The sequence below is a fragment of the Pseudophryne corroboree genome, chromosome 11 (assembly GCF_028390025.1).
Source record: "Pseudophryne corroboree isolate aPseCor3 chromosome 11, aPseCor3.hap2, whole genome shotgun sequence".
In the NCBI taxonomy this organism is placed as follows: Eukaryota; Metazoa; Chordata; class Amphibia; order Anura; family Myobatrachidae; genus Pseudophryne; species Pseudophryne corroboree.
In genome coordinates this window covers 92,596,699-92,885,056 of record NC_086454.1, presented here as the reverse complement: position 1 = coordinate 92,885,056, position 288,358 = coordinate 92,596,699, and the positions used below count along the sequence as shown (strand labels likewise).

General features: G+C 48.2%; 2 protein-coding genes and 1 non-coding gene across 13 annotated transcripts in view; all 3 read right to left on the bottom strand.

The window, feature by feature from the left end:
• The window catches only part of CKAP5 (cytoskeleton associated protein 5), a 334,214-nt gene extending 218,575 nt beyond the window's left edge, over positions 1-115,639 (bottom strand). For 4 of the 11 annotated variants that reach the window (XM_063944541.1, XM_063944547.1, XM_063944548.1 and 1 more), the window contains exons 1-14: positions 115,508-115,639; positions 84,886-84,982; positions 65,569-65,762; positions 64,540-64,746; positions 64,277-64,448; positions 63,997-64,123; positions 63,798-63,901; positions 63,557-63,670; positions 63,368-63,472; positions 31,479-31,568; positions 31,242-31,406; positions 503-631; positions 207-392; positions 25-129 (exon numbers count right to left, since the gene is read on the bottom strand). In XM_063944541.1, the coding sequence (XP_063800611.1) occupies positions 25-129; positions 207-392; positions 503-631; positions 31,242-31,406; positions 31,479-31,568; positions 63,368-63,472; positions 63,557-63,670; positions 63,798-63,901; positions 63,997-64,123; positions 64,277-64,448; positions 64,540-64,746; positions 65,569-65,762; positions 84,886-84,942 (1,755 nt within the window). In that variant the 5' untranslated portion in view covers positions 84,943-84,982; positions 115,508-115,639. Of the gene's footprint in view, positions 1-24; positions 130-206; positions 393-502; positions 632-31,241; positions 31,407-31,478; positions 31,569-63,367; positions 63,473-63,556; positions 63,671-63,797; positions 63,902-63,996; positions 64,124-64,276; positions 64,449-64,539; positions 64,747-65,568; positions 65,763-84,885; positions 84,983-87,708; positions 87,858-115,502 lie in introns of those variants that run through there. The other 7 variants (XM_063944549.1, XM_063944551.1, XM_063944545.1 and 4 more) reach the window with 6 other exon arrangements.
• On the bottom strand, positions 58,837-58,955 carry LOC134971155 (5S ribosomal RNA). The gene has a single exon (XR_010190265.1). It is a non-coding gene; the product is annotated as a 5S ribosomal RNA (ribosomal RNA).
• Positions 115,640-161,775: 46,136 nt separating the features above from the next.
• F2 (coagulation factor II, thrombin) lies at positions 161,776-270,074 on the bottom strand. The gene is made up of 14 exons (XM_063944540.1): positions 269,903-270,074; positions 259,640-259,800; positions 220,534-220,558; positions 206,933-206,986; positions 179,820-179,925; positions 179,299-179,435; positions 176,970-177,272; positions 173,438-173,545; positions 170,447-170,573; positions 169,708-169,875; positions 168,232-168,405; positions 167,920-168,098; positions 167,092-167,162; positions 161,776-162,032 (listed from the first exon to the last, which is right to left on the bottom strand). The coding sequence occupies exons 1-14, from the start codon at positions 269,973-269,975 to the stop codon at positions 161,898-161,900; spliced, it is 1,821 nt and encodes a 606-aa protein (XP_063800610.1). The 5' UTR covers positions 269,976-270,074; the 3' UTR covers positions 161,776-161,897.
• Between the last annotated feature and the right edge of the window lie 18,284 nt (positions 270,075-288,358).

The window sequence follows — 288,358 nt, the reverse complement described above, 5'->3', positions numbered from 1 at the left end:
TTTGGGTTTCCCCAGTACACTTACCGACAGCTCTTGTTCAATAACCTCTTTGGCTTCTGCTGCCTTCTTGCCTTTAGCACCTCCTGCAGCAGATGTTGATGCTTTGGCCTTTTTGACTGGTCCTCCAGCCTGTAATGAAGAAAGAAGGTATTAAGCACCAGCACAACTCTTCAGGGTGTAGACAGTCTTCACTAAAATAAACATACCTTGGCAGCAGGTGGCTTTTTGGCTGCCATGCCAGGCTTGGCTGAATCCTTCTCACTGGCTGCACTCTGAGAGGGTGCAGTCTTCCCTAGACCTGCAGCAGGTGCTTTGGTTTCTCTCTTTTCACCAGATACCCCTCCTGTCTTCTTACCATAAGCTAGTTCAACTTTGTCCGCACATTCTTTGATCTGAGAAGTAAAATAAACTCATTTAAAAGTGTTTGGTGCACACTGCTAAGAAAGACTAGAGAGCCATGCACTGGTTACATAGACACTACAGCTTTGGGCCAGTATCTTACCCTATCGAGCTTCAGCTTGTCCACCTCCCCAAGAAAAGCGTTGACCGCTTTCTCACCAACTACTTTTTGGGCGGTACCCAGTGCCTCAAAGGCTGCATCTCTGACTTCTGGAGCAGAATCATTGATTTGCTGTTGAGTAAAACAGACTACATAAGCAAACGCATAACGTATCCGAGTTATCCTACAAAGACTGAAAACCTATTCTCTGGGATAAACCAATATTTGGGGGTCTATTTACAAATCCTTGGGGAGAGGTGAAGTACCAACCAACCAGCTCCTAACTAATTTTCAAACACAGCCTGTAAAATGGCAGTTGGGTGCTGATTGGTTGGTACTTTATCTCTTTCCAAGTCTTCGTCAACAGACCCTTTTGTCTATCTGGACACTAGAACTTAAACTTACCGGTAAATCTATTTCTCGTAGTCCGTAGTAGATGCTGGGCGCCCGTCCCAAGTGCGGACTTCTGTAATGCTTGTATATAGTTATTGCTTCAATAAGGGTTATGTTATGGTTGCATCAGGGTTTGACCTGATGCTCTGTCGTTTGTCATGCCGTTAACTGGTTGTTTTCACATGTTATACGGTGTGAATGGTGTGGCTGGTATGAATCTTGCCCTGGATTACCAAAATCCTTTCCTTGTACTGTCAGCTCTTCTGGGCACAGTTTCTCTAACTGAGGTCTGGAGGAGGGGCATAGAGGGAGGAGCCAATGCACACCAGAACCTAAATTCTTTCTTAAAGTGCCCATGTCTCCTGCGGAGCCAGTCTATCCCCATGGTCTTTACGGACTACGTGAAATAGATTTACCGGTAAGTAAAATCTTATAGTTGAAGCGCTAATTTTGGTCATCCAATCAATGTTCATTTATTTACTAGGACTTAGTTACTTTACTAATGCATCAGCCACAAATCTTATTTTCTCTAACGTCCTAGTGGATGCTGGGGACTCCGTAAGGACCATGGGGATTATACCAAAGCTCCCAAACGGGCGGGAGAGTGCGGATGACTCTGCAGCACGGAATGAGAGAACTCCAGGTCCTCCTCAGCCAGGGTATCAAACTTGTAGAACTTTGCAAAAGTGTTTGAACCTGACCAAGTAGCCGCTCGGCAAAGTTGTAATGCCGAGACCCCTCGGGCAGCCGCCCAAGAAGAGCCCACCTTCCTAGTGGAATGGGCTTTAACTGATTTTGGCAGCGGCAATCCAGCCGTAGAATGAGCCTGCTGAATCGTATTACAGATCCAGCGAGCAATAGTTTGCTTTGAAGCAGGAGCACCAAGCTTGTTGGATGCATACAGGATAAATAGCGATTGTTTTCCTGACCCTAGCCGTTCTGGCTACAGAAACCTTCATAGCCCTGACCACATCCAGCAACTCGGAATCCTTCAAGTCAGTAGTAGCCACAGGCACCACAATAGGTTGGTTTATATGAAAAGATGACACCACTTTTGGCAGAAATTGCGGACGGGTCCGCAATTCTGCCCTGTCCATATGGAAAACCAGATAGGGGCTTTTACATGACAAAGCCGCTAATTCTGACACACGCCTAGCTGAAGCCAAGGCTAATAGCATGACCACCGTCCACGTGAGAAATATTAACTCCACGGTTTTAAGTGGCTCAAACCAGTGTGACTTCAGGTAACTCAACACCACGTTAAGATCCCAAGGTGCCACTGGAGGCACAAAAGGGGGCTGAATATGCAGCACTCCCTTTACAAACGTCTGAACTTCAGGTAGAGAAGCCAGTTCTTTTTGAAAGAAAATGGATAGGGCTGAAATCTGGACCTTATTGAAACCCAATTTTAGGCCCAAAGTCACTCCCGACTGTAGGAAGTGAAGGAAACGGCCCAGCTGGAATTCCTCTGTAGGGGCATTCCTGGCCTCACACCAAGCAACATATTTTTGCCATATACGGTGATGTTTAGCCATCGCGTCCTTCCTAGCCCTTATCAGCGTAGGAATAACCTCATCCGGAATGCCTTTTTCTGCTAGGATCCGGCGTTCAACCGCCATGCTGTCAAACACAGCCGCGGTAAGTCTTGGAACAGACAGGGCCCCTGTTGCAACAAGTCCCGTCTTAGAGGCAGAGGCCATGGGTCCTCTGAGCATTTCTTGCAGCTCTGGATACCAAGTCCTTCTTGGCCAATCCGGAACAATGAGTATTGTTCTCACTCTTCTTCTTATGATTCTCAGCACCTTGGGTATGAGAGGAAGAGGAGGAAATACATAGACCGACTGGAACACACTAGTGTGTCTACAGCCATCGCCTGAGGGTCTCTTGACTTAGCGCAATACCTCTGTAGCTTTTTGTTGAGGCGGGATGCCATCATGTCTACTTGTGGCAGTTACCACTGACTTGCAATCTGCGTGAAGACTTCTTGATGAAGTCCCCACTCTACCGGGTGGAGGTCGTGTCTGCTGAGGAAGTCTGCTTCCCAGTTGTCCACTCCCAGAATGTACACTGCTGACAGTGCTCTTACGTGATTCTCCGCCCAGCGAAGAATTCTGGTGGCTTCCGCCATCGCCACCCTGCTCCTTGTGCTGCCTTGGCGGTTTACATGAGCCACTGCGGTGATGTTGTCTGACTGAATCAGCACCGATCGGTCGCGAAGCAGGGTCTCCGCATGACGTAGGGCGTTGTATATGGCCCTTAGTTCCAGGATGTTGATGTGAAGGCAAGTCTCCTGACTTGACCACAGACCTTGGAAATTTCTTCCCTGTGTGACTGCTCCCCACCCTCGGAGGCTTGCGTCCGTGGTCACCAGGACCCAGTCCTGAATGCCGAATCTGCGGCCCTAGAGAAGGTGAGCACTCTGCAGCCACCACAGGAGAGACACCCTGGCCCTGTGGGATAGGGTGATCAGCCGATGCATTTGTAGATGTGATCCGGACCACTTGTCGAACAGATCCCATTGAAAGGTCCTTGCATGGAACCTGCCGAAGGGAATGGCCTTGTATGATGCCACCATCTTTCCCAGGACTCATGTGCAGTGATGCACCGACACCTGTTTTGGTTTTAATAGGTCTCTGACCAGTGTCATGAGCTCCTGAGTCCAGAATCATGCCCAGGAAGGGCAGACGAGTCGTAGGAATCAACTACGACTTTGGAATATTTAGAATCCAGCCGTGCTGTTGTAACACTTCCCGAGAGCGTGCCACGCTGATCAGCAACTGCTCTCTGGACCTCGCCTTTATGAGGAGATCGTCCAAGTATGGGATAATTGTGACTCCTTGCCATCGCAGGAGCACCATCATTTCCGCCATTACCTTGGTAAATATCCTCGGTGCCGTGGAGAGACCAAACGGCAACGTCGAATTGGTAATCACAATCCTGTACCACAAATCTGAGGTACTCCTGATGAGGTGGATAAATGAGGACATGAAGGTAAGCATCCTTTTTGTCCCGAGACACCATAAAATCCCACCCTTCCAGGCTTACGATGACCGCTCTGAGCAATTCCATCTTGAACTTGAACCTTTTCAGGTATATGTTCAGGGATTTTAAATTCAATATGGGTCTGACCGAACCGTCCAGTATCGGTACCACAAACATGGTCGAATAGTAACCCCTTCCTTGTTGAAGGAGGGGAACCTTGACCACCACCTGCTGAAGATACAATTTGTGAATTGCAGCTAACACTATTTCCCTCTCTAAGGGGGAAGCTGGCAGGGCCGATTTGAGGTAACGGTGAGGGGGCATCTCTTCGAATTCCAGCTTGTATCCCTGAGACACAATCTCTATAGCCCAGGAATCCACCTGGGAGTGAACCCACATGTGGCTGAAATTTCTGAGACGCGCCCCCACCGGGCCTAGCTTCGCCTGTGGAGCCCCAGCGTCATGCGGTGGATTTAGTGGAAGACGGGGAGGACTTCTGTTCCTGGGAACTAGCTGTATTGTGCAGCTTCTTTCCTCTACCCCTGCCTCTGGCAAGAAAGGACGCACCTCGGACTTTGCCTTTTTGTGATCGAAAGGACTGCATTTGGTAATACGGTGCTTTCTTAGGTTGTGAGGGAACATATGGCAAAAAATTTGACTTTCCAGCAGTAGCTGTGGAGACCAGGTCCGAGAGACCCTCCCCAAACTCCTCCTCACCCTTGTAAGGTAAAACCTCCATGTGCCTTTTTGAGTCGGCATCTCCTGTCCATTGCCGAGTCCACAGGACCCTTCTGGCAGAAATTGACATCGCATTTATTCTAGAACCCAGTAGACTAATGTGTCTGAGCATCTCTTATATATAGGACAGCGTCCTTAATATGCCCCAGGGTCATTAAAATAGTATCCTTGTCTAAGGTATCAAGTTCCTCAGATAGGGTATCCATCCATGCTGCTACAGTACTACAAACCCAGGCCGACGCGATTGCCGGCCTCAGTAAGGTACCTGAATGTGTATAAATGGACTTCAGTGTACCCTCCTGTTTTCTATCCGCAGCATCTTTGAGGGTAGCCGTATCCTGTGACGGCAGGGCTACCTTCTTGGATAAGCGTGTTAAAGCTTTGTCCACCATAGGGGAGGATTCCCAGCGTAACCTGTCCGTTGGCGGGAAAGGATACGCCATAAGAATCCTTTTGGAAATCTGCAGTTTATCTGGAGATACCCAAGCCTTTTCACATAACTCATTTAACTCGTGTGAGGGGAGAAAGGTTACCTCCGGCTTCCTTTCCCCATACATATGTACCCTCTTGTAAGGGACTGGGGTTTCCTCTTGTGATGTGCAACACATCCTTAATTGCTATAATCATAACAGATGGATTTTGCCAATTTTGGCTGTAACTTTGCATCATCGTAATCGACACTGGAGTCAGAACCCATGTCGGTATCTGTGTCAACAGTTTGGGATAGTGGGCGCTTCCGAGACCCTGACGGACTCTGCGACATAGGATCAGGCACGGGTTGGGACCCTGACTGCCCCGAGGCTTCAGCTTTTTCTAACATTTTATGCAAGGAATTAACATTATCATATAAAACCTTCCACATACCCATCCAATCAGGTGTCGGCGCCGTCGGAGACACCACATTAATTTGCTCCCGCTCTGCTTCCACACAGCCTTCCTCATCAGACATGTCGACACAAGCGTACCGACACCACACACACAGGGAATGCCCTCTCTGAAGACAGTTCCCCCACAAGGCCCTTTGGAGAGACCGAGAGAGAGTATGCCAGCACACCCCAGCGCTATAAACCCAGGAATAACACAGTAACTTAATGTTAACCCAGTAGCTGCTGTTTATATTGCTTTTTGCGCCTAATTATGTGCCCCCCCCTCTCTTTTTACCCTCTTCTACCGTGTATCTGCAGGGGAGAGCCTGGGGAGCTTCCTCTCAGCGGAGCTGTGGAGAAAAAAATGGCGCTGGTGAGTGCTGAGGAAGAAGCCCCGCCCCCTCGGCGGCAGGCTTCTGTCCAGCTTAAATATGCAATTTTTTGGCGGGGGCTCATACATATATACAGTGCCCAGCTGTATATATGCTTAACTTTGCCAAAAGAGGTCCCAAATGCTGCCCAGGGCACCCCCCGCACCCTTAGTGACCGGAGTATGTGTAGGTGTGTGGAGCAATGGGGCACAGCTGCAGCGCTGTGCGTTACCTCAGTGAAGAACACAGAATCTTCTGCCGCCTGTGAAGTCTTCTTTGCTTCTCATACTCACCCGGCTTCTGTCTTCCGGCTCTGCGAGGGGGACGGCGGCGCGGCTCCGGGACCGGACGGCGAGGGTGAGATCCTGCGTACCGATCCCTCTGTAGCTAATGGTGTCCAGTAACCTAAGAAGCAGGACCTAGCTTCAGAGAGTAGGGCTGCTTCTCTCCCCTCAGTCCCACGATGCAGGGAGTCTGTTGCCAGCAGAGCTCCCTGAAAATAAAAAAACCTAACAAAATACTCTCAAACTCAGGAGAGCTCACTGAAAAGCACCCAGCTCGTCTGGGCACAGTATCAAACTGAGGTCTGGAGGAGGGGCATAGAGGGAGGAGCCAGTGCACACCAGTACCTAAATTATTTCTTAAAGTGCCCATGTCTCCTGCGGAGCTAGTCTATCCCCATGGTCCTTACGGAGTCCCTTAGCATTCACTAGGACGTTAGAGAAAATGAGATTTTACTCACCGGTAAATCTATTTCTCGTAGTCCGTAGTGGATGCTGGGAACTCCGTAAGGACCATGGGGAATAGACTGGCTCCGCAGGAGACTGGGCACTCTAAGAAAGATTAAGTACTACTGGTGTGCTCTGGCTCCTCCCTCTATGCCCCTCCTCCAGACCTCAGTTAAGAAAACTGTGCCCGGAATAGCCGACATTACAAGGAAAGGATTTTGGAACCCATGTTAAGACTCATACCAGCCACACCAATCACACCGTATAACTTGTGATAAACTTACCCAGTTAACAGTATGAACAAACAGAGCATCAACCAATGGATGCCAACATAACCCTTTATTAAGCAATAACTATATACACGTATTGCAGAAAGTCCGCACTTGGGACGTGCGCCCAGCATCCACTACGGACTACGAGAAATAGATTTACCGGTGAGTAAAAATAAGATTTTACTTACCGATAAATCTATTTCTCGTAGTCCGTAGTGGATGCTGGGACTCCGTCAGGACCATGGGGATTAGCGGCTCCGCAGGAGACAGGGCACAAAAATAAAGCTTTAGGATCAGGTGGTGTGCACTGGCTCCTCCCCCTATGACCCTCCTCCAAGCCTCAGTTAGGATACTGTGCCCGGACGAGCGTACACAATAAGGAAGGATTTTGAATCCCGGGTAAGACTCATACCAGCCACACCAATCACACCGTACAACTTGTGATCTGAACCCAGTTAACAGTATGACAAACGTAGGAGCCTCTGAACAGACGGCTCACAACAATAACAACCCGATTTTTTTGTAACAATAACTATGTACAAGTATTGCAGACAATCCGCACTTGGGATGGGCGCCCAGCATCCACTACGGACTACGAGAAATAGAATTATCGGTAAGTAAATTCTTATTTTCTCTGACGTCCTAGTGGATGCTGGGACTCCGTCAGGACCATGGGGATTATACCAAAGCTCCCAAACGGGCGGGAGAGTGCGGATGACTCTGCAGCACCGAATGAGAGAACTCCAGCTCCTCTTTAGCCAGGGTATCAAATTTGTAGAATTTTACAAACGTGTTCTCCCCCGACCACGTAGCTGCTCGGCAGAGTTGTAATGCCGAGACCCCTCAGGCAGCCGCCCAGGATGAGCCCACCTTCCTTGTGGAATGGGCCTTGACAGATTTAGGCTGTGGCAGGCCTGCCACAGAATGTGCAAGTTGAATTGTGCTACAAATCCAACGAGCAATCGTCTGCTTAGAAGCAGGAGCACCCAGCTTGTTGGGTGCATACAGTATAAACAGCGAGTCAGATTTTCTGACTCCAGCCGTCCTTGAAATATATATTTTCAATGCCCGGACAACGTCCAGCAACTTGGAATCCTCCAAATCGCTAGTAGCCGCAGGCACCACAATAGGCTGGTTCAGGTGAAACGCTGACACCACCTTAGGCAGAAACTGAGGACGCGTCCGCAGTTCTGCCGTGTCCGAATGGAAAATCAGATATGGGCTTTTATACGATAAAGCCGCCAATTCGGATACTCTCCTGGCTGAAGCCAGGGCCAGTAGCATGGTTACTTTCCACGTAAGATATTTCAAATCCACCGATTTGAGTGGCTCAAACCAATGGGATTTGAGAAAATCCAAAACTACATTAAGGTCCCACGGAGCCACTGGGGGTACAACCGGGGGCTGTATATGTAGTACTCCTTTTACAAAAGTCTGGACTTCAGGAACTGAAGCCAATTCTTTCTGGAAGAAAATCGACAGGGCCGAAATTTGAACCTTAATGGACCCCAATTTGAGGCCCATAGACAATCCTGTTTGCAGGAAATGTAGGAATCGACCCAGTTGAAATTCCTCCGTGGGGGCCTTACTGGCCTCACACCACGCAACATATTTTCTCCAAATGCGGTGATAATGTTGTGCAGTCACCTCCTTCCTGGCTTTTACCAGTGTAGGAATGACCTCTTCCGGAATGCCTTTTTCCCCTTAGACTTCGGCGTTCAACCGCCATGCCGTCAAACGCAGACACGGTAAGTCTTGGAATAGACACGGTCCCTGCTGAAGCAGGTCCCGTCTTAGAGGTAGAGGCCACGGATCTTCCGTGAGCATCTCCTGAAGTTCCGGGTACCAAGTTCTTCTTGGCCAATCCGGAGCCACGAGTATCGTTCTTACTCCCCTTTGCCGTATAATTCTCAGTACTTTTGGTATGAGAGGCAGAGGAGGAAACACATACACTGACTGGAACACCCACAGTGTTACCAGAGCATCCACAGCTATTGCCTGAGGGTCTCTTGACCTGGCGCAATACCTGTCCAGTTTTTTGTTGAGGCGAGACGCCATCATATCCACCTTGGGTTTTTCCCAACAGTTCACAATCATGTGGAAGACTTCTGGATGAAGTCCCCACTCTCCCGGGTGTAGATCGTGTCTGCTGAGGAAGTCTGCTTCCCAGTTGTCCACTCCCGGAATGAACACTGCTGACAGTGCTATCACATGATTTTCCGCCCAGCGAAGAATCCTTGCAGCTTCTGCCATTGCTCTCCTGCTTCTTGTGCCGCCCTGTCTGTTTACGTGGGCGACTGCCGTGATGTTGTCCGACTGGATCAACACCGGCTGACCCTGAAGCAGGGGTTTTGCCAGGCTTAGAGCATTGTAAATCGCTCTTAGCTCCAGTATATTTATGTGAAGAGACATCTCCAGGCTTGACCATACTCCCTGGAAGTTTCTTCCCTGTGTGACCGCTCCCCAGCCTCTCAGACTGGCATCCGTGGTCACCAGGACCCAGTCCTGTATGCCGAATCTGCGGCCCTCTAACAGATGAGCACTCTGCAACCACCACAGAAGAGACACCCTTGTCCGTGGCGATAAGGTTATCCGCTGATGCATCTGCAGATGCGATCCGGACCATTTGTCCAGCAGATCCCACTGAAAAGTTCGTGCGTGGAATCTGCCGAATGGAATCGCTTCGTAAGAAGCCACCATCTTTCCCAGGACTCTTGTGCATTGATGCACAGACACTTTTCCTGGTTTTAGGAGGTTCCTGACAAGTTCGGATAACTCCCTGGCTTTCTCCTCCGGAAGAAACACCTTTTTCTGAACCGTGTCCAGAATCATTCCCAGGAACAGCAGACGTGTCGTCGGGTTCAATTGAGATTTTGGAAAATTCAGAATCCACCCGTGCTGTTGCAGCACTACTTGGGTTAGTGCTACTACGTCTTCCAGCTGTTCTCTGGACCTTGCCCTTATCAGGAGATCGTCCAAGTAAGGGATAATTAATACGCCTTTTCTTCGCAGAAGAAACATCATCTCGGCCATTACCTTGGTAAAGACCCTAGGTGCCGTGGACAATCCAAACGGCAGCGTCTGAAACTGATAATGACAGTTTTGCACCACGAACCTGAGGTACCCTTGGTGTGAAGGGCAAATTGGGACATGCAGGTAAGCATCCTTGATGTCCAGGGACACCATAAAGTCCCCTTCTTCCAGATTCGCTATCACTGCTCTGAGTGACTCCATCTTGAACTTGAATTTTTGTATGTACAGGTTCAAAGATTTCAGATTTAGAATAGGTCTTACCGAGCCGTCCGGCTTCGGTACCACAAATAGCGTGGAGTAATACCCCTTTCCCTGTTGTAGGAGGGGTACCTTGACTATCACCTGCTGAGAAACCAGCTTGTGAATGGCTTCCAATACCGTCGCCCTGTCTGAGGGAGACGTTGGCAAAGCAGACTTTAGGAACCGGCGAGGGGGAGACTTCTCGAATTCCAACCTGTAACCCTGAGATACTACCTGCAGGATCCAGGGGTCCACCTGTGAGCAAGCCCACTGCGCGCTGAAATTCTTGAGTCGACCCCCCACCGCTCCTGAGTCCGCTTGTAAAGCCCCAGCGTCATGCTGAGGGCTTTGCAGAACCCGGGGAGGGCTTCTGTTCCTGGGAAGGAGCTGCTTGCTGCCCTCTCTTACCCTTTCCTCTGCCTCGGGGCAGATATGACTGTCCTTTTGCCCGCTTGTTCTTATAGGACCGAAAGGACTGCGGCTGAAAAGACGGTGTCTTTTTCTGTTGGGAGGGAGTCTGAGGTAAAAAGGTGGATTTCCCGGCAGTTGCCGTGGCCACCAGATCCGATAGACCCACGCCAAATAATTCCTCCCCTTTATACGGCAATACTTCCATATGCCGTTTGGAATCCGCATCACCTGACCACTGTCGCGTCCATAAACTTCTTCTGGCAGATATGGACATCGCACTTACTCTCGATGCCAGAGTGCAAATATCCCTCTGAGCATCTCGCATATAAAGAAAAGCATCCTTTAATTGCTCTAAAGTCAATAAAATACTGTCCCTATCCAGGGTATCAATATTTTCAGTCAGGGAATCCGAGCAGACCACCCCAGCACTGCACATCCAGGCTGAGGCGATGGCTGGTCGCAGTATAACACCAGTATGTGTGTGTATATACTTTTTAGGGTAGTTTCCAGCCTCCTATCAGCTGGATCCTTGAGGGCGGCCGTATCAGGAGACGGTAACGCCACTTGTTTTGATAAGCGTGTGAGTGCCTTAACCACCCTAGGGGGTGTTTCCCAGCGCGCCCTAACCTCTGGCGGGAAAGGGTATAATGCCAATAACTTTTTTGAAATTAGCACTTTTCTATCTGGGTTAACCCACGCTTCATCACATACATCATTCAATTCCTCTGATTCAGGAAAAACTACAGGTAGTTTTTTCACACCCCACATAATACCCCTTTTTGTGGTACTTGCAGTATCAGAGATATGTAAAGCCTCCTTCATTGCCGTGATCATATAACGTGTGGCCCTACTGGAAAATACGTTTGTTTCTTCACCGTCGACACTAGATTCAGTGTCCGTGTCTGGGTCTGTGTCGACCGACTGAGGTAAAGGGCGTTTTACAGCCCCTGACGGTGTCTGAGACGCCTGGGCAGGTACTAACTGGTTTGCCGGCCGTCTCATGTCGTCAACTGATTTTTGTAATGTGCTGACATTATCACGTAATTCCATAAACAAAGCCATCCATTCCGGTGTCGACTCCCTGGGGGGCGACATCACCATTACCGGCAATTGCTCTGCCTCCACACCAACATCGTCCTCATACATGTCGACACACACGTACCGACACACAGCAGACACACAGGGAATGCTCTATTGAAGACAGGACCCCACTAGCCCTTTGGGGAGACAGAGGGAGAGTTTGCCAGCACACACCCAAGCGCTATAATATATATGGGAACAACCCTATATAAGTGATGTATCCTTATAGCAGCTCAAATATAGTAATATCGCCAAAAAAAGTGCCCCCCCTCTCTGTTTTACCCTGTTTCTGTAGTGCAGTGCAGGGGAGAGTCCTGGGAGCCTTCCTCACAGCGGAGCTGAGCAGGAAAATGGCGCTGTGTGCTGAGGAGAATAAGCCCCGCCCCCTATTTCGGCGGGCTCTTCTCCCGGAGTTTGTGAGATCTGGCAGGGGTTAAATACATCCATATAGCCTCAAGGGCTATATGTGATGTATTTTTAGCCATAAGAAAGGTATTATACACTGCTGCCCAGGGCGCCCCCCCCAGCGCCCTGCACCCTCAGTGACCGCTGTGTGAAGTGTGCTGACAACAATGGCGCACAGCTGCAGTGCTGTGCGCTACCTCATGAAGACTGAAAAGTCTTCTGCCGCCTGTTTCTGGACCTCTTCAATCTTCGGCATCTGCAAGGGGGGTCGGCGGCGCGGATCCGGGACCGGACTCCATGGCGTTCGGTCCCTCTGGAGCTAATGGTGTCCAGTAGCCTAAGAAGCCAATCCATCCTGCACGCAGGTGAGTTCACTTCTCTCCCCTAAGTCCCTCGATGCAGTGAGCCTGTTGCCAGCAGGACTCACTGAAAATAAAAAACCTAAAAACTTTTTCTAAGCAGCTCTTTAGGAGAGCCACCTAGATTGCACCCTGCTCGGACGGGCACAAAAACCTAACTGAGGCTTGGAGGAGGGTCATAGGGGGAGGAGCCAGTGCACACCACCTGATCCTAAAGCTTTATTTTTGTGCCCTGTCTCCTGCGGAGCCGCTAATCCCCATGGTCCTGACGGAGTCCCAGCATCCACTAGGACGTCAGAGAAATATTATTTTCTCTAACGTCCTAGTGGATGCTGCGGACTCCGTAAGGACCATGGGGATTATACCAAAGCTCCCAAACGGGCGGGAGAGTGCGGATGAGACTGCAGCACCGAATGGGCAAACACAAGGTCCTCCTCAGCCAGGGTATCAAACTTGCAGAACTTTGCAAATGTGTTTGAACCCGACCAAGTAGCAGCTCGGCAAAGCTGTAATGCCGAGACCCCTCGGGCAGCCGCCCAAGAAGAGCCCACCTTCCTTGTGGAATGGGCTTTCACTGATTTTGGATGCGGCAATCCAGCCGCAGAATGAGCCTGCTGAATCGTGTTACAGATCCAGCGAGCAATAGTTTGCTTTGAAGCAGGAGCACCCAGCTTGTTGGATGCATACAGGATAAATAGCGAGTCAGTCTTCCCGACTCCAGCCGTTCTGGTTACATAAATCTTCAAAGCCCTGACTACATCCAGCAACTTGGAATCCAAGTCACGAGTAGCCGCAGGCACCACAATAGGTTGGTTCAAATGAAAAGACGACACCACCTTTGGCAGAAACTGCGGACGAGTCCGCAATCCTGCCCTGTCCATATGGAAATCCAGATAGGGGCTTTTACATGACAAAGCCGCCAATTCTGACACACGCCTAGCCGAAGCTAAGGCCAACAGCATGACCACTTTCCACGTGAGATACTTTAGCTCCATAGTCTTAATTGGCTCAAACCAGTGGGATTTCAGGAAACCCAACACCACGTTAAGATCCCAAGGTGCCACTGGTGGCACAAAAGGGGGCTGAATATGCAGCACTCCCTTAACAAAAGTCTGAACCTCAGGAAGTGAAGCCAGTTCTTTTTGAAAGAAAATGGATAGGGCCGAAATCTGGACCTTTATGGACCCTAATTTTAGGCCCATAGTCACTCCTGACTGTAGGAAGTGCAGGAATCGACCCAGCTGGAATTCCTCTGTAGGGGCCTTCCTGGCCTCACACCAAGCAACATATTTTCGCCATATACGGTGATAATGTTTTGCTGTCACATCCTTCCTAGCCTTTATCAGCGTAGGAATAACTTCATCCGGAATGCCTTTTTCTGCTAGGATCCGGCGTTCAACCGCCATTGAGTCAAACGCAGCCGCGGTAAGTCTTAGACCAGACAGGGCCCTTGTTGCAACAGGTCTTGTCTGAGAGGCAGAGGCCATGGGTCCTCTGTGAGCATTTCTTGCAGTTCCGGGTACCAGGTCCTTCTTGGCCAATCCGGAACAATGAGTATTGTTCTCACTCTTTTTCTTACAATTCTCAGCACCTCTGGTATGAGAGGAAGAAGAGGAATCACAGACCGACTGGAACACCCAGGGTCCCTTGACCTGGCGCAATACCTCTGTAGCTTTTTGTTGAGGCGGGACGCCATCATGTCCACCTGTGGCAGTTCCCATCGATTTGCAATCGGCGTGAAGACTTCTTGATGAAGTCCCCACTCTTCCGGGAGGAGGTCGTGCCTGCTGAGGAAGTCTGCTTCCCAGTTGTCCACTCCCAGAATGAACACTGCTGACAGTGCGCTTACGTGATTCTCCGCCCAGCGAAGAATTCTGGTGGCTTCTACCATCGCCACCCTGCTCCTTGTGCCGCCTTGGCGGTTTACATGAGCCACTGCGGTCTGACTGGATCAGAACCGGTTGGTCGCGAAGCAGGGTCTCCGCATGACTTAGGGCGTTGTATATGGCCCTTAGTTCCAGGATATTGATGTGAAGGCAAGTCTCCTGCCTTGCAAAAAATGAATAATCAACTGCGCTCCTTGCTTAAAGTCTGGCTGCAGAAATTAAACGTGACTCGCACCAATCACTAAGACACAATATAAACAAAAAAACAATTCCTGCGCACTGATCAAGGGAATAAGACACTATTAGATGTCAGTAAATGAAAAAACCCATCTATGTTTAGCGTTCAAAATGGGTATGAAAGAACAGTCTCAATGGATCAATTTCAGAGACGGTTAAAATTCCAAAAAAAAATAAGATTTTACTTACCGATAAATCTATTTCTCGTAGTCCGTAGTGGATGCTGGGACTCCGTAAGGACCATGGGGGATAGCGGCTCCGCAGGAGACAGGGCACAAAATAAAAGCTTAAGGATCAGGTGGTGTGCACTGGCTCCTCCCCCTATGACCCTCCTTTAAGCCTCAGTTAGGATACTGTGCCCGGACGAGCGTACACAATAAGGAAGGATATTGAATCCCGGGTAAGACTCATACCAGCCACACCAATCACACCGTACAACTCGTGATCTGAACCCAGTTAACCGTATGATAAACGCAAAGGAGCCTCTGAAAAGATGGCTCACAACAATAATAACCCGAATTTTTGTAACAATAACTATATACAAGTATTGCAGACAATCCGCACTAGGGATGGGCGCCCAGCATCCACTACGGACTACGAGAAATAGATTTATCGGTAAGTAAAATCTTATTTTCTCTGACGTCCTAGTGGATGCTGGGACTCCGTAAGGACCATGGGGATTATACCAAAGCTCCCAAACGGGCGGGAAAGTGCGGATGACTCTGCAGCACCGAATGAGAGAACTCCAGGTCCTCCTCAGCCAGGGTATCTAATTTGTAGAATTTAGCAAACGTGTTTGCCCCTGACCAAGTAGCTGCTCGGCAAAGTTGTAAAGCCGAGACCCATCGGGCAGCCGCCCAAGATGAGCCCACTTTCCTTGTGGAATGGGCTTTTACTGATTTTGGCTGTGGCAATCCTGCCACAGAATGTGCAAGCTGAATTGTACTACAAATCCAACGAGCAATCGTCTGCTTTGAAGCAGGAGCACCCAGCTTGTTGGGTGCATACAGGATAAACAGCGAGTCAGATTTTCTGACTCCAGCCGTCCTGGAAACATTTTCAAGGCCCTGACAACGTCAAGCAACTTAGAGTCCTCTAAGTCCCTGGTAGCCGCAGGTACCACAATAGGTTGGTTCATGTGAAATGCAGAAACCACCTTAGGTAGAAATTGAGGACGAGTCCTCAATTCCGCCCTGTCAGAATGAAAAATTAAGTAAGGGCTTTTATATGATAAAGCCGCCAATTCTGACACACGCCTGGCTGAAGCCAAGGCTAACAGCATCGACACCTTCCATGTGAGATATTTTAAGTCCACAGTGGAAAGTGGTTCAAACCAATGTGACTTTAGAAAACTCAACACAACATTGAGATCCCAAGGTGCCACTGGAGGCACAAAAGGAGGCTGTATGTGCAGCACCCCTTTTACAAATGTCTGAACTTCAGGTACTGAAGCCAGTTCTTTCTGGAAGAAAATCGACAGGGCCGAAATTTGAACCTTAATGGACCCTAATTTTAGGCCCATAGACAGTCCTGTTTGCAGGAAATGAAGGAAACGACCCAGTTGAAATTCCTCTGTAGGGGCCTTCTTGGCCTCACACCACGCAACATATTTACGCCAAATGCGGTGATAATGTTTTGCGGTTACGTCCTTCCTGGCTTTGACCAGAGTAGGGATGACTTCTTCTGGAATGCCTTTTTCCCTCAGGATCCGGCGTTCAACCGCCATGCCGTCAAACGCAGCCGCGGTAAGTCTTGGAACAGACAAGGCCCCTGCAGTAGCAGGTCCTTTCTTAGAGGTAGAGGCCACGGTTCGTCCGTGAGCATCTCTTGAAGTTCCGGGTACCAAGTCCTTCTTGGCCAATCCGGAACCACGAGTATAGTTCTTACTCCTCTCCTTCTTATGATTCTCAGTACTTTTGGTATGAGAGGCAGAGGAGGGAACACATACACTGACTGGTACACCCACGGCGTTACCAGAGCGTCCACTGCTATTGCCTGAGGGTCCCTTGACCTGGCGCAATATCTGTCCAGTTTTTTGTTTAGACGTGACGCCATCATGTCCACCTTTGGTTTTTCCCAACGGTTTACAATCAGGTGGAAGACTTCTGGGTGAAGTCCCCACTCTCCCGGGTGAAGGTCGTGTCTGCTGAGGAAGTCTGCTTCCCAGTTGTCCACTCCCGGAATGAACACTGCTGACAGTGCTATCACATGATTTTCCGCCCAGCGAAGAATCCTTGCAGCTTCTGCCATTGCCCTCCTGCTTCTCGTGCCGCCCTGTCTGTTTACGTGGGCGACTGACGTGATGTTGTCCGATTGGATCAACACCGCCTGACCCTGAAGCAGAGGTTTTGCTTGACTTAGGGCATTGTAAATGGCCCTTAGTTCCAGAATGTTTATATGAAGAGATGTTTCCATGCTTGACCACAAGCCCTGGAAATTCCTTCCCTGTGTGACTGCTCCCCAGCCTCTCAGGCTGGCATCCGTGGTTACCAGGATCCAATCCTGAATGCCAAATCTGCGGCCCTCTAGTAGATGAGCACTCTGCAGCCACCACAGGAGAGACACCCTTGTCCTTGGCGACAGGGTTATCCGCTGATGCATCTGCAGATGCGATCCGGACCATTTGTCCAGTAGATCCCACTGAAACGTTCTTGCATGGAATCTTCCGAATGGAATCGCTTCGTAGGAAGCCACCATTTTTCCCAGGACCCTCGTGCACTGATGCACTGAGACCTGGCCTGGTTTTAGGAGGTTCCTGACTAGCTCGGATAACTCCCTGGCCTTCTCCTCCGGGAGAAACACCTTCTTCTGGACTGTGTCCAGAATCATTCCTAGGAACAGTAGACGTGTCGTTGGAATCAGCTGCGATTTTGGAATATTTAGAATCCACCCGTGCTGACGTAACACTACCTGAGATAGTGCTACTCCGACTTCTAACTGTTCCCTGGATCTTGCCCTTATCAGGAGATCGTCCAAGTAAGGGATAATTAAAATGCCTTTTCTTCGTAGAAGAATCATCATTTCGGCCATTACCTTGGTAAAGACCCGAGGTGCCGTGGACAATCCAAACGGCAGCGTCTGAAACTGATAATGACAGTTTTGTACTACAAACCTGAGGTACCCTTGGTGAGAAGGGTATATTGGGACGTGGAGATAAGCATCTTTGATGTCCAGAGACACCATATAGTCCCCTTCTTCCAGGTTCGCTATCACTGCTCTGAGTGACTCCATCTTGAATTTGAACCTTTTTATGTAAGTGTTCAAGGATTTCAGATTTAAAATTGGTCTCACCGAGCCGTCCGGCTTCGGTACCACAAACAGCGTGGAATAATACCCCTTTCCCTGTTGCAGGAGGGGTACCTTGATTATCACCTGCTGGGAATACAGCTTGTGAATGGCTTCCAAAACTGCCTCCCTGTCGGAGGGAGACTTTGGTAAAGCAGACTTCAGGAACCGACGAGGGGGAAACGCCTCGAATTCCAGTTTGTACCCCTGCGATACTACCTGTAGAATCCAGGGATCCACTTGCGAGTGAGCCCACTGCGCGTTGAAATTCTTGAGACGGGCCCCCACCATATCTGAGTCTGCTTGTAAAGCCCCAGCGTCATGCTGAAGACTTGGCAGAAGCAGGGGAGGGCTTCTGCTCCTGGGAAGCGGCTGCACGGTGCAGTCTTTTTCCTCTTCCTCTGCCCCGGGGCAGAAAGGAGTGGCCTTTTGCTCGCTTGTACTTATGGGGACGAAAGGACTGAGTTTGAAAAGACGGTGTCTTTTTCTGCTGATGTGAAGTGACCTGGGGTAAAAAAGGTGGATTTCCCAGCCGTTGCCGTGGCCACCAGGTCCGATAGACCAGCCCCAAATAACTCCTCCCCTTTATACGGCAATACTTCCATGTGCCGTTTGGAATCCGCATCCCCTGACCACTGTCGCGTCCATAACGCTCTTCTGGCAGAGATGGACATAGCACTTACTCTTGATGCCAGGGTGCAAATATCCCTCTGTGCATCACGCATATATAGCAATGCATCCTTTAAATGTTCTATAGTTAACAAAATATTGTCCCTATCCAGGGTATCAATATTCTCAGTCAGGGAATCCGACCATGCGACTCCAGCACTGCACATCCAGGCTGAGGCGATTGCTGGTCGCAGTATAACACCAGTATGTGTGTATATACTTTTTAGGATATTTTCCAGCCTTCTATCAGCTGGTTCTTTGAGGGTGGCCGTATCAGGAGACGGTAACGCTACTTGTTTAGATAAACGTGTGAGCGCCTTATCTACCCTAGGGGGTGTTTCCCAACGCGCCCTAACCTCTGGCGGGAAGGGATATAATGCTAATAATTTATTAGAAATTAGCTGTTTTTTATCGGGGGAAACCCACGCTTTATCACACACCTCATTTATTTCCTCTGACTCAGGAAAAACTATTGGTAGTTTTTTCACACCCCACATAATACCCTTCTTTGTGGTACTTGTAGTGTCAGAAAGGTTCAATGCCTCTTTCATTGCCGTGATCATGTAACGTGTGGCCCTACTGGACATTACGTTTGTCTCGTCACCGTCGACACTAGACTCAGTATCTGTGTCAGGGTCTGTGTCGACCCACTGAGGTAACGGGCGTTTTAGCGCCCCTGACGGTGTCTGAGACGCCTGGACAGGCACTAATTGATTTGCCGGCTGTCTCATGTCGTCAACAGTTTTTTGCAAATTGCTGACATTATCACTTAATTGTTTAAATACAATCATCCAGTCAGGTGTCGACTCCCTAGGGGGTGACATCACCAACACAGGCAACTGCTCCGCCTCCACATCATTTTCCTCCTCATACATGTCGACACACGCGTACCGACACAGCACACACACCGGGAATGCTCTGATAGAGGACAGGACCCCACTTAGCCCTTTGTAGAGACAGAGGGAGAGTCTGCCAGCACACACCCAGCGCTATATATTATATATATATATATATATATATATATATATATATATATATATATATATATATATATATATATATATATATATATATATATATATATATATATATATATATATATATATATATATATATATATATATATACAGGGATAACCTTATATAAGTGTTATTCCCTTATAGCTGCTGTTATTATCGTTATTTGCTGCCAAAAATGCCCCCCCTTCTCTTTTTTACCCTGATTCTGAAGCAGGACTGCAGGGGAGAGTCAGGGAGCCGTCCTTCCAGCGGAGCTGTGAGGGAAAATGGCGCTTGTGTGCTGAGGAGATAGGCTCCGCCCCTTCACGACGTCCTTATCTCCCGCTTTTTTGTGTAAAAATGGCAGGGGTTAAAATACATCCATATAGCCCAGGAGCTATATGTGATGTATTCTTTTTGCCACCTAAGGTATATACTGTTATATTGCGTCTCAGGGCGCTCCCCCCCAGCGCCCTGCACCCTCAGTGACCGGAGTGTGAAGTGTGCTGAGAGCAATGGCGCACAGCTGCGGTGCTGTGCGCTACCTTAGTCTGAAGACAGGATGTCTTCTGCCGCCGATTTCACCGGACCTCTTCGTCTTTTATTCTAAGCAGCTCAGGAGAGCCACCTAGATTGCACCCTTCTCGGCCGGGCACAAAAATCTAACTGAGGCTTGGAGGAGGGTCATAGGGGGAGGAGCCAGTGCACACCACCTGATTCTAAAGCTTTTACTTTTGTGCCCTGTCTCCTGCGGAGCCGCTATCCCCCATGGTCCTTACGGAGTCCCAGCATCCACTAGGACGTCAGAGAAATATATGTATATACTACAGTCAGTCCTTTAGCAGTTCTCCTTTAAATGTAGAAGATCAGGCCAATAGTTTGAAGCAATGTCCCAATAAAATTAATTTTAACAGTCAAATGTAGATTCTCTTATCTGGCCTCGTCCTGGGTCCTCCAACCAAACAGTAAACGTGATAAAACTTGAATTCAGTCAACCCAACAGTTTTTCAATTCTTTGTCTCGTTTTGCACCCTGTTACTTGTACAGCAGTGTTTGGAGGAGAGGACCAGCGTCTCTGCAGCTTCTTATCCTCCCGTATCTCTGACAGGCCGCAGTGTTCCACATACACCTCACTCCCTGCCGCTTCCGGCCTCTCAGTGACTGCGCACGTTCCCGCTCTCCTGCAGGAGAAATTAATTTTATTGGGACATTGCTTCAAACTATTGGCCTGATCTTCTACATTTAAAGGAGATCTGCTAAAGGACTGACTGTAGTATATACATATATTTTTTGGGAATTTTAACCGTCTCTGAAATTGATCCAAATTGAGAATGTTCTTTCATACCCATTTTGAATGCTAAACAGATGGGTTTTTTCATTTACTGACATCTAATAGAGTGTCTTATACCCTTGATCAGTGCGCAGGAAATGTTTTTTTGTGTTTATATTAAGTCTCCTGCCTTGACCACAGCCCTTGGAAAATAAGAATTTACTCACCGGTAATTCTATTTCTCGTAGTCCGTAGTGGATGCTGGGACTCCGTAAGGACCATGGGGAACAGCAGCTCCGCAGGAGACTGGGCACAACTATAAAGAAAGCTTTAGGTCTAACTTGTGTGCACTGGCTCCTCCCACTATGACCCTCCTCCAGACTTCAGTTAGGATACTGTGCCCGGAAGAGCCGACACAATAAGGAAGGATTTTGAATCCCGGGTAAGACTCATACCAGCCACACCAATCACACCGTATAACTCGTGATACAATATTCAGTTAACAGTATGATAACAATTGAGCCTCTCAACAGATGGCTCAACAATAACCCTATAGTTAAGCAATAACTATGTACAAGTATTGCAGAAAGTCCGCACTTGGGACAGGCGCCCAGCATCCACTACGGACTACGAGAAATAGATTTACCGGTGAGTAAATTCTTATTTTCTCTGACGTCCTAAGTGGATGCTGGGACTCCGTAAGGACCATGGGGATTATACCAAAGCTCCCAAACGGGCGGGAGAGTGCGGATGACTCTGCAGCACCGAATGGGCAAACTCTAGGTCCTCCTCAGCCAGGGTGTCAAACTTGTAGAATTTAGCAAACGTGTTTGACCCCGACCAAGTAGCTGCTCGGCAAAGTTGAAGAGCCGAGACCCCTCGGGCAGCCGCCCAAGAAGAGCCCACCTTCCTCGTGGAATGGGCTTTCACTGATTTAGGATGCGGCAGTCCAGCCGCAGAATGTGCAAGCTGAATCGTACTACAGATCCAGCGAGCAATAGTCTGCTTTGAAGCAGGTGCACCCTACTTGTTGGGCGCATACAGGATAAATAGCGAGTCAGTCTTTCGGACTCCAGTTGTCCTGGAAACATATTATCAGGGCCCTGACTACGTCCAACAACTTGGAAGCCTCCAAGTCTTTTGTAGCCGCAGGCACCACAATAGGTTGGTTCAGATGAAACGCCGATACCACTTTAGGGAGAAACTGGGGACGAGTCCTCAATTCTGCCCTATCCATATGGAAAATCAGATAAGAGCTTTTACATGACAAAGCTGCCAATTCTGATACACGCCTGGCCGAAGCCAAGGCCAACAACATGACCACTTTCCACGTGAGATATTTCAAATCCACGGTTTTCAGTGGCTCAAACCAATGTGACTTTAGGAAATCCAACACCACGTTGAGATCCCAAGGTGCCACTGGAGGCACAAAAGGGGGCTGAATATGTAGCACTCCCTTAACAAAAGTCTGAACTTCAGGTAGTGAAGCCAGTTCTCTCTGGAAGAAAATCGATAGAGCCGAAATCTGGACCTTAATGGAACCCAATTTAAGGCCCATAGTCACCCCTGACTGTAGGAAGTGCAGGAAACGGCCCAGCTGAAATTCCTCCGTTGGGGCCTTCCTGGCCTCACACCACATTTTCGCCATATGCGGTGATAATGGTTTGCGGTTACTTCTTTCCTAGCTTTAATCAGCGTAGGAATGACTTCCTCCGGAATGCCCTTTTCCTTCAGGATCCGGTGTTCAACCGCCATGCCGTCAAACGCAGCCGCGGTAAGTCTTGGAACAGACAGGGACCCTGCAGCAGCAGGTCTTGTCTGAGCGGTAGAGGCCATGGGTAGTCAGATCATTTCTTGAAGTTCCGGGTACCAAGCTCTTCTTGGCCAATCTGGAACAATGAGTATAGTTCTTACTCCACTTCTCCGTATTATCCTCAGTACCTTTGGTATGAGAGGAAGAGGAGGGAACACATAAACCGACCGGTACACCCACGGTGTCACTAGAGCGTCCACAGCTATCGCCTGAGGGTCTCTTGACCTGGCGCAATACTTTTCTAGCTTTTTGTTTAGGCGGGACACCATCATGTCCACCTGTGGCCTTTCCCAACGGTTTACAATCATTTGGAAGACTTCTGGATGAAGTCCCCACTCTCCCGGGTGGAGGTCGTGCCTGCTGAGGAAGTCTGCTTCCCAGTTGTCCACTCCCGGAATGAAAACTGCTGACAGTGCTAACACGTGATTTTCCGCCCATCGGAGAATCCTTGTGGCTTCTGCCATTGCCGTCCTGCTTCTCGTGCCGCCCTGTCGGTTTACATGGGCGACCGCCGTGATGTTGTCTGACTGGATCAGTACCGGCTGGTTTTGAAGCAGGGGTTTTGCCTGACTTAGGGCATTGTAAATGGCCCTTAGTTCCAGAATATTTATGTGCAGGGAAGTCTCCTGACTTGACCATAGTCCTTGGAAGTTTCTTCCCTGTGTGACTGCTCCCCAGCCTCGAAGGCTGGCATCCGTGGTCACCAGGACCCAGTCCTGTATGCCGAATCTGCGGCCCTCTTGAAGATGAGCACTCTGCAGCCACCACAGCAGAGACACCCTTGTCCTTGGAGACAGGGTTATCAGTCGATACATCCGAAGATGCTATCCGGACCACTTGTTCAACAGGTCCCACTGAAAGGTTCTTGCATGAAACCTGCCGAATGGAATCGCTTCGTAGGAAGCTACAATTTTTCCCAGGATCCGCGTGCAGTGATGCACCGACACCTGTTTTGATTTTAGGAGGCCTCTGACTAGAGATGACAGCTCCTTGGCCTTTTCCTCCTGGAGAAACACTTTTCTGTTCTGTGTCCAGAACCATCACCAGGAACAGTAGACGTATCGTAGGGACCAGCTGCGACTTTGGAATGTTTAGAATCCAGCCGTGCTGATGTAGCACTTCCCGAGATAGTGCTACCCCGACCAACAACTGCTCTCTGGACCTCGCCTTTATCAGGAGATCGTCCAAGTACGGGATAATTAAAACTCCCTTCTTTCAAAGGAGTATCATCATTTCGGCCATTACCTTGGTAAAGACCCTCTGAGCCGTGGATAGACCGAACGGCAACGTCTGGAATTGGCAATGACAATCCTGTACCACAAATCTGAGGTACTCCTGGTGAGGATGGTAAATGGGGACATGCAGGTAAGCATCCTTGATGTCCAGTGATACCATGTAAACACCCTCGTCCAGGCTTGCAATAACCGCCCTGAGCGATTCCATCTTGAACTTTGATTTTTTTATATATGTGTTCAAGGATTTCAAATTTAAAATGGGTCTCACCGAACCGTCCGGTTTCGGTACCACAAACATTGTGGAATAGTAACCCCGTCCTTGTTGAAGTAGAGGTACTTTGACTATCACCTGCTGGGAATACAGCTTGTGAATTGCCTCTAGCACTGCCTCCCTGCCTGAGGGAGTTGTTGGCAAGGCAGATTTGAGGAAACGGCGGGGGGGAGACGTCTCGAATTCCAGCTTGTACCCCTGAGATACTATCTGAAAAATCCAGGGATCCACCCGTGAGAGAGCCCACTGATTGCTGAAATATTTGAGACGGGCCCCCACCGTACCTGGCTCCGCCTGTGGAGCCCCAGCGTCATGCGGTGGACTTGGAGGAAGCGGGGGAGGACTTTTGCTCCTGGGAACGGGCTGTATGCGCCTTTAACCCGCTTGCCTCTATTGGGCCGAAAGGACTGTACCTGATAATACGGTGCTTTCTTTGGTTGTGAGGGAACATGGGGTAAAAATGCTGACTTCCCAGCTGTTGCTGTGGAAACGAGGTCCGAGAGACCATCCCCGAACAACTCCTCACCCTTATAAGGCAGAACTTCCATGTGTCTTTTGGAATCTGCATCTCCTGTCCACTGCCGGGTCTCCTGGCAGAAATGGACATTGCACTAATTTTGGATGCCAGCCGGCAAATATCCCTCTGTGCATCCCTCATGTATAAAAGTGCGTCTTTTATATGCTCTACGGTTAGCAATATAGTGTCCCTGTCTAGGGTATCTTTATTTTCTGACAGGGAATCTGACCATGCAGCAGCAGCACTGCACATCCAGGCTGAAGCAATAGCTGGTCTCAGTATAACACCTGTGTGTGTATATATAGATTTCAGGATAGCCTCCTGCTTTCTATCAGCAGATTCCTTCAGGGCGGCCGTATCCGGTAGTGCCACCTTCTTTGACAAGCGTGTGAGCGCTTTATCCACCCTAGGGGATTTTTCCCAGCGTGACCTATCCTCTGGCGGGAAAGGGTACGCCATTAGTAACCTCTTAGAAATTACCAGCTTTTTATCAGGGGAAGCCCACGCTTCTTCACACACTTCATTTAACTCCTCAGATGGAGGAAAAGCTACTGGTAGTTTTTTCTCTCCAAACATTATACCCTTTTTTGTGGTACCGGGGGTAACATCAGAAATGTGCAACACATTTTTCATTGCCTCAATCATGTAACGTGTGGCCCTACTGGAAGTTACATTAGTCTCATAGTCGTCGACACTGGAGTCAGTATCCGTGTCGACATCTGTGTCTGCCATTTGAGGTAGCGGGCGTTTTAGAGCCCCTGATGGCTTTTAAGACACCTGGGCAGGCACAGGCTGAGAAGCCGGGTGTCCCACATTAGGTATGTCGTCAAACCTTTTATGCAAGGAGTCGACACTGTCGCGTAATTCCTTCCACAGCACCATCCACTCAGGTGTCGACCCCGCAGGGGGTGACATCACATTTACAGGCATTTGCTCCGCCTCCACATAAGCCTCCTCATCAAACATGTCGACACAGCCGTACAGACACACCGCAAACACACAGGCAATGCTCTGACAGAGGACAGGACCCCACAAAGCCCTTTGGGCAGACAGAGTATGCCAGCACACACCAGAGCGCTATATAACACAGGGATCCCACTATAAATGAGTGTTTTCCCTTATAGCTGCTTTTTATATATCTCTATCTCTATATATCTCTATATCTATATCTATCCTGCGCCTAAATTTAGTGCCCCCCCTCTCTTTTTTACCCTTCTGTGGTGTTCAGACTGCAGGGGAGAGCCAGGGAGCTTCCTTCCAGCGGAGCTGTGAGGGAAAAATGGCACCAGTGTGCTGAGGGAGATGGCCCCGCCCCTTTTCCGGCGGACTCCTCCCACTTTTTCTGGAATACTGGCAGGGGTATTTTTACATCTATATAGCCTCTAGGACTATATATGATGTAGATTTGCCAGCCATGGTGTCATATTGCCCTCAGGGTGGCCCCCCCCCCCCCCCCCCCCAGCGCCCTGCACCCATCAGTGACCGGAGTGTGAGGTGTACATGAGGAGCAATGGCGTACAGCTGCAGTGGTGTGCGCTACCTTGGTGAAGACCGAAGTCTTCTGCCACCGATTTTCCGGACCTCTTCATGCTTCTAGCTCTGTAAGGGGGACGGCGGCGCGGCTCCGGGAACGAACACCAAGGTCGGGTCCTGCGGTCGATCCCTCTGGAGCTAATGGTGTCCAGTAGCCTAAGAAGCCCAAACTACCACCTGTTAAGTAGGTTCGCTTCTTCTCCCCTTAGTCCCTCGCTGCAGTGAGTCAGTTGCCAGCAGATCTCACTGTAAAATAAAAAACCTAAATATACTTTCTTTCTAGGAGCTCAGGAGAGCCCCTAGTGTGCATCCAGCTCAGCCGGGCACAAGATTCTAACTGAAGTCTGGAGGAGGGTCATAGTGGGAGGAGCCAGTGCACACCAGTTAGACCTAAAGCTTTCTTTATAGTTGTGCCCAGTCTCCTGCGGAGCCGATATTCCCCATGGTCCTAACGGAGTCCCAGCATCCACTTAGGACGTCAGAGAAACTTCTTCCCTGTGTGACTGCCCCCCACCCTCGGAGGCTTGCATCCGTGGTCACCAGGACCCAGTCCTGAATGCCTAATCTGCGACCTTCGAGAAGGTGAGCACTCTGCAGTCACCACAGGAGAGAGACACCCTGGCTCTGGGGGATAGGGTGATTAACCGATGCATCCGAAGATGTGATCCGGACCACTTGTCCAGTAAGTCCCATTGGAAGGTCCTCGTATGGAACCTGCCGAAGGGAATGGCCTCGAATGATGCCACCCTCCTTGCCAGGACTCGAGTGCAGTGATGCACTGACACCCGTTTTGTTTTTAATAGATTCCTGACCAGTGTCACGAGCTCCTGAGCTCTCTCTATCGGGAGATAAACCCTTTTCTGGTCTGTGTCTAGGATCATGCCTAGGAGAGGCAGATGAGCTGTAAGAACCAACTGCGACTTTGGAATATATAGAATCCAGCCGTGTTGCCGTTTCACTTCCAGAGAAAGTGATACGCTGTTCAGCAACTGCTCTCTTGATCTCGCTTTTATGAGGAGATCGTCCAAGTACGTGATAATAGTGACACCTTGCTTCCGCAGGAGCACCATCATTTCCGCCATTACCTTGGTGAATATTCTCAAGCCCGTGGAGAGACCAAACGGCAACGTCTGAAATTGGTAATGACCATCCCGTACCGCAATTCTGAGGTACGCCTGATGAGGTGGATAAATGGGGACATGAAGGTATGCATCCTTTAAGTCCCGAGTCACCATAAAATCTCCCCCTGTAAGGCTTGCAATAACCGCTCTTAGCGATTCCATCTTGAACTTGAACCCTTTCAGGTATATGTTCAGGGATTTTAAATTCAATATGGGTCCGACCGAACCGTCTGGTTTCGGGACTACAACATGGTCGAATAATAACCCCCTCCTTGTTGAAGGAGGGGAACCTTGACCACCACCTGTTGAAGATACAATTTGTGAATTGCAGTTAACACTGTTTCCCTCTCGTGGAGGGAAGCCGGCAGGGCCATCGGTGAGGGGGCATCTTCTCAAAGTCCAGCTTGTATCCCTGAGACACAATATCTATTGCCCAGGGATCTAACAGGGAGTGAACCCACTTGTGGCTGAACTTACGAAGGCGTGCCCCCACCGGGCCTAGCTCCGCCTGTGGAGCCCCAGCGACCTGCTGTGGATTTTTGTAGAGGCCGGGAGGACTTCTGTTCCTGGGAACTAGTTGTGTTGTGCAGATTATTTCCTCTGCCCCCGCCTTTGGCAAGAAAGGACGCACCTCAGACTTTCTTGTTTCTTTATTCGAAAGGCTGCATTTGATAATGTCGTGCTTTCCTAGGCTGTGAAGGAATATAAGGCAAAATATCAGAATTACCAGCTATAGCTGTGGAGACCAGGTCCGAGAATCCTTCTCCACACAATCCTCAGCCTTCCATATGCCTCTTAAGTCGGCATCATCTGTCCATTGCATATTCTACAGGACACGTCAAGCAGAAATCGACATAGCTTTGACTCTAGGACCCAGAATACTCATGTCTCTTTGGGCATGATAGAGATAGAGATAGAGATATATATTAATTAGTGTTCACTCTAGGCTGTTTTAGCAGGGCGCCGCGCCCTGCCCATTTTTTAGCAGGCAAAACCCGCCCTGCCCTGCTAGAACAGCCGCCCGCTTCCTGCCCTCCTGGCGTGTATAGATGCCATGCGCATGGCATCCATTCACGCATTGGGAGAGGGCTGGGGGAAGCCCAGCACCGACGGAGGTGCTGGGCACGCCCCCAACAGTGACGTCGCCGGCCACAGACGCTCTATAGTAGCGTCTGTGGGCCGCCCCGCCCCTAAAATGACGTAGGCGTGGCCACGCCCCCTAATTTGCGTGGCTGCGCCCCCGTTTCAGCCGCGAGCGCGCACATGTGCCCCCGGAATCCGCCGCCCTGCCCCTTTTCAGTCCTAGAGTGAACACACACACACACATATATATACATACATACTAGGGTCTCAATCTCTGCTGATAAGGTACCTGTCCACGCTGCCACAGCGCTATAAACCCATGCCGACACAATCGCCGGTCTGAGTAGTATACTAGAATGTGCACGCTATCTGCAGGATCCCTGAGAATAGCTAGTGCTACCTTCTGTGCAAACGGGACACCCTAGGGGAAGATTCCCATCACATCCTGGCCCTAGTGGGGAAAGGATACTGCCTGAGAATTTTTTGTGGGAAGCTGCAGTCTCTTGTCTGGAGATTCACGCTCTTTCCTCATGAGGAGGGAAATTTACCTCAGCTTTCTTCCCCTTAACATGTGTACCCTTGTGTCAGGGACAATGAGTCATCAGTGATATGCAAATCATCTTTTATTACAATAATCATATTGAATACCTTTCAGCCATCTTGGCTGTAACTTTGCATTATCGTAGTTGACCCTGGAGTCAAACTCTGTGTCGATATCAGTGTTTATTATTTTGGATAGTGAGCATTGTGAGACTCTGAAGGTCTCTGTGACATAGGGACAGACATGGATAGATTTCCTGTCTGTTCTCTAATCTTTTGTGCAATAAATTCACCTCAGCACTTACACATATCCAAACAGGTGTCGGCGTTGTCGACGGAGACACCCTCACACAGATATTTGCTCTCTCTCCTCCTTAGGGGAGCCTTTTACCTCAGACATGTCGACACACACGTACAGACACACCACACACACAGGGGATGCTCTATTTGAAGACAGTTCCCCCAAAAGGCCCTTTGGAGAAACAGAAAGAGAGTATGCCAGCACACACCCCAGCGCTATCTATGACCCAGGAATCACACAGTAACTTCGTGTTAACCCAGCAGCTGCTGTATATATTGTTTTTACGCCAAATTTATGTGCCCCCCCTCTCTTTTTCACCCTCTCTATCGTGCAGGGGAGAGCCTGGGGAGCTTCCTCTCAGCGGAGCTGTGGAGAAAAAATGGCGCTGGTGAGTGCTGAGGAAGAAGGCCCCGCCCCCTCAGCGGCGGGCTTCTCCCGCGATTTTGTGTAAAATTAATGGCAGGGGCTCATGCATATAACTGTGTCCAACTAAATATATGCTGCTTTTGCCAGGAGGTACTTAATTGTTGCCCAGGGCGCCCGGGCGCCCCCCGTGCCCTACAGTGACCGGAGTGTGTGGGTGTAATGCGGGAGCAATGGCGCACAGCTGCAGTGCTGTGCGCTACCTCATGTGAAGACAGGAGTCTTCTGCCGCCGATTTCGATGTCTTCTTGCTTCTGCCGGCTTCTGTCTTCTGGCTCTGCGAGGGGGACGGCGGCGCGGCTCCGGGAACGGACGACTAAGGTTAAGATCCTGTGTTCAAACCCTCTGGAGCTAATGGTGTCCAGTAGCCTAAGAAGCGCAACCTAGCCGCAGTCAGTAGGTTTGCTTCTCTCCTCCCTCGTAGCAGAGTCTGTTGCCAGCAGAGCTCCCTGAAAATAAAAAAACCTAACAAAATACTTTCTCTCAGCAAACTCAGGAGAGCTCACTGAAAAGCACCCAGCTCGTCTGGGCACAGTATCAAACTGAGGTCTGGAGGAGGGGCATAGAGGGAGGAGCCAGTGCACACCAGAACCTAAATTTTTAAAGTGCCCATGTCTCCTGCGGAGCCCGTCTATCCCCATGGTCCTTACGGAGTCCCCAGCATCCACTAGGACGTTAGAGAAATGGGGATGACTGGATCCGTTCTGTTAATGATGTATCATTAATAGTCACAAAGCTTTAGCGATAAACCAAGGCATGCCGTTCTAATTATAGTAATTGAATTGTACTGTTTAATGGAGTTTCAATAACAAAGTGCATAATAGTATTAAGCTGTGGATAAGAGGACACTACGCTGTGGACTAGTGAGGTTAGCTGCAAAGTTTCTTTATACTGCACTCAATATATTTGTACTGGGAAATTGAACCAAACAGTAGTAATATGGTGCATATTTTACACGGAAACGGCTGCCCAGTACCCACTTTTAGAAGATGGACAAGACCCACTATGATCTGGCTGTATGTGCCACCGCCCTAGCCAATCACCACCTGTAGGCTCTCCAGCCAATCACAGCGTCTCCTCTCGTCTATCAACGCACCACTCTATTTGAATTTGTCAGATCTCCAATGGTGCCTCTGCATCTGCCAGCTACCCTGTGAGACTCCTGGCAGCTGCAGAGCAAGTGGCAGTTAGCAGTATCCCAGGCGACGCCTGTGTGGTGACCTGGCCAGGGGCTCCCAGCAAAAAGGCGGAACATACTGTCGCCAGTACTGCCTACAACCAACTCCTTGTTCTAGTACTTCTACCTTTAACCCCCTCCTTGCCCCAACTGCTGCCTGCCCCTAAACCCCTCCTTGCCTAAGCTGCCATCTACCCTTAGTCCCTCTCTACCCCCAGCACCGCCTGTCCTTAATACCCACTTTGCCCAAACTGCTCCCTGCCTAAACCCCCAGCTCTAAACCAACTGCTTCCTGTCCTTAAACCTCTCTAGCCCAACTGCTAGCTGCCCCCAGCACTGTCCCGGCAGCTACCTGCCATTACCATCTCTTCACCTGTTGGCTATGCAAGATCAATGTAAAGTGATGCGACCCAGAAACAGTTGCGTATGACCCCAATTTTTTAAAGTGAGGGGTCCAACAGAATTAGCTACAAAATACAGAGGAGAAAGATAATATAAAGTTTACCTTGAGGAGCGCTGCACAGAAGGGCTTCAGCAAGCTCTTTGGCAGCGTGGAAGCCGTGCAGTGGCGGAAAATCCTAGCAAGGAAGAGAGATGTTTGTTGCTTTATGGTTGGGTTCTTGTTATCGATGACAGCCAAAACATCTTCACTGATGTTCTGTAATGTGGTCTGTAACAACAGCAGTGTGTGAGTCTTGTGCTTCACAATAAATACCTACAGGCCATGTTACTGGTCACTTACGGTGAGAAAAATGGCATCTATTGCCTCTTGTAAGGCTTGGACCACTTGAGGCTTCTTCTCCTTGAACTTCTCTAATATAGTTGGCACAACCTATGAGCAAAAAATATGGGAAGCCAAGATGTTCATATCACACAACAGGCACTGCAAGATCTGTGCAATAATACATCTGCATCAGGCTTAAGTACTTTCTCTCTCTCCAAGGCTTGATACGTCCCCCTTGGTGCGTTACCGGTCAGCTTGTGCAAAGCCAATATTTCCTGAGTTCATTAGCAGGACATAAACCAACTAGATATTTCCTTAACAGGAAGCTTAAGATATTGATAAGCTTCTGTATGACCCCCCCACCCCCATAAACTGTAGTCTCCTGAGGGTATTATTTTACAGATCTGAAACAAATTCTCATCAATACAGTCATGTACTAAGATCACCTCACCAGGCTGACATATTTGACAGTTTAAACTGTACTTTCCTACCCAATGGCTGATCCAGCCATGTGCACACACCTCCATGGAATTAATGACAGGTCTGCAAACCACATTCCGATGGAGCACTGATGCACTGCTTTAGCTGCTCCAAAATCTTACAGACTGTTACACATCCACTTGGAGGTGGTCAACACTATTAGCGCAGCCTCAGAAATGGAGGATTTTCTATGGCATCTTAATATTCACGGCATACATTAGACCACCTATGCTACAAAATAGGGATTTTTGTTTACTTACCATAAAATCTCTCTCTCAGAGTACATCTGGGGGACGCGGCGCCGTTACTTGTGGGTTAGAGATGTGTGGTAGTGGAGTTTGGCACAGAATCTATCAAAAAGCTGCCTCCTCCCATCTCCTTCCTGCTCAGCCATCACTCAGTTAACGTTTAACCAAGCCAAAGGAGATAGACCAGAACAAAAAAACAAATAAACCAGACAAAACTACGGGAGGGATCGCAGCGTCCCCCAGATGGACTCAGAAAGATTTTACGGTAAGTAAACAAAAATCCCTATTTCTCTGTCATCCATCTGGGGAACGCTGCGCCGTTACTTGTGGGATTTCCCCAAAGCAAGCTGAGAGGAGGGAGACGTTGACGGCATAGCAGTCTGTAAAATACGATGCCCAACAGAGGGTCTCCAAACCAAAAGTATGAAAACTGTAAAAACTTTGTGAAAGTATGGACTGACGACCAGGTCGCCGCCCTGCACAGCTGCTCAATAGATGCACCACCGCGAATAGCCCAAGAGGCTCCAACTGCTCTAGTCGAATGAGCCCTAATTGAGTCAGGAACCGAAACATTCGAAGACACGTAGCCTGTCTGATGGCCAAAGTTACCAAACGGGCCACAGTGTTCTTGGAAGCCGGCCAACCTCGTTTGGGAGCATCAATCAATACCAACAAGGTATCCGTACGACGGAAAGACTCCGTGCGAGACAAATAAATACCTAAGGCCCGAACAACATCCAGGAGACCCAAATGGGAGTTCTCCCCAGGAGAAGACGGAGTAAATGCTGGGAGGACAATGTCCCGATTTAAAATGGAATGCTGAAACAACCTTTGGAAGGAAAGAAAGCTTAGTCAGCAGAACCACCCGGTTCTCATGAAACGCTTACAAGGGTAGCCTGCAAGAAAGCCGCCAACTCAGACACTAGTCTAGCTGAGGCAATAGCCAAAAGAAAAACAAACTTTCTGTGTTAGATAACATAGTTCCACAGATTCCAAAAGCTCAAATGGGAGAATTTTGAAGGGCCGTAAGGACCAAGTTTAAATTCCAGGGAGGAACAAAAGGTGGTTGAATTCAAAGTACTCCCTGAAGGAATGTTTGAACCTCTGGAATGATCGCTAGTTTCTTTTGAAAAAGAACCAACAAGGCTGAAACCTGACCCTTCAGTGAAGAAAGCCTCAGGCCCTTATCGAGACCCTCCTGAAGGAAAGAGAGCAGGCGAGGAAGTTTAAACAAATGCGGAGTCAAGCCCCGCTTTTCGCACCAAGCAATGTAAATACGCCATACCCTATGGTAAATACCAGAAGTCACCGGCTTCCTAGCCCGAATCATCGTCTGTACAACAGAACGAGAAAATAGGATTTTGGTACTTACCAGGTAAATCCTTTTCTTTGAATCCATAGGGGGCACTGGAGTACTCTTGGGATATGGACGGCCTCCACAGGAAGTAGGCACTGAATAAATTAATTTTGAAACTACACCTCCCCTCCATATCCCTGAGTACCTCAGTGTTTTTTACTGAGCCGAACAGGAGCGATAGAAAGGTTGACAGTGTAGAATTACATATAACATAACGAACAACAATAAAGTTGACACAACATTACTGACAACTAAACAGTTGACACCATAACTTGTTAATCTGAACCAGTCGGTGAAAGTGTGTTACCATAAGATCTACTGAACCTACCCCAAACCAGGTAAACTACTCTGGGTGGGCGTCCAGTGCCCCCTATGGATTCAAAGAAAAGAATTTACCTGGTAAGTACCAAAATCCTATTTTCTTTTTCATCCACTAGGGGTCACTGGAGTACTCTTGGGACGTACCAAAGTTTCCCCCGCGGACGGGAGAGCTGTTTGGCACCTGTAACACTAGGCGGCCAAAGCTAGATGCTGATGCCGCAAACGTATCAAACTTGTAGAGGCGCACAAACGTGTGCACCGAAGACCATGTAGCCGCCCGACAAAGCTGTGTCGTAGAAGCTCCACGACTCGCTGACCATGATGTTCCCACAGCACGTGTGGAATGAGCCGTTACTGATCTAGGCGGCTGTAACCTAGCATGAAGGTAAGCCTGACGTATGGTCACTTTAATCCAACTGGATAAGGTCTGCCTATAAGCTGGCCAACCCATCTTGGCAGCATCATAGAGGGCAAACAACGTATCCGTCTTACGAACGGTCGACGTTCGGGATACATAAATGCGTAATGCGCGTACCACATCCAACCTACCAGAGTCTCCTGTTAACACAGGAACTACTATCGGTTGATTGATGTGAAAAGATGACACTACCTTTGGTAGAAAAGCGGAATTCGTCCGGAATTCCGCTCTGTCATCATGAAACACTAAATACGGTGGTTTGCACGACAAAGCACCCAAATCTAAAACATGCCTTGCTGACGCTAAGGCTAAAAGAAAAATTATTTTCCCAAGTGAGAAATGTAATATCCACTTGTTGTAAGAGTTCATAATAAAAAGACTAAGAAATCTAAAAACCAGATTCAAGTCTTATGGCGCAGTAGTTAGAGTGAATTGAGGCTGAACTCTGAGGACACCCTGCATAAAAAGGTGTGAACCGACGGCAATAGGGCCAATCTACTATGAAAATAAATGGACAACGCCGATATCTGCACTTTTAGTGTGGATAAACTCAGACCTCTATCTAACCCCATCTGTAGAAATAACAAAAGACGGGATAACTTAAAAGATGATGTCGGAAACTTCAGAGCTTCACACCAACCTACATAGGCACGCCAAATTCTGTAATAATGAGCTGCCGTAACCGGCTTCCTAGCTCGTAACATGGTTGGAATAACCGATTCTGGAATGCCCTCTCTTCTTAAGAGGGCTGTCTCAACAGCCACCCCGTCAAACGCGGCCGCGCTAAATCGGGTAAAAGGAATGGACCCTGCTGTAACAGGTCCGAACATAGTGGGAGCGGCCAAAGACAGACTGCGAGTAGACCGCGGAGATCAGAGAACCAAGCTCTCCGGAGGCCAAAGAGGCGTCACTAGTATAACTGTGTCGGACTCTCCTTTGATCCGTTTTAGCCACAGAGGGAGCAGCGGAAACGGTGGAAATAGATACACGAGACTGTATGGCCACGCGATTGTGAGAGCATCCACCGCCACTGCCTTTGGATCTCTCGTTCTGGACACGACCTGGGGCATTTGATGATTGTGGCGAGATGCCATCAGGTCCACCTGCGGGCAACTCCATTCTGGACCAGCATGTGAAATACTTCTGGATTTAATGCCCATTCTCCTGGATGAAAATTCAGACGGCTGAGATAATCCGCCTCCCAGTTGTCCACTCCCGGAATGACTACTGCCGACAATATCATTTGGTGATACTCGGCCCAATAGAGGATTCAAGCTACAGATGTGACTACTTACATCCTTGCTTTTTTTTTTTTTTTTTTACAAATTTGGCACAACATGCAAAACACAGCTAAGCTGTTTTTCATGAGAAGCGAGTGGATGAATTTTAAAATTTTTGTTTGCCATAAAAGAATATGTATAAAGTAACATATTAAGGAAGCAAATTGAGAAGAAAAAAAAAACACAAGGCATGACTAAATCTCTGAGTATATAGCATGCAAAACTGTGCCATACATGACGGGATATAGCAAAGATGTATGTGGACACATCTGTACTTCCCGCATTGCCATACGGCTTTTCGTTCCTCCTTGTTTGTTGATGTATGCGACCGCCGTCGCATTGTCTGACTGCACCTGAACAGCCCGAGCCTGCAGCCTGTGCACTGCTTGTCGTAGCGCATTGTAAATTGCCCGGAGTTCCAGGACATTTATAGACAGCAATCTTTCGTGATCCGCCCAGAGACCATGGAGCTGATAATTTTGAACTACAGCTCCCCAACCTCCGAGACTTGCGTCCGCCGTGAGAATTATCCAATTCCAGGCACCGAACCGTTTCCCTGCGGTTAGATTCTGTACCTTGAGCCACCAGAGTAGAGACTCTCTGGCCCTTGGAGACAACCTCACTCTGCGGTAAAATCTGCAGATGCGAGCCCGACCACTGTGCAAACACATCCAATTGAAAAGGACGTGAGTGAAGTCCTCCGAACTGAAGCGCTTCGAAAGCCGCCACCATTGTGTCTAATAGGCGAATGCACAAATGAACCGAGACTGTGCGAGGCTTGAGCACCAATTGTACCAGATGACGAATGACCTGTACTTTCTGTTAGGGTATGTAAATTCTTTGATTTACCGTATCGAGAATCATACCTAGGAATTGAAGTCGTTGAGACGGAATCATTCAGGAATTCGCGTAGACAATGGTAGGAAATCAGATTTTCCCCCCAACTTGATCTGCGATCTATCTCGTTTGGAATCCGACTCCGCCTGTTAGGAACGTAGCCAAAGTGGACGTTATGCACTACTAGCGAAGCAGAAAACACAAGAACCAACTGCCAACGTCCAAAGAAGCTGTAGGCAGCAAGAAGTGTAAGGTGGTCTTTATTTATGGCAAACCTGAATTGGAATGCCCTGCCACTACAGCCTTGTTACCTCAAACCCTTACCAAAGCAGGGCGAAGCAACAGCCCTACTGCTGTGTAGGGTACACTCCGATATGTAATAAAACACCCAATAATTGTAATGGTCTTTCATTGCAAATCATTCAGCCTTCGCTGAGAACCTGACGTACTGGCCTGGTGCTATGAGGGCTGGCGGCAAATCGACCGCAACAATCTAACTGAAACAGGCAGTACATGCCCCCGCATTCCCCCAAAAGAGGACCAGTAAGGGTCTGTCTGTGCAGTTTTTAAGCAGAGCACTAACCACTATACGATCACGACAACTTAAACAAGCCAGGTAGGAGACGAACCTACAATCTTGTTATCTATAGTCAGATGCGTTATACATTGCGCCACTGGCTCAGATTCGTATTTGTCCGCCACACTGTGTGACCGACTTTGCAGCGAAGCTGCTTGTTTGACTATGCATTAGACTTAGTGATCATGTACTCCAACCAGTAAGTACACCACGGAAGTGACGTGTGTATTAACCTGCATTACCGTGCATGTGGTTACCAGCAATAGTGAATCTTCCTGTAGAGTCACGCTGTACAAAAAACAATTAATAAATTAAACTCCTAACAACACCCCGCTCCTCCAGATGCCAAGTGTTGTAGAGCAGCAACCTCCGGGAAAGAACCAGGAAGTAACGTTAAAAGAAAAATGGTGTCCTACCATGTTTTTTATTTTTTTATTTTTTTTTTATTTATTTTTTTAACACCTGTTAAACCAGGATCTGAACCAGTGGCCATGCAAACACAATGTTCACTGTGGCCGGAAAGCCTAACTACTTAGCTACAGAGCCACCTGTAAAAACAATAAGCAAAGCTGCTGCAGATGAGGCCTGAACTCACCATGTTTGATGTGCTCAACAGATACTGTTTAATAAGCACTGTGTGCTGACCAATTAGTCTTGCTTACTGCAAAATAGATTTTTAATGTCAATATATACATATATATATATATATATATATATATATATATATATATATATATATATATATATATATACACATACATATACATATATATATATACATATACATATATACATATATACATATATATATATATATATATGTATATATGTATATGTATATATATATATATGTATATGTATGTGTATATATATATATATATACACACACACACACACACACACACACACACATACAACAATGTATATTCACACATACTCAGACCTTAATATAAATATATATATACACACACACACCTTGACAAAGGGGCGGGTAAGCCCCGAAACGTCGGCTTATTTATTCATGTTTTGAATACAACTTTTTGCACATTTACAAAACCCTGAGTGCCGCTGTCATCTTTATTGGGATATTATATATATATATATATATATACATATACATATACATATATATATATATATATATATATATATATATATATATATATATATATATATATATTCCATATATATATTATATACCTATATACAAATATCCAGATATATTCCATATATGCATACATATATATTATATACCTATATACAAATATCCAGATATATCCTGATACAGAGGTATAATACATTTTTTTAGAAGTCTGAAACTAAATGTGACCTCACACAGGCTTAAAACCTGAGATGACTGCTGCTTAACCACAGCTTAGTTAATGGGCCCTATCTAGTGGCCGGCGCTGGGAGCGCGCTCTTGGGAGCAGCCTCTGGAGAGCTATCCTGACTGTTAAACCTATGGTAGGTTTATATTGATAGTGTAAGGGTGCATACACACGGTGAAATTCGGACTTATCCGATTCTCACCGTGCGACAGGGGGCCGGGTCGGCACTTAGCCAGTATCGCAAGCACATGAGTGTGCTTGCGATGCTGGCTATGTGCGATGTCAATCCTGACTATCTCTTCTATAGGAGATAGCCAGGATTGACTTGCCTGCACAGCCTATTTTTTCTGCCGATGCCGACCGCGCGGGGCCGCGCATCGGCATCGGATCGGGATCGCAAGGTGACTGTCACCTTGCGATCTGCACTCTTTTCTACCGATTCTGACTATATAGTCAGAATCGGAAGAAAATATCTTACCGTGTGTACACACCTTAAGCCCCAACTGAGCCATTTTTTTTTTTTATTTTTTTTTAACTAGCATGTATTAGTATGCAATCTAGTTGGATCACCAGTTTGCCCCAGATGGTAAAACACTATGCAACATTGCTTAGCTTCCAAGCTCAGATGAGTTTGGGCGTATCCAGAGTGGTGTGGCTGTAGATTAAAAATACCTACAGCACCTGTACTCCCAGGTGGCTAATCAGGTCCAACACTGCTTAGCTTCCAAAATCAGATGAGATTGGGCGTATCCAGTGTGGTGTGGCCAAGTGAATTAAGCCAAAGCTGCTGCAGGCTTTGCAGTGCTCCACAGATACTGATTTATAAGCACCATGTGCTGACCAATTGATATAACATATCTTACTTTACAACAGTGAACAAAGCCAGTATTTGGCTGCCACAGCCATGATTCAGATTTGCAGTCTTTAGGATCATTATAATAAGAATTTACTTACCGATAATTCTATTTCTCGTAGTCCGTAGTGGATGCTGGGGACTCAGTCAGGACCATGGGGGTTTAGCGGCTCCGCAGGAGACAGGGCACAATAATAAAAGCTTTAGGATCAGGTGGTGTGCACTGGCTCCTCCCCCTATGACCCTCCTCCAAGCCTCAGTTAGGATACTGTGCCCGGACGAGCGTGCATAATAAGGAAGGATATTGAATCCCGGGTAAGACTCATACCAGCCACACCAATCACACCGTACAACCTGTGATCTGAACCCAGTTAACAGTATGATAACAACGAAGGAGCCTCTGAAAAGATGGCTCACAACAAGAATAACCCGATTTTTGTAACAATAACTATGTACAAGTATTGCAGACAATCCGCACTTGGGAGGGGCGCCCAGCATCCACTACGGACTACGAGAAATAGAATTATCGGTAAGTAAATTCTTATTTTCTCTAACGTCCTAAGTGGATGCTGGGGACTCCGTCAGGACCATGGGGATTATACCAAAGCTCCCAAACGGGCGGGAGAGTGCGGATGACTCTGCAGCACCGAATGAGAGAACTCCAGGTCCTCCTCAGTCAGGGTGTGCCCCTGACCAAGTAGCAGCTCGGCAAAGTTGTAAAGCCGAGACCCCTCGGGCAGCCGCCCAAGATGAGCCCACTTCCTTGTGGAATGGGCTTTTACTGATTTTGGCTGTGGCAAGCCTGCCACAGAATGTGCAAGCTGAATTGTACTACAAATCCAGCGAGCAATCGTCTGCTTAGAAGCAGGAACACCCATCTTGTTGGGTGCATACAGGCTAAACAGCGAGTCAGATTTTCTGACTCCAGTCGTCCTGGAAACATATATTTTCAGGGCCCTGACAACGTCAAGTAACTTGGAGTCCTCCAAGTCCCTAGTAGCCGCAGGTACCACAATAGGTTGGTTCATGTGAAAAACAGAAAAACACCTTAAGGAGAAATTGAGGACGAGTCCTCAATTCTGCCCTGTCAGAATGAAAAATTAAGTAAGGGCTTTTATATGATAAAGCCGCCCATTCTGACACACGCCTGGCTGAAGCCAGGGCTAATAGAATCTTCACCTTCCATGTGAAATATTTTAATTCCACAGTGGTGAGTGGATCAAACCAATGTGACTTTAGGAAACTCAAAACATTGAGATCCCAAGGTGCCACTGGGGGCACAAAAGGAGGCTGTATATGCAGTACCCCTTTTACAAACGTCTGAACTTCAGGCACTGAAGCCAGTTCTTTCTGGAAGAAATTCGACAGGGTCGAAATTTGAACCTTAATGGACCCTAATTTTAGGCCCATAGACGGTCCTGTTTTCAGGAAATGTAGGAAACGACCCAGTTGGAATTCCTCTGTAGGGACCTTCTTGGCCTCACACCACGCAACATATTTTCGCTAAATGCGGTGAACATGTTTTGCGGTTACATCCTTCCTGGCTTCGACCAGGGTAGGGATGACTTCATCTGGAATGCCCTTCCAGGATCCGGCGTTCAACTGCCATGCCGTCAAACGCAGCCGCAGTAAGTCTTGGAACAGACAAGGCCCCTGCTGGAGCAGGTCCTCTCTTAAAGGTAGAGGCCACGGTTCTTCCGTGAGCATCTCTTGAAGTTCCGGGTACCAAGTCCTTCTTGACCCATCCGGAACCACGAGTATCGTTCTTACTCATCTCCTTCTTATGATTCTCAGTACTTTTGGTATGAGATGCATAGGAGGGAACACATACCCTGACTGGTACACCCACAGTGTTACCAGAGCGTCCACCGCTATTGCCTGAGGGTCCCTTGACCTGGCGCAATATCCGTCTAGTTTTTTGTTCAGGCGGGACGCCATCATGTCCACCTTTGGTTTTTCCCAACGGTTTACAATCATGTGGAAGACTTCCCGCTGAAGTCCCCACTCTCCCGGGTGGAGGTTATGCCTGCTGAGGAAGTCTGCTTCCCAGTTTTCCACTCCCGGAATTAACACTGCTGAGAGTGTTATCACATGATTTTTCGCCCAGCGAAGAATCCTTGCAGTTTCTGCCATTTCCCTCCTGCTTCATGTGCCGCCCTGTCTGTTTACGTGGGCGACTGCCGTGATGTTGTCCCACTGGATCAATACCGGCTGACCTTGAAGCAGAGGTCTTGCTAAGCTTAGAGCCTTGTAAATTGCCCTTAGCTCCAGTATATTTATGTGGAGAGAAGTCTCCAGACTTGATCACACTCCCTGGAAAAAAAAATTTTCTTGTGTGACTGCTCCCCAGCCACTCAGGCTGGCATCCGTGGTCACCAGGACCCAGTCCTGAATGTCGAATCTGCGGCCCTTTCATAGATGAGCATTCTGCAGCCACCGCAGAAGAAAACACCCTTGTCCTTGGAGACAGGGTTGTCCGCTGATGCATCTGAAGATGCGATCCGGACCATTTTCCCAGCAGATTCCACTGAAAGGTTCTTGCGTGAAATCTACCGAATGGGATCGCTTTGTAAGAAACCACCATTTTTCACAGGACCCTTGTGCAATGATGCACTGATACTTTTCCTGGTTTTAGGAGGTTCCTGACTAGCTCGGATAACTCCCTGGCCTTCTTCTCCGGGAGAAAACATCCTTTTCTGGACTGTGTCCAGAATCATTCCTAGGAACATTAGACGTGTCGTCGGAAAAAGCTGCGATTTTGGAATATTTAGAATCCACTCGTGCTGTCGTAGAACTACTTGAGATAGTGCTACTCCGACCGCCAACTGTTCTCTGGACCTTGCCCTTATCAGGAAAGCGTCCATATTTTTTTTTAGGAAGAATCATCATTTCGGCCATTACCATGGTAAAAGACCCGGGGTGCCGTGGACAATCCAAACGGCAGCGTCTGAACTGATAGTGACAGTTCTGTACCACAAACCTGAGATACCCTTGGTGAGAAGGGCAAAATTTGGACATGTAGGTAAGCGTCCCTGATATCCAGTGACACCATATCGTCCTGGTTCGCTATCACTGCTCTGAGTGACTCCATCTTGATTTGAACCCTTGTATGTAATTGTTCAAATCTTTTAGATCTCACCGAGCCGTTTGGCTTCAGTACCACAATATAGTGTGGAATAATACCCCTTCCCTTGTTGTAGGAGGGGTACTTTGATTATCACCTGCTGGGAATACAGCCTGTGAATTTTTTCCCAATACTGCCTCCCTGTCGGAGGGAGACGTTGGTAAAGCAGACTTCAGGAACTTGTGAGGGGAAGACGTCTCGAATTTCCAATGTACACCTGGGATACTACGTGTAGGATCCAGGAGTCCACTTGCGAGTGAGCCCACTGCGTGCTGAAACTCTTGAGATGACCCCCCACCGCACCTGAGTCCGCTTGTATGGCCCCAGCGTCATGCTGCGGACTTGGCAGAAGCTGTGGAGTACTTCTGTTCCTGGGAATGGGCTGCCTGCTGCAGTCTTCTTCCCTTTCCTCTAACCCTGGGCAGATATGACTGGCCTTTTGCCCGCCTGCCTTTATGGGTACGAAAGGACTGAGACTGAAAAGACTGTCCTTTTCTGCTGAGATGTGACTTGGGGTAACAAAAGTGGATTTTCCAGCTGTTGCCATGGCCACCAGGACCGATGGACCGCCCCTTTATACGGCAATACTTCCATGTGCCGTCTGGAATCTGCATCACCTGACCACTGTCGTGTCTATAAACATCGTCTGGCAGATATGGACATCACATCTACTCTTGATGCCAGAATGCAAATATCCCTCTGCGCATCTCGCATATATAGAAATGCATCCTTAAAATGCTCTATAGTCAATAAAATATTGTTCCTGTCAAGGGTATCAATATTTTCAGTCAGGAAATCCGACCAAGCCCCCCCCAGCGCTGCACATCCAGGCTGAGGCGATTGCTGGTCGTAGTATAACACCAGTATGTGTGTATATACTTTTTAGGATATTTTTCAGCTTCCTATCAGCTGGCTCCTTGAGGGCGGCCGTATCTGGAGACGGTAACGCCACTTGTTTTTATAAGCGTGTGAGCGCCTTATCCACCCTAAGGTGTGTTTCCCAACTTGTCCTCACTTCTGGCGGGAAAGGGTATACCTCCAATAATTTTCTATCGGAGGAAACCCACGTATCATCACACACTTTAATTTATCTGATTCAGGAAAAACTACAAGTAGATTATTCCCACCCTACATAATACCCTTATTTGTGGTACTTGTAGTATCAGAAATATATAACACCTCCTTCATTGCCCTTAACATGTAACGTGTGGCCCTAAAGGAAAATACGTTTGTTTCTTCACCGTCGACACTGAAGTCAGTGTCCGTGTCTGTGTCTGTGTCGACCAACTGAGGTAAATGGGCGTTTTTACAAGCCCCTGACGGTGTCTGAGACGCCTGGACAGGTACTAATTTATTTGCCGGTCGTCTCATGTCGTCAACCGACCTTGCATCGTGTTGACATTATCACGTAATTCCTAAATAAGCCATCCATTCCGGTGTCGACTCCCTAGAGAGTGACATCACCAATACAGGCAATTTGCTCCGCCTCCTCACCAACATCGTCCTCCTACATGTCGACACACACGTACCGACACACAGCACACACACAGGGAATGCTCTGATAGGAGGACAGGACCCCACTAGCCAGCTTGCCAGCACACACCAAAAACGCTATAATTATACAGGGACAACCCCTTATACAAGTGTTTTCCCTTATAGCATTTTCACATATGTAATCATATCGCCAAATAAGTGCCCCCCCTCTCTGTTTTAACCCTGTTTCTGTAGTGCAGTGCAGGGGAGAGCCTGGGAGCCTTCCTCACAGCAGAGCTGAGCAGGAAAATGGCACCGTGTGCTGAGGAGAATAGGCCCGGCCCCTAAAACGGCGGGCTCTTCTCCCGGAGTTTGTGAGATCTGGCAGGGGTTAAATACATCCATATAGCCTCAAGGGCTATATGTGATGTATTTTAGCCATAAAAAAGGTATAATACATTGCTGCCCAGGGCGCCCCCCCCCCAGCGCCCTGCACCCTCAGTGACCGCTGGTATGAAGTGTGCTGACAACAATGGCGCACAGCTGCAGTGCTGTGCGCTACCTTATGAAGACTGAAAGTCTTCTGCCGCCTGTTTCTGGACCTCTTCAACTTCGGCATCTGCAAGGGGGGTCGGCGGCACGGCTCCGGGACGAACCCCAGGGTGAGACCTGTGTTCCGACTCCCTCTGGAGCTAATGGTGTCCAGTAGCCTAAGAAGCAAATCCATCCTGCACGCAGGTGAGTTTTCTTCTCTCCCCTAAGTCCCTCGTAGCAGTGAGCCTGTTGCCAGCAGGACTCACTGAAAATAAAAAACCTAACTTAAACTTTTATTCTAAGCAGCTCAGGAGAGCCACCTAGATTGCACCCTTCTCGGCCGGGCACAAAAATCTAACTGAGGCTTGGAGGAGGGTCATAGGGGGAGGAGCCAGTGCACACCACCTGATCCTAAAGCTTTTATTATTGTGCCCTGTCTCCTGCGGAGCCGCTAAACCCCCATGGTCCTGACTGAGTCCCCAGCATCCACTTAGGACGTTAGAGAAAAACAGTTTATGAAATAAATAATTAGTAAGTGTATACCCATGTTCTAGACATGGCAGGGAAACGGCTTATTATTAATTGCTGGTGTCTTACTCATGCAGACAGACAATACAAAAAAAAAAAAACTTGCACGACTCAGTAAATAGCACTAAGGCAGGCATGTCCAAACTGCGGCCCTCCAGCTGTTGTGAAACTACATATCCCAGCATGCCCTTACACAGTTTTGCTATCAGAGAATGCTAAAGCTGTGTCAGGGCATGCTGGGATATGTAGTTTCTCAACAGCTGGAGGGCCGCAGTTTGGACATGCCTGCACTAAGGTGTCTCTATAAATATATATCTGGCCAAGTGCAGTGCACGCCAGCAATATGCCTGATCCCAAATTCCCCTTAACACCCCTGCGCCTTCAATGGAGGAGAGATGTAACACAGGAAATTCTGGAAATACAACAGGAAAACAGGAAGCATGGTTAATATGTCCCCATGCTCACAGTATAACAAAGTGCCGACTTATAATTATGTAGGCAGATTTAATAAACATCTTATGTTGCACTCAAACCTGCACATGTAAACTTGTATCCTGTTTTAACAAAGACTTCCTAGCCTATTGTAATACATATGCAGCGCTGCTGTATTCCCTTTATTAATAATGGTTGAATCATGATCTTCTATCCAGTGACCCTGACATTTCTGTGTGCAGGGAACATCACTGTGGCAGCAAAGTTACTCATGGAGCGGCCTATGCATAAAACCATGTGGCTGACGCAGCTCAGAGCGGCGGGGGACCACCCACATACACACACAGTATCCCACACAGTGGGGTGGCAGCGTGAGCTGACCGCCCCGTTCAACATACCTGGACCCTGTGGTGAGGGCTATGACGGGGCTTCTCTGTAAGTTCCGTCCAGCCTTTACTGCAGGTTTTAGTCCTGCACGTGGTAGTGAGGGAGCTCTTTTTAGAGAGGTCCGACACCCACGGCTGCTAAAGCAGCCTTCACTATCCCGGACCCACGCCTATTGGAAGGGGGGAAGGGATGTGGTAAATCGTTGAAAAAATAAAAAAAATAAAAACTTAGAAAAAAATTCCAATGAAATGTGGACCTCTGTGGCAGCAAAGCCACAAGCCTACTAACTGTGTCGAGCACAGAAAAAACACTGAGGTACTCAGGGATATGGAGGGGAGGTGTAGTTTCAAAATTAATTTATTCAGTGCCTACTTCCTGTGGAGGCCGTCCATATCCCAAGAGTACTCCAGTGACCCCTAGTGGATGAAAAAGAAAGACCTTTTGCTTTTAAAATGTTGGATTCGGTGGCCACGGCGGCACAAGAGTAGGAAGCAGATCCTGGGAGCTCCCTGGATTAAACATCCTCCTGTAATATCCTGACCCCCTCTGGTGTGCCTGACTACCCTGCTTTTCTTCCCTACGCTGCGGGGCACCGGCAGGCGGCTTCCCCGCTCTCTCCGGGGTCTGTACGGCCGAGGAAACATACTTCCGGTTCTGCGGCCTATACCTCCTCCGGATCCCCGGCCTCAATTTTGGAGATTCCCGGCCGCGCTGCGCACGGAGCCTCAGAGACGGGCCGCTGCACGCCGCGGTGCGGTGACGACAGCTGGTCATCCTCATATTTGTGGGCTGCAGATCGGGGCCCTGACCTCCGGAGCGCACCCAGCAAATCCTGGAGGGGAGAAGAGGGCACTGTGTGCGGCGGCCATTTCGTGGATAGCTGCATGGATGGCCCCATTGCTCTGGACTGCTGTTCCCAGTCAGAGGGGATACTCTCACTTAAAGGCTGCCTGGTCTGTAACTGGTGAGTGACTTCTTCCTCCTGGGACCATTTTACACTCTGACTTCAGCTGCTGTCTCATTTTACATACTAAATAACTGCATCGCTCCTGCTCTCACCTATATTCTGAGACGCTGCCAGTACCTTCTTTTATATTTGCCTACTACTTTGCCGACCAGCTGCGGATGTGTTTCTGCTTATTACAACCCTAAAATTCATTCACTGCTGATGTCTCCTACGCTTCTGACCAGAGATTATATCGGACTGTCTGTTACTACTTATTGTCCGTCATGGTTCGGGACGGCCAGCGCACGGCTGCGGCGAAGCTGGAGAAATTTGCCAGACAACCTAACCCACCTAACCTACGGGCCTCGCAGGCCGCTTCGCAGGGGGCCTCTCCGTCCCACTCCTACTCCCCATCTGTAACAGCTGCTAAATCCCCTAGCACACCCACAGCTCCATCCCTTCAACAAGTGCTGGAGGCAATAGCTGGATCAGAACAGCGTCTATCAGATAAGATGGAGAAAGTGCAGTGTGATCTCTCACTGCTCCGGCAGGATGTCCAGCAGCGCATACGAGAGAGAGTGGGAGAGGCTGAAACCCGTGTCTCGAATCTGGAGGATATGTGCGGTCCTATGAAACAATCTATTTCCACGGTAACCCAGCAAGTAACATCCCTTCAATCCAAATTACTAGACATGGAGGGTCGGCTGCGTAGAAATAATGTGCGGTTTGTGGGCCTGCCGGAGAAGGAGGAGGGCTCCCAGCCTGAGGTCTTCCTGGAGTCGTGGCTTAAGGAACTGTACGGCACTGAATCCGTCACGGCACAGTTTGCGGTGGAGCGTGCACACCGGATACCATCTCGTCCTCTACCTCCTGGCGCCCCTCCATCGCCAAATTTCTGCATTATAAGGATTTGTGACTCGGTCCTCCGTTTGGGACGCACAAAAGGCACCCTTACCAGGAACGGGGTTACCGTATCTGCTTTTCCTGATTTTGCCGCGGACGTCCAGAAGGATCGAGCCCAGTTTATGCCTATCAAGAGGCGCCTCAGAGACCTGAACCTCTCCTACTCTATGCTATTCCCCTCCTGACTCCGGGTGGTAGCGGACGGGGAAACCAAATTCTTCAATTCCCCTAGAGAGGCGGCCCAATGGCTGGACAGATATGCACCGGGAGCGCGCCAGATGGCCCCGGATTGAGGCCCTGCACTGTCTAATGTTCGGTTGGGATCACCAGAGGCATCAACCCATTGTCCAGGGAGCCCCCCCCTTGGCGTTGGTGGCTCAGGACTTTTCTTACTCTTGATCGCTTGTTTTTGGTTAAGGGTTAAAGGTTTTGTTTGGTATTTAGCCCTTGAGAGATAGGAACGGTAGTTTGGGATTTAAGTATGCCGAAGTTAGGGGTGGTATACGGGGAGGGGGGGGGGGGGGGGGGAGAGTTCAGCGAACAGCTTGTTGCTGTGCCTTACGCAAGTTTTTTCTTTCTATAGTTTGTTATTTTTCTCATGCTTAAATTTGTTTTGGAGTAATTCTTTTTGATGTGGGAAGTATGTCTGATGCATTGGATACTGTCGATTAAGATTCAGAGATTGAGTAGTATAGCACTGTTCTTACCCTTACTAACGATTTCCAGGAATATTCGCTGGGCTGTTTCTTTAGGTTACTACATAGAATATTACCAGATCTATGGCTAAATTGAAATTTCTGACATGGAATGTTCGAGGTTTAAATAAGATAAAGCGTTCCTTAGTTTTAAATACACTTCGGAAATATGGCCCGGATGTTGCATGTCTCTGCGAGACTCACTTGGAAGGGAATAGGTTACGGTCACTTAGATGACCCTGGGTGGGCTGGGCCTATCACGCCTCTCACTCCTCTTCCTCCAGGGGTGTGTCCATCCTGATAAAGAAATCGGTCCAATTTGAGTTGGTGTCGGTCAAGACTGACAAGTACGGTCGTTTTGTGTTCCTTGAATGTAGACTAAATTCCCAACCCTACTACATACTGGCGGTTTATATCCCCCCCCCCCCTTCTCGTACGATGTACTGCAGCAGGCCGCTTCATTCGTAGCCTCCTCCCCGGACACCCCGGTAGTCTGCTTGGGTGACTTTAACAATGTTATGAATTTAGCTTTAGACAGATGGCGCTCTCCGCAGGCTGCTGGGGTCCGCTCTAGTCCTACTAAATTTGCTGATTTTCTGAATAACTTGCAGTGGGTGGATGTGTGGAGAGCTCGGCACCCTACAACTAGACAGTTTTCATGCTTCTCTGGCACGCATGGTTCGTTCTCCAGGATCGATCTGACCCTACTCTCCCCCATTCTTCTCCCTAGGGTGGTTGACGTCCAGTACGAGGCCCGGGGTATATCTGATCACTCCCCTATGGTGTTGACTCTCGCTATGGTGAGCCAGAGGGGTTGATCTTATTGGAAATTGCATCCTTCCTGGCTGCTGCAATTAGGTGACTGCTCTGACCAGGTGACTCAGTGGGAGGGATACTTTACTGACAATGTAGGCTCGGCCCACGGAACAGTGGTTTGGGATTCATTTAAGGCATTCCTAAGGGGTACGTATATTAGATGTATCTCTGCCCTTAAAATGTCCTGCAGGGAGAGAGAGCGAGCCCTTGAGAGTGACGCCAGGGATTTGGAATCTAGGTACTTGGTGGATGGCACCCCTGCGCTGAAGGTACGCTGGCTGGCGGCTCAGTCGGCATGGGTGGCTCATCTGTCTGATAAAAACTCACGCTCGCTTCTATTTCAGGCTACTAATGTTTATATGCAGGGCGATAGGCCAGGCGGCCTGCTGACTCGCTTGGTGCACAGTGACCGCCCAGGTTCTACAATTGCTCAGATGACCGGTAGCGATGGCTCCCTTGTGAACACCACGCCGGACATTGCGCAGCTATTCCGCTCTTACTATGCTGAGGTCTACAGTTCACAACAGGTAGACTCGGCATCAGACCTCTCCGCTTACTTAAGTAATATTCCCCTACCCACACTCCCCCCGGAGGCCTCTGAGAGGTTGGAGGCACCCTTGACTCTGGAAGAGGTAACGGCGGCTACTGGCTTGTCTCCCAGCGGAAAGGCACCGGGTTATGACGGCATCCCCTCAGAGGTATACAAGACCCACATTGATTTCTTTGGTCCTAGGCTTCACGCCCTGTATTCTGATTTTTGTTAATGATCAACTTCCCCCCTCTATGGCGGAGGCGATTATTATAGTGATCCCGAAGCCCGGAAAGGACCCTAGATCCCCAGAATCCTATAGACCGATATCATTGATTCTCACTGACGCCAAGATCCTGGCAAAGATTTTAGCAGTTTGACTCAACACCGTAATTACCTCCATTATCCACTCCGACCAGACCGGCTTTATGCCAGGGATGTCCACTTCTATTAACCTACGTAGATTATATACCATTTTACAAATCCCATGTGACTTCCCCTCTGACTCGGTAGTGGTCTCGCTGGATGCCGCCAAGGCATTTGACAGTATTGAGTGGTCCTATCTATGGGAGGTCATGACAGGCATGGGTTTCTGGACTAATTTTATAAAATGGATTAAACTGCTTTATCAGCACCCGACCGCCAGGATCTCAGTAAATGGCTATATCTCTCCCTCGTTCCGCGGGACCAGGCAGGGATGCCCTCTGTCCCCAACCTTGTTTGCCCTGGCTATCGAAACCTAGGCCTGTCTAATAAGGTCCCACCCAGACATAGTGGGCATTCATACCGGCCCTCGTGAGGATAGGATTGCCCTTTACGCTGACGACATGCTGTTGTTTCTGCAGGATTACACCAGGTCTATGCCTACATTGTTGCAATTGATTGAGGAGTTCGGTGTATATTCAGGCCTTCATATTAACTGGTCTAAGTCCTCCATTATGCCTGTGATTGGCCCCCCCTGCTGTTCCTAAAATCTCCCTGCCGCTATGTTGGACGGCGAAATTTAAATATCTTGGGATACAGGTAACCAATGACCCCTCTGACTTTACACCTTTGAACCTTGATCCGATCATGCAACAGATTGTTCGTAAATCTAAGACTTGGTGTAAGCTTCCATTGACTGTATCTGGCAGGGTCAGCCTCGTAAAAATGATAATACTACCTAAGATTCTATATGTGGTTCTGCAATCCCCTGTATATATTCATCCATCCTTCTTTAGAAAACTGAATAGTGTCCTGTCTTCTTTAATATGGGCTAGCAAACGTCCAAGAATACAGCTGAACACTCTCACCAGGCTGCGCTGCGACGGAGGTATGGCCTTGCCAAACTTTCAGGTGTACGACTATGCCGCTCAGCTGACTCATTAGTGCATGGGTGCAGGATACTGGCGTCACTTCTCTACACTGGGTATTTATCCAATGCTACTTCCCCGACTTGTCTCCCCTGCAGGTGTTGCTGAGTGGGAGCTTGGCCCAGTTCCTTCCTCCTCTTATATACCAAGCCCTGAAGGTGTGGCAGGCACTAAGAATTCTTTTGAAATTTGATGGATTGGACCCGGACACCCCCCTCTGGTATTCTAAATGGCTCCCTGAACTGTGTGCGCTCGAGGGGAGGGAAGTTTGGGCCCCTAAATCAGTGGTTTCCATAAATCACCTCTATACGGATAAAACTCTTAAATCCTTCCAACAACTAAAAGATGAGTTTAATTTGCCTAACACCTATTTTTTTTTTTAGATACCTCCAACTCAGACATGCCTTACAATCCCAATTCGCCAATTCCTCCCCTAAGATTATACCATTTCCCATTAAGACTTTTGTAAGTATGCTGAGTCGAGTTAAGATGATTTCCCATGCTTATGGTTATCTACTCGCCAAACTCCATATAGACCCTTTGACACATCTCCGTGTCAAATGGGAGCAGGATCTGGGCCCCATAGATGGAGAACTGGGCCCTTGCTTTGGAAACTCCGAGCACGGTTACCAAGTCCATCAGGTATCAACAAATACAATACTTCCTTTTGCATAGAATATATATATGACCCTGGCCAGACTCGCCAAATTCGGGACGGGTCGTGTGGGTGACTGCCCTAAGTGTGGGATGACTGCAGGTACTTTTTGGCACCTCATTTGGGACTGTCCAGTGTTGCGGGCTTTCTGGGCGGGGGTTGGATCGATTCTGGGGAACACAGGGGTGGACGAGGCCACGCTTACTCCGCAATTTTGCATCCTGGGAATGGGAGGCTCTGATTTTGTGTCTAGTCCAGAGGGCCTATATGCTCGCAACATATGTGCTATGGCGAAGGTGAGCATCGCGAGGCTATGGATGGCCCCTAAGGGCCCTATACTCCCCGCTCTTAAGGCACTAATAAATGACTGTTTTTAAGGAACGATACATTTATATGAAACATAATGCCTCCGCTAAATTTGAAAGAATTTGGTCTCCATGGCTGGAATCCATATACTCAGTCCCAGACCCTACAACTTAATGGAGATAGGGTTACTAATAGGTCCTGGATTTGCCAAGTTATGATCTTCTAGGGCCATAGGCTTCCCTCTCACCCAATGGGTTGTGAATGAGGGGGTGGCTCTGTGCCCAGCTGGACAGGGTAGGATTTCGAGTGCTAGTATCCCCCAATGCGTCCTCTTCCCCCTATTGTTTTTGTCTCGGTCTTTTTTTTTTTTTTTTGGGGGGGGGGGGGGGGGGGTTCTCTTTGGTTGGTTTCGGTTTGATTTCTTTTTTTTTTTTTTTTTTTTAAAGGGTTTTACGCTGACGGGTTGTACGTAAGAGTTATATTTGGGGGGGGGGGGGGGGAAGTATAATGAGATTTCATGAATACTAGAGTGTACGGAGTATGCAACATAATGGTGTATATAACTTTACACTCCTATGCGCCTCTGAGCGTATGACATAGTTTGATAATAAGCCGTAAGAGAATGCTGATCTCCGATGAGGACATGTCACTTTCTGTGTATTATGTTCCTGTTATGCAATGTCTGTATGCAAACTACTCTCCTTCGAAATAAAAATACTTTATTTAAAAAAAAAAAAAAAAAATGTTGGATTCAAGTACCAAGCCGTCAAAGCCAGCCAACTTAAATCTGGGTGGCGACAAGGCCCTTGAAGAAGATCTGGTCACAGGGGAGAAACGAAAGGGGTCTCCGACGACCATGCTGCGCAGAAGTGTACCACTGTCGGCGCGGCCAATCTGGAGCCACCAGAATTATTGCGAGACCTTCTCGCCGAACGCGTTGAAGTAGACATGGAAGCAGTGGAATTGGCGGAAACACGTAACCCAGTTGAAACTGCCACGGAGCTGTTAGAGCATCGATCAGAAATGCTTGAGGATTCTGAGTCCGCGAGCCGTAGTGAGGAAGTTTCTTGTTGAGGCAAGACGCCATTAGGTCTACGTCGGGCATTCCCCAGCGGCCCACTAGAGAGAGAGAGAGAGAGAAACACTTCCTGGTGAAGTTCCCATTCTCCCGGATGAATCGTGTGACGACTCAAAAAATCTGCTTCCCAGTTCTCGACTCCTGGAATGTGAATTGCGGATATTACGGGAACCCAACATTCCACCCATGTGAGAATCTGAGCGACTTCTCTCATTGCGAACCAGCTGCGAGTTCCTCCCAGTTTGATGTAAGCCACTGCCGTAGCATTGTCGGACTGCACACGAACTGGATGACCCTGTACCATGGTTTGAATCTGAAGGAGTGCAAACCGGATTGCCCTCAATTCCAGATTGTTGATCTGTAATTTTGACTCCCGACTGTTCCGGCGCCCCTGGAAGTGATGAGTCTGGAACACTGCGCCCCAACCGCTGAGGCTTGCGTCCGTGGTGACCATCATCCAAGACCAAACCGTAAACAGCGCTCCTTTTCTCAAATTGTGACTGTGAAGCCACCAGTGAAGCGAATGACGAGTCTTTACAGACAAGCAGATCAACTGCAATTCGAGACGTGGATCCATCCGAGCCCAACAGCTGAGAATCTGAGCCTGAAGAGGTCGGGCATGAAATCTGGCGTATGGGACTGCCTCGAAGGAGGACACCATCTTGCCTAACACCTGCATGCATCTGAGGACCGACACTACCGGTAAGTGTAACAGGGTCCGGATTCTGGACTGCAGATCCTGAATCTTATCCGTAGGAAGAAACATCTTCTGGCTGTTTGTGTCGAATGAAAGTCCCAGAAAAAACATTTTCTGGGAAGGGAGTAAAGACGACTTTGGAAAGTTGATTATCCACCTGAATGACTGCAGAGTCTGTCGTTAGACGCAGGTTCTGAGTGAGAATCTCCGCTGACGGGGCCTTGACCAACAGGTCGTCCATGTATGGAGTGATGTTGACCCCTTGACAACGGAGAACCGCGACGACATGACCTTTGTAAAAACCCGAGCCGCCGTGGAGAGACCAAAGGGAAGAGCCTGAAACTGAAAATGCCACGGACCGACTGCAAATCTCAGAAGAGATTTATGTCCTATCCAAATCGGGACATGTAAGTAGGTGTCTTTTATGTCTATTGAAGCCAAATATTCCCCTGGCTCCATGGCGGCGATAATTGAGCGAATGTATTCCATCTTGAATTTTTGGGTTGAGAGATAGGGGTTGAGGGCTTTTAGATTCAGAATGGGTCGGAACGAACCATCCAGTTTGTCCACGAGAAAAAGACCAGAGTAAAAACCCCGACCCCTCTGAGAGGGAACCGGAAGGATTACTCCATTTTGTAAGAGGGTTGCTGTTGCCTGAAGAGCTTGACGTCTGGAGGGATCGTGTGGGAGAAGTGTGACGAATAGCCGGAATGGGACTGCCTCTTCGAGATCCAACATATATCCTCTGGATATGACCCCCATTACCCACCGATCTGGTTTTCGACAGGAACTGAACTGAAGTAACCGAGCCCCAACCTTCAACGATCCCTCCGGAAGACCTGAATCAAGCTTGTCGGCAGGCTTACTGGCCGGTCTGAGAGTAGCCAGAGATCCTCTACCTCTGAATGACCCTCTTCGTGGAAATCTGGAGAAAGCACGAAAGGATTGGAAACTATCTCTGCCCTGTGTACGAAAGTACCGAAACCTTGTAGGTTTCGGTTTGTGTGGAGCAGATGGAAGGGGATCTTTCCTCCAGTAGTATCTGAAATAATCTTCTTTAACGTCGACCCAAAAAGAAACTCCCCTTCAAAAGGAACTGCCGTCAAGGTCTGCTTTGAGTCCGAATCAGCATTCCAAACCCTAAGCCAAAGAGACCGTCTTGCTGATACTGTCAAGGCAGAAATCAGGATTTTGGTACTTACCGATAAATCCCTTTCTCCGATTCCACAGGGGCCACTGGAGTGTAGTTACAATGGGGAGATAGTAGGTGGTATTGGTAGCTGGCACTTTAAAAATTCTCACACTGTGGCTAGCTCCTCCCCTACTATCTCCCCTCCAAGCCAGTCTACGTTAAACTGTGCCCGAGGAGAGCTGTAATAAACAAACCGTAAGGTAGAGGAGGTTAACGACGCCCTGTAAACCAGGCGAACACAAACTAAACCTGGAACAGAACCTGACAAAAAACCAGGCTAGCCTGAACCCAACAAGCAGTCATATGGTGATCTGCAATCGTTATTCAAACAAAAATCAGGAGAAACAGCGCTGGGCGGGCGTCCAGTGGCCCCTGTGGAATCGGAGAAAGGGATTTATCGGTAAGTACCAAAATCCTGATTTCTCCTTCATCCACTAGGGGCCACTGGAGTGTAGTTACAATGGGGACGTCCCAGAGCTCCCAAAAAACGGGTGGGAAAGCGCTGAGAGTCCTGTAAAAACTGCTCGGCCAAACAGTGATGCAGAGGCCGTAAAAGTGTCAAACTTGTAGAATTTGACAAAACGAATGTCGGTTTGACCAAGTAGCCGCCCGACAAAATATTCATGGAGACCCCGCGGGCGGCTGCCCACGAAGGTCTTACAATGCGCGTAAAGCGCGCTGAATTGGAAAACGGAGGTTCCCTAGTAACCGCCAAGAAGACTGTCTGATGATCAGATGTATCCAACTGTCCAGCATATGCTGGGGCCCCGGCTATTTAGTACGGGAGCATCGTCCAGAGCAAAGAAGAAAAAAACACTTCATCGAATAGCCTGAGACCTCTGTAGAGAGAGTTGACGAGCCCTGACAACATTCAGAGAGGATTGAAAACCACTAGTGTCAGATTTATATGAAAAATGGACCTCCCCTCTGGAAGAAACGACCGCTGAGGCCGAAGCCGAGCCCGGGGAGTTGCCAATAGAGTACTCCCTGAACAAGAGGCCGAACTTACGGCCGCTAGGCTAATCTCATTTGGAAGAAAAGCGAAAAAGGCAGAGACCTAAAATTCCGGTCAGTGTGGTTTGAAGCGCAGCGGAGCAAAAAACCTCCCAGAGAAACCAAAGATGAATGGTAACTGGAAGAAGGGGGAAAAACCCCCTTTTATCTTCATTATGTTCCATAAAGTTTTCCCAAAGTGGCAAAAGCGAGAAGAGGTAAAAGACTTCTGAAATCGGAGCCCAGTAGGCCTAACCGAACTAGGGAACTCCTCCCTTCTGAGGTCTCGTGAACAGTCACACGGGTAACCGAAACCAGTGTAAAATTGAACAAGGAGAAAAAAAAGGAGCCTGTTGAAGTAGACAGTCCCGTCGAGGTAGGAGCCAAGGCTCCTCTACTGACAACAGGCGAATCTGTATCTTCAAGTCATGCGTGGCCCAACCAGCGCCACCGAGAGGACTAGCACGCATAATCCCCTCCTGTGTTACTGAACATGAAGTAGAAATAGAAAAGGAGGCAGGATAGAATAACCAGAAAACTCCCCGGAGCCCTGAGGGCCTCCACGGCTACTGCCGTCCGAGAGTAATAAAGGGTTAAAGAGTCAGTCAGAACGCCCTGAGGTCGATCCGAAATCTCCGCCCACAGCGGACCAGCTGACAAAACTCCGGGGCATGTTCCCTCACCCAGGAGTCTGACCTGGTGGCTTGATCTGGAAACAAGATTGTTGTCCCCCGTTCCGAGAGGAATGGAGGCGACCACTCATTACGTCGCAACTTGACTGAAGAAATAGAGTCTCTGGTGCCGAGGAATGAAAAAACCTCTGACGGACCGTGTTGAGAAACGTCTATGCGGAGCATAAATTGGATCTGTGTCGAATCAGAAGCTCGTGGATCCTCCGGATATTCAGAAGCCACCTAATGTACAGAGTGGGATAGTAGCAGTAAATTGTCCCATTAGGGAACCAACGTCACCCACTGCCCTTGAAAAAGAGTTATTCTGTTATCTTCCTAAACTCTGTGGGAGCGGAAGAGAGAAGAGTAAAGGACTTACAGTGAAAATGAGAATCCTGTTAAGGGGGAATCTGAGAAAAGCCTGTCCAACGGAAATCAGTAAACAGGCATCTCTGAAGACAAGGGACACGTAAAACTCCCTTTCTTGTTTAAACTAGCAATCACAGACTAAAAGGATTGTAAGGCCAGAATAGGCCTGTCCGAGCCACTTGGCTTCGGAACGTGAAAAGAAAACAAAGGCCTGAGAACTGTCCTAATTCAAATGATATGTGTAAAACAGGGATCAACACCCTTTGCGGTTAGAAACCTATGGAGCGCAGCCTGCAGTATGACTCTCTTGTCATCGTAAATCAGCCGACCCATGCCGAGGGACTCCTGAGACGGTTGTAACCGCCCAAGCCTTCTCCCATCGACCTGCGCCTACCCTGGGACCCTGCAGGTGTAATGGGTGTATAGGATGACATAAAATCAGACTGGACTGAGGATGTTGAACCTCTGCTTCAGCCTTTTTACCCTGAGAACCCCTGGCGACGAAGATATCACCCGTGTGGAGTCAAAAACCTGAAAGGGCACGAAACAATCTAAAGGGAAGACCAGTAAAGGTCTGTCTTGGAGCTGGGGGAGTAGTAGGAGAAATCAAAGTGGACCTACCTCCATTGGTTCAAGAAATCCTGCAGAAAGTTCCTTCCCCAGAACCATCTGCCCCGTAGGATTTCATGTTTACTTGTCACTGTCGCAGCCCCAGAGGTCGTCGGGTTAAGACAGCCCAAGCGAAGATGCAGGGTCCGAGTCTGTAGACATGGAGACCTCCAAGGAACATAAAGCAGAATCGTGATTCTGACCTGTATCAAAGTATCAATTGATCCTGATGCGAAGCATCCTGTAACCTAGAGGACAATTGTTCCCCAACCTACCTGCTCCGGATACGGTAGAACCATGCTGCCGCATATGTCGATGGATCCCTGAGCAAGGTTGCCTCAGGAAAACGGCGGCTTGATGGACCGGCGATACACCGAGGTGTATACCCTAGAGAGGTTCTGATACCATCTCCTGCCATCTGCGGGGAAAAGATAGGAAAACAAACCCTGTTTGATACCTGATATTGTGTATTCGGGTGTCTGTCGGCCGCCTACCGGAGCCTGCCCAGCTCATCCGAAACTGAACCAGTCGCTGTCATTTTCGTCAATGGCGTGGAACCCTGATGGACTTGACGTGTCCTCCTCCTTTACCTGCAGTATCAGATGAACTGCTGTATTATGTACCTGTATATTCTGAGACACTGGTTCAGATCCACAGAAAACAGACATCAGTAATGCATGGAATGTTAGCAAAGTTTCTTTTTGGAAAGGTGTGTTTGGTCCCGCTGTGATTTGATCCTGTGACCTTGGAAACCAAAGTCCAAGGGCTTACCTGATGAGCTATTGTCTGGTTAATAGTGACATTACCTGCATCATTGATCAAACAGGGGTGTGCAGGTGCGTGGAGGGCGAAGCAGATGGCTCCGCCGCATACTTCACACCTAAGAGGGAATTCTTCGACTATCCCAGGAGAGACAAACGAAAGGAGAAAAGGTGGGTTAAATAAACAGAGCCCTACGTAAGGTCTGCACTATAATGTGTAGTGACCGATACGATTAAAATAAACTTTCTGGAGCAGCGAAGACCTGAACCAGCAACGCTGCGCTGTGGGACAGGAGTCTTAGCCCTAGGCTATAGGAGTTCTCCTTAAAGTTTTGTTTGGATTCAAACCCCTGTTCAGATACCCGCTACTAGCGTACTGAGCCGCAGCGCTATTTGTCTGATGCCTTACACGCATTCCACAATTACAAATAGCATTAGTAACTAGTGACAACAAGGAATAATAAAGGGAAGGCAACACCCCGCCCTGTATTTAGTGTACCGCTAATTAAGGTGCACCAGATGTTTCTCTGAGGTTCCGCTGGCTTTTCAAAATGGTGACCAGCCTGTGAGAAAGATGGGGGAAAATGTTATGTGCAAGATGTTGTTATTAGAAAACATTGCGGAAGTAGCCTACAGCACCTGGTATTCCCAGGCGGTCTCCCATCCAAGTACTAACCGGGCCTGACCCTGCTTAGTTTCCGAGATCAGACGAGATCGGGCGTGTTCAGGGTGGTGTGGCCGTAGGCTTTTATCCCCTATATCTGGTATTTTATGGATTTATCTATATACATACCTACACGCACTTAAATATATATATCTATATATATACATGCACAAACATAACTATATATGTATATATACACACACACCGTAGGTAAATAAATACTGCACAGTAGATCCTTTTAATTATTATTGAGCTGAGTCCCAGCTACTGTAATAGAGCAGGTTCCCTGATTTGCAAGTAGGAAAATGCTGGGTAGAGGACTCTACTGCAGGAGGAATGTATCTATATTTCAGCAGCCTGAAGTATCGAAAAGTTACAAATCCCAGAGCTGTTGCCTAGCGACGGGGAGACCTGGGAGCCCGCTGAGTAAAGCGGGTTAACTGTTAATATACCTGGGACTTTATTTGTATTTGTCTCTGAGTATGCAAGATTAGCCCACTGGGCTATAGGAGACACTGCAAATATGAAGCCAGGTCTGTGCAGGGAGGAAATGGCCGCCAGAGTGAAACTCCTCTGGGCTATGCGATAAAATCTATATATGACTATATCACATTCTCCTCAGCACCATGTGCATTAAACTCACATAAATGCCTATTACACTATAACAGTGGCCGGGGAGCGGAGAATGCTGAGCCCGCTGTACAGAGCAGGAGTTAGCTCCGCCCCCCGGCTATGGCGCCTTATTGCAAAACTAAGCGGGAAGCGAGCTGTACCCTCCGCTGGGCCTGCGAGTCACCGCCGGGGAGCGCTGAGCGCTGAGCCCGCTATACAGCGCTAGTAGAGCCCTGTATCTGCTAGCCGCCGCCGGGGAGTGTTGCGCTGAACAGAGCGCGAGTCGCCGCCTGGGAGCAGGGAGCGCTGAGCTCGCTCTACAGAGCGGGACTTAGCTCCGCCCCCTCCGTACAAGGCGCCAAATTTAAACATTGCTTTGCGCTCGAGCGGGATCCCTGTGCCGGCTCTGTGAGTCGCGCTGAGTGGGTGCGGGGGGTGCGGGGAGCTGGGGGAGCAGAGGGTTATCAGAATGACACACACCCGTTTTTCAGTCAGGGTTGTATAAACACATACTCAGCCTCCCCCAATCATCCTGTCTGTTTCTCCATGAGGAGGACAGGTAAGGATACAATAAAGTACATTACAGCCCCAGAGAGCCCTTCTGGAGTGGGTTGTACAACAATAAACAGATTGCTCTAAAAACATACATAGCCACCACAAATAAAGTATACTTCACTCACCACTGTGTTCTTGGTGGATCGGCCCCGACACACGCCGCACGCAGCGGCGTCCAGCCGGAATCTTCTGTGGTGGGGTGGTCCCGACACAAGCCGCACGCAGCGGTGTCCGACCATTTTTGATACTCACCGCTGCCATGCTGCCGGAATCTTCTGCTGGATGGAGTGGCCGCGACACGCGCCGCACGCAGCGGTGTCCGCCAACTCAGGAGAGCTCAGTGTCTCCCTCAGCCGGGGCCCATCCCTAGCCGCACGCAGCTGCGATGGGACCCCGCCGGCAGCTCCCACGGTGCAGACTGGCAGTGGCAGAGCTGCCAGTCTGTGAGTGTGTGTAAGAAAAATAAAATAATAAAGAAAAAAGAAGAAAATTCTTCAGCTAAACCCAAGTGAACCAGCTACCTCGGGCACTTAACTAAGACTGGCTTGGAGGGGAGATAGTAGGGGAGGAGCTAGCCACAGTGTGAGAATTTTTAAAGTGCCAGCTACCAATACCACCTACTATCTCCCCATTGTAACTACACTCCAGTGGCCCCTAGTGGATGAAGGAGAAACACGGGACTGTAGCGCAACAGAATCTAACGAGGCCTCACCCACATAAGAGCCTCCGAAATAAGTTCTGCTAATTGAATGGCTTCCGACGGATCGTCCGACTGCATTCCAGATACGACCTGTGCTAGCCATTCATCCACGGTCTTATGGACCCAGGCACCCGCCAGAACTGGACGGAGAGAGAGACCTGATAAAGAAAACAGATTTTAGTAATGCTTCCATCTTCCTATCGGTAGGGTCTTTTAAAGTCACGGACTGTACCGAAGGAATAACCGTAGCTTTTGCCAAATGTGAAATAGCAGCGTCTACCTTTGGGGCTGTCTCCCAAAATTTTGTATCTTCCTCCGTAAAAGGATATAAAAAAATTTAATTTCTTAGGAGCCTGGAAACGAGAATCCGGTTTAAGACCGGGTTCTTTTAAAATATCCGAAAGTGAGAGTAAGAAGGGACGGCAGTAACCTGTCTCTTCGGTCTTTTGAAAAAGGCAGAGGAAGTCTCCGCCACTGCCGCATCCTGAATATTAAGAGTCTGACGAATGGCTTCTATTAGTAATCTAACACCTGAACTAGTAGATAGCTCCTCATCTTCAAGCCGAAACTTAGTCCCATTCAGGATCTACCTCCCCTTCCTCCAATGGAGATGTCAGAGAATCCAACTCGTCTACCGGAAACGTTATAGCGGGTAACGGCTGTGGTCGCTTAGTAGCAGCGGAACTGCTGGCAGAATTTACAAACTTATTTAAAGAATGAGTTAAATGAGTAAGACACTTGCCCATATTTTGGGCCCACAGAGGCTCCACCTGAGTCTGAGCAGATTCAGCCTCCGACCTAGACTGACGCAAATCTGAAAAAGCATCCACCATGTTCTTGACCCATGGGGGCATAGACTGATCTGTGGAACTTCCCCGCTGAGCCGCCACTGATGCACCAGAGCACGAAGTACAGAGGGTACCTGCGTCAGCACTATCCTTAGCCAGCTTTGAGCCACACTGGACAGGAAAAATAAACTACTGAGTCCGTTTTGCCCTTTGTAGCCTTGTCCGGTTTACTGGCCATTCCTTATTCTAATTATGTTTAATATTTAAAAGTAGTAAACATGTAAATCCCTAGACAAGTGACCTAGCAGTTATTTTTAGTGTCCCCGAGAAGGCTGACTGCTATCCCCCACTAGGGATAGCCCACCATATACTTGCAGTTAGATGTGTGACTGCAATGAAAAACTTCCCCTGGAAGATAGTGCTCCGTGTGTGCTTGAGTAGCACAGCGTCCCCCAGTCTGCAGCCGGAGAAGATGGCGCCCCGGAGCCTTCAGGAAGCTGCAGAACAGCACGCGCGGGCAGAGCAGGGCGGGAAGCCATCCCCGCACGTCTGACGTAACCGCCGCGGCTATTCACTGTGTAAATTGCCGAAACCGGAAGTTCGGGCTCCTGTCGCAGCAGCTTTGTGTTGGTCCCAGGGAGTGTATAACACTCTCCCGGACCTAGTCTCTGCAAGTCCCCACAACCCGATCAGTCACTATCACTGCGGGGGGAGGGAGAAGGTGTCCGATGCGGCGGGCGGCAGGGGGGGGGGGGAAGCATACATAAAAAGGAGAACAGAGGGGACAGCCCAATACTGTTAGTGACAGATTGTGGCTGTCCTGTACCTTATTCCTGCCGCATCCTGAAGTGAATAAAGGCCTCAGCGATCAAAGTGTGGTGGCCTCCAGCAGCAGCTTCGAGTGGGATACTAAACCCACTCCAGTAGTACCTGTCACCTGTAAACAGGGACTAGGTACTCTTGAGAATAAACTCAAAAAAAAAAATCAATCCAAGGAGAAAGAAAAACGGTGGCTGTACTATACAGGAACAAAACTAAAACAGAGTGATGGCTGAGCAGGAAGGAGATGGGATGGGTTAGAGGGGGGAGGAGGCAGCTTTTTGATAGTTTCTGTGCCAAACTCCACTACCACACATCTCTAACCCACAAGTAACGGCGCAGCGTCCCCTAGATGGATGATAGAGAAATAAAAGTTTTGCATCTAAAAAAATTTTAAATATAAATACAGGTTGAGTATCCCATATCCAAATATTCCGAAATACGGAATATTCCGAAATACGGACTTTTTTGAGTGAGATAGTGAAATCTGTGTTTTCTGTGGCTCAATGTACACAAACTTTGTTTAATACACAAAGTTATTAAAAATATTGTATTAAATGACCTTCAGGCTGTGTGTATAAGGTGTATATAAAACAAATGAATTGTGTGACTGTACAAACACTTTGTTTAATGCACAAAGGTATTAAAAATATTGGCTAAAATTACCTTCAGGCTGTGTGTATAAGGTGTATATGTAACATAAATTTATTCTGTGCTTAGACTTAGGTCCCATCACTATGATAGCTCATTATGGTATGCAATTATTCCAACATACGGAAAAATCAGATACCCAAAATACCTCTGGTCCCAAGCATTTTGGTTAAGGGATACTCAACCTGTACTTTTAAAACTCCTAACAGAACTTCCTAGATTGGATGTTTCTCAAGAACACATCAGCTTATGTTTAAGATGCTAAATGACATCCTCACCATCGGACTACAAATTATCTTACTTTCAAAGTCCAAGGTCATGCCCCCAAGAAGGATGCCCGTATGCCAAATGCAGAGAACAAACACTCACCTGTCCAGCATAAGAGCCAAACTTCTTCCTGAGGCCAGCAGCAAGCCCTGCCAGACATTTAGCAGCCAGTGCTACAAGCATTACATTGGTGTCTTTTCCAACAACCTGTGAAGAGAGAAGCCTGCTTACCATTCTTATGCAACAACCGTTCCCAGCCAACACTTTTTTTTTCCTTTTAAAAAGAATCACCTTCTTGAGTGCTCTCACAAGGTCACCAAAGTCACCAGCTTCAATCTTGGGATTTTTGACAAGGATCTCAATGGCTTCCAAAGCCTCCTTTCTCTCCTGCCACTTTTTGGCCTCCTATTAGAAAACATGGTCCAAGTGTCAGAATATAATATAACAAAATATAATATATATTTTTAATCTCACATAAATATTCTGCATCAGTAGCCAGCAGAGAGCTCATCCCGTTCACAGCAGAACTTACAATTTTATCATAGAAATCTTTTGGCAATTTGGAAAGAATCTCAACAGCTTCCAGCAGCTCATAGGCATCCACCTGTGGCACAGCTTCTTCTTCACAGTCTTCTCCTGAGAGAAAGGGAGAGACCGTATGAACAACCTAGTACCAGATCAAGGCACCAGATCCTTTCCTGATACATGCAAGAGCCATTGAAGTAACACACCTCCTGTATCCCCGCTCGCCTGCTGCTGCTCAAACTTGGCCTTGAGATCTTGCTGTGAGCGCAGGAAACGGGTCTGCTTTGGAGCCGACTGGGGAAGTTTCACCCACTCTTCCTCCAACTCTTTGAGCTGCACAGAAAATCAGAACCTGTGTTTTAAAAGGCAAGCATACTGCCTCTTCGGGACGAAGCATAACCTGGTCTGTGACCATTACTGGATACACAGAAATGTCGGAAATGTGTCCATTACCTACAGCCCTTCATAGGTAGAAATTGGTCTCACCTGCACGGGATTAATATTCTGTAACGGGGGCCTCAGGGCATCTCTTATCCAGCGATATATCTCCACTGCCAGGAGCTTGGCTTCATCTCTTATTGCCTTCTCTCGAGACTCAAAAAGCTTTGGCAACACTTTAATGATTGGCTTCAGGGACGTAATTTTTGAACCATACTCGCTGAGGGGAGGAATAAATAAAGATATTGTGTCATGGAGTGAATACATGTAGCCAGCACATCAGGTCTCAAACCATGAATGAGAAGCCTCACCTCAACACTCTCCGCAGCGCCTCCACACAGGCCACAACAATCTTTGGGTTCTTGTTATCTAGACCTTTCAGCAGCTCTTCTTGTACTGCTTCACCTTTCTCTATCTCTATGTACATCAAGCAGATATCAGAGCCAAGTTCCTTTGCCCGGGCTTTGGGCTGATTGAACACCTTGTTCACAACACCCGACACCACCTCTCCTGTGGTCCTAAGAGCAACGATACATGCCATATTACCTATACAATATGGTAACTAAAATAATGACTTCATTGTGGCTCCAAGACAAGCCGGGGTTTAATGAGTGCATGGGTGTACATGTGGAGACTAGACCGGTCAAGTAGTTCTTATCTGCCTTCAAATTCTATGTTTCTATGAGGAGGCAAAAAGATGAAGGTAGTGAGGGAAGAAGTGTATCCTGACCCTAGCTGGTGAGCTTGCAGTTGGCATAATGTATTTTGTTGCAAAGTAATTGGTATAAAATCACAGACTAAGCATAATGATGCATGGCGAGGGTCACTCCTATCAGACCTGCCTTGTGTGCTTTCCTCAACTTTGCATCTAGTTCCCAAATAGTAAGTTACTGAAAATTTGGATTTTGGTATAGTTAAATAGTTTGTGGCACGATAAACGTGGCTCATTGGTACAAAAGGTGGATCAGTGTAAGTGGTCTGTAGCAACGAAACTTTTGTATGCTAGCTGCCAACATGGACTTGGAGGACCAATACACTTTCTACCTGTCAAGCTGCTGAACTGTATAAGGGAGAGTTGGGTTGTATATACAAAAATACAATCTCAGTAGCCAGTATTTACTGTCCCTTCCTCTTGTGGCCTCTGCACCACAGCTAGTTCCTCAAGTCTCTTCTCAAATGCATCAAAGCTGTATTCTTTATAAAGGAGAACGGCTTTGATGTGAGGTATGGTGGGTAGTCGCCAACATGTCTTACTTATGCACAGAGCGAAATACATATTATACACAAGAATTACCGTCCTAAGAGGCTGCCCACACATACAGAACATAACTATCACTTACTTCCCCGCAACATGTGCATTTTCCACGTAAACAAGAGCAGCTTCCAGGCCTTTTAACTGGGCGACGGCATTGGAATCGGTCACAAACTTCTTGATTAATCCTAGATATTTTCCCCATTCTGGGCTCTTCTCATCTACAATCTTCTGGAACAGTTTCACCGCCTCCTCGTAACCACTTAATCTGGCTTTCCAAAGCTGAAAATCAGGAACAGGATCAGGTCACTGCGGGACAATCTAAATTATTAAATCTCTTTTGGAAACGTGAGCCATCACTTTCTGAATCAGACATAATATAACAAAAAAAAAAAAATAAGATTTTACTCACCGGTAAATCTATTTCTCGTAGTCCGTAGTGGATGATGGGAACTCCGAAAGGACCATGGGGAATAGCGGCTCCGCAGGAGACTGGGCACAACTAAAGAAAGCTTTAGGACTACCTGGTGTGCACTGGCTCCTCCCACTATGACCCTCCTCCAAGCCTCAGTTAGGACACTGTGCCCGGACGAGCTGACATAATAAGGAAGGATTTTGAATCCCGGGTAAGACTCTTACCAGCCACACCAATCACACCGTATAACTCGTGATACCATACCCAGTTTAACAGTATGAAAACAACTGAGCCTCTCAACAGATGGCTCAACAATAACCCTTTAGTTAACAATAACTATGTACAAGTATTGCAGACAATCCGCACTTGGGACGGGCGCCCAGCATCCACTACGGACTACGAGAAATAGATTTACCGCTGAGTAAAATCTTATTTTCTCTGACGTCCTAGTGGATGCTGGGAACTCCGAAAGGACCATGGTGATTATACCAAAGCTCCCAAACGGGCTGGAGAGTGTGGATGACTCTGCAGCACCGAATGAGAGAACTCAAGGTCCTCCTCAGCCAGGGTATCAAATTTGTAGAATTTTGCAAACGTGTTTGCCCCTGACCAAGTAGCAGCTCGGCAAAGTTGTAAAGCCGAGACCCCTCGGGCAGCCGCCCAAGATGAGCCCACCTTCCTTGTGGAATGGGCTTTTACTGATTTAGGATGCGGCAGTCCAGCCGCAGAATGCGCCAGCTGAATTGTGCTACAAATCCAGCGAGCAATAGTCTGCTTAGAAGCAGGAGCACCCAGCTTGTTGGGTGCATACAGGATAAATAGCGAGTCAGTTTTCCTGACTCTAGCCGTCCTGGAAACATAAATTTAAGGCCCTGACTACGTCCAGCAACTTGGAATCCTCCAAGTCCCTAGTAGCCGCAGGCACCACAATAGGTTGGTTCAAGTGAAAAGCTGATACCACCTTAGGGAGAAACTGGGGACGAGTGCTCAATTCTGCCCTATCCATATGGAAAATCAGATAAGGGCTTTTACATGACAGAGCCGCCAATTCTGACACACGCCTGGCTGAAGCCAAGGCCAATAACATGACCACTTTCCACGTGAGATATTTTAGATCCACGGTTTTAAGTGGCTCAAACCAATGTGATTTTAAGAAACTCAACACCACGTTGAGATCAAGGTGCCACTGGAGGCACAAAAAGGGGGCTGAATATGCAGCACTCCCTTAACAAACGTCTGAACTTCAGGTAGTGAAGCTAGTTCTTTCTGGAAGAAAAATCGACAGAGCCGAGATCTGGACCTTAATTGAGCCTAATTTCAGGCCCATAGTCACTCCTGCTTGTAGGAAATGCAGAAATCGACCCAGTTGAAATTCCTCTGTTGGGGCCTTTTTGGCCTCACACCAAGCAACATACATCCGCCATATGCGGTGATAATGCTTTGCAGTTACATCTTTCCTGGCTTTAAATCAGCGTAGGAATGACTTCCTCCGGAATGCCCTTTTCTTATTATTCTCAGTATCCTTGGTATGAGAGGCAGAGGAGGGAACACATAAACTGACTGGTACACCCACGGTGTCACTAGAGCGTCCATAGCTATCGCCTGAGGGTCCCTTGACCTGGCGCAATATCTCTCTAGTTTTTTGTTTAGGCGGGACGCCATCATGTCCACCTGTGGCCTTTCCCAACGGTTTACCAACAGTTGGAAGACTTCTGGATGAAGTCCCCACTCTCCCGGGTGTAGGTCGTGTCCGCTGAGGAAGTCTGCTTCCCAGTTGTCCACTCCCGGAATGAACACTGCTGACAGTGCTAAGACGTGATTTTCCGCCCATCGGAGAATCCTTGTGGCTTCTGCCATCGCCATCCTGCTTCTTGTGCCGCCCTGTCGACTGCCGTGATGTTGTCTGATTGGATCAGTACCGGCTGGTTTTGAAGCAGAGGCCTTGCCAAACTTAGGGCATTGTAAATGGCCCTCAGTTCCAGAATATTTATGTGTAGGGACGACTCCTGACTTGACCATAGTCCTTGGAAATTTCTTCCCTGTGTGACCGCCCCCCAGCCTCGAAGGCTGGCATCCGTGGTTACCAGGACCCAAGTCCTGTATGCCGAATCTGCGGCCCTCTTCAAGATGAGCACTCTGCAGCCACCACAGTAGAGATACCCTGGTCCTTGGAGACAGGGTTATCAGCCGATGCATCTGAAGATGCGATCCCGACCACTTGTCTAAGAGGTCCCACTGAAAGGATCTTGCATGGAACCTGCCGAATAGAATTTTGCTTCGTAAGAAGCTACCATTTTTCCCAGGACTCGTGTGCAGTGATGCACCGATACCCGTTTTGGTTTCAGGAGGTCTCGGACTAGAGATGACAGCTCCTTGGCTTTCTCCTGCGGGAGAAACTTTTTTCTGTTCTGTGTCCAGAACCATCCCCAGGAACAGTAGGCGTGTGGTAGGAACCAGCTGTGACTTTGGAATGTATAGAATCCATCCGTGCTGTTGTAGCACTTCCCGAGATAGTGCTACTCCGACCAACAACTGCTCCTTGGACCTCGCCTTTATAAGGAGATCGTCCAAGTACGGGATAATTAAAACTTCCTTTCTCGAAGGAGTATAATCATTTCTGCCATTACCTTGGTAAAGACCCTCGGTGCCGTGGACAGTCCAAACGGCAGTGTTTGGAATTGGTAATGGCAATCCTGTACCACAAATCTGAGGTACTCCTGGTGAGGATGGTAAATGGAGACATGTAGGTAAGCCTCCTTGATGTCCAGGGATACCATGTAATCCCCCTCCTCCAGGCTTGCAATAATCGCCCTGAGCGATTCCATCTTGAACTTGAATTTTTTTATGTATGTGTTCAAGGATTTCAAATATAAAATGGGTCTCACCGAACCGTCCGGTTTCAGTACCACAAACAGTGTGGAATAGTAACCCCGTCCTTGTTGAAGTAGGGGCACCTTGACTATCACCTGCTGGGAATACAGCTTGTGAATTGCCTCTAGCACAGTCTTCCCTGCCTGAGGGAGTTGTCGGCAAGGCAGATTTGAGGAAACGGCGGGGGGGAGACTCCTCGAATTCCAGCTTGTACCCCTGAAATACTACTTGAAGGATCTAGGGATCCACCTGTGAGCGAGCCCACTGATCGCTGAAATTTTTGAGGCGGCCCCCCACCGTACCTGGCTACGCCTGTGGAGCCCCCCCGTCATGCGGTGGACTCAGAGGAAGCGGGGGAAGAATTTTGATTCTGGGAACTGGCTGACTGGTGCAGCTTTTTCCCTCTTCCCTCGTTTTACACACTTGCATTTCTGAAGCCGAAAGGACTGTACCTGATAATACAGTGCTTTCTGAGGCTGTGATGAAACTTGAGGTAAAAAAAAAATTTTTCTTCCCAGCTGTTGCTGTGGATACGAGGTCCCAGAGACCATCCCCAAACAATTCCTCGCCCTTATAAGGCTCTATGTGCCTTTTAAAGTCAGCATCACCTGTCCAGTGTCGGGTCTCTAATACCCTCCTGACCGAATGGACATTGCATTAATTCTGGATGCCAGCCGGCAAAATATTCCTCTGTGCATCCCTCATATACAAGACGACGTCTTATGTTCGCAAAATAGTATCCCTGTTTGACAGGGTTACAGACCACGCTGCAGCAGCACTATCTGCAGGTCTCAGTCTAGTGCTGATAAAAAGCATGTACCTTAAAAGTGGCCGTATCCTAAGACGGCAGTGCCACCTTTTTTGACAAACGTGTGAGCGCCTTATCCACCCTAGGGGATATCTCCCAGCGTAACTTATCCTCTGGCGGGAAAGGGTACGCCATCAGTAACTTTAGAAATTACCAGTTTCTTATCGGGGGAACCCACGCTTTTTCACACTTCATTCACTCATTTGATGGGGGAACAAAACACTGCCTGCTTTTTCTCCCCAAACATTAACCCAAGTACCACTAAAAAAGGGTTTTATGTCAGAAATGTGTAACACATTTTTTATTGCCGGGATCATGTAACGGATGTTCCTAGTGGATTGTGTATAGGTCTCAACCTCGTCGACACTGGAGTCAGACTCCGTGTCGACATCTGTGTCTGCCATCTGAGGAAGCGGGCGTTTTTGAGCCCCTGATGGCCTTTGAGACGCCTGGGCAGGCGCGGGCTGAGAAGCCGGCTGTCCCATAGCCGTTACGTCATCCAGCCTTTTATGTAAGGAGTTGACACTGTCGGTTTATACCTTCCACCTATCCATCCACTCTGGTGTCGGCCCCACAGGGGGCGACATCACATTTATCGGCATCTGCTCTGCCATCACATAAGCCTCATCATCAAACATGTCGACACAGCCGTACCGACACCGCACACACACACACAGGGAATGCTCTGACTGAGGACAGGATCCCACACAGCCCTTTGGGGAGACAGAGAGAGAGTATGCCAGCACACACCAGAGCGCTATATAATTTAGGGATTAACACTATATTGAGTGAATTTTTCCCAATAGCTGCTTGTATATACAATATTGCGCCTAAATTTAGTGCCCCCCCTCTCTTTTTAACCCTTTGAGCCTGAAAACTACAGGGGAGAGCCTGGGGAGCTGTCTTCCAGTTGCACTGTGAAGAGAAAATGGCGCCAGTGTGCTGAGATAGCTCCGCCCCTTTTTCGCGGACTTTTCTCCCGCTTTTTTAAGGATTCTGGCAGGGGTATTTATCACATATATAGCCTCTGGGGCTATATATTGTGATATATATGCCAGCCAAGGTGTTTTTATTGCTGCTCAGGGCGCCCCCCCCCCCCCCCCCAGCGCCCTGCACCCTCAGTGACCGGAGTGTGAAGTGTGCATGAGGAGCAATGGCGCACAGCTGCAGTGCTGTGCGCTACCTTGGTGAAGACTGATGTCTTCTGCCGTCGATTTTCCGGACCTCTTCTTGCTTCTGGCTCTGTAAGGGGGACGGCGGCGCGGCTCCGGGACCGAACACCAAGGCCAGTTCCATGCGGTCGATCCCTCTGGAGCTAATAGTGTCCAGTAGCCTAAGAAGCCCAAGCAGGTAGGTTCGCTTCTTCTCCCCTTAGTCCCTCGCTGCAGTGAGCCTGTTGCCAGCAGGTCTCACTGTAAAATAAAAAACCTAATTATATACTTTCTTTCTAGAAGCTCAGGAGAGCCCCTAGTGTGCATCCAACCTCTGCCAGGCACAAAATCTAACTGAGGCTTGGAGGAGGGTCATAGTGGGAGGAGCCAGTGCACACCAGGTGACCTAAAAGCTTTCTTTAGTTGTGCCCAGTCTCCTGCGGAGCCGCTATTCCCCATGGTCCTTTCGGAGTTCCCAGCATCCACTAGGACGTCAGAGAAAAAAAGTTTTGTAAGTAAATAGAACTGCCTGCTTATCTTGTGTAATATGAAGCTCTGTGCTCACATTCTGCCTTGTACTGACGGCAAGAACTAAAATCTGGGAGGAAGCTACTGAGGATCGAAGACCATAACAAACCATCAATAAAGAACTAATATAGCATATCACAACATTAAAGCTGATCCCATGCTTCCTGTTATATTACAGCAGCAGCTCCTGAAATCCGCCCATCAACTACTTTTGCAGTCTCTCAGCTGGAAGGTATTACCATTTTCAACACTCAAGCTTGTTCCCGAGGAGAGGGTCACTGATAAGAATCAAAGCCTTCCACTCCATTTACAGAGGGGGATCATGGCGAGAAGAGGGGTTCTAAAGACTTAAATCGCTATATACACGGGAGAACCGCTCAGCACACATCTCTCCCGCCGCTCAGCACAGCGCGATGTGTGCTGAGCGATGCGGGGGGAGGACGGGGGGCTGCTCATTTCACCCAGTGGGGAAAATGAGCACCGGCGATAGCGATGCGCGCCCCTATCACTGTGGGGGGTACACACGAGTGATCTGTTCTTAAAATCTAAGCAATCTGGTCAGATTGCTTAGATTTTAAGCATGGATCTCTCCATGAGTACCCCCCTTTACTGCTCACTATAATGTCAGGTGACTGTGGGTTGCCATGATAATCATGTAATTTGTTAGGGGGGGGGGGGGGGGGGGGGGGGGACACACGTTTACAGCTGTCTGAAGAAAACAAAAGTCTGGAGTGATGCAATACAACCACTTGTCTCTCGGATTACGGTTAAATCACAACATTCATTCTAGAACCCACCAATTATGAGACACTGTCAGAACCAGAGTGACTGAATTCACCACTAAGAGGTTGGAAAAACTAGCAGCAATGGCTTGAAATGATGGATAATGGTAAATATTGTCAAAGTAGAAAAATAATAAGAATTTACTTACCGATAATTCTATTTCTCGGAGTCCGTAGTGGATGCTGGGGTTCCTGAAAGGACCATGGGGAATAGCGGCTCCGCAGGAGACAGGGCACAAAAAGTAAAGCTTTAGGATCAGGTGGTGTGCACTGGCTCCTCCCCCTATGACCCTCCTCCAAGCCAGTTAGGTACTGTGCCCGGACGAGCGTACACAATAAGGGAGGAATTTTGAATCCCGGGTAAGACTCATACCAGCCACACCAATCACACCGTACAACTTGTGATCTAAACCCAGTTAACAGTATGATAACAGCGGAGCCTCTGAAAAGATGGCTCACAACAATAATAACCCGATTTTTGTAACTATGTACAAGTATTGCAGATAATCCGCACTTGGGATGGGCGCCCAGCATCCACTACGGACTCCGAGAAATAGAATTATCGGTAAGTAAATTCTTATTTTCTCTATCGTCCTAGTGGATGCTGGGGTTCCTGAAAGGACCATGGGGATTATACCAAAGCTCCCAAACGGGCGGGAGAGTGCGGATGACTCTGCAGCACCGAATGAGAGAACTCCAGGTCCTCTTTTGCCAGGATATCAAATTTGTAGAATTTTACAAACGTGTTCTCCCCTGACCACGTAGCTGCTCGGCAGAGTTGTAATGCCGAGACCTCTCGGGCAGCCGCCCAAGATGAGCCCACCTTCCTTGTGGAATGGGCCTTAACCGATTTAGACTGTGGCAGGCCTGCCTCAGAATGTGCAAGTTGAATTGTGTTACAAATCCAACGAGCAATCGACTGCTTAGAAGCAGGCGCACCCAACTTGTTGGGTGCATACAGTATAAACAGCGAGTCAGATTTTCTGACTCCAGCTGTCCTTGAACATATTTTCAGGCCCTGACAACTTCTAGCAACTTGGAGTCCTCCAAGTCCCTAGTAGGTGCAAGGCACCACAATAAGCTGGTTCAGGTGAAACACTGACACCACCTTAGGGAGAGAACTGGGGACGAGTCCGCAGCTCTGCCCTGTCCGAATGGACAAACAGATATGGGCTTTTTTGAGAAAAAACCACCAATTTGACACTCGCCTGGTCCAGGCCAGGGCCAAGAGCATGGTCACTTTTTATGTGAGATGCTTCAAATCCACATATTTGACTGGTTTTAAACCAATGTGATTTGAGGAATCCCAGAACTACGTTGAGATCCCACAGTGCCACTGGAGGCACAAAAAAGGGGTTTGTATATGCAATACTCCCTTGACAAACTTCTGGACTTCAGGAACTGAAGCCAATTCTTTCTGGAAGAAAATTTACAGGGCCGAATTTGAACCTTAATGGACCCCAATTTGAGGCCCATAGACACTCCTGTTTGCAGGAAATGCAGGAAACGACCGAGTTGAAATTTCTTTGTGGGGCCTTCCTGGCCTCACACCACGCAACATATTTTCGCCACACGTGGTGATAATGTTGTGCGGTCACCTCCTTTCTGGCTTTGACCAGGGTAGGAATGACCTCTTCCGGAATGCCTTTTTTTCCCTTAGGATCCGGCTTTCCATCGCCATGCCGACAAACGCAGCTGCGGTAAGTCTTGGAACAGACATGGTACTTGCTGAAGCAAGTCCCTTCTTAGCGGCAGAGGCCATAAGACCTCTGTAAGCATCTCTTGAAGTTCCGGGTACCAAGTCCTTCTTGGCCAATCCGGAGCCATGAGTATAGTTCTTACTCCTCTACGTCTTATAATTCTCAGCACCTTAGGTATGAGAAGCAGAGGAGGGAACACATACACCGACTGGTACACCCACGGTGTTACCAGAACGTCCACATCTATTGCCTGAGGGTCTCTTGACCTGGCGCAATACCTGTCCCGTTTTTTTTTTTTTTTTTTTTTTTTTCAGACGGGACGCCATCATGTCCACCTTTGGTATTTCCCAACGGTTTACAATCATGTGGAAAAAACTTCTCAATGAAGTTTCCACTCTCCCGGGTGGAGGTCGTGCTGAGGAAGTCTGCTTCCCAGTTTCCATTCCCGGGATGAAAAACTGCTGACAGTGTTATCACATGATTTTCCGCCCAGCGAAAAGTCCTTGCAGTTTCTGCCATTGCCCTCCTGCTTCTTGTGTCGCCCTGTCTGTTTACGTGGGCGACTGCCGTGATGTTTTTTCCCACTGGATCAATACCGGCTGACCTTGAAGCAGAGGTCTTGCTAAGCTTAGTGCATTATAAATTTACCCTTAGCTCCAGTATATTTATGTGGAGAAAAGTCTCCATACTTGATCACACTCCCTGGAAATTTTTCCCTTGTGTGACTGCTCCCCAGCCTCTCAGGCTGGGCTCCGTGGTTACCAGCATCCAATCCTGAATGCCGAATCTGCGGCCCTCTAGAAGATGAGCACTCTATAACCACCACAGGAGAGACACCCTTGTCCTTGGATATTGGGTTATCCGCTGATGCATCTGAAGATGCGATCCGGACCATTTGTCCAGCAGATCCCACTGAAAAGTTCTTACGTGAAATCTGCCGAATGGAATTGCTTCGTAGGAAGCCACCATTTTTACCAGGACCCTTGTGCAATGATGCACTGTTTTTAGGAGGTTCCTGACTTGCTCGGATAACTCCCTGGCTTTCTCTTCCGGGAGAAACACCTTTTTCTGGACTGTGTCCAGAATCATCCCTAGGCACAGCAGACGTGTCGTCGGGATCAGCTGCGATTTTGGAATATTTAGAATCCACCCGTGCTGATTGTAGCAGTATCCGAGATAGTGCTACTCCGACCTCCAACTGTTCCCTGGACTATGCCCCTATCAGGAGATCGTCCAAGTAAGGGATAATTAAGACGCCTTTTCTTCGAAGAAGAATCATCAATTCGGCCATTACCTTGGTAAAGACCCCGGGGTGCCGTGGACAATCCAAACGGCAGCGTCTGAAACTGATAGTGACAGTTCTGCACCACGAACCTGAGGTACCCTTAGTGAGAAGGGCAAATTTGGGACATAGAGGTAAGCATCCCTGATGTCCCGGGACACTATATAGTCCCCTTCTTCCTGGTTCGTTATCACTGCTCTGAGTGACTTCATCTTAATTTGAACCTTTGTAAGTGTTCAAAAAAAATTTTTAGAATAAGTCTCACCTAGCCTTCTGGCTTCAGTACCACAATATAGTGTGGAATAATACCCCTTTTCTGTAGTAGGAGGGGTAATTTAATTATCACCTGCTGGGAATACAGCTTGTGAATTTTTTCCCATACTACCTCCTTGTCGGAGGGAGACTTGGTAAAGCAGACTTCAGGAGCCTGCGAAGGGGAAACGTCTCGACATTCCCATCTGTACCCCCGGGATACTACTTGTAGGATCTAGGGGTCCTGTACGGTCTCAGCGCCATGCTGAGAACTTGTCAGACGCGGTGGAACGCTTCTGTTCCTGGGAATGGGCTGCCTGCTGCAGTCTTCTTCCCTTTCCTCTATCCCTGGGCAGATATGATCTTATAGGGACGAGAGGACTGAGGCTGAAAAGACGGTGTCTTTTTCTGCAGAGATGTGACTTAGGGTAAAAAACGGTGGATTTTCCAGCAGTTGCCGTGACCACCAGGTCCGATGGACCGACCCCAAACAAGTCCTCTTCCTTTATACGGCCATACTGTGCCGTTTGGAATCTGCATCACCTGACCACTGTCGTGTCCATAACATCTTCTGGCAGTTATGGACATCGCGTTTATTCATGATGCCAGAGTGCAAATATCCCTCTGTGCATCTCGCATATATAGAAATGCTCTATAGTCAATAAAATACTGTCCCTGTCAAGGGTATCAATATTTTCAGTCAGGGAATCCGACCAAGCCACCCTAGCTCTGCACATCCAGGCTGAGGCGATCGCTGGCCGCAGTATAACACCAGTATGTGTGTATATACTTTTTATTATATTTTCCAGCCTTGTCAGCTGGTCCTTGAGGACGGCCCTATCTATAGACGGTACCGCCACTTGTTTTGATAAGCGTGTGAGCGCCTTATCCACCTTAAGGGGTGTTTCCCAACGCGCCCTAACTTCTGGCGGGAAAGGGTATACCGCCCATAATTTTCTATCGGGGGGAACCCACGCATCATCACACACTTTATTTAATTTATCTGATTCAGGAAAAACTATGGTAGTTTTTTCACATCCCACATAATACCCTCTTTTGTGGTACTTGTAGTATCAGAAATACGTAACACCTCCTTCATTGCCTTTAACGTGTGGCCCTAATAAGGAATACGTTTGTTTATTCACCGTCGACACTGGATTCAGTGTCCCTGTCTGTGTCTGTGTCGACCGACTAAAGTAAACGGGCGTTTTAAAACCCTTGACGGTGTTTTTGAGACGTCTGGACCGTACTAATTGTTTGTCGGCCGTCTCATGTCGTCAACCGACTTTGCAGCGTGTTGACATTATCACGTAATTTCCTAAATAAGCCATCCATTCCGGTGTCGACTCCCTAGAGAGTGACATCACCATTACAGGCAATTGCTCCGCCTCCTCACCAACATCGTCCTCCTACCTGTCGACACACACGTACCGACACACAGCACACACACAGGGAATGCTCTGATAGAGGACAGGACCCACTAGCCCTTTGGAGAGACAGAGGGAGAGTTTGCCAGCACACACCAAAAACGCTATAATTATATAGGGACAACCTTATATAAGTGTTTTCCCTTATAGCATCTTAATATATATATAAGCATATCGCCAAATTAGTGCCCCCCCTCTCTGTTTTAACCCTGTTTCTGTAGTGCAGTGCAGGGGAGAGCCTGGGAGCCTTCCCTCCAGCCTTTCTGTGAGGGAAAATGGCGCTGTGTGCTGAGGAGATAGGCCCCGCCCCTTTTTCGGCGGCCTCGTCTCCCGCTCTTAACGGATTCTGGCAGGGGTTAAATATCTCCATATAGCCTCCGGAGGCTATATGTGAGGCATTTTTAGCCAAAATAGGTATTCATTTGCCTCCCAGGGCGCCCCCCTCCCAGCGCCCTGCACCCTCAGTGACTGCCGTGTGAAGTGTGCTGAGAGGAAAATGGCGCACAGCTGCAGTGCTGTGCGCTACCTTTAGAAGACTGAGGAGTCTTCTGCCGCCGATTCTGGACCTCTTCTTACTTCAGCATCTGCAAGGGGGCCGGCGGCAAGGCTCCGGTGACCATCCAGGCTGTACCTGTGATCGTCCCTCTGGAGCTGATGTCCAGTAGCCAAGAAGCCAATCCATCCTGCACGCAGGTGAGTTCACTTCTTCTCCCCTAAGTCCCTCGTTGCAGTGATCCTGTTGCCAGCAGGACTCACTGTAAAATAAAAAACCTAAGCTAAACTTTTCTAAGCAGCTCTTTAGGAGAGCCACCTAGATTGCACCCTTCTCGGCCGGGCACAAAAATTTAACTGGCTTGGAGGAGGGTCATAGGGGGAGGAGCCAGTGCACACCACCTGATCCTAAAGCTTTACTTTTTGTGCCCTGTCTCCTGCGGAGCCGCTATTCCCCATGGTCCTTTCAGGAACCCCAGCATCCACTAGGACGATAGAGAAATCATGATTCATATGCCTTGTACTAACCCCTCATGCACACGCGCGCTGCTCGTGCACTTAGTCCCTCGTGCGTACACATCCCCGCAGGTTGCGTAAGGGACGCACCAGCGTCTCGTGCGCATAAGATGTGTATTTACGGAGGAGTTTGTAAGCTTGTAGCGTGCGACTCGATCGTAGCATATTTAACCCATATAGTGTGTTTTATAGCTAATATTCCCCTAGACAATGTCAGCGAGTATGTTTAGTTTAAACGGTTCCTGGATAGAGAGATTCCTCTTTGCATGATAGGAAGGGTCAGATAAAGGTTGAAAGGTGGTGTATAGTATCCAGCTGTAGGATATTTTAAGGGTAACATTTCGGTGTTGGTTAGGAAAGGATCGCTCGCTCCTGCGTATAGTTAATGTTCATAAACTACTTTTGCACATGACTGTATTTGCTGTTAATTACACATCCGGCGGGAATCCCGAGGATACCTCCCACCTGAGCAGTTGGGGAAAGACACATCCCACCGGTTCAAATCCACCTATGACCTTTGCTGTAATGTGGAGACACATTCCTGTGTCCAATGAACAATGAGATTACAAGGTACCATTGTATTGTGAATGTATGTTGTGCTATATAAAGACCACTGTTGCCTGGTCAGTTCAATCTCTCTGAAGGCTTTCTCCCTGAATGCTGAGGACTGGACTCCAGGTCGCGCTTGCGAATCATCCCCACGTATGTATTATTCTCTGTAGCCATTTTGTTCGCCATTTATGTTCTCATTCTGTTCGCTCTTGTTTGCGATTGTTCGCTATTGTTCATGTATTATTCTGTTTAGCTTATATGTTATGTATAACTTGTATTGTGTTTCCCTTTTTCTCTAAACCATCCACGGCGGTGTTAGAGCTGCTGTGGTTTTTAAATCCAAACCAGGTCTTGTGTTTTCACTGTTTACTGCAAAGGGCTTTTCTTAGCGTCTCAATCGCTCAAACAGCATACACATTGTTAAGGTTTTTAAGCGTTACATCATTGTAGTATTTGACTACTAAGGTTTAGAGCAGGCATTCCCAACCACGGTCCTCAAGGCACACCAACAGTGCAGGTTTTAGTGATATCCAGGCTTCAGCACAGATGGTTAAAATAAGAATTTACTTACCGATAATTCTATTTCTCGGAGTCCGTAGTGGATGCTGGGGTTCCTGAAAGGACCATGGGGAATAGCGGCTCCGCAGGAGACAGGGCACAAAAAGTAAAGCTTTAGGATCAGGTGGTGTGCACTGGCTCCTCCCCCTATGACCCTCCTCCAAGCCTCAGTTAGGTACTGTGCCCGGACGAGCGTACACAATAAGGAAGGATTTATGAATCCCGGGTAAGACTCATACCAGCCACACCAATCACACTGTACAACCTGTGATCTGAACCCAGTTAACAGTATGATAACAGCGGAGCCTCTGAAAAGATGGCTCACAACAATAACCCGATTTTTGTAACTATGTACAAGTAATGCAGATAATCCGCACTTGGGATGGGCGCCCAGCATCCACTACGGACTCCGAGAAATAGAATTATCGGTAAGTAAATTATTATTTTCTCTATCGTCCTAGTGGATGCTGGGGTTCCTGAAAGGACCATGGGGATTATACCAAAGCTCCCAAACGGGCGGGAGAGTGCGGATGACTCTGCAGCACCGAATGAGAGAACTCCAGGTCCTCCTTAGCCAGGGTATCCAATTTGTAGGATTTTACAAACGTGTTTGCCCCTGACTAAATAGCCGCTCGGCAAAGTTGTAAAGCCGAGACCCCTCGGGCAGCCGCCCAAGATGAGCCCACCTTCCTTGTGGAATGGGCATTTACATATTTTGGCTGTGGCAGGCCTGCCACAGAATGTGCAAGCTGAATTGTATTACACATCCAACTAGCAAAAGTCTGCTTAAAAGCAAGAGCACCCAGTTTGTTGGGTGCATACAGGATAACAGCAAGTCAGTTTTCCTGACTCCAGCCGTCCTGGAACCTATATTTTCAGGGCCCTGACCACATCTAGCAACTTGGAGTCCTCCAAGTCCCTAGTAGGCGCAAGACACCACAATAAGCTGGTTCAGGTGAAACACTGACACCACCTTAGGGAGAGAACTGGGGACGAGTCCGCAGCTCTGCCCTGTCCGAATGGACAAACAGATATGGGCTTTTTTGAGAAAAAAACCACCAATTTGACACTCGCCTGGTCCAGGCCAGGTCCAAGAGCATGGTCACTTTTCATGTGAGATGCTTCAAATCCACAGATTTGACTGGTTTTAAACCAATGTGTTTTGAGGAATCCCAGAACTAAGTTGAGATCCCACAGTGCCACTGGAGGCACAAAAGGGGGTTGTATATGCAATACTCCCTTGACAAACTTCTGGACTTCAGGAACTGAAGCCAATTCTTTCTGGAAGAAAAATCGACAGGGCCGAAATTTGAACCTTAATGGACCCCAATTTGAGGCCCATAGACACTCCTGTTTGCAAGAAATGCAGGAATCGACCGAGTTGAAATTTCTTCGTGGGGCCTTCCTGGCCTCACACCACGCAACATATTTTCGCCACATGTGGTGATAATGTTGTGCGGTCACCTCCTTTCTGGCTTTGACCAGGGTAGGAATGACCTCTTCCTGAATGCCTTTTCCCTTAGGATCCGGCGTTCCACCGCCATGCCGTCAAACGCAGCTGCGGTAAGTCTTGGAACAGACATGGTACTTGCTGAAACAAGTCCCTTCTTAGCGGCAGAGGCCATAAGTCCTCTGTGAGCATCTCTTAAAGTTCCGGGTACCAAGTCCTTCTTGGCCAATCCGGAGCCATGAGTATAGTTCTTACTCCTCTACGTCTTATAATTCTCAGTACCTTAGGTATGAAAAGCAGAGGATGGAACACATACACCGACTGGTACACCCACGGTGTTACCAGAACGTCCACAGCTATTGCCTGAGGGTCTCTTGACCTGGCGCAATACCTGTCCCGTTTTTTGTTCAGACGGGACGCCATCATGTCCACCTTTGGTAATTCCCAACGGTTTACAATTATGTGGAAAACTTCCCCATGAAGTTCCCACTCTGCCGGGTGGAGGTCGTGCCTACTGAGGAAGTCTGCTTCCCAGTTTCCATTCCCGGAATGAAACACTGCTGACAGTGTTATCACATGATTTTCCGCCCAGCGAAAAGTCCTTGCAGTTTTTGCCACTGCCCTCCTGCTTCTTGTGCCGCCCTGTCTATTTACGTGGGCGACTGCCGTGAAGTTTTATCCCACTGGATCAATACCGGCTGACCTTGAAGCAGAGGTCTTGCTAAGCTTAGAGCATTATAAATTTACCCTTAGCTATATTTATGTGGAGAAAAATCTCCAGACTTGATCACACTCCCTGGAAATTTTTTCCTTGTGTGACTGCTCCCCAGCCTCTCGGGCTGGCCTCCGTGGTCACCAACATCCAAAACTGAATGCCGAATCTGCGGCCCTCTAGAAGATGAGCACTCTGTAACCACCACAGGAGAGACACCCTTGTCCTTGGATATAGGGTTATCCGCTGATGCATCTGAAGATGCGATCCGGACCATTTGTCCAGCAGATCCCACTGAAAAGTTCTTGCGTGAAATCTGCCGAATGGAATTGCTTCGAAGGAAGTCACCATTTTTTTACCATGGCCCTTGTGCAATGATGCACTGATTTTAGGAGGTTCCTGACTAGCTCGGATAACTCCCTGGCTCTCTCTTCCGGGAGAAACACCTTTTTCTGGACTGTGTCCAGAATCATCCCTAAGCACAGGAGACTTGTTGTCGGGATCAGCTGCGATTTTGGAATATTTAGAATCCACTCCTGCTGTTGTAACAGTATCCGAGATAGTGCTACTCCGACCTCCAACTGTTCCCTGGACTTTGCCCTTATCAGGAGATCGTCCAAGTAAGGGATAATTAAGACGCCTTTTCTTCGAAGAAAAACCATCATTTCGGCCATTACCTTGGTAAAGACCCGGGGTGCCGTAGACAATCCAAACGGCAGCGTCTGAAACTGATAGTGACAGTTCTGTACCACGAACCTGAGGTACCCTTAGTGATAAGGGCAAATTTTGGACATGGAGGTAAGCATCCCTGATGTCTCGGGACACCAGATAGTCCCCTTCTTCCCGGTTCGTTATCACTGCTCTGAGTGACTCCATCTTGATTTGAACCTTTGTAAGTGTTCAAATTTTTTTAGATTTAGAATAGGTCTCACCTAGCCTTCTGGCTTCAGTACCACAATATAGTGTGGAATAATACCCCCTTTTCTTGTTGTAGGAGGGGTAATTTAATTATCACCTGCTGGGAATACAGCTCGTGAATTTTTTCCCATACTGCCTCCTTGTCGGAGGGAGACCTTGGTAAAGCAGACTTCAGGAGCCTGCGCAGGGGAAACGTCTCGACATTCCAAACTGTACCCCTGGGATACTACTTGTAGGATCCAGGGGTCCTGTACGGTCTCAGCGTCATGCTGAGAGCTTGTCAGAAGCGGTGGAACGCTTCTGTTCCTGGGAATGGGCTGCCTGCTGCAGTCTTCTTCCCTTTCCTCTATCCCTGGGCAGATATGACTCTTATAGGGACGAAAGGACTGAAGCTGAAAAGACGGTGTCTTTTTCTGCAGAGATGTGACTTAGGGTAAAAACGGTGGATTTTCCAGCAGTTGCCGTGGCCACCAGGTCCGATGGACCGACCCCAAATAACTCCTCTTCCTTTATACGGCAATACACCTTTGTGCCGTTTGGAATCTGCATCACCTGACCACTGTCGTGTCCATAAACATCTTCTGGCAGATATGGACATCGCACTTACTCTTGATGCCAGAGTGCAAATATCCCTCTGTGCATCTCGCATATATAGAAATACATCCTTTAAATGCTCTATAGTCAATAAAATACTGTCCCTGTCAAGGGTATCAATATTTTTAGTCAGGGAATCCGACCAAGCCACCCCAGCTCTGCACATCCAGGCTGAGGCGATCGCTGGTCGCAGTATAACACCAGTATGTGTGTATATACTTTTTATGATATTTTCCAGCCTCCTGTCAGCTGGCTCCTTGAGGACGGCCCTATCTATAGACGGTACCGCCACTTGTTCTGATAAGCGTGTGAGCGCCTTATCCACCCTAAGGGGTGTTTCCCAACGCGCCCTAACTTCTGGCGGGAAAGGGTATACCACCCATATTTTCTATCGGGGGGAACCCACGCATCATCACACACTTCATTTAATTTATCTGATTCAGGAAAAACTACGGTAGTTTTTTCACATCCCACATAATACCCTCTTTTGTGGTACTTGTAGTATCAGAAATATGTAACACCTCCTTCATTGCCCTTAACGTGTGGCCCTAATAAGGAATACGTTTGTTTATTCACCGTCGACACTGGATTCAGTGTCCCTGTCTGTGTCGACCGACTAAAGTAAACGGGCGTTTTAAAAACCCCTGACGGTGTTTTTGAGACGTCTGGACCGGTACTAATTGTTTGTCGGCCGTCTCATGTCGTCAACCGACCTTGGCGCGTGTTGACATTATCACGTAATTCCCTAAATAAGCCATCCATTCCGGTGTCGACTCCCTAGAGAGTGACATCACCATTACAGGCAATTGCTCCGCCTCCTCACCAACATCGTCCTCATACATGTCGACACACACGTACCGACACACAGCACACACACAGGGAATGCTCCGATAGAGGACAGGACCCACTAGCCCTTTGGAGAGACAGAGGGAGAGTTTGCCAGCACACACCAAAAACGCTATAATTATATAGGGACAACCTTATATAAGTGTTTTCCCTTATAGCATCTTTTTTATATATTTCTAACGCCAAATTAGTGCCCCCCCCCCTCTCTGTTTTAACCCTGTTTCTGTAGTGCAGTGCAGGGGAGAGCCTGGGAGCCTTCCCTCCAGCCTTTCTGTGAGGGAAAATGGCGCTGTGTGCTGAGGAGATAGGCCCCCCGCCCCCTTTTCGGCGGCCTCGTCTCCCGCTCTTAACGGATTCTGGCAGGGGTTAAATATCTCCATATAGCCCCCGGAGGCTATATGTGAGGTATTTTTAGCCAAAAAAGGTTTTCATTTGCCTCCCAGGGCGCCCCCCTCCCAGCGCCCTGCACCCTCAGTGACTGCCGTGTGAAGTGTGCTGAGAGGAAAATGGCGCACAGCTGCAGTGCTGTGCGCTACCTTAAGAAGACTGAGGAGTCTTCTGCCGCCGATTCTGGACCTCTTCTCGTTTCAGCATCTGCAAGGGGGCCGGCGGCGAGGCTCCGGTGACCATCCAGGCTGTACCTGTGATCGTCCCTCTGGAGCTAATGTCCAGTAGCCAAGAAGCCAATCCATCCTGCACGCAGGTGAGTTCACTTCTTCTCCCCTAAGTCCCTCGTTGCAGTGATCCTGTTGCCAGCAGGACTCACTGTAAAATAAAAAACCTAAGCTAAACTTTTCTAAGCAGCTCTTTAGGAGAGCCACCTAGATTGCACCCTTCTCGGCCGGGCACAAAAATCTAACTGAGGCTTGGAGGAGGGTCATAGGGGGAGGAGCCAGTGCACACCACCTGATCCTAAAGCTTTACTTTTTGTGCCCTGTCTCCTGCGGAGCCGCTATTCCCCATGGTCCTTTCAGGAACCCCAGCATCCACTAGGACGATAGAGAAATCAAATTAACTGAGCTACTAATTAAGTCACCTGTGTTCAAGCCTGGATATCTCTAAAACCTGCACTGTTAGTGTGCCTTGAGGACCGTGGTTGGGAATGCCTGGTTTAGAGTATAAGCATATTCTGTGTTTTATTAACAAGGTTTACTGCGTATCATTCTGTGAGCGTCTGCGCCGCTCGTGTCTCACTCTCACGGCGCAGCGTCCGCTACGCCAATAGCGTAGCAGTACGGTACTCTGTACGCCTATAGCGTGCTTGGTACGAAGCGTGAATCTGTGAGCGTACGCATCGCTCGTGCGTCGCACCCACGGCCTAGCGTGTTACGCTACGTGCGTACCCCTATGGTACTCAGTACGCAAATAGCGTACTCAGTCTGTAATAGTGTATAGCTTTATGTTTAAAGGTAATATTTGACATTATCAATATGTAGAAGAGATCATTAGGGAACACTGCAATAAGTTTGGTGGGAGTCGACCGAAACCAAGAACATGTTATAACGATTAGCTGCCAGTAACTAATCACATCTCATCAGTGCCAGCATGTACCTTGTGCTCACATTTCTGGTCAATGGGAAGTTTCATCCACTCGCTGTCGTCCGCCATGTTGATTTCCCTTTGCCTTTTTCAATCCTAAAGTGATCTGCTAAAGAAAGTTGTAATTTTTCTTTAAATATATTATATACACAAATTAAAATACACAGCAAAAAATAACGTAATATGCAAAGTCTCAGGTGCATGGAATTCGTGCATTGCTGTTCACTTGAGAATGTCAGTGGGGTCGATTCAATTCGGCAACTTATGAATAGCGCCGGGAATTAGCTCCCGACGCTACTCAATTCAGCTCCAGTTAAGTCGGCGATGTCCCGTTCTCGCCGACTAAACAGGTTGAATTGTCGGGAGAACGGGCATTTTCCGACTTAACTCCCCGGCGCGAGGCTGGTTCCCGACAGAATCAGCCTCGAGGCAGCACTTTTGTCGGGTTTCTTCTCTGATCCCCCGGGGATGAGAGAAGAATTCCCGACAATTGCGGGTAACTAGCAGCTGAATTGAATAGCGTCGGGAGCTAATTCCCAGCGCTATTCATAAGTTGCCGAATTGAAATCGACCCCAGTATGTCTTTCCTGAGTGTTTTACAGTCAGTCAAATGAGACATACTACATGCTCTTAAAAGCCGGCAGCCCTGCACTAACTGCCTTCCAATTACACTCATTTCATTCTATTCTTGGAGTCTAGTTCCGGGCCGGCTTGAGACTCAATAAGAGAAGCAACAAATCCATGAGCCGCTACCGTCACAGGGGATAGAACATATGAAGCTTTTACACAGAGACCCCACTTAATACGGGCATGCAATCCAAAAAAGGTACTGCATAAATTAACACAGAGAGGAGTTGGGGGAAGGGGGGAGGGGGGTGTCAGTGACAGATTTGAACAAAGATTTTAGTGCCAATAACCAGGGAGAGATGGTAATTAGTACTGTTACTGGGGACAGGCACCCATTGGGGTCGATTCTATTCGGCAACTAATGAATAGCGCCGGGAATTAGCTCCCGACGCTATTCAATTCAGCAACTAGTTACGTCGGCGATGGCCCGTTCTCGCCGACAAAACAGGTTGAATTGTCGGGAGAACGGGCATTCTCCGACTTAACTCCCCGGCGCGAGGCTGATTCCCGACAGAATCAGCCTCGCGCCGGCCGCGAGGCAGCACTTTTGTCGGGTTTCTCTTCTCATCCCCCGGGGATGAGAGAAGAATTCCCGACAATTGCAGGTAATTAGTTGCTGAATTGAATAGCGTCGGGAGCTAATTCCCGGCGCTATTCATTAGTTGCCGAATAGAATCGACCCCATTGAGTCCAAATACCTTTAGGAAGGATACTCCATGAAAAAGAATCTGTAGACCTCTTACAACACTAGAGACGCATAAAGACCAAACAAAGCTCTACTCAATCACAAAGTTGCATGCATATAATTACATAGAGTACCCCCTTAAATGCATTGATGCACAAAGTCAAATCCAGCTAGCCTTAAATTATTTCTACAGAAATGGAGACGTCTGTGAGGAGCAACAAAAACGGTCCAAGAAGAGCCAGCAATAGATACGTATTGTAAAACTCTGCAAACCGCGTTACACAGAACCTTGGTCTGAGGGAGGGGGATACACAGGTAGACCCCTTGCTCTACAATTACTCAGGTAGGGTAGAGGGTGTGGCAGCAGGGAGTCTCACTCCACTAGTGCACAGAGGGGAACTGGTCTGTGACTACGTCGTTTTATTAGACACCTAGTGATTCAGCAATCTGCTGACAAAGAAGGACCTAGGGTAGGTGTGGTTACATACAGAATATAGAGTATACTGAACAGACCATCAATTAGCAACACTGGCAAGGTGGATGTGCAATTACACACTAGGTTACCTGCATTCCCCAGGAGACCTGCTAACAGAGCTTTCTCCCTGGAGAGCGGGTCTAATGCAAACTACACACATGAAACAAAGGCTTTCACCCCAATCTATCAGTATGAGGGTCTTACATGAGATATAGGGACCATCAAAATTGGTCATTAGGTAGAAAGTAACCTTGAGGATGTTACAGTGGAAAGTAATATAGCAGGAAGGTGACTAAATTAGGACAAGAGGTAATCAAGTGCTGAGGAATGAGAGAAATTGTGAGCTAAATCACTGCTGCAAAGCTAAACAGGTGGGTGGGGAATCATTTATTCACATTATAACAAAAACAAACTACAGAGACAGAAGAGCAGAAGCACTGAATACTCTGCTTTAATCACATTGTTTTAGCTTCTTTCATTGAGTACTGTGTAAAATCTGCTTAAATAAAAAAATAAAAAATAAAACACCACACAACCACCCCTTATGCACAACTGAACACAAGATTACTTTCAACTAGAAATGTGCCATATAATTTTTTTATTTTTGAAAACAAAAAACCAATACAGGTGAGGTAGTGTCACTATTAGTAGTGACAATTATTGCAGGTTGTGAAAACAGAGGGCGGTCCCTGCTGACACCATACGTACAATACCAATAACACTTGTTTATGAACTCTTACATTTCCAAATATGTACAGACAATGAAATATAATAATCTATCCCCATTGGTGACCCAGAAACTGTACAGCAGCCTTACATACAGGCAGGGCCCCGGTATGAGGAAGGTTAGGGGCACCGGGTGTGACAGGGCGGCAGGGTGTAAGGATGGGCAGCGTTACCCCAGCAGCACTGTGTGACAGTATACACAGATGATCAGACCTGCAGGTGCAGGGGGCAGGGTATACCGCAGCACACACCCACAGGCCGGAGATCTGTGTGCGCGGCCCGGCCAGTGAGGCAGGCGTAGGGACAGGCGCTCCAGTGTTACCTCCGGAGCAGAGCGGGTCGGGCGCCCGGATGCCGCTCTCCTCTCAGGCCGCCGCCGCCGCCTCACACAAAGGGCTCGGTGTCATCTCCCGGAGCTCACACAGCTGCAACCCGAGCGGCGCAGCCAATGTCGTCACACCCTGGGCAGGGGCCCGTCCCTTCCGGCGCCGGGAACCAATCATTACCGTGCCCACCAACCCTGCAGCCAGAGACCGGGCATCTTCCCTTCACTCATGTCTACCTATCCTGCTGCCTCAGACACAGCAATGTCTGTCAGCCTTGCCCATATACACTGCAGCCTCATCTGCCAGCCCACCTACCCTACCACCTCAGCCAGAGCATCATCTGCCAGCCCTGCCGACCTACCCCGCCACCTCATTTGCCAACCCACCCGCCTTATCTGCCAGCACTACCCACATATCCTGCCGCCTCAGCCAGAGCAAAGTCTGCCAGTCCTGCCAACGTACCCTTCCACCTCAGCATCATCTGCCTACCCTGCCGCCTCAACCAGCACTATGTCTGCCAGCCCTGCATCATCTGCTAGCCCTGCTGTCTCAGCCATGGTGATGTCTGCCATCTCTGCCCACCTACCTTGCCACCTCATCTGCCAGCCCAGCCAACCTACCCCGCTAGCTCAGCCAGAGCAGAATCTGCCTTCCCTGCTCACACCCTGCCACCTCAACATCTGCCAGCCACCTACCCTGCAGCCTTGGCCATAGCAAACATCTGCTAGCCCTGCCACCTCAGCATCATCTGCCAACCCTACCCACATACCCAGCCACCTCAGCCAGAGCGATGTCTGCCAGCCCTGCCACCTCCGCATCATCTGCCATCCCTACTGTCTCAGCCATGGTGATGTCTGCCAGCCCTGCCCACCTACCCTGCCAACTCAGCATCATCTGCCAGCCCACCTACCCTGCCAGAGCATCATCTGCCGTCCCTGCCCACCTACACTGCTGTCTGAGCCAGAGTGATGTCTGCCATCTCAGCGTCATCTGCCAGCCCTGCCCACCTACCTTGCCACCTCAGCATCATCTGCCAGCCCACCTACCTTGCCACCTCAGCATCATCTGCCAGCCCTGCCCACCTACCCTGCCACCTCAGCATCTGCCAGCCCACCTACCCTGCCACCTCAGCCAGAGCGATGTCTGCCAGTCCTGCCACCTCTGCATCAGCCAGCCCTGCCCACATACCCTACCACCTCCGCATCATCTGGCAGCACACCTACCCTGCCACCTCAGCCTGCCCTTCCCACCTATGCCACCTCAGTCACACCAGTCTGCCAGCTCTGCCCACCTACCCTGCTGCCTCAGGCAAAGACTGCCAGCCCTGCCCATCTATGCTGCACCTCAGCCATCCCTCCTCACCTATGCCACCTGAGGCACACCAGTCTGCCCACTTATGCTGCCACCTCTGCATCATCTGCCAGCCCACCTACCCAGCACTGCCTACCCTGTCACCTCAGCCAGAGCACCATCAGCTGTGCCCTGCCGTCACACCCACCTACCCTGCTGCCTCAGAGCACTAGTGGCTGTGCCCTGCCTTCAGCCGAGCCTCTGGACCACCTGCCGTGTCCTTCACAGCAGAAGGCCCAATCAGCTCCAGTCCAACAGTTTATAGAACCTACTTGATAATTGCTACCTAGAAACGGATAGAAGTTGCCCACAGCAACCTCCACTAGATATTTTCCCCAGCCCTCCAACTTTCACAATTGCATGCAATAGGACCGAGATGTCTACCATCCACATCATTCCAATAGCACCATGTGACTGTACCAAGTGTGCACAGTTACAGACTTAGTAGATAGAAGGTTTGATACATCATCCCCCAAAGACAACAGATGGAGAAGTTGTCCATGGCAACCAGTTTCTACCTAACACTTTACAGAATGTACTAGACAGAAAAGCTGGAAGACTTTGTTGCAATGGTAACATCTATTTGTCCAATGTTTGACACATCTCCTCAGCACAGTAATAAGCAAACCCTCTACTGTATGATACATTCTCTGATAAATCCCCCTACTCCCACCTACCCCTAGGTAACAGGACAAATTAGGTTTACAGCAACAATCACCAGTTCAAAGCTATCCAGTATCATTACACACCTGTACTCTGAACAGTAGTCACATACACGCTACACAGTAGGATGGGATCATGTGTGTAGCATGGCTAAATCCGTTCTCTATGGACCATAATCGAGCAATTGTTAGAACTAGGGCTTTATATTGCTCCACTCCAGAACGAAATGAGCCATACACACTTGCCGATGAGTTCGGCCGACAGGAATAATATCGTTCAGTAATTAACGAGAAATTGTTAACACTATTCAGTGTGTAGGCACCAACGATGTGCGGCCCTTCATCGTTGGTGCCGGGTCATTTATGCCTGCAAGCCAATATGCACAATATCGTCCATATTAGCATGCAGGGCTATGGGGCCGGGTAATGTCGACCGTATCGGCCGTCGGGCACCTTGGCGGAAAAACGGTCAATGTGTAGGGGCTATAAGTGTTACGTAACAGTCTGAGATATTGTTAAAATGTATTTATTTGGTGCCACAAGGATCTTGTGCTGCTGATGAGATGATGGTACGAGTGAGGAAGGGAAAACGCACATGAGGGAAAAGGGCCCTGCTTATGAGAGCTTACCACCTACATAGATTCAGACAGGTGACAAATGGGAGAGACAGATTATCTTTAGAAAAAAAAAAAAAATAGGATTTTAATACCTACCGGTAATTCCTTTTCTCCTAGTCCGTAGAGGATGCTGGGGACTCCCAGAGGACCATGGGGCATAGACGGGATCCGCAGGAGACATGGGCACACTATAAGACTGAATGGATGTTAACTGGCTCCTCCCTCTATGCCCCTCCTCCAGACCTCAGTTATAGGAACTGTGCCCAGGGAGACAGACATTTCGAGGGAAAAGGATTTTTGTTAACCAAGGGTGAGAAATACACCAGCTCACACCACAACACACCGTACAACATGGCTTTTAAGCAACACCAGTTAACAGCATAAACCAAAAACAGCAACAAGCTGAACCTAACTGATACACAACCTTTGTGTAAAAAAAAAGCAATGACTATCAATACAACTGAAAATAACATTCCGCACTGGGACGGGCGCCCAGCATCCTCTACGGACTAGGAGAAAAGGATTTACAGGTAGGTATTAAAATCCTATTTTCTCTTATGTCCTAGAGGATGCTGGGGACTCCAAAAGGACCATGGGGCCTATACCAAAGCTCCAGACCGGGCGGGAGAGTGCGGACGACTCTGCAGCACCGATTGAGCAAACATGAGGTCCTCATCAGCCAGGGTATCAAACTTGTAGAACTTAGTAAAAGTGTTTGAACCAGATCACGTAGCTGCTCGGCAAAGTTGAAGCGCCGAGACTCCTCGGGCAGCCGAGCCCAAGATGAGCCCACCTTCCTGGTAGAATGGGCTTTTACCGACTTCGGCAACGGCAATCCAGCCGTAGAATGAGCATGCCAAATCGTATTACGGATCCAGCGTGCAATTGTCTGCTTGGAAGCAGGAGCCCCAATTTTGTTAGGAACATATAGGACAAACAGAGCCTCCGATTTCCTAATTGGAGCCGTTCTGGCGACATAAATTTTCAAAGCTCTCAGTACATTGAGAGGTTTTGACAAAGCCACGACATCAGTAGCCACAGGCACCACAATAGGCTGGTTCATGCGAAACGAAGAAACCACCTTCGGCAGAAATTGTTGACGAGTCCTCAATTCCGCTCTATCCACATGGAAAATCAAATAGGGGCTCTTGTGAGACAAAGCCGCCAATTCAGACACCCGTCTTACGGACGCCAAGGCCAAAAGCATGACCACTTCCCAAGTGAGAAATTTTAACTCAACCTTTCGCAAAGGTTCAAACCAGTGAGACATAAGAAATTGTAACACCATGTCAAGATCCCACGGGGCCACAAACAGAGGATTGATGTGCAGCACTCCCTTCACGAAAGTCTGAACCTCTGGAAGGGCGGCCAATTCTTTTTGAAAGAAAATAGATAAAGCCGAAATCTGCACTTTAATGGAACCTAATTTCAGGCCTGCATCCACGCCTGCCTGCAGAAAATGGAGCAAACGCCCCAGCTGAAGTTCTTCCGTAGGAGCCTTCTTGGATTCACACCAAGGCACATTTTCTCCAAATACGGTGGTAATGCTTCGCCGTTACTGCTTTTCTAGCCTGAAGTAGTGTGGGAATGACTTCACTGGGAATACCCTTTCGGGCTAGGATTTGGCGTTCAACCGCCAAACGCAGCCACGGTAAGTCTTGATACACGCACGGTCCTTGCTGTAACAGGTCCTCTCGTAGAGGAAGAGGCCACGGATCTTCTATGAGTAATTCTTGAAGATCCGGCTCTCCTTGGCCAATCTGGAACAATGAGTATCGCCTGAACCCTTGTTCTTCTTATGATCTTTATCACCTTTGGAATGAGTGGAAGTGGAGAAAACACAGACCGACGAAAACACCCATGGTGTCACCAGGGAGTCCACCGCTACTGCTTGAGGGTCCCTCGACCTGGAACAATATCTCTGAAGTTTCTTGTTGAGGCGAGACGCCATCATGTCTATTTGAGGAATTCCCCAACGACTTGTCACTTCTGCAAAGACCTCTTGATGAAGACCCCACTCTCCTGGATGGAGATCATGTCTGCTGAGGAAGTCTGCTTCCCAGTTGTCCACTCCTGGAATGAAGACTGCTGACAGAGCGCTGGCATGTTTCTCCGCCCAGCAAAGAACTTTTGTGGCCATCGCCCCTCTGCTCTTTGTTCCGCCCTGGCGGTTTATGTACGCCACTGCCGTTATGTTGTCTGACTGAATCAAGACGGGCAGACCGCGAAGAAGATGTTCCGCTTGCAGAAGGCCCTTAATTCCAGAATGTTTATGTGCAGCCAAGCTTCCTGACTTGACCATTTTCCCTGGAAGTTTTTCCCCTGTGTGACTGCTCCCCAGCCTCGGAGACTTGCATCCGAGCTCACCAGGATCCAATCCTGAATCCCAAACCTGCGACCCTCTAGGATATGAGAGCTGTGCAGCCACCACAGGAGGGAGATTCTGGTCCTGGAGGACAGGATTATTCTCCGGTGCATGTGCAGGTGAGACCCGGACCACTTGTCCAACAGGTCCCACTGAAGTACCCTGGCATGGAACCTGCCAAACTGAATGGCCTCGTAGGCCGCCACCATCTTCCCCAGCAACCGAGTGCATTGAAGAATCGACACTCTTGCCGGTTTCAGAATCTGTTTTACCATGTTCTGTATTTCCAGAGCCTTTTCCACCGGAAGAAAAACTCTAATTCTGTATCCAGAATCATACACAAGAATGACAGCTGTGTTGTCGGAACCAACTGTGATTTTGGCAAGTTTAGGAGCCAACCATGTTGTTGCAGAATTGTCAGGGAGAGCACAACATTTTTCAGTAATTGCTCCTTAGATCTCGCCTTTATCAGGAGATCGTCCAAGTACGGGATAATTGATTCCCTGCTTGCGCAGGAGAACCATCATTTCCGCCATAACCTTGGTGAAAATCCTTGGAGCCGTGGACAGACCAAACGGCAACGTCTGAAATTGGTAATGACAATCCTGAACAGCAAACCTCAGATAAGCCTGATGTGGAGGATATATGGGGACGTTTAAGTAGGAATCCTTTATGTCAACCAACACCATAAAATCCCCCTCCTCCAGACTGGAGATCACTGCTCGGAGAGAATCCATCTTGAATATGAATTTTTTTTTTAGATAGAAATGGAGGGATTTTAGGTTCAGAATTGGTCCGACTGAGCCATCCGGCTTCGGGACCACGAACAGGCTCGAATAAAAGCCTTCCCCCTGTTGTGACGGGGGTACCGAGACAATGACTTGATTTTGACACAGCTTTAGTATTGCAGCACATACTACCTCCCTTTCTGGAAGAGAAGCTGGCAAGGCAGATTTGGGGGGGGGGGGGGGGGGGGGGGGGGGGGAATCGGTGAGGGGGCACATCTTGAAACTCCAATTTGTACCCTTGGGCTACCATTTCTAATACCCAAGGATCCAGGGCCAAGCGAAACCCAGACCTGACTGAAGAGTTGGGAGACGTGCCCCCACCGGTGCGGACTCCCGCAGAGGAGCCCCAGCATCATGCGGTGGATTTGGTAGAAGCCGGGAAGGACTTCTGCTCTTGGGAACTTGCCACAGCCTGTGACGTTTTTCCCCTTCCTCTTGTAGCAAGGAAGTTAGACCCTCATCCTTTTTTGTATTTATTGGGCCGAAAGGACTGCATCTGATAGTGGTGCGTTTTCTTTTGTTGTGCAGGGACATAAGGTAGAAATGATGACTTACCCGAGGTAGCCGTAGATACCAGGTCAGCGAGGCAGTCACCAAACAAGACACCACCTTTATACGGCAGAGACTCTATAGCCTTCTTAGAGTCAGCATCAGCATTCCATTGATGAATCCACAATGCCCTCCTAGGCGAGACTATCATGGCATTGGCCCTTGATCCCAAAAGGCCAATATCCCTCGCAGCTTCCTTTAGGTAGGCTGCAGCGGGTTCACTACGGCTGGCCGGCGGTCGGGCTCCCGGCGACCAGCATCCCGGCGCCGGGAGCCCGACCGCCGGCTTACCGACAGCGTGGCGAGTGCAAATGAGCCCCTTGCGGGCACGCTACGCGCGCCACACTATTTTATTCTCCCTCCATGGGGGTCGTGGACCCCCACGAGGGAAAATAAGTGTCGGTATGCCGGCTGTCGGGCTCCCGGCGCCAGTATACTGAGCGCCGGGAGCCCGACCGCCGGCATACAGAATACCACCCGGCTGCAGCGTCCCTGATATGACCCAGTGTCAAAAGAACGCTATCCCTGTCCAGGGTATCTATATCAGATGACAAGTTATCTGCCCACTTTTCAATAGCGCTACTCACCCATGCCGATGCAACGGCAGGCCTGAGCAGCGTACCAGCAGTGACAAATGGATTTTAGTGTATTTTCCTGCTTACGATCCGCAGGATCCTTTAGGGCTGCCGTGTCAGGAGACGGAAGCGCCACCTTTTTGGACAGACGTGATAGAGCTTTGTCCACTGTGGGGGTTGATTCCCACATTTCCCTGTCCCCAGAGGGGAACGGATATGCCACCGGAATTCTCTTGGGAACCTGTAACTTCTTGTCAGGATTTTCTCAAGCTTTTTCAAAGAGCGTTCAGGTTCATGAGAGGGAGGAAACGTCACCTCAGGTTTCTTTCCCTTAAACATACAGACCCTAGTATCAGGAACAGCAGGGTCTTCCGTGATATGTAATAAGTCTTATCGCCACAATCATGTACTGAATGCTCTTAGCCAGTTTAGGATTCAATCTGGCCTCACTATAGTCGACACTGGAATCAGAGTCCGTGTCGGTATCTGTATCCGCTATCTGGGTAAATTAAAGCTTTTTTGACCCCAAGGGGGTCCGAACTTGTGATAATGCATCCTCCATGGATTTTCTCCATGTCTGGTTCTGAGACTCAGATTTATCTAATCTCTTATTGAACCAAGCCGCATTTGCATTCAAAATGCGGACACGGTCACTTCCAGTCTTTTCTGTCCCCACTCCAGCTTCCTCCTTGGAAGAGCACTCAGCCATGTCGACACATGCGTATCAACACCCACAACCACACTGGTCCTATAGGGGGGGACAGACCCGCAGCAAAGCCTGTTAGAGAAATAGAGGGAGTTTTGCCAGCTCACAACCCAGCGCCTAATTTGTTACTGAAAACAATTAAAATAATGCCTCAGACCTGTTAGCGCTTTTATACTAATAAAACAGCACCAAATTACTGTCGTCCCCCCCCCGTTTTGCACCCTGTTACTTGTACAGCAGTGTAGGAGGTCAGGACCAGCGTCTCTGCAGCTCTGTGAAGAGAAAATGGCGCAGATTAGAGCTGTGAGGGCTAAGCCACACCCCCTTAACGGCGCGCTTCAGCCCCGCTATTTTTTAAATCTTTATACTGGCTGGGGTCTGGTTTTAATGCCCAGGCACTGTAAGCCTCTTTTGCCAGTCTATTTATTGAGGTTTATGCTGCCCAGGGCACCCCCCCTGCGCCCTGTAGTGCCGCTGTGTGTGTGGGAGCATGGCGCGCAGCACGGCCGCTGCGCGGTACCTCAAACGCCGTCACTGAAGTCTTCTGATCTTCTACTCACCTGTCTTCTGGCTCTGCAAGGGGGGGTGACGGCGCGGCTCCGGGAACGAGCATCTAGGCCAGCGGTGGCCAACCTGTGGCTCGAGCCGCATGTGGCTCTTTCTTTATTCAAATGTGGCTCCCAACACTCTAAATCATGTGACCACAACAGATACAGAAACCGCTGCACTCCAGCCAGACACGCAGCAGCACTACAGGGACTGAAAACTGAAGGTGTCAGATACTAGAGGTGAGACACCCACAAGCAAACAGAGGACACATTAGGGACTGCTGCAATGGCACGAGTTGATGGGTGGGCTGTAGTGATATATGAGGGTGGGCTAGAGTGACCCATGGCAGAGCTGGCTGGAGAGACACAGGAGGGTCCTGGCAGGAGCGACGTGGGAGGGTGCTGGAAGTAGTGACACATGGGAGATATGGCTGGAGTGACATAGGAGGGTGGTAGCAGGAGTGACACATGAGAGTGCTGGCTGGAGTGATATAGGAGGGTGGTAGCAGGAGTCACACATGGGGGAGCTGGCTGGAGTGACACAGCAGGGTCTTGGCAGTAGTGACACATGGCTGGAGTGACACATGGGGAGCTGAAGTTTATTATGTGAATCTGTCTTTTTCAATTATTTTTTGTGAAAATGGCTTTTTTCAATGGATCTGGCTTTAAAAAAAAATGTATTTTATGTCATTCTGGCTTTTTCAATGTATTTTATACCAGGAGTGTGGTCTAGCAGGCACGAGGCCACATTCCATTTTTGCATGCGCGCCATCGGCTCGATGTCGGCTCTTTGACGTACCTAACAAGGTTTTTTGGCTCTTTGTCACTGACTGGTTGGCCACCCCTGATCTAGGCGTACCTAGCGATCAGACCCTCTGGAGCCAATGGTGTCCAGTAGCCTAAGAAGCAGAGCCTTGAAACTCACAGAAGTAGGTCTGCTTCTCTCCCCTCAGTCCCACGACACAGGGAGCCCGTTGCCAGCAGGTCTCCCTGAAAATAATAAATATGAAATTATCTGCACACTGGGATCTAATGTGCGGACGAGCTGCTACACTTTCAGGTGACTAACCTGATGCAAGCTACAGAAATGGTGGAAATAGTGTTGCGCTCAATCCAGTTGCCTTAATTAATTAATTACCTTAATGAACCCTTAATTTAAGTAAAGTATGGGTGTAGTGGATAAAAATGTATGGAGCAAGTAGACGATTTGTGGTCCTTTGTTGGACGAATGCAATGATATGGAGACAAAATGTACTTATATTGTAAACAGGTACTGCTGTACCACTTTATTATGATCAGGCTGGCTAAAGAAATGCCATAGGTAAGGATGAGTACTTGATGGCAACGATGATATAGGCAGTGTAAATAGAGACTGAAATAACCAAAGGTGCGGGACGCCGCAACCTGGACTTATTTCATAACTGAGAGAGACACTGGTAATAATATCATCGTTGCCATCAAGTACTCATCCTTACCAATGGCATTTCTTTAGCCAGCCTGATCATAATAAAGTGGTACAGCAGTACCTGTTTACAATACAAGTACATTTTGTCTCCATATCATTGCATTCGTCCAACAAAGGACCACAAATCGTCTACTTGCTCCATACATTTTTATCCACTACACCCATACTTTACTTAAATTAAGGGTTCATTAAGGTAATCAATCACCATTTCTCCCTGAAAATAAAAAAACCTAACAGTCTTTTTAGAGAAACTCAGGAGAGCTCCTCAGTGTGCATCCAGTCTCACTGGGCACAGAATCTAACTGGAGTCTGGAGGAGGGGCATAGAGGGAGGAGCCAGTTCACACCCAAAGTCTTAAAGTGCCCATGTCTCCTGCGGATCCCCCGTCTATACCCCATGGTTCTTGAAGCATCCCCAGCATCCTCTAGGACGTATGAGAAAACGCAGGCGTGTCAAATAAAAACGCAGGCGTTCCTGGGGAAACTTAGGCGTGGCTGGCCGAACGCAGGGCGTGTTCGTGACGTCAAAAAAGGAACTAAATAGTCTGCAGTGATCCCAAGCTAGGAGTAGGTCTGGAGCTACTCTGAAGCTGCATAAAATAATTTCGTAGCCACTGTGCGATCCTTTCGTTCGCACTTCTCCTAAGCTAAGATACACTCACAGAGGGCGGCGGCTTAGCGTTTGCACGGATGCTAAAAGCAGCTAGCAAGCGAACAACTCGGAATGAGGGCCTGGGTACGTAACTGCAGAGCTAGTCTTGGTCTGCACAAAACTTTTTTTGCATAGCAGGGATGCACAAGCGATCGCAGCGCTGCTATGCTAAAATACACTCCCCCATAGGCGGCGTCTAGTTGATCGCACGAGCAGCAAAAAGTTGCTACGTGCGATCAACTCAGAATCGCCCACATGGTTTTGCTCAACTGCTAACAAATTTGCTGCTGCGATCAACTCTCAATTACCCCCAATATCTGGAGATTGTGGCAGATATTTTTGGTTTGGGGCTAAACACCAGAAAAGCAATTGTTCATGTGTTGGCAAGATTTTCCCAAATTATGGGGTCAATTCAATTCGGCAACTTATGAATAGCGCCGGGAATTAGCTCCCGACGCTATTCAATTCAGCTCCAGTTAAGTCGGCGATGTCCAGTTCTCGCCGACTAAACAGGTTGAATTGTCGGGAGAACGGGCATTCTCCGACTTAACTCCCCGGGCCGAGGCAGATTCCCGACAGAATCAGCCTCGTGCCGGCCGCGAAGCAGCACTTTTGTCGGGTTTCTACTCTCATCCCCGGGGATGAGAGAAGAATTCCCGACAATTGCGGGTAACTAGCAGCTGAATTGAATAGCGTCGGGAGCTAATTCCCGGCGTTATTCAGAAGTTGCCGAATTGACCCCTATGAGCGAAACGCCAACACAATCGTTCGTACACGCTAAACAATAACGTTGGTCGTCCTTCCAATTATTGGCAAGTCGGACCAATAATTGTATAGTGTGTACCTAACTTTAGCCATGGAGAATGAAAGTTCCAGCCAATCTGCTTCCAACTGCCATGTTATAGGCAGTGTTTGGGGGGGGGGGGGGGGGAACCCACACAGGTAGTAATACAGCTTTAAAGGACATCCAGCTTTAAAGGTTACCCAAGACCTGGAGATATGAGGTCATACGCTACTCTGGGGTGATCATATTAAGGGACAATTTTGTATAAGTTAAATTGCGTACATAGCGGCTTATTTCTGCAATGTGAGCACCTGGGAAACGCAGTGTTAATTTGGTTTGGGGGGGGAAAGGGGGTGGAACAAACAAAACCCTCCTATCTGCAAATTCAAAAACCCATCTCCCATCAATAAATCACGTTCCACATCATTTACCCTTCTTGTTTTTAAAGAGTCACCAGATAAAAGTCTTTATTGGCTAAATTATACTATTTAAACCCCCGCAAGTGCATAATTATTCATTGGGAGGTGTGTATCAAAAGTCTTCCACGGTCTCAGTATTTTATGCTTTTCACCCGTTAAAAAAAAATAATAATGAATAACCGATGTGGGAATTGAATTACAAATAAAAATTAGTGCGATTTCCAGCAAAAACAGATCATGGAATCCACCCACTTTAGGGAAGATTCAATAGTTTTTATGCACGTCTACCACTAGGGGGCCAAAAAAAAAAAGGAACAATTCAGTTGTGGTGGTGACATTTCTTCTCGCAGCCTACTGAAGTGCGAGAAGAAACTAGTGCTAAGCCGGGAGTCTGGATGCTCAAAGCAGGACTTTAGATGGGTTTAGACAGCTAAAACCTGTCTGTTTTGGCGCAACATGAATGAGTGCCCAAGCACAATTTAATTGTGACCACTGTTTTGGCATCTCAACAAACCCATTTAGACTGGAACAACGTATGCCCAAAACAATTGAATCAGCCCCTTTAAGTCGGTTAGCTTGCAGGCCTTTCATAGAAATCCTGTGTGCATACTTTTACCATTAAGGGGTGTATTCAATAACCGTCGGAAGCTGCCGTCTTGTCAGAAAGACAGCAGCTTCCGACAGAAATAGGTTGGAAGGGGTTTCGACCTATTCAACAGAGGCTGATTTTTTCCGACAAGTCAGGAATTCCCGACTTGTCGGAAAACACGTTGATCGGCGAAATAGACGCCGATCCACATGCTTCTGTCGGAAATGGGGTCAAACCCGGCAGGTTTTGGCCCCCTTTCCAACAAACTCAATCCGACTTGAAAACAAGTCGGATTGAGGAGACGAGCAATGCTGCGGGTGGCTGAGGAGCAGAGATCGACGGCCAGCAGGGGGACATATCTGCGGCCGTGGAGAAGACATACAGCAGGAAGAGAGGTGCTGGCCTTCCCCCGGCTAGGCACCTCTCTCCCTGCAGCGCCTTCCCCCGCCATGTTCACCCTCAGCCAGCCCTTCCCGCTGATCTGCTACCCCCACCGCCCGCAGGCACCTCTCTCCCTGCAGCACCCCCTCCTTGCCGCTCCACACGTCCCCCGCAGCCAGCCCCTCCCGCTCACGGCCGCCGATCTCTGCTCCCCTGGCAGCTGCTGTCAGTGCAGCCGCTGAAAGCAGCGGCCTGACAGGACCCTGCGTACGGCCAAATCCGACAGTCAGATTTGGCCGTCCATTGAATAGGGGTTGTCTGATCCATTCCGACAACTGCATGTTGGAATGGATCAGACTCTTACTGAATATACCCCTAAGTAGCATAACCTTCGTTTTGACTCACCTCCATGAGATCCAAGCCTACTGCCACAATAAATACCCAAGGCAAAGTGTTTACCACTGTAACCATGACAAATGAAGTATGCCTCAGAACATGCGTTAGGCTGGTTACACACCTGGGCGACAAAGCGGCCAATTACCTAAGCATACACACCAACTGGCAGCTCGATATGTTAGGCCAGACGTCACAATTTGCCTGGCCAGCTGTGATGTCAGTCCTTGCAGCTAGTGTACGGGCGGACGGCGGGTCACCCCTATACACAGCTAGGCATACAAATATACTGCCATCAACTGTGCTACAGGAACGACGCAATATGTCTGAACATGGTCAATCACAGACATATCAGGTGAACACCCCCACCAAGTTCCTACAGATGTACGGTCGAATGACATCTGTTTAGTGCGTACTCAGCTTTAGATTATTAAAGCCCGTTTCAGCATACAATGCATATAAAAACATCTAAATAACTTTTTTTTTTCAATTGAATACAACTTCTAAATAATTTTAATTCAGGATATTTTAATATGCACACTTCACAATTACAACACAGGGGGCAATTCAATTGTCTTTCAGGCGCCGGCCGCTAGGTGGCACCCCAACAGCAGCAATTCAACTGTTCTGTCATCTGGGAGCGCTCACCACGAGCAGACATTCCTGCTTACAGCCTCCTGAAGTAGCGAGCAGAAATGTGCTGAAAGTGTCCTGTTTGGGCGCCCAGACAAGACTTTTTGCGTTGTGGGGACTAACCAATATTCACTGGTAAACCCAGTCTATTTGGGCACCCATCGAGCAATTCACATTTAGCTGCCTCAATCGGCTAAACTCCCTGCTTTGGGCATCCAGTCGGGACAAAGTGGGTGATTCAGAGCCGATCGTAAATGTGCTAAAATTACCACACCTACGATCAGATTCTGACATGCGGGTGGTGATACCCAGCACAGGGCTAGTCTACCCCACATGTCAGGCCCTACCCCATTCCCTGCACACAGGTGCAAAAGCATTGCACGGGGGCAATGCTTTCGCACCCATTGAGTAGCTCCCTGCCTGCGCAGCCTAGCTGGGATGGCAGGTGTGGTTACCTGCCATGTTTTGGGTTGCATCAGCTGCGTGCGATGTCACGCAGCAGACATGGCTCGCCCCAGCAATGTTCAGTATATGCCTGGGCATCCATTGCCACCACCTGTGGGTCTCTTGACCTGGAACAGGACCTCCGAAGCTTCTTGTTGAGACGTGAGGCCATCGTGTCTATTTGAGGTACACCCCAAAGACTTGTCACCTCTGCGAACACTTCGGATGGAGGCCCCACTCTCCTGGATGGAGATCGTGTCTGCTGAGGAAGTCCGCGTCCCAGTTGTCCACTCCCGGAAGGAAGATGGCAGACAGCGCCCATGCGTGATTTTCCGCCCATAGGAGGATTCTTGTTATCTCTGACATAGCAGCTCTGCCCTTTGTTCCTCCCTGTCGGTTGATGTAGGCCAACGTCGTTATATTGTCCGACTGTACCTAGTGTTCACTCTAGGCTGTTTTAGCAGGGCGCCACGCCCTGTCCGTTTTTTAGCAGGCAAAACCCGCCCTGCTAGAACAGCTGTCCGCTTCCTGCCCTCCCGGCGTGTATAGATGCCGTGCGCATGCGTGCGGCATCCATTCACGCATTGGGAGAGGGCCGGGGGAAGCCCAGCACCGACGGAGGTGCTGGGCACGCCCCCAACAGTGAAGTCGCCGGCCACAGACGCTCTCTATAGTAGCGTCTGTGGGTCGCACCGCCCCCTAAAATGACGTAGGCGTGGCCACACACCCCAATTTGCGTGGCCGCGCCCCGTTTCGGCCACTTGCGCGCACATGTGCCCCCGGAGTCCAGCGCCCTGCCCCTTTTCACTCCTAGAGTGAACACTATGTACCTGAATGGCCTGATCTCGCAGAAGATGGGCTGCTTGGATTAGACCATTGTACACGGCTCATAGTTCCAGAATGTTTATTTGAAGCACGGATTCCAGACATGACCACCTTCCTTGGAAGGTTTCCCCTTGGGTGACTGCGCCCCAACCCCCGGAGACTTGCATCCATGGTTAGAAGGATCCAGTTTTGAACCGCGAACCGGCGGCCCTCCAGGTGGTGAGGCATTTGCAGCCACCAGAGGAGTGAAATCCTTGCTTTCGGCGACAGACGTATCCTCTGGTGCATGTGGAGATGAGATCCCGACCACTTGTCCAGGAGATCCAGTTGGAAGGACAGAGCATGAAATTGTCCGTACTGTAAAGCCTCATAGGAGGCAGCCATCTTCCCCAGAAGGCGAATGCACTGATGAACCGATACCCGGGAAGGCTTCAAGACATCCCGGACCATTGATTGCATCACCAACGCTTTCTCCATCGGTAAAAACACCCTCTGCACATCCGTGTCGAGGATCATTCCCAGGAAAGACAATCTCAGTGTCAGTTCCAAATGTGACTTTGGAAGGTTCAGGATCCACCAGTGATCCCTGAGCAGTCGAGTCGTGAGAGCAATGGACTGCAACAACTTCTCCCTGGACACTGCCTTTATTAGCAGATCGTCCAGGTACGGAATAATGTTCACTCCCTGTCTGCAGAGGAGAACCATCATCTCTGCCATCACCTTGGTAAACACTAGGGTGGCCAATCCCAGGATAGAGATCGGCGGAATTTGAGGCCAAAAATGACGGGATTTGAATCCCGGGATTGGAGCCTTCAATCCCGGGATTCACGTGCGCATGCGCACTATTGATTCTTGACCGGGCAGCGCCGCTGAGCACTAGTGATCGGCTCAGCCTCAGACGCTGCCCTGCTGTGTGCGGCGTGACGTCAGCGATGTCGCACTGCACAGCCCCTTTCCAGCTATGGCCGCTCCTTCTCCCACATCCGCCCTCCAATGCGCCTACCAGCCCTCCATAATTTTAAAGTAACAAGGACTCTAAAGCAGGTGGACTGTGAGTGATACTCACGCTACGCTGCTCTGCTGCCTGCCTCTGGACCCCTCTATTCCATAGTGAGTATTATATTATTATATATATATATATATATATATATATATATATATATATATATATATATATATATAAAGAATTAATTAATGCTGCAGCACTCTGAGTCTTTTAAACCTCAAAGGTGTATTGGAAAAATCACATCACCTTTGATGTTTAAACGACTCAGAGTGCTGCAGCATTAATTTATCCCATTGCTTCCATCACTGAGGGCACTTTATCCCCTGAAGCAGAGTGTGAGTGTATGTGTCTATATCTATCTCTATCTATCTCTATCTATATCTCTATATAATATATCTCAATCCCCGGGATTGGAAAAATGGCCCGGGATTGCCCTCCCTAGTAAACACCTTCGGTGCCATGGACAGGCCAAAAGGCAGTGCCTGGAACGGATAGTGACAGTCTAGCAGGGTGAATCAGAGATAAGCCTGATGTGGCGGCCAAATCGGAATGTGGAGGTACACATCCCTGATATCAAGGGATACCAGGAATTCCCCCTCCTCCAGACCTGAGATCACCACTCTCAGAGACTCCATTTTGAATTTGAACACCCTCAGATAAGGGTTTAACGATTTCAAGTTCAAAATCGGCCTGACTGAACCATCCAGTTTTGGTACAACGAAAAGGTAAGAATAGTAACCCTTGTTTTGCATATGAGGTGGAACTGGGACAAAGACCCGAGACTTCAAATTTTTGGATGGCTTCCTCTAGGACAGCCCTGTGCCAGTAAAGCTGGCAAGCCCAACTTGAAGAATCGGTGAGGCAGGAGTTCCTGAAACTCCAGCCTGTACCCCTGGGACACAATATCTTGTACCCAGGGATCCAGGCCGGACAACACCCAGACGTGGCTGGAACGTCTGAGCCTCACCCCCACCAGGCCCGTCCTCCAGGCTGTGTGGTCCATCGTCATGCTGAGGATTTTGAGGTACCAGAAGCAGGCTTCTGGTCCTGGGAACCTGCAGTAGCAGGTTTTTGGGATTTTGCACGACCTTCTCTAAAGAAGGTGTTAGAAGGCTTGGCCTTTTTTGTTTTAGCTGTCCGAAAGGACTGGGATGGAAATGAAGAAAAGGGTTTCTTCGTAGCAGGCATAACTGAGGGAAGAAAAGGTGACCTACCCGCGGTTGCCGTGGAAATCCACGCATCCCCAAATAGAGCCTGACCTGTGTAGGGTAGGTTCTCCACACTTCTACTGGATTCCGCCTCGGACGACCATTGGCGTAGCCAGAGTCCTCTGCGAGCTGATACAGACATGGAAGATATCCCTGCAGACATCGTACCCAGGTCTTTCATGGACTCTACCATGAATCCCACAGAATCCTGTATATTACGTAAAAATAATTAACCGTCATACTATCCATTGTATCCAATTCCTCAAGTTACATGCCCGACCACTTTACTATAGCTTTAGAGATTCATGCAAAGGCAATAGTAGGCCGTAGCACGGCCCCTGAAGCCGTGTACATGGATTTGAGCGTAGTGTCAATCTTCCGATCAGCTAGTTCTTTTAAAGAGGTAGATCCAGGGACAGGCAAAACCACCTTCTTTGACAGTCTGGAAACAGATGCGTCAACTATGGGTGGAGTTTACCATTTTTATTTATTTTTTTATTTTTTTTCCGATCCTCGACCGGGAAGGGAAAAACAACCTTTCTTGGGATCTGGAATTTCTCAGGGGTTTCCCAGGATTTTTCAAATATAGCGTTTAATTCTTTAGATGCAGGGAAGGTTAGCGAGGCTCTCTTATTGTCAGTGAAGTAAGCCTCCTCAACCTGCTCAGGTGTTGTGTCAGCAATATTTAACATCTCTAATGGCCTCAATCATCAACTGCACCCCTTTTGCAAAGGGATGCCACCCCCCGCCGCCCATCACTGCCTGCCGTGTCAGAGTCGGTATCCGTGTCATGTTGTATAATCTGGGCAAGGGCACGTTTCTGATGGGCCCTACTCACTGGCCGAGGTGCCCGACGCGCATCGTTCATCGCTTAAGTCTCCACACTGAAAGATATGAACGAGATCTCGTTCATTTATGAACGAGATCGTTCATCTCTTTCAAAATATCGGCCAGTGTGTAGGGCCCATGAGAGTGTATGCTAGGGGACTTTGGCCAGGTTCTGTTCCTATCCCTTCAAACTGCCATAGATTTTAAAACCAGAGTTTCATTCTCAGTATAAGCTATTCTAGTAGAGATCTGAGCAATCATACCCTTAATAGAGGATAACCACTCAGGCTCATTATCAGGGATCTGAGACAAGACAGTACAATCCTGTGTACATGGAATGTTCTCCTGAGGAGGGATTCTCCTCCGCACATATGACACAAAGTCCCTAGACATGGCTATGTGAGACAGTACAAACACCCACAACACACACCACAGGGAAATGACAGACAGTCTTCCCCCCTCCCCAATAATGCAAAAGAGATTGGAGCCAACCCACACACAGCGCTTTTTTAAATAGAGTAAATTCCACTACCCATCGCTTACGGTGTACCTAAATAGACTACACAGTATGTAGACTCGCCTCCCCTCTACAACCCCCTGGTACCGCACAGGACCGCTGGAGTTGCTTGGAGGGACAGCTCTCCCCGTCAGCATCTCTCACAGGAATCTGCAGGCAGGAAAATGGCGCTGAACGCTGCTGGGTCCGCTCTTTGAAACTTCGCCCCCTAAACATGGTGCTGCTTCCCGCTCCACATACCTTTATACTGGCCTGAGGATTCAGCTGGCAGCGTTACCGGAGGTCCCTGACAGACTTCTGACCAGTTAAGGGTACAGTGCTGGCTCAGGGCGCCCCTCACAGCGCCACACTATATACCGCTGAGCCGCCGGAGTGCAGTCCGTACTGCGCTCCCACCATCTTCACACCGGCTCCCCGCTTGCAAGGGGGACAGGTGACTCACTCACCACTGGAATCTTCTGGCTCTGTAAGGGGCTGGCAGCATGCTGCAGGGGTGAGCGGTCACCTGTGGCGGCCAACGATAATCACCCTCAGGAGCTCGGTGTCCTGTCAGCGGAGATAGTGGCTTGTACACTCCTCCCCTCCACCCCTTAGTCCCCTGAAGCAGGGAGGCTATTGCCCATCACACAAAAAAAAAACCCACACACCCCAAAACCCACCACTAAAGAAGCTCTAAGAGCTCCCTTAGCTGTGACCGGATCCTCCAGGCACACTTTTTTAAACAGAGTCTGGTAGAGGGGAAACAGAGGGAGAAGCCAGTCCACACTACTAAACTCTTAAAGTGCCAATGGCTCCTGGTGGACCCTTCTCTACCCCATGGTACTAATGTGGACTCCATCATCCTCTAGGACATAAGAAGGAAAAAAAAATAATATATATATATTTTTTTATTTTTTTTATTAATAAGTAATAAATAATAAATAAGTGGGCACACTGTCCACTTTGGGTATCAAAGCGGGAGTTTGGACGCTCAAAGCAGAAGTTAAGAATGTTTTAGTTATTGTAGGTCGCTAAACCTGGTCTGTTTGGCAGCAACATCCGCAATGTGCATGGGCGGACAAACATCAATTGAATAGCGACAATTATTTGGGCATCTAAACAGGATTTTTAGATGCCCAAAACAATTTTATCAACCCCTCCAGTGGCCAAATCAAGCGTTTGTTTTTTCTTCTTATGCTGTGATAATTAAATAAACGCCCAATGTATCAATTCAGTTATTGTTCTGATCGGTGCGAGTGCCGCAGATGCACACATACCGGCTAGCAGCCTCCTGAAGTTGCGAGCAAAAATACACAGAGTCTGGCATTTGGGTGCCCAAACAACTTCTTGTTGTGCACATTAGTTTAGAAGTAGTGCTTTCAAGCACAACAAGTATGACCATTAATGGGTGCATAGTTATCCATTATCACAGCACAAAAACTGAATCACCCCCAAATTATGTTGATCCTGCATATTTCTCTATCGTCCTAGTGGATGCTGGGGTTCCTGAAAGGACCATGGGGAATAGCGGCTCCGCAGGAGACAGGGCACAAAAAGTAAAGCTTTTCCAGATCAGGTGGTGTGCACTGGCTCCTCCCCCTATGACCCTCCTCCAGACTCCAGTTAGATTTTTGTGCCCGGCCGAGAAGGGTGCAATCTAGGTGGCTCTCCTAAAGAGCTGCTTAGAAAAAGTTTAGCTTAGGTTTTTTATTTTACAGTGAGTCCTGCTGGCAACAGGATCACTGCAACGAGGGACTGAGGGGAGAAGAAGTGAACTCACCTGCGTGCAGGATGGATTGGCTTCTTGGCTACTGGACATCAGCTCCAGAGGGACGATCACAGGTACAGCCTGGATGGTCACCGGAGCCGCGCCGCCGGCCCCCTTGCAGATGCTGAAGTCAGAAGAGGTCCAGAATCGGCGGCTGAAGACTCCTGCAGTCTTCTAAAGGTAGCGCACAGCACTGCAGCTGTGCGCCATTTTCCTCTCAGCACACTTCACACGCAGTCACTGAGGGTGCAGGGCGCTGGGGGGGGGCGCCCTGGGAGGCAAATGTAACCTATATAAAGGCTAAAAATACCTCACATATAGCCCCCAGAGGCTATATGGAGATATTTAACCCCTGCCTGGATTCACTAAATAGCGGGAGACGAGCCCGCCAAAAAAGGGGCGGGGCCTATCTCCTCAGCACACGGCGCCATTTCCTCTCACAGCTCCGCTGGTCAGGACGGCTCCCAGGTCTCTCCCCTGCACTGCACTACAGAAACAGGGTAAAACAGAGAGGGGGGGCAAATTTATGGCGATATTTTGATATATATAAAGCAGCTATAAGGGAGCACTTATTATAAGGCTATCCCTGTTATATATAGCGCTTTTGGTGTGTGCTGGCAAACTCTCCCTCTGTCTCCCCAAAGGGCTAGTGGGTCCTGTCTTCGTTAGGAGCATTCCCTGTGTGTCTGCTGTGTGTCGGTACGTGTGTGTCGACATGTATGAGGACGATATTGGTGTGGAGGCGGAGCAATTGCCAAATATGAGGATGTCACCCCCTAGGGAGTCGACACCAGAATGGATGCCTTTATTTATGGAACTACGGGATAGTGTCAACACGCTAAAGCAGTCGTTTGACGACATGAGACGGCCGGACAATCAATTAGTGCCTGTCCAGGCGACTCAAACACCGTCAGGGGCTGTGAAACGCCCTTTGCCTCAGTCGGTCGACACAGACCCAGACACAGGCACTGACTCCAGTGGTGACGGTGACGAATCAACCGTATTTTCCAGTAGGGCCACACGTTATATGATTTTGGCAATGAAGGAGGCGTTACATTTAGCTGATACTACAGGTACCACTAAACAGGGTATTATGTGGGGTGTGAAAAAACTACCTATAGTTTTTCCTGAATCAGAAGAATTAAATGACGTGTGTAATGAAGCGTGGGTTGCCCCTGATAAAAAGCTGATAATTTCAAAGAAATTATTGGCATTATACCCTTTCCCGCCAGAGGTTAGGGAGCGCTGGGAAACACCTCCTAGGGTGGACAAGGCGCTAACACGCTTATCTAAACAAGTGGCGTTACCCTCTCCTGAGACGGCCGCACTTAAAGATCCATCAGATAGGAGGATGGAAAATATCCGAAAAAGTATATACACACACATGCAGGTGTTATACTACGACCAGCTATAGCGACTGCCTGGATGTGCAGTGCTGGGGTAGTTTGGTCAGAGTCCCTGATTGAAAATATTGATACCCTGGACAGGGACAATATTTTACTGTCGTTAGAACAAATAAAGGATGCATTTCTTTATATGCGTGATGCACAGAGGGATATCTGCACACTGGCATCACGGGTAAGTGCTATGTCCATTTCGGCCAGAAGAGCTTTATGGACGCGACAGTGGACAGGCGATGCGGATTCAAAACGGCATATGGAAGTTTTGCCGTATAAAGGGGAGGAGTTATTTGGAGTCGGTCTATCAGATTTGGTGGCCACGGCTACAGCCGGGAAATCCACCTTTCTACCTCAAGTCACTCCCCAACAGAAAAAGGCACCAACTTTTCAACCGCAGCCCTTTCGTTCCTTTAAAAATAAGAGAGCAAAGGGCTATTCATATCTGCCACGAGGCAGAGGTCGAGGGAAGAGACAGCAACAGGCAGCTCCTTCCCAGGAACAGAAGCCCTCCCCGGCTTCTACAAAAGCCTCAGCATGACGCTGGGGCTTCTCAAGCGGACTCGGGGACGGTGGGTGGTCGTCTCAAAAATTACAGCGCGCAGTGGGCTCACTCGCAGGTAGATCCCTGGATCCTGCAGATAATATCTCAGGGGTACAGGTTGGAATTAGAGACAGATCCACCTCGCCGTTTCCTGAAGTCTGCTTTACCAACGTCCCCCTCCGAAAGGGAGACGGTTTTGGAAGCCATTCACAAGCTGTACTCTCAGCAGGTGATAGTCAAGGTACCTCTTCTACAACAAGGGAAGGGGTATTATTCCACTCTTTTTGTGGTACCGAAGCCGGATGGCTCGGTAAGGCCTATTCTAAATCTGAAGTCCTTGAACCTGTACATAAAGAAGTTCAAGTTCAAGATGGAGTCACTCAGAGCAGTGATAGCGAACCTGGAAGAGGGGGACTTTATGGTATCCTTGGACATCAAGGATGCGTATCTCCACGTTCCAATTTACCCCTCACACCAGGGGTACCTCAGGTTCGTTGTACAAAACTGTCACTATCAGTTTCAGACGCTGCCGTTCGCATTGTCCACGGCACCTCGGGTCTTTACAAAGGTAATGGCCGAGATGATGATTCTTCTTCGAAGAAAAGGCATATTAATTATCCCATACTTGGACGATCTCCTAATAAGGGCAAGGTCCAGAGAACAGCTAGAGATGGGATTAGCACTGTCTCAAGAAGTGCTAAAACAGCACGGGTGGATTCTGAATATTCCAAAATCCCAGTTAATGCCGACAACTCGTCTGCTGTTCCTAGGGATGATTCTGGACACGGTTCAGAAAAAGGTTTTTCTCCCGGAGGAAAAAGCCAAGGAGTTATCCGAGCTTGTCAGGAACCTCCTAAAACCAGGAAAGGTGTCTGTACATCAATGCACAAGAGTCCTGGGAAAAATGGTGGCTTCTTACGAAGCAATTCCATTCGGCAGATTCCACGCAAGAATTTTCCAAAGGGATCTGTTGGACAAATGGTCAGGGTCGCATCTTCAGATGCACCTGCGGATAACCCTGTCTCCAAGGACAAGGGTGCCTCTTCTGTGGTGGTTGCAGAGTGCTCATCTATTGGAGGGCCGCAGATTCGGCATACAGGATTGGATCCTGGTGACCACGGACGCCAGCCTGAGAGGCTGGGGAGCAGTCACACAAGGAAGAAACTTCCAGGGAGTATGGACGAGCCTGGAAACGTCTCTTCACATAAACATTCTGGAACTAAGAGCAATATACAATGCTCTAAGCCAGGCAGAACCTCTGCTTCAGGGAAAACCGGTGTTGATCCAGTCGGACAACATCACGGCAGTCGCCCATGTGAACAGACAGGGCGGCACAAGAAGCAGGAGTGCAATGGCAGAAGCTGCAAGGATTCTTCGCTGGGCAGAGAATCATGTGATAGCACTGTCAGCAGTGTTCATCCCGGGAGTGGACAACTGGGAAGCAGACTTCCTCAGCAGACACGATCTTCACCCGGGAGAGTGGGGACTTCATCCAGAAGTCTTCCACTTGCTGGTAACCCGTTGGGAAAGACCAATGGTGGACATGATGGCGTCTCGCCTCAACAAAAAACTGGACAGGTATTGCGCCAGGTCAAGAGATCCGCAGGCAATAGCTGTGGACGCGCTGGTAACGCCTTGGGTGTACCAGTCGGTGTATGTATTTCCTCCTCTGCCTCTCATACCAAAAGTATTGAGAATTATACGGCAAAGAGGCGTAAGAACGATACTAGTGGTTCCGGATTGGCCAAGAAGGACTTGGTACCCGGAACTTCAAGAGATGATCACGGAAGATCCGTGGCCTCTACCTCTAAGGAGGGACTTGCTTCAGCAGGGTCCCTGTCTGTTTCAAGACTTACCGCGGCTGCGTTTGACGGCATGGCGGTTGAACGCCGGATCCTAAAGGAAAAAGGCATGCCGGAAGAAGTCATTCCTACTTTGATTAAAGCAAGGAAGGAAGTAACCGTGCAACATTATCACCGAATTTGGCGAAAATATGTTGCGTGGTGCGAAGATCGGAGTGCTCCGACGGAGGAATTTCAACTGGGTCGATTCCTACATTTCCTGCAATCAGGATTGTCTATGGGTCTCAAATTGGGATCTATTAAGGTTCAAATTTCGGCCCTGTCGATTTTCTTTCAAAAAGAATTGGCTTCAGTCCCTGAAGTCCAGACCTTTGTTAAGGGAGTGCTACATATACAGCCTCCTGTGGTGCCTCCAGTGGCACCGTGGGATCTCAATGTGGTTTTGGACTTTCTAAAATCTCATTGGTTTGAACCACTAAAGAAGGTGGATTTGAAATATCTCACATGGAAAGTGACCATGCTTCTAGCCCTGGCTTCGGCCAGGAGAGTGTCAGAACTGGCAGCTTTATCTTACAAAAGCCCATATCTGATTTTCCATTCGGACAGGGCAGAACTGCGGACTCGTCCGCATTTTCTCCCTAAGGTGGTGTCAGCATTTCATCTGAACCAGCCTATTGTAGTGCCTGCGGCTACAAGTGACTTGGAGGACTCCAAGTTACTGGACGTTGTCAGAGCATTAAAAATATATATTGCAAGGACAGCTGGAGTCAGAAAATCTGACTCGTTGTTTATATTGTATGCACCCAACAAGATGGGTGCTCCTGCGTCTAAGCAGACGATTGCTCGTTGGATCTGTAGCACAATCCAACTTGCACATTCTGTGGCAGGCCTGCCACAGCCTAAATCTGTAAAGGCCCACTCCACAAGGAAGGTGGGCTCATCTTGGGCGGCTGCCCGAGGGGTCTCGGCATTACAACTTTGCCGAGCAGCTACGTGGTCAGGGGAGAACACGTTTGTAAAATTTTACAAATTTGATACTCTGGCTAAGGAGGACCTGGAGTTCTCTCATTCGGTGCTGCAGAGTCATCCGCACTCTCCCGCCCGTTTGGGAGCTTTGGTATAATCCCCATGGTCCTTTCAGGAACCCCAGCATCCACTAGGACGATAGAGAAAATAAGATTTTACTTACCGATAAATCTATTTCTCGGAGTCCGTAGTGGATGCTGGGCGCCCATCCCAAGTGCGGATTATCTGCAATAATTGTACATAGTTATTGTTAACTAATTCGGGTTATTGTTGAAGGAAGCCATCTTTCAGAGGCTCCGCTGTTATCATACTGTTAACTGGGTTTAGATCACAAGTTGTACGGTGTGATTGGTGTGGCTGGTATGAGTCTTACCCGGGATTCAAAATCCTCCCTTATTGTGTACGCTCGTCCGGGCACAGTACCTAACTGGAGTCTGGAGGAGGGTCATAGGGGGAGGAGCCAGTGCACACCACCTGATCTGGAAAAGCTTTACTTTTTGTGCCCTGTCTCCTGCGGAGCCGCTATTCCCCATGGTCCTTTCAGGAACCCCAGCATCCACTACGGACTCCGAGAAATAGATTTATCGGTAAGTAAAATCTTATTTTTTGTTTGTAGACCCAAGGGGGTGCGTACTTAAATACGTAGATGATCTCAGGGCTGCTGTAAGTGCAACTTCCGCACACATTAGACTGCATTCATAACGAACAATTAAATCAACCCGTAGTGCAGCATACACCAGCCCATGAGTGCAATCCAGTACAGGTGGGAATGCAGCATCACAGGGATAGATACAAGTAAGTGCGATGGTATGCCTGGATCATATATGGGGCCGGTATGAATGGTCGACAGTCATTAGGTCGACCACTATGAGTCAATATTGGCTTGGTCGACACATGAAAAGGTCGACACTAGGTTTTTATTACTTTTTTTGTGTCTATTTTTCTGTGAAGTGACTGGGAACCCCAATTAGTGCACCGCTTCGCTCGCCATGCTTCAGGCATGGTGCCTTCGCTCCGCTAGCCACAGATTACCGTTCCAATCGTAGTCCACATGGATCATAAAGTATGGAAAAGTTCAACAAAAGAAAAAAAAAAATTTAAAAAACTCATGTCGACCTTTTCATGTGTCGACCATGTGTCCATGTCGTGGTCGACCTAATGACTGTCAACCATAACATGGTCGACCATCATATATGTATATACCGCAGCCCAGATAGATCAATAAACTCCATGGGGCTGCCAACTAAAATGTGCGACTAACGGCAAAAACAGTACAATTTATGTAAAGTAGCATGGGCATTACCCTAAATAAATGGAACCAAAGGCTCTGTATAGACATACCATTGCATGGCAAGAGACTGGCAGCCAAATGGCCACTGTAGCAACAGTCCTCACATTACTACACAGTGGCAAGTTCTCCAGCCCCAGGATCACCCTGGGACTGGGGCTGTAGAGACCACCCAGGTTACACAGCACAAAGATCTGTATCTCCAGGGTTGTTATTATTATTATTATTATTATTATTATTATTATTATTATTATTTATAACCAGTTATAACACATATTCTGCAGCGCTTTACAGAGAATATTTGCTCATTCACATCAGTCCCTGCCCCAGTGGAGCTTACAATCTATATTCCCTACCACATGTACACACCTTCACACTAAGGCTAATTTTTGTTGGAAGCCAATTAACGTACAATTACATCAGGGGGAGGAGCCACAACACAAGGTGGAGGAGCTAGTCAAGCAGGATAATTCCTCTACTATCCACGACACCAGCTATTACCTTTAGTAATCAGGTGGCGAGCGAAGCGAGCCTGCGAGGGTACTTTTTGGGTACCCTGTTCGGCCGTAACTCCTCCCCCTGGTGACATGTCTCCTCCCCTAGTGACATCAGAAGGTCCCGTCTCCCACTCCAATTTATTATTATTTATTGTTACATTTTATTTATAAGGCGCCACATGTGTTTCACAGCGCCGTACAAAGGACAGTACAGGGGACAAAATATTGCATTACAGTAAATAAATAACAGAAATAGAGTACAGACCCAACCATTAACCTACTAGTATATTTTTGGAGTGTGGGAGCAAACCGGAGTACCCGGAGGAAACCCACGCAAGTACGGGGAGAATATACAAACTACGCAGTTAGAGCCATGGTGGGAATCAAACCCATGACCTTAGGGTTGGTTCTATATCGGAGTGGCTGAAGGGACCTTGTGACGTATTGAGGGGAGGAGCTACGTCACCAGGGGGAGGAGCTACGGGCGAACAGGGTACCCGAAAAGTACGCTCGCCACGCTTCGGGCACGGTGGCTCGCTCCGCTTACCACCTAATTACTAAAGGTAATAGTTGGTGGCGTGGATAGTAGAGTAACTATCCCGCTGGCCTAGCTCCTCCCCTTGGCGTCGTAACTCCTCCCCCTTACGAAAAAGGTCCCTTAGCCCACTTGATTCTAGCATCTACCATGACCTTAGTGCTAACCATTCCACCATCCATACTGCCCCAGGGTTACACAGCATACAGACCCCCAGACAAGACGTCACACAGCGCAGACAACCCCAGGGTCACACAGCGCAGAGACCTGCATCTCCAGGGTCCCACAGTACAGAGACCCCCCCCCCGGTTACGGAGCACAGACGGCAGCCGGGTTACACAACAGAGACCCCCAGGGTCACAGCACAGAGATCCACAGCTCCGGGGGCTACACAGCACAGACCCCATGTTGATATCCAGAAACACCCAGCAATACCTGGGAACTACACCACAGATAGAGCAGGCACCCTGCACACCAGACACAAGTACCTGCTGCATTAAGACATAGAAGACAGGACGCCCTTTTCCTCATCTCCCCCATTGTAATGAGGACACACCAGCCGCTATGCTCTAGGCCATCCCAGCCCTCCCACCCACCGCTGTCAGCAGGGCCCAGACCACACAGAGACCCCCATATATAACATCATCGGACCTGACCTGGTCCTGGCCGCTCCGTGTACCACCCGCGGTATTGCGATATCCCCGGCGCTCCGGGATGCCGGGCTCTGCGACCTTTCGGCTACTGCCCGTTTGAACTCGTCAACTGCGTAGTATCCTTAAACCTGATTGGTTATCTGAGCAACGGCGACGGCCACTCGCTGATTGGCCAGTTTGAACGCAGTAGGTGTGGCCAGAGGAAAAGCTGAGAATTCAGCTTCAGCTGCTGTGTCACCCTGTCAGTCAGTCAGTGGTGCAGTGTCAGTCAGTGGACAAGGATTCCAGGGCGGCACTTTCCAGACTTGTAAGTACTTAAAAGTCTGGAGAGTGCTGCCCCTGAATCCTTGTGATAGATATATATATATATATATATATATATATATATATATATATATATATATATATATATATATACACACACACTCTCTAACACAGGTTCTCAAACTCGGTCCTCAGGACCCCACACGGTTCATGTTTTGCAGGTTGCATGTAGATTTTTAAAATGTGACAGTTGGTGATACACAGTGCAGCTGCTGGGTGACCTGCAAAACATGAACCGTGTGGGGTCCTGAGGACCGAGTTTGAGAACCACTGCTCTATATTAAATATATATCTCTTTCTCAAGAGTACCAAAATATCTGCTCATCTGTCACCTCTGGGGTATCCGGCTGATACTATAGGTCAACCTTTAAAAGGTCGACAAGCAATTGGTCGACATGCTTATGTTCAGGCGGTCGACAGGTTCGAGTGGTCGACGTGACAAAGGTCGACACAACGTATGGTCGACATGATATTTTTTGACATTTTTCCCCAATTTTTAGGACTTTTTCATACTTTACCATCCACGTGGGCTACTATTGGGAATAGCAACCTTGCCCGAAGTTCGCTCATCATGCGAGGGGACGCAGTGCACTAATTGGGGGTCCACATGCTGGAAGGGACATTTTGACAGAAGAAGAAAAAAATACTCATGTAGACCTTTTTATATGTCGACCTTTTGACTATGCTGACCTTGTGCATGTCGACCATTCGGTATCGATCGAGACATTGAAGTCCTTCTGACTGTTAACCCTTTGAACAATAACCTACCTCTGGGACCTTTTTCTTACATTTTGGGTACCCTGTTTTGGCCTTGCTCCTCCCCCTGATGACATCAGAGGTCCTTTCCTCTACTTGGTTTTAGCCATAACCGTGCAGGTATGGCAACAGGGGAAAATATAACCTCGCAAGCCACAGCACCCACAGCGTGGCGAGCGTACTAGCGCTCACCACTCTACCGGCATCTTGGTGGCCGGGATGCCGGCGTCGGTACAATGACGGCCAGCTTCCCGAACATCGGTATCTCAAACCGATCCCTATAGGTATTAGGCAGGTAGAATCATATAAGATAGATAATGACATAGGCAGATAGATACATATGAGTTATTTCTCTTACGTCCTAGAGGATGCTGGGGTCCACATTAGTACCATGGGGTATAGACGGGTCCACTAGGAGCCATGGGCACTTTAAGACTTTGATAGTGTGGGCTCCTACCAGAATTAGTTTAGAAAATGTGCCAGGAGGAGCTGGTCACCACTATGGGAGCTCCTAGAGCTTTTCTGGTTTTATTATTTTATTTTAAGATGTTCGGCACATGGAGGCATCTGGCAACAGCCTCCCTGCTTCGTGGGACTTAGGGGGGAGTAGTATCCAACCCTTGAGGTTAATAGCCACTATCTCCGCTGACAGGACACTGAGCTCCTGAGGGTGTCGATCGCAGGCCCCCGAGGCGACCGCTCGCTCTCGCAGCACTGCTGCCACCCCCTAACAGAGCCAGAAGACGTCGGTGGTGAGTAGGAAGCCGGTGCCCCGACAAGCGGGGAGCCGGTGAGAATGGCGGCATCAGGGTGGGAGCGCAGCGCTGAAGCTGCACTCCATGAGAGCTCAGCGTTACTGTAGTGCGACCTTGTGAGGGGCGCCCTGGGCCAGCGACAATACCCTAAAACTGGTCACTAAGGCTAACAGGGACTCTGGGCTACTGCTAGTCACAATGACCTCAGGCCAGTATAATCCTTAGAAGTGCGGGAAGACGCGCCATTACAAGTAGTGATGTGCACCGGAAATTTTTCGGGTTTTGTGTTTTGGTTTTGGATTCGGGTCCGCGGCCATGTTTCTCTGACGTCCTAGTGGATGCTGGGAACTCCGTAAGGATCATGGGGAATAGACGGGCTCCGCAGGAGACTGGGCACACTATAAGAAAGATTTGGTACTACCTGGTGTGCACTGGCTCCTCCCTCTATGCCCCTCCTCCAGACCTCAGTTAGATTTCTGTGCCCGGCCGAGCTGGATGCACACTAGGGGCTCTCCTGAGAAAGTATAGGTTAGTTTTTTTATTTTACAGTGAGACCTGCTGGCAACAGGCTCACTGCAACGAGGGAGAAGAAGCGAACCTACCTGCTTGCAGCTAGCTTGGGCTTCTTAGGCTACTGGACACCATTAGCTCCAGAGGGATCGACCGCAGGACCCGTCCTTGGTGTTCGTTCCCGGAGCCGGAGCCGCGCCGCCGTCCCCCTTACAGAGCCAGAAGCAAGAAGATGGTCCGGAAAATCAGCGGCAGAAGACTTCAGTCTTCAATAAATAGTGGAAAACTGCTCTAATCAAGCTGGTAACAATCCCCAGGTGCTGCGGGAGGGGGTTACTCTAGACAAGAAATACAAAAGATATTTTTCCCACGCACTCTGCTGGCTGTTAGTAAGAAGAACTATATACTATGTAATAATAGGAAATTTAAAGCTCTTCGTTACATATGTTTTGCAAAAGATATGATAAACCTCCAGGCCTGAAGTGGCCTGGAGGCTTATCATATCTTTTGCAAAACATATGTAACGAAGAGCTCTAAATTTCCTATTATTACATAGTATATAGTTCTTCTTACTAACAGCCAGCAGAGTGCGTGGGAAAAATCCCTTTTGTATTTCTTGACTTCAGTCTTCACCAAGGTAGCGCACAGCACTGCAGCTGTGCGCCATTGCTCCTCATACACACTTCACACTCCGGTCACTGAGGGTGCAGGGCGCTGGGGGGGGGGGCGCCCTGAGCAGCAATAAAATCACCTTGGCTGGCAAAATAACCACAATATATAGCCCCAGAGGTTATATATGTGGTTATTACCCCTGCCAGAATACAGAAAAAAGCGGGAGAAAAGTCCGCCGAAAAGGGGCGGAGCCATCTCCCTCAGCACACTGGCGCCATTTCTCCCTCACAGTTCCGCTGGAAGGAAGCTCCCTAACTCTCCCCTGCAGTCTACACTACAGAAAAGGGTAAAAAAGAGAGGGGGGGCACAAATTTGAGGCGCAGTAAATATTATAGCAGCTATAGGGGACATAATTCAGTTAGTCCCTGCATTATATAGCGCTCTGGTGTGTGCTGACATACTCTCTCTCTGTCTCCCCAAAGGGCTTTTGTGGGGTCCTGTCTCCTTTAAGAGCATTCCCTGTGTGTGTGTGTGTGTGTGTGTGTGTGTGTGTGTGTGTGTGTGTGTGTGTGTGTGTGTGTGTGTGTGTGTGTGTGTGTGTGCGGTGTGTCGGTACGGCTGTGTCGACATGTTTGATGAGGAGACTTATGTGGAGGCGGAGCAGATGCCGATAAATGTGATGTCACCCCCTGCGGGGCAGACACCTGAGTGGATGGACTTATGGAAGGAATTACGCGCAAGTGTCGACTCCTTACATAAAAAATTTGACGACATGCCAAATGCGGGACAGCCGGCTTCTCAGCTCGTGCCTGCCCAGGCAATTCAAAGGCCATCAGGGGCTCTAAAAAGCCCACTACCTCAGATGGCAGACACAGATGTCGACACGGATACTGATACCAGTGTCGACGATGATGAGTCAAATTTAATGTCCACTAGGGCCATTCGTTGTATGATTGAGGCAATGAAAGAGGATTTACACATTTATGATATAAACCCAGGTACCTAAAAAAAGGGTATTATGTTTGGGGAGAAAAAACTCCCAGTAGATTTTCCCCCATCTGAAGAATTAAATGAAGTGTGTGAAGAAGCGTGGGCTTTCCCTGATAAAAAATTGGTGATTTCAAAAAAATTACTAATGGCGTTCCCTTTCTCGCCAGAGGATAGGTCACGTTGGGAAACTCCCCCTAGGGTGGATAAAGCGCTTACACGTTTGTCTAAAAAGGTGGCACTACCGTCTCCGGATACGGCCGCCCTAAAGGAACCTGCTGATAGAAAGCAGGAAGCTATCCTAAAGTCTATATATACACACACTGGTGTTATACTGAGACCAGCTATTGCTTCAGCGTGGATGTGCAGTGCTGCTGCTGCTTGGTCAGATTCCCTGTCAGAAAATATTGACACCCTGGACAGGGACACTATATTGCTAACCGTAGAGCATATAAAAGACTCAGTCTTGTACATGAGAGATGCACAGAGGGAGATCTGCCGGCTGGCATCTAGAATAAGTGCATTGTCCATTTCTGCTAGGAGAGGCTTATGGACTCGGCAGTGGACAGGGGATGCAGATTCTAAAAGGCACATGGAAGTTTTGCCTTATAAGGGTGAGGAGTTATTCGGGGATGGTCTCTCAGACCTTGTTTCCACAGCAACAGCTGGGAAGTCAGCATTTTTGCCCCATGTCCCCTCACAGCCTAAGAAAACGCCGTATTATCAGGTACAGTCCTTTCAACCCCAGAAAAACAGGCGGGGAAAAGGCGGGTCCTTTCTGTCTAGAGGCAGAGGAAGGGGAAAAAAGCTGCACCACGCAGCAGGTTCACAGGAACAAAAGTCCTCCCCCGCTTCTTCCAAATCCGCCGCATGACGGTGGGGCTCCACAGGCGGAGCCAGGTACGGTGGGGGGCCGCCTCAAAAATTTCAGCGATCAGTGGGTTCGCTCACGGGTGGATCCCTGGATCCTTCAAGTAGTATCTCAGGGGTACAAGCTGGAATTCGAGGTGCCTCCCCCCCGCCGTTTCCTCAAATCGGCCTTACCGACAACTCCCTCGGGCAGGGAGGCTGTACTAGAGGCAATTCACAAGCTGTATTCCCAGCAGGTGATAGTCAAAGTACCCCTACTTCAACAAGGACGGGGTTACTATTCCACACTGTTTGTGGTACCGAAACCGGACGGTTCGGTGAGACCCATTTTAAATTTGAAATCCTTGAACACATACATAAAAAGATTCAAGTTCAAGATGGAATCGCTCAGGGCGGTTATTGCAAGCCTGGACGAGGGGGATTACATGGTATCCCTGGACATCAAGGATGCTTACCTGCATGTCCCAATTTACCTTCCTCACCAGCAGTACCTCAGATTTGTGGTACAGGATTGCCATTACCAATTCCAGACACTACCGTTTGGACCGTCCACGGCACCGAGGGTGTTTACCAAGGTAATGGCAGAAATGATGATACTCCTTCGAAAAAAGGGAGTTTTAATTATCCCGTACTTGGACGATCTCCTAATAAAGGCGAGGTCCAGGGAGCAGTTACTGGTCGGAGTAGCACTATCTCGGGAAGTGCTACAACAGCATGGCTGGATTCTAAACATTCCAAAGTCACAACTGGTTCCTTCCACACGCTTACTGTTCCTGGGGATGATTCTGGACACAGAACAGAAAAAAGTGTTTCTCCCGCAGGAGAAAGCTAAGGAGCTGTCATCTCTAGTCAGAGACCTCCTAAAACCAAAACGGGTATCGGTGCATCACTGCACACGAGTCCTGGGAAAAATGGTGGCTTCGTACGAAGCAATTCCATTCGGCAGGTTCCATGCAAGGACCTTCCAGTGGGACCTCTTGGACAAGTGGTCGGGATCGCATCTTCAGATGCATCAACTGATAACCCTGTCTCCAAGGACCAGGGTGTCTCTACTGTGGTGGCTGCAGAGTGCTCATCTTCTAGAGGGCCGCAGATTCGGCATACAGGACTGGGTCCTGTTGACCACGGATGCCAGCCTTCGGGGCTGGGGCGCAGTCACACAGGGAAGAAATTTCCAGGGACTTTGGTCAAGTCAGGAGTCGTCCCTACACATAAACATTCTGGAACTGAGGGCCATTTACAATGCCCTAAGTCAGGCAAGGCCCCTGCTTCAAAACCAGCCGGTTCTGATCCAATCAGACAACATCACGGCAGTCGCCCATGTAAACCGACAGGGCGGCACAAGAAGCAGGGTGGCGATGGCAGAAGCCACAAGGATTCTCCGATGGGCGGAAAATCACGTACTAACACTGTCAGCAGTGTTCATTCCGGGAGTGGACAACTGGGAAGCAGACTTCCTCAGCAGACACGACCTACACCCGGGAGAGTGGGGACTTCATCCAGAAGTCTTCCTACTGTTGGTAAACCGTTGGGAAAGGCCACAGGTGGACATGATGGCGTCCCGCCTCAACAAAAAGCTAAAGAGATATTGCGCCAGGTCAAGGGACCCTCAGGCGATAGCTGTGGACGCTCTAGTGACACCGTGGGTGTACCAGTCGGTTTATGTGTTCCCTCCTCTGCCTCTCATACCAAAGGTACTGAGAATAATAAGAAGGCGAGGAGTAAGAACGATACTCGTGGTTCCGGATTGGCCAAGAAGAGCTTGGTACCCGGAACTTCAAGAAATGTTATCAGAGGACCCACGGCCTCTACCGCTCAGACAGGATCTGCTACAGCAGGGGCCCTGTCTGTTCCAAGACTTACCGCGGCTGCGTTTGACGGCATGGCAGTTGAATTCCGGATCCTAAAGGAAAAGGGCATTCCGGAGGAAGTCATTCCTACGCTGATAAAAGCCAGGAAAGAAGTAACCGCAAACCATTATCACCACATTTGGCGAAAATATGTTGCGTGGTGTGAGGCCAGGAAGGCCCCTACAGAGGAATTTCAACTGGGTCGTTTTCTGCACTTCCTACAGTCAGGAGTGACTATGGGCCTAAAATTGGGTTCCATTAAGGTCCAGCTTTCGGCTCTGTCGATTTTCTTCCAGAAAGAACTGGCTTCACTGCCTGAAGTTCAGACTTTTGTAAAGGGAGTGCTTCATATTCAGCCCCCTTTTGTGCCTCCTGTGGCACCTTGGGATCTCAATGTGGTGTTGAGTTTCCTAAAATCACATTGGTTTGAACCACTTAAAACCGTGGATCTGAAATATCTCACGTGGAAAGTGGTCATGTTATTGGCCTTGGCTTCGGCCAGGCGTGTGTCAGAATTGGCGGCTTTGTCATGTAAAAGCCCTTATCTGATTTTCCATATGGATAGGGCAGAATTGAGGACTTGTCCCCAGTTTCTCCCTAAGGTGGTATCAGCTTTTCACTTGAACCAACCTATTGTGGTGCCTGCGGCTACTAGGGACTTGGAGGATTCCAAGTTACTGGACGTAGTCAGGGCCTTGAAAATTTATGTTTCCAGGACGGCTGGAGTCAGGAAAACTGACTCGCTTTTTATCCTGTATGCACCCAACAAAATAGGTGCTCCTGCTTTTAAGCAGACTATTGCTCGCTGGATTTGTAGCACAATTCAGCTGTCGCATTCTGCGGCTGGATTGCCGCATCCTAAATCGGTGAAAGCCCATTCCACGAGGAAGGTGGGCTCATCTTGGGCGGCTGCCCGAGGGGTCTCGGCTTTACAACTTTGCCGAGCTGCAACTTGGTCAGGGGCAAACACGTTTGCTAAATTCTACAAATTTGATACCCTGGCTGAGGAGGACCTTGAGTTCTCTCATTCGGTGCTGCAGAGTCATCCGCACTCTCCCGCCCGTTTGGGAGCTTTGGTATAATCCCCATGGTCCTTACGGAGTTCCCAGCATCCACTAGGACGTCAGAGAAAATAAGATTTTACTCACCGGTAAATCTATTTCTCGTAGTCCGTAGTGGATGCTGGGCGCCCATCCCAAGTGCGGATTGTCTGCAATACTTGTATATAGTTATTGCCTAACTAAAGGGTTATTGTTGAACCATCTGTTGAGAGGCTCAGTTATATTTCATACTGTTAACTGGGTTTAATATCACGAGTTATACGGTGTGATTGGTGTGGCTGGTATGAGTCTTACCCGGGATTCAAAATCCTTCCTTATTGTGTCAGCTCTTCCGGGCACAGTATCCTAACTGAGGTCTGGAGGAGGGGCATAGAGGGAGGAGCCAGTGCACACCAGGTAGTACCAAATCTTTCTTATAGTGTGCCCAGTCTCCTGCGGAGCCCGTCTATTCCCCATGGTCCTTACGGAGTTCCCAGCATCCACTACGGACTACGAGAAATAGATTTACCGGTGAGTAAAATCTTATTTTTGGATTCGTACGCGTTTTGGCAAAACCTCCCTGAAAATTTTTCGTCGGATTCGGGTGTGTTTTGGATTCGGGTGTTTTTTTACAAAAAAAACTCAAAAACAGCTTAAATCATAGAATTTGGGGGTCATTTTGATCCCATAGTATTATTAACCTCAATAACCATAATGTCCACTCATTTTCAGTCTATTCTGAACACCTCACACCTCACAATATTATTTTTAGTCCTAACATTTGCACCGAGGTCGCTGGATGGCTAAGCTAAGCGACACAAGTGGCCGACACAAACACCTGGCCCATATAGGAGTGGCACTGCAGTGTCAGGCAGGATGGCACTTCAAAAAAATTGTCCCCAAATAGCACATGATGCAAAGAAAAAAAGAGGTGCACCAAGGTCGCTGGATGGTTAAGCTAAGCGACACAAGTGGCCGACACAAACACCTGGCCCATCTAGGAGTGGCACTGCAGTGTCAGGCAGGATGGCACTTAAAAAAAATTGTCCCCAAACAGCACATGATGCAAAGAAAAAAAGAGGCGCACCAAGGTCGCTGTGTGACTAAGCTAAGCGACACAAGTGGCCGACACAAACACCTGGCCCATCTAGGAGTGGCACTGCAGTGTCAGGCAGGATGGCACTTCAAAAAAATTGTCCCCAAACAGCACATGATGCAAAGAAAAAAAGAGGCGCACCAAGGTCGCTGTGTGACTAAGCTAAGCGACACAAGTGGCCGACACAAACACCTGGCCCATCTAGGAGTGGCACTGCAGTGTCAGGCAGGATGGCACTTCAAAAAAATTGTCCCCAAACAGCACATGATGCAAAGAAAAAAAGAGGCGCACCAAGGTCGCTGTGTGACTAAGCTAAGCGACACAAGTGGCCGACACAAACACCTGGCCCATCTAGGAGTGGCACTGCAGTGTCAGGCAGGATGGCACTTCCAAAAAATTGTCCCCAAACAGCACATGATGCAAAGAAAAAAAGAGGCGCACCAAGGTCGCTGTGTGACTAAGCTAAGCGACACAAGTGGCCGACACAAACTCCTGGCCCATCTAGGAGTGGCACTGCAGTGTCAGGCAGGATGGCACTTCAAAAAAATTGTCCCCAAACAGCACATGATGCAAAGAAAAAAAGAGGCGCACCAAGGTCGCTGTGTGACTAAGCTAAGCGACACAAGTGGCCGACACAAACACCTGGCCCATCTAGGAGTGGCACTGCAGTGTCAGGCAGGATGGCACTTCAAAAAAATTGTCCCCAAACAGCAAATGATGCAAAGAAAAAAAGAGGCGCACCAAGGTCGCTGTGTGACTAAGCTAAGCGACACAAGTGGCCGACACAAACACCTGGCCCATCTAGGAGTGGCACTGCAGTGTCAGGCAGGATGGCACTTCAAAAAAATTGTCCCCAAACAGCACATGATGCAAAGAAAAAAAGAGGCGCACCAAGGTCGCTGTGTGACTAAGCTAAGCGACACAAGTGGCCGACACAAACACCTGGCCCATCTAGGAGTGGCACTGCAGTGTCAGGCAGGATGGCACTTCAAAAAAATTGTCCCCAAACAGCACATGATGCAAAGAAAAAAAGAGGCGCACCAAGGTCGCTGTGTGACTAAGCTAAGCGACACAAGTGGCCGACACAAACACCTGGCCCATCTAGGAGTGGCACTGCAGTGTCAGGCAGGATGGCACTTCAAAAAAATTGTCCCCAAACAGCACATGATGCAAAGAAAAAAAGAGGCGCACCAAGGTCGCTGTGTGACTAAGCTAAGCGACACAAGTGGCCGACACAAACACCTGGCCCATCTAGGAGTGGCACTGCAGTGTCAGGCAGGATGGCACTTCAAAAAAATTGTCCCCAAACAGCAAATGATGCAAAGAAAAAAAGAGGCGCACCAAGGTCGCTGTGTGACTAAGCTAAGCGACACAAGTGGCCGACACAAACACCTGGCCCATCTAGGAGTGGCACTGCAGTGTCAGGCAGGATGGCACTTCAAAAAAATTGTCCCCAAACAGCACATGATGCAAAGAAAAAAAGAGGCGCACCAAGGTCGCTGTGTGACTAAGCTAAGCGACACAAGTGGCCGACACAAACACCTGGCCCATCTAGGAGTGGCACTGCAGTGTCAGGCAGGATGGCACTTCAAAAAAATTGTCCCCAAACAGCACATGATGCAAAGAAAAAAAGAGGCGCACCAAGGTCGCTGTGTGACTAAGCTAAGCGACACAAGTGGCCGACACAAACACCTGGCCCATCTAGGAGTGGCACTGCAGTGTCAGGCAGGATGGCACTTCAAAAAAATTGTCCCCAAACAGCACATGATGCAAAGAAAAAAAGAGGCGCACCAAGGTCGCTGTGTGACTAAGCTAAGCGACACAAGTGGCCGACACAAACACCTGGCCCATCTAGGAGTGGCACTGCAGTGTCAGGCAGGATGGCACTTCAAAAAAATTGTCCCCAAACAGCACATGATGCAAAGAAAAAAAGAGGCGCACCAAGGTCGCTGTGTGACTAAGCTAAGCGACACAAGTGGCCGACACAAACACCTGGCCCATCTAGGAGTGGCACTGCAGTGTCAGGCAGGATGGCACTTCAAAAAAATTGTCCCCAAACAGCACATGATGCAAAGAAAAAAAGAGGCACACCAAGGTCGCTGTGTGACTAAGCTAAGCGACACAAGTGGCCAACACAAACACCTGGCCCATCTAGGAGTGGCACTGCAGTGTCAGGCAGGATGGCACTTCAAAAAAATTGTCCCCAAACAGCACATGATGCAAAGAAAAAAAGAGACGCACCAAGGTCGCTGTGTGACTAAGCTAAGCGACACAAGTGGACGACACAAACACCTGGCCCATCTAGGAGTGGCACTGCAGTGTCAGGCAGGATGGCACTTCAAAAAAATTGTCCCCAAACAGCACATGATGCAAAGAAAAAAAGAGGCGCACCAAGGTCGCTGTGTGACTAAGCTAAGCGACACAAGTGGCCGACACAAACACCTGGCCCATCTATGAGTGGCACTGCAGTGTCAGGCAGGATGGCACTCCAAAAAAATTGTCCCCAAACAGCACATGATGCAAAGAAAAAAAGAGGTGCACCAAGGTCGCTGGATGGCTAAGATAAGCGACACAAGTGGCCGACACAAACACCTGGCCCATCTAGGAGTGGCACTGCAGAGTCAGGCAGGATGGCACTTCAAAAAAATTGTCCCCAAACAGCACATGATGCAAAGAAAAATGAAAGAAAAAAGAGGTGCAAGATGGAATTGTCCTTGGGCCCTCCCACCCACCCTTATGTTGTATAAACAGGACATGCACACTTTAACGAACCCATCATTTCAGCGACAGGGTCTGCCACACGACTGTGACTGAAATGACTGGTTGGTTTGGGCCCCCACCAAAAAAGAAGCAATCAATCTCTCCTTGCACAAACTGTCTCTACAGAGGCAAGATGTCCACCTCATCATCATCCTCCGATTCCTCACCCCTTTCACTGTGTACATCCCCCTCCTCACATATTATTAATTTCGTCCCCACTGGAATCCACCATCTCAGGTCCCTGTGTACTTTCTGGAGGCAATTGCTGGTGAATGTCTCCACGGAGGAATTGATTATAATTCATTTTGATGAACATCATCTTCTCCACATTTTCTGGAAGTAACCTCGTACGCCGATTGCTGACAAGGTGAGCGGCTGCACTAAACACTCTTTCGGAGTACACACTGGAGGGTGGACAACTTAGGTAAAATACAGCCAGTTTGTGCAAGGGCCTCCAAAAAGCCTCTTTTTCCTGCCAGTATACGTACGGACTGTCTGACGTGCCTACTTGGATGTGGTCACTCATATAATCCTCCACCATTCTTTCAATGGTGACAGAATCATATGCAGTGACAGTAGACGACATGTCAGTAATCGTTGGCAGGTCATTCAGTCCGGACCAGATGTCAGCACTCGCTCCAGACTGCCCTACATCACCGCCAGCGGGTGGGCCCGGAATTCTTAGCCTTTTCCTCGCACCCCCAGTTGTGGGAGAATGTGAAGGAGGAGCTGTTGACGGGTCACGTTCCGCTTGACTTGACAATTTTCTCACCAGCAGGTCTTTGAACCTCTGCAGACTTGTGTCTGCCGGAAAGAGAGATACAACGTAGGTTTTAAATCTAGGATCGAGCACGGTGGCCAAAATGTAGTGCTCTGATTTCAACAGATTGACCACCCGTGAATCCTGGTTAAGCGAATTAAGGGCTCCATCCACAAGTCCCACATGCCTAGCGGAATCGCTCTGTTTTAGCTCCTCCTTGAATGTCTCCAGCTTCTTCTGCAAAAGCCTGATGAGGGGAATGACCTGACTCAGGTTGGCAGTGTCTGAACTGACTTCACGTGTGGCAAGTTCAAAGGGTTGCAGAACCTTGCACAACGTTGAAATCATTCTCCATTGCGCTTGAGTCAGGTGCATTCCCCCTCCTTTTCCTGTATCGTGGGCAGATGTATAGGCTTGAATGGCCTTTTGCTGCTCCTCCATCCTCTGAAGCATATAGAGGGTTGAATTCCACCTAGTTACCACCTCTTGCTTCAGATGATGGCAGGGCAGGTTCAGGACTGTTTGGTGGTGCTCCAGTCTTCGACACACGGTGGCTGAATGCCGAAAGTGGCCCGCAATTCTTCGGGCCACCGACAGCATCTCTTGCACGCCCCTGTCGTTTTTTAAATAATTCTGCACCACCAAATTCAATGTATGTGCAAAACATGGGACGTGCTGGAATTTGCCCAGATGTAATGCACGCACAATATTGCTGGCGTTGTCCGATGTCACAAATCCCCAGGAGAGTCCAATTGGGGTAAGCCATTCTGCGATGATGTTCCTCAGTTTCCGTAAGAGGTTGTCAGCTGTGTGCCTCTTATGGAAAGCGGTGATACAAAGCGTAGCCTGCCTAGGAACGAGTTGGCGTTTGCGAGATGCTGCTACTGGTGCCACCGCTGCTGTTCTTGCTGCAGGAGGCAATACATCTACCCAGTGGGCTGTCACAGTCATATAGTCCTGAGTCTGCCCTGCTCCACTTGTCCACATGTCCGTGGTTAAGTGGACATTGGGTACAACTGCATTTTTTAGGACACTGGTGACTCTTTTTCTGACGTCTGTGTACATTTTCGGTATCGCCTGCCTAGAGAAATGGAACCTAGATGGTATTTGGTACCGGGGACACAGTACCTCAATCAAGTCTCTAGTTGGCTTTGAATTAACGGTGGATACCGGAACCACGTTTCTCACCACCCAGGCTGACAAGACCTGAGTTATCCGCTTTGCAGCAGGATGACTGCTGTGATATTTCATCTTCCTCGCAAAGGACTGTTGGACAGTCAATTGCTTACTGGAATAGTACAAGTGGTCTTCCGACTTCCCCTCTGGGATGACGATCGACTCCCAGCAGCAACAACAGCAGCGCCAGCAGCAGTAGGCGTTACACTCAAGGATGCATCGGAGGAATCCCAGGCAGGAGAGGACTCGTCAGACTTGACAGTGACATGGCCTGCAGGACTATTGGCTTTCCTGTGTAAGGTGGAAATTGACACTGAGGGAGTTGGTGGTGTGGTTTGCAGGAGCTTGGTTACAAGAGGAAGGGATTTAGTAGTCAGTGGACTGCTTCCGCTGTCATCCAAAGTTTTTGAACTTGTCACTGACATGATGAATGCGCTGCAGGTGACGTAATGGGAGGATGTTCCGAGGTGGTTAACATCCTTACCCCTACTTATTACAGCTTGACAAAGGCAACACACGGCTTGACACCTGTTGTCCGCATTTGTGTTGAAATAATTCCACACCGAAGAGGTGATTTTTTTAATATTTTGACCAGGCATGTCAATGGCCATATTCGTCCCACGGACAACAGGTGTCTCCCCGGGTGCCTGAGTTAAACAAACCACCTCACCATCAGAATCCTCCTTGTCAATTTCCTCCCCAGCGCCAGCAACACCCATATCCTCATCCTGGTGTACTTCAACAGTGACATCTTCAATTTGACTATCAGGAACTGGACTGCGGGTGCTCCTTCCAGCACTTGCAGGGGGCGTGCAAATGGTGGAAGGCACAAAGCTCTTCCCGTCCAGTGTTGGGAAGGTCAGGCATCGCAACCGACACAATTGGACTCTCCTTGGGGATTTGTGATTTAGAAGAACGCACAGTTCTTTGCTGTGCTTTTGCCAGCTTAAGTGTTTTCATTTTTCTAGCGAGAGGATGAGTGCTTCCATCCTCATGTGAATCTGAACCACTAGCCATGAACATAGGCCAGGGCCTCAGCCGTTCCTTGCCACTCCGTGTCATAAATGGCATATTGGCAAGTTTACGCTTCTCATCAGACGCTTTCAATTTTGATTTTTGGGTCATTTTACTGAACTTTTGTTTTTTGGATTTTACATGCTCTCTACTATGACATTGGGCATCGGCCTTGGCAGACGACGTTGATGGCATTTCATCGTCTCGGCCATGACTAGTGGCAGCAGCTTCAGCACGAGGTGGAAGTGGATCTTGATCTTTCCCTATTTTAACCTCCACATTTTTGTTCTCCATTTTTTAATGTGTGGAATTATATGCCAGTATCAATAGCAATGGCCTACTACTATATATACTGCGCACAACTGAAATGCACCACAGGTATGGATGGATAGTATACTTGACGACACAGAGGTAGGTAGAGCAGTGGCCTACTGTACCGTACTGCTATATATTATATACTGGTGGTCAGCAAACTGTGCAAAACTTAAATGCACCACAGGTATGGATGGATAGTATACTTGACGACACAGAGGTAGGTACAGCAGTGGCCTACTGTACCGTAATGCTATATATTATATACTGGTGGTCAGCAAACTGTGCAAAACTTAAATGCACCACAGGTATGGATGGATAGTATACTTGACGACACAGAGGTAGGTACAGCAGTAGCCTACTGTACCGTAATGCTATATATTATATACTGGTTGTCAGCAAACTGTGCAAAACTTAAATGCACCACAGGTATGGATGGATAGTATACTTGACGACACAGAGGTAGGTAGAGCAGTGGCCTACTGTACCGTAATGCTATATATTATATACTGGTGGTCAGCAAACTGTGCAAAACTTAAATGCACCACAGGTATGGATGGATAGTATACTTGACGACACAGAGGTAGGTACAGCAGTGGCCTACTGTACCATAATGCTATATATTATATACTGGTGGTCAGCAAACTGTGCAAAACTTAAATGCACCACAGGTATGGATGGATAGTATACTTGACGACACAGAGGTAGGTACAGCAGTGGCCTTCTGTACCGTACTCCTATATATTATATACTGGTGGTCAGCAAAATTATGCACTGTACTCCTACTATATACTACAATGCAGCACAGATATGGAGTGTTTTTCAGGCAGACAACGTATACTGGTGGTCACTGGTCAGCAAAACTCTGCACTGTACTCCTCCTATATAATACACTGGTGGTCCCCAGTCCCCACAATAAAGCAGTGTGAGCACAGATATATGCAGCACACTGAGCACAGATATGGAGTGTTTTTCAGGCAGACAACGTATACTGGTGGTCACTGTCAGCAAAACTCTGCACTGTACTCCTCCTATATAATACAGCTGCTCCCCAGTCCCCACAATTAAGCAGTGTGAGCACAGATATATGCAGCACACTGAGCACAGATAAGGAGCATTTTTTTTCAGGCAGAGAACGGATAAAACTGGTGGTAACTGATCAGCAAAACTCTGCACTGTACTCCTCCTATATTATACAGCTGCTCCCCAGTCCCCACAATAAAGCAGTGTGAGCACAGATATATACAGCACACTGAGCACAGATATGGAGCGTTTTTCAGGCAGACAACGGATAAAACTGGTGGTCACTGGTCAGTAAAACTCTGCACTGTACTCCTCCTATATTATACAGCTGCTCCCCAGTCCCCACAATTAAGCAATAACCAAGCACAAATATTTGCATCAACAATAAACGGAGAGGACGCCAGCCACGTCCTCTCCCTAACATTTCCAATGCACAAGTGAAAATGGCGGCGACGCGCGGCTGCTTATATAGAATCCGAATCTCGCGAGAATCCGACAGCGGGATCATGACGTTCGGGCGCGCTCGGGTTAACAGAGCCATACGGGAGAATCCGAGTATGCCTCGGACCCGTGTAAAATGGGTGAAGTTCGGGGGGGTTCGGTTTCCGAGGAACCGAACCCGATCATTACTAATTACAAGGGGGCGGAGCTTCTCCTCAGAGCGGACCCAGCACTCACCAGCGCCATTTTTCTCCGTGCAGATCACAGATCAGAGACGCTGACCCTCCACATAACTCCAGCTATCCTGTGCGGTACCAGGGGGTTATAGAAGGGGGGGGGGGAGTGTTTGTTCACTAAATTCCTGTGTAGTCTATTAAGGTTATTCAGGCAGCGCCAGGCCGTTATTATGTAGCTGCCTACGGGGGCGCTGTGTGTGCTGGCTCCTTAACTCTGTGTCTCTCTGAAGGAACTTGGGGGAAACTGTGTCTGACGTGTGTGTGTGTGTGTGTGTGTGTGTGTGTGTGTGTGTGTGTGTGTGTGTGTGTGTGTGTGTGTGTGTGTCTTGTGCTGCAGAACATGTATCTTCTCCAGAGGAATCCATTCAATGTACACAGGAATGCAATATAATGTCTCAACCTTCTGCATCCGAACCCCTGTGCGTGGCTTCCATTAAGGGAATGATATCCCAGATTTCATCTAGGATAGCTCATTATGAGACTGAAACACAGGATTTGAAAAAAATCTGTAGAGGTTTTGTCGTATTCTACTCCCACTACCTCATCAAAATCCCCTGGAATATGCCCACAAAAACGTGCTCTTACCCAGGTAATGCAGGTCGACACCGATACCGATATACTGAGGGGGGAGGCATCCCTTGCTAAGGGGGTGCAGCTCAAGATTGAGGCCATTTGGGACGTTTTACACATTTCTGACAAGGTACCTGAACAGGTCGAGGAGGCTTACTTTACTGACTATAAGAAAGCCTCCCTTACCTTCCCTGCATCCAAGGAATTGAACGCATTATTTGAGAAATCCTGGGAAAGCCCAGAGAAAAGATTTCAGATCCCAAAGAGGGTTCTCGTTGCTTTTCCTTTCCCTGCAGAGGATAGGAAAAAGTGGGAAAACCCCCCTATAGTAGATGCTTCTGTATCTAGATTGTCTAAAAAGGTGGTTTCACCTGCTCCTGGGTCTACCGCTTTGAAAGTGTTATGATTCCCGTACTCCAGACCAGAGGAGATCTTATGGCAGAGGTCTGAGTACTGGGAAGATATGCTGGTTGTGGGAGCAGGAGAGCCTAGTAACCCCTGGCGCCCTAACTCCGTTGTCTCGCCCGTGTTATCAGAAATCCCCTGCGAGACTATGGTTGCTTGAGCCCATGGCAGCCGCGTTCGAAGGGCGGATTATGTCTGCCCAACCCCGATGCCCCCGCAGGTCTTAATGGGAGACAAAGGGAAATCCGAGACAGGGTGATAACAAGGGGCCCTCTGACTAAGCAACCAGGCCAGGGGTTACAAGCTAACTAACTTAAACCAAAGGTATGTGCGGACTAGCCGCCAGGGAAAAGGACAACCAAGGATCCACTGATCCGTTACTCCTATCCAGCACCGCTGGATACCAGAGTGGATCTGTGGGAGCGGAATCCTCCGCAAAAGCTCCAGAACACCAATAAACTAAATAATAAACAGTAAGCGGACAAGCCGCAACACACGGCTGCGCCGCAACTCACGAACACCACAGGATGTTAAAGGTGCTCGGTCAGACTCCAGGAAAAGATGACAAACTTCCGAGTACAGGATCACTGAGGACAGGAACAACCGGATTGAGCAGGACTGGAAACTCTCTGTAGCTGACACAGGCAAACAGGAAGCTATCACCTGCGTCTGTAAGAAGTCCTGAGAGTGCCTTTATTCAGGAACCCTCCAATCAGGACCCAGAGAAGGTAATCTCAGGTAATGCCGTGCAGCTTGCATGCTGCACGGCCAGCACACCACAATGTAATTAGAACAGACCCAGCAACGGGGAACGCGGCCGAACGTGGCGTCCCCGTTGCTAAGGTCAGAGCGGCTCCGTGCGCCCGGCGTCTAGCGTTGCCAGGGAGCCGGCGGCTGTACGCGCACGGCGTCCCTGGTTGCTAGGCGCCGGGCCGCACCGACGAGCGGACCCCGGCGCCTAACAGTACCCCCCCCTTGAGGAGGGGTCAAGGAACCCCTAAAACCAGGTTTCTGAGGAAATTCTCGAAAAAATGCCCTTTTGAGCCTCGGGGCATGAAGATCCTCATCCAGGACCCAAGACCTTTCCTCTGGCCCATAACCTCTCCAATGTACCAAAAAATAAAGCCGACCCCGGGACAACTTGGAATCGAGAACCTTCTCCACCAAGAACTCCTGCTGACCCTGTACATTTATTGGTGATCTCCCCTGAGATATTTTACGAGGAAATCTACTAGACGAAACATATGGTTTCAGCAATGAGCAATGGAAGGTATTTCCGATCCGTAAAGTTTTTGGTAAACGTAACCGGAAAGCATCTGGATTGACTTTTTTGATGTGAAATGGTCCAATAAATCTAGGACCCAATCTGGCTGAGGTTTGTCGAAGTTTAATGTTGCGAGTCGACAACCACACCCTGTCTCCTACTTTAAAAGTGCACGGCCGCCGGAGCCTGTCAGAAAATTTATTTTCCTGGAATGCTGCTTTTCTGAGAGCCAGGTGCACTTTTCTCCAAATAAGTTTAAGATGAGAGGTCAGGGCCAGAGAGGAGACAGAGGAATGTTGAAAAAATGAATTAGCTCTGGGGTGAAAACCAAAAACTGCAAAAAATGGAGACACATTGGTGGAGGAATGACAGGCATTATTATAAGCAAACTCCGCCAATGGAAGAAACTCAGACCAGTCATTTTGGAGTTTGGCCGAGTACAAACGCAAATATTGTTTTAGAGATTGGTTAACTCGCTCAGTCTGCCCATTGGATTGGGGATGATAGCCGGACGTTAAAGATAATTTCATCTTTAACGAAGCACAAAAAGACTTCCAAAATTGTGCAATGAATTGTGGACCCCGATCAGAAACAATATCAGTGGGTAAGCCATGGAGTCTGAAAACATGGCGGAGGAACAAGACTGCCAATCCCTGGGCAGATGGCAATCGGGGAAGAGCAATGAAATGGGCCATTTTGCTAAAACGGTCCACTACCACCCATATGACTCGGCATCCGGCTGACAGAGGAAGGTCCACCACAAAATCCATGGAGATATGCGACCATGGCCTAAGAGGAACATTCAAGGGCATAAGTTGACCTATAGGCAAAGAACGGGGAACTTTATGCTGTGCACAGACCTGACACGAAAAAACAAACTCTTTAATGTCTTTGGAAAGACCAGGCCACCATACTGAGCGGGAGACTAATTCCAAAGTCTTAGCGATTCCCGGATGCCCGGCAACTTTGCTATCATGAAACTCCGTCAAAACAGTTGCTCTCAAAAACTCAGGGACAAAAAGGCGACCAGCAGGAGTATTTCCAGGAGCTTGATGTTGAAGCAGCTTTAACTGGGTAAATACATCCTGTGTGAGGCCTGCCCGAATGACTGAAGACGGAAGTATGGGAGTAACAGGACTGTTGTCTTGAACTGGAAGAAAACTACGTGACAGGGCATCTGCCTTAGTATTCTTGGAACCTGGCCTAAAGGTGATAATGAATTTGAAACGAGTAAAAAATAAAGCCCAACGAGCCTGCCGGGCATTCAGTCGTTTAGCTGATTCAATATATTGAAGATTTTTGTGATCAGTCAAAACTGAAATGGTATGAGTCGCTCCTTCAAGCCAATGCCTCCACTCCTCGAAAGCCCATTTAATAGCCAGCAATTCCCGGTTACCAACATCGTAGTTGGATTCTGCAGATGAGAATTTCCTGGACATAAAGGCACAAGGATGTAATTCAAGGGAATCCGGATCCTTCTGAGAAAGGATAGCCCCTACTCCAACCTCCGAGGCATCAACCTCAACAATGAAAGGCAATTCTGGGTTGGGATGTCTAAGGACAGGGGCTGAGACAAAGGCTTGTTTCAAGGCCTGAAAAGATAACTCAGCTTCACGTGACCAATTGGTAGGATCTGCTCCCTTCTTAGTCAGTGCCACAATGGGAGCAACTAGGTCAGAGAAAGAGTGAATAAATCTTCTGTAGTAGTTCGCAAACCCTAAAAAGCGCTGAATTGCTTTTAAGTTGGTGGGTTGCGCCCAACTAAGGATGGCTTGGAGCTTCTTTGGTTCCATACGGAATCCCCGAGGGGAAATAATGTACCCTAAAAAGGATACCTCCGTGACATGAAATTCACACTTCTCCAGCTTGGCATATAGGTGATTTTCACGTAATTTCTTTAGAACCTGACGCACCTGGGTAACATGTTGTTCTACAGAGTCAGAATATATCAAAATATCGTCTAAGTAGACTACAACGAATCTTCCAAGAAATTCACGGAGCACATCGTTAATGAGATCCTGGAAAACTGCCGGAGCGTTAGACAGGCCGAATGGCATAACCAGATACTCATAGTGGCCTGACTGAGTACTGAATGCCGTTTTCCACTCATCCCCTGACTTGATTCTGATGAGGTTATATGCTCCTCTCAGGTCAATCTTAGAAAAAATCACAGCCGAACGTAGCTGATCAAAGAGGACAGAGATCAGCGGCAGAGGGTAAGTATTCTTTACCGAGATTTTATTCAAAGCTCTAAAGTCAATGCAGGGTCTGAGTGAACCATCCTTCTTCTCTACGAAGAAGAAACCTGCACTTAAAGGGGATTTAGATGGCCTGATAAATCCTTTCCCCAGGCTTTCTTTCACATACTCATTCATGGCCACAGTTTCAGGACCAGACAATGCATATAACCTTCCTTTAGGCAACGTGGCACCAGGAATTAGCTCAATGGCACAATCGTAAGGCCTATGGGGAGGCAGAATATCCGCATTGCCCTTGGAAAATACATCAACAAAATCCTGGTATTCCCCAGGAATGGGTGCGGGAACGGCGGCAGCTACTCGGATAGGAAGCGTAATACATTCTTTATTACAGATGGTACCCCATTGTAAGATCTCCCCCGACTGCCAATCAATGATGGGATTATGAAAGGCCAGCCAAGGGTGACCCAGAACCACAGGAACTGCTGGACAATGGGTAAGGAAAAACTCAATCTTTTCAGAATGCAGAGCTCCTACCGAGAGTAAAACAGGAGGTGTACATAGAGAAATAACCCCATTGGACAAGGGACTCCCATCTAAACCATGCATGGTGACACACCTACCCAAGGTTAACTGAGGAATACCTAAGGCCTTGGCCCATGTTAAATCCATAAAGTTCCCTGCAGCTCCACTGTCCACAAAAGCAGAGACCGAGGAACAGAGGCTGCCAAAGGAAACTTTAGCAGGAACCAACAGTGAATTATTTGAGGAGATAAGCTGCAGACCAAAGTGAACCCCCTCACAACTCACTTGGTCAGGAAGTTTCCCGACTTGTTCGGACAACTACGGGCAAAATGTCCCTTACCTCCACAGTATAAACAAAGACCAGAATTTTGCCTCCTGGTTCTTTCTTCAGGAGACAATTTGGAGAGACCTATCTGCATAGGCTCCTCCATTTCTACAGGAATGGAAAGAACACAAGGAGTAGACCCGACAGATGCCCCTTTTTCAGCCCTCCGCTCTCTGAGCCGACGATCTATTTTAATAGAGAGCTCCATGAGTTTATCGAGAGTCTCAGGAGCGGGATACTGAAGGAGACTGTCTTTTATAGATTCAGATAAGCCGAGGCGAAACTGACTGCGTAGGGCTGAGTCATTCCATCCACAGTCGTTCGACCAACGGCGAAACTCCGTACAATAATTCTCTGCGGGATTCCTACCCTGTCTAAGAGCACGCAACTGACTCTCAGCGGACGCCTCTCTATCAGGGTCGTCATACAATAGCCCTAAAGATTTTAAAAAGGCGTCTACAGATGATAAGGCCGGATCGTCTGTCTTTAAACCAAAAGCCCAGGTCTGAGGATCCCCCTGAAGCAGAGAAATAATAATTCCAACCCGCTGAGCCTCCGTACCAGGAGACTGGTCTTAAACGAAAATAAAGTTTACAAGACTCTTTAAAATTAAAAAACTGTTTTCTATCCCCAGAAAAACGGTCAGGCAGATGCATTTTTTGTTCAGGGATGACCCTTGGGGAAGTCCGTAACAGATCTTCCTGTGACCTCACCCGGAGGGACAGATCCTGAACCATCTGAGTAAGTTCTTGAATCTGACTAACTAGAAGCTGGCCAGGATTTGGCCCAACACCGGCGGGATTCATGAGGCCGACAAAATCTCCCAACTGAATAAGTGAAAAAAAATAAACTCCTGTTAATTTAAATTTTTTCTTTTGTCTGGCCGGTGATAATGTTATGATTCCCGTACTCCAGACCAGAGGAGATCTTATGGCAGAGGTCTGAGTACTGGGAAGATATGCTGGTTGTGGGAGCAGGAGAGCCTAGTAACCCCTGGCGCCCTAACTCCGTTGTCTCGCCCGTGTTATCAGAAATCCCCTGCGAGACTATGGTTGCTTGAGCCCATGGCAGCCGCGTTCGAAGGGCGGATTATGTCTGCCCAACCCCGATGCCCCCGCAGGTCTTAATGGGAGACAAAGGGAAATCCGAGACAGGGTGATAACAAGGGGCCCTCTGACTAAGCAACCAGGCCAGGGGTTACAAGCTAACTAACTTAAACCAAAGGTATGTGCGGACTAGCCGCCAGGGAAAAGGACAACCAAGGATCCACTGATCCGTTACTCCTATCCAGCACCGCTGGATACCAGAGTGGATCTGTGGGAGCGGAATCCTCCGCAAAAGCTCCAGAACACCAATAAACTAAATAATAAACAGTAAGCGGACAAGCCGCAACACACGGCTGCGCCGCGACTCACGAACACCACAGGATGTTAAAGGTGCTCGGTCAGACTCCAGGAAAAGATGACAAACTTCCGAGTACAGGATCACTGAGGACAGGAACAACCGGATTGAGCAGGACTGGAAACTCTCTGTAGCTGACACAGGCAAACAGGAAGCTATCACCGGCGTCTGTAAGAAGTCCTGAGAGTGCCTTTATTCAGGAACCCTCCAATCAGGACCCAGACAAGGTAATCTCAGGTAATGCCGTGCAGCTTGCATGCTGCACGGCCAGCACACCACAATGTAATTAGAACAGACCCAGCAACGGGGAACGCGGCCGAACGTGGCGTCCCCGTTGCTAAGGTCAGAGCGGCTCCGTGCGCCCGGCGTCTAGCGTTGCCAGGGAGCCGGCGGCTGTACGCGCACGGCGTCCCTGGTTGCTAGGCGCCGGGCCGCACCGACGAGCGGACCCTGGCGCCTAACAGAAAGAGCCGGCAGACCGCAAGATTGAGACTACGCTCAAATCCATATACACTGCTTCAGGCGTGACGCTAAGGCCCACTATCGCTTGTGCATGGATTTCTAAAGCCATAGTAAAGTAGTCAGGCACATTACTAGAGGATTTAGATAATATGAAAAGAAGTGACATTTAAATATTTTTACGTCACATACAGGATTCTGCAGGTTTCGTGGTGGAGGCCATGAAGGAACTTGGTCATCTGAATGCACAGATGTCTTCCATGGCTGTCTCGGCACGCAGGGGACTCTGGCTGTGTCAATGGTCTGCGGATGCGGAATCCAAGAAGAGTCTGGAGAACCTACCCTTCACAGGTCAGGCTCTATTTGGGGAAGCTTTGGATGTGTGGATTTCCATGGCAACTGCGGGTAAGTCAACTTTTCTTTCCTCAGCTACCCGACACAGAAGAAGTCTCTTTCTATCTTCAATGCAGTCCAAAGCCTCTTCCACCTTCTTCAGAGGTGGTCGGGGAAAATCCAGAAAACCTGCACCGACAGGTTTCCAGGAACAGAAGCCGGGTTCTGCTTCCTCAAAATCCTCAGCATGACGGTGGACCTCCCAGCCTGGAGATCGGGCAGGTGGGAGCTCGTCTACGGAATTTCAGTCAGGTCTGGGTGTCCTCAGGCCTGGACCCCTGGGTGCAAGATATTGTATCCCAAGGGTACAGACTGGAGTTTCAAGAACTTCCGCCTCACAGATTCTTCAAATCAGGCTTACCAGCTTTGCTGACAGAAAGGGCTAGCGTGCAGGAAGCCATTCAAAAATTGGAAAAAGCAAATGTCATTGTTCCAGTTCCACCTCATCTGGTAAACTAGGTTTACTACTCAAACCTATTTGTGGTGCTGAAACCGGACGGTTCGGTCAGACCAATATTTAACCTCAAATCGTTAAATCCATATTTGAGGGATTTCAAGTTCAAGATGGAATCCCTGAGAACCGTGATCTCAGGTCTGGAGGAGGGGGGAATTCCTGGTGTCCTTAGATATCAAGGATGCATACCTTCACATTCCAATTTGGCCGCCGCACCAGGCTTATCTCTGATTTGCACTGTTGGACTGTCACTATCAGTACCAGGCACTGCCATTCGGCCTATTCACGGCACCGAGGGTGTTCACCAAGGTAATGGCAGAGATGATGCTCCTGCTCCGCAAGCAGGGAGTGAACATAATTCCAACCTGGGCCTGCACTACATTCTACAGCACCTAGACATTCCCAGTACCTACGCGAGAGTCCTGTTTGTCGATTTCAGCTTGGCCTTCAATACAATCTTCCCCAGCATCCTCCACCCCAAATTACAGAAGCTACCTGTTCCTGGATAGTAGACTTTCTGACAGATAGAACACAGGTGGTGAAAGCGGGGGAATTCACCTCTCAAGCGCGGTCCATTAGTACAGGGGCCCCTCAGGGCTGTGTCCTCTCACCCCTGCTCTTCTCCCTGTACACAAATGACTGCACCTCAGAGGCGCAATCAGTAAAGATCATCAAATTCGCCGATGACACCACCGTCATCGGCCTAATCAAGGACGGGAACTAATCGGCCTATAGACGGGAAGTAGACCGGTTGGCCCAGTGGTGCACCCACAACAACCTTGCGCTCAGCCTCCTCAAAACTGTCGAGATGATTGTGGACTTCAGGAAGAAGTCAGCTAGTGCACCTCTGCTAATGATTGCTGACAGTGTGGTATCGCTAGTGTATTCCTTCAAGTTTCTAGGGACCACAATCTCCCGGGACCTTAAATGGGGGTCCAACGTTGACACCACTGTCAGGAAAGCGCAGCAGAGGTTTTTTTTCCTCAGGCAATTAAGGAAGTTCAACATCCCACAGAAGCTTCTGCTCCTCTTCTACTCCGCGATTGTGGAGTTGGCACTGTGCTCCTCGATACTGCGTGAGGAAGGCTCCAAAAGGTGGTCAGAACTGCAGAGAAGATCATCAGGGCCGACCTTCCCTCAGTACAGGACCTGTACCTGTCCAGAGCTAAAAAGCGGGCAATTAAATTAGTAAAAGACCAGCTACACCCTGGCCACAGCATGTTTAACTTGCTTCCTTCAGGCAGGCGTTACAGGGCCGTACCCGCCAGGTCCACCAGAAGCCTCAAAAGTTTCTTTCCCCAAGCGGTCCGCCTGCTAAACTCCTGAACATTGACTGACTAGACGTACATGTAACTAACTTGTGTCCCTACGGTATGCCTATCTGTATGATTTTACTTGCCCCCACCTGCTTATCTGTTACCAACCTGGCTGTTGTATAGCAAACCGAAGACAAATTCCTAGTATACGCAAGTATACCTGGCCAATAAAGCTGATTCTGCTTCTGATATCTGGACGACCTGCTGATAAAAGCATCGTCCAGGGAGAAGTTGTTGCAGTCCATTGTTCTCACAACTCGACTGCTCAGGGATCATGGATGGATCCTAAATCTTCCAAAGTCACATTAGGTGCCGACAAGGAGATTGTCTTTCCTAGGGATGATCCCCGACATGGAAGTGCAGAGGGTATTTCTACCGGTGGAGAAAGCGATTGTGATACAATTATTGGTCCGGGATGTCTTGAAGCCTGCCCGGATATCGGTTCATCAGTGCATTCGCCTTCTGGGGAAGATGGTTACCTTCTACAAGGCTCTACATTACGGAAGATTTCGTGCACGGTCCTTCCAAGTGGTCGGGATCTCACCTGCACATGCACCAGAGGATACGTTTGTCAACGAATGCCAGGATTTCGCTCCTATGGTGGCTGCAAATGCCTCACCTTCTTGAGGGCCGCAGGTTCAGGATTCAGAATTGGATCCTTCTAACCACGGATGCAAGTCTTAGAGGTTGGGGTGCAGTCAGCCAAGGGGAAAACTTCCAAGGCAAGTGGTCAAGGCTGGAATCCATCCTTCCGATAAACATGCTGGAACTGAGAGCCGTGTACAATGGCCTTCTACAAGCGGCACATCTTCTGCAAGATCAGGCCATTCAGGTGCAGACGGACAATATAACGACGGTGGCCTACTTAAACCGACAAGGCGGAACGAAGAGCAGAGCTGCAATGGCAGAGGTAACAAAAATTCTCCTCTGGGCAGAAAAGTACGCAATGGCATTATCAGCAATCTTCATTCCAGCAGACACAACCTCCATCCAGGAGAGTGGGGACTCCACCCCGAGGTGTTCGCAGAGGTTACAAGTCTTTGGGGCTTCCCTCAAATAGACATGATGGCCTCCCGCCTCAACAAGAAGCTTCGCAGGTACTGTTCCAGGTCGAGAGACCCACAGGCGGTGGACGCACTGGTAGTGCCGTGGATCTTCCAGTTGGTGTATGTGTTTCCTCCTTTCCACTCATCACAAGGATTCTAAAACTTGTAAAAAGAACAAGAGTTCAGGCGATCCTCATTGCTCCGGACTGGCCAAGGCGAGCTTGGTATGTGGATCTTCTGGAGTTACTGCTGGAAGATCCAAGGCCTCTTCCTCTTCAAGAGGACCTTCTGCAACAGGGGCCGTTCGCTTATCAAGACTTACCAAGGCTACGTCTAACGGCATAGAGGTTGAACTCCAGATCTTAGCTCGGAAAGGCATTCCGACCAAGGGGATTCCTACCCTGATACAGGCTAGGAAAGGAGGAACGTCTAAACATTACTATCGCATTTGGAAAAAGTATGTGTCTTGGAGTGAATCCAAGAAGTTTCCTATGGTGGAGTTTCAACTTGGGCGGTTTCTCCTCTTCCTGCAGGCAAGTGTGGATGTGGGCCTACGTTTGGGCTCCATAAAAGTCCAGATTTCGACCTTGTCCATTTTCTTCCAGAAACAATAGGCTTCCCTCCCTGAGATTCAGACTTTCTTGAAAGGGGTGTTGCACATCTAGCCTCCCTTTGTGCCTCCTACAGCACCTTGGGATCTTAATGTGGTGTTGCAGTTCCTGCAATCTGATTGGTTTGAGCCTCTACCAGGAGGTTGAGGTCAAGTTATTCACTTGGAAGGTGGTCACACTGTTGGCATTAGCTTCGGCTAGGCGTGTGTCTGAATTGGGGGCATTGTCCTGCAAGAGCCCCTACTTTATTTTCCATGAAAATAGAGCTGAGCTCAGGATGCGTAAGCAGTTTCTTCCAAACTTACACACTGAGGAAGCCGCCGAGGATACAGGAAGGCGGAGAAACGCGTATGTGAAAAAACAAGTGAGTTATAGCCGGCCGGCTTATTCAAATATTCCAGGAAACGCTTGCTGCCTTCAATACATCAATTGTCTCAGTACCCGGTTGTCCGGACCCCAGTGCTAAGGGGGAATAAGGAGGGCTCTCCTACATCTGAGCAAAGACCACATTACAACATAGAGGTTGGTGCGGCACCTGGGGCTAAAGGGAGGATCATAATATCAGCTCAATACAAACAGCTGTGAGATATGTCGTTGTGCTGATATATGGACAGTCTGTCACTTGAACTCCCTCACATTTCATACAGAGACTGCCATCATATTCTGCTGCTTAAAGGAAGGACAAACTGTATAATATCTGTCCAAACATTGTGCTGTCATCTGCGTTTTCAGGAAAGCCTGTAACGATTTAATAATCAAGGTAGAAATTCACCAAATCCTTTTCCTTAACTAAACGGACAGTATTAGGTAATCTACAGTGCAGGGACGCCTGCCAAGTCCTAACTGTTACTAAAGTAGTTTTCTCTTAATTAGTGGAGTATACCCGTTTGTGCACAAATATACATCTACAGGAGAGAATTTCTCGCTGTGTACAACAGTTATGCATTTTATACATATTAATTGTTTTATGTACTGATTGTATAAAACAAGAAATCCGGCCGGTAATTGTATAATTATATAATTCTTTTATTTTCATTTGTATTTTTATTCAATTTTATAGTAAATAATTAAAAAAAAACTTTAATTAAATGCTAAGCGCTGTTTCAAATCGTTTTGTCTTCCAAAGGTTGTGTCGGCTTTTCATATCAACCGACCTATTGTGGTACCAGTGGCTACTGACTCCTCAATTACCTCAAAGTCCTTGGATGTTGTGAGGGCTTTGAAGATTTATGTGAAGAGGACTTCACGTCACAGAAAGTCGGACTCTCTGTTTGTCCTTTTTGATCCCAATAAGATTGGATGTCCTGCTTCTAAGCAGATGATTTCTCGCTGGATCAGGTTCACTATTCAGCATGCTTATTCTACGGCAGGATTGCCGTGTCCAAACTCTTTTAAGGCCCACTCTACTCGTAAGGTGGGTTCTTCCTGGGCGGCTGCCCGGGGTGTCTCGGCTTTACAGCTTTGCCGAGCAGCTACTTGGTCAGGGTCGAACACCTTTGCTAAGTTCTAAAGTTCGATACTTTGGCCTCTGAGGGCCTAAAGTTTGGTCAATCAGTTCTGCAGGAGCCTCTGTGCTCTCCCTCCCATACTGAGACTTTGGTACATCCCAATGGTACTAATGTGGACCCCAGCATCCTCTAGAACGTAAGAGAAAAAAGGATTTTAATTACCTACCGGTAAATCCTTTTCTCGTAGTCCGTAGAGGATGCTGAGCGCCCGTCCAGCGCTTCGTTGTCGTGCAGTGTTTCCTGGGTTCAGCACTGCCTTGTTGCTTGGTTAAGTACTGACTTGTTACTTGGTTAAGTATTGTTGCTCAGCAATTGCTGCAATGTTCAAGCTCGTTAGCTTGGTTTGCCTTGTTATGTGTGAGCTGGTGTGAATCTCACCACTATCTGTGTATTTCCTTCTCTCGAAGTATGTCCGTCTCCCCGGGCACAGTTTCTAGACTGAGTCTAGTAGGAGGGGCATAGAGGAAGGAGCCAGCCCACACTTTCAAAGTCTTAAAGTGCCCATGGCTCCTAGTGGACCCGTCTATACCCCATGGTACTAATGTGGACCCCAGCATCCTCTACGGACTACGAGAAAAGGATTTACCGGTAGGTAATTAAAATCCTATTTTTTTAGTAAAGATTTAGTTTTATGGTTCAAAAAAAATGTTTAGCATCTGATTGTCTGATCGTTATCTCTAGATTCCAGGAAAAGCCCAGAATTACAAAGATGAGACCTTGGAAATTGATGGTCTAGTTAAGGTTCCAATGTTCACATACTGACCAAACTGCACCACTTCTCTTTTCTGTATATGGAATGCATCTAAGCACACATCTCATGTATCCACCAAATGTCCAGTATTCACTCAGAACACCTTCAGTTTCTGTTACATTACTTTTCAGCTGAAATAACCACATACGCAGACATGAATTCATCTGCTATTGTCTCATTTTAAAAATGAAAAATCAATTTTTCTTGAAACATAGAAAGAGTAGGAGGAGCGGTATGGATATGAAATATTATCAGTAGCTTATTAACATAAATAACGCATCACAATCCCCGTTCCGTGTTTTGCAATGCCAATTGTAAGCAGGGAAAACCTCTGACCACATACCTCCCAACATTTGTGAATTGCTGTCCGGGACAACCCGCACTTGGTAATGGGGCTTGGCCTATGTGAAAAGGAGTGTGGCATCACGGGAGTGCCGCGATCACAAACCATGCTCCCCATTTTTGTCACTGTGGGGGCATGCCCAGCGCTCTGTGAGCTGCTGACATACCCTCTCTCCCTCTGTCTCCAGTGAATAGAATGTCCCGCGAAAATCGGCACAGTTGGGAGGCATGGCCGCAACTAGGGGGGCGCTAAGGGGCATGCTCCCTGGGCTCCGGAATGAGGGTGGAGCTAGAGAGCAGGGATGGTCTGACCATTGCACTTGGTATGTGGGACTGCACCGCTGCAGCCATTGCACTAAATTACGGCCTTGCCCCGAGTGATAGAAATCCTAGTTTTGTCCCTGTGGGAGGTGTGTGACTACAACATGCTGGACTCAGTTGCTGCTTAGTCTACAAATGGGCAGCTTCATTCATAACTTGCTGGAAACGGACCATGCCCATCCATCTGATTGCCTGCTGCAGTCAGAGACACCACAGATCGCAGCCTGAATCAGATTCCTGCAGGCATATTTGCTTGCAGACACCACAGATAAATTAGGCACCTAAAATTGGCAGGTGTGCCCAGCGTAATAGAGGTAGCTAATGGTCATTTTGTACGAGGCTGGCCACACACATAGAGATCTGGACATTCAGCCTTATGGTACGATGAGTGTATAGATCATTATCCTACATGACCACACTTGCACCTACACAGCAATAGTTCAGATATCAATCATTCTTGGTCACTGTTAGTGGTCGGTGGATCCCCATATACACTGTAATTTTATGCAATTTGGTACTAAATTGGCCAAAATGTTCTAACAAAAATGCTGCATGTGCGCCCAACATAAACCTTCACCACTGCATATACAGTATAAGCATCCATTGTTCCAAGCAAAGGTAGACAGGATGGAAAATCCAGAAGGATGACATATATCAGATATGTATAGCTAATTAGGGTGTATATCTGTCCAACTGGTGACTGAGGGCCCGATTCAGGTTGGATCACAAAACGCAATTACGAAAAGGATGCACTGCAGAAAATGCGAACGCCTCTGCCTGTCAATCAGGCAGAGGCGTTCACGAGGGGGGTGGGCAATGCTCTGTTTTGTAGGCAGAAACAGGGCATTGCAAGGACGTGGCTTCTAAACGGGGGGTGGCATGATCGGAGCGGCTGCGTGACATCACACTCAGCCGCCGCAACCAGAAAGATGGCAGCGGGCCTCCTGCGGGTGCAGCCAAGCTGTGCCGACAGGAGGCAAACCCTAATTTCTGCGATCAAGCAGAAATTGCGATGCGATCGCATTTTCCGCTTGCTCAAGGGGGTTGAGCAGCAGTCAGCATGCTGGGTGACCTTGCCCTGCGATGGTCGGACCCCAGCATGTGTTCACATGGATTGCAAATTCTGCTACTTAGCAGAATTTGCAATCCAACCTGAATCAGGCCCTGTGTATGGGCAACTGAGAAACACTCATACTTGCCGACTTTCCAAGTTTACATTTTAGAAGAATCCCTATAAGGGCATCCTCCAGGTGGGAGGAGCAGTAATGGCGCCACACTCGTGTCATAGTGGCTCCGCCCCCTATACAATGTCATGAATTGCTACATTTTAAAGTTAGGATCGCAATGCACAGAATCGCATTATCAAGCCTACTGACCACCCATTTCCCTGCAGGCTGGTTTGTTCTCCTGGACTCCAGGAGGGAGACAGTTACATTACCGGCAGTCGTGATACAGATGCTGGAACCACTGACAATGTTGCCAGACAGAATCCCGGTTAACAGGAGTTATTCCAACTCGTGGGTGTTCATGACACCCATAGAGTGGGAACAAAACCTGTGGCGTGTGCAGCGAGCCACCGAGTCCTCAGCATGGCAAGCCCGCAAGGGGCTTAGTTGTGCTCACCCCCTGCTGGCATTCCAGCACCCGGGATCCCTGTGTCAGTATGCTGACTGCCGGGAACCCGGACGCCGGCAACGCATACCCAACGCCTCTAGGAGATCTCCTTTGGGAGTAGGCATGCATGAAGACGCTTCTGACAAATCAGAAATAATAAACAAAAGTAACCCTCATGTTAGACCTTGATAAAATGTGATTAGTATGTAACAAAATTATGTGAACTCATTTAATGAACTCCATTCCTGTAAATAGTTTCTTATCTAAATTCAGTTCCTACCCATTATAGAATTCCCTTAACCTTTTCTTGCACGGTGTTATCAGTAATTCCCAGCATTATTTGATTATGCCTATGTTTGGATTATAACCACTGAACTGACCATTTTTCTCTTCAAAACTGTTCATAACATAGTTGTTTTTTTAAATTATTTAATATAATTTAAAAAGTATTTTTTTTTTACAGTATTCCAATATTATATTATGCACATCTGCAGAACCGATTTCCTCATCAAAAATTGGGGGACACAGTGGGGCGACCCCGTCACATGTGATCTGACCATGCTGGTTAAGAGGTTAAATGACTTTGCCATGAGGTGGCATACTGATCTTCATACAGCTCACTAAGAAAACAGTTGTGATTTGGCACCATAGGAATACAACAAACTGAAAATGCCTGATTCATGCGGTAACCCGGAAACACAAGGCATTAGCAACATGGATAAGAGACACAAACAAGCTGTGATTGGATGGATTTTTTTATTGACCCTGTCCTGTTTGTTTTCAGTGTGTGGCTGAGAGTATCAATAACAAATACCTCCCAAAATCAACATACCACACCCACCTAATTCATATGCAGAAGGCATGAGATGAGGAATCGGGTATAGTGTTTACAGTATTAGCCTTTTATATAGTACTGTTATGTTTGTAATGTTTTTCATTATGGGTGTGGTTTGGAACAACACATTCCCGGAGACCAGATGCTATGACAGAGGCCACGGAAGTCTGAGATGACCTCTACTATGCATGATAATTAACAGTTGGGGTACATCGTTCCTTAATGTTCTTATAGATTACATCACAGCACATCATTTGTACAAATATTTCCAGAAGCTGAATGATACATATGAAACTGGAGAGATTGGGTCTCGGAGTGAGAGAGGGGCATCCTTCCCCCCCGTAGCTCATATAGTTTGCCACAATGCACTCTCACTACTCAGTATTAGGTTCAGTAGTGGCTCATGCCATGGGCAAGCAGGACTTTTGACCGGGGCGCCGCAGTCCCGATGGTGTCGCTGCCGTGGCAACAGCCGCTACTAACTGGGATGGCGGCGGCGGTGGTTAGGCAAAGGTCCTCTCCACGAAGGGAAACTAGACACGCAGTAAGGTAGCGCCTAGTTTCCCTTCATGGAGAGAACCTTTCCCCGCTACTGGTGCCTGCCGTGTGGTGCGCACACCGCACGGCAGTTTAAAACAGCCATAGAAGCTAGAGGTCATAATTGACCTCTAGTGTCTGTGCGCTCCTATAGATCCGAGGAGCGGCGCCGGCGGCCGGAGGCGGTGGGCAGCAGTGGTCAGGAAACAGGAACGGTGTTGCTGCATTCCTTCCAGGGGTACATGAGTACTGTGCGAGCCGGGCCGCAGCAGATTTGTAGTGATTCCATTATTAGATATATTGAGGCAAAACAAGTTGAGCAGCTCAGGGAAGGCACAGCAACAGTAGGATATGAAGAAAAATCAATAAAAGAACGGTGCACCAAAAGAACAGTAATGATTACAGGTCCAATGAGGCAGCTGTAAGAAATCCTCAGAATATGAGCATAAAAACTATGGAGGAGGAGCAGGATGGAGCACCAGTCCTGGGTAAAGAAATAGTTATGGAGCTCAGTGTGCAGTATGGGGGAAGCACACAATATTTGTAGGACCCACAGCAGGGCACTGTAAGATATATATAATATAATATAAAATAAAATAAAAAAGGGAGCAGGGTTATGGCTCCAGGAGCAGATATGCCTGGAGTAAAGAGCAGAGGAGTCTGTGCCTGTCACTCCCTATGTGGGGAGAGCAAAGCCAGTTGTGCAGAGTCACCCAGGCAGCCCCCCAGCCCTGTTTGCACACAGTCAGCACAGGGGGGTTCTAAACTGGGTGGTCTTCAGTATGCAGAATGTCGGGATCCCGGCGCACAGTATACCGGCGCCGGAATCCCGACACCCGGCATACCGACAGCTATTCTCCCTCGTGGGGGTCCACGACCCCCCTGGAGGGAGAATAAAATAGTGTGGCGTGCAAGGGGCTCCTTTGCGCTCACTCCGCTGTCGGTATGCCGGCGGTCGGCCTCCAGGCGCCGGTATGCTGGTCGCCGGGAGCCCGAGCGCCGGCATACCGTACTACACCCTTCTAAACTCACTGCGGTCCTCAGCTGTAGTGTACGGCGCAGAGCAGGCTCAGGAGACTGGCAATCAGGGTCTTGTAAGGCAGGACCACGTCCCTGAAGGCAGGCAGAGTCACCCAGGCAGCCCCCAGGCCCCGTTGCACACAGGAAGCACGGGGGGGGAGGGTTATACACACTGCGGCTCCCAGCTGGGATGTCCGGCGCAGGGCAGGCTCAGGAGACCGGCAGGCAGGGTCTGGCAACGCAGGAAGACGTCCCTGGATGTACATGCAGGCCCAGTGCGGCACACGCTGCAGAGACGCGCAGCAGGGCCTGGTCAGGAAGTCACGGTGCCATCTTGGGAGACCCGGAGTGGAGAGAAAAGGCGCCCAGCAACCCGTCAAACACCGCTCGTCGGGCAGTCTGCAGCAGCTCCCCGGCGGCACGGCACCTTCCCCCACCAGGTGTGTGAAAGTGGGCTCGGGGGGGCTCCTTAGGATATGCAGTACGGATTGTGTAGGTGGAGAGCGCCCGCACTGAGCTGCTACTCCATGCCCGCTAGGCCACACCCCCCTGTATCAAACATATTTAACTAATATAAATACAATAAGCGGTCAGGAAAAGTTAAACTTCCCATAGTAAATAAATACACAAACATAATAGAGAACCAGTAGGAGACAGAACCGAACTTTCTAATCACACATTCTTCCACCTCAGGGTAATACTCCTGTATATTCTTGTTGGCAACTACTATCTGGTCCAGTGCACTGATTGAGAGCTCAAATCCACACACACAGCAAACCTGGAGAAGCTGCTACCACTGGGCATGTGCAGCAGCTCTGCTCTCTCCCTTACACTGCATGTTGTGGCAGCAGTTCTAATAATAGTATTATATAATGTTGCTATTGTTGCCATCATTTGAGCTGCTGGCCAAGAGGATGGGGGTTTCTGGGCAACCGGGACCCCAACTGCATTTACCTATGTGCTCTATGGCAGGGCCAGTGATGTTCAGATGAACAGTCCCCAAAAGATGCTGGATGAGCTTCAGCTACAGGTACCATGGCCAAAATTTACTAATATTCGTGTTTGTGTCGGTTTGTGTAGTGTTTAAACTCGTCTTGTATCGGGTGCATTTTCATGCAACTTTTTGAAACTATATACGCCAAGTTACTAAGCATTCGAGTTTATTGTTTTCGTGTTTTCCGATGTCGATGCCAGACATTTTTTTTTGGCACATTTACGGCCGTCATTGTCGTTTGCGTACGTGTTTGTGTTGTTTTTGCTGGGTTTTTTTCTAAGTTAAACGCAGCAGGTTTTTTTTTTTCCAGCGGCCGCATTTTCACTTTTAGTTTCGGTTTTCATCCCCGTTCGTGATTGGTTGTGTTTCAGATGGTAGGAGTGTCTGTGCGCAACCATATAAATACGCCCCAAACCGTCCGCACCTCGTGGGTTTAGTTAGTGGTGAGGAGAGAGGTTGTGCAGTGGAGTTTGGTGAGTAGTGTTTGTTTGGAGGAGTATTTTTTGCGAGTTCTGAGTGTTGTATTGTGTTTGAAAGTAGTTTTGTCATTCTTGTTGTCTTGTATTTTTTGGTTTTGTCTCAATTTTTGTCCAAGTTTTTTTTATTTATAGTCCCTTGTCAGTGTGTGTGTGTGTGTGTGTGTGTGTGTGTGTGTGTGTGTGTGTGTGTGTGTGTGATTAGTGTAGTGGTAGCGGAGGAGTGTTTTGTTTTGTCTTTTTTTTTCTGTGTTAATTGTTTAGTCACACAATTATGTGTGACTCAGAGGTGGCTGAGGTGAGTGAGGTGGAGGGTGTTAGTGAGGGGGAGGAGGTCGGTCAGGTGGAGGAGGTGAGTGTTAGTGAGGTTAGTAAGGTTGAGGAGGTTGGTGAGGTTGCTGCAGCAGCCTCAAGTGATAGTGATAGTGACAGTCAGACAGCTCCGCAGCCACGCACCACTACTAAGACTGGGCGGAATGTCAAGTTTAGTTATGCAGAAAATGTGGCATTGGTGCGGGAGCTGATGAAGTATCAGCGGCAGCTATTTGGGCCTGAGTCCGCCAAGGTGCCAACACGGAAGAAGACGGTGTTGTGGGCGAAAGTAGTTGCTGCTGTAAATAGTGAGGGGGTGGTGAAGCGGACGGAGGACACGTGCCGCAAACGGTACTATGACATAAAGCGACGTGTCAAGTCCAAAATGGCCAAGGAGGCGAAGTCGGCTCGCAAAATCGGTGATGGTCCGCCCTTTATTGCCACATATCTGGACTATGAGGAGCCCATGCGGACTATAATCCCTCCAGAAGTAGTGTCTGCAACCCATGTCCGGGATTCCGATCGCCCCAGGAAGGATGGTGAGCATGTGTATTTGCCTTAACATTCTATGACATTACTTCTGGCTTACTGTATGTTTTAAATGTGTGTCATGTGACGTTGCATATTACTCCCATCTTCAAGTGTGCGTCATCAAATACATTGTTTTGGGTCATGTTTCATACAAAAGTCAATGTAACGTCTTACTTGCTTGTATGTCATGTGGTTTTTGGACAGTACATTTTCCATGTGTAGTTTGGACTTGGTGTGTCATTGAATTGTCCAGCAATAATGTTTTACTTTTGCACATTGTACATTTTGAAAGTTGGACTATGTTTTTTAATTCAGTTATCCATGTGCAATGTTTCCAAATCAGTGGTTGATATGTTAGAGGCTGGAGTAGTGCAAAGTGTCTTTGAAGGCAGTTACATGTATCATTTCATTAGTACTCAATGCAATATTGTTTAAGTCAAGGCCACTATTTCCTGGTTAATTTTGAGTCTGTATTTGTACACTGACACAACAACTGCAGACTTAGTTACCTTACTGTTTTTTTTTGTTTTGTTTTGTTTTTATTGTTTTATTTCTTGTTGGCCTCATATTGTGTTAATGTGTGTTTGGAGTGCCACATCACAGACCTATTTCTATATCGCATCTGTATTTTTTTTCCTTTTATTTGAAAATGAAGCTGTGTGTGTTTTGGCTTGTTAGTGTATGTTTTTGGAATTGTGTTCTATGTCTGTGTCCTGTATATGATTCCCTGTGTTGCACTTTCCATAGTGCATATGGCTATTGGACTATGTTTTGGGTTTGTTGTTGTGCTTTTTGTGTTTAATGTCCTTATTTTTAGATTCATAATAAAACATCCATTTTTTAAAGATGTAATGTTTATAAGCATAATGGGTGGATGTATTAACAATAGCATGAATAATGTTTTTTTGGATTTACAGTGTTGAAAAAAAGCAGTACTGGTCGTCCTACAGTCACTCCCATCACATCTGATGATGATGACGCTGCGGAAGCAGGTAAAGTGTCCATTGTAGTATAGGTTAGGTTTGTAAATGAATGGCCATAACAAAATGTCACTTTCAATACTAGGTCCATCCAAAGAAGTCTTAAGCAGCAGAAGGCGCACTTCTGGAACACACCACAAAAAACATCTGCCAGCAAAGAAAGCAAGGTCTGATGTCCAGGGCCAACCACAGCAGGCTAGCCCGCCACGAAGAATATCTACTGTTTGTTCGGTGCCCCCACTCCAAATTTTGGACACACCTCCAAGACGACAACCACACTCCCCTCATCTTGATTGTGAGTAACAAACTGTGATAACAATTAAAAATGTCAGATCTTTTAAAAACCATTTACTTAAACTCATTAAGTCAATACCCATCAAAATCTATACTTACCCAAGTCAGTAAAACATGAAATGGAAATCAAACAAAATGGCCTACACAACATCCAGTAAAGATATGTATGTCCACTTCAGCCATACAGTAGCACATTGTGTGGAAGATGGTACAACAGAAACTCATGTGTAAGCTTTGCAAATAGTAATGTTGTTAGAATCATTTACACATGTGTGTTTGTCCTAACATTGCCAACTGCATACAAAAACATTACTATGTTTTGGTTGGAGACACTATAAGGCAACACATTATGGATTACAATGTGTTTTTAGGCAGGAGTATGTCTGATGTACCATACAACTCATGTGTTTGCTTTCAGAATGAAGTAACCAGACACATTTGCCACAAACAGGCATATGTATGTATTTAAGTAATGAGTGATGATGTTGCTAGGCCGGATATCTGAAAGCACCAGTCCATTACATGTGTTCCATGTTTAGTGCTTTGTACCAATGTATTAAACATATGGATAAGTAACGGATAAATGTTTTTAATTTCAGCTTCTAGTCCTGGTACCAGCATCCCTCCGCAACAACAGCAACACAGTGACATGGATGACACAATCATGTTAGAAATGCATCCAGTAAGCGAAGGAATCAGCCCCCCAGCACCTGTGAGTACTCCCCCACAGCAAAGCACACCACCACCCCAACACAGCCCAACAACACCAGTAACACAAGGCCCTGATCAAGTGTTCTGGACCATTTGGGCTAGACAGCAGGCCACTAATGAAGATTGCCTGCGTAGGCAGACCCAAATGTTTGCAAGCCTACCATCTCACCTCAGACGAATCAGCAGAAATCTGAGTAGACAAAATAAAACAAACACAAGAATTGCAAATACCATGGAAATCATACGTGCAGACATTACACATGTCATGGGCAACTTACAGCGCATAATGGAAGAACAGCACAGACAACAGCAAAGCTATATAAACATTTTAGAAAGCAATCAAATGATCAATGAATCCATGTCCAGAATTGTAGACAATCAAAATGCTGCAACACGTGAACTCAATGCCACCCTCACTAACCTCAATGAAACACTCAGATCCCTGCAGCAACAGCAAACAAGTAGCAGTTCTGGTACGACTACTCCAAATGTAACGCCAGTGTCATCACCACCAAGGCGCTCCACCAGAGCACGCCAACACGACAGTGGTAAAGGCAAAGGCCAGGACAAGCAACCACCCAAATAAACATAAAAAAACCACACCCATTTCTTTAAAGAGAAGAGAAAAAAAACACTTACCAAGTGTATGATTAACAGAATATATATAACACTTAGCTCCTTGACAATTTGTACAACATCATTAATTATAACTGGTACAAACAACAAAAGGAATTTTGTATGCACATTTTTTCTTTATCATCTTTGTATTTTTTGTTAGCAGGAAACTGTTGTTTGAGCTGCACATAGATGTTAGCATGCAGAAAGCAGACCACTTGATTTTTTTCTAATCATTACTCTTTCTAGATTCTAATCATTCTTTGAGTCAGCTGACAGACTAATTGTCAGCCAGGCAGATTCATCCATGACCAATACAATTTACAATGTGAATTGTAACTGTTTTACATTTCTTCTCTAGACGAATTGACAAGAAAAACACAATTGAGTTGGCTAAAAGTGTCCTAATATGTTGGGGGTAATATTTAGATAATTCAGTCCGAAAATGACTGACATTATTGTTGTGCCATGTTTGTGTGTGTTAAAAATAAGTAATCAGATTTAAAAACATGATGCATAAACACCATTTGAAATATTTGAAAGTTGAACACAAATGTGTGTAGTAATGGATATATGTTGTTAAATGTGTATTGCCTTACAAATCTACAAGTTTTGGCCAGCAAACATAAGGAAATAAATTATTTTGCATGAGAGAAGTTTGTATCCCTTTTATAGGCATCCTAATTCAGGTTAGAATGATTTGTAAGTGTCAACACATGTAAACACGGCTGAAAAAAGCAGGTCTATTTTTTTGCTGCGTTTTTTAACGAATCGAAAACAAATCCGACCACAATTGAGCACTCAGAGACTAACACCCAAATCCGAATGAATAGTGAATTCCCGTATTGTATGAAATAACAGGCGCATTTGACCGATGGTCTATTCATTCGTATTTGTGTACTTTGCCGTTCAAACCATTACGAATGTCCCAAACACTGCCGAGATTTGTGCTTAGTGAATTCCCGTGTTGGGACTTAGTAAAAAAAACACAAATCAGCCAAACTCTGATTTTTAGTAAATTCTGGCCCATGAGAGGGGTTAATACCTTACTTTTTAACATAGTCACAGTGGAATGTCAGGTTAAAACTTCAGTTATACAGTTTATATGTGAAGTGGATGGTGAACAGCCATATGTAGTTACTGGTGGGATGAAGTAATTCTGTCTGGTTCTCAGAGCGGGTGTGGCATATTAAGTCAACATGGTCTGAATGTAGACATTTCCAATGCCGACATTTCCATGTTAACAGTACGAATGTCAACAGTTGGCATGTCGAGTCGACAATGCTATTTTACATGCAATTTACTTCTCATTCTATCCTGCGGCCTAATGCATTGTGTCAACATATATAGGTGTTGACATTTAGACCATGTCGGCATTGTAACTGCATACCATCTGTGCACTAGGGATGATTGCACAGGGTGCTCTCTATAATATGGGTGTACTATGATATCCCGACTGCCGGAATGCCGCCAGTGGGGTGAGTGCAAAAGAGCCCCTTGCAGGCACGGTGGCATGCTACGCGCACCACGCTATTTATTCTCCCCAAGAGGGAGAATAGTTGTCGGTATCCTGGCGGTCAGGATCCCAGTAACGGTATGCTGAGCGCCGGGATCCCCACAGCCAGGATATCGCATGGCCTCCCAGCCGCCCCCAGTGACCGAAGCTGCACTGTACAATGGGCCTAATTCAGAGTTGATCGCAGCAGGAACTTTGTTAGCAGTTGGGCAATACCATGTGCACTGCAGGGGGGGCAGATATAACATGTGCAGAGAGAGTTAGATTTGGGTGGGGTGTGTTCAAACTGAAATCTAAATTGCAGTGTAAAAATAAAGCAGCCAGTATTTACCCTGTACAGAAATAAAAAACCCACCCAAATCTAATGGGTCCTACACACTGGGCGATAATACTGAAAGATATGAACGATTTTGTTCATTAATAAACGAGATACCATTCATATCATTCAGTGTGGAGGCACCAGCGATGAACGATGCGCGGCCCCGCGCTCGTTCATCGCTGGTGCCCTGTCCCTTGTGCATGCAGGCCAATATGGACGATCTCGTCCATATTTGCATGCACTGCTATGGAGCCGGGTGACGGGGGGAATGAAGAAACTTCACTCCCCCCGTCACTGCCCCCCTGCCGCCGGGTCGCCCGTCGGCCGTATCCGCCATCGGGCAGCTCGGCGGCGGATCACAAAGTGTGTAGGGCCCATAACTCTCTCTGCATATGTTATATATGGCACACCTGCAGTGCACTTGGTTTTGCCCAACTGCTAACAAATTTGCTGCTGCAATCAACTCTGAATTAACCCCAATATCTCTTTAGCTAGGAGGTGTGCCCTACAATAATGTCTAAAAATAAGAAGCGCTGCCTAAATGGATATAATATTACAAATATTTTAATTTACATATAAATATATAGGCCATATAATAATAAAAATATATATATAAATTCAATTTGTAATCAATTCATCATCAATTAAAAAACCACAACAGATTTTAATTAATGATGAATTGTTTTATAAATTGAATTTATATATATTTTTTAATTATTATAAGGCCATATATATTTATATGTGAATACAAATATTTGTAATCATAACATCCAATCAGGCAGCGCTTCTTATTTTTATACATTATTCTTTCTGATTTATGAGAGGTTTGGCAGTCACCTCTGATTTGAAACTGCAGTCTTAATTGGATTCAATATTGTTGCTAACTGAAGTAGGCATCGGATCTTGAAGAAGTCTTTTAATTTTTTTATGTCCCATAATAGTATACGGCTATAAATGAAAGGTCACTGGACACTGGGTACTGCTGCATAGGCAAAAGTGACACCTATCAAAAGTATCACACATCAAATGATGTCAATTTTCTAATACGGTTTGCAAAACAAAAGCAAACATCTAATTAGTTTCTGTAGCTCTCTATGGAACACATTACCGTCTCCACACAATGCTGTCACTACTGCCAAGGTCATCTTCAACTGGGTATCTGGTGTTTAGGTCGACACTCATTAGGGCGACCATTATTGGTCGACATGCATTAGGTCAACATGGTCATTAGGTCCAGGGCCGGTTCAAGCCCGCTCGGCGCCCCGGGCAGGAAACGGGGCGTGGCCTAATACAGGGGGCGTGGTCAGTTACGCCCCCTGTACATTACTAGCGCCGCTTGACTGCTGAGCGGTGCGCGATGACGTCATCGCGCACCGCACAGCAAAAGGTCCTCTCCACGAAGGGAAACTAGACGCGTAGCGTCTAGTTTCCCTTCATGGAGAGGACCTTTTGCTGTGCGGTGCGCGATGACGTCATCGCGCACCGCTCAGCAAAGGTACACTCCACGAAGGGAAACTAGACGCTACGCGTCTAGTTCCCTTCACAGGAGGCGGGGACACAGCGGGCAGCGGGCAGCGGAGGCGGACGGGGGACACAGCGGGCAGCAGTGGCGGATCTTGCCACGGTGCGGCGCCCTCCGGATGGCGCCAGCGCCCTCCGGAAGGCGGCGCCCCGGGCAAAAGTCCTGCTTGCTCGTGGCAAGATCCGCTACTGATTAGGTCGACGTGGCAAAGGACGACACATGAAAAGGTCGACATGAGCTTTTCGCCTGTAACTCTCTCTGCAAATATTATATCTGCCCCCAATGCAGTGCACATGGTTTTGCCCAACTGCTAACAAATTTGCTGCTGCGATCAACTCTGAATTACCCCCCATATAAGAAACTGTTAAATAATAATCTGATTACCTCTGTTTTTTTGCCGGGGACATGTCTGGAAGTGCGCAGTGAATGTGAGTGGTCACCGCCTGCTGTATGATGCCCAGAGCTGCCTACTGACCTGTGCTGATATCTGGAAACCAACTCTCCAGCCGATCAGCATTTTCTAGCTGTCGTCTAGCTAGTAGGTGATTATCGAAGCTCAGACACAAGCAACTTTCTCAAGTGATCTATGGACTATTTTTAGTGATTTTAATTTTTCTTAGTACTGTAGCTTTATGTATCTCCTCATTTTAAAATGTATTATTGCTGTTATACCGGTAAATATATTTGTCTCACATTATTGCCTTACATTAACAAACTAGCGCCAAATTGTTCTTTTTTTATCTTGCCATGCCACCTAGTGGCGCATAGTAATCTCTGACCATTTTCTAAACCCTGTATAGTGATTCCTCATTTATGTGTACATTCACCTTAATGGTGTCCTGTATTGCCTTGCTTTAAAATGCATTATTGGTATTATTGCTGTTATACTACTACATGTATCTGTCTCAGGAGAATATCGACCATGCAGATAATGGTGTTTATTTTTTACTATAGTTTCACGAGTCTGCATCATACTCCACTATTTTATCTTGCCAGGCCATCTAGTGGCTGCCAATCAGCACACTTTGAGCATTACAGGTTGAGTATCCCTTATCCAAAATGCTTGGGACCAGAGGTATTTTGGATATCGGATTTTTCCGTATTTTGGAATAAATGCATACCATAATGAGATATCATGGTGATGGGACCTAAATCTAAGCACAGAATGCATTTATGTTACATATACACCCTGTACACACAGCCTGAAGGTAGTTTTAGCCAATATTTTTTATAACTTTGTGCATTAAACAAAGTGTGTGTACAGTCACACAATTCATTTATGTTTCACATACACCTTCTACACACAGCCTGAAGGTCATTTAATACAATATTTTTAATAACTTTGTGTATTAAACAAAGTGTGTGTACATTGAGCCATCAAAAAACAAAGGTTTCACTATCTCACTCTCACTCAAAAAAGTCCGTATTTCGGAATATTCCGTATTTCGGAATATTTGGATATGGGATACTCAACCTGTAGTTATATTTTATAAAGTGACTCCTGATTTATAATAGATTTGCTCTTATTTGATGTCATGAGCCACCTAGTGGTGAATAGTGATTATTACACCTCAAGTACCATTTATACTAGAACTGTTACAAATACTTGCTGACTTTGCAGAATAATTGTATAATTCTCTGCTAGTGTTGCTTGGCTATTTACACTACATTGTGGCCTCATTTCTTGCCAAGTTTTCCAGTGGTGCACAATCATTTGTATATTTTGTGACATATTTGGAACGTTATGGTCATTATTTCGTATACGACTGCTATTCACTTGTGATTTGCAGTCTTTACTGTATATTTTTTTGGTTTCTGATTGTGATTTTACGTTTATTAGTATTACGTTATTTTTCAGGGATTTAGATGTCCACTATATCCACAGTATCATCCAGCGGGCATATAACTTTTTCTGACCTAAATATTTCCTCAAAATTTTAACTAATTTTTGGACAAAAATCAAGGCAACAATATGAGGAATAAACATAGCAAGACAACGAACCAATTCCTACTAGGGAATAATTATTACCTAATGTCTCAGGGTATACTTTCCCATCGGCCACACCATCAGAGAGCCCTCCTTCCCAGACTATTGTCAAATCCTCTAGGGTACTCTCCTCAGCGCAAGTCTCTCAAATAGATGAAAAATTAGATACAATTCAAACATCTGTTAATGCAATTTTGACCCATCTTGAGGTTCACAAAATGGCTTGTTAAAGTCGAACAGCGTACTTGTAACAATGGAGATGCCATTTTGGCACTTCAGAATTCGGCCAAGGCACTAGCCCAATTTAATGCCACAATGGAATCCAAGTTAGATGACTTGGAGATTCGTCATGGGCGAAATAATTCAAGGTTTATTAAAATCCACGAAGGCTCACACACAAAGCATGATGTGCCCCCAAATGACACATCCCGAGTGACGGGACCTAACGGGGTGCTGGCATCAGCAAGTGTGACGGCAAGGGGGAGCATGCTGCATTTGGAAGCATGGCATCGTTCACCACCTACTCAGAACTTTCTGCATGTTCAAAAGATCTAAGGATATGACGGACGAGCTGCAGGTGCACGCATCGCATCATTTTCATGCCTATGCACGGACAGTTTTTAAACAATGTGACTCCCTATCGGTCAGAAACATCCCACATTGTTTAAAATTTGATGCCATGTGTTGGGGCCTTTAGAGTATTAAAGGGTCTGATTTGTTTGATCTCCATGGTACAGATATAATTAATACACTTAATGTGCCCCCCACATTTGGCACAGTGATATTACAGAAAGCACACCTCCTCAGGCCTGAAGGGATTCCCGTAATATATGGCCCAGACCAGTTATTGCCATCCTGAGATGGCAATAACAAAACATATGTTGTGGCAGTATTTGTGTTACGACAATGCTCGTTAAATTATTTTCCCCACGCAAAAATCCTGCATTTGCCCCTGCTCATTTCTCATTGTCATCAGTTCCTGTTGGTCACATCTGGTACTAGATACACAAAGAACTGCAACCTGCATGGTGTCAACAGCGAAGACCTCCTTGTGTGGCATCCTGGTAAACACCAGACTTACTGAACTGGATCCAGTACTTCCTCATGGATGCTTGATACTGAGGTCTGTGCTCCCCAGAGGGTGAGTGTGATTGTGTGTGTGTGTGTGTGTGTGTGTGTGTGTGTGTGTGTGTGTTTGTTTGTGTGTTTGTGTCCCTAGCCCTGTTAGTTGTACATATTCTGTTGCATTGCGCTGCAACTAATTCATGTTAAATACCAAATAAAGATTTCTAGAAATATCAAATATTTAAATTGAATTACACATTAAATGTTCTGTACAGAGTTACAAGCAGCAATAGGCTGGCTAATCGCATCAAGGCTTGTATTACACAATGAGGGTTTGAGATCTGCAGAGAACCTAGTACCAACACAGGCTCTACGGTCCTGGCAAATAGCTCTGCCCATAATCCATTCATCCTTCCAAATCAACTACTTCCACAAAAAAAAATAATCAGTGAAGAAATGCTGCTGGAGCACACCTCTATATTATGGGACCATTATATACTGTTCACATTGTTATGACACAAAGTCAGAGAGGAAGTGTTTCAACCATTTTATTGACATGCATAAAGACTGCTTGGTTACGCTGAGTTGGAATACAATGAGAAGCCTCATGGTCTATGGTTTGGCAGATCAGTGCATAGGAACATCCCTGTTGCTCTAACTCTCTATGGACTTCATAATCCATTTTCGCAGGCGGCGCACATTTGCGTAGAAACCGTACTTCCCGTCACGGTCACATCCTTCACCCCATGACACAATGCCCATCTGGTACCAGCGGCCGGTTATTGGGTCCTAGGAAGAGAAGAGGTTTTGTAACTTGGCATGCAGTTCTTGTAAGATGGAATGCCCCCAAATGTTAAGCTGCATACACACTATGAGATATTGCATACAATATCGCATAGTGTGTACACACATTGTATCATATGATGCACGCACCCGTGGACATCCAACATCCGACCTGCATGCAGTCTTGATGGTGCAATATCATGAGCTTTTTTGTAGTGTGTACATACAACCGCACAATTTTGGGGCGTTGACGTCAGCTTGGACCCTCCTTCTTCTTCTTCTGCTTTTGCTCCCTTATAAACAACTCCAGCCCCTTAAGATATAATTTCATCTTATCTAATTATTTCATTGTATAGTGTGTATGCTCAATATCGTATGTCGGGAAATTGTATACAATATTGCACGGGGCATACAAGTGTAGTATGTTATGCCAGCTGTCGGGATCCCAGCGCCCAGCATACCGGCGCCGGGATCCCGACCGCCGGCATGCCGGCAGTGGGGCGAGCGCAAAAGAGCAGCTTGCAGGCTCGTTATTTATTCTCCCTCCAGGGGGGTCGTGGACCCCCCAAGAGAGAGAATAGTTGTCGGTATGCCAGCTGTCGGGATTCCAGCACCGGGATACTGAACGCCAGGATCCTGACAGCCGGCATATTATATGCCTCCCGTGGCATACATCTTACTAGTGTGTACACAGCCTCTAAAAGTAAGCTCTGCAGTATAACATTCATTCATTTTGATCCACTAAATGCAAATGGCACTTATTTGGCTTCTTTTTTAAGTCCCTGCTTATGGCACAAAACTGGCGTGTGGACACACGTGTCTAAAGGGGGGTACTCACGGGAGAGATGTGTGCTGAGCGATCTTAACACAGACCGCTCAGCACACATCTCTCACCCCGCTCAGCACAGCGCGATGTGCTGAGCGAGGGGGAATGCCGACGGGGGGCCGCTCACCTCACACAACGGTGAAGTGAGCGACCTGCTAGATTGAGCCTGCATGCAGCTCAATCTAGCATCGGCGATAGCCCCGCGCATCGCTATCGCTGGAGGGCATACACACGGCAGATCCGTGCTTAAAATCTAAGCAATCTAGCAAGATTGCTTAGATTTTAAGCACGGATCTCTCCGTGTGTACCCCCCTTAAGTGCTTGAGGATCTTCCCTTATGGCCCCAGTAATATTTAAGTGGCAGGGGATGACAGCCTAGAATAGATTTTGTACAGGGCTGTTTCTAGCCAATTTGGCTCCCAGTTCGAGATTTAAAAATGTGCTCCCCAACCATGACATAAAGAAAAAAATGAGCCCCCCACCTAGAACCCCCCCCCCCCGGTGATGGGTGTGGCCTCTATTTAAATGGGCGTGGTCTCATTTAAATGGGCGTGGTCTCATTTGAAAAGACTGCCTCACAATCCAGTGTTTGACCCTGCTCCAACAGATCACAGCCACCATAGGAAAAAAAAAATTCTACCACATTAAGCCCCACACAGTAATGCCCCCTGCACCATATTATGCCACACACACCGCAATGCCTTTGATACATTAAATCCCCACATTACGGCAGGCAAGAGTCCCCATTTTCCACATAAAGGCAGGCAAGAGTCCCCATTTTATACATTACGGCAGGCAAGAGTCCCCATTTCACACATTACGGCAGGCAAGAGTCCCCATTTCACACAATACAGCAGGCAAGTCCCCATTTCACACATTACGGCAGGCAAGAGTCCCCATTTCACACATTACGGCAGGCAAGAGTCCCCATTTCACACAATACAGCAGGCAAGAGTCCCCATTTTCCACATTACGGCAGGCAAGAGTCCCCATTTTCCACATTACGGCAGGCAAGTGTCCCCTTTTTAAACATTACGGCAGGCAAGGGTCCCCATTTTACACATTACGGCAGGTGTCCCCATTTTACACATTATGGCACTGAGAGAGAGAGAGAGAGAGAGAGGGTATACTTACAGAGGCGATTCCCGCTCTTCGGCCCGCCTCACCAGTCGCTCATCGCGCTGGCCGCCTCTCCCTCTTCCTAACTTGGTTCCCCCTACTCCTCTGTACTCCGCTCGGGGGGGCTGAGTTTCGCGGAATGACACCGTTGCGTCGTGACGTCACGACGCAACCGTGTCATTCCACAAAACTCCATTCCCTGAGTGGGGTACTCGGGGAGATGGAGGAGGGGGAAGCTGGGAGCCACAGTTAGTGCCGCGGCGGGCGCCCCATGCGGTTGCACAGCTCGCCCACCCCAAGAAACGGTCCTGATTTTGTAACCATACCAAGCCACAGTAGCTGTACAGTCTGGTTTAGTGGCACATTTCTACAGAGCAACATAATTATTCACAGTTCTACAGGGGGTGAGTGTCATGGGAGCTGCAGGGGTCACAGATATAGGAGCACTGTGGCTCTGCCAGTTACCTAATAGGGGTTGATATATTTTAAATAAATGTATTAATTCTAAAACCTTGGGAAAAAAAGGTGCAAATCAAAGTAAGGGCCAGCAACTTCCTCATTTCAGATATTCTAGGGATTTTTTTCTTTTTGATTTTGTTTTTGGAGATTAAGAACTTTCTTTTATTGAAGGAATTTACAAGTGCAATAAGTTACACAATATTACAGTGGTACATTAAGCAAGTGTTACATCACTTATGTAGTCTTGCCATAATATCACTTTAATCCGGGACACCTGTAATCTACACAGGATCTGTGACTGGCTTGATTCAGGCCTGCATTTCCCCTAATTTTAATGGGATACGGTCGTTAGGTCGACACAGTTTAGGTCGACAGTCATTAGGTCAACCACTGAATGTCGACATGGTCAATAGATCGACATGTACTAGGTCAACAGGTCAAAAGGTCTACATGAGTTTTTTACATTTTTCTTCATTTTTTGGACTTTTTCATACTTGATGATCCACGTGGACTACAACTGGGAACGGTAATCTGTGCCGAGCGCAGCGGTAGCAGAGCGAGGCACCTTGCCCAAAGCATGGCGAGTGTAGCGAGCCATGTGAGGGAACACAGTGCACTAACTGGGGTTCACTTTACGAAGAAAACGACACAAAAAAAGTCAAAAAAACCCATGTCGATCTTTTGACCTGTCGACCTAGTACATGTCGACCTAATGGCCATGTCAGCCTAATGCATGTCAACCTTCCATGGTCGTCCTAATGACTGTCGACCTAAGTTGAGTCAACTCAACGACTCATACCCGTTTTAATAAGCCACAGAACCTTTGTAAATCCTAGGTGTCTCGAATTAAAGGCATATTAGGGCAAGCCTACTTATATGTAGAGATTTAAACCTTCTAAAAAGGAAAAGTAAAGATGTTGCCCACTGCAAACAAACAGATTCTAGCTACCATTTATCTATCACATTCTAGAAATGGATAGCAAGAATCTGATTGGTTGATATGAAAAACAGTTAAATTTTTCCTTATTAGGTTTGATTAATCGCCCCATAATCTGGTCTCAAAATTAAACAATGCTGAGTGATACAGTAAAGCATTGCTAGCATTGTGACGTGATACTCATGGAGAGGTAGAGGGAAGCTGAGAAACTAGGGGAGCATTAGATTAAAGTTTATTATGAGGGAAGGGGACAAATGTGCCCTAGGCCTAAGGGGTCCCTAGAGTTACAGAAATGGGCATAACTGGTTCCTCTAGTCAGGGCTCCCATATATGAATGTATTTATTTGGGCATCCTGTATGCAAGTATGCAATCTTGGGAGATTGGTGTTTACTAATTTAGGCCTCTGGAACCAAGATGAGTTCATGGGCAAGAACCATATGGCTGTGAAGAAATTAGGGTTCATTAAGTACATGTCAAGAATAAGGGCTACCAGGGAGCTCATAAGATCATACTAGCAATAGCAATGAGTTATTTCCAGTAATCATTCAAGGTAAATAACTTCTACAGCAGGTAGACCCTGTATAAGATGTGTAACTGCGGGGAGATTACGACTCTTTGGGATCTCTAGCCAAACAGTCATCCAAGGGACCAACGTCTCCGCCAAAGGGTGCGTGGACTCATTCAGTGGAGAATATCAGACTTTGCTGGTCTTTGGCTTCTGCCTGCCATGTAAGAAATACCTTGCAACTAATGAATCGGAGGGGATCAGTAAATCATTCAGCAATAGTGATGATAAAAAAGGTAATGTAGGAGTATGAAGAATTGTGTGTTATGTTATCAAAGGACTTAATAACATTATCTAAATACATGTAACCCAGGTGCCAAGGCTTCCCCCTTGTTCATGTAATGTGGTACAGAACAGTGGTCTGACAGAAGTATGGTTCTGGCCAACCAAGGTCATCTTAGCTTGCACCACAATCATGTTTGGGGGTGTCCTGGTGCAACAGTGGGTCCACCTTTAAATGACTACTATACTCAGTTTCAAGTATCCTGTAAGAATGGATGGAGAAGAAGTCTGGTTCTTGGTCTCCATCTAACTGGAACCAATACAGACTAAAACGGGAAACTCTATAATAGTTCTGTAAGTTGGGGAATGCTAGTCACCTCTATTCCCAGTAGTAGTATTTATGACCTGAGCCTAGCATGACCATGGGCCCCATAATAATACAATGACAACAGAGGTCATCTTATTGAAATATTTTTTGGCATATGCATAATTGAGAATGATGTAAAACTTTCGGGAGAAACACTGGTTTTACCAGAATTACCTGCCCAGTGACCAAATAGGGTAGTGTGGACCTGGGTCTGCATTTATCAAACTGTATCAAGTGCTCCAAGTTGAGGGTTAATATATCTTCGGAACTGCTAATGGCTGGTGTAAACTGTTTACCACACTAGTTAAAGTCTTACGAAATACACTGGATATTGAGAAATCTGCTGGTTTGCTTTGATACATAATTTTGTTTAAATATATTAAATAGGGTGCAGAGAAGAAGTATTTATTTAATACTGAAGAGCAGGTCCACTGACCGCCACTGACAGGACAGGTGTACAAATGAGAAATAGCTTTATTAAGGACAGAGGACATTAAACACTGAGTGGTCAGAGGTAGAGTAAAGATTAATGCAATTCAGACATAATTATCAAGTCAGCTAGTCCTTACCTTCATGACAAAGGGACCTCCACTGTCCCCTTCGCAGGCATCACCTCTTGTGTCGTCCTCAGGACTGTAACCTATTAAATGATATAGATGACATTTGTGTGTGTAGTCCACTGACAGCCCATCCTTTTCCATGACATCAGTGAAGCAAAGACTCACAGACATTACACCAGGAGTTCCCAACCTCAATCCTCAAAGCACACTAACAGTCCAGGTTTTAGTGATATCCATGCTTGACCACAGGTGACTTAATTAGTACCTCAGTTATTTTTATTTAACTATCTGTGCTGTAGCCTGGCTATAACTAAAACCTGGACTGTTAGTCTGCCTTGAAGACCAAGGTTGAGAAACCCTACATTACAGTCATTGAGGGTGAAACATGACACAAAACAGAAAGAGTGTTGTCACTGCTTATCCCCACCACTGCCAGTGGCGTAACTAGAGGAGTACGGGCAGCTCCGGGTGACAACAAAATAGAAAAATTGCTATTTAAATGGTGTCACCAAGCAGCCCAACTGTGAAGGGAGACCAGGAATAGGCTGGGGACCGCCTGGCAGCTGCAGTTATGCCCCCAAAACGTCACACATCAGGGGTCGTGGTTTCATGGAAATGAGCCCACACCCTTTTATGCGTGCGCGCACCTAAGGCACTGCTTGTCATCACCCATAGTGACGCAACTGGCCACTGCCAATCTGTGTGTATCTAGCAAATCAAAGCATGGAGAAAAGAGAATGAAAATGCCTTATAGGCAAGAAAGGGTTAATTATAAAATAAATAAGTTAAAAAATAAAAACAAATAAAAAAAAAATGTTATCCAGAAAATCCACTTACCTGCACAGAACATGTTTTCTGTTACTTTTATCTTAGTGGAGGCTTTGCATTTATCCTGGTCGACAAGGGGAAGGTTTATCTGCTGTAGGATCTGGGGCAGCTGTGGGCCTCCCGTCGTCCATGATTCCTTAAGGTTCCCCCATCCTGTAACTCTACCTTTGTGGCCCGAATGCTCTAACCTACAGTATAGAGACCACTTCTGTCAGATATTGAAAGGACCAGACACATTAATTTCAAGAAGAGTATGTCAGAATTTGGAGGTCATTTGTTGCCTTGACCAAAGCATTAGCGGATTACCAGAGGGTCCCTTACCTCTGTGCGATCTCCAGAGTGGGCAGGCAGACAGGATGGATATAGTTGGTGAAGCTTAGAGGCTTTTTCAGTTGCATAAGTGCAATATCGCGGTCAAGATTTTCTTTCCAGTTATATTTGGAATGAACAATAATGCGCTCAAGCTGCAGAATTTTCTCTGTTGCTCTCTCGTACCTACATGGACAGGAAAAAACAGCCAACATTAATATTTACTATAAACTGATTATTATTATTATTATTATTATTATTATTATGTAGATTTACAATTTATTTAAATGGGTAATTTAAGAAAACTAAAACGTTGCATATTTTAAAATCAACATAAAATCAAGTCATTACCAGTGGCACACTTAGGGAGGGTTCCAGTTGCCAGAACTCCTTCGCCTCCATGGCTGGAGTCACTGCTACAGTCACAGTAGTTTATAACTCCATTAATAGACATAATAAAAGGCTAATTTGCCCACTGACAATTAGTTTAACATGGCCTAATTCGGATAGTTTTCTCTTTAGAGACGCAAATAGCTATTTTTACCATACAGGGCTTGCACAGAAGTGAGTCTACACATTTTTGCATAACTACAATCAATTCTCAGTCGGATAGACCTCTAATGTTCGGTCAATACAAATGACAATCCAGGTTTTACAGCAAGATGGGCTGCTGGGAAATCTGTAGAACCCTGGCATAGCGGGTGTGGTCAGATGCACAGCCAGATTAAGTATGCAGGGCATACTGTACCCCGGGCCCCCCTCTTTCAAGTCTTAATTTATGATTGTAATCATTTTTGTTGGAAATACCTTTTTTATTAATGAAATAGTTCAACACATGTGATGCCAGACATATATTAAAAGGGAAGTCCAGGTAGAGAGCATTTTGTCCCTCCCAGAATGGGTCATGTTAAGAGGTATGCACACTCTAATATACCCCCTCCCCCACCACCAGGGCCCCCCTGTCTTAAGTGCCCCAGGCCCCCCACTCCCAGGGCTTAATCCGGCCCTGGTCAGATGACAAATTCCCAGGCTCACTGTACATGTGCCCCTACCAGAAATGGGCTACTAGACAGCCTTGGGTACTTTGTAACCACCTTTCAGTGCTCCCCTGTGCAAGGGATGGACATTGGAAGACAATGGCTACACCCATCAGAAATAATTTTGTTAATCAAATTGTGGGTATTCAGTGGTTGGCATCTATTGGATGCAGCTTTCCGATGCCCATCCGATGGCTGGCTGCTTCTGTGCAGCTGCGGATACCTGGAAGTTGTGTCCACAGGACAACTAATGTAGACATGCACAAAGTAACCATCGATTGGTTGCGATGTAATGATTATCAGCCATCACATCATATGATATAGTGATGAATAGGAACTGTATGATATTACTTGTCAGTGACGTTTTGTAACATTGTTGGTAAATGGAGCTGTATAATTGGTAAATGGGACTGTATAAACAAATGAGTCATGAATACGGCTGTTCTCTTACTTTGTACGATAGTGTTTTCCTATCCGCACCAGAAGGTCGTCAACTGTGAAATTCTTATCCCAGGGAGGGTAGAAGATGCAGTGAGCAGCTGTCAGCACCCAGCGGTCACTTATGAGACTGGCCCCACAAAGCAGCTCCTGAGGACTTCTCTTAAACAACATCACCTGCCTGTGAACAGTAAAAGGTTAGATGGCATATAAAGTTATTCTAAAACATAATACAGGTTAGCTAGGTCCCAGATGAGAACATTGTTGCTGGCTTTTTTTTTTTACCAGGGCCCCTTGGGAGATGCCGCAGGGGAAGGCTCATGTGTGCGAGACGTGGCTCAGTCAATGATGTATTTGTGTATCCATCAATTTCTGTATAATGCCATGATTTGTGGCAATGATAGTGCAGCAGTGGCGGAGCCTTGATGTCACGAATCACAGAGAATTGCACTATGGAGCCTTAGGGAAGTGGGCCGAACTCATAGGCTGGTCTGCCCTCTAAAGGAGCCCTAGAGAGTGCCCCAAAAATGGGAAGTCTCCTTGATTTTCCGTAAGAGTAAGCAAGTATGTCTGGGAGTCTAGATTGAGGCCCGTAGGCCTTCACTCACACCGCTCGCTTAAAGCTGTACAGCTATTTTTAATTTACAAGCCAAATAACGTTCATTCTTGAATTCAATAGAGATTATTTATATTCATACATCAGACTCCAGTGAAACAATATGTGTTAATAAACCCAGACCTTGTTCTCTTACCATGGTGCACTACCTTGCTTGGCCTCCTCTCCATTAACAACTCGGCCTTGGATGTAGGAGTCCAGGAGATCGTGCTCGGTATTGTCCTCTATTTTCTTCTGTTCAAAGAGTGGCCTCAGTCCACACACTGCACTCAGAGACCACAGTGATAACATAAATGAACATTACCAGCCATAACAACAGTGAAATCAGTAGTGATGAGCGGATTCGGTTTTACTCGGTTTTACTCGGTTCTCAAAACAGAATCTTATTGGCTATCCAAAACACGTGACATCAGTGAGTCAATAAGATTCTGTTTTGAGAACCGAGTAAAACCGAGTAAAACCGAATCCGCTCATCACTAGAAATCAGACATACATAGATGACAGCCCCGAATGTGTCACAGCTTCCTCACTGTAGTCCCTCTTAGAGCTGGACCCAAGTCATCTATAACTGCATCTGCACCGTGTTCACCACCTAAATGTGAATATGTGCCAGTACACACAGTTGTACCCATCTATACAACCGTACCTCCCTTATCCATACATTTGAATCCATACCCGTCATAATTATAAGCATTCACTTACATCAGCCCTATCCTTGCTGCAAGAGATCGATCTGAAATCAGATAAATCTCTGTGTACATGTAACTCAGATAGCCTGCAATTCCATCTACAGGCTCTTTCTGCCCCATCACCACCTGGTTATGCCCATTCAGCTGCACAGGGAAATGTGACTGAGTTGCTTGTGGCTTGCGCGGGTTGTAGCCGGGTTAAACATCCCGGATCGGACCCGGTACTCAGGTGGTAAAGGGGTGTTAGAATTACTCCCAGATTTGAGAGCCTGGCTACGGAGCATAACTAGTCACAATTGCAATGGACTGGTGTTCAACTTGTATCAGCGTGTGTGTGTGTGTGTGTGTGTGTGTGTGTGTGTGTGTGTGTGTGTGTGTTGTTCGTTCATTATTTTATGTTGAAACAGTTACAGGTAATGATTTTATGAAGGATGACCCTACATAAAGCTCTGCTACAGGATCCCATATTACTTTTGCCCTCTGATGAAGTCCTATACTACAGTGACAAAACGCATATGGCTGGGAACTCTTGCTGTACCAGTTTTTCCTCCACACTTATTTGGTCCAGCTCTTCCCTCAAATGGATTCTTACTCTAACCGGCTCATCTTGTGTATCTTCCACACTGGAGGCTGATTCTGGCAACATAGTCTGTACTACCATCACAAAACTGTACAATATCACATGCTAATCACCTCTCCTATTTCTGTGTATATATATTTGCACCGCCCATTGTTTACTATGGGATTTGTATTTCCTTATGGAGATTTAGGTTATTAGGAAGAGTTAGCTGTTTATTTAAACTGGAAAGACAAATATTATCATATTCTGGTGATATTTTAATATTATACTTCTTATGTGCAAAAGAATTGTATAACTGTACTGGACACTGCAGTATGATGTAATGTATGTATTTGAATACATTGTATGTATTAATTGAACCAAATACATTAACTATTGTTATTCTTCACTAATATTTTAATTCAATGTACAACTCAGCGCTGCCTCCATATTACAGTACAGTGATAATGACATTGCATGGTACTCATATAACCTACATCAGCAGATCTCTCCCAAGAGCATATTAGACCTTCGAATGCAATAAGGAAAACACGAGTCACACATCTGAAATCTGCAGATTAGCAACGAATACTCGTAAGAATAATCATGTGTCCTCACTGACAATCTTGGAATAATCCCAGTACCAGAACCATAGTAAATGGACTCTTAATATTTTGCTCTCAGAGTTTAGGATAATGGACTCTTTACTAGCAGCTAAGAGTTTATCTACCTAGTACAATAGGTGGCGTTCACCAGGGAACCCAGAAAGGACATTTAGGCTTCAGCGCACATAGGGCCTAATTCAAGGTATATTGCAAAACAACATTTTCCTCTAATGGGCAAAACCATGTGCACTGTTATATCTGCAGGTGGGGCAAATATAATATGTGCAGAGAGAGTTTGATTTGGGTGGGGTGTGTACAAACTGAAATCTAAATTGCAGTGTAAAAATAAAGCAGCCTGTATTTACCCTGCACAGAATCAATATAACCCACCCAAATCTAACTCTCTCCGCACATGTTACACATGCCCCACCTGCAGTGCACATGGTTTTGTTCATTAGAGGAAAATGTTGTTTTGCAATCAACCTTGAATTAGGCCCTTAGTATACTGGTCGTGACCTCCTCCACTGGTTCTTAGTGCAACAGTGCACAGAAGAGTTTTACCAGGGGATTATTCAGATAGTAGCAAGGTTATTAGCCAAGGTCAAACAAGATGGTTCATGCAAGCCAAGCAGTCTAGCAAAGAGCAGGTCAAATACCAATCAAGGTCAGAAGAACATCAGTAGATGCAAACACACAGTGTGAGTTGTGGCTAATCTGTGAAAGGCTTAGTACATTTCCCCAATAATGGGATTTAAATAGACTGGATTGGTTGCTTTTGGCGCCAGGTAATGTCAGCATCACATGATCACAAGTACAAATCCCTACAGGATTGTAAAGTAAAGTAAACTGCAAACTTATTATCAAGTGTACAACACAACCCTAAAATTCAACCAGCAAACCTGGCGCATTTCTTTGTACTAAAACAATTTCTTCAGGGAGAAATTTCTCAAGGGAGCTCGCCGACCGCTTATAAAACCCTACCAGGCATGCAGAAATGCTCAAATCCATGGACACAGTGTTAAAATGAGTTTAATTACAAACAATAATATGATATAAATAATAAATGAAACTCTTGGCACTCTCTCCCTCTACTACTCCACATTTGCTTTTCCTGAGTTGAGTTGTATTTTCAGTGATGCTGTGAGTATGAACAGCATGATAAATACCAGGGTGCAGAGTGGACCCAGGGCTGAACTCTTACATCTCTATTTAGTGATTATAATAAGACATATTATCTGGTAACACTTTCATATTACATACAATATTTTCCTCACCTGCCTCTCCTTGACCAAAATAGTCTGCATCAAAGAATGTCTTGTGCTGCGTATCGTCTGTGCGGCCTGCCTGGCCTCCTTGGCCGCAGTCAGAACATGGTTCCTCAGCTATAGATCAGCCCAGTGACACATGCAAGGTTCAGTGTTCAGAGGAGATGGATATATAAAGTTACAAAGAAAAAGAAAAGCAAGAACAATATGAAAACTTTCCGTTAATATATAGGGCGAGATGTAATGAAGTCCGAGTTCGGCGGCCATGCGGGATGCCAGACGTACTCAGTTGTTGTTTTTAAAGGGCCAGTAATGTACCGGCATGGTTTAGCCTTGTACATGATTGCCCCTTTAAAAAAGAAAAAAAAGAGTTCGGCTGGCATCCCGCACGGCCACTGAACTTGGATTTCATTACATCATGACCATAATGTAAAATATGTTTTAAAGTACAAAAGACCCTATACAAGAACAATTAAGCTAAAACTATGCAACACAGTAATAAAACATTTATTTTGCTTTTATAAGAGAGGACGAGGGGAGGACTGAAAAAGTAATCACCTGCACATTATATGTATACAAGGTACACCTACTGTACGTGGTGTAAAATCATTGCAAAAAAGTGGCTTTTGGTAGCCAAGCCACATACAATCTGCTTTCACAAAGCTATGAGCGAAACGTACGTCAGCATTTTCGTTACTATTCAGTTCACCATACAACTCCTATACTAAACTGACTAACATTTGAAATGTACGAAACAATCATTATGGCATAGTGGAAATGAGAGTACGGTGAGATTAAACATTAAACTGACAGTAAGATCCTCAAACATTTCCATGTGGAGGGATGAATCGGAAGTGTACTATATAAAGGAAAAGAAGGAAGAAGGAATATTTTGAATGCTTCATAATCAGAGCATAAAGTTATTGTACAATTTCATGTACGACAGGACACATGAATAACCTAATTAAGAATGGTAACCAGAAGGAATCAATTGTGACAGATTTCAATACCCATGGTACAGGATCTGGTATAATAAACCGTCAGACAGGATGCTGGCTGTCAGTATTGCAACAGCGGCATCCTGTCTACCGTCAGCAAGTCCCCGCGCGGGCTTGCCACACTTCACCACGCTACAGCTTTGCTTGCCACAGGTTCTATTCCCATTCAGTGGGTGGCGTGGACCCACCAACCTAGTGGGAACACCAGGAGGGTGTCTGGATTCTGGCCATCTGAAAAATGCCGCCTGTTGGGATTCCGGCGCCAGTATCCTAAACGTCGGGATAATGACAGCTGGCATTTTAACTGCATCCCTATGGTACATAGACTACTTGATGTGGCTGCTTCTTCAGGAGCCAGGCCAAGGGTGTAGCTATAATAGGTGCAAGGGGTGCAGCTGCTATGGGGTCCAGAGCTGAGAGGGGGCCTACTTTCCCTGTCACAGTTACATGTGTCATATACATTCTTAACCATTGGGTGGTACATAGGGGCCCTTTCAAGCTTTTGCCTTGGGGCCTTCCATATATCTAGTTACATTGTAATATGGTATAAAATTAATTTGAGGGCATTATAATGTAATGTGGCAAAATATGAACTGGGGCACTGTAATGTGGCACAATATGAACAGGAGATACTGAGGGGGAAATTCAGTTGTTAGCGCTGGCAGCTGTCTCTCCTGCTCGTCCAATGGAGCTATTCAATTGTTGCTCCTGTCCAGCGCGAACAACTGACGACGCAGGATTTTCTGCTTGCATCCTCCGGGATGGCGAGCTGAAATGTGCGAAAAGTGACCGGTTTGGTCACCCAAACGGCACTTTTTGTGATTGCGCCCATTAGTTTAATCGTGTTTAGCTGCTTTATGCAGCTAAACCTGACACTAATAGGTATAATAAGTATGATAAGCAGCATCAATTGAATATCGCCCCTTCGATCACCCGTCACTTTAGATGGGAGATCGGGCGGTGATAACAATTGAATTCTCCCCTGTATGTCATAATGTGAATTGGAACAATAAAACGGAGTGAAAGGAGCGCTTAAGATGTATGAAAAAAAAAAAAAAAAAAAAAATAAGGGAAAAAGAAAATAATAATAAATTTAAATGAAAAATAATTTTTTTGCAAACACCTGTGAAAAGAAAAAATGGTTAGTGAGAAATGTTTACAGCACTTTCGTGCTAATGTGAGTAGTCCTGTGTGGGAGTCCTTTTTATAAATGCCGGCACTTTTGTCCGTACTGCGGCTGCAGTTGGGACGTCTAGCTAACTATCCCTATTGCTGCCTACCTTTCAGTCACGTCCAGACTGTAATTCTTTCTTGCGGATCGCGTCCTGCCGGCTGGTCCCAATGCTGGTGCACGCGCTCCCGTCTTTACACCTGTTCGGCGCAGGTGGGATGACGTCAGGGCTTCACTCACAGATTGTTTGGCAAACAATCTGTGAGTGAAGCCCTGACGTCATCCCACCTGCGCCGAACAGGTGTAAAGACGGGAGCGCGTGCACCAGCATTGGGACCAGCCGGCAGGACGCGATCCGCAAGAAAGAATTACAGTCTGGACGTGACTGAAAGGTAGGCAGCAATAGGGATAGTTAGCTAGACGTCCCAACTGCAGCCGCAGTACGGACAAAAGTGCCGGCATTTATAAAAAGGACTCCCACACAGGACTACTCACATTAGCACGAAAGTGCTGTAAACATTTCTCACTAACCATTTTTTCTTTTCACAGGTGTTTGCAAAAAAATTATTTTTCATTTAAATTTATTATTATTTTCTTTTTCCCTTATTTTTTTTTTTTTTTTTTTTTTCATACATCTTAAGCGCTCCTTTCACTCCGTTTTATTGTTACCATTTTTTAAAGGAGCAGCTCCACATTATTTCTAAAGCGCGGGTTATCCATTACATATACTGCATAATGTGAATTGGAGGCACTAAGTTGCATAATGTGTACTGGCAGCCCTAAAATGTGACATGATGTAAACTAGGGCACTACTATGGTTCATAAAGATAAACTAGAGCACTACTATGGGGCAGAACATTAACAACTGCTGCGGACAGGTGTCTCTCCAGAAGTATTGGGGCAAGGGCCCCTTAAAAATGTTGCTTTGGGGCCTACAAAGTTCTGGCTATGCCCCTGGCCAGGGCTATTCTGTGCATATGTGCTCTGCTGACTACGCAAGTATGGCAGCCATCCAGATCCCTCTCCTGGTAATTTCTGCAGAATGTAGCCGGAGACCAAACTCTAGAACGCTTCGCATTCCGGAACTCGGTAAACCTAACTGCATTGCAGCCCCCATAAACCTATGGGGTCTGCGGCTAATCTTGTCGGGACTGCGGTAGATATGGAGATATCTGCTGTGGTCGATCCTTAAAACATTTGTGGGCTCTTTAACATCTGCACATTATTTAATAAATAGGACCTCATTGAGACATAATGCACACCTGAAATTATGAATGTTTGATTAATAAATGCCTTCCAATATTTGACATATGACATAGTATGCATTATTCTATGGTAGACAGCGTGAAAGTGGTTTATCAGCATTGCTTACCACAATAATTTAAGTTGCAATATTCAAACGTTTTATTGGGGTGTGATACATAGCACCATACGCCCTCGTCATCCCCATCCGGGTTCCTGCAGTAATTTTCTTTCAGCACAACCTCTTTCAGGAAGTCCTTACGGCTGTGCACCTCAACTGCTGGTGAGTTCCAGGGCAAGCACGGCAGACCTGACACTGAGGCCGCCAGCGTCCCCTCATATTGCAAGCCACGATTCATCTCACAGGTTGTGTCATCCACCTTCGCTTTTTCCACCTGTGGTTTTATAGGCTCAACTGTAGTCTCTTTCTTACCTATGGAGATCAGAACCTGGTTTATAGAGCTGGATTGTTCTGGCACCTGATCACAAAGCGCAGTGTTAAAGAAAAGACAGCCCACATAGTCATATTTTAAAACAATGAAAAAATTTACCCAGGCACAAATGAAAGTTTATTCAACATCCCTCCCCTTTTCAAGTAGCAGCACTGTGTGGTTCGCCTTTTAGAGACTGGAGCAACCGCACTGGTTCTGCACTACATACCCTCACTGTATCGACAACAAGAGGAACATGGAAGTAGGGGTGCAAACAGCACTGGCTCTCATTGCACATGCACAGAACCATAGTACAGCAACGGTGTAAGAAATTAACAGCTGTTTCCTTTTCAAATCTCCAGTGCAGATAGCAAAAGACTAAGGGGGTCATTCCGAGTTGATTTTGCAGGGCTACAGACAGGCCTAGCCCGCCCCGCATGTCAGTGCCAGCCCCCCCCGCAGAAGTGCAAAAGCATCGCAAACGTGACGTCACGCAGCCACTACGGCCCGCCCCCGCATGGTCCGGCGACGCCTGCGTTGGCCAGACCGCGCCCCCATAACGGCGGCCATAAGCCGCCGTGCCGCCCCCTCCCACCCAGCGACCGCCTCTGCCTGTCAAGCAGGCAGAAGCGATCGCAGGGAAACGACGGCCTTCGACCATCCGGCATGCAATAAACTGCAGCGAGCGATCGGGTCGGAATGACCCCCGAAAGGTGTGTACACATGGTGAGATAAATCCTTTCGAATATAGTCAAAAGCAGAAGGAAAGTTAGTGCAAATCGGAAGGTGTTATGCCGCTTGCGATACCGATTCGATCCCGATGCGCGGGCCTGCGGGTCTGTATCACAAGCCTAGATAGACTGTGCAAGGCAAGTCAATCTTGACTATCTCGTGTACTACAGTATCTTGTACAAAGTATAGTCAAAATTGGCACTTAATCAAAATCATACATAGTCAAAATCGAAAGTACAGATTGTGAAACTCGGTGCTTCTGGGCTCTGGGGAAGTTCAAGAGAAATCGCATAGTCGAAATCGGGCATAGCAAGGATCTCACCATGTGTATGCACCTTAAGAACAAGTGCAGTACAGACAGAGATGAGTGTTGCAGCGTTGCTGGTTATAGGGTAAGGCGGCTGGTGAGTAAAAATGTATTTGTGTCTAGACACTTTCTGTAACCTGAAAAATAGGGACATTGCCATGGGATTGGGTGGAAGCCGGAGCGGTCTGGATTCCAGAGTGCCACTGTGGAGCTCTTTGTGCCTCTCCCTGTGTATGACCCACAACAAATGGTCCAAGGATATGTACAGCCCCCTCCTGACCCACAGCTGCTGCACTCGGGCAGAGAGAATGGGAGCAGCAAGGGTACAACGTTCCAGGCTCCGGAACGCCGGACTGGCTCCCTAGTCCCTACAGCGACTTTTTGCCACTGTGCAGCTCTCTGCGGCCATTCCCGTGTACAGCATGTGACAGCTGTCACACAGTAAATGGTTTAGGCCCACAGTGGTTCTCAAACTTCGTCCTTAGGACCCCACACGGTTCATGTTTTCCATATCACCCAGCAGCTGCTCTGTGTATCACCAACTATCACATTTCAAAAATCTACAGGTGACCTGCAAAACATGAACCGTGTGGGGTCCTGAGAACCGAGTTTGACAACCTGTGGTTTAGGGTGACGTGCAGAGAGAACTCCACAGCAGCGGAGGTCGCTGCAGGTAGCTGGTCCAGTCCGGAGTCCAGACTGTTACGGCATTTCACCTAATCCCCATCTCCACTCCCTAAAACTGGAAATTAGGGATACATTAGATATATTGCTTCTGCACCCCAAACACTTCTGTCTCTGCTGTGCTTACACGATGGGTAGACTTTAAATAAAGTTGGAACATTTTGAACCTAGGAAATGTCTATTTCTTCTATATGTGGCAATGCACACATGTACTCTCAAATGGTGACCTATGACTAAGTATTGATGATACTTAGGGGATGATGGCCGCACTGCAATCTATAAATTTCCTTTCATCTTGTAGTTACCACATATCTGCACTGCACACTCCTCTCTGGCTTTTACGGGGTCCTTCGTGTAGCACCATGGTCCCAATGGATTGTCATCCGGGTTTCGACAAAAGTTCTCCGTTAAGGACTTGTTCGGGTGGGTGAGTGGGTTAATCCTGAGAAACAAATGGAGAGTCATTAGCTTTCAGAGGTCATTCTAGATCCACAAACACATGAATATCTAGGGGGATCCTTTAGTGACATATCGTATTCCTTTCTTCATATATGCATATAACACAAATATGGGGGAGGCGTATCAAACATTGGAGAGAGCTAAAGTACCAGACAATCAGCGTCTAAATGCCATTTTACAGGCTGTATTTGAAAATTAACAGTTAGAAGCGGAGTGGTTTATCTCTCTCCACTTTATCTCTCTCCAAGGATTTAAAATGAATCAAGTGAATATAGCGGGTTAAAACCGTGAATCAGATTCTGGTAATAGCAAATATGTACATTAAAATACAGATGATCACATGACAGACATAGTGACCCCTACTCACTTTGTCTTGTGGGGAAAGTTGCTGGCCCAGTACTGACAAAGTCGTCCAGATCTGGTGATGCTGAGGTTTCCTATGTAGTTTGTTCCAATGCCCTCCGCGCAGTCACCTGTCAATCAGATATGTACAGAGTTCAGCCACAGCAACACTGCGTATTGCGATCAGCCACAGCACAACACTGCGTATTGCGATCAGCCACAGCACAACACTGCGTATGGAGATCAGCCACAGCAAAACACTGCGTATTGCGATCAGCCACAGCACAACACTGCGTATGGAGATCAGCTACAGCACAACACTGCGTATGGAGATCAGCCACAGCACAACACTGCGTATGGAGATCAGCCACAGCACAACACTGCGTATTGCGATCAGCCACAGCACAACACTGCGTATGGAGATCAGCCACAGCAAAACACTGCGTATTGCGATCAGCCACAGCACAACACTGCGTATGGAGATCAGCTACAGCACAACACTGCGTATGGAGATCAGCTACAGCACAACACTGCGTATGGAGATCAGCCACAGCACAACACTGCGTATTGCGATCAGCCACAGCACAACACTGCGTATGGAGATCAGCCACAGCACAACACTGCGTATTGCGATCAGCCACAGCACAACACTGCGTATGGAGATCAGCCACAGCACAACACTGCGTATTGCGATCAGCCACAGCACAACACTGCGTATGGAGATCAGCTACAGCCACACTGCGTATGGAGATCAGCCACAGCCACACTGCGTATGGAGATCAGCCACAGCCACACTGCATATGGAGATCAGCCACAGCACAACACTGCGTATTGCGATCAGCCACAGCACAACACTGCGTATGGAGATCAGCCACAGCCACACTGCGTATGGAGATCAGCCACAGCCACACTGCGTATGGAGATCAGCCACAGCCACACTGCGTATGGAGATCAGCCACAGCCACACTGCGTATGGAGATCAGCCACAGCCACACTGCGTATGGAGATCAGCCACAGCAATACTGCGTATGGAGATCAGCCACAGCACAACACTGCGTATGGAGATCAGCCACAGCCACACTGCGTATGGAGATCAGCCACAGCCACACTGCGTATGGAGATCAGCCACAGCACAACACTGCGTATGGAGATCAGCCACAGCAATACTGCGTATGGAGATCAGCCACAGCCACACTGCGTATGGAGATCAGCCACACTGCGTATGGAGATCAGCCACAGCAACACTGCGTATGGAGATCAGCCACAGCAACACTGTATGGAGATCAGCAACAGCAACACTGTATGGAGATCAGCCACAGCAACACTGCGAAAGGAGATCAGCCACAGCAACACTGCGTATGGAGATCAGCCACAGCAACACTGCGTATGGAGATCAGCCACAGCCACACTGCGTATGGAGATCAGCCACAGCAACACTGCGTATGGAGATCAGCCACAGCAACACTGCGTATGGAGATCAGCCACAGCAACACTGTATGGAGATCAGCCACAGCAACACTGCGTATGGAGATCAGCCACAGCAACACTGCGTATGGAGATCAGCCACAGCAACACTACGTATGGAGATCAGCCATAGTAACACTGCGTATGGAGATCAGCCACAGCAACACTACGTATGGAGATCAGCCATAGTAACACTGCGTATGGAGATCAGCCACAGCAACACTGCGTATGGAGATCAGCCACAGCAACACTGCGTATGGAGATCAGCCACAGCAACACTGTATGGAGATCAGCCACAGCAACACTGTATGGAGATCAGCCACAGCAACACTGCGTATGGAGATCAGCCACAGCAACACTACGTATGGAGATCAGCCATAGTAACACTGCGTATGGAGATCAGCCACAGCAACACTGCGTATGGAGATCAGCCACAGCAACACTACGTATGGAGATCAGCCATAGTAACACTGCGTATGGAGATCAGCCACAGCAACACTGCGTATGGAGATCAGCCACAGTAACACTTTGAATAGAGATTAGTCACAGCCACACTGTGTGCAGAGATCAGCCACACTGCGGGGGTCATTCCGAGTTGTTCGCTCTGTAAATTTCTTCGCATCGCAGCGATTCTCCGCTTAGTGCGCATGCGCACTGTTCGCACTGCGACTGCGCCAAGTAAATTTGCTATGCAGTTAGAAATTTTACTCACGGCTTTTTCTTCGTTCTGGTGATCGTAATGTGATTGACAGGAAGTGGGTGTTTCTGGGCGGAAACTGGACGTTTTATGGGAGTGTGTGAAAAAAGGCTACCGTTTCTGGGAAAAACGCGGGAGTGGCTGGAGAAACGGAGGAGTGTCTGGGCGAACGCTGGGTGTGTTTGTGACGTCAAACCAGGAACGACAAGCACTGAATTGATCGCAGATGCCGAGTAAGTTTCGAGTTACTCAGAAACTGCACAGAGATGTCTTATCGCAACATTGCGAATCTTTCGTTCGCAATTTTAAGAAGCTAAGATACACTCCCAGAGGGCGGCGGCTTAGCGTGTGCAAAGCTGCTAAAAGCAGCTTGCGAGCGAACAACTCGGAATGAGGGCCTGTGTACAGATATCAGCAATACGTATAGAGATCAGCAGTGGTGGATCCAGGGGAAGGGCACTCAGGCAGGGCCGTAACTAGGTGTGTGCTGCAGGCTAGGGGGCGCTCTTGGCAGCACTTGTCAATTATCTGTTTTAAATGCCTTCACTTGCAGCTTCCCCCCCTTTTTAAAGCCCAGCATCTCCTCACCGCCCCTGTCTCCTACCCTGACCCCTTCTGTCGCTAATACCTATACAACATTCATGAACTCAGCTTCAGATTCCTTTGCTATTTAGGCACACTGTCTTTTATTACATTTCAAGATGCTGACTTGCCCGGGATTCAAATCCAATCCATTGCCTGTGGAAATGCAGTCAGACAATCTATTCATTGAGCTATCTGCCCTTGTATAGAAAGGTAGATAATTCTAAGCTAGAGAATTCTATTTGAAGCTTACCTTGTACATTGTGAAAAATTATCAGCATTACAGCTGAGCAGATCTATGTAGTGTGTGGCTGCATACTACATAGATATGCTCAATTGCAATGCCTACTTTTTTTTTTTTTTACAAAGTACCAGTAGCTTCATAAAGTGTTTGATAGTTTTTATGTAGGGGGGCAATTCTCTCTCTGGCACAGAGCACCAAAAAGTCTAGTTACAGCTCTGTATTCAAGGCCATGCCTCCCCTGTCGTTTCACATTTTTGCTGAGACTTGTAGTGTGATGCCTTGGGACGGTTGGCCTGTGCTGACTTGCGGGGTCCTGTGCCCTGGACATGAACCAAAAATTATGCTAAGCACCTCAATTTTGATCTATGTTAGACAGCAGAGTTTATTATAATTATTGTGATTTGTGCTTAGTACTATAAAGTGTGTTTTTCTGTGAGTAACTACAAGTCTCAGCATTATAGCACCTCTTATTATGTTTGGAATTAGGGTGTGCAGTCCAAGGTCCCCCCCCCCATATATTCTATATTGTGTACATGAGTACACTTGAAGACAGAGACTCCTTAAAATTGGATTAGTACTCCTCCCACCTACCCAGTGCCGAGATGCGAGCAAGCCGTGCAACCGCACGGGGCGCCCGCCGCGGCACTTTGTGTGTCCTTATCTCCTCACCTCCTTCTTCCCGAGCTCTCCTGCTCGGGGGGCGAAGTTTCGCGGAATGACGCGTTTGCGTCGTGACGTCACGACGCAAACGCGGCATTCCGTGAAACCCTGCCCCCCCGAGCAGGAGCGCTCGGGAAGAGGGAGGAGAGGAGATAAGCCTGGAAGGAAGAGGCGGCCGGCACAAGGGACGTGAGGCGGCCGCACCCGAAGAGCGGGAAGATGTAAGTATTATCTCTATCTCTCTCTCCCCCTTCCTCCCCCCCACTTGACACCTGCCTGCCGCACTGTGTAAAATGGGGATACCTGCCTGCCGCACTTTGTAAAATGGGGACACCTGCCTGCCGCGCTGTGTAAAATGGGGACACCTGCCTGCCGCACTGTGTAAAATGGGGATATCTGCCTGCCGCACTTTGTAAAATGGGGACACCTGCCTGCCGCATTGTGTAAAATGGGGACATCTGCCTGCCGCGCTGTGTAAAATGGGGACACCTGCCTGCCGTGCTGTGTAAAATGGGGACACTAGCCTGCCGTGCTGTGTAAAATGGGGACACCTGCCTGCCGCACTGTGTAAAATGGGGACTTTTTATTTTTATTCTCCTGTGGTGGGCGTGATATCAGCCGAGGCCACGCCCACTTTAATGAGACCACGCCCATTTTATTCAGGCCACACACCCATGTCGGGAGCACGCGCGCCCTCGGCGCGCGCATGCCGTTTCTTTTTATAGCTATGTGGGGGGGGGGGGGGGCACGCAATTGTTTTTATAGCAATGGGGGGGGGGGGGGCATTTTGAAATCTCGCACTGGGAGCCAAATTGGCTAGAAACGGCCCTGCACCTACCCAAGGGTGTTTTTAATTAGCATGGATCTCTGGCATTTAAAGACTGCATATCAGGAAAGGCCCTATGATGGTGAGTAATCAATAAATGTATGCAATTTGTCAGTTTTATGGATGAGTTTGGGGCACGGGGCCCCCTGAGTTGGCAAGGCCAAGCTGCTTTGGGGCATCACATTGTAATAATAGGATTTTAATACCTACCGGTAAATCCTATTCTTTTAGTCCGTAGAGGATGCTGGGGACACCAGAAGATCCATGGGGCATAGACGGGATCCGCAGGAGACATAGGCACTTTAAGACTTGAAAAGGGGTGTGCACTGGCTCCTCCCTCTATGCCCCTCCTCCAGACTCCAGGGAGACGGACAAATTTCGAGGAAAGGATCTATTGTTAAACTAAGATTTTACTCACCGGTAAATCTATTTCTCGTAGTCCGTAGTGGATGCTGGGAACTCCGTAAGGACCATGGGGAATAGCGGCTCCGCAGGAGGCTGGGCACAACTAAAGAAAGCTTTAGGACTACCTGGTGTGCACTGGCTCCTCCCTCTATGACCCTCCTCCAGACCTCAGTTAGGATACTGTGCCCGGAAGAGCTGACACAATAAGGAAAGGATTTTGAATCCCGGGTAAGACTCATACCAGCCACACCAATCACACCGTATAACTCGTGATACTATACCCAGATAACAGTATGAAATATATAACTGAGCCTCTCAACAGATGGCTCAACAATAACCCTTTAGTTAAACAATAACTATATACAAGTATTGCAGACAATCCGCACTTGGGACGGGCGCCCAGCATCCACTACGGACTACGAGAAATAGATTTACCGGTGAGTAAAATCTTATTTTCTCTGACGTCCTAGTGGATGCTGGGAACTCCGTAAGGACCATGGGGATTATACCAAAGCTCCCAAACGGGCGGGAGAGTGCGGATGACTCTGCAGCACCGAATGAGCGAACTCTAGGTCCTCCTCAGCCAGGGTATCAAACTTGTAGAATTTAGCAAAAAAAAAAGTGTTTGACCCCGACCAAGTAGCTGCTCGGCAAAGTTGTAAAGCCGAGACCCCTCGGGCAGCCGCCCAAGAAGAGCCCACCTTCCTCGTGGAATGGGCTTTTACAGATTTAGGATGCGGCAGTCCAGCCGCAGAATGTGCAAGTTGAATCGTGCTACAGATCCAGCGAGCAATAGTCTGCTTTGAAGCAGGCGCACCCAACTTGTTGGGCGCATGCAGGATAAATAGCGAGTCAGTCTTTCTGACTCCAGCTGTCCTGGAAACATAGATTTTTAGGGCCCGGACTACGTCCAGCAACTTGAAATCCTCCAAGTCACGAGTAGCCGCAGGCACCACAATAGGCTGGTTCAAATGAAACGCTGAAACCACCTTTGGGAGAAATTGGGGGCGAGTCCTCAATTCCGCCCTATCCATATGGAAAATCAGATAAGGGCTTTTACAAGACAAAGCCGCCAATTCTGACACACGCCTGGCCGAAGCCAAGGCCAACAGCATGACCACTTTCCACGTGAGATATTTTAGTTCCACGGTTTTAAGTGGTTCAAACCAATGCGACTTTAGGAAATCCAACACCACGTTGAGATCCCAAGGTGCCACTGGGGGCACAAAAGGGGGCTGAATATGCAGCACTCCCTTAACAAATGTCTGAACTTCAGGTAGTGAAGCCAGTTCTTTTTGGAAGAAAATCGATAGAGCCGAAATCTGGACCTTAATGGAACCCAATTTTAGGCCCATAGTCACCCCTGATTGTAGGAAGTGCAGAAATCGACCTAGCTGAAATTCCTCCGTTGGGGCCTTCCTGGCCTCACACCACGCAACATATTTCCGCCATATGCGGTGATAATGGTTTGCGGTCACTTCTTTCCTAGCTTTAATAAGCGTAGGGATAACTTCCTCCGGAATGCCCTTTTCCTTCAGGATCCGGCGTTCAACCGCCATGCCATCAAACGCAGCCGCGGTAAGTCTTGGAACAGACAGGGCCCCTGCTGCAGCAGGTCCTGTCTGAGCGGCAGAGGCCATGGGTCCTCTGAGATCATTTCTTGAAGTTCTGGGTACCAAGCTCTTCTTGGCCAATCCGGAACAATGAGTATAGTTCTTACTCCTCTCCTTCTTATTAGTCTCAGTACCTTGGGTATGAGAGGCAGAGGAGGGAACACATACACCGACCGGTACACCCACGGTGTTACCAGAGCGTCCACAGCTATCGCCTGAGGGTCCCTTGACCTGGCGCAATATCTTTTTAGCTTTTTGTTGAGGCGGGACGCCATCATGTCCACCTGTGGCCTTTCCCACCGGTGTACAATCATTTGGAAGACTTCTGGATGAAGTCCCCACTCTCCCGGGTGGAGGTCGTGTCTGCTGAGAAAGTCTGCTTCCCAGTTGTCCACTCTGGGAATGAACACTGCTGACAGTGCTAACACATGATTTTCCGCCCATCGGAGAATCCTTGTGGCTTCTGCCATTGCCATCCTGCTTCTTGTGCCGCCCTGTCGGTTTACATGGGCGACCGCCGTGATGTTGTCTGACTGGATCAGCACCGGCTGGTGTTGAAGCAGGGGTCTTGCCTGACTTAGGGCATTGTAAATGGCCCTTAGTTCCAGAATATTTATGTGTAGGGAAGTCTCCTGACTTGTCCATAGTCCCTGGAAGTTTCTTCCCTGTGTGACTGCCCCCCAACCTCGAAGGCTGGCATCCGTGGTCACCAGGACCCAGTCCTGTATGCCGAATCTGCGGCCCTCTAGAAGATGAGCACTCTGCAGCCACCACAACAGCGACACCCTGGTCCTTGGAGACAGGGTTATCAGCAGATGCATCTGAAGATGCGATCCGGACCACTTGTCCAACAGATCCCACTGAAAGATTCTTGCATGGAACCTTCCGAATGGAATTGCTTCGTAAGAAGCCACCATCTTTCCTAGGACTCGCGTGCAGTGGTGCACCGACACCTGTTTTGGTTTTAGGAGGTCTCTGACTAGAGATGACAACTCCTTGGCCTTCTCCTCCGGGAGAAATACTTTTTTCTGTTCTGTGTCCAGAACCATCCCCAGGAACAGTAGACGCGTTGTAGGAACCAGCTGCGACTTTGAAATATTCAGGATCCAGCCGTGCTGTTGTAGCACTTCCCGAGCTTGTGCTACACCGATCAACAACTGTTCCCTGGACCTCGCCTTTATAAGGAGATCGTCCAAGTACGGGATAATTAAAACTCCCTTTCTCCGAAGGAGTATCATCATTTCGGCCATTACCTTGGTAAATACCCTCGGTGCCGTGGACAGACCAAACGGCAACGTCTGGAATTGGTAATGACAGTCCTGTACCACAAATCTGAGGTACTCCTGGTGAGGACGGTAAATGGGGACATGCAGGTAAGCATCCTTGATGTCCAGTGATACCATGGAATCCCCCTCGTCCAGGCTTGCAATCACCGCCCTGAGCGATTCCATCTTGAACTTGAACCTTCTTATATAAGTGTTAAAGGATTTTAAATTTAAAATGGGTCTCACCGAACCGTCCGGTTCCGGTACCACAAACATTGTGGAATAGTAACCCCGTCCTTGTTGAAGGAGGGGTACCTTGATTATCACCTGCTGAGAATACAGCTTGTGAATCGCCTCCAGCACTGCCTCCCTGTCCGGGGGAGCTGTCGGCAAGGCAGATTTGAGGAAACGGCGAGGGGGAGACGTCTCGAATTCTAGTTTGTACCCCTGAGATACTACTTGTAGAATCCAGGGATCCACCTGTGAGTGAGCCCACTGGTCGCTGAAGTTCTTGAGACGGGCCCCCACCGTACCTGGCTCCGCCTGTGGAGCCCCAGCGTCATGCGGTGGACTTAGAGGAAGCGGGGGAGGACTTTTGCTCCTGGGAACTGGCTGTATGTTGCAGCTTTTTCCCACTACCTCTGCCTCTGGGCAGAAAGGACGCGCCTCTAACCCGCTTGCCTTTCTGGGGCCGAAAGGACTGTACCTGATAATACGGTGCTTTCTTTGGCTGTGAGGGAACATGGGGTAAAAATGCTGACTTCCCAGCTGTCGCTGTGGAAACGAGGTCCGAGAGACCATCCCCAAACAACTCCTCACCCTTGTAAGGCAAAACTTCCATGTGCCTTTTAGAATCTGTATCTCCTGTCCACTGCCGAGTCCACAATCCTCTCATGGCAGAAATGGACATTGCGTTTATTTTAGATGCCAGCCGGCAAATATCCCTCTGTGCATCTCTCATGTACAAGACAGCGTCTTTAATATGCTCTACGGTTAGCAATATAGTGTCCCTGTCTAGGGTATCAATGTTTTCCGACAGGGAATCTGACCACGCAGCTGCAGCACTGCACATCCATGCTGAAGCAATAGCCGGTCTCAGTATAATACCTGAGTGTGTATATACAGACTTCAGGATAGCCTCCTGCTTTCTATCTGCAGGCTCCTTTAGGGCGGCCGTGTCCGGAGACGGTAGTGCCACCTTTTTTGACAGACGTGTGAGCGCTTTGTCCACCCTAGGGGATGTCTCACAACGTGACCTGTCCTCTGGCGGGAAAGGGTACGCGATTAGTAACCTTTTAGAAATTACCAGTTTCTTATCGGGGAAAGCCCACGCTTCTTCACACACTTCATTTAATTCATCAGATGGGGGAAAAACCACTGGTAGTTTTTTCTCCCCAAACATAATACCCTTTTTTGTGGTACCTGGGGTAATATCAGAAATATGCAACACATTTTTCATTGCCGTAATCATGTAACGGGTGGCTCTATTGGAATGTACACTAGTCTCATCATCGTCGACACTGGAGTCAGTATCCGTGTCGACATCTGTGTCTGCCATCTGAGGTAGCGGGCGTTTTAGAGCCCCCGATGGCTTTAGAGACGTCTGGGCAGGCACAGGCTGAGAAGCCGGCTGTCCCACATCTGCTATGTCGTCAAACCTTTTATGTAAGGAGTCGACACTGTCGCGTAATTCCTTCCACATAACCATCCACTCAGGTGTCGACCCCGCAGGGGGTGACATCACATTTATCGGCACCTGCTCCGCCTCCACATAAGCCTCCTCATCAAACATGTCGACACAGCCGTACCGACACACCGCACACACACAGGGAATGCTCTGACTGAGGACAGGACCCCACAAAGCCCTTTGGGGAGACAGAGAGAGAGTATGCCAGCACACACCAACAGCGCTATATAACACAGGGATTAACACTATAACTGAGTGATTTTTCCCAATAGCTGCTTGTATACACAATATTGCGCCTAAATTTAGTGCCCCCCCTCTCTTTTTTACCCTATGTAGTCTGGAAACTGCAGAGGAGAGCCTGGGAGCGATCCTTCCAGCGGAGCTGTGAGGGAAAATGGCGCCAGTGTGCTGAGGGAGATAGCCCCGCCCCTTTTTCGGCTGACTTCTCCCGCCTTTTTCTATGTATATCTGGCAGGGGTATTTTACACATATATAGTCTCTATGACTATATTATGTGTTATTTGCCAGCCAAGGTACTCAATATTGCAGCCCAGGGCGCCCCCGCCCAGCGCCCTGCACCCATCAGTGACCGGAGTGTGAGGTGTGCATGGGAAGCAATGGCGCACAGCTGCAGTGCTGTGCGCTACCTTGTTGAAGACCGAAGTCTTCTGCCGCCGATTTCCAGGACCCTCTTCTTGCTTCTGGCTCTGTAAGGGGGACGGCGGCGCGGCTCCGGGACCGGACGACCGAGGTTGGGCCTGTGTTCGATCCCTCTGGAGCTAATGGTGTCCAGTAGCCTAGAAGCCCAAGCTAGCTGCAAGCAGGTAGGTTCGCTTCTCTCCCCTTAGTCCCTCGTAGCAGTGAGTCTGTTGCCAGCAGATCTCACTGAAAATAAAAAACCTAAAATAAACTTTCTTTTTCTAAGAGCTCAGGAGAGCCCCTAGTGTGCATCCAGCTCAGCCGGGCACAAAATTCTAACTGAGGTCTGGAGGAGGGTCATAGAGGGAGGAGCCAGTGCACACCAGGTAGTCCAAAAGCTTTCTTTAGTTGTGCCCAGTCTCCTGCGGAGCCGCTATTCCGCATGATCCTTACGGAGTTCCCAGCATCCACTAGGACGTCAGAGAAACTAAGGTGCTATTCATACCAGCACACACCGCAAACACGCCGCACAACGTGGCAATCAACAGAACCCAAGCCAACGGCATGAACCAATGTCAGCAACAGGCTGACTACAACATAACACAACATGTGTGTAACCATAATTAATAACTGCAGATACAGTACGCACTGGGATGGGCGCCCAGCATCCTCTACGGACTAAGAGAAAAGGCTTTACCGGTAGGTATTAAAATCCTATTTTCTCATACGTCCTAGAGGATGCTGGGGATACCAAAAGAACCATGGGGTTATACCAAAGCTCTAGAACGGGCGGGAGAGTGCGGATGACTCTGCAGCACCAATCGACCAAACTCGAGATCGTCATCGGCCAGGGTATCAAACTTGTAAAATTTTGCAAAAGTGTTCGAACCTGACCAAGTTGCAATGCCGAGACCCCTCGGGCAGCCGCCCAAGAAGAGCCCACCTTTCTGGTAGAATGGGCCTTCACCGATTCCAGTAATGGCAATCCGGCTGTGGAATGAGCATGCTGAATCGTGTTACAGATCCAGCGTGCAGTGGTCTGTTTGGAAACAGGACACCCAATCTTGTTGGGAGCATACAGGATAAACAGAGCTTCAGTTTTCCTAATCCGAGCTGTTCTGGCGACATAGATTTTCAGAGCTCTGACCACATCCAAAGATTTAGACTCAACGAAAGAGGCAGTAGCCACTGGCACCACAATAGGTTGGTTCATGTGGCCGGAATCAATGAATGGTAAAAAGAACAGGCGCTGTAACTGGGCTGGTTTTCTAAGCTGCTGTTGGGGGAGGTGATAGTCGTTCACCCTAATGACATAAATATGAAAAAACAAGAACTACCAACTGCGCTAACATATAAATTCAGTTTTTATATTTGTTAAAATCAATTGCACAGATACAAATACACATGAAAAAAATAAAATAATATGGCACTGATGATGCCAAGAAAAATAATAATTTACTCACCGGTAATTCTATTTCTCGTAGTCCGTAGTGGATGCTGGGGACTCCGTAAGGACCATGGGGAATAGCGGCTCCGCAGGAGACTGGGCACAACTAAGAAAGATTTAGGACTACCTGGTGTGCACTGGCTCCTCCCTCTATGCCCCTCCTCCAAGCCTCAGTTAGGAACTGTGCCCGGAAGAGCTGACACAATAAGGAAAGGATTTGGAATCCCGGGTAAGACTCATACCAGCCACACCAATCACACCGTACAACTCGTGATACTATACCCAGTGAACAGTATGAACAACAACTGAGCCTCTCGAATAGATGGCTCCAAACAATAACCCTTTAGTTAGGCAATTACTATATACAAGTATTGCAGACAATCCACACTTGGGATGGGCGCCCAGCATCCACTACGGACTACGAGAAATAGAATTACCGGTGAGTAAATTCTTATTTTCTCTGACGTCCTAGTGGATGCTGGGGACTCCGTAAGGACCATGGGGATTATACCAAAGCTCCCAAACGGGCGGGAGAGTGCGGATCACTCTGCAGCACCGAATGAGCAAACTCAAGGTCCTCCTCAGCCAGGGTATCAAACTTGTAGAATTTAGCAAATGTGTTTAAACCCGACCAAGTAGCAGCTCGGCAAAGTTGTAAAGCCGAGACCCCTCGGGCAGCCGCCCAAGAAGAGCCCACTTTCCTCGTGGAATGGGCTTTTACAGATTTAGGATGCGGCAGTCCAGCCGCAGAATGTTATTGCTTTATGGAATCTTATTTAAGAATATTAATATTTAATATATCATATATGGTATTTAATATATGGATATATTTCAATTAATATGCATTATCATATATATCTGCAAATATATTATGTCAGGCTTACAAATTAATGGGCTGATAAATATATGCAGTCCTTATATATACATATGACATGAAATTATGAAGTTAAGATTCCTTAAAGAGAGTTCAAGCTTGAATATTACCGCTCTTTTTATATGATTCTTTATTTACAGGCAGATCAAATCGTACAGAATAAGATATACACAGTAGTGATATATATACTAATTATAATTATATATGCTTCCTTCGTTACATAACATAAAACAACATGACATAAGTTTCACAAACAGTTTCAATTGCTAACATAAAATGTATACTTGCAAGTTAAAGATTGCCATCCCAAGAATCATTCCTTCTGCATGTTCTCCATGACTTCTCCTCCTGACTGACTTCCTTCCTTCTCCTTCTTCTTCTCCCTCTCCCTCTTCCTTCCTAACTCCTAACTACAAGTCTGGTCCTTTTATCTCATATTTTACCAATTCAAACTATCATATTCTCATAGTTTCCAATGGAATAGGTAATTATAGGTTTGTCAGATTCCAAGGTGTAATAAAACAAACATTGAACTGGGCTGTCGTGTCCTGTTCACGGAGGCATGGTGTCATAAAAGTGTGGTGTCCACACTGCCTTAAGCAAGTATAGTATTGTAAAATCTGGAATGTCTTTTCATCCAAAGTTCTGTTGTATTGACAAGTTTTCCTGGGGTCGGTTACACAATGTTTTATCAATGGATGTGATCTCTTTTCATAGTAGTTAATTTATACTCCCTAGCTTTTAACCTTTACTGGACAATAGACAAACCAGTAGATTCTGATCTACTGTAAGCACACCTGTGAATTCCAATGACCAACAGAGCTCTGTCACATACCTATTATCATTTATGGCCTAATACCTTTTCTCTACAATGACTCTTGATCTTACTGTAACCTCTCTGGCCTTATTTATGACTAGAGCAGAATAAACCTGTTCCCTACACTATTTTTTACCATCTTGCTGTAAAACACAAATATACAGTATATCTATATAAACACATACACAAACCTAATCTCTTAAATCAGCTAAACATTACCTCATACATTCAAACTTATTTCATATCTATTCCTTACTATATATATCCAGTATACTGTCCACTATGGTAACATCGCCTATTTATAATGAATTATATTTTGATTCAGACAATATCCATTGCCCTAATATTATACTAAGTGCAGACAATTACCTATAAGGCAACAGTCGCCCCCTTGTGGCCATGAGAAATTCTTTTGATTGGCCACACATTAAACTAGCGTAATTGCTTCCAAATACATTTCAAAATATTCCTTCAAACATAACTTTCGTTGTAACCATAATATATACCATAAGTGTAATAATAATAACCATTATGATTTTAAAAATCTCTAAAAATTCTTAGCTTACCTAACCTTATTCTACTTTTTAACTAAAGCAGACAAAACTGAGGTTTTTATTCAGTATTCATGAGGAAAACTAATTTCTACAGACATTTGGAATACCATAGCCCAATTGTAGACCTTTTTTCTGTATCTGGATCAGTACGTTTGGACATTTTTGCTGTTCTTGTATGTAGCAATTTACTGGGATAAGACTGTCATCTGCGTGGTTTGCTTGCAATTGGAGATGCCTTGCGTTTGCATTATGGCCTTGCGTTTGCAACATTTGCACCATTACTAGAAGTAGAATTCTTCGTAGCAGCTGCTCCTTTGCTTGCCATTTCGCTGTTTGAGGCAGAGGGCTGTGTACGTCGAGTGCTGTGTCTTGAACATTCAGTACTTGTGACGACCCTCAGTAATAGTAATAGTCTTTATACAGTCTTTAGCAGTTCTGTTTCCTTTGCGTTTATCCAATGCCGCAGTTGTGACCAGTGTCCATATTGCTTTTGCACAAACAGGTTGTGATTTTGAATAGAACAGGCATATATGAAACAGTCTTTTTTTTTTTTTTTTTCTTTCTTTCTTTCCTTGCTTGTTAATAGTAGGTCTTAATTGTCTTCGGGCAATAGTACCACAAATGGCTGTGAGTAGTACACCTACTCTGTTCTGTATTTCCTCACTGAATAAATTACCATGCAGTCTTAAATCTCCTTATTCTACCTTGTACCTATTTATACATCTCAATCTTACATAAACTTATACCAGTTTAACCCATATAAAGGCGTTTTCTATCCTACCTATATTTTGACTAATAATTATTTAAAATGCTTTTGATGTGTATATAGTAACATCCTATCAATACAATAAATGAATATAATTTTGCTTCAAACAGATATTAAATATCATTTAGGAATGGCTTTAAATATATCTAATTCCATCCAATATTATTTTATATGCAGCCATGTGCATATACAGTGACCCTGTTATGCTACAAATAATTATCTTAGACTTGTGACAGTCTTTATTAAGAGAATTATTCATCCCACTTAATAATCTCGGCCCAATTTGTTATAACGCGGTATACCATCCTGTATTAGATATTTAATTACTTTTGAAGCTTTTACGAAGGAAGCATAGGTAGTATCTACTGTGTAATATTAAAAAAACATAAAATATTTACAAGGTATATAATACAATTACATAATATATATATATATATCAGACAAATGTTTACATATATGTGATTAAGGTATATGAAGGGATGAGACAGTTCTGTATAATCACAGTGATGAGATGTGCTGTACACTGTTTTGGGAGTGTACATGTAGTTTGAAAGACAAGTAATGATTACTTGTGATGAAAAGGTTAATGAAAACATTCCCCTTTCTTGTGAAACTAGAAAACTCCTTGAGGATTTGTCCATATATCAGTCTTTAGGGATGCTATGTAGATTTTGCTGGATAGCAGCGATGAAAGGGTTAATGAAGACCTTTTCCCTTGTAAATTGGAGTCTTTTTGGAGTCTTGCACCATTCTGTATACAGGTTGCCAGGATTACTATGAATCAAACAAAAATACATACAATGACTATCACAGATATTTATACAGTGATTTAACATAGCTTGCTATGCATTCTGTCCTATCTGCTGCATGTTATCAGGTACAGAATTTACAAATGTGTCTTTTAACGATTGAATAACAAACAAACAATTGTTTCTGGCCTGTGCCAATCTTTCCTGTCACATTGTGTGTCAATGACAGCACAATTGTCGCTGCAGATATGATGCAGGTTTAATTTGGAAACTGTGGCTGTTTGAACATCAAAGCAAACAATGGCTTCATTGGATCTAACAAGTAAAGGAATGATACTACCGTATTCACTTGTGACCATACTCCCTTGTGATGCAGCCTGGTCCCAGACTGTCTTTAACCATAGCGTTTGCTGCTTGGTGTGGCTCCTTAGTTTGGAAGAATCTTGGAGCTTCTGAAAAAACCTACTTTTGTGGGGAGAGAAACTTGTTAAACTTTGCCAAATATGTATTGCAGGTCCCAGGGCTTTCTGTCTTTCCACACCTGTAATAAAATGGTTATGGCACCAGGGCATAAAAACATTTTCATCCTGGTGATCCTTTTTGTCATTGTTAATTGGTGTGTGGTTTGCAGAATGACACTCTGCATGTGGTCTCTCTGAGAGCATGCAAACATTTGCACCATCACTAGAAGTCTCTGAGTGCTCTGTGGGGGTTACATAAGTTTGGGAACTTTGTTTGTAAACATGCATTCCTGAATTAATTTCATGGATTTTCCCTTTAAACATGTTTCCAGGTGAATACATTTCAAGGTTTGCAACTCTGGTTGCCATGGGAGTTTTCACCATGGGGAACTTCCCCACCCCTGTGTGCACTGTACTGCTGCTATCAGTGTTTAAATCTGCTGACAATTCACCTTTGCCTAAGGGCATAACAAATTCTTCATTTACATTGGGAACTCTGAGAGTGTATTCAGCAGAATACTCATAATCTGAGTTACAATGATCTTCCCCCTTACTAGACACAGTGTAGGGGACATCTCCTATTGCTGCTACCTCCTTTACATTAATGTGCTGTCTGATGATAGACACATCCGGCACATTGCTACTTTCTTCCTTTACCACAGAGGCTGTTCTGCTGGTGGTCTGTGTGACCATAGCAGACTCCATGCGCTGCACATTGATGCAGTCCTGCAACATGTAACCTTCCTTAATTTTAGGATCTTGACTGATTAAGTCATTTCTGACTCCTGTAGACTCTGTGTACAGAGTTTCACATACCTCAACACTATTCCTGTTTGGTGTTTCTATCTCAGCTTGCTTGCTGGATGTTATCTCTTCATCAGAGATCTTGACAATTTGATTACAAACTGTCAGGCTTTTCGCTTCTGCCCCAAACTTTTTCTGTTTATTTTTCTGTTTAAGGGACTTAAATAACGAATGCATTTTTGCATTAATGGTCAGGCACGCCTTACGAAGACGTGAACCTGATTCTTCTTTACATTTCTGTTTGGCTTCTAGAGCCGCAGTTCTGCGCATTTTTCTAAATGCTACAGAAAACTTTTGCATTTTTAACATTTTAATGCTAAATTTATATATTCTTTGTTTTTAGTACTGAAGGTATCCTCTCCTTAAGATTGACCGGTGTCTTAAGGTTAAACTCTAATACCTGGTACATTTATACATTTATTTGGAAATACTCTTTTCCACTGTGCACATTTTCTATTCTAGGCCTTTAAATTCTTTATTCTCATTTGTAACCTATTCCACTGTGATCTTGTATTTTGCCAGCAGGCTTATAGCCTTTGGTGCTGCTTCCTAATAGATATTATGTTAGTTAAAATAACGTATATTGCACTAACACATTTATCCTAGGTTATACAGAATACAAAATTGACATTACACAATGGTAATAAATTTTCATAGATACATCCCCACCGTGATTCTGCAGATTTGGTAGCCAGCTTATAGCATTTGCTACTCCTCATAAATATTATAAATCAGATAATCAGATTCAGTAATAACAAGTCCAATTCGTGGTCGCCAATATTGCTTTATGGAATCTTATTTAAGAATATTAATATTTAATATATCATATATGGTATTTAATATATGGATATATTTCAATTAATATGCATTATCATATATATCTGCAAATATATTATGTCAGGCTTACAAATTAATGGGCTGATAAATATATGCAGTCCTTATATATACATATGACATGAAATTATGAAGTTAAGATTCCTTAAAGAGAGTTCAAGCTTGAATATTACCGCTCTTTTTATATGATTCTTTATTTACAGGCAGATCAAATCGTACAGAATAAGATATACACAGTAGTGATATATATACTAATTATAATTATATATGCTTCCTTCGTTACATAACATAAAACAACATGACATAAGTTTCACAAACAGTTTCAATTGCTAACATAAAATGTATACTTGCAAGTTAAAGATTGCCATCCCAAGAATCATTCCTTCTGCATGTTCTCCATGACTTCTCCTCCTGACTGACTTCCTTCCTTCTCCTTCTTCTTCTCCCTCTCCCTCTTCCTTCCTAACTCCTAACTACAAGTCTGGTCCTTTTATCTCATATTTTACCAATTCAAACTATCATATTCTCATAGTTTCCAATGGAATAGGTAATTTTATAGGTTTGTCAGATTCCAAGGTGTAATAAAACAAACATTGAACTGGGCTGTCGTGTCCTGTTCACGGAGGCATGGTGTCATAAAAGTGTGGTGTCCACACTGCCTTAAGCAAGTATAGTATTGTAAAATCTGGAATGTCTTTTCATCCAAAGTTCTGTTGTATTGACAAGTTTTCCTGGGGTCGGTTACACAATGTTTTATCAATGGATGTGATCTCTTTTCATAGTAGTTAATTTATACTCCCTAGCTTTTAACCTTTACTGGACAATAGACAAACCAGTAGATTCTGATCTACTGTAAGCACACCTGTGAATTCCAATGACCAACAGAGCTCTGTCACATACCTATTATCATTTATGGCCTAATACCTTTTCTCTACAATGACTCTTGATCTTACTGTAACCTCTCTGGCCTTATTTATGACTAGAGCAGAATAAACCTGTTCCCTACACTATTTTTTACCATCTTGCTGTAAAACACAAATATACAGTATATCTATATAAACACATACACAAACCTAATCTCTTAAATCAGCTAAACATTACCTCATACATTCAAACTTATTTCATATCTATTCCTTACTATATATATCCAGTATACTGTCCACTATGGTAACATCGCCTATTTATAATGAATTATATTTTGATTCAGACAATATCCATTGCCCTAATATTATACTAAGTGCAGACAATTACCTATAAGGCAACAATGTGCAAGTTGAATCGTACTACAGATCCAGCGAGCAATAGACTGCTTTGAAGCAGGAGCACCCAGCTTGTTGGGCGCATACAGGATAAATAGCGAGTCAGTTTTCCTGACTCCAGCCGTCCTGGAAACATAGATTTTCAGGGCCCTGACTACGTCCAGCAACTTGGAATCCTCCAAGTCCTTAGTAGCCGCAGGCACCACAATAGGTTGGTTCAAATGAAAAGCTGATACCACCTTAGGAAGAAATTGGGGACGAGTCCTCAATTCCGCCCTATCCATATGGAAAATCAGATAAGGGCTTTTACATGACAAAGCCGCCAATTCTGACACACGCCTGGCCGAAGCCAAGGCCAACAGCATGACCACTTTCCACGTGAGATATTTTAGTTCCACGGTTTTAAGTGGCTCAAACCAATGTGACTTAAGGAAATCCAACACCACGTTGAGATCCCAAGGTGCCACTGGAGGCACAAAAGGGGGCTGAATATGCAGCACTCCTTTAACAAACGTCTGAACTTCAGGCAGTGAAGCCAGTTCTTTTTGGAAGAAAATCGACAGAGACGAAATCTGGACCTTAATGGAACCTAATTTGAGGCCCATAGTCACCCCTGACTGTAGGAAGTGCAGAAATCGACCCAGCTGAAATTCCTCCGTTGGGGCCCTTCTGGCCTCACACCACGCAACATATTTTCGCCATATGCGGTGATAATGGTTTGCGGTCACCTCCTTCCTAGCTTTAATCAGCGTAGGGATGACTTCCTCCGGAATGCCCTTTTCCTTCAGGATCCAGCGTTCAACCGCCATGCCGTCAAACGCAGTCGTGGTAAGTCTTGGAACAGACAGGGTCCCTGCTGCAGCAGGTCCTGTCTGAGCGGCAGAGGCCATGGTACCTCTGATATCATTTCTTGAAGTTCTGGGTACCAAGCTCTTCTTGGCCAATCCGGAACAATGATTATAGTTCTTACTCTTCTCCTTCTTATTATCCTCAGTACCTTGGGTATGAGAGGAAGAGGAGGGAACACATAAACCGACTGTTACACCCACGGTGTCACTAAAGCGTCCACAGCTAGCGCCTGAGGGTCCCTTAACCTGGCGCAATATCTTTTTAGCTTTTTGTTGAGGCGGGACGCCATCATGTCCACCTGTGGCCTTTCCCACCGGTGTACCACCATTTGGAAGACTTCTGGATGAAGTCCCCACTCTCCCGGGTGGAGGTCGTGTCTGCTGAGAAAGTCTGCTTCCCAGTTGTCCACTCCGGGAATGAACACTGCTGACAGTGCTAACACATGATTTTCCGCCCATCAGAGAATCCTTGTGGCTTCTGCCATCGCCATCCTGCTTCTTGTGCCGCCCTGTCGGTTTACATGGGCGACCGCCGTGATGTTGTCTGACTGGATCAGCACCGGCTGGTGTTGAAGCAGGGGTTTTGCCTGACTTAGGGCATTGTAAATGGCCCTTAGTTCCAGAATATTTATGTGTAGGGAAGTCTCCTGACTCGACCATTGTCCCTGGAAGTTTCTTCCCTGTGTGACTGCCCCCCAACCTCGAAGGCTGGCATCCGTGGTCACCAGGATCCAGTCCTGTATGCCGAATCTGCGGCCCTCTAGAAGATGAGCACTCTGCAGCCACCACAGCAGCGACACCCTGGCCCTTGGAGACAGGGTTATCAGCCGATGCATCTGAAGATGCGATCCGGACCACTTGTCCAACAGATCCCACTGAAAGATCCTTGCATGGAACCTTCCGAATGGAATTGCTTCGTAAGAAGCCACCATCTTTCCCAGGACTCGCGTGCAGTGGTGCACCGACACCTGTTTTGGTTTTAGGAGGTCTCTGACTAGAGATGACAACTCCTTGGCCTTCTCCTCCGGGAGAAACACTTTTTTCTGTTCTGTGTCGAGAACCATCCCCAGGAACAGTAGACGCGTTGTAGGAACCAGCTGCGACTTTGGAATATTCAGGATCCAGCCGTGCTGTTGTAGCACTTCCCGAGCTAGTGCTACTCCGATCAACAACTGTTCCCTGGACTTCGCCTTTATAAGGAGATCGTCCAAGTACGGGATAATTAAAACTCCCTTTTTCCGAAGGAGTATCATCATTTCGGCCATTACCTTGGTAAATACCCTCGGTGCCGTGGACAGACCAAACGGCAACGTCTGGAATTGGTAATGACAGTCCTGTACCACAAATCTGAGGTGCTCCTGGTGAGGACGGTAAATGGGGACATGCAGGTAAGCATCCTTGATGTCCAGTGATACCATGGAATCCCCCTCGTCCAGGCTTGCAATCACCGCCCTGAGCGATTCCATCTTGAACTTGAACCTTCTTATATAAGTGTTAAAGGATTTTAAATTTAAAATGGGTCTCACCGAACCGTCCGGTTTCGGTACCACAAACATTGTGGAATAGTAACCCCGTCCTTGTTGAAGGAGGGGTACCTTGATTATCACCTGCTGAGAATACAGCTTGTGAATCGCCTCCAGCACTGCCTCCCTGTCCGGGGGAGCTGTCGGCAAGGCAGATTTGAGGAAACGGCGAGGGGGAGACGTGTCGAATTCCAGCTTGTACCCCTGAGATACTACTTGTAGAATCCAGGGATCCACCCGTGAGCGAGCCCACTGGTCGCTGAAGTTCTTGAGACGGGCCCTCACCGTACCTGGCTCCGCCTGTGGAGCCCCAGCGTCAAGCGGTGGACTCAGAGGAAGCGGGGGAGGACTTTTGTTCCTGGGAACTGGCTGTATGTTGCAGCTTTTTCCCTCTACCTCTGCCTGGGCAGAAAGGACGCGCCTCTAACCCGCTTGCCTTTCTAGGGCCGAAAGGACTGTACCTGATAATACGGTGCTTTCTTTGGCTGTGAGGGAACATGGGGTAAAAATGCTGACTTCCCAGCTGTCGCTGTGGAAACGAGGTCCGAGAGACCATCCCCAAACAACTCCTCACCCTTGTAAGGCAAAACTTCCATGTGCCTTTTAGAATCTGTATCTCCTGTCCACTGCCGAGTCCACAATCCTCTCCTGGCAGAAATGGACATTGCGTTTATTTTAGATGCCAGCCGGCAAATATCCCTCTGTGCATCTCTCATGTATAAGACAGCGTCTTTAATATGCTCTACAGTTAGCAATATAGTGTCCCTGTCTAGGGTATCAATGTTTTCCGAGAGGGAATCTGACCACGCAGCTGCAGCACTGCACATCCATGCTGAAGCAATAGCCGGTCTCAGTATAATTCCTGAGTGTGTATATACAGACTTCAGGATAGCCTCCTGCTTTCTATCCGCAGGCTCCTTTAGGGCGGCCGTGTCCGGAGACGGTAGTGCCACCTTTTTTGACAGACGTGTGAGCGCTTTATCCACCCTAGGGGATGTCTCCCAACGTGACCTGTCCTCTGGCGGGAAAGGGTACGCCATTAGTAACTTTTTAGAAATTACCAGTTTCTTATCGGGGGAAGCCCACGCTTCTTCACACACTTCATTTAATTCATCAGATGGGGGAAAAACCACTGGTAGCTTTTTCTCCCCAAACATAATACCCTTTTTTGTGGTACCTGGGGTAATATCAGAAATGTGCAACACATTTTTCATTGCCGTAATCATATAACGAGTGGCTCTATTGGAATGTACACTAGTCCCATCGTCGTCGACACTGGAGTCAGTATCCGTGTCGACATCTGTGTCTGCCATCTGAGGTAGTGGGCGTTTTAGAGCCCCTGATGGCTTTTGAGACGCCTGGGCAGGCACGGGCAGAGAAGCCGGCTGTCCCACATCTGCTATGTCGTCAAACCTTTTATGTAAGGAGTTGACAATGTCGCGTAATTCCTTCCACATGTCCATCCATTCAGGTGTCGACCCCGCAGGGGGTGACATCACATTTATCGGCACCTGCTCCGCCTCCACATAAGCCTCCTCATCAAACATGTCGACACAGCCGTACCGACACACCGCACACACACAGGGAATGCTCTGACTGAGGACAGGACCCCACAAAGTCCTTTGGGGAGACAGAGAGAGAGTATGCCAGCACACACCAGAGCGCTATATAATGCAGGGATACACACTACACACAGTGATTTTTCCCCTATAGCTGCTATAATACACAGTTTGCGCCTAAATTTAGTGCCCCCCCTATCTTTTTTACCCTATTGAGCCTGGAAACTGCAGGGGAGAGCCTTGGGAGCGTCCTTCCAGCGGAGCTGTGAGAGGAAATGGCGCCAGTGTGCTGATGGAGATAGCCCCGCCCCCTTCTCGGCGGACTTCTCCCGCTTTTTTCAGGATATTTTTGGAAGGGGATTTTACACATATATAGTCTTACTGACTATATTATGTGTTTTTTTTTTGCCAAGCCAAGGTACTCTTATTGCAGCCCAGGGCGCCCCCCCTCCCCAGCGCCCTGCACCCATCAGTGACCGGAGTGTGTGGTGTGCATGGGGAGGAATGGTGCACAGCTGCAGTGCTGTGAGCTACCTTAATGAAGACCGGAGTCTTCAGCCGCCGATTTCCTGGACGTTCTTCTTGCTTCTGGCTCTGCAAGGGGGACGGCGGCGCGGCTCCGGGACCGGACGACCGAGGCTGGGCCTGTGTTCGATCCCTCTGGAGCTAATGGTGTCCAGTAGCCTAAGAAGCCCAAGCTAGCTGCAAGCAGGTAGGTTCGCTTCTTCTCCCCTCAGTCCCTCGTAGCAGTGAGTCTGTTGCCAGCAGATCTCACTGAAAATAAAAAAACTAAATATACTTTCTTTTCTAAGAGTTCAGGAGAGCCCCTAGTGTGCAACCAGCTCGGCCGGGCACAAAATTCTAACTGAGGTCTGGAGGAGGGGCATAGAGGGAGGAGCCAGTGCACACCAGGTAGTCCTAAATCTTTCTTAGTTGTGCCCAGTCTCCTCCGGAGCCGCTATTCCCCATGGTCCTTACGGAGTCCCCAGCATCCACTAGGACGTCAGAGAAATAATATTGATACTGAGCCTTAATAAGCCACTCTCTGACACACAATTATTCACTCAGGGCAGTCTTTGTGCAAAAATGCCGGCATATGCAACTATTGCTGGAAGATGGAAATAGTCCTGCAACGCATGCGTTTGTATAGATAGAATGGCGTCCAGGTAGTGAGGAATAGTTACCAAGTCCCTGGTGGTAATTCAGCCGGGTATTCCACCTAGCGGGGTTCTGGAGTGATCTCTCTATCCCACGCAGTGAAGATGGTGATTCTCCCTTTATTTATATCCACACTGAAGGGACTGGAATCACCTGATGAAGTGCAAAGTCCTGTGTAACGCCTGCAGGAATCCTCAGCAACGCCCTGGTCAGAGATGTGGCCCACTAACGCGTTTCATTGTCACTTGGCAGCTTTATCAAAGGTGATACAACACTGGCTCTACCCCCTTTATATAGGGACTATAATAATCACACATCATTAACACAGGTGCAACCTGTGCAAATACATATATGCAAAATTATAAAAAACAATCTAATACTCTTTGAGCAGCAGCAAGAATCAGACCCTTCTATTTTCTATCAATAATATCAAAAAACGAGGTTTATAAACCATAATTTAGCCATAAAAATACATATTTAATTTATTTAAGCAGGTCACATGACCACGATCACATGATACCTCAGCCACACGGGCCGGATACCCATTGGTCCTATCCTATCATCAAAACACTGTTCCCATGGATACCGCTATTTTTATGGCTAAGTCATGGTTTATAAGCCTCGTTTTTTGATATTATTGATAGAAAATAGAAGGGTCTGTCTTCTTGCGCTGCTCAAAGAGTATTAGATTGTTTTTTATAATTTTGCATATATGTATTTGCACAGGTTGCACCTGTGTTACTGATGTGTGATTATTATAGTCCCTATATAAAGGGGGTAGAGCCAGTGTTGTATCACCTTTGATAAAGCTGCCAAGTGACAGTGAAACGCGTTAGTGGGCCACATCTCTGACCAGGGCGTTGCTGAGGATTCCTGCAGGCGTTACACAGGACTTTGCACTTCATCAGGTGATTCCAGTCCCTTCAGTGTGGATATAAATAAAGGGAGAATCACCATCTTCACTGCGTGGGATAGAGAGATCACTCCAGAACCCCGCTAGGTGGAATACCCGGCTGAATTACCACCAGGGACTTGGTAACTATTCCTCACTACCTGGACGCTATTCTATCTATACAAACGCATGCGTTGCAGGACTATTTCCATCTTCCAGCAATAGTTGCATATGCCGGCATTTTTGCACAAAGACTGCCCTGAGTGAATAATTGTGTGTCAGAGAGTGGCTTATTAAGGCTCAGTATCAATATTATTTTCTTGGCATCATCAGTGCCATATTATTATTATTTTTTTCATGTGTATTTGTATCTGTGCAATTGATTTTAACAAATATAAAAACTGAATTTATATGTTAGCGCAGTTGGTAGTTCTTGTTTTTTCATATTTATCAAATAAAGTATTCAGCTCATGGGCCAGATGTACTAAGCCTGAAAAGTGATAAATATCACTGCGATAAAGCACCAGCCAATTGGCTCCTAACTGTCATTTTTCAAACACAGCCTGTAACATGGCAGTTAGGAGCCGATTGGCTGGTGCTTTATCACAGTGATATTTATCACTTTTCAGGCTTAGTACATCTCCCCTCATGAGAGGGAGGAAACGTTATTTCAGGTTTCTTTTCCTTATACATACAGACCCTTTTATACGGAACAGAAGGGTCCTCAGTGATATGCAAAACCTCTTTAATAGCCACAATCATGTACTGAATGCTCTTTGCCAATTTAGGATCTAATCTGGAATCACTATAGTCGACACTGGAATCAGTGTCCGTGTCGGTATCTGTGTCTGCCAACTGGGTAAACGTACGTTTCTGTGACCCCGAGGGGACCTGAACTTGTAATAACATATCTTCCACAGATTTCTTCCATGCTTGGGTCTGAGACTCAGACTTGTCCAATCTTTTACTAATACGAGCCACATTAGCATTCAAAGCATTCAATACATTTACCCAATCAGGAGTCGGCGGTGCCGACATGTTCACCCCCACCGCCTTTTGCGTCTCTAATACAGTCTACTCCTGTGAAGAGCACTCAGCCTCAGACATGCCAACACACATGTAATACACACCCACAGACACACTGGGCTTATAGGGGACAGACCCACAGAGAAGCCTGTCAGATAGACACAGAGGGAACTTGCCAGCTCACACCCCAGCGCCAAATCAATGGGTCAGAAGCGTTAACAAAAATGCCCCAGATCTGTAGCGCTTTTTACATTATATAATATTGCACCAAGTCACCATGGCCCCCCTCGTTTTGCACCCTGATACTTGGTCAGCAGTGTGAGGAAGGACCAGTGTCTCTGCAGCCAGCGGAGAGGAAATGGCGCCGGGTGAGCTGTGGGGACAAAGCTCCGCCCCCTTAATGGCGCGCTTCCGTCCCGCTCTTTTATATATGGATTATACTGGCGGGGGTTAGGACCGTGTTGTACACTGATGTCCCCTCTTGCCAGACTGTCACTGAGGTTATTTAAGCTGCCCCCCCCCCCGCGCCCTGCACCCAGAAGTGCTGTGTGTTGTGAGCGGGAGCTTGGCGCGCAGCATCCGTCCACTGCGTGGTACCTCAGGAGAATGCCGTCACTGAAGTCTTCTTTCTTCTTCTACTCACCTGTCTTCTGACTTCTGGCTCTGTAAGGGGGGTGACGGCCGGCTGTGGGAGCGAGCATCTGAGCGTACCCAGCGATCAAACCCTCAGGAGCTAATGGTGTCCTTTAGCCAGAAGCAGAGCCCTTAAACTCCCTAGAAGTGGGTCATACTTCTCTCCCCTCAGTCCCACGAAGCAGGGAGGTTGTTGCCAGCAGCCTCCCTGAACATAAAAAACCTAACAAAAAAGTATTTTCAGAGAAACTCAGTAGAGCTCCCCTGTAGTGCTTCCAGTCTCACTGGGCACAATTCTAAAACTGGAGTCTGGAGGAGGGGCATAGAGGGAGGAGCCAGTGCACACCCCTTTTCAAGTCTTAAAGTGCTCATGTCTCCTGCGGATCCCGTCTATGCCCCATGGTTCTTTTGGTGTCCCCAGCATCCTCTAGTACGTATGAGAAACTTAGTTTAGCACTTAATTATTGTTCTACATATGTACCTGGTCGCGGTTGGCGGGCCCATATATTTTTGTCCAAAAATTATGCTAAGCACCTCAGTTTTACTGTATGTTAGACTGCAGAGTATATTATAATTAATCTGATTAGTTGTACTATAGTGTGTGCATTTTCTTTTATTTCTGTGTGTAACTACAAGTCTCAGCATGAGAGCACCTCTTATTATGTTATGCTTTAGAGTGTGCAATCCAAGGTACCCCCCACCCCCCTTAATTAAATTTTATGGCAATGCATTGCTAATTACACAATTTTTTATTAATAAGTGACAATTCATAGGCCACAGGTACAAGATAGTGAGGGTGGATAAAATAATAAATTATAGCGTTTGATGTTAAACAGAGATGCCAACTCTCACCTGCTATACAGAGATCAAATGATTGCCTTGATGGCTTCTTTTCAGGATGACAAGCTGTGGATGAGATAGAGGTCAGCTTTTAATTATTCCTCACATACCAGCTCACTAAAAATAAGCATAGAGTATATATCAGGGGCAAAGGCAGGCTGGAGTCATCAGGCTGATTCAGAGTCATCTGTGGCCGCATTGCGTCCTTTGAATAATGTGCGTCACGTGTATTAGAATCTTCATATGTATTAATTTGAGCCGTATCAATATGACTGTTCCGTACCTATACATCCTATTGTGACTCAACCTGTGTGTGTGTGTATCTATAAATTTTATATATATATATATATATATATATATATATATATATACTAGGTGCTTCATCGCGCCCTACGGGCGCTCTTCACACCGTCGGAAGGGGCTGCGCCCCTTTAACCCCTGCAGAGACGCGGGACGTTGGGGAGGGGACACAAAGACGCGGGGCGGCGGGGAGGAGACAGACGGGGTGGGGACACAGAGATGCGGGGCGGGGACACAGACGCAGGGCGGGGACACAGAGACGCAGGGTGGCAGGGAGGGGATACAGAGAGGCGGGCGGCAGGGAGGGGACGCAGAGAGGCGGGGCGGCAGGGAGGGGAGGCACATACGCGGGGCGGCAGGGAGGGGACGCAGAGACACGGGCGGCAGGGAGGGGACGCAGAGACGCGGGGAGGGAGGGGACGCAGAGACGCAGGGTACCAGGGAGGGGACGCAGAGATGTGGGGCGTCAGGGAGGGGACGCAGAGAGGCGGCAGGGAGGGGACGCAGAGAGGCGGGGCAGCAGGGAGGGGAGGGGAGGCAGATACGCGGGGCGGCAGGGAAGGGACGCAGAGACGCAGGGCGGCAGGGAGGGGACGCAGAGACGCAGGGATGGGACACAGACGCAGGGCAGCAGGGAGGGGACGCAGAGACGCGGGCGGCAGGGAGGGGACGCAGAGACGCGGGCGGCAGGGAGGGGACGCAGAGAGGCGGGCGGCAGGGAGGGGACGCAGAGACGCGGGCGGCAGGGATGGGGCGCAGAGACGCGGGCGGCAGGGAGGGGACGCAGAGATGCCGGCGGCAGGGAGGGGACGCAGAGACGCGGGCGGCAGGGAGGGGAGGCAGAGACGCGGGGCGGCAGGGAGGGGACGCAGAGACGCGGGTTACCAGGGAGGGGACGCAGAGACGTGGGGCGGCAGGGAGGGGACGCAGAGACGCGGGCGGCAGGGAGTGGACGCAGAGACGCGGGCGGCAGGGAGAGGACGCAGAGACGCGGGCGGCAGGGAGGGGACGCAGAGATGCGGGGCGGCAGGGAGGGGACAGAGAGACCAGGGCGGCAGGGAGGGGACGCAGAGACGCGGGCGGCAGGGAGGGGACGCAGAGACGCGGGCGGCAGGGAGGGGCCGCAGAGACGCGGGCGGCAGGGAGAGGACGCAGAGACGCGGGGTGGCAGGGAGGGGACACAGAGATGCGGGGTGGCAGGGAGGGGACAGAGACGCGGGGCGGCAGGGAGGGGATGCAGGGCGGCACGGAAGGGACGCAGAGACGCGGGCGGCAGGGAGAGGACGCAGAGACGCGGGGTGGCAGGGAGGGGACAGAGACGCGGGGCGGCAGGGAGGGGATGCGGGGGCGGCACGGAAGGGACGCAGAGACGCGGGGCGGCAGGGAGGGAACGCAGAGATGCGGGGCGGCAGGGAGGGAACGCAGAGACGCGGGGCGGCAGGGAGGGAAAGCAGAGACGCGGGGCGGCAGGGAGGGAACGCAGAGACGCGGGGCGGCAGGGAGGGAACGCAGAGACGCGGGGCGGCAGGGAGGGGATGCAGAGACGTAGGGCGGCAGGGAGGGGACGCAGAGACGCGGGGCGGCAGGGAGGGGACGCAGAGACGCGGGGCGGCAGGGAGGGGACGCAGAGACGCAGGGCGACAGGGAGGGAATGCAGAGAAGCGGGGCGGCAGGGAGGGGACGCAGAGACGCGGGGCGGCAGGGAGGGGACGCAGAGACGCAGGGAGGGGATGCAGAGATGCGGGGGGCGCCAGGGAGGGGACGCAGAGACACGGGCGGCTGGGAGGGGACGCAGAGAGGCGGAGCTGCTTGTGCACTCTCACCTGTGAAGTTGGTGTAGCGGCCACATTAGCAGGCGCTCTGTCCCCCGTCTCTGGCCTGTGGAGCCGGCAGCCCAGGCCCTGTGGTGTACAGTCCGGGAATGGATGGTGGGAGGCAGCGTTGTGTTCGGTGTGCGGAGGAGGCAGCGGGTGTCTGTACCGGCGCAGGGGGGGCTATGAAGCCTTCTCCTGCGCCACCCGTCCCTCCTGATGTGTATGGCGGCGGCGGCAGAAGTTACAGGCGCGGGTGATGCTGCGCCGTAACTGCAATCTCTTCGTCCGTTGTGCGGACGGCGTCTGGCGGGACAGTGGGTCCCAGGCGCGGCTGCAGTGCGGGAGCTGGCGTTGGGAGGGTGTGGAGGGCGGGAGGGGTGGTGCGGGCTGCGGCTGTCTGGTCGGCCGTGGTGCGGGCGGCAGGACCCGGCCACCGTGTCCGTGGCGCGGATAGCTGTGGGAGGTGCTGGCTTCTGCGGCGGGTGGGTTCGGTGCGGTGGGTTAGGCTGGGCAGTGTGTGCTGGTGAGTTATGCAGGCGTCGGGGGTGTCTGGGCTGTCAGTGGCTGCTGGAGGGGGGTTTGGGGTGTGTGGTGCGGGTGGAATTGGGGTGTAGGTGGCACGGGAGGGGTCTGTGGTTACCTGGCAGTGTGGGGTGTCCATGCCCTGGTGGCTTCTGGCTCAGTGGTAAACGCAGGATTTTCATGGGGGGGGGGGGGTTTCGCGCGTGTATGTGTGTGTGTGCTCGTAATTGAGTAGCCAGCACACTGCACAAGCTGTGTGTGTGTGTGTATGTATGTATGTATGTATATATATATATATATATATATATATATATATAGACATATACATACATACGTACATACACACACACATACATATACACACACACACACACACACACACACACACACACACACACACAGAACATCTGTACATAGACATACACACATACTGTACACAGCATACATGTGTACAGTACACACACAGTTTACATGCACACATCATACACACACACACACACACACACACACACACACACACACACACACACTATACATGTACTTAGCATACATACATTAATACACACACACACACTATACATTTTACATAGCAATACACACATCCATTAACATTGAACAGAACCCCCTCCTCACCTTACACTACAGTGGGAGCCGAAAAAAGTCTCAGTATTTAACTCGATATAGCATTCAGTGCAAGACAATCCAAATTTCATATGGACAGCATGCAGGACTGTTCTGATTCTTTGTCCACAGTAGTAGCTGTAATCTGCTGCTGTCCTCAATGCTGTCCTCACTCTGAATCAGAGTGCTATATCGAGTTAAATACTGAGACTTTTAATTGATTTATAGGGACTCCATCCCAACTTCTACTTCTCTTCAGTCAGAGAGTTTTTGTTCTTACATATAAAAAATACAAACTTGGGAAAAGCACCACCAGGATTATCATGATGAAAAATATCCCCATTATACACTGAAATACATGGTATTTTGCGACTCATTTAGGTGGTTGGAATTCCACCATACAAGGTACACCTTGAATTCACCAGGGTGTTACTAAAGGTGGAGGTCACATGTTTATGTGAGTTAATGCACTAGGAGGCGCCTATTCTTATCTTTTGTTTTGTAGATTTCAAACGGTTAGCCTGAACAGCAAACCACAGGAGAAAAGGGCTGCCACCCTATATAATGCGGGTAGTGCACTTCCAAAAGGAAAAGTCCTGTTACCACAGAGGAGGAAAAAGGACATTTTACTAAGCTTTAAGGAGAGGAGTAGCGCCAGTACCACCTATACTATTTTCTTTCTATATATATATATATATATATATATATATATATATAAAAGAAAACTGGTACGGTAAATAAGGACTCAGGCAGTTTTCAGTAAACCACAGTGACTTTACTGGCATCATACACTGAAGAACAGCATACACAGGCTTGAGCATGGTCACACAGGTACATACGGAAAATAAAGCAACAAACATAAAAGGTCCTAGCACTACCCGTGCTCAATAGTCATTCTGCTGCAGTGGCTTGCAGCCACACATGCCGTGATCTCCTGGAATGGCCAATTGTCCACAGTCCCTGGCACTGCAAACTGTTCCCTATTCACTGGCCTCTAACAGGCATTAGTGCACAGAACTCTGGGTAAATGGGAGATTTAAACTTTTCCCCTGCGCCTGACTTCATGTTTTTTCTGGGTGAGCTGGAAAATCCGGACCTCTGTTTCTCCAGTTGCAGCTGAGCAGAATATGTAGGTCTTGTTTTCTTCTCCCTTGGAGGAATAGAGTCCACCAGAAAGATTGTAGTGCTAGGGACTGTAAACGTTGGCTGTGCCAGAAGAGTATGGCAGATGGTGGCTGCAGGCCATTGCAGCAGAAGGATTATTGAGCACAGGAAGTGCTAAGACCTTTTATATTCATTTCTTTATTTTCTGTATGTACCTGTGTGACCAGGCGCAAGCCTGAGTGTTGCTATGCACAGCGTCTGATACCAGTGAAGACACGGGGGTAAATTTACTAAAGTGGGATTTTTTTTATAACACACTATATACTGTGTATATATATAGACACACACACACACACACACACACACACACACACACACACACACACACACACACACACACACACACACACAGTTAGTGTGTGCCACACAGTTGATGTAATGGTTAGCATTGCTGCCTCACAGTGCTGGAGTCTTGAGTTCAATTCCCACCATACCCCTAACCGCAATGAGTTTGCATGTTCTCTGCATGTGTTTGCGTGGGTTTCCTCCAGGTACTCCGTTTTCCTCCCACAATCCAAAAATATACTGGTAGTTGCAGGCCCGGCGCTAGCCGCTCAGCAAGAGATGCAGTGCAGGTAGGCGCCGGGTAGGAGAGGCGCCTTCACTGCTCTGCATAGCTGAAGCGCCGTCCTGTCCCCCCTGCTGCTGCTGCGCCTGCCCTTTCACACTGACAGGCAGCCGCAGCAGCGCCGGCAGCATGACTCCCTCTCCTCTGTCCCCTGTGACAGGGAGAGGAGTGTTTTCGGTCTGACGAAAGGGGGCGGAGCTACACGGACCAAGAGGCGGAGCTACACGGACCAAGGGGGTGGAGCTACACGGACCAGGCTAGCAGACTGTAGAAGATCTGGCCAGCAAGATTGTGGTAGTAAGGGTATGTAAAGAGTGTGAGAGAGAAAGTGTGTGAGAGAGAAAGTGTGTGTGTGTGTGTGTGTGTGTGTGTGTGTGTGTGTTTGTTTGTATTTAAAAAGTGGACGCTGTCTGCCGTAATGTGTAAAAAGGGGGGCGCTGTCCGCCGTAATGTGTAAAAAGGGCAGCGCTGTCCGCCGTAATGTGTAAAAAGGGCAGCGCTGTCCGCCGTAATGTGTAAAAAGGGGAGCGCTGTCCGCCGTAATGTGTAAAAAGGGGGACGCTGTCTGCCGTAATGTGTAAAAAGCGGAATCTGTCGGCCGTAATGTGTAAAAGGGGCTCTACCTGGTGTAGTGGCGCTACTGTGCGGCATAGTGTTAGGGTCTCCTGCCCTGTGCTGCCACGTCGTCATGGCAACCGGGAGACAAGTGCTAGTGGAGTAACCTGAGCGCAGCTGATACTCCGGTTCGGGTCTTTTGCTGTGCAGTGGTTATAGGCTCTGTGCACGGCAGGGGATCCGGTGCTGGTTTTTGTGCTCACAGTCTGTGAGGTCTGAGTGGGGCGTGGACAGCACCTGCTTTATAAGGCCTCTTTTCAGAGTAAGCAGATGCTGCTGAATCTTTGTTGGTTAGTCAGTTCATGAAAGTTAGCCAGTACTGTGTAGCTTTGTATTTGTTTGTTGCTTACTGCAAATAGGCCTGGGGATTTGGTATTACACTCTGCCAATCCAGACCTAGCAGTAAGACTGGAGTCAGTCGTTTAGCTTGCTGGGGTTCTGTTACTACTCTGTGAACTTAGCAAGTTTGCGGCTGCATTCTAAGACTTGCCTGTCTAATCCTGTCTCACTGTGCTAGGTGTCAGGGGTCAGTTTAGTGGCAGTAAGCTAAAACCTGTGCACTGCAAGTGAGAATTAAGATTGTGGAGACTCTCCTTGTGTCTATCATTCCATCTCTGACCAAGGAGTTTACTGCCACACCCGTTGGTAACCCTTTAGGGTTTTGCTGTTGCCCTTAGCAACAGCATTTCGGGTTCTTTACGTATTAAAACACAACATCTTGCTTTTTCTATCTGAGCAGTTCTAATACAAGGGAGATACCCAGTTCCTTAGCCTCTGGGCTTCTCTGTTCACTTTGTGTGTATTTTGTTACCCTATCACCTTCTGTGTACGTTATGTCATATTCCCCAGTTTGTCTGTGAGTCCATTTGTTTTGCATAACAGTTCAAACACCAGTACATTCCTGCAGACACTGGAGTGCATAACAGTTCTGACACCAGTACTTTCTTGCAGGCACTGGTGTGCATAACATATTCAGCAGCCCAATACTCCTGTTGAAATTTTGTGGGAATATGGAGCATACCCCTCAAAATACGTTGCAACAGGTGGTCGATCAGGTGCAGGTCCTGACTCGACAATTTAATGATTTGTCCATTAAAATGCACACCTCCCAGGCTGCTGGCGGAGCACCCGCAGCAGCAGCACCTGCAGGGGTTAAGGAGCCGAAAGTAAATCTCCCGGATCGTTTTTCTGGAGATCGCTCGCAGTTCTTTTGTTTCAAGGAGAGCTGCAAGCTATACTTCCGGCTTAGGCCTCAGTCTTCTGGGTCGGAGATTCAGCGTGTGGGCATAGTGATTTCCTTGCTACAAGGGGACCCACAGGTCTGGGCATATGGGTTGCAGCCTGACTGTCTGTCGCTTAAAAGTGTTGATGCTTTTTTTACGGCACTGGGCATGTTGTATGATGACCCTGACAAGACGGCTTCAGCCGAGGCTCAGATTTCGATCCTTAAGCAAGGGCGAAGGCCAGTTGAGGTTTACTGTACGGAGTTTCGGAGGTTGGCCCATGATACCCAGTGGAATGACCCAGCCCTGAGACACCAGTACCGAAGAGGTCTTTCTAACCAGATAAAGGACCAACTGGTACAATATCCCTTGCCTGATAGCTTGGATCAGCTCATGCAGTTATCCATCCGGGTGGATAGACGGCTGAGAGAGCGTAGGCTTGAAAGGGAGACTGAGATTTCCTTCCTTCCCAAGGGAACCTCAGACTCTGAGGAATTTTCTGAGGAGCCTATGCAGATTGGGGCTACCCGCCTCTCCTCGCGTGAGAAGACGCGGAGGAGACAGCAGGGGTTGTGTTTGTACTGTGGGAATAAAGGTCATGTGGTAGTATCATGCCCAGAAAAGCCGGAAAACTTCAGGGCCTGAGGGTGATGGGAAATATCCTGTCAGGCCAGAAGTCAGAATTTCCCAAGAAGACTTTTATCATTCCGGTGACCTTGAAGATCCTCGGTCAAACTGTCAAGACTGAGGCCTTTGTGGACAGTGGGGCCGACGGGGTTTTTATGGACCGCCAATTCGCCCTGAAACACTCTGTTCCCTTAGTACCCTTGGCATCGGAAATTGAGATTTGTGGGTTAAACGGGGAACCATTATCCCAAGGTAAAATTACCTCTTGCACTAGCCAGATTTCTTTGTTTATTGGAGCCACACACTCTGAAAAATTGTCCTTTTATGTGACTGTCTGTACTTTTGCCCCATTGGTGTTGGGGTTACCCTGGTTAAGGGCCCACAATCCTCAATTTGACTGGGTCTCTGGGGAGATTCTTAGTTGGGGTACTGATTGTTTCAGGAGTTGCTTGAGCCTTCCAGTCAGGCTCTCGCAGCTAAGTTTGCCAGGATTGCCAGGGTGTTATGCAGATTTTGCAGACGTGTTCTCCAAAAAAGTTGCAGAGGTACTACCTCCCCATCGCCCCTATGACTGTGCCATTGATTTGTTGCCAAATGCTAAGCTTCCCAAGAGCAGGTTGTATTCCCTGTCACGTCCTGAGACTCAGGCTATGGCAGAGTACATTCAGGAGAACTTGGCTAAGGGATTTATCAGACCTTCACAGTCTCCAGTTGGGTCGGGGTTCTTCTTCGTGGGTAAAAAGGACGGTTCGTTGCGACCCTGCATCGACTTCAGGGAATTGAACCGTATCACGATTAAAAACTCATACCCACTGCCTCTCATTTTGGTCTTGTTTGACCAGCTTCGTACTGCCACCATTTTTTCTAAGATTGACCTACGCGGTGCGTACAATCTAATCCGAATAAGAGAGGGGGATGAATGGAAGACTGCCTTTAATACCCACTCAGGGCATTATGAATATTTGGTGATGCCTTTTGGGCTCTGTAATGCCCCGGCAGTCTTCCAGGATTTCATGAATGATGTGCTCAGGGAATATTTGGATAGATTCTTAGTTGTATACTTAGATGACATCCTAATCTTCTCCCATTCCCTGGAGGAACATCGGAAGCATGTACGCTTAGTCCTCCAGAAACTCAGAGACCACCGGCTTGGGGCGAAGCTGGAGAAGTGCGAATTTGAAGTTCAGCAAATCGCATTTCTAGGATATATTATCTCCCCAGAAGGTTTCCAAATGGAGGGTTCCAAGGTACAGGCAGTCCTGGATTGGGTGCAGCCCACTAGTTTGAAGGCGCTTCAGCGTTTCCTGGGCTTTGCGAATTTTTATAGACGATTTATCGCTGGATTTTCGTCTATAGTGGCGCCCTTGGTGGCACTCACTAAGAAAGGGGCAGATGTTGCTCACTGGTCTTGTGAGGCTAAAGCGGCTTTTGCCCGTCTCAAAAGGGCATTTGTTTCGGCCAAGGTGCTGCGACACCCAGATCCAGAGCGTCCTTTTGTGGTGGAGGTGGATGCCTCTGAGATGGGTATTGGGGCAGTGCTTTCTCAGATGGGAGTGTCTGATAATCGCCTTCATCCCTGTGCTTACTTTTCCCGTAAATTTTCGCCTGCCGAGATGAATTATGACGTGGGTAACCGGGAATTGTTGGCTATTAAGGATGCACTCGAGGAGTGGAGACACTGGCTTGAGGGGGCTAAGTTTGTGGTCTCAATTCTCACTGACCATAAGAATCTGGCATATTTAGAGTCAGCAAAGCGTCTCAATGCCAGGCAGGCACGATGGGCTTTGTTTTTTGCTCGCTTTAATTTTTTGATAACATATCGCCCTGGGTCAAAAAACATCAAGGCTGATGCGCTCTCGCTGAGTTTTGCTCCAATCCAGGAGACCACAGAGGAGCCGTTGCCCATTGTTTCCCCATCATGTATTAAAGTGGGCATTACCCAGGACCTCTTATCATTAGTCCTTAGAGCACAGGAGCAGGCTCCTCCAGACCTTCCGGTAGGTCTTTTGTTTGTGCCTCCTAGGTTAAGACAGCGAGTGTTCCTGGAATTCCATGCCAAGAAGTCGGCAGGTCACCCGGGTATTGCCAGAACTCGGGAGTTGCTATCTAGGGCGGTGTGGTGGCCCTCGGTGGCTAAGGATGTGGATCAGTGGGTTCGGGCATGTGACATCTGTGCCCGAAATAAGACTCCTAGAGGGGTTCCTGTTGGCCCATTACATCCACTCTCTATTCCATCTAAGCCATGGACCCACATTTCAATGGATTTTGTGGTGGACTTGCCCAAATCCTCGGGGATGACAGCCATCTGGGTTGTCGTTGACAGGTTTTCGAAGATGGCGCACTTCGTTCCACTGGTTGGGCTGCCATCAGCCAGACGCCTGTCTGAATTATTTATGCTGCATGTTGTGCGTCTCCACGGGTTGCCACTTGATGTGGTCTCTGACCGCGGATCCCAGTTTGTGGCCAAATTCTGGAGGGCATTTTGTTCCGATCTCCAGATTTCTGTCAGCTTGTCGTCAGGCTACCATCCGCAGTCTAATGGGCAGACTGAAAGGGTGAACCAGTCCTTGGAGCAGTTCCTCAGGTGTTATGTCTCCAAGTGTCAGACTGACTGGGTTGCTCATCTGTCCATGGCGGAGTTTGCCTATAACAACGCGGCTCACTCTGCTACAGGGATCTCTCCCTTCCTTTGTGTGTATGGGCATCATCCTAAGGCCAATTCTTTTGACCCCCTGGACTCCACGCCTGGTGGTTCCTCTGTGGTTTCGGTCCTTAGAGGTATTTGGCGGAAAGTGAAGAAAGCCCTTGTGTCTGTGTCATTAGTGACCAAAAGGGTTTTTGATAAGCGGAAAAGACCCTGCAGCTTCAAATTAGGAGACTTCGTCTGGTTGTCTACCAAGAATTTGAAGTTGAGACAGCCATCTCATAAGTTAGGCCCCCGGTTCATCGGCCCTTATAAGATCACCAGGGTTATCAATCCGGTGGCATTTCAGTTAGATCTGCCCCGTTCTTTGGGTATCAATAAAACATTTCATTGTTCCCTTTTAAAACGGGCGATTAGTAATCCTTCTTCCAGTGGAAGACCTTCCCCTCTTCTGATACGTGGCCAGAGGGAGTTTGTTGTTGAAAGGATTCTTGACTCCAAGGTGGTTCGGGGTCGGCTGTCATTTTTGGTGCACTGGAAGGGGTATGGCCCGGAGGAGCGGTCGTGGGTGCGCAGTTGTGATCTTCATGCCCCCAGACTGATACGCTCTTTCTTCTCGCAGTTCCCCGATAAACCCGGTGGTAGGGGTTCTTTGACCCCTCGTCAGAGGGGGGGTACTGTTAGGGTCTCCTGCCCTGTGCTGCCACGTCGTCATGGCAACCGGGAGACAAGTGCTAGTGGAGTAACCTGAGCGCAGCTGATACTCCGGTTCGGGTCTTTTGCTGTGCAGTGGTTATAGGCTCTGTGCACGGCAGGGGATCCGGTGCTGGTTTTTGTGCTCACAGTCTGTGAGGTCTGAGTGGGGCATGGACAGCACCTGCTTTATAAGGCCTCTTTTCAGAGTAAGCAGATGCTGCTGAATCTTTGTTGGTTAGTCAGTTCATGAAAGTTAGCCAGTACTGTGTAGCTTTGTATTTGTTTGTTGCTTACTGCAAATAGGCCTGGGGATTTGGTATTACACTCTGCCAATCCAGACCTAGCAGTAAGACTGGAGTCAGTCGTTTAGCTTGCTGGGGTTCTGTTACTACTCTGTGAACTTAGCAAGTTTGCGGCTGCATTCTAAGACTTGCCTGTCTAATCCTGTCTCACTGTGCTAGGTGTCAGGGGTCAGTTTAGTGGCAGTAAGCTAAAACCTGTGCACTGCAAGTGAGAATTAAGATTGTGGAGACTCTCCTTGTGTCTATCATTCCATCTCTGACCAAGGAGTTTACTGCCACACCCGTTGGTAACCCTTTAGGGTTTTGCTGTTGCCCTTAGCAACAGCATTTCGGGTTCTTTACGTATTAAAACACAACATCTTGCTTTTTCTATCTGAGCAGTTCTAATACAAGGGAGATACCCAGTTCCTTAGCCTCTGGGCTTCTCTGTTCACTTTGTGTGTATTTTGTTACCCTATCACCTTCTGTGTACGTTATGTCATATTCCCCAGTTTGTCTGTGAGTCCATTTGTTTTGCATAACAGTTCAAACACCAGTACATTCCTGCAGACACTGGAGTGCATAACAGTTCTGACACCAGTACTTTCTTGCAGGCACTGGTGTGCATAACACATAGTTTGAATAATGGAGACTACTATAATATGTAATATGAATTGGTATTATTTTGTGGCCACACCCCTTCCCCGCAAAGCCACGCCCCTATATTTTTTGTGCGCGCCTGCGGCGCGCACTGCCCCTATTTTACATACAGGTGTGTGTGGGGGGGGGGGTGCCGATTCCCTCTCTTGCACACAGCGGTAAAATGTCTAGTTACGGCACTGTCTGTGTGCAGGGCCGTAACTAGCGCTGCACAGAGTGAGTGTGGGCAGAGAGTTCACATCCATAGGCTTACACGGATCTCCTGCAGCTCAGGGGCCAGGAGGCCATGGTAACCCCCCCCGGCCCTACATGTAAAGTATGGGAGGGCGCAAATTTATATTTTGCAGGAGGGCGCCGAACACCCTAGCACCGGCCCTGGGTAGTTGAATATAACAAATAGTTAACCCTGGTATAAAAATGGTAGGGAGTATAGATTGTGAGCTTCACTGGGGCAGGGACTGATGTGAATGAGTAAATATTCTCAGTAAAGTTCTGCGGAATATGTGTGCTATAAATATATTCAGTGCTCGAAGTGGGCCGGTATACACCGGTATAGCATACCGGCATTTTGAGCACAGAAGACCCCGTCGTCGCTGTCGCCTTTCAAATTCCATGCTGTTCAAGTGCCAATTGGAGCTCTGGAACCAGCAGCCAATCAGGAGCGGCCGCGTGGCTTTGTGGCATAATGTCCCTTTTTTTATCATACTGTGTGGCATAATGTGAATTTTGAATCATACTGTGTTGCATAATGTGAATTTTGGATCCTACTGTGTGGCATATTGTGAATTTTGGCTCATTCTGTGTGGCATAATGTGAATTTTTGCTCATTCCATGGGAATTTTGGCTCATTCAGTGTGGCATAATGTGTAAGAGGCACCAGTACTAGATAGTATAAGGGGTCCTACTTATTGTGGTGCATAATGGCCCTCATTCCGAGTTGTTCGCTCGCAGGCTGCTTTTAGCAGCTTTGCACACGCTAAGCCGCCGCCTACTGGGAGTGAATCTTAGCTTAGCAAAATTGCGAACGAAAGATTCGCAATATTGCGAAAAGACTTCTCTGTGCAGTTTCTGAGTAGCTCGAGACTTACTCTTCCAGTGCGATCAGTTCAGTGCTTGTCGTTCCTGGTTTGATGTCACAAACACACCCAGCGTTCGCCCAGACACTCCTCCGTTTCTCCAGCCACTCCCGCGTTTTTCCCAGAAACGGTAGCGTTTTTTCACACACTCCCATAAAACGGCCAGTTTCCGCCCAGAAACACCCACTTCCTGTCAATCACATTACGATCACCAGAACGAAGAAAAAACCTTGTAATGCCGTGAGTAAAATACCTAACTGCATAGCAAATTTACTTGGCGCAGTCGCACTACGGACATTGCGCATGCGCATTAGCGACTAATCGCTCCGTTACGAAAAAAAAAATAACGAGCGAACAACTCGGAATGACCACCAATGTGTATAAGGGGTATATGGTGTGGTACACTACACTTAAGGACACGCCCCTTTTGAATGGCCACACCCCCTTACCGGAGAGCGCATAATGACTACCTTCACTTTTTCATACCCCCACTTCAAAATTTCCACTTCGACCACTGAATATATTGTTAAACACAAATACAAAGTACCCATGAAGAGATAATAGTGTAGTTTCATGGGTGTACATGCACAATTAATTGTCCAATTGTTAAAATGGATTACACATAACATGAAAGCAATGTAAGAGCAATGATTTCACTGAATAAAAAATGAACAGTCACAGGGCATGTGCAAGACAAACAGTCTGATGCAGACTGTGATTTACTATATTGCTCCATACAAATCACTGGTGACATCTAAGTGATGAGGAAATCAGCAAATAGACTGCGACCGCTGATACTCACATATATACCGGGACCAGAATGCATCCTGTAACAAATAAGAAACACGGCTGTTAAGGCATGAATACTGTACACACACTGCAGCAGTTACATCATGTACTTGGCTGTGCTGTCACAAGAATATCCTACATATTGTATACACAACACACGGCAAACACTAATATTGTGTCCTGTCTCACACAATTACACAAACTACGAATGCCAAGGATGAAAAAACAACAGAGGGGCAAGGGACAGTGTGTAACTGGAATCCACAATCGAGCCATTCTACCTCAGATGAGGTCAAGCGGACGCCGGCACCTTCCCCTCAGCGGCAGCCGGAGCTCACTCTTGAGCTCTGGCTTCCGCTGTGTGCGGCTTTGCGGCGCTATGGGAGAGAGACGTCATGACGTCTCTCCCATAGATCAGAGGAGCGGGCGCCAGGCGGAGGTCAGCGGTCTGGAAGCAGGAGTGGGGCTGGTGAGCATTGTGTGTGGGTTTATTTTTTTTTAGTGTATGAAGCGCCGCTACAAGGGGGCATCTTCGACTGGGGGCATCTTCTACTGGGGTCAATTTCTACTGGGGGCATCTATACTGGGGCATAACTACTGGGGGCATCTGTCCTGGGGCATAACTACTGGGGGCAACTATACTGGGGCATAACTACTGGGGGCAACTGTACTGGGGGCAGCTTCTATTAAGGGGCAGCTTCTTCTTGGGGCATCTATGCTGGGGCGTAACTACAGGGGGCAACTGTACTGGGGCAGATTCTACTGGGGCCATCTATACTTGGACATAACTACTGGGGGCATCTGTACTAAAAGCATAACTAAAGGGGGCATCTGTACTGGGGTCATCTATACTGGGGCAGCTCTACTGGGGCATAACTACTGGGGGCAGCTTCTACTGGGGGCATCTGTACTGGGGACATAACTACAGGGGACATCTGTACTGTGGCATAACTACAGGGGGCATCTGTGCTGAGGGCAGCTCTACAGGGGGCCATAACTACAGGAGGCATCTGTACTGGGGGCAGCTTCTACTGTGGGCATAACTACAGGGGGCATCTGTACTGGGGGCATCTGTACTAGGTGCATAACTACAGGGGGCATCTGTACTGGGGGCATCTGTACTAGGTGCATAACTACAGTGGGCAGCTGTACTGGGGGCATAACTACAGTGGGCAGCTGTACTGGGGACATAACTACAGGGGGCTGCTGTACTGGGGGCATAACTACAGGGGGCAGCTGTACTGCGGGCATAACTACAGGGGGCACCTGTACTGGGGCATCTGTACTGGGGGCATAACTACGGGGGGCATTACCACTGGGGGTATCCGGACTCCAGGTCGACAGCAAAAAGGTCAACACACCTTATGTCGACGCCAATTGGTCGACACACCTTAGGTCGACATGGACAAAAGGTCGACATTGACAAAAGGTCGTTAGGAACAAGGTCGACATGGAAAAAGGTCGACATGAGTTTTTCACGATTTTTTTCTTTTTTTGAACTTTTTCATACTTAACGATCCACGTGGACTACGATTGGAACGGTAATCTGTGCCGAGCGAAGCGGTAGCGGAGCGAAGGCACCATGCCCGAAGCATGGCGAGCGAACGCGGTGCACTAATTGGGGTTCCCGGTCACTCTACGAAGAAAACAACACCAAAAAAACATTAAAAACTCACGTCGACCTTTTTCCATGTCGACCTTGTTCCTGTCGACCTTTTGTCCATGTCGACCTTTTGTCCATGTCGACCTAAGGTGTGTCGACCAATCGGTGTCGACCTAAGGTGTGTCGACCTTTTTGCTGTCGACCCTGAGTCCCAGACCCACCACTGGGGGCACTACTAATGAGGGCATTGCATAGGAGGCACGTAATAAGGGGCATCACTCCTGGGGACATAAAGGCCACTACTACTGGGGGCACTGTATAATGGGCCCCAATACTATGGGCTTATCATAAGGGGCACTACAACTGTGGGCACTACCACTACAGTGGGCATTGCATAAGGGGCACTACTACTGAGGGCATTGTATAAGGGGTGCTACTGCTGTGGTCATGTTGAGTGACCACACCCCTTTCTGTTTTGAGATCACACCCATTTTTGGTGGCGCGCGCCTACGGCGCGCACAATGCCTTTAGATCTGGGGCAGGGGTGAGTTCCACCACCTCTCCAGGACCACCTTAAGCACTGAATGTGCACAATATCCAAGTGTTTTAATGTTTGGGGGTATATTTACTAAAGTGCAGATTTTTAGAAGTAGAGATGTTGCCCATAGCAACCAAACAGATTCTACTACTCATTTATCTAGCACCTTCTAGAACAGGAACCGGCAACTGGCGGACCGCGGTCCATCTCCGGACCGCAAAGAACAGAACAGCGGACCGGTTTACTAATCTAAAATAAACTCTAATTATAAATACTGGCAGGATACTGGCAGGGGAAGGAAGATGGTAGTCACACTGTAATGACGCAGAGAGGCAAGAGCGTCCATCTTCCTTCCCCTGCAGAGCGTGCTGACGCGGCGTCCCACGTGAGCGGGCTGACGCGGCGTCACAGGACTGATGGAGGCTGAGGCGCTGAGTGGATCCCGCGCACCGCACCACAGCATGGAGGAGCCCCGACTGGACCCAGCCCCCGCACCCAGGGGACTCACCCTCTCAAGAGGAAACCAAGCTACCAGGCGGCGGAGCCGGGAGGCACTTTTTAGTGCGTCTGCGGGTTGCGGCCTGCCGTCCCCACGTACGCGGGCTTTGCACATAAGGGTGAGCAGTCATATTTTGAAACATGTTTTGTGTCTGTATTGCACAAGAAAAGATACTGCGCTCCACTGTAGGGGTATGGGATGCAATTAATTCTTACACCCTGGGAGTAAAGAAATCATCGTATACATAAGATTACAATTAGGTATTACAAATGTATACAAATGAAAAAGTGAAGTATCAGTGGCGCAAGATGTGTAATCGCCCATTAGTGGGGAAATATCACAGCCCAAACATCCCTGGGACATTCACAAGAACAAATACACAAACAAGAACAAATACACAAACAAAAACAAATACACAAACAAGAACAAATACACAAACTTCTCAGTGCAGTGTGTATTTGTTTTATTATAATAAATTGATTTTCATCCCATTGTGTTGTGTGTGAAGTAAAACCCTGGGCTGTGATATTCCCCACTAATGGGCGATTACACATCTTTAAGGACTGTCCTAGCGCCAGGGATACTTCACTTTTTTCATTTGTATACTATTCTAAGGAAATTGGTGTTTTCTCCCCCCTGTGGAGTGGTGTATCAAGGCAGCTGAGTCCTTTCTATTTGCTTATTGTAGATCAGGTGAATACTGCATCCGGACCAAGTCTGGAACGGCACAAAGGGCACCCGGTGACGCTGCAGTATACGTGGAGCATCCGTGAGTACGAATTACTAAGTTACTCAAACATCGTGTTGTGGATAAACATGTTTTATAAAGAGCGTAAAGTTGACACTGAAAATAGGACGTTTCTGTCGGAGTGGACCGAACTATACTGTTTTACGCTGCCTGAAAGAACTGGAGCTGTTCCACTTTGCCTCATATGCAACAAGACGGTCGCTATTATTAAAAGTGGAAATTTAAAGCGACACTACGAAACAAATCATCAGGATTTTCATAAAAAGTTTCCCCCTGGTAGTGCAGCATGTAAAGACAAACTGCAGTCTTGTCTGTCTTCTTACAAAAATAGTACGGCTATACTAGTTCGGTGCATGAGCGAACAACAAAAATCTGCAGAAGCAGCGTTACGCATATCCTGGACGCTTAGTAAGCACCAGAAGCCATTTTCGGACTCTGAGATCGTAAAAGAATGTATGTTGGAAACAGTCACAGCACTTTTTGAAGAGAAGAAGGACATAAACATCCTAGTGATATTTGGTGGACCCCCCTTTCTTTGAAAGTAAAGCATTCATAACCTAGAACCAGAAATAACGACACGGAGACTTGAATTTTGGCAGAAAATTGCTAGCTATTTATTTGTCCCTATCCATTAGCAAACCTGTAATAAAGAAATTAATTTAATATGCCGCTCCAGCCGGCATATGGTGGCGGCCCAAAAGAACGGCTCAATTAACCTAAATTAACCTTAAATAACTAACCCTATAAATTTACTAAAACTTATCATAAACCGGTAATAGGTGACAACTCAACCCCCACAGTGACTACCCACCGCTCCTGGGTGCCCTGCCGCTGCCTTCCCGGACGGGTGGTCAAGCGGCCATAAGTCGATGGAGGTGAGTGCACCTAAACCACAACAAACTGTAAAACACTACAGTTTTTCCTACAATACAAAACTGCCGTTCTTTTCCGCCAACAGCGAAAGACTCATCCCCCAAAGTCTTTCGCACCGCCACCATAAACCTACCCTAACTCCTGCAAAACGAAACCTAGATCCTCCAGAAAAAAACATCATCCCCTCATTGGATAGATGTACTCCATCGTGCCGGAAAAGGTGGCTGTCTCTGAATCGAATCCTCGGGTGGCGAACCACCCTCCCTCCGTGGGACAGCACCCACTTTGCCACCGCCCCGTTCACCTTTTTCCGGGCCTCGTCAATCTGGCGCCCATCCGCCACACCCCTCCAACACAACCTTGGCACCATCATTGAAAAAACCAACACACAATTGGTCCAAGTTGCGGCCACACTTGCCAGATCATGTATCATGGCCCACCGCAGATCCAAGGATGTCCTCTTCCCCAGGTCGTTGCCACCTAGATGGACAACCAAGACCCTAGGGACTCCATGCTTGCTGGCCTGACTCACTAACCTACTCCTCAGCTCGCCCCACATCATTCCTCGCCAGCCAAGCCATCTGACACCCTGTGCTCCAAGCAACGCCTGAGCCCCTTCCGAGGCCACAAACCTGGCCGCCCAGTAAATGTAAGAGTGGCCAACCACCCAAATTGCCAAATTGTCGTCACACCATCCTGAAGGGGAAAAGAGGGGTAAAATTGATTACTAAGAGGCTTATTAATTGTTTACACTGAAGGATCTGCCAAAAAGAAAAAACTTTAGATCTCGCTATTGCAGCAGTCACGGCCTAGCCGAACTGCACCATGCTTCGTTGCCAATTTAAGCGCAATTAAAGACACAAAGGGGAAAGTTCAAATAAAACAATCGAAATAAAAAAGGGGAGGGGGGGGGGTATAAAATGGGAAACACATGTAATAACTCAGCTGGAGGTGAAAGCGTAAAGACCTGCTGAGGGACTCTGATTAGACCGGATTAGCCGAATTGTAGATTAGAATTCAGTCCGTCAAGTCAGGCAAAAAATCGCAAAATAACTCCAGACCCCCGCTGCCGACTCATGCCAGCAACGGCGAGTAGCTAATCCCTGAGTAGGATAAAAAAAGGGGGGAAAACACCAACAGACGCACAACACCATAAATTCACAGAACTGGAACAACATAATACATTGCAATTAAAACAAAGCACTAGGCGCAACCCGATTTCTCATGCGACGGGGCGAATATATCGTCTATAACTTGACGACTTCCATCGCCCCACCACCTGGATTTCAGTTCTGGAAAAACCCGCCACAGCAGCCGACGTCGCCGCGCCTATTCGAAAAGAATGGGTACCGAAAGCAGCGGGTGGGAGGCCCAAGCTCGCCAAACAACGACCCAGCATCCAACGGAACTGGTATTTTGTGACTGGCAGCCCATCATAATGCAATAGCCATGACCCCTCCTTAACGGGTCGCACCACCCCATATTGCATAGCCAGACCCACTGGGCAAACGCTCTCCTCTAGCGCTGGAACCATAGTGACCCAGCGCCCTCTCCCCACTTGGTCCGTTTTAGAGCGCTGCAATCTGCACAGCAAGGACCTCTCACCCACTACAACGTCTCCGACCAGCATGCGCGAATCTGCTCTCTTGGAAGGCGCTACCAACTCCGAAACCCTAAAGGCCCCGTGGTAAGCCATTGAGAACGCCAAACTGAACAAAAGCGTCTCAAACCTAGACGACGCGACTCGCCCCACCGCCGCGATGACGGCTGGCAACAAGGCCGCATCGATGGGCCGCCTCCTATATGGTGGCGTCGGCGCAACTCGCGCCCACCCTTTCATTGCCTTCCGCAGAACCTCGCTTTTTGTTACATCAGGGACGCCTCGCAGCTTGCAGAAAAATGAGACGCCAGCCAAGTACCGTGATACCACCGCTCGGGACCTACCGGAAACGTAAAGCTGCCAAATAAAAGAAAGCATCAGCCGATGCTTGCTCTTACCTTGATGCTGACGACCTTGGACAAACTCCTCCCACTCGTTCCAAGCTTGTCCGTAAGCCTTGAGCGTGGCTGGCGCGACTGACTGCAACGCTAGACCCTCCAGTCCGGCCCGATCACCTGCCAAACATAACCGGGACAGTGAAAACCTTGTTTCTCGGCCTCGGGTGCCAAAACCCAAAACCTCTCCCACTGTCCACGCGACAAAGCGTCGGCAATTCCGTTCTCCAAACCGGGCACGTGTTGTGCCCGGAACCATAGGTTCCTACGCAAGCACGTCAAAAGCAATTGCCCGAGCACCCGCAGAACCACCAGCGATTTAGCCCTCTGGTTATTAATCGCATGCACCACGCCCAGATTATCGCATCTAAACAATATGCTGCGATTAGCCAACCGATCGCCCCAGACCTCCAACGCTACCATAATGGGAAAAAGCTCCAGCAGCACCAGATCTTTTGTAAGACCCTCGCTATGCCAGTTTGTCGGCCAGGTTGCCGCACACCAAGATCCCTCCAAAAAGCAACCGAATCCAAAGGCACCTGCGGCATCAGTAAACAGCTGCAACCGCTCGCTGTCTACAGCTGGCGCTTGCCATATGCTCACTCCGTTGAAATCCTCCAGGAACGAAGCCCAGACGGCCAAATCCCTTTTTAATTCGGAGGACAATCGCACGAAATGATGAGGCCTGGCACACCCCGCCGTCGCCCTCTCAAGCTTCCGGCAGAAAACCCTGCCCATCGGTATAACCCGACAAGCAAAGTTCAGCATGCCCAGCAAGGACTGCGCCTGCCACAGCGTAACTTTACGCGAGCCGTTGAACCGGCAAATGGTTTCGCGGAGCTTCGACACCTTGTCCCGGGGCAGGCGACACTCTCCTGCCACCGTGTCAATTTCAATCCCCAAAAATGATAGGCAGGAGTCCGGACCCTCCGTTTTGTCCACGGCTACAGGAACACCGAAGTGGTAAAAAAGAGCCCGGGTGCTAAACAGCAAGTCGCCGCACCTTGCGTCATTAGCCGGACCCGCACACAGGAAATCATCGAGGTAATGGGCAACCCCGTGACCGCCTGACGAAGACTCCACGCACCAATGAAGAAACGAGCTAAAGCGCTCGAAAAATGAGCATGAAACGGCACATCCCATCGGCAGACATTTGTCGATGAAATACTCCGCCCCAATCCGGAAACCCATAAAACGGAATGAGTCCGGATGCAATGGCAGCAATCTAAAGGCTGACTCAACATCAATCTTAGCCATGAGGGCCCCGCTCCCGTAGCTGCGGACCATCTCTAGCGCCTCGTCAAATGACTGATACACCACCGAGCAATGGGCCGGTGGTATTGCGTCGTTGACCGATGCCCCCGGCGGGTAAGAGAGATGCTGGATGAGCCGAAAAGCGCCTGGAGTCTTCTTCGGTACCACCCCGACCGGGGAGATGACCAAGTCATCCACCGGGGGTGACCTAAACGGCCCCTCCATCCTGCCCAACCTGACCTCCTTATCCACCTTCTCCCGCAGCACAGCCGGCAAGGCTCGGGCAGACTGGAGGTTCCTCTGCGCGCGCACGGACACTTCGCTCGCAACAGGCAAGCGAAAACCAAACTGAAAACCGTCTAACAAAAATTTTGCATCCCTTTTATTCGGATACAAATCCAACCACTTGCCCATCGTTTCCAGCTTAACTGGCGTTGGGGCTCTGCCGAGCGGTCCCGCTCGCGGCCTGCTTAGGGTACGCTTGTTTTCCCCGATTTCCCTGTCGACCACCTTTGAAACAAGAGGAGGCTGGGTGGGCTCCTCCACACTGCTGGCAGGAGTGACGAAAACGACACTGCTTGCCAAAGGAACAAGCTCCGCTGTTAAAAGCGAAGCATTTCCCTCGTGGGGCAGACCGCCCGCCCACGCGAACGGCCGATCCACCTGTCCTGGCAAATCCTCCGTCCGCGCCTGACCCCTGGGCTGATGACCCTGCGCGACGCCCACCTGCTCCCTGTTTCTGGGGTTCTTCCTCCTGCTGCGAGGCCCGGGTCACTTTGAGCCATACCTCCACGTCCTTGAACCCAAAATCCATGACCCTTAGCCCGTCCTGTTTCTCCCGAAACTCTTGGTCATACCGGCGCCATTCCGAGCCCGAGGACGTGCGCTGCATGTCGTGAATGAGATGCAGGTACCGGATAATATTCATGTGTTCCTCCGGCCTATCCTCTAAATAGCATGCCGCAAAGACCCAGAAACCGGCCAGCCAATTATCAAAAGACCGGAAAACCTCTGTCCCCATGCCCTTCTTAGCGGCCACCGCTTTGTAATCCTTCTTCATGGCCTTAGTCAAAATGAATAAGTCCACGAAGTCACCCCTACGTATCTTCTTGCGGCAGCTGTCTCGCAGCCCCCGCATAACCGCGGTGTACTCGCAGCGCACTACCCCAGGAAGATCGCGCCGCTTCTTTGCCCTACGCTCTTCCTCGCTGACTCGCTTGCGCCGCTTACGCCTCTTCTGCTGTTTCGCTGCCCGCTTGGCAAATTTTGCCGCCTTCTTCTTTGCCCTAGAAGTACTGTCTACGTCGGACGCTTGCGACGACAGAGAAGAGGAAGAGGAGGAAGACGAGGAGCTATGCGAACTCGAGCTCGTGGAGGAAATTGATCTAGACTGTGCCAACTCACCGGATGCCATCGACCTTTCCGACCTGGAATCCTCATTCTCCTCAGTCCAATCGTCGTCATCCACGAATCCTGCCAAATCCCCTTCTTCTCGGCCCTCTGTGAAAGACAAAGCAGAAGAGGGCCCGGCCCATGCTTGCGGCGCACGCCGGGCCCCCCGTGTGGTATGCGCTGTGAGCGCGCGTCCCTGCCGCTCCTGGTCCGTACCTAGCTCCAGCTCCGCCGCGGCCGCCCCTAGCTCTCGGCAGGCTCGTGCCACCCGCTGCGCCGCTGAGGCCCTCCGCTTGCCAGACCCCCTGCCTCCTGTGGGCTGGCCGAGATCAGACATCGCCCTAGGGGAAGCCACTGCAGCTAACGGCCCCAAAGCCTCTACTACCGTGGCCAGAGCCGACGCTAGGGCCCCACGAGGATCCCGCATGCCGCGACCCCCGTCAACGGCGCCCGAAGGACCACCGGCCCTTGCCTGGTCGCGAGCCCGCGCCCGCCGACCGGCCGATGTGACCCGGGGACCCGGCCCCTCCTGATCCGACGTGAAGGCAAGTGCCCCCCGGCCGGACCATTGGCTCTCCACTTCTGAGCCTTCGTCCTCCCTCCCCAGCGAAGCAGAAGAATCCCCCGGTCCTGGGGAGGACCCGCTGTCGTGCGCAGCGGCCCGTGCCGCGGCCCTGCGGCCGCTGACCCATTCCCTGTCTCCCCTCCACCCGCGGGACCCGCTGCGTCCCGCCTCTGTAGGGTTGGTGTGAGGATTCAAAGAGACCCGCGGTGCGCCCGCGTGCGCTCCCCCGCGCGTCGCACGGCCTCTGGTGTGCGCGCGCGCATGTTGCTCGCGGTCACCCCTTGTATTTCCTGTCATGGCCCCCTCTCCTGGCGCCATCTCTCTCCGCCCAGCGCCGCCTACCAGAGGCAAGCGCTGCACCCCCCTTGTGTGCCCCCTCCCCCTGCCGGACTCCGGCATCCGGGGAGTCAAAAGGGGTGGCCGGTGCATTGGCGGCGCCGCTGCGCGCACACGTGCGCGGCCGGCGCCGTCCGGAGCGAGCGTGGGCGCGCGCGCACCCCGTGCGCGCGTCCCACCTCTTCCCGCCAACGAGCTCCCGGCCGGCGTCTCCTCCTCGTCCGCCGCGCGAGGCTCCTGCACAGGCCCCGCGCGGCGACCGCCAGCTCCCCTTCCCGTCCTCTCCTTCCGCCCGGCACTAGCATTCGGCCGTGGCAAGGGAGGAGGGCTAGGATCTGCAACCGCCGAGCGCCACCCGCGGCGCGGGCGCCCGACACGATCCCGGACTCAGCGGCTCAGGGGATGGCCGCCGCCCGTCGACGGGCGGCCTGCAGGGACCCCTGGTACCCCACGCCGCCCTCGCCCGGCCGGTGTGACCGACTCGGCTCCCGGCGGCGAGCCCGACCGGGCCCTGCTTATGATGCCCGCGTCTGTGCTTGTTGGGGCCACGAGGGACGGAGCCCCGTCCCCCATGCCACCCACTGCCTCCTCAGGCCCCGCTCGACCGTCTGACCCACGGTATCTAGCCGGGGCCCGTAAAACGCGCTGGGGGCGGGCAGCCATAGCAGCAGGTAATAAGAAGGTGGAGAGGAGGAGTATTAACAAGCAAGTGGGGGTTACTCTGTGTAATATTTGCACAGTGAGTGAGAAAACAAAATTGTCTGCACTGCAGCACTCACCTAAAAGCAAATCCACCAAGAGAACTAAGATGGCCTCACCTTCCCTATATATATCAAACCCTCCCCCTAAAAAGGCTGTACTTTCCTAACAGCTAGGTCCACCCCTCCCCAGATGTTTAACTCTTTCCTTTCCTATGCAGTCAATTCTCTCTCCTTCTTGCGGCTATTCAAGGCATTCCTTTGTCATCAAGAAGCAATACAAGAAGAACAGAAATTTTAGCTGCTGACAACAAAAGCAGCTTGCTCAAACTTCTACATAAGGCACCTTGTTACGCCATTGCACTTGACGAATCTTGCGACATTGTTGACAATGAACAAATGTCCATTTTTGTGCGATTTTATGACGTTGAAAGTAAACTATTTAGAGATGAGTTGCTAATTGCTAGCATTTAACTATTTAGAGATGAGTTGCTAATTGCTAGCCATTTAAAGGCAAGACTCGAGGAGAAGATTTGTTCAAGACTTTTGATGAATTCATTACAAAATCAAACATTACCTATGATAAAATTGTGTCCATTTCCACTGACGGCGCCCCGGCCATGATAGGCAAAGAAAAGGGTTTGGTAAAGAGAATCAAGGATAAGAATGCTGGGATATTATCTTATCAGTGCATAATTCATCAGACATCCCTTTGTGGCAAACTCAGTGCTACATTGAAAGACGTAATGGACACCTTGATTAAGTTCATCAATTTTATGAGGTCTCGCTCTGCTCTTCAGCACAGACAGTTCAAAGAGTTCTTGTCTGAATGTGATTCGGCCTATTCCGATTTATTACAACACAACAATGTTCGCTGGTTGATTAAAGGCCAAGTTATTGAACGTTTTTGGCACATAAAAGATGAAGTGACAGTATTCCTGGAAAATATGAATACCGAAGAAGCAAGGAAGTACATGGAGCACCTAGCCAACAAGTGCAATATGCTAGCTTTGTCTTTTCTGAAAGACATTCTCAAATATTTAAATGAGCTTAATACTGAGTTGCAAGGGATCTGATACAAAAATGTCTCTGCTTTCCATCGCAAGCTTGATATATTTGAAAAAGACATTGAAAAGCAAGAATTTATTCATTTTCCAACTACTCTTCAATTAAGAAAAAATAATTCTGAAATGGACACTGCAGTATTTTCAAGTTTTGTCTCAGATCTTAGAAGGGAATTTGCAGCAAGATTCCAAGACTTTGCAGAGATAGGGAAACTGTCACATTTTATAAAAACTCCTTATGAAGTTTCTCCAGTGGGAGAATGGACTGATGTAGCTGAGAAGTTGTTCGGAATTTCAAAACCTACCCTTCAAATGGAGATAATCGACATGCAAGAAGATGCTTCCTTGAAAATGTACAAAACTGCATCCACTGAAGATTTTGGGGCTAAGCATGTTTTAGTCAAGTACGCAAATTTTTAAAAAACTGCCTATCAACATAGCCACCATGTTTGGCTCCACATACATATGCGAGACCTCTTTTGCCAAGATGAATTTTCTGAAAAACAGACATCGATCAAGGTTAACAGATGCCCACCTTGAAGACACTTTGCGTATTAGTTGTTCTCCAAGAGTTCCAAACTTTAAAAAACTGTCTCAGGATCGGAAGTGCAATTTCTCGCATTAAGGGAGTGATTCAGGTTGGTTTGCAAAAGCCAAGTTCTTCTTTAATGTACAAAAACATGTGCACTGCAGGTGGGACTGATGTAAAATGTGCAGAGAGTTACATTTGGGTGGGGTGTGTTCAAACTGAAACCTAAATTGCAGTGTAAAAATAAAGCAGCCAGTATTTACCCTGCACAGAAACAAAATAACCCATCTAAATCTAACTTTCTCTGCAAATGTTATATCTGCCCCACCTGCAGTGCACATTGGGGGTAATTCTGAGTTGATCGCAGCAGGATCTTTGTTAGCAGTTGGGCAAAACCATGTGCACTGCAGGGGAGGCAGATATAACATGTGTAGAGAGAGTTAGATTTGGGTGTGGTGTGTTCAATATGCAATCTAAATTGCAGTGTAAAAATAAAGCAGCCAGTATTTACCATGCACAGAAACAAAATAACCCACCCAAATCTAACTCTCTCTGCACATGTTATATCTGCCCCCCCCCCTGCAGTGCACATGGTTTTTCCCATCTGCTAACAAATTTGATGCTGCAATCAACTCGGAATTACCCCCATGGCATACCTCCCAACTGTCCCGCTTTCAGCGGGACAGTCCCGATATTCGGACCCTGTCCCGCTGTCCCACCCGCGGGCAGCGGTGTCCCGCGGGTGGGGGGGCAGTTGGGGGGAGGCTTTGATCACCCGCTGCTCTGCTCTGCAAAGCAGCTGGTGATCTCTGAATACATGCTGTGCGCACGCGCACGGCATGTATTCAGAGCTAGGAGGGGAGCGGGGGCTGCCCAGCTGCTCGGGGAGCGCTGGGCACGCCCCCAAAAAGAAAAAAAAAACGGGCGTTTGGCGTGACCACGCCCACTCGAGTGAGACCACGCCCCCTTTTCGGGTCGGCGCGCGGCGACGCCGCGCTAGAGTCCCACTTCCTTACAGCCAAAAGTTGGGAGGTATGCCATGGTTTTGCACAACTGCTAACAATTTTGCTGCTACGATCAACTCAGAATTACCCCCATTGTTTTGTCCATTAAAGAAAGAGTTTGCTTTTGCAAACCAACCTGAATCACTGCCTAAGAGTAACATAAAGACTCGTAATGTCTAGTAAAGTTTTATTTAAGGCTTAAAATTCCTTTTAAGGAATGTAGTATATTGCTTGTTTCAGCAACAAAATAAAAGCTTGTTATTATTTACATTCCAGATATTTGATTTTGTGTTTTTTTTGGACCTCGGTCAAAATAATTAGATAACATCCGGACTCCATTAAAAATTACTTGCCTACCCCTGTTCTAGAAGATAATTTTGAGTATCTGATTGGTTGCTATGGGCAACATCTCCACTTCTAAAAACCCACAATTTAGAAAATATACCCCTTAGAGTATGTAAATTCACAATAAATCTAATATCCACATGAACTAGATCAACGTATTTGTCTAAAGGGCCATACATGAAAGTGCACCACAGTACACACAGAAGAAGCGGCCATTTTGCAGCATGAAGAAATATTCATGAGAATGCAGCCTAATAAAAAACGATAGAATACATGTGAAGATCTGATGTCCCTACAGACTGCCTCCATCATACCATCAATCTGTTTGGCCAGTGCCCATGGGAAAATAAAAGCCTGTTAACATTTTGAAGGACCCCTCTCCGCTCCTCCCAGATAGGCTAAAAGATAATGGCACAAGTACTGCCAAAGGTTCTGCAATGTTGTACATCTGGTTTTCTCTTTGACCATGCTTTACTTGGTGTTATGTCCTTTAGGGCAACTGTGGGAGAACGTTTTTTGAGATAAACTGCTATGGACACGGCAGGGCCGGCTCCAGGCCTACTAGCCACCTGAGCGAGAAAATGTAAAAGCCCCCCCCCCCCCCCCATGCGCGCTCCCGGAAAAGTGGGTGTGGCCTCTGGAAAAGTGGGCATGGCCTCATAACTTCATATCATCAAACTATAAACATATTTTCACACAATTAGCAGCCTTACACATAGCCACAGTAGTGTTCCTTACACACAATGTCTCCAGTATAGTGCCAGATACACATAATGTGCAGTGCCAGATAGACATGACATGCCCCCCAGCAGTGCCAGCTACACATGACATGCCCCGCAGCAGTGCCAGCTACACATGACCTGCCCCGCAGCAGTGCCAGCTACACATGACATGCCCCGCAGCAGTGCCAGCTACACATGACATGCCCCGCAGCAGTGCCAGCTACACATGACATGCCACGCAGCAGTGCCAGCTAGTCAGCTACACATAACATGCCCTGCAGCAGTGCCAGCTACACATGACATGCCCCCCAGCAGTGCCAGCTACACATGATAGTGTTCACTTTTTAGGGCATGGTGCTGATCACAGGGAGGGCACATTTTTAAGTTAGGAGGGCAAAATGATGTACATACTGCTTGTTGTTCCCATACCTATATGTCAAAGAATGGACAGTGCGCGCCGTAGGCGCGCAGCAAAAATTAAGGGGAGTTACTTCGTGGGGAAGGTACGTGGCCACATAATAGTGGCAATTTGCATTACACCACACAGTAGTGCAGCTAATACACACTGCACCAGGTAGAACCTCCTATACACTTTGCGCCAGGCACAGCACTGAGACGCATTGCACCAGGGAGAGCACTGAGACACATTGCCTAGCCACAGACGCTGTCAAAGTCAGAAAAATATCTCTATGCACACTATCATATTTGCACCTCACACAGGTCCGTGCTGCGCATGCGTGCGCTCTCCCGTACGTGCGCATACTCACAGTCGCGGGCACCCGCAGGCGCACGGTATGCGTATTTACGGTAGAGTTTATGTGATCGTAGCGTGCGACTCAATCGTTACATATTTTCACTATATAATGTATTTTGTAGATCATGGTCCCTTTGATAGATTCTGAAAGTTTAGTTAACATAGCATGTTCCTGGACAGAGAGATCCCTCTTTGTATTGTACGAAGGGTCTAACAGGGGTCATACAGTGGTGTTTAGTACCCATCGGAAGAGTATTTAAATAGCAATATTCCGGTGTTGGTTTGGAGCGGATTAATCGCTCGTGCGAATAGTTATGGACATAAGAAGTTTATGTCCATTTACTATTATTCGTTCTTATTTAGTCATGCGGCGGGAAACCCAGTATCCCACCCACCTGAACAGTTGGAAGCAGTCACAGCCCACCTGTATGAATCAACCTATGACCTTTTGTTATAATGCGAAGCCGAATTCCTGTGTCCAATGAACAATGAGATTGTAGGGACCATTGAATTGCATTGTGTGTGGGGCATAAATAGGCAGGCCGACCATATCCAGTTCACTCTCTTCAACGGTTCTCATTGCTGATAATCGGGAGCTGGATATCGAGGCGCATGCGATCGTTTCCCCTTGTGCGTAAGTGTTTCTCCGCAACTATATTGATCTTCTTGTTATTGTGGGCCAATTTCTCTCTCTCTCTCTCTCTCTCTCTATCTCTCTCTCTCTCTCTCTCTCTCCTCCTCTTTTTCTCTTATTTTCCCTTAAATAGTAATTGTATTATATTTCCTGTGTAGTTATCTGGTTAGGCAGTCTATGTTATATTGTAGTGTATGATTTGTATTTGTATTAATTCTTTTGCAAGTATATCATTCAAAATATATATATATTAGGCGTTGGACCCTAAGCCCAGGTATCTGTGTATTTCTTATAGTGTTTAGTATTCTCAGAGCGTCGGTGACGCTCAAACAGCTTTTAAGTTAATAAGGTTACACTAGGTTGCATCTACACCCTATCTCTACACAAAGGTTTTACAGCATATTACATTGTTTATGGTTTAGATATAAAGGTTTAACATTGTGAGCGTCAGCGCCGCTGGTGATCTCCTCGTGGTCCCGAGCGTCCGCTACGCTATAGCGAATCATTAAGTTAGTCAGCAGCCAATAGCGTGCCTGCCTGTGATCTCTTGGCCGTGAGCGAACGTGACGCTTGAGCGTCTCGACTACGGCTAAGCGATTGTTACGCAACGTGCGTACCCTTACGGTACTTCATACGTAGATAGCGTACAGTGTTCTTAGACCTCATAAAGGGTATTATATAAGATAAATATTTAGCTTTATCAATTGGCGGCTCGTCCTGTCCTTCACATATCTGCACTAGGTAATTTCAACAGACATTATCCAGCAGCAAAGGGCGGGAGATCATATTCCTCGTAGTGCTGTTTGGATAAGCGTCTGCTTCTCTTAGTAAAGGGTGCTGAAGGAATCCGGGAACCGGAGGTAAGAACAACACGCTAGTCTCTTTTAAAACTGTTTATTTTTCTGTCTTGCGTACACACGCACGCATATCTGCATTTCTTTTTTTTTCATTTGTGTATTTTCGTATATCACTATCCTGTTTGCCAGTTTTATAGTTGATAAACGTGCTAAGAGAGATTTGCCGCTATTTCATAGTTTAAGAGTAAAGGTAATATAGTTAAAGTATAGACAAACACACAGCTGTGCCTGAGAGACAAGGCGAAGTCAGTGTGGTGCGTGGTAGATGATAAAGGATCATCTACATTGATAAACGTACAAATTGTGTTGCGGTGGATCTTTGCTTTGCGTACACGTGTCTCTAACAAAGGACTGAGACTTGCGTACGCAATCCAAGGGCCGACGCACGCAGCGTATATTACGCAACGGAGCGTACGGGTACGCCCACGTAACTCAAATCACAAGTGTTAATTTTTTTCAACGCGATAAATAGCGCAACGCGGTAAATAACGCAAGGCGATAAATCGCGCAAATCTATTTTAACATTCAAATTTTAAATTAATAGATCCTTCTCCTAATTTGTAACACATCTGGTCTAAAGAAAATTTCTGCGCAGAAATAGAAATAGAAACAAAAGTGTATATGTGGTGAGTGAGTGTTTGTTTTTACAATTTTGAGGTTGAACCACAAGAAAAGTCGAGTTCTCGTGAGGTACATGCGTGTAAGTGACGTACATGGTGGCTAGGGAGGCATCCCTGGTTAAAACATACAATTTGAGCATTAGAGTGTAGCAGACCAGGAGGTCATACTGTAACAGACCAGGAGGTCATAGCAGACCAGCAGGTTCAGGTACAGCAGACAAGGAAGTCCGCTATACAGTCCACAGGCACAACACCAAGAATGGGTTGGTGCAACACCCATATAGGCCATACAAGCTCTGGCTGAAGGAATTCGCAGCCGCAATTTTCGATTCCACTGGTCGCTCCGTACATAAGATTAGTTGCTTATGTGCTGAACGATTGTACCGCACGTAATTGTGTGCATTAGTAAACCTGACCGGTACTATTTGTGTACGAAGGTCATAAACGCTATTTGTACATTCTAACGTGATTTGTGTAATTTTTTTTATTTTAAGGGAGGTTCGCTGCTCACTCAGGAACTATCCAACAACCAATAGTTACTGGAAAGAATAAGTGTTCTTCGGATCACCCTCACAGGTTCCAGTAAATAGAGGTTCAGGTCGCAGGGGCCCTGGGTCGAGTACGCCAGCACCATATCGGTGTGATCAGGTCGTATTGGTCGGCGTGGGCGAGTGAGTGGGGTACTCGGTAAACCGCCACCGTCAGCCTATTTTGAACATTTTGGTTTGCGTAAGGGTTGGTTGAATAAAGCAACACCTTCGAACTATGGGGGCCACTTGTTCAGGTAGGGGGCGATCAACCTCGGTTCGGGTTGATTCAGTGAACCGACCAGTCGGGTCGGCAAGATACGTAATGTGTGAGAAATACGGAAGTCACACAGAAGCTTTATGTGATGAATGGGAGAGAATGACAGTACATGACGGGGAGAAATTCCCAAGAGTAGGTAGCTTCAGCACAGAAGTGTTAACGAATTTAAGGAGAAGGATATGTCTCATTAAATCAGCCAAGAGACGAATCAAACATTATGATTATTTACAGTTGTGGCAACAGGAGGGTGACATACAGAGAGGATTGGCTCAGGCGGCGGGATCTGGCTCGATCAGAAAACTGATAGCCACGGCCCCACCACCACCATATATATCAGGAGAGAAATTGGTTGCGGAGAATGACGCACTAAGGTGTAACACACAAACACTTAGCAACTGTGTAAATGTTAAAGATAATGTTAACCAATTAACCAATGCAAGTATTAACCCGTGCAAGTTGTACCCTGTTTTGAACTTTCCTCAGGAGTGTGATCAAGAGGACGAATCGGCAACAATTTCAGCGCTCTCTCTAGCAGCCACCATAGCAGAGACCACTGTAGGCACAGCTCAACCCCCGAGATTAGTAACGAAAGCCCCTAGCGGAGGGATAGGTGAGGTCGTATCAACGGGTAAGTACGGCACCATACACTATGCTGAAACTATTTCACCACAGCCTGTAGAATCTACACAGAATGAGGTTGTTAGAGTTAATCCTGTTAAGGTAATAGTAGTTCCAAATGGGAAAACAGACACTTCAGGAGTCACTCCTGTTAGGAACATTGCCATGTACAGCCCATTTTCCCGAATGGAATTAAGGACCATAGTGTCTGAATTCCCTGACCCTAGAAAAGACTTAGTTGCCAGCCAAAAATACATCAGAGACCTAGGTAACACTGTAGAGCCCAACAATAAAGACTGGCAGATATTGCTGAGAGCATGTTTACCCTCCAATGTCGACGCAGCTCAATTTCTAGCTGACTGTGGATTAGATCAGGATGTACCTCTTACCGAAGTGTACAACAAAGACAATGTAAAAAGAATAAGTTTACAGTTAAAGGAGTATTTCCCAGCCGTAGTTAAATGGAACAAAATATTCTCCATTAAACAGAAGGAGTCAGAAACAGCTGCAGAGTATTTTCACAGAGCATTATCAGAAATGGCAAAATACACAGGCATAGAGGACATTAAAACAAACATAAACCATCGAGAAGTAGCAGTATCGGTACTGATGGATGGTTTAAAAGAGTCATTGAAGACTAGGGTACAGACCACACAGCCATGTTGGCGAGGTCTGTCTGTGGCTACTTTGAGAGAGGCTGCTATTGATCACGATAGGAACATCACCAGACACAGGGAACAACAAGGTGATAAATTAATGGCAGTAAGTATACAGGCCCTGACCACAAGGCAGCCTTTGTTTATATCACCAAACCCTGTGGGTAAGTCAAATGTGGTTACTTGTTATTCTTGTCATAAACAGGGACACATAGCACGAGACTGTAGAGCGAAAAATTCGCAAAGATCATACCAACCCCCTAGACAACGACACGACACACGACATTGGGAGCAGGGTCCGCAGAAACGGAGTTATGAGCCACATGCAGGGGAAACAAAAAGATACCCCCCGAACAGAGACTGACAAGCCTCTGGTAGCTCCCAATTAACTCCATCACAAGTAGTTGCTGCCAGCGGGATTCAGGGAGGTCACCATACCCAATAGGGGTGTGGCCATACCTGTAATCTGCAGCCAGTAAAATTGATTGCAAGCCTTGGAAGTGAACCAGAAATTGCAATCAATGTAGCTGGTAAATCATTAAACTTTCTTGTAGACACAGGGGCGGCCAAATCAGTGATAAATTCGACAGTGGGCATGAGAACCACTGGTAAGACAATTCCAGCCATAGGGGTAACGGGAGTAGTCCAGCACTACCCTGTTAGCAAACCAGCCGAGATTACAATAGGGCCTTTACATACCAAGCATTCCTTTTTGCTGGCTGCATCGGCACCGACTAATCTCCTGGGAAGAGACTTACTGTGTAAAATGGGGTGCGTCATTTATTGTACTCCTGAAGGTGTATTCTTGGACATACCTGAGAATCACGCTCAGGAAGTGCGAGACATGTTAGACTCCCCGTCAAAATTAATGTCACATACCATTATGACAAATAGGACTCCCTCCCAAGTAGAAGAAATGACATCTCAGATACCAGAGTCACTTTGGACTAAAGATGGACAGGACACTGGATTAATGGCAAACGTAGCTCCGGTAGTTGTACAAGTAAAAGATGGTAGGATAGCTCCAAAAATCCCACAGTACCCTCTGAAGCCAGAGGTGGAGTTAGGAGTGTATCCCGTAATAGAGCGCTTGCTACAACAGGGCATTCTGGTAAGAACGTCCAGCACTGCCAATAGTCCCATCTTCCCGGTTAAAAAGAGTGGGGGGAGGGGTTACCGGCTAGTGCAGGATCTAAGGGGGATTAACAAAATAGTTGAGAGTCAGTTCCCCGTAGTGCCAAATCCAGCTGTCATCCTAATGCAAATCCCTCCCACTGCGAAATTTTTCACTGTTATTGACCTCTGCTCCGCTTTCTTTTCGGTACCTCTGCACCCTGACAGTCAATATTTGTTTGCATTTACATACAGAGGAGTCCAATACACATGGACTCGATTACCACAAGGATTCATAGATAGCCCAAGTATATTTTCTCAGGCTTTGCATGATTGTTTACAGTCTTTCCAACCAGTGAGTGGATCAGTATTAATACAGTACGTGGATGATCTACTACTGTGTTCTGATTCATTGGAAGCATCCCTGAAGGATACGAAACAGCTCCTGTTTCATCTTTCAGACACAGGACACAAGGTTTCCAAAGACAAGTTGCAATTATGCCAAACTAAGGTAAAATATTTGGGACACTGTCTAACACAAGGACTGAGACACCTGACCGCTGATAGAATTCAAGCAATTAGAGACATGACTCTGCCACAAACCCAGCAACAGATCAGAACATTTTTAGGAATGTGTGGGTATTGCCGTAACTGGATCCCAGGGTTTTCCATCCTAGCGTTACCCTTGCAGGAGATGGTCTCCTCAAACAAACCTGATCGGATTTCGCATACAGACGAGTCTGAGACAGCATTTGAGAGACTTAAACAGTGCCTAACGCAGGCACCAGCATTGGGTATGCCGGACTATGGGAAACCCTTTGAACTATACGGAACAGAAAGTGCTGGTTGCGCGGCAGGCGTACTAACCCAAAAACACGGTGATGCCAGCAGGCCGGTAGCATATTACAGCGCTCAGCTAGATACGGTAGCGCGATCCCTCCCCACATGCTTGCGAAGCGTTGCCGCGATAGCATTGCTAGTAACGAAAAGCGAAGACATCGTGCTAGGTCACAACCTCACAATTCATACACCACATGCAGTGTCAGCCTTGTTAAATTCTGCCCAAACCAGGCACGTCTCATCAGCGCGGTTTACAAGATGGGAATTGGCACTAATGGCCCCCGTAAACATCACCATAAGGAGATGCAGTGCATTAAATCCTGCAACATATCTCCCAGGTGTGCCTGGACAGGCACAAAGGGTGGAGGATGAGAGTGGTGGGGAAGGAGGATTTAATACAAAGGAAGACACTCATGATTGTATGGAATATTTGACCCAAAATTTTACCGCAAGGCCTGACATCAGTGACAACCCACTGGAAGATGTAGAACTTACGTTCTACACGGACGGTAGTTGTCATAGACAGTCAGACTCGGGAGACTTGTGTACTGGATACGCAGTCGTAGATGACCAAGGCACCATAGAAGCGGAACCGCTAGGCCCACCTCACTCAGCCCAGGTTGCTGAACTGGTCGCCCTAACCAGAGCATGTGAATTGGCTAAGGGCAAATCAGCCAATATCTACACCGATTCTAGATACGCATTCGGGGTAGTCCATGATTTCGGAGCCCTATGGCGCCTCAGAAATTTCATGACGGCAGCTGGTACACCGGTAGCGCATGCAGCTCATATAAAAAGGCTTCTAACAGCGATACAGGAACCCGACAGAGTGGCTGTTATCAAATGTAAAGCACACACATATAGCCAAGACCCAGTATCACTTGGTAACAGCCGAGCAGACGAAGCTGCTAAATTAGCAGCTGCTACCCCCAGACAGACAGACACCACACAACTGATGGTATTTAATACCATCAACACACAGAAGTTGTGTGAGATGCAAAATTTGTGTTCCACACAGGAAAAGGCAGTCTGGAAGGCAAAGGGATATGGTCAGGAGTCCTCAGGACTCTGGACGGATGGACACGGTAAACCAGTGGCCCCCAAAGCATACCTTCCATGCTTAGCTGAGGCAGCTCACGGGCTGACTCATCTGGGCAAGGAAGGGATGTGCAAGTTGGTAAGAGCATATTGGTGTGCCCCAGGATTTTCATCTCATGCGAGTAAAAGGGCAATGTCATGTCTTACCTGTCTGAGAAAGAACATCGGAAAGGCAATACCTACAGAACCATCTCATATCCCACCTGCCGGCGGCCCTTTCCAGGTAATACAGATTGACTTTATTCAATTACCCCCTTGTCGAAATTTGAAATATGTACTTGTTTGTATAGATGTTTTCTCAAATTGGGTCGAAGCATTTCCGGCGGCCACAAATACCGCTATGTTTACTGCTAAGAAAATTGTGCAGGAATTTGTATGTAGATATGGTATCCCTAGAATTATCGAAAGTGATAGGGGTACCCATTTTACAGGTGATGTCTTTCAAGGAATGTGTAAATTGATGGGAATTGATAGCAAGCTGCACACTCCATACCGTCCACAGGCGAGTGCGAAAGTGGAAAGAGTGAACAGCACTATTAAAAATAAACTGAGTAAAGTGATGGCAGAGACAGGATTGACATGGCCAGAAGCTTTACCCATTGTACTGTACAGCATCAGAACCACTCCCAGGTCCCCTCTTAATCTGTCTCCCTTTGAAATCTTGTTTGGTCGACAACCGCATGTCATGATTAACCCTCAGGATGATTTGAAGTGTAACAATGAAGTGACTGTAAAATACTTGATTAACATGAGTAAACAGTTAAGGAATCAAAATGATAATCTGAAGTTAGTGATTCCTGATTTACCAGATAGTAATTGTCATGACATTGAACCTGGGGATTATGTAATGATACGGAATTTTCTACGCTCAGGTTGCCTTATTGACAGATGGGAAGGACCATACCAGGTCTTATTGACTAGCACTACAGCATTGAAGGTTGCTGAGAGAGAGACTTGGGTTCATTCGTCCCACTGTAAAAAGGTTGCTGATCCAGAGAGGCCCCGTGATAAGGAACAGACGGTAGAGGTTGTATCACTGGAGTGTCTGTTCCAGGAAGATTGAGGCGGCACCTGAGCATTGAAAATCACAAGACCAAAAGCAGTTGTCGATCCCCTGTTCCCTTTTATTGTTTTTCTCCAACTTCCCATCCCCTCTCCCTCAAATTATTTTTTTTCCCCCCTTCTCATTCTTCTCCGTTTCCTCCTACAAGATGGACTTGCCCCAAGAGACTGTGATCCGGATTTTCCTGTTGACCAGAGCAGTCTGTTCCGGCGAGAGTACCATGGAGGTCGAGAGAGGTTCTGGAATGGGTTCTGATGACAGAGATGGAGGCGTAGTTTTCCAAGAACAACTTAATCAACAAGCAAAGGCGAGTATCAGAAAACGATCCGATAGCATTGACCATAGAAGGAATTGTGAAGGATTGTTAGCTGAAGAAAACTGTATCTGTCGGCTCTGTAACAATGTCATTGAGGATGGGTGCATAAAGAAATGCCAATCCAGTTTTAATATCCATATGGACCGGCATCCATTGAGTGACTATCACTCCTTAGTGGGTAGTGTGTTAAATAAAACAGATTGTTGGGTATGCTCTCAAGTACCTCAAGGTCATAGCAAATCAGGGCTAGTACCATTTCCTTTAACGTTAGGGGAGGTACTTGAGTTAAGTGGTGGGAGACCGGTGGACAGGAGGTTTAATATCTCCAGCCCTCCTAGTTTGAAGCTCCACCAATACCATGTGGATAGGTCCCTATTATGTTTTAACATCTCCAATCCCCGAAAGCCAGGAAATTGGGAAGTGTCATGGAGTAATCAAACCATGACCTTTTCGCATAGAGCAGATAGAATGCCTACAGATACAGAGCTTATACGCCACATAGCCAGTAGAGGAAAATCTTTCCGGTATAGGTATACCTTAGGAAATAGGATTACAAGAGTTGGAGAGGTATCACCAGGATACTGTGCACATATCGTACAACCTGATACGTGTACTAAGCAGATGGAAGAATTAGGGTTAGGAGATTTCACATGGAAGGTGTGTAATATGGTTATGTCCTACTCCGTCCCATATGTTCTCCCCGATGATGCATATTTCATATGCGGGAGAAAGGCGTATAAGTGGCTTGCCCCAAACTCTGAAGGATTGTGTTATATTGGAAAAGTACTGCCTGAAGTAATGACTGTATCACATGACAAAATGAAAGACATACACCGTGTTGCCCAAACTCCTTATACTCACACCCATTACGAGCACGTAGTTAAACGGCACCTGATAGAAAGAACAGAGCATCCGGCCTCTGACATGATCCATGAATCCACCGGGATTCAGTTTCTAATCGCGTTAGATATCACTCGCACCGCTAGAGGAGTGTTGAATTATAAATACATATCTGCGCTCGCCAATTTGTTAGATAATATCACTGAAATGTATGATGACACGTTTAGGTATACTGGAAGAGAACTTCAGGCTTATAAAACAGAACTGGTACAGCATAGAATGGTTCTTAATTACCTCACAGCAGTGACAGGCGGATATTGTGTCACACTGGCAACACAATACGGCGTGAAATGTTGCACATATATTACGAATAGCACCGAGGACCCGGTCGAGGTCATAGACCAAAAGATGGACGATATTCTCCAACTGAAGTGGGAATTTCGCAGGAGACACAATCTCACTCTTGCTGCTGTAGGTAATGAGCTGACTGGTTGGGTGTCATGGTTGAACCCGCGAAATTGGTTCTCTGGTTTAGGAGACTGGGCTCAAGGAGTCATAATGGATGTTGGGAAGTTTCTCCTATGTATCTTAGGTGTTATCATAACGATTGGTTTGATATTTAGATGCGGTCAGGCTTTAATGAGGTGCAATCGTCGTACTAGGGTAATGAGTTTAAGGAGTGAGGAAACTGTAATTCCAATGGACTTGATTTATGACCCAACGGTAGAAACAATGATGTGATGAAAATGCGATTTCTACGGTCCGTTTCTTTCACCTGTTTTTCCGTTTCCTCCAAGGTAAAAAGACCCACTTGGACGAGGAATTTGATGAGCCGATATACAGACAACAGAGGGATTAAAGAAGAAGTGTTGACAACCTGATACACAGATTTTTGATGAACTATGCCATGGATCCCCAGTTTCCCTAGAAATTTTAAAATTACGCTAGCCCAACACTTTTGTAAATCTATGGACATTGACAGCTTTTGCTCGCACCTTATGGGCAAAAGCACAAAGAAGACTGCATTCAACAGACACCAAACAAGACCTCAATCGACGAATGTACATTTACCTGACATAGAATACCACCGCATTTACCGTAATTATGTCTTTTCTTCATTTCTACAACCCTCAGGTAATGACACACATAGTCGATAGGGAATACAGGCACAGATATCAGCAATCACATATCACCCCCATTCATGTATCATCAACTAAAATGTGCTCCCCCATTTTGTTACAACCAAAGCCGAAAAGAGCTCGGTAAAGTTTGACAGCCCATCCACAGACCCGTACCACGGGATAAGAAGGAATTCAAATGTATACTTCGCAATACCTCGAAGCTTGATTTAAAACACGTACGGCACGATGATACATGACCCCCAAGCACGGATTCATACACACATGCTTCTGCTATCTCACTAGGTCATACCCTTTTCCTACCTTCTCCTCTCCTCCCCTACCCAACCATGTAAATGTATTAACCCCTGACATATATTTTTCTCTTTTTTGAAACGTTTTAGAAGGTGGCAGTTATTGTTGACTGCCAAAGGGTGAACTGTCAAAGTCAGAAAAATATCTCTATGCACACTATCATATTTGCACCTCACACAGGTCCGTGCTGCGCATGCGTGCGCTCTCCCGTACGTGCGCATACTCACAGTCGCGGGCACCCGCAGGCGCACGGTATGCGTATTTACGGTAGAGTTTATGTGATCGTAGCGTGCGACTCAATCGTTACATATTTTCACTATATAATGTATTTTGTAGATCATGGTCCCTTTGATAGATTCTGAAAGTTTAGTTAACATAGCATGTTCCTGGACAGAGAGATCCCTCTTTGTATTGTACGAAGGGTCTAACAGGGGTCATACAGTGGTGTTTAGTACCCATCGGAAGAGTATTTAAATAGCAATATTCCGGTGTTGGTTTGGAGCGGATTAATCGCTCGTGCGAATAGTTATGGACATAAGAAGTTTATGTCCATTTACTATTATTCGTTCTTATTTAGTCATGCGGCGGGAAACCCAGTATCCCACCCACCTGAACAGTTGGAAGCAGTCACAGCCCACCTGTATGAATCAACCTATGACCTTTTGTTATAATGCGAAGCCGAATTCCTGTGTCCAATGAACAATGAGATTGTAGGGACCATTGAATTGCATTGTGTGTGGGGCATAAATAGGCAGGCCGACCATATCCAGTTCACTCTCTTCAACGGTTCTCATTGCTGATAATCGGGAGCTGGATATCGAGGCGCATGCGATCGTTTCCCCTTGTGCGTAAGTGTTTCTCCGCAACTATATTGATCTTCTTGTTATTGTGGGCCAATTTCTCTCTCTCTCTCTCTCTCCTCCTCTTTTTCTCTTATTTTCCCTTAAATAGTAATTGTATTATATTTCCTGTGTAGTTATCTGGTTAGGCAGTCTATGTTATATTGTAGTGTATGATTTGTATTTGTATTAATTCTTTTGCAAGTATATCATTCAAAATATATATATATTAGGCGTTGGACCCTAAGCCCAGGTATCTGTGTATTTCTTATAGTGTTTAGTATTCTCAGAGCGTCGGTGACGCTCAAACAGCTTTTAAGTTAATAAGGTTACACTAGGTTGCATCTACACCCTATCTCTACACAAAGGTTTTACAGCATATTACATTGTTTATGGTTTAGATATAAAGGTTTAACATTGTGAGCGTCAGCGCCGCTGGTGATCTCCTCGTGGTCCCGAGCGTCCGCTACGCTATAGCGAATCATTAAGTTAGTCAGCAGCCAATAGCGTGCCTGCCTGTGATCTCTTGGCCGTGAGCGAACGTGACGCTTGAGCGTCTCGACTACGGCTAAGCGATTGTTACGCAACGTGCGTACCCTTACGGTACTTCATACGTAGATAGCGTACAGTGTTCTTAGACCTCATAAAGGGTATTATATAAGATAAATATTTAGCTTTATCAACGCCTAGCGGGAACACTACATGACATGCTCCCCAGCAGTGCCAGCTACACGTGACATGCCCCCCAGCAGTGCCAGCTACATGTGACATGCCCCCCAGCAGTGCCAGCTACATAAATGGCCACACAGTGCCAGATATGCACCCACAGTTCAGATACATAAATGCCCCCAAAGTGCCAGATACATAAATGCCTCCACAGTGCAGATATGCCCCCCACAGTGCCAGATACATAAATGCCCACACAGTGCCAGATACATAAGTGACCCCACAGTGCCAGATATAAAAATGCCCACACAGTGCCAGATATGTCCCCACAGTGCCATATATAAAATTGCCCCCACAGTGCCAGATATGCCCCCACAGGGCCAGATACATAAATACCCCCAGTGCCAGATACATAAATGCCCACACATTGCCAGATGCATAAATGCCCCCAGTGCCAGATGCATAAGTGCCCACACAGTGCCAGATGCATTATTGCCCCCCCACAGTGTCAGATACATTAATGCCCCCAGTGCCAGATATGCCCCCACAGTGCCAGATACATTAATGCCCCCTGTGCCAGATATGCCCCCACAGTGCCAGATAAATAAATGCCCCCCACAGTGCCAGATAAATAAATGCCCCCAGTGCCAGATAAATAAGTGCCCCCACAGTGCAGATATACCCCCACAGTGCCAGATACATAAATACCCCCACAGTGCCGATATGCCCCCCCAGTGCCAGATACAGAAATGCCCCCACAGTGCCAGATACATACATGCCCCCACAGTGCAGATACATAAATGCCCCCACAGCGCAGATATGCCCCCACAGTGCCAGATACATTAATGCCCCCTCACAGTGCACAGATAAATGTCCCCCCCCCGCAGTGCCAGATAAATGAATGCCCCCCACAGTGCCAGATAAATGAATGCCCCCCCACAGTGCCAGATAAATGCCCCCACAGTGCCAGATATGCCCCCGACAGTGCCAGAAATGCCCCCGACAGTGCCAGATATGCCCCCGACAGTGCCAGATATGCCCCCCACAGTGCCAGATATGCCCCCCACAGTGCCAGATATGCCCCCAGTGTGCCAGAAATGCCCCCAGTGTGCCAGAAATGCCCCCACGGTGCCAGAAATGCCCCCACAGTGTCAGATAAATGCCCCCACAGTGCCAGATAAATGCCCCCACAGTGCCAGATATGCCCCCCACAGTGCCAGATATGCCCCCCACAGTGCCAGAAATGCCCCCACAGAGCCAGATATGCCCCCACAGAGCCAGATATGCCCCCAGTGTGCCAGATATGCCCCCAGTGTTCCAAATATGCCCCCACGGTGCCAGAAATGCCCCCACATTGCCAGAAATGCCCCCACAGTGCCAGATAAATGCCCAAACAGTGCCAGATAAATGCCCCCACAGTGCCAGATATGCCTCCACAGAGCCAGATATGCCCCCAGTGAGCCAGATATGCCCCCAGTGAGCCAGATATGCCCCCCACAGTGCCAGAAATGCCCCCACAGAGCCAGATATGCCCCCAGTGTGCCAGATATGCCCCCAGTGTGTCAGATATGCCCCCAGTGTGCCAGAAATGCCTCCCACAGTGCCAGATAAATGCCCCCACAGTGCGATCCATAAATGTGCGACCCCCCCACCAAATACCTGAGGCGCTGAGAGGGGGAGGAGGAGTGCTGGCGGGCGGGAGAGTGAGGGTCCGAGTGAGGGTCCGGGTGCGGGTGGGCGGGCGGCCACTTGTGTGCGCTATGCGCGGCGCCGGCGTCTGACGTTAGACACCGGCGCCGCGCAGCGCGCATAGCGCACACACGGACGGGACAACGCTGCACACACAGGGCCGGCTCCAGTTTCGAATATGGCGGCGCCAGCGCGCGGCGCCCATTAAGGGTGGCGCCCTGCGCGGCCGCTCTATTCGAACATGCCTAGAGCCGGCCCTGGGACACGGCTTCCGCCCAAAACTGCTTGTCTAGGCCTGTGTCCTCCATCATACATCTTGCGTTCTCCACTAGTGTCTGGTTTGCTCGTTTTGCTTAGGAGTATAGGCAATGGTTAATTGATGCTTTATTCCATATTGTTTTAAAGTAGAATTTCATCTCTGTGTTTAGGTATTCTCCACCATTATCAGGGTCTTGAGTCTGTGACTAGAGATGTGCACCGAAAAATTTTTGGGTTTAGTGTTTTGGTTTTGGATTCGGTTCCGCTGCCGTGTTTTGGATTCGGACGCGTTTTGGAAAAACCTCCCTGAAAATTTTTTGTCGGATTCGGATGTGTTTTGGATTCGGGTATTTTTTTTCAAAAAAACCTCAAAAACAGATTAAATCATAGAATTTGGGGGTAATTTTGATCCTATAGTATTATTAACCTCAATAACCACAATTTCCACTCATTTCCAGTCTATTCTGAACACCTCAAACCTCACAATACTATTTTTAGTCCTAAAATTTGCACCAAGATCGCTGGATGACTAAGCAAAGCAACCCAAGAGGGCGGCACAAACACCTGGCCCATCTAGGGCCAGTATTTACTAAAAATCCGAGTTTGGCCGATTTGTGTTTTTTTTTCTAAGTCCCAATCGGGGAATTTACTAAGCATTAATCTCGGCAGTGTTTGGTCTATTCGTAATGGTTTGAATGTCAGCCTTCCGAAATACGAATGAATAGACCATCGGTCAAACGCGGCTGTTATTTCATAGAATACGGCCATTCACTATTCATTCGTATTTGGGTGTTAGTTTCTGAGTGCTCAAGTGCGGGTCTGTTTTTTTTCGAATCGTTAAAAAAAGCAGCAAAAAAATAGACCTGCTTTTTCCAGTCGAGTTTGGATAACCATGCACGGATCAGTGAGATCTGTGCATGGTTATCTATGGGAAAGGGTCTGTTTAGTGTAAAATCAGTAAAAAAAATTGCGTGGGGTCCCCCCTCCTAAGCAAAACCAGCCTCGTGCTCTTTGAGCCGGTCCTGGTTGAAAAAATATGGAGGAGAAATGACTGGGGTTCCCCCATATTTAACCAACCAGCACCGGGCTCTGCGCCTGGTCCTGGTTCCAAAAATATGGGGGACAAAAAGCGTAGGGGTCCCCCGTATTTCTGAAACCAGCACCGGGCTCCACTAGCTGGGGAGATAATGCCACAGCTGGGGGACACTTTGATATCGGTCCCTGCGGCCGTGCCATTAAAACCCCAACTAGTCACCCCTGGCCGGGGTACCCTGGATGAGTGGGGACCCCTTCAATCAAGGGGTCCCCCCCCTCCAGCCACCCAAGGGCCAGGGGTGAAGCCCGAGGCTGTCCCCCCCATCCAAGGGCGGCGGATGGGGGGCTGATAGCCAAGTGTGAAAGTGTGAATATTGTTTTTAGTAGCAGTACTACAAGTCCCAGCAAGCCTCCCCCACAAGCTGGTACTTGGAGAACCACAAGTACCAGCATGCGGTGGAAAACCGGCCCCGCTGGTACCAGTAGTACTACTACTAAAAAAATACCCCAATAAAAACAGGACACACACACCGTGACAGTACAACTTTATTACATACATGCACACCAACATACACACATACTTACCTATGTTCCCACGAGGCTCGGTCCTCTTCTCCATGTAGAATCCTCGGGGTACCTGTGAAAAAAATTATACTCACATAATCCAGTGAAGAATCCGGCCTTTGAATAATCCACATACTTGGCAAAAAAATAAAACGCAAACCCGACCACGCACTGAAAGGGGTCCCATGTTTACACATGGGACCCCTTTCCCCGACTGCCAGGACCCCTCCTGACTCCTGTCAAAGAGGGTCCCTTCAGCCAATCAGGGAGCGCCACGTCGTGGCACCCTCCTGATTGGCTGTGTGCTCCTGTAGTGTCTGTCAGGCAGCACACGGCAGTGATACAATGTAGCGCCTATGCGCTCCATTGTAGCCAATGGTGGGAACTTTGTGGTCAGCCGTTGACCGAAAGTAACCTCACCGCTGACCGCAAAGTTTCCTCCAAGATGGGAGAGTCAAGGGAGACCGACCACTCCCCACTGTCCATAGGGAACAATGTTAGTTGTGCATGTGACCAAGGCATGCACAGCTCATGGGTAAACATTGATTGGTTGTGCACCACAGGGCGGGCTTACCCCCTGTGGTAAGGGGTCTTGGAGAGGGATAAAAGGAGGGCAGTTGGCCCATAGGATTGTGTATTATACCATCTTATTCTGCTGAAAACATCTGATTGTATGCTGTTGCCCCTAGCAATAGGGAGGAGCCTTTTTAAAGGTTATCATTGAGCAAATAAACATCATTGCCTCAAGAAGACTGCCTCATCTTGTGACCTACAGGGTTAGGCCAAACCTAGCCCCGTTCTCTGGCTGTCCAGGGAAGCACCTAACGTCTCCAAGCTCCGCCTTCCGCCAGCTACCGGTAGAGGCCTAGAAAGTGGCTAGTGGGGATTCGTCAGCACCACACAGCTGTGGTAAGGCAGTGCGTCGGCACATACAGAGCAGAACCGTGGTTCCAAACGCCACGGCCGGTTAGGAGTTTGGTGGTGGCAGCAAAACCCGCCCACAACGCAGTGGGTGGAGTCAGTAACAGGCGGTTACTGACGGTAAGCGGGAATCCCCTATGTGGTCAGGCCTCGTGTGACTTGACCTTCCATTCTGTGCGCAGCCAACGGGACGCGAAAGCGGCAAGTGCTTTCGTACGGGACCGTCCTGTCACAGAAATTGGTGGCATAGTGGTGGGATATTCCCAGGAGGCTTTTCATCACCCGATTGGAGAAGCCGAGTTACTCAGGAGAGGAGTAACTGCAGCGCAGGAGAACGCACAAGATGGCGGAATTCAGCAGAATGTCCAAGGATGATCTGGAGATCGTGTGCCAGGAGAAGGGTGTGGATATCCCTTCCAACGTGTCCAGAAGCGTCATGAAGGCAGCACTCAGGAGCTGGGAGGAGTCCCATCGGGCGGAGGTGGAAAGCACTGACGGCGTCAGCATCGCAGAGGACGGCCCACCAGTGGACCTTCGTACAGAACCGGTGAGATCCACAAGCCCCGCCCTCTCTCACAGCAGCCATGTTTCCCAGCAATCCCTAGCAGGGCCAGGATCCCAACGTCCCAGGGGGGGCAGTACGGATAGCCTAGCAGATCGGCTAGCGGAATTGGGGGAAAGGGCAACGGAGCAAGAGCGCTTGATCATCATCCAGATGTGGTGTGATGAGCGGGCACCACAGGCCGTGGTACCCCGGGAGCCGTTGTCAGCTGGGGTACACAGATCAGGACGAGTTCAGTTTGCCAAGTTTGCAGACAGTGATGGGGACATTGATGGACATTTGCAAGTTTTTGAAAGGATTTGTAAACTACACGATCTACCCAAGTCAGAGTGGGTGAGACACCTTGTGCCCACTCTGCATGGAGAGGCCTTGGAGGCCTATCGAGGAGTGGCCACGGAGGACTGTGGGAACTATGACGAAGTCGCGAAGGCCCTCCTCCAGTGATTCTTCATCACTCCAGAGTCTTACAGGAAGAAGTTCAGAGACTTGCCCAAGAATCCTAGCAGCACCCATGAGCAGTTCGCCACCCAGCTGCGGCAGTACGTGGTGAAGTGGGTGAAGGATTCGGAAGCCACTACGTGGGACGCACTGATCGACCTGATCTGCAGGGAGCAGTTCTACCGCAGGTGTGCCCCAGAAGTGAAGGAGTGGGTGCTAGATCGGGAGCCACCCAGCTTAAAGATGGCTGCCCAGTTAGCAGACAAGTATGTGGCAATTCGGCCGCAGGGGCAGAAGCGCCCAACCAGCAGCCAGCCCCAAAAGACTGTACCACCAGGGGGACACCCCTCTTCAGCTCATCGCCCCCCAAAGCAAGCATCTTCCAACCCGGGTGCTTTTGGCCAGCAACCGCCCGCAGTGCCCCTGCCAGTAATCAGAGGACATCGGAGCCACGCCTGGACAAAAAGTGCTATGGCTGTGGGAAGATCGGACATCTGAGGATGAACTGTCCTGCATCCCAAGCACCCCAGACTCGTGCCCCAAATCCGAGTGCTGGAGCCCGGATTGCTTGCTTAACCCAGGGAGATGAGCTTCCAGAGACTGTACCCCCTCCAGTCAGTCCGATGGAGTGTGGCGAGAAGCAGGTGGACGCCGCGGAAAGAGTCACCTGTATGGCTAAGAAGCCCCCACCAAACATGTGGCGGCACCTGCAGCCGGTCCAAGTGGGGTCCCTGCAGGGCGAAGGCTTAAGAGACTCTGGGGCCTCCATAACCATTGTAAGCCCCCACCTGGTCGATCCTGCTGCCGTACTGCAGGGTTGCACTGCAAAAGTTACAGTGGCCGATGGGCTAGAGCGAGAAGTGCCCATGGCCAGAGTCTACCTCGACTGGGGAGCTGGACAAGAGCTAAGAGATGTTGCCGTAATGGATGGCCTCCCAACTGATGTCGTCTTGGGGAATGATCTCGGTGGAGGAATCGTTACTGCCTTTGCGAACGCCATCACCCGGAGTCAAGCGGCCAGACTACAGTCTTCATTGTCTCTGCCAGCACCGCCCAGCCCAGAGGAAAAGACCACAGCGGCTGAACAACTGCCAACCACAGTGTCAGCCATCCCAGAGGAAAAGACCACAGCGGCCAGATCAGCACATCTGCCCCTTGCCTCTGGTGGGCCTACGTCCCCTAGCAACGCAGAGGGTGTCGGTTCCAGTTTGTTGAATCCTGTGGGGGTGCCCAGTGATGCTCCTGTCCCTAGTGGTTTGCCAACTCCGGCGGTGAGTATGAGCGACTACCCCGAGCCTACCATGACTGACCCCGACTTGACTGACCCCCATATTCCCCCTGTAGAGTGTCCAAACTTAGGAGAAAGTGAGGGCCGCAGGCAGGAGTTTAGGGAAGCTCAGCTCTCTGACCCATCCCTGGAAGGTATGAGGCGCCAAGGGAGTGTGAACTGGTGGAAACGGTTACTGTACTGGGTAGCCAAGGTAGAAGGGAATAGGCCGATGCGGGAGCAAGTTCAACTGGTGGTTTCCAGGAGCTTTCGGGAGCAACTGATGTCAGTTGCACACGAAATTCCTTTGGCGGGACACCAGGGGAGGGACCGAACACTGAGGCGCCTGACGCAGAACTTTTTTTGGCCTGGAGTGTCGGATGACGTCCGGACCTACTGTAAGTCCTGTGATGTATGCCAACGGCTTGGACGCCCCAGTGCTCGGGCTCCCCTGAGGTCTTTGCCAATAGTCGGGGAACCTTTCCAACGAGTGGCCATGGACATAGTCGGTCCCCTACCTGTGCCCAGTAGATCGGGGAAGAGATACATCCTCACCGTGGTGGATTATGCTACCCGGTATCCAGAGGCTGTGGCTCTGTCCGCCATCACTGCGGAAAAGGTAGCGGACGCTCTGCTAGGCATATTTAGTAGAGTAGGGTTCCCCAGTGAGATCCTAACTGATCAAGGGACGCAGTTCATGAGTGATCTGGTCCAGTGTCTCTGGGCGAGGTGCGGAGTGCGCCAACTCCGCACTGCCCCCTATCATCCCCAGACTAACGGACTTTGCGAGAGATTCAATGGCACTCTGAAGCAGATGCTACGGGCATTTGTGACTTCGGAGGGGGGAGACTGGGAGCGCTACCTGCCGCACCTCCTGTTTGCGTATCGGGAGGTGCCGCAGGAGTCGACCGGATTCTCACCCTTCGAGTTACTATATGGCCGCAGAGTCCGTGGACCTCTTGACCTGTTCCGGGAGTCTTGGGAGGGGGAGCTGATCCACCAGGATGAGTCTGTGGTGGAGTATGTGTTGAAGCTCAGAGATCGGTTAGAGAATCTCATGGGACTAGCGCAAGCGAATCTTGCGGAAGCACAGACCAAGCAGAAGACTTGGTATGACCAGGGCGTGCGTGCTCGGGTCTTTGGAGTAGGGCAGAAGGTGCTGGTTCTGGTGCCCACACGTCAGAACAGCTCCAGGCTGCCTGGGCGGGACCGTACACGGTCGCCAAACGCCTAAGCGACATCACCTACGTGGTGTCATTTGACAGCGATGATAGTAGACAGCGTACCTACCATATAAACATATTGAAGGCATACCACGAGCGTGTGGAGTCGGTAGCCGCTGTGTGCTGCCTGCCGATGGAGGAACCAGGAAAAGATCCCATTCCTGACCTCCTCGCGGATGCCAAGGCTGAGGGTGGTGTAGAGGAAGTAAGCTGGAGCAGTGAGCTTGGTAACCACAAGAGGGAGCAGCTGGAGTCAGTGCTGCAGTCCTTTGAGGCCCAGTTCAGCAGGAAGCCCGGCCTGACTTCCCTACGTGCCCATCATGTAGACACTGGTGAGCATAGGCCGATTCGGCAACCCGCGTATCGGGTCTCACCAGAGGCGCAGGCGAGTATTTACCAAGAGGTGCAGGAGATGTTAGTGCTAGGCGTAATCACGCGCTCCAACAGTCCCTGGGCCGCCTCCGTTGTACTGGTTCCCAAGAAGGACCGGACAACCAGGTTCTGCGTAGACTACCACCGGTTGAACGAAGTGACCAAATCCGACGTCTATCCCCTACCCCGCATTGACGCACTGTTAGACGAGTTGGCTGGAGCGAAGTACATCTCTACGTTCGACCTGAGCAAGGGGTATTGGCAGATACCAATGACTCCCGAGGCTCAGGAACGGTCCGCCTTCATCACCTCCTTTGTCTTGTTTGAGTTCAAAACCATGCCATTCGGGATGAAGAATGCGCCAGCCACCTTCCAGAGTGTGGTCGATGACCTGCTGAAGGGGTTCAGAGAGTTCGCCCAGGCCTACTTGGATGACATTGCTGTCTTTAGCCGAACCTGGGAAGAGCACCTGGGGCATGTGGGGTTGGTGTTAGAGAGGATTCGGTGGGCAGGTCTGACCATCAGGGCAGACAAGTGCCAAATGGGGATGACAGAGGTACAGTACCTGGGGCACCGTGTGGGGGGAGGTAAGGTGAAGCCTGAACCAGCGAAGGTGGAGGCGATCCGCAACTGGCCCCGGCCCACAACCCAGAGACAGGTCCTGGCTTTCTTAGGGATCGCAGGGTACTACAGACGTTTTGTCCCTGACTTTAGTTCTGTGGCCAAACCCCTGACTGATCTGACTAAGAACAAAACTCCCCAAGATAGTTGACTGGACGACCGCATGTGAGTTGGCATTCCAGTCGTTGAAAACCGCTCTAGTACAAGCCCCAGTACTGATGGCGCCGGACTATAGTAAAAACTTTGTTGTACAAACTGATGCGTCACAGTACGGACTCGGGGCAGTACTGAGCCAGGAGGGGCCGGAAGGACAGGAGCACCCTGTGGCCTATTTGAGCAGAAAGCTGCTACCGCGGGAGGTGGGGTATGCAACAATTGAAAAGGAGTGTTTGGCTATTGTTTGGGCTGTGAAGAAGCTTAAGCCCTATTTGTATGGCCTCCATTTTACGGTGGTAACGGACCACAATCCATTACGGTGGCTCCAGCACACCACGGGGGAAAACGGCAGACTGTTGCGGTGGAGCCTTGCTCTTCAGGTTTATGACTTCCATATTATCCACAAGCAAGGCAAGGCTCATAGCAATGCAGATGGACTGTCACGTCAGGAGGAGCCTGAACCCCCAAAGAACTCCCGGTAACCTCATTAAGGACTGCGGGACCAGGGACCAAATCGTTGGGACATGGGTCCCTGGTTGACCCGCTTGAATGGGGGGGGAGGAGTGTGCCCGGAGAGGCCCCAGTCACGAGGGAAATGGCCGCCGCGGCACTGAAGGGGTTAACCCCTAGTGCCCGGCGCCATTTTAACAGACAATGGGCGCTTGGCGCCAGATTTGAAAAGTGATGGGCGCTAGGCGCCGTGTTTATAAAATATTAAAATACCTGTATTTTTATATGTGCCGTGGTCCCGGACCTCTCCGGAAACCACGGCAGGGAGGACAGCCCCCGGCACGCTCAGCAGTGTGTGCGCGCCGGGGGAGAGGGAGCCGCCGACCGCCGGAGTCCGGGAGCTCCGCTCCCGGCAGCGGTCAGTGCAGCCCCAGGCGCACCAACTGTGTGCGCGCCGGGGAGAAGGGAGAGCCGCCGCTGGGGGCCGGGAGCTCCGCTCCCGGCGCCTCAGCCCATCACGGGTGGCCAGCCGCAGCAGCCGGGACGGACGTCCCGGGCTGCTGGCCGGCAAGGGGGGGTGCGCCGCAGCCCGCTCCCTGCCGGACGCTGCGGCGAGACACCACAGATCCAGCGCCGCATACAGGGGACCGGGCTAGCCGGCCCCCTGCGCGGCGAGGCCACCACAGGCGCCGCTCATGGGGGACCGGGCTAGCCGGCTCCCTAGTGGCGGGGGGTGAGCAGGATGATGAGCGATGGGGTCCGGGAGCTACGCTCCCGGCACCTTAGCGCTGCAACAGACCCAGAGCCACAGCGGCCGGGACAAGTGTCCCGAGCTGCTGGGCTTCGGTACAGGGGGGTGCGGTGAGGCCACTGAGTAGTGCCACACTGGGGGGACAGGGAGAGCCAGCTCCCTGGACCCCAGTGGCAGGAAGGCAGGCTAGAGGATGGGGGAAGCCAGCCCCATACCTCCAGCACTGAGAGAGAGCCCTAGCAGCCAGGCTGCAGGGCTAGGGAAGCCCATCGCTGAGCGCTGGGCACAGTAGTTAAAATCAAGACATTGTTTTAAATGTATAATCTGTACAGTGTGATTTAAATGTGATGTATTTAAAGGTAAATTGCACTTACTTGGTTGTGTGTCCCAGGAGGGGGGAATCCATGGCTGTGCAGGCTGATGGATTCTCCCAGACCTTTTCCCCAAAAACGGAATGCTTTCCCATCCAGCCTCACACTTCCAAGGGGCACTGGGATAAAGAGAAGCAGCTCAGCTATGAAACAAGCTGAGTGGTTTCTTGGAGCTCCATGGAGATCACCCGTAGTGGCCTAGAAACCTGGACCGGGGAGCAGGCAGTGAGCTGGGTCCCGGGCAGGTTTCTGGAAGTCAGATTTAGGAGGGAAAACTTCCCCCCAGCCAGACTGAACGGCACCGGGGCGTATCCTGATCCTCCAAGATGGGAGAGTCAAGGGAGACCGACCACTCCCCACTGTCCATAGGGAACAATGTTAGCTGTGCATGTGACCAAGGCATGCACAGCTCATGGGTAAACATTGATTGGTTGTGCACCACAGGGCGGGCTTACCCCCTGTGGTAAGGGGTCTTGGAGAGGGATAAAAGGAGGGCAGTTGGCCCATAGGATTGTGTATTATACCATCTTATTCTGCTGAAAACATCTGATTGTATGCTGTTGCCCCTAGCAATAGGGAGGAGCCTTTTTTTAAAGGTTATCATTGAGCAAATAAACATCATTGCCTCAAGAAGACTGCTTCATCTTGTGACCTACAGGGTTAGGCCAAACCTAGCCCCATTCTCCGGCTGTCCAGGGAAGCACCTAACGTCTCCAAGCTCCGCCTTCCGCCAGCTACCGGTAGAGGCCTAGCAAGTGGCTAGTGGGGATTCGTCAGCACCACACAGCTGTGGTAAGGCAGTGCGTCGGCACATACAGAGCAGAACCGTGGTTCCAAACGCCACGGCCGGTTAGGAGTTTGGTGGTGGCAGCAAAACCCGCCCACAACGCAGTGGGGGGAGTCAGTAACAGGCGGTTACTGACGGTAAGCGGGAATCCCCTATTTGGTCAGGCCTCGTGTGACTTGACCTTCCATTCTGTGCGCAGCCAACGGGACGCGAAAGCGGCAAGTGCTTTCGTACGGGACCGTCCTGTCACAGTGTCCATTTAGCATTGGGTGTATTTTCACATATTAAACTTTAGGTTTTTACATTTTTTTTTAAGACAATCCGGAGCATCTCACCGTTTCCACTTTGGACTCCTTTATCTCTCTTGCCTCCTCATAGTCACACAACTCTTCCATACATTCTCTTTCCATATTCCCCTGCTTTACCTCCTCCAAAAAAGTATTAGCTCTACGAGATCGTTTCAGGACAGACATAGCCTGCTGGCTATTGAGGAACACTGAGGAGACACAGAGAAAAACTGGTAAATAAACCATGCACAGTGATATCGGCTGTTTTATGTACTTTGTAGTAAGTTGTAATGTGTGTGTAAAATAGTTTTTTGCTTTGGAAAATAATAACTGGGCATTGAGATCTGTTTACAAACAAGGTATAGGTGTGCGGTGGTAACCCATAGCAACTTACATCTGCTGGCATAGTCTGACTTGAACTAGATCCATCAAAGCTAACTAAATATTGTTACTGTTGGTTACTGTAAATTTGTGTTAAGCTGGGTACACACATATATCGTCTGATCGACATATCGCTCAATTTGGCACATATCGGGCAGTGTGTATGCCCAATATGCGCGTGTCCATGGTCACATGGACAGATGAGGGGCAAAATTCAATCGAGTGACAAACAAATAAAGTGAATAAGAGACTTGTAAAGCAGTGTTTCTCAGACACGGTCCTCATGGAACCCTATTTAGAATTAGTTATAATTTAAGGATACAATATGTCGACAGAGACGTCATGCCGACGAGATTAAAATGTCACTTAACTGGCTAATATTTTTTTTCTAAAAAACACTCAGAAACATAGTAACATAGTATTTGAGGTTGAATAGAGGCAAATTGCCCATTGTGTTCAACCTGTTTTAAGTTGTGATGATTCTACATACTTGCTAAATAATGTTTTATGACTAGTTAGCTACTATAACTCATGTTACCCCCGGATTAACTACGTTGATATTTTAAGTATTATAACCTTGGATAGCTTTTTCATTCAGAAATTTATCCATTCCTTTTTTAAATCCAATTACAGAGTCCCCCATTACCACCTTCCCTGGCAGGGAATTCCACATCCTGATTGCCCTAACAGTGAAGAACCCTTTCCTCCGTTGCGTTCTGAACTTTCTCTCCTCCAGTCGCAGCGAGTGCCCACGTGTCCTAAACTGTGTTCTTTTAATAAATAATTCCTCTGATAACTCTTTGTGATGTCCCTTTACATATTTGAAGATATTAATAATATCTCCTCTTAGGCGTATCTTTTCTAGTGTATACATATTCAGCCTAGTAAGTCTTTCCTTATAGTCCAGTCCTTCTAGGCCTTTAATCAATTTAGTAGCTCGCCTTTGAACACTTTCGAGTTCACTGATGTCTTTTTTATACAATGGTGCCCAAAACTGAACACAATATTCCAGGTGCGGACGTACCAATGCCTTATACAGCGACATGATTACATCCGAGTCCCTTGTCTCAATTCCCCTTTTTATGCACGCTAGCACCTTACTTGCCTTCTTTACTGCGTTTTGACATTGTGTACAGTTATTAAGCCTATTATCAATGAATACCCCCAAATCTTTTTCCAACTCTGTTTCCCCTAGGCGTTCCCCATTTAATATGTAGGATGCAAGTTTGTTTTTAGTCCCAAAATGCATAACCTTGCATTTGTCTGTATTGAACCTCATTTTCCATTTAGACGCCCAGAGTTCAAGCTTAGATAGATCATTCTGCAAGGACTCCACATCCAATTCTGAATTAATTACCTTACACAGTTTTCCAGGCCTATTTCTAGGTCATTGATAAATATGTTGAACAGTAGCGGTCCGAGTACGGACCCTTGTGGTATTCCGCTGACTACTGGGGACCAGGTTGAGGACTTCCCGTTGACCACTACTTGCTGTACCCTGCTACCCAACCAGCTGCTTATCCATGTGCAAATAGTTTTTCCTAGGCCAATCTCCTTTAATTTGATCATCAGTCTCCTGTGAGGAACTGTATCGAAGGCTTTTGCAAAATCTAGGAAGACCACATCCACTGCTTTTCCTTGATCAAGATTATTGCTCACTTCCTCGTTTAAGCTAATTAAGTTAGTCTGACATGACCTGTCCCTCACAAACCCATGCTGGTTCTTGCTAATAATCCTAGCGGACTTTAGATACTCCTGTATGACGTCCCTTAGAATTCCTTCCAATATTTTCCCCACTATAGATGTTAAACTAACTGGTCTGTAGTTTCCCGGAAGATTTTTGGATCCCTTTTTAAATAATGGCACTACCTCAGTTATACGCCAATCCTTCGGTACCATGCCTGATCTAATTGAACTATTGAAAATCAAGTATAGGGGTCGTGCTAGTTGTGAACTAAGCTCCATAAGAACCCTCGAGTGAAGTCCATCAGGACCAGGTGATTTATTCATCTTAATTTTGCTTAGTCTCTCCCGGACTACTTCTTCGCTTAAACAAGTATCTAACCATGAATCATTACTGCCACAATTGTTATGCTCTACTCCCACCATCAGTTCTTCACTGGTGAATACTGATGAAAGGAATTTGTTCAGTATTTCATAATTTATCAATTCTCCTAATTCATCTTTTAATGGACCTATATTCTCCTTTTTTAACCTTTTACCGACTATGTATTTAAAAAACTTTTTAGGATTTGTTTTACTCTCTATAGCGATTTGCTTTTCATTTTAGCTGCTCTTATTGCTTTTTTGCATTTCTTATTACACTCCTTGTAATACTTGAAAGACTCCTCCTTTTCATTAGATTTAAATGCTTTGAAAGCCCGCTTTTTTTAAATCCATTTCTGCCTTAACCTTCTTGTTAAGCCACATCGGTTTGAGTTTAATACTCCTGCTTTTACTGCCCATGCGAATAAACCTATGAATATTGCTATCCAGCAAACCTTTTAAAACATCCCACTTTTCCGAAGTGTTCTTGCTATTAAACAGAACCTCCCACTCTATGTCGTTAAGTGCACATCTAAGCAGAAATTGTGTTGTTTTTTTACGATTGAATTAGGTGAAGAACACTTATTTAAAATATATCCAATATGATTTTACATAAAAAAAATAAAAATAAAAAAAGTAAATAAATAAATAAAGTTCGGAACATCAGTAAAAACATTGATGGTCGGAACATTGTACCCATCGATGGTCGAAACATTGTGACTTAACTTTTTCAGTGCCTGCTTCTCTATGTAGCCTCTGGGGGTCCAGAGGAATGGTATGGAGCTGTTTTTCATATTTCTCCAGCGGCTGCTAATGTTTGCAGCTGCTGCCGGGCTGACCAATCAATAGTGATTGGCAGCACAGCAGGCACTGGGAAGGGGGGGGGGGGAGGAGGAGAGAGAGCAACAACTGCAGGAATATCTTTTCCTGCCGCCTCACAGTGGCTTTCTGACAGGTTGCATCATCGATGCGACCATGTCAGGGAAAGCCCAGCCTGGTGTGGTCACATCTGATGCAACAATGCCAGGCACATGGTTAAAGCACTTTATCTTTCACCTTGTTGGCTTTGTGGTGCTGACAGACTGCTACCGACAATTATATTGTCGACATGGCTGCATCCCATAATCCTTAGTAGAGCAATGCGTTGTTGAGCTGCAAAGTGACACTTGAGTTTTGTGATAACTGTTGTACTGTTGAGGTTGGGTACATTACTGTACATGGAATGTTTCTATGACAGGTAGGAGTTGATTGACTTTATCTCTCTACTTTATCTCTTTCCAAGCTTTGATAAATCTCCTCCACAGTACCAATCAATCAGATCCTAATTGTCTTTTATTTATACACAGCCTGTAAAATTACAGAAGCTGATTGGTAAGTACTTTTATCTCTCTCCAAGCTTTGATAAATCTCTCCATCTATGTCTTCATTACTTTGCCAAGGGCCTTTTTAAAACACTACCATACCAAACTAAGGGGGACATTTACTAAGCGGTAATAAGAGCGGAGAAGTGAGCCAGTGAAGAAGTTGCCCCATCAACCAATCAGCAGCGCTGTATAATTTTATAGCCTGTAAATTATAGATGTTACTTCAGCGCTGATTGGTTGCCATGGGCAACTTCTCCACTGGCTCACGTCTCCGCACTTATCACTGCTTAGTAAATGTCCCCCTAAAATTGTATTAAAGTACATGTGTGACCTCAATACCTACTTAGACCTCTGGTTATGGTGGATTACAGTAAGTGAATAAAGAAGGTGAAACTCATCATTATGGTAGATTCTGGGATTTGTGTGGTAGCCATTTGTCCCTTTTATTCTTTTATTAGGTGTGGTTTTGCTTACTACTACAGAAGGCAAACATTAGTGTATGCTGCATATTACTAAATACACAAAACCCATATATATGTATATATATATATATATATATATATATATATATATTAGTGATGAGCGGATTCGGTTTTACTCGGTTCTCAAAACGGCATCTTATTGGCTATCCAAAACACGTGACATCCGTGAGCCAATAAGATGCCGTTTTGAGAACCGAGTAAAACCGAGTAAAACCGAATCCGCTCATCACTAATATATATATATATATATATATATATATATATATACGCATCACAACACTAACCAAACACAGATCAGTTTACCTCAAACTTGCCTGTATGCATGCCCTCTGGGAAATGGAGAGAGTGTAGGATTAGTCTGGGCAGGTCACTGTGATGTGATTAGCGTTATTGTAGCCCAACCATTGCTGCATCCCACCTCGGCCCCGCCTCCTGATAACATAATTCACGTCATCTCCACCTACGTCAGCTAGATGTACTTTAGCATATACGTATTGCGCACCTTCAGCTGCAAAACTGATCCATTACTATTCTGCAGGAATTTAGACTTAGGTAATATATTATATTTAGGTAATACTGTAAATTATAAGGAAAATTGACGTCCAGAGTATTTTCTTGTTAAAGACATGAGGACACCTCAGCCAGATCGCAGTGAAGAGGCCATCCAAGATGGCCGATGTGAAAGTGCTGTATCCAAATAGAGCCCTTTCACTTTGGCCACCTTAGATTAAAAACAGACTGCATCTTCCCTGGAATGGCACCTGGCAGCCAGCATCACTGCTGCAGCTTCCTTTGGGACACACAGTGCTGCACTTCCTGGTGCTGGTGGCGCAACGTCATGATGTCATGTGCTCAGAAGGCAGTGCCGGTACAGGATAGTCTATGTCCTGGAGGAAAGGAAGAATTGCATATTGTAAAGATATTATTTGTGATGAGAGAGACAACAGACGGTCTGAAATGGTTTGCCAGACCAGTCAAAAGGAGCCTCACAAAAAGTAAATGGGATCCGTTCCATATTTTGCGACCACCTGGAAAATGCCTACATCAGACTTTAGAAAAACCCCAGGGAGACAGCAGGAACTATTTTAGCTCCTGTAGTTTGGTTTTGTAGAAAACCAGTAAGGGTCCCTGGGGGTGGATGGGAGAAGAGGGCGGGCCCCATCCACAAAGGTCAGTCCAGGTCTTGTGGGTTCTGCAGCCAGGATGGCTGAGTTATTGTGCACCTGTAGGATACCTAGAAAGGGCTGAAGCTTTCACAGGTGCAGGACCTCTGATGCTGACTAGCAGCCAGAAGCTAGGGCCTGTAAGGGGGCTAGTGTCAGGGGTCTGGAAGACTGCATATGTCTGAAGGGAGTTCGGTATCAGTGGTTCCTGTCAGGACGCATTAACACTGAAACGGGACGCTGCACGCATTGGTGACTATAACCCAGGACACTGTGTTGTGAATGTTTATTTGTAGTGCTGTTAGCAAAAAGCTTTACACTGCTTGATTCATTGTTTTGGTAGACTGTATGCTGTATCTATAACCACCTGATGAAAATGGGTGTGGACACAAATCCTCTCTATACCACACCGCCATTCAGCCACAATACCTCTCATTAAATAACACATTTCAATATACTGCCACACCCAGGACTCAAATCCACAACTTGCTGCATCCCAGTCAAACACCCCACCCACCTTGATCAGACATAAATACTGAGATTTATGACTATATGAAGCTACCTGTACCCTGTAAAGATAACCAGAACCATAATCGAGCAGATCCATGCAGTGTGCAGCCACACATCCAATCCCTTGCAGCCATACACCACATAGATCTGCCCAGCAGCAACGCTGATCACCCCTTCACAAGGTAAGCTTCAAATAGTTAAAACTCTCCAGCTTGGAATTCTCTAGCTTTCTATGCAAGGGCAGATAGCGACAGAACAACATAGAGCTCTCAAGTCCATTAATGCTGTATAGGTATTAGCAATAAAAGGCGTGGTGGTAGGAGACAGGGGTGGTCAGGAGATGCTGTGCTTCAAAATGAGGGGAAGCTGCAAATGAAAGTAATTAGAGAATTCATAATTGGCAAGTGCTGCCAAACCCTGGCTCCAGGTTTCACACGGGAAATTTCTCGATAGTAACGATATCTCGCGCATAACCAATGAAGTCGGACAGGCAGGAAGACACAGCACATCGGCATTTCCATCCGCAAAAGCAGCCCATAACCCCGACCTTCAACGCCTTGGACACGGTTCCCCCTTCGTCTGCTCCCACTGATGCATCTGCAGACCTATTGCATAGTTCTGCATGTGCACGTGCAGGCCGATGGTCTGGTGGACCAGTCCGATACCACAGAGAGGCAGGAAGGCCGTGCACAGTGCAGCTTCCGGCTCTCTGGTTTAGCCATCCCCCAGCCCAAAGTCTTTGTCTGTAGTAAAGATAGGGGACTCGCGGCATGCCTCCGTGAGTCATTTCCGCGACCCCTCTGATGTGTGGGTGCCCCACTTTGTGCACGGGCGCGCCTGCACAAATGCCAGGCCCGAAAACTAGCCCAAGTCCGTCCCTGACCATGTCTGTACTTGGAAGCATGGTGATCACGTAAAGTTTAAACTCTTATCTGAGCCCATGTGTGTCCCAACAAGAGATAATTGCTACAATTCTGTGAAAAATAACATTTTCACTTTGCGAATGTAGTTGGAAATATCATCTCCACATCACATTTAAAATGCGGGATATGAGAAATTTGTCCCTTATACCCAGAGCCGGCCCTAACCAATATGATGCCCTAGGTAAGATTTTGGCTGGTGCCCCCTAGCACCGCCGCTAGTTCTGCAGGAGATGCCTGGCATGAGTCAGCGGGTGCCTTTTGTTTATGAAAATGCATCATAACATTTGCATTACTATGTGGCTAGGATGCACAAGCAGCTTCTGCTGATTAAAATGATATGCGGCATGCTTATATTCTGGGTGCGACTGCGGCTGTATCTGCATATGAAATGCTACATTACAGTGATTTCCAGGAATACACTGTAATGTAGCATTTTGTATGCAGATACAGCCGCAGTCACACACACAGAATATAGGCATGCTGCATATCATTTTAATCAGCAGAAGCTGCTGGTGCCCCTAAGCATACCAAATGCCCTAGGCATTTGCCTAGCTTGCCTATGCCTAAGGCCGACTCTGCTTATACCCCTTTTCCCCTGGCTTCAAAAACCTGGGTTTTACATGTAAATGCACATCAACCTGTGTTTTTGGTCAATGGAAAAGGGTCCAAATACCCCCACAAAAAACGGGCCCAGTTACCTGGAAATCCAACCCGGGAAACTTGCAGTGGGTAGGACCGGATTAAAGGGGAGTGTAAACAGGTAACCTGGGTCATCCGACCTGGGACCTGTTTACAGCTTGGGGAGAGCCCGTACCTCCTAATGGCTGTGTCGCACAGGTGGTTGGGAGGTTGAGGGACAAGCTGCGTACACTGTCTGCACTGCTGTCTGAATAAGGGGGCATGGCCTGAGATTGAGGGAACACCCTGGGGTACCGATCTGATGAATTTCCTGTCTCTTGGAGATGATGTCATCTCCAAGGGCCGGCCAAAAGAGACTGCACCTTTGTGCAGTGTTAACGGTGCCAACCCGGGGTTAGTCGCAGGTCTGACCGTGTTCCAAATTCCATGTCATACTCAGGATTTTGGTGGAAAATGGTATTAGAGACATTAAGTATTGAACTATCATTTGTATTGGAACTGGTCAAGGCAGACAGATACACAGAACGATAACCTCAGACACTGTATGTCATATACTGTAGAGAGATATATGAGAGACCCATAGCTTATTCGATAAAGACTGCAAGTCTGAAGTATCACTTCTACTCTAATTTTTAAAGTCCCTGTCCCTTTAAATCTCCATATCCTTCCATTGCACAATGTACAATGGCCACTGCTTGCTGGGTACATACTCTGTGTGGGGCAATGTACACAGCCAGGAAAAGCCTATATATTAGCTAGACTATTGTGATAATGTTCACAAGGAAGGATCAATCATCAGGCAATGTAATTAGAACTTTCAATTAGACTAATTACTGCAATAGCCTTTTCTTCAGTTGACCACAAACTTTCTTCTGCCGTGTAAACTTTACAATACAGTTTAGATGTCACAGCATTAAAGAGATCACTGTGTACCACTCAGACATGTATTACCAAACGTATGCATGGATATTTGCCCCCAGAGGAATGTGCCAGCCAACTGTCTTACATTACCCCAAAAAAGGAGATTTAACTATAGTTTGGGGCCAATAAACCTGTGTTAGGATGGGTAACTGATTCTGTTTTTGCAAAGTTCTTGTGCTCTTTGTTAATCCTAATGTAATATAATATATTCAATTATGTATTATTATGTAATAACTATATATTTGAGAAGTATAAAATAAAAGTAATTAGAAATAAATACATAATTAGTTAAGAACTGATCTCTTTAGTTGTGCTGCAAATCATAGAAAGAATCTGGGTCCTTCATGAGAAAAGGTTTCAAAAGAAAGAAATAAAAATAGAGTATTGCAGAGAATCCACTTTTGCATGTTGGCTAGTAACTGGCAGATTGTCACTTTGTTACTCTTGATGCTTACTACCCTGCTCTAATGACCCGACTGATTTTACATACTGAGGACCTTCACAACCACCTCTGACAGCCAAAAGATCCTGGGCAGGGCAGGGAATGGAGCGGACTACTAATTAGACATGTACAATGGTCCACCAATCGGTATCCGGTCTTTAGGTCGACAGTCATTAGGTTGACCACTATTGGTCGACATGCATTAGGTCGACGCAGTCTATGTCGATCTGGCAAAGGTTGACATGCCATGGTCGACATGGCTTTTCACTTTTTTGTTCTTTCATTTTTTTTTTTTTACTTTTTCTCACTTTACTATCCACGTTGACTACCATTGGGAATAGTAACCTGTGCCAAGCGCAGCGGTAGTGGAGCGAGGCACCTTGCCCGAAGCATGGCGAGCAAAGCGAGCCATGCGAGGGGACACGGTGCACAAACTGGGGTTCCTGGTCACTTTACAAAGAAAAGACACAAAAACAAAACAAACAAACCCTCATGTCGACCTTTTTCCATGTCATCCTTTTTTGTGTCGACCTCATGACCATGTAGACCTATTTCAGGTGTCGGCCTACTCACTGTCGATCAATAGTGGTCGACCTAATGACTGTCGACCTAGTTAGGGTCGACCCAATGATCCACACCCCCACCAATCATGAACCTGCTATATTTCTAGCCCACTTACAGAACCATACAAAGAAACTGGTACAGAGGCTGACCAACAGGGGGCCCCAGTAGGTTGCAAGCACTGCCTTATACATTGAGTAAGCAGCAGGCTTCTAGTTATGGGATCCACACCAGTATGCCAATAAGGGGAATCATGTGAATTTAATACTGGAAAGTCCCTTTAACTCCATTTGTGGTGATGATTTCTTCGTGCAAGTTGGCAGTGTATAATTTTCCTCTATCGCATTGTCCAAATCATAACACAGAGAAGCACACTAAGGGGTATAGGGCTGGGTGGAGTGGAGTGGTGTGGGACTGGGGGTAATAGAGGTCTATTTACCCCCCTCCCCCCATGCTGGTTTACAGGTACAAATTCTAAGAGAAATTCCGGCACTGCTATTTGTGTGCCTGGGACACATGCTATATCTCCTTTCCGCACTACACTATGCTTTGTAGACTTTTCCAGAGAGAGCAGAACATGCTATACATAATGTGATGCGTCTATTCCAAATGAAAGTGACCCAAATACGGGAATACACCCCCCCTCCCCCGCCAAAGTAACGCATTTGCCTCTGTACACATCATGTAGTACAGCACAAAATAATCTGCGTGACTCCAAAAATACCCTGACAAATCCTTTCCATGTAGCTACACATCATGAGAAGGAGATCTCCACCCCCCAATAGCCAACATGGCAGCCATAGATGGACCACCACCATCCTCTTGTACTGCCATGGTGATGGACTGGTGTATTCAATATAATCCCGACAGCATTCTTACCATTGTGGCCCAGAGCTAGTGGTAGCAAGGAAGCCAGGAGAACTCCCCATAAGATCTGACTCCTGTGCGGCATGGTGGGTCTGGGGTGGGGAACGAGCCTCTGCAATGCAGCCCGACAATCGCAACTGAAATGACCAGAGATTTGGAACACCAGTCAGTGTCAGGAAAATAGAGACCTCCTCTGTCCTCTCACCCACACACTTCACAGTCACTGGGGTCAGGAACAGTTACACATTGATCAGCAAACACAGAGGCCTCTTGCTTTACACAGTGTTACATGGCTTGTTTACATGCACAAAGTACCAGTCAAACTCTCTTGTAAACGTACACTTACTACCACCATGTCAAAGCCAGCATAGCTGCAGCCCGGGGTGACACGTGCACTTTTTATTCTCCCAGGTGTACACAGAGTGGTAACAGGGCTTTAATGTGCCCTGTGTGGGCCACGCTCTTTTGGCGAATGATGTCATGATGTCGCACATAGGGGGTGGGACCAGCCAGCACCTGGATGCGCAGCAGTTTTTGGTATGTCTAGAAGACGCTCTGTGCAGCTGTATACACGGCAGGGTGCCTGCTTGTAGGACCCAAAAGACACTATGGGTAGCATTGCCACAGCATTACAGGCGGGTGGTCTTCGGGTTGCCGAATGTCGGGATCCCGGGGCACAGTATACCGGCGCCGGAATCCCGACACCGTATGCTGTTCGCTGGGAGCCCGGCCACCGGCATCCCATACTACACCCTCACTGGCTACAGGGGCTAATCACCCTGCAAGCCAGAAACAAGGGGCGGCGACACCCACTGAGCCCTGCACTTTCTGTGGCGTTACCAGCAGCACGCGGCTAATTCATACTTGCCCACTCTCTCGTCACGACCGGGACGCTCCCGAAAACGCAAATCAAGAGCATGAGTGTACAGAAAGGAAGCTGAATCTGGGACAGATGTAAGACAACTAAAGAGGGGAGAGTAACTATATGCTATTTAATAAAAGTAACTACATATTACAATTTACAACACTGAAATAAAACAAAGAAAAAACAAGAGGGAAAATGAGAAGATTAAAGAAGAAAGGGAGATTAAAGAAGACCTAATTCAGATCTGATTGCAGTAGCAAATTTGATAACTAATGGGCAAAACCATGTGCACTGCAGGGGGGGTGGGGGGCAGATACAACATTTGCAGAGAGTTTGGGTGGGTTATTATGTTTCTGTGTAGAGTAAATACTGGCTGCTTTATTTTTACACTGCAATTTATATTTCACACACCCAACCCAAATCTAACTCTCTCTGCACATGTTATATTTGCCCCCCCCCCCCCCTTCCCTGCAGTGCGCATGGTTTTGCCCATTAGCTAACAAATTTGGTGCTGCGATCAGATCTGAATTAGGGGGTTAATTCAGAGTTGATCGCAGCAGCAAATTTGTTGGCAGTTGGGCAAAACCATGTGCACTGCAGGGAAGGGGGGGGCAGATATAACATGTGCAGAGAGAGTTAGATTTGGGTGGGGTGTGTTCAAACTGAAATATAAATTGCAGTGTAAAAATAAAGCAGCCAGTATTTACCCTGCACAGAAACAAAATAACCCACCCAAATCTAACTCTCTCTGCAGATGTTATATCTGTCCCCCCTGCACTGTACATGGTTTTGCCCAACTGTTAACAAATTTGCTGCTGCAATCAACTCTGAATTACCCCCCAGGCTCAGAGTCCAGGAAGAAATAGAGACTGATGGTGAAACCACAGGGACCAGACTTTGTGAAAAGAAGCCGTGGTATTATTCTGCAAACTCGTAATGTATTCTATAGAGGCCATAAAGTGAATGTGGTCGAAGGGCTACCAGTCAGGGTGATATCTGAGACTTTCAATTTTTGCTTATTAAAAACCCTGCAGCGTTGCAGATATGAACTATCAGCTTATCCTGATGCGCAGTAGCAGATTCTGAATGAGGTCCTTAATTGGAGCATTCGGGATCATCTCGCTCCATGGACAAAGCAGTCATATTGGATCAGATCCAACACTTGGGGCCTAGTTAATGAACTGTATGTATGCAGTGCAACTGTCCACACAACTGCGCAACTATTGGCAGACTGCCTGTGCGCCACGTGCACACTGCGCATGCACCAAGTTACCTTGTGATGCCGCTCGCAGTGGGGATTTAAATGCAGAGTGATTGACAGGAAGTTACTTTTTGGGGGAGGTGACAGGGAGTGATGGCAAAAATGTACGTTTTTGGGTCTTGTATCTGCCTCCAGCTGCGATCATGTACGCAGAGAAACATGGCGCCAGTGTCGCCACTGCCGCAGCCAGTCTGCGTGACCATAGACACGGGGAGTCGGTGTTCCTTGTTGTGTCGGTGCTGCGTATGCAGTTGCTGAAGACTTTGCGATGGATCCGGTCGATGTCTATATTTGTTTCTGGGCGGCAGCTTCACTTGCGATGGTTAGCAAATATGAGGCCTGGAAAACTGTGCGTATAGACATGAATTAGACCCTTGGTCCCAATAGGAGCTAATAATAGGGCAAGGCCACACCACCTGTGATATAACATACCCTCCTCCCCACAATGCCTCCAACAGGAACTGGAAGTACATGGAAATATAGCAAAGAGTTTAGACAGCACCATGTACCATCTAGTGTATATCTTATAGCATATTTCCATATGGTGACACTAATTGATGTTCTAGCATTACAAGATCACATGGTCTATCCCTCATCATCAATCGGGGCTGGCAAATAAGCCTGGACATTTATTATTTGTGCATGCAGTGTAAATACTATCTGCTTTTACATGTAGCCCACAAATGCTGGACAGTTTTGTTTACATACTGCAATTTAGGTTTGAGCTAGGACACAACCCTCTCACATTTAAATCTCTCTGCACATTTTAAAACTCCCCCACTTGTAATGCGACATGGTTTCGTCCATATGCACGGTTACTTGCTCCTTTGTTTTGCTTTACTCCCAGCTAAAAATCGTCCCCATAAACCTCCTAATGATAATGTGTGGACCCTTATTCAAAAAGTAAAGCATTCAATACCTTTAATACTAAGAAATAATGACACGGAGACTTGAATTTGGCAGAACATTGTTAGCTATTTATTGTACCCTAACCATTAGAAAAAACCTGTAAAGTAAAATTTAAGTTAACATGCCGATTCAGCCGTCATATGGTGGCAGAAAAAAGAACGGCTATATTCCACTGACGATAACCTCAAAAAACATTAAAACCCAAACGATCCTAATTTACCACAAACCATACATAGGTAATAGGTGCCCGACTCAGACCTCCACGCTGACTGCCCACCCTGATGGGTAATGACGCTGCCCCCTGATGGGTGATCTAGCGGCCTTAAAAGTCAATGGAGGTGAGTGCACCTAAACCACACCAATACTGTAAACAACTGTAACTAACAAGTCAAACTACAACCTGCCGTTCTTTTCCGCCAACAGCGAAAGACTCTTCCCCAGAGTCTTCGCACCGCCACCATACCCTCAACCTAACTCCTGCAACACCAGAAACAGATCCTCCAGGAAAAACAACATCCCTTCCTTGGACAGATGCACACCATCAGGCCGAAAAAGGTGACTGGCACGAAACCGAATCCTAGGGTGGCGAACCACTTTCCCTCCGTGAGCCAACATCCACTTCGCCACCGCCGCATTCACCTTTTGCCTGGCCTCATTAATCGGGCGACCGTCCGCCACTCCTCGCCAACGCAACCTTGGCACCATCATAGAGAACACCAAAACACAATTGGGCCACGCTGCGGCCACACTGGCCAGATCTTCCATCATGGCCCTTCGCAGCTCCAAAGATGTCCTCTTCCCCAGATCGTTGCCACCCAAATGGACAACCAGCACCCTAGGGACTCCATGCTCGCTGACCTGACTGACCAATCTACTCTTCAGATCTTGCCACATCATCCCCCGCCAACCAAGCCAACGAACGCCATGAGCCCAAGGAAAAAACTGCGCCCCCTCCGAGGCCACAAACCTGGCTGCCCAGTAAACATAAGAGTGGACAACTACCCAGATTGCCAAATCGTCTTCTACCCAACCTGAAGAGAAGGAAAGGAGTAAAAATCGGTTAAAAAGTATCCTAACAGGAGCTTATTGAATGCATTAACCTGAAGGATCTGCCAAAAGAAAAAAGGGGTTTTCATGTCTTGCATAAGTCACGGCCTAGCCGATCTAAACAAGCTTCCAGCCAATCGAAGCATAACATAAAAACACAACGGGAAAGATCAAAGTAAAATAAGGAAAATAAAAGGGGGGGGGGGGGGGGGTTAAAATGGGAAAAACATGTAAGAACTCAGCTGGAGGTGAAAGCGTAAAAACCTGCTGAGGGACTTCGTGTTGTAACTAATCAGCCGAATTGTAGATTGAAATTCAGTCCGTCAAGTCAGGCAAAAAATCGCAAAAGAACTCCAGACCCCCGCTGCCAGCAGCGGCGAGTAGCTAATCCCTGAGTAGGATAAACAAGGGAGACGGACAAACTGCACAAGGACGTACTTAACCTTACAACATGAACTTATACAACGTCTAATAAAACTGAACTGTTAATCAAACTAAAAACTCATGAAACTGGGCGAATATATAGTTTGTAACTTGACGACTTCCATCGCCCCACTGCCTGAATCTCCGCAACGGAAAAACCCGCCGACGCAGCCGACGTCGCCGCCCCGATTCGGAAAGAATGCGTACCGAAAGCAGCGGGTGAAAGGCCCAAGCTCGCCAGACAGCGGCTCAGCATCCAACGAAACTGATATTTCGTCAAAGGTAAACCCCTGCACACCGGGCCGAACTGCTGCATATCTCGATGCCAATCTCACCGGGCAAATGCTCCCCTCCAGAGACTGTACCAGAGTGACCCATCGCCCTCTACCTACTTGGTCCGTCTTAGAGCGACGCAATCTGCACAGCAAGGACCTCTCACCCACCACCACGTCATCCAGAAGCATGCGCGAGTCTGCCCGCTTAGATGGCGCTACCAGCTCCGAAACCCGAAAGGCTCCATGGTAAGCCATGGAGAACGCCAACTGGTCGCCAAAAGCGATTCAAAAATTGACGATGCGATACTGCCTACCGCATCGATGACGGCCGGTAGCAAGGCCATGTCGATAAGGTGTCGCCTATCAGGCGGCGTTGGCGCCACGCGCGCCCACCCTTTCATCGCCTTTACAAGAAGCCCGCTCTTTGTCACGTCAGGGACACCCTTGATTTTATTAAAAAACGAAATCCCTGCTAAGTACCGGGACACCACCGCTCTGGACCTACCCGTGACAAAAAGCTGCCAAATAAAAGAAAGCATCATCCGATGCCCGCTCTTACCTTCTTGACTACGTCCTCGGACAAACTCTTCCCACTCGCTCCAAGCTTGACCGTAAGCCTTGAGCGTGTTCGGAGCCACTGACCGCATCGCTAGACCCTCCAGTCCGGTCCGATCACCTGCCAGACATAACCGGGACATTGAAACCCCCGCTCATCGGCTTCGGGTGCCAACAAACGAAATCTCTCCCACTGACCGCGGGACAACGCATCGGCAATTCCGTTCTCAAGGCCTGGCACATGCTGCGCGCGGAACCATACATTCTTATGCAAGCATGTCAGCAGCAATCGCCCAAGCACCCTCAGAACCACCAGCGACTTCGCCCTCTGGTTATTGATCGCATGCACCACGCCCAGATTGTTACATCTAAACAAAATGCTGCGATGAGCCAGACGATCGCCCCAAACCTCCAGCGCTACCATAATGGGGAAAAGCTCCAGCAGCAAAAGGTCCTTAGTGAAACCTTCGCGATGCCATTCCTCAGGCCACGCACCAAGATCCCTCTAGGTAGCAACCGAACCCAGAGGAACCCGCAGCGTCGGTAAACAGCTGTAACCTAGCATTGTCGATCGTTGGGGCCAGCCAGATACGCACCCCATTGAAGTCCTCCAGGAACGAGGCCCAGACGGCCAAATCCCTCTTAATCTCGGAGGACAAGCGAATGAAATGATGCGGCCTGGCACACCCCGCCGTCGCCCTCTCCAGCTTTCGACAGAAAACCCTGCCCATCGGGATCACCCGGCAAGCAAAGTTCAAGAGGCCCAGCAAGGACTGCGCCTGCCTAAGCGTGACTTTGCGCGACATCACGAACTGGCAAATAACCTCGTGGAGCTTCGCACCTTGGCCTGAGGAAGGCGACACGATCCCGCCACGTGTCGATTTCAATCCCCAAGAACGACAAACAGGAAACCGGCCCCTCCATTTTATATTTGGCCACAGGTACGCCAAAGTGATAAAACAACGCTCGGATGCTGAACAGCAAGTCGCTGCAGCGCGGCGAATTCGCCGGTCCCACACACAGGAAATCATCGAGGTAATGCGCAACCCCATGACCCCCTGAAGAAGACTCCACGCACCAATGCAAGGATGTGCTAAACCTTTCAAAAACGAGCATGAAACGGGACATCCCATCGACAAACATTTGTCAATGAAATATTCCGCTCCGATTCGAAAACCCATAAAACGGAATGAGTCCGGATGCAACGGGAGCAACCGAAACGCAGATTCAACATCGATCTTAGCCATCAGAGCTCCCGGGCCGTAACTACGAACCAACTCCAGCGCCTCGTCAAACGACTGGTACACCACCGAGCAGTGTGCCGGTGGTATCGCGTCGTTGACCGACGACCCTGGCGGGTAAGAAAGATGTTGAATGAGCCGAAAGGCACCCGGAGTCTTCTTGGGAACTACCCCCACTGGGGAAATTACCAAGTCATCCACTGGGGGCGAGCTAAACGGGCCCTCCATCCTACACATTCGCACCTCTTTATCAACTTTCTCGCACAAAACAGACGGCAAGGCGCGAGCGGACTGAAGATTCCGGAGAGCCTTGACCGATACTTCGCCCGCAACTGGCAAGCAGAAACCAAACTTAAAACCCTGAAACAAAAACTGAGCGTCCGTACTATTCGGATACCAATCCAACCATTTGGACATGGCATCCAAATTAATTGGCGTTGGGGCCCTGAGGAGCGATCCCGCTCACGCCGGGTCTTGCGTAGCTTTGCTTTCCCCTCGCGCCTTGCCAATTTCCTTTAAAACAGTTGGAAGTCGGGTGGAAGCCGCCACATTGCAAGCACGAATGTCGAAACCGACACTGCTTGCCGAAGGAACAGGTCGCATTATTAAATGCGAAGCACTTCCCCCTCGCGGCGGCCTGCCCTCCCCTGCGGATAGCCAACCTACCTCTCCTACCCGGTCCCCCTTCCGCGCTACTCCCCTGGGTGGATGACCCTGCGCGTTGCCCGTCCGCCCCCGGATTCCGGGGCTCCTTTGCGGGTTGAGAAGCCCGGGTGACCTGGAGCCAGACCTCCACGTCCTTGCAACCAAAGTCAATAATCTGTAAGCAGTCCTGCTTCTCTCGGAACTTCTCATCATACATCCGCCATTCGATTCCTGACGATGTGCGCTGCATATCGTGTATCAAGTGCAGGTATCGTATGACGTTCATATGTTCCTCAGGCCTATCTTCCAGATAATACGCCGCAAAGACGCAAAAACCGGCCAGCCAGTTGTCAAAAGTACAGAAAGCTTCAGCTCCGATGCCTTTCTTAGCTGTCGCTGCCTTAAACTCCTTCTTCGCATCCTTAGTCAGCATGAACATATCAACGTAATCGCCTCTGCAGATCTTCCTACGCCAGCTATCCCGCAACCCCCTCAACACTGCCGTATAATCACAGTTGACTACTCCCGGCAAATCGCGGCGCTTCTTGGCCCTGCGAGAGTCCTCGCTAAGCCGCTTGCGTCTCTTCCGCCTCTCCTGCTGCCCTGCCGCCCTCTTCGCGTATTTCGTTGCACGCTTTTTTGCCCTAGTCGTGCTACTGACGTCGGACGCTTGCGATGACAGGGATGAAGAAGAGGAGGAACTGAGAGAACTGGAGCGCGCGCTGGAGCCCGACGCCGACTGCTCAACCTCACCTGACGCTGTCGACTGTTCGGACTGGGAGTCCTCCGGTGTGGAAACTTCGAAATCCTCCTCATCGCTCACGTCCACCTCAACTTCTCCGCGATCACCTGAAGAAGAAGACAAAGCACGGGACCCAGAAACCACTCCCGGGGCATGCCTAGCACTCTGGGGCAAAGACGTCCCCACCTCGCGTCCGCGCTCCATCCGTATTGGACGATGTCCCAACTGCGCCGCGGCCGCTCCCAGGTCACGGCAAGCGCGCGCTATTCGCTGAGCCGCTGACCCCGGCTGCGTACCGGACGCCCTTGCTTCTGCGCGCGTGCCGGAATGCCTTGCTGCCCCCCGGGGATGCGGCTGCGGCCAATGGGCCCAATGCCGCCACCACCATCGACAGAGACGACGTCAACTCTCCGGAAGCCTCCTGACTTCCCCAAAAGTCGCGACCGGCACCGGCGTGAGCCCCCGCAGATGCCGGCGCACCTCTCCTGGCCCGTCGGCCGGCAGGCGCCGATAAGGGACCAGACGGCCAATGCCCCGCCTGGCCTGCTGGTGATCTGCTGGCCCCCCTGACCTCCGTCTGCAGGGAAGGCACCTCTGCGGGGCTCAATGCTGCCGCGCTCTATCCTGGGACGCCCCCCCCCGCCGCCACTCCCCGCCGGACTCCGGCTGTAAGGGAGGCAGCAGGGGAGACGTTGAAACTGGCGGCGCAAACGGCGCCACTAGCTGAGAGCGCGGGCATGCGCGCGGCCCGCCACCCTCCTTCCAGCGTCTGGGCCACCGGAAAGGATCGCCGGACGAGACCCCGCGACAGGCCTCGTCCGACCCGCCGCCGCTCTCCGCCCACCCCGACCCCCTCGCCCGGCATCACCCCGCGGCCGTGACAAGAGGGACGGGTGGGGAGATGGGATGGGAGCCCCCATTGGCCGCCCGCTCTGGCGCGCACGCGGGCGCCTGCTCCCGGCAACGGCGCCTCACCCTCAAGAGGTGGAGGTGAAGGCCGATGCCCGACCACCTCCGGTCGTCTCCCCCGTGTCCCCAGCCAGGGCCGTTTCTTGGGGCAGGCAAGCAGTGCAACCGCACCGGGCGCCCGCCGCTCACTAACTGTGGCTCCCTGCTTCCCCCCTCCTATTTCTCCCCAAGTAACCCGCTCGGGGGGCGGAGTTTCACGGAATGACACAGTTGCGTCGTTACGTCACGACGCAGCCCCGTCACTCCGCGAAACTCCCCCCCGAGCGGAGTACAGAGGGGGATCCAAGTTAGGAAGAGGGAAAGGCCGGCGCGAGGAGCGACTGGTGAGGCGGGCCGAAGAGCGGTAATCGCCTCTCTAAGTATTCTCTATCTCTCTCTCTCTCAATGTGTAAAATGGGGACACCTGCCGTAATGTGTGAAATGGGGACTCTTGCCTGCCGTAGTGTGGGGATTTAATGTATCAAGGGCATTGCGGTGTGTGGCATAATATGGTGCAGGGGGGCTTAATATGGTAGAATTTTTTTTTCCTGTGGTGGTCGTGATCTGTTGGAGCAGGGTCAAAAACTGGATTGTGAGGTAGTCTTTTCAGACGAGGCCATGCCCATTTAAATGAGGCCATGCCCATTTAAATGAGGCCACACCCATTTAGATGAGGCCACGCCCCCTTGCCGAGTGCGCGCACAAGTTTTTTTTTATCTAGGTGTGTGTGGGGGGGGGGGCACATTTTTTTATGTCATGGGGGGGGCGCATTTTTAAATCTCGCACTGGGAGCCAAATTGGCTAGAAACAGCCCTGCCCCCAGCCCCCCCTGCCGGAGGTTAACACCGGACCCGAAACCAGGGGCAGGGAAGACCGGGTCCGTCCAGCCACCGCCGCGCGGGCACCCGCGTTGGCGCCGGTGGACGGGGAACGGGCAGATGAGCCAGCAGGCCCATTCGCGGACCCAGCTTCACCGCCTGGTGAGCGGTAACGAGCTGGGGTCTCGGCAGAACGGAGGGGGCGAGAGGCGGCCATTATCCCAAAGCAGTGTGTGCTGAGATGAGAGAGGAGGGTGAAGTACAGTGTAAACCTGAATACTCTAACTAGCCTAGCTAAAAACACTAGTGAATATGCAATTCAGCAACACTCACCAGAAGGCAAACCAGCAGCAAGAGAGACTTAGCTAGCCTATACATCCCTATATATACTGAACCCTCCCCTCTCTACCATTGGCTGTACTTTTCATAACAGTTAGGTCCACCCCTCACAGGAGGTTTAACTCTCTCCATTCCTATGCCTGTCATTTCGCTCTCCATGACAGCAAAACATTTCACCTGTTTAAATGACTTCCTTATACATGTCCCCAAAGTTGTAATCAATGAGGATGCTTACACAACAACCAATTAGAGGACTGTGATTCCTAGATCTATACTTGTATTGACACTCTCTTCCTATCTTATTTATACAACATGTAGTTCCACCACACAAAAAGGCATTAGGCAAAAAATAAGATTTTACTTACCGGTAAATCTATTTCTCGTAGTCCGTAGAGGATGCTGGGACTCCGTAAGGACCATGGGGAATAGACGGGCTCCGCAGGAGATAGGGCACTTTAAGAAAGCTTTGGATTCTGGGTGTGCACTGGCTTCTCCCTCTATGACCCTCCTCCAGACCTCAGTTAGGGAAACTGTGCCCAGAGGAGATGGACAGTACGAGGAAGGATTTTTGTAAATCTAAGGGCGAGATTCATACCAGCCACACCAATCACACCGTATAACTTGTGATAACTTACCCAGTTAACAGTATGAACAACAACATAGCCACGGTATCACCGAAAACTATAACATAACCCTTATGTAAGCAATAACTATATACAAGTCTTGCAGAAGAAGTCCGCACTTGGGACGGGCGCCCAGCATCCTCTACGGACTACGAGAAATAGATTTACCGGTAAGTAAAATCTTATTTTCTCTAACGTCCTTGAGGATGCTGGGACTCCGTAAGGACCATGGGGATTATACCAAAGCTCCCAAACGGGCGGGAGAGTGCGGATGACTCTGCAGCACCGATTGAGCAAACAGGAGGTCCTCCTCAGCCAGGGTATCAAACTTATAGAACTTTGCAAAGGTGTTTGTCCCCGACCAAGTAGCTGCTCGGCACAACTGTAATGCCGAGACCCCTCGGCCAGCCGCCCAAGAAGAGCCCACTCTCCTAGTGGAGTGGGCCTTAACCGATTTCTGTAACGGCAATCCTGCCGTAGAATGCGCCTACTGAATCGTGTTACAGATCCAGCGAGCAATAGTCTGCTTTGAAGCAGGGGCGCCAACCTTGTTGGCCGCATACAGAACAAACAAAGCTTCAGTCTTCCTGATCCGAGCCGTTCTGGTCACATAAATCTTCAAAGCCCTGACTACATCCAGGGACTCAGAATCCTCCAAGTCCCTTGTAGCCACAGGCACGACAATAGGTTGGTTCACATGAAAAGATGAGACCACTTTTGGCAGAAAGTGAGGACGAGTCCTCAACTCTGCCCTATCCACGTGAAAAACCAAGTATGGGCTTTTATGCGATAAAGCCGCCAATTCTGAAACACGTCTCGCCGAAGCTAACACCAACATGACCACTTTCCATGTGAGGTATTTCAACTCCACAGTTTTAAGTGGTTCGAACCAAGGTGACTTGAGGAAACATAACACCACGTTAAGATCCCAATGCCGCCACCACCATCGACAGAGACGACGTCAACTCTCCGGAAGCCTCCTGACTTCCCCAAAAGTCGCGACCGGCACCGGCGTGAGCCCCCGCAGATGCCGGCGCACCTCTCCTGGCCCGTCGGCCGGCAGGCGCCGATAAGGGACCAGACGGCCAATGCCCCGCCTGGCCTGCTGGTGATCTGCTGGCCCCCCTGACCACAATTGGCGTGGCCCTCCACCAATCATCTATCCTATCCTGCGCCTGCTGGCCCTCACTATCGCTGCTGTGCCTGCCACCGGCCCCCCCGCGCGTGCCCTCCCCCGCAGGCCGGAGCTCTCTCCGTCTGCAGGGAAGGCACCTCTGCGGGGCTCAATGCTGCCGCGCTCTATCCTGGGACGCCCCCCCCCACCCCGCCGCCACTCCCCGCCGGACTCCGGCTGTAAGGGAGGCAGCAGGGGAGACGTTGAAACTGGCGGTGCCGCTGCGCGCACACGTGCGCAAACGGCGCCACTAGCTGAGAGCGCGGGCGTGCGCGCGGCCCGCCGCTTCCCGCCACCCTCCTTCCAGCGTCTGGGCCACCGGAAAGGATCGCCGGACGAGACCCCGCGACAGGCCTCGTCTGACCCGCCGCCGCTCTCCGCCCACCCCGACCCCCTCGCCCGGCATCACCCCGCGGCCGTGACAAGAGGGACGGGTGGGGAGATGGGATGGGAGCCCCCATTGGCCGCCCGCTCTGGCGCGCACGCGGGCGCCTGCTCCCGGCAACGGCGCCTCACCCTCAAGAGGTGGAGGTGAAGGCCGATGCCCGACCACCTCCGGTCGTCTCCCCCGTGTCCCCAGCCAGGGCTGTTTCTTGGGGCAGGCAAGCAGTGCAACCGCACTGGGCGCCCGCCGCTCACTAACTGTGGCTCCCTGCTTCCCCCCTCCTATTTCTCCCCGAGTAACCCGCTCGGGGGGCGGAGTTTCACGGAATGACACAGTTGCGTCGTTACGTCACGACGCAGCCCCGTCACTCCGCGAAACTCCCCCCCCCCCCCCGAGCGGAGTACAGAGGGGGATCCAAGTTAGGAAGAGGGAAAGGCCGGCGCGAGGAGCGACTGGTGAGGCGGGCCGAAGAGCGGTAATCGCCTCTCTAAGTATTCTCTATCTCTCTCTCTCTCAATGTGTAAAATGGGGACACCTGCCGTAATGTGTGAAATGGGGACTCTTGCCTGCCGTAGTGTGGGGATTTAATGTATCAAGGGCATTGCGGTGTGTGGCATAATATGGTGCAGGGGGGCTTAATATGGTAGAATTTTTTTTTCCTGTGGTGGTCGTGATCTGTTGGAGCAGGGTCAAAAACTGGATTGTGAGGTAGTCTTTTCAGACGAGGCCATGCCCATTTAAATGAGGCCATGCAATTAGAGGACTGTGATTCCTAGATCTATACTTGTATTGACACTCTCTTCCTATCTTATTTATACAACATGTAGTTCCACCACACAAAAAGGCATTAGGCAAAAAATAAGATTTTACTTACCGGTAAATCTATTTCTCGTAGTCCGAGAAACAAAGCTTCAGTCTTCCTGATCCGAGCCGTTCTGGTCACATAAATCTTCAAAGCCCTGACTACATCCAGGGACTCAGAATCCTCCAAGTCCCTTGTAGCCACAGGCACGACAATAGGTTGGTTCACATGAAAAGATGAGACCACTTTTGGCAGAAAGTGAGGACGAGTCCTCAACTCTGCCCTATCCACGTGAAAAACCAAGTATGGGCTTTTATGCGATAAAGCCGCCAATTCTGAAACACGTCTCGCCGAAGCTAACACCAACATGACCACTTTCCATGTGAGGTATTTCAACTCCACAGTTTTAAGTGGTTCGAACCAAGGTGACTTGAGGAAACATAACACCACGTTAAGATCCCAAGGCGCCACCGGAGGCACAAAAGGAGGCTGAATATGCAGCACTCCCTACACAAAAGTCTGTACCTCAGGAAGAGAGGCTAATTCTCTTTGAAAGAAAATGGATAAGGCCGAAATCTGGACCTTTATGGACCCTAATTTTAGGCCCAAGGTCACTCCTGTTTGAAGGAAGTGAAGTAGACGGCCCAAATGGAACTCCTCTGTAGGAGCAGCTCTGGCCTCACACCAAGAAACATATTTCCGCCCTATACGGTGATAATGTTTTAACGTCACGTCTTTTCTAGCCTTGACAGGGTAGGAATGACTTCCTCCGGAATTCCTTTTTCCGCTAGGATCCGGCGTTCAACCGCCATGCCGTCAAACGCAGCCGCGGTAAGTCTTGGAACAGACAGGGCCCCTGCTGCAGCAGGTCCTGCCTTAGAGGAAGAGGTCACGGATCTTCTGTGAGCAACTCTTGTAGTTCCGGATACCAAGTCCTCCGTGGCCAATCTGGAACAATGAGGATTGTTCTGACCCTGCTTATTCTTACAATTCTCAACACCTTGGGTATGAGAGGATGAGGAGGAAACACATAGACCGATCTGAACACCCTAGGTGTCACCAGAGCGTCTACCGCTACCGCCTGAGGGTCCCTTGACCTGGCGCAATACCGCTTTAGCTTTTTGTTGAGACGGGACGCCATCATGTCTATGTGAGGCAGGCCCCACCGATCCGCGATCTGTGCAAAGACTTCTTGATGGAGTCCCCACTCCCCCGGATGCAGGTCGTGCCTGCTGAGGAAGTCCGCCTCCCAGTTGTCCACCCCCAGGATGAACACCGCGGACAGCGAGCTTACATGGCCTTCCGCCCAGCGTAGAATCCTGGTCGCTTCTGCCATGGCCACTCTGCTCCTTGTTCCGCCTTGGCGGTTTATATGAGCCACTGCCGTGACATTGTCTGACTGAATCAGAACCGGTCTTCTCTGAAGTAAGTTCTCCGCTTGGCGCAGGGCGTTGTATATGGCCCTCAACTCAAGGACGTTGATGTGTAGACAAGTCTCCAGGCTTGACCAGAGACCTTGGAAATTTCTTCCCAGTGCCACTGCTCCCCAGCCTCGGAGGCTTGTGTCCGTGGTTACCAGGACCCAGTCCTGAATGCCGAACCTGCGACCCTCTAGAAGGTGAGCACTGTTCAGCCACCACAGGAGAGATACCCTGGTCCTGGGAGACAGGGTGATCCTCTGATGCATTTGTAAATGGGACCCGAACCACTTGTCCAAGAGGTCCAATTGAAAAGTCCTTGCATGGAATCTGCCGAAAGGGATGGCCTCGTATGAAGCCACCATCTTCCCCAGGACCCGCGTGCACTGATGCACTGAAACCTTCTTTGGTTTCAATAGGTTCCTGACCATGGTCATGAGCTCCTGAACTTTTTCGATCGGAAGAAAAACCTTTTTCTGGTCTGTGTCTAGGATCAGGCCCAGAAAGGTCAGACGCGTTGTAGGAACTAGCTGGGACTTCGGTATATTGAGAATCCAGCCGTGTAGCTGCAACGTCTTCATAGACAGAGACACGCAAAAGGAGTGCGAGATCTCGCCTTTATTAGGAGATCGTCCAAATATGGGATAATTGTGACCCCCTGCCTGCGCAGGAGCACCATCATTTCCGCCATTACCGTGGTGAAAATTCTCGGGGACGTGGAAAGCCCAAACGGCAACGTCTGAAATTGGTAGTGACAGTCCTGCACTGCAAATCTCAGGAATGCCTGATGAGGGGGGAATATTGGAACATGAAGGTATGCATCCTTTATGTCCAGGGACACCATCCAATCTCCCCCCCTCCAGGCTGGCGTTGACCGCCCGGAGTGATTCCATTTTGAACTTGAACCTTTTCAAGTACTGTCACAACTGAGGGCCTGAGCTGACGGGAGGCAGCCTCAGTTGTAGGGGCTGAGATGTACCGGAACCTGGGAGGTTGTATCAGACCCCTGGACATGTAAGTAACATGAAGAATAACCGCCCGAAGGCGTGACCACGACAACTTGAATAAAAGTCAATGATGTTTATTTATGACAAACTCCATGCATCACAGTAGCAGTAAAAGAAACATAAAATCAGCAGAGAAATAATACAGTTCCTGGGAACTACAGGGTGGCAGGGGCCACAGAGCTTTGGTAGTATGAGACAGTTCTTATTATCTGCGAGTTGGAAAGTCCTTACCAGGCCCGACTGTAGCAATGAAGAAAGCCCAGGATCGTACCAGCTGGTGTTCCAGGGAAAGCTGGACTGTTGTAAATAAAATAGCTGCTGTGGGTTCTGGTTGGAACCAGACAGATGTTGGCACGGAGTGGATACTGGCTGGAACCAGTTAAATAATAAATGAAGCTTGAGAGCGATGCAATATGAATGAAATGTAGAGCTTGAGAGCGGAGAAATAATAATACCGGTGGAGAGTGGTAAACTGTAGAAAGGACACCGGCCCTTTAAGAGAAGCTGTACTCTGCTGGAAGCTGGGCTGGAAGCAGGTAAAGTTGTGGCTGGAAACAGATGAATCCAAAATGGATCGGAGAGTCAGGCTACACCGCAGGTGGAATGCTGGTGCGGGTCTCTATGGTGGAAGTCTTGAGACAGGAGCTGGAACCTGGAAGACAATCACAGGAGAGAGACAAACAGGAACTAGGTTTGACAACCAAAGCACTGACGCCTTCCTTGCTCAGGCACAGTGTATTTATACCTGCAGCAAGGAAGGGATTGGCTAGGCAATTATGCAGATTAACAATACTGACAACAGATTGGAGGAAATGATCAGCTGACAGAATCCAAGATGGCTGCGCCCATGCAGACACTTGGAGGGAAGTTTGGTTTGTAATCCATGTGGTAATGAAAACAGTAATGGCGGCGCCGGCCACTGGAGACAGGAGACGCCAGGCAGACAAGTGCACATCCAACCACGCGGACACAGCGGAGGCCGCGGCTGACGTAATCCACTCTGACACTCTGCATGCAGAAGCTCAGGGACGGCGGCGGAGGCCGCGGGAGACGCCATGCCAGATGTATTATGGCGTTACTGTGACAGCGTCTCAGAGAGACAGGAGAGGATGCAGGAATGTGAACATTAGGATAACAGATGGGATCCGGTGCTGGAGCGCTGAGCCAGCCTTAGGAGGCATCTGATGGGTAAGAAATGGCGTCCAGATACCCGGATCGTGACAAGTACAAGTTCAGAGATTTCAGGTTTATAATGGGCCTGACCGAACCGTCTGGTTTCGGGACCACAAACAGGGTTGAATAATATCCCTCTCCCTGCTGGGGATGAGGAACTGTGACAATCACCTGTTGAACATACAATTTTTGAATTGCTGTCAACACTGACTCCCTCTCTGACGGGGAAGTTGGCAGAGCCGATTTGAAAAACCGGCGAGGAGGCAAGTCTTCGAATTCCAGTCTGTATCCCTGAGCAACAATCTCTATTGCCCAGGGATCCACCTGCGATTGAACCCAGACGTGGCTGAAAAACCGAAGACGAGCCCCCACCAGATCTGCCTCCCCCCGGGAAGCCCCAGCGTCATGCGGTGGACTTTGCAGACGCAGGGGAGGACTTCTGCTCTTGGGAACTAGCTGTGTGCAGCTTCTTTCCCCTGCCTTTTCCTCTGGTAACAAAGGACGATCCCCGCACCTTCTTGTTTTTATTGGAACGAAAGGACTGCATTTGATAATGAGGTGCCTTCTTAGTATGCTGCGGGGGGACATAAGGTAAGAAATTCGACTTACCAGCCGTAGCCATAGAGACTAGGTCCGAGAGGCCGTCTGCAAACAACTCCTCCCCCTTGTACGGCAAGGACTCCATGTGCCGCTTAGAATCGGCATCTCCCGTCCACTGCCAGGTCCACAGGAGTCGCCTAGCAGAAATAGACATAGCATTTATTCTGGAGCTCAATAAACAAATGTCTCTCTGAGCATCTCTCATATACAAGGCAGCATCTCTGATATGCTCTATGAATGGCATCCCTATCTAAGGTGTCAATCTCCGCAGATAAGGAATCTGCCCATGTCACAACTGCACTACAAACCCAGGCCGACGCCGTAGCCGGTCTAGCAATAGTACCGGAGTGAGTGTAAATGTGCTTCAAGGTAATTTCCTGCCTGCGATCAGCCGGTTCCTTGAGGGAAGCCGTATCCTGATAAGGCAGTGCCACCTTTTTGGACAAGCATGTCAGCGCCTTGTCCACTTTTGGTGAAGATTCCCAGCGTATCCTATCAGTTTGTGGAAAAGGATACGCCAAAAGAATCCTTTTGGGAACTTGTGGTCTCCTATCTGGAGAGTCCCAAGCCTTTTCGCACAATTCACTTAACTCAAATGATGATGGAAAAGTGACTTCAGGCTTTTTCTCTTTATACATGTGTACCCTCGTGTCAGGGACAGGGGGTTCCTCAGTAATATGCAAAACCTCTTTAATGGCCATAATCATGTACCGTATACCCTTAGCCGCCTTCGGCTGTAATTTTGCATCTTCATAGTCGACACTAGAGTCAGAATCTGTGTCGGTATCTGTGTCATCGATCTGGGATATGGTGCGCTTCTGAGACCCCGACGGGCCTGGCGCTACAGGGATAGGCATGGACTGGGTACCTGACTGATCCCTAGCTTCTGCCTTGTCTAACCTTTTATGCAATAGATTTACATTTGCATTCAAGACATTCAGCATATCCACCCATTCCGGTGTCGGCGTTGCCGACGGCGACCTGACATTCAAACACTCCCCCTCTACCGTAAGCGAGCCTTCCTCGTCAAACATGTAGACACACGCGTACCGACACACTTCACACACACAGGGAAACCCTTTTCTGAAGACAGTATCCCTGTCAAGGCCCTTTGGAGAGACAGAGAGAGAGAGTATGCCAGCACACACCCCAGCGCAATAACCCTGGAGACCAACACAAAATGTTTTTCCCCATCAGCGCTGTGTAATATGTAAACCG

Excerpts from the sequence above, each read along its gene's own strand:
- F2 (XM_063944540.1), bottom strand. The coding sequence starts at position 269,975 with ATGCCGCACAGGAGTCAGATCTTATGGGGAGTTCTCCTGGCTTCCTTG. Across the intron at positions 220,559-259,639 it reads AGGAGTCCAAAGTGGAAACG|GATGCATTCTGGTCCCGGTA; the intron begins GTGAGATGCTCC and ends TATTTGTTACAG. Across the intron at positions 167,163-167,919 it reads AGAAAACATGTTCTGTGCAG|GTTACAGTCCTGAGGACGAC; the intron begins GTAAGTGGATTT and ends ATCATTTAATAG.